This window comes from Mastigoproctus giganteus, chromosome 12 (genome assembly GCF_048544385.1).
Source record: "Mastigoproctus giganteus isolate SK-2022 chromosome 12, ASM4854438v1, whole genome shotgun sequence".
NCBI classification, from domain to species: Eukaryota; Metazoa; Arthropoda; class Arachnida; order Uropygi; family Thelyphonidae; genus Mastigoproctus; species Mastigoproctus giganteus.
Genome location: NC_143586.1, coordinates 78,021,765 through 78,265,557, shown reverse-complemented (window position 1 = coordinate 78,265,557; position 243,793 = coordinate 78,021,765). Strand labels below are relative to the sequence as shown.

The window sequence follows — 243,793 nt, the reverse complement described above, 5'->3', positions numbered from 1 at the left end:
AAATCGGATTGCACTAGTTCGTTTTAATCAAAGCCCTGTTATACAATTCACATTTTATTTCAATATAAAGTAAAATTAATTGAAAATTCCGTGCGAAAAAAAAAAAAAAAATCGGAAAGAGATAGAATTGTCAGTCAGGTTATAGCAAAATATGAATTTTGTTTATTATTTCTTAAAGGAGATTATTCTTAAAATACAATTTCCCACTTCTCCCACCAACGCAAACCAAAGCAAATTAAATATTTCATTCAAATGGGCGTCTAATTGTAATTTCTCGGGAGGCGGATATTAGTGGTGTGCCTTTGACGTCCTATAGCTCTTGTGAGAGTGGCATTACCTAGTCACCAAAAAAAAAAAAAAAAAAATCAATAGCATTACGCGTCGGTTACTGAGATAGCTTTCTCTTGACACCGGACTCTCACACTTTTATTGTACTCCAAATTTACGTCACCGACATCACTACCACCGTCACTACCCCATGGGAAAATGGACCGTGTCCGTTGCCTTAGAGCCTACGGTCTGCGCTGCTGTGGCGGCCCAGTCCTAACAGAAGGTGGCAGTGAAGCGTTTGGGTCGTTCGTGCAGTCGAACAAGCGACGGATGGAGTGGCAGGTTGTCAACGTGCCGTATGTCTGTATCTAAGGACGCAGTGGGGGCATTTGGAATGAAGAAGAGGAGGCCGAGAGACAGGTACATAGAGGTAAGAAAGGGTTTCTATATAACAACTAGGTTTTGTCAACTTCGTGGTACTTTGACTGGTTCTTAAGCGTTTGGGTCACTATCCACTACTTGCTACGCATCAATGACCACTGGTATATTGTATTACTTCGAGTTTGAATAGAATTTGGTTTGGTGCGTGTGCACAGTTTGTGACTTAATTCGCAGTTTGCTTGGTAACTGTTAGGTAAATACAGATGCCAAGATTTCAGACAGGTTTCAAAACAAACAGCTTTGATAGTTAACTATCTAAGCTGTTTGTTAATCTCATATATTTCTTTGTGATTAATCACAATGGTTTTAAATGGTAGTTACATTTTTGTGTAATATTAGAGCGTATTTAAAAGCAAAGTTTTCTCCCATGTTATATGATGTTTTGGAATGTATGCTCTAAATTTCGTTTGGAAGAATTAATTACTACAAAAACACCAATATTATCTAACAGTGTCATATTTCGAGTGGTATCCACTTATCGGTTTCTGCAGAGAAACTTCTGTCACGTTGTCAGCTGTTTTCTGCTTTCCAGAAGAGAATCATTGCATCTTTAGTTGGCAACAGATTGACGCTCTTTTAGGATATTATTTCACTTGATATTCCATATCAAATGACGGATTATCTTTTATGGATAAATTACTATTACAAATTTTTGCTGTTTTTAATATTTTAAGACTGAACTTTAAAAAAAGTTTAATTTTGTAGTTTAAAAAAAGTTTGGAAATACAAGCAGGCACGGTAATAAGTAATAGCAGTTTATTATACATTAAAAATGGTTGTGAGGTGTTGCCATTAGTTGAGTATTTTTTGCATATTTTGTGGCTTAAGTCAATCGTCTTTTTTCTTCTTCTATTTAATGATAAAATAGATGTTAAGTCACCTTTGAATTTCAAAATTTAATAATTTCTTTACTTCTTTTTTAACATCTTGGCTTTTTTTTCAGTTTTTTTCTACATACTCATAAAAAAACATTAAACTATCGGTGACTTTTCTACAGGCTAGTAATTAATATGCTTCGCTTAGCTTCCTTGCATCAGTTTGCCTTTATTTATATTAACGCTGAATTCCATAGCTAAAAATTTTCAAATTAGTGAAAATCATAGGCAGGAACTATATTATGATATTAATGGCAGTTTAGAATCTATTCCGTGTGATTTTTGCCATCGCAGCCTAGTCCTTTTCCCATACGGTGTGCAAAAGGACAGGATTTGGTACGAGGAATGTTTAATTTTTTATCTCAGAAATTCTCATTTTTTATATATCAAACTGAAAATAGACCAGGTAAAATAAATAAATATTACTTTATTGTCATATTTGTGGGACCACTGCCCCACCCTCAACACGGATTGGAAATGACCTGAGTTCGAATTCCTTCAATGACGCAAGTAATTTTTATGGGTGTTTTTCGCAATGTGTCTGAGTTAGTTGGTCTTAGGCGAGGGTTGCACGTTGTTTCCCTCCCGGAAACTCGGGTTGTTCGTCTAGCAAACAAGCAGACACAAAATACTGACGCCTCATAGTCTTAGTTTCTTTATTATTTAACGTACGCCCCACACGCACACACCCCTATTTATCTAAAAACATACATACACATACAAAGTTAAGTGGAAATTGGTTCCAAAATTACTCTTTGCTGAAAGAAATATTTGTTATATGTGTGAAGTCCTTTAATTTAAATATTTTCGGTCAATCCTAGATGCGTGTCTACATATATATAAGATTTGTATCCGTCCAGAAGTAGTTGTGATAGAAGGTTTAAACAAACATCATGCATTACACTTCTGCAGGTCAGTTTTGTAGAAGTTCTCCGACTGTCCTTCAAACTACGACTCTCCAACAGAAATCATCTCATCATCAGCAGCAAAGTGTTTTGCACTAAGAAAGGACTTCAGGGCAGGAAAGAGGAAGAAATCCGAGGATGCAAGGTCGGGGGAATAAGCAAGACGGGGAAATATTTCAAACCCACACCCCATTCGTGGGCACACCTCACTGCAACATGCGAGGAATGCGCAGGGGAATTATCGCAGGGCAGGCGCACACCTTTTGACAGCTTTCCCCGTCTTTTTTCTTTTATAGCAGCATGCAGCTTTATGAGGAGATTGAAACAATACTTCGCTGTCAGAGTACATTCCTTTTGAAGGTAATCTATTAGCATTACACCATGCTTATCCCAAAATACTGACAGCATCACCTTACCAGAACTTGGTTGCACATTTGTCTTTTAGGGGGATGGCGATTCTGCATGCTTTCATTGTTTGACATTAGTTTAGTTTCGGGATCATAGTGTTGGATCAAAGTTTCATCCATGGTGACTATCTGTGAAAACACTCTTGCTTTTTCTTTTTTATATGGGAACCCATCTAGCAGACACTTTACTCATATTCAACTGCTGATGGATGACGTTGTCCACAGACCCCACACTAATTTGAAGCTTTGCGCCTAGTTCTTTGATACGGCGATCTTCCAGGGTTAGTGCCTTTTGCAATTCTCTTTTCTGTAACAGCAGTTGCTGAGTTTCCTAGGATTTCTTCTTCATGCGCTGAGGTTCTTCGACGTTTGTGCAACAACACTGTAACCCGGGCAGCTTCTCATAAACAGCCACCATTTCTTCGTGGATCGTTTTGGGCGTTTTCCCTTGCAGAAAGACCAACCGAATCGCTGATCTGTATTTCACTTTATCCATTATGACACTTCACTTCATTTAGTTCTGCAAAGAAAAAAATGAGGTCGAAACAAAAATTTCGTTTCGACCTGACAAACTTTAGTTTCGATCTAAAGAAAAAATAAATAAATTGTCATTTAGGACCACCGAGAACTTACTCATCTGCCTAAGTGTATCATGTCTATAAATTACACGTGTTCCCTTGTCAATATTTCTGTTTTGCTGGATGAAAAACCCGAATATCTAATTTCTGTTCGAGACCGATTGAAGTTTATAAAGGTGGAGAGTACAAGAACATTGCCATATTTTGTAGTATCACATGGACGGGGATTCTAAGAGGGGCCTTTTCCACCCTGTGTACTACCGCGCGAATTTATTCTGATTATTTTAAATACTGTATAGAAAAAAAAAAAAAAAAGAGAGAGAAAGAAAAAATGTAAAGAAAAAGAAAGATAAGCAGTGCTTTGTATGGCTAGATACAACAAAAATAAAGATTATAATCTTCATGATTATATCCTTTCGATTTCGTGATTGACTCAAGAATTCAAGTGGCAGGCCATTAAATCTTATCATTAGGAGATCATCTAAACTTTTAATAAGTCTCATCTTAAAGGATCTTCTTTCAGATAATGGTTTGAACTTGGAAAAATTGTAATGATAGACTTTCTCTTTTAGATCCAAATAAACATTTTCTAATTACACTCCAAGAATGATTGCAGTTCACAAAGACAAAGAGTATAAGAACGTCACCATGTTTTGTAGTATCACATGAAATCGACCACGCTGTGTGTTTGTTGTTGTTGTTTGTTATTTGGTTTTTAGGAGCATTAGCAACTAAGGCCATATTGCTCCGGGATATGCGGTGGTCATTCCCTGACCTTTCCGCATCCTCCGTATTTGGTGGTGACGGGCTCGAACCCCGGTCTAATCAAGAAGCGTGTGCTATGCACTGCTGCTCCTTCCCACCTGGCTACGGAGGCGCCTACGCTGTGTGAGTAACTCCACACTTTTACTTGACCGCTCGGCTAAGGTCATGGCAACTTAAATTTCTAGCATATTACTTTGACCTCAGAATTAAGAATACAGCATTTTCACAAACTTTCTCAAATGAAAATGATGTATTCTTAATTCTCTCATATCAAAAAGTTCTCAAATGAACTTTTTGATATGAGATGACAAAAAGGGAGAGGCAAAAGCACCTTGTACATTACTGTCACTTAACAGTTCAATACAGAAAAAGGCAGTAGTTATATTTCAATTGATACTGCGATATATCTCTCATTAATATCATAATTACCTTAGAGATGTAGAACTGAAATTTCCTCATGACATGCATTGTAAACAACTAACCCGTCTGTGTTAGTCTTTCTACCCACCTTGCAATGCACACATTACATGAAGGCTGGTTCGAAATCAAAGAGAATTCTAGAACTTGCGACATGGATATAATGAGAATTTTAATGAAAAGTAATATTGACTGTGTATATTTAAATATGTACTGTATATACAAAATACTGTTATGCATAGTATATTTTCATTGTGTTGCTTGTTTGTGTCATTTGCCAACGTTAAAGGATTGCCGAAATGCAGTAACCGCTCTTTTAAGGGACAGTGCGCGTATAAAAGAATATGTTAAAGGATCAACGCGTTTAAGATGAATAGTGATCACAAAATAGCGTTTAAGTGCTATATCGAAGACGGAAAAGCTATTAATAATATGGATGAAAAATCATATTCGGAAGCTAGTACCCCTGAGTCCAATGGCCATTCAAGCAAAAGCAAGACGTATTTATGAGGATATTAAGGATAAGTATGGCGAACCCCAAGCCAAGTTCGTGGCAAGCAACGGGTGGTTTAATAGGTTCAAGCATCGCACTGGTTCCCAAAACATTAAAGTATGCGGTGAAGTCGCCAGTGCTGATTCTGCAGCTTCAGAGAAATTTTGTGATGTGTTGGAAAAAACCCCTTCTAAATCTCCATAGCCCTCAACTTCCGCAGCGGCGTGCTTATCCGCTGGAGAGTTAATTCTGGCAGCGATGCTCGAAAGGTAAAACTTGCTGACGTTATGCCTGTGTCCTCTACCTTTTTGTAATTTTATAATTTTGAAATTATATAATAATATAATTTTTATAATATTGTAATTTTGTACACTTTTGTAATTTTTCCTGCGCATGAGAAAAAAAAATTGAATAAATAATTCTATTTACATATTCGTCGAACATTTATTTTTTGCTTCGATCAAATTCAGCGCGCATAGTTGCGAGTGCTGGAAGAGCATTTAGGGAAATTCCGACTTGCGTAGAGTTTAGCTTAATGCAATCCTTACGTAAGTCGGGGAGTGACTGTACCTTGTAACCTATAAGTTTTTTAAGGTCTTGGTTTAAGATTGTGGCTTTATCTTCCTTAGCCCGCCCATACAAAAAAAAAAAAAAAAAATTACAAGGTGTCAGATCCGGAGCTGCGGTCACGCCATTCATGTATACCATGCCTCTCAATCCATCCCCTAGGAAATAATTTTGCAGCCATTCATGGACATCATTTGCTACGGAGTACTCCATCGACCTTGAGCTACCTGCGTTCAAGACCGTGACTTCTAAATACGGTGTTCTTTCTTGTATTCTTTCTATCTTGTGAACTCTTCTGACCGTGTGGTCATCCCGGAGTATACACAGAAAATTTAGATTTATTTATATTTATCTTTTGGCATTCATTGCGTCTCTCAGATGAAAGGTCCAACGATTTTTTTGATGTGATTCCACGTCAGACAGTTCCCTTTGGATTACTTTGAGCCTTTTCAACACTTATCGGATTTCTACTGCCTAATAGTGGCCCAGCTGTTTCATAACAACGTTATCAAACAGCTCTGACTACTCCGTTCCAGCCCTACGTAATTTCAGAAAATTCCATCCTTCTGCTGCGATCATCAGGAAACAATTGCTGAACGTAACGTTGCTTCCATGGTTTGAAAGACAGTTCTTTCCTGAGGACGTTAGCAACTACATAAAGGGAGAGTCCACTTTCACGAACTTGTTCATGCATTGATTTCTGTGGGTTCCTTGAGAACATCTCAGAGTCACTATCGCATTGTTGTCTGGAGTCCGCAAGATTGATGGCTTTCCAGTTCTTCCTATCGGTGACACAGCCTATTGTCATTAACTTCTGATGGCAATTTTTATTGTTTTTGCGTCGAATGTTGTATGGATTCCACCTTCAGTCCTCCACCTTTTGAACTTTTATAACGGATACCCAAACGGCGTAGCAGGCTGCGATTTTGGCTCTCTTTCACATTCAAAACTGGAGGCATGATTCACCTGTAAAAGAAATTAACATTAACTTTGTAAAGCCCAAGGAACAATAAATCATTTAACTTTATATTTATCGAAATTGGTTAAAAATAAGGAAGCTACAATAATTTAAAAATATTGAGTCACTTATCCAGACAACCTATGGTACTCACCTACAAATTTGTTTATATCTGTTTCTTTGTAAAATTTCGAGTCGCGACCGTTTAGGATTCTTGTTGGTTGTTATATGCTGTTAATTGTGATTCATGTAATGATTGTTTTTTTTGGTGTCTCATTATTTCTTGTGCCGAACAACTTTTTTTTTTACGATAAGTATATCTCTGCAATTAACCTGTTTCTTTCTTAAAAGTTTTAAAGCTGAATTGATAATTGTGAACAATTAACACTCCAATTAGAAGACAAAATAAATAGGTACAAGTATAAAACTCGCTTATCGTAGTGTGCATAACTGAGTAACAATTGCTTTCTTGTATAATTTGTTCTTTTGTGCTTTCATTCTCTTTCTTATTACATATTTAAGATACCCCAGTTTATTTCGAGTGTCCTAAAAGCTAAGCATCTTTGAAGGAAACCCAGTTATGTGTCTGTATATGTATATACTTCTGAATGTCAGTAGATACTCATGGCATCCCCTTATGTGCGCAAGACCAGTGCAAACTATAAATTTAAACAACAGATTTTTAAAGCATAAAGCAAAATCTAATCGTTTTCATATTATGTATACAAATGTGTATTAATATAGAGATAGATAGGAAGATCAGGTGAAATTTTTTCTTCGTAACAGGGCCGTGCATTTTATGTTCGAAGCCAGAAAACGTAGTTGCTAATGCTCCTAAAAACCAAATAACAACAACAACATAAAACTTAAAATTTAATTCCTTATTCTTTTATTACGAGCGTGGGGCTAGTAGAAATTGTGGCAACCGTCGCATTGGCTTAGACCTGGTCCTGTACATGTCATTATGGAACCCAGTGTTTTAAATGTAACAGGCCTACACTTATCATTATTTTATCCTTTAGGATAAAATAATAAATTATTGGTGTGGTAATGTGGCCTTCGTGGGTATCACAGTTTGTATAATCACTGTCCTCCCCACACTGGGCGGAAAAGACTTAAGTTCGAATCCCGCGAAAAACTGCTATGGTTAAGTTAGTCGATCTCAGGAGAGGGCAGCATGGTTTACCCTCCAGCAAACGGCAAATCGAGTAAAGAACACACGCAATTTACAAACATATTATATACAGCGCAGCATGGCCTGAGTTGCTGATTTGCCTAAAATCCTACAACAACCAACCGTGTGGTATGTAGCAATAACTTAGAAATGACTAGTATTAGTATTAGTATTAGTAACAGCCGCATGGTGCAAGAAAGCCTATGGCTTATGCTGCACCAGCCAAAAAAAAAAAAAAAAAAAAAAAATCCGAACAAAACAATGATAAAAACAAAAAAAAATAAATAAATAAAATAAATAACTAAATAATAATAATTAATAAATAAAAAAAATAAATAAAATATAAATAAAAAGGAAATTAAACCTATCATCCTATGCGCTTCCCTTACCCGAAAGTACTATCTAGATGACCTTTGAATTTCCCCAAACTATCAGCCTCCGCTACCCATGAAGGCAACTTATTCCAGTAATTTATAACTCGCTGGCTAAAATAAAACTTCCTGCAGTCCAATCTAAACATTTCCCCCCGTAACTTGAATTTATGTCCCCTAGTAGTTCTAGCATCATTTATAATCTTGAAAATTTTGTCCTCATTCATTTTACTGATGCCTCTCACAGCCTTAAACACCTCAATCAAATCTCCTCTAAGGTGTCTAGTTTCCAAACTCTGCAACCCACATATTCGAAGTCTTTCTTCATAAGGACGCCCTTTTGCCGATCTCACCAGGCGAGTTACCCTTCTTTGCACCCTTTCAAGAAGCTCGATGTCTTTCTTTAGGTGCGGTCTCCATACTTGAACACAGTATTCCAAGTGTGGTCTAACATAAGCCTTATATAATGGGATTATCACGTCCCTATCTCTACTTGCAAAAGTTCGATAGATCATCGATAGAACACCATGGGCCTTCCTTGCAACCTGTTTACAATGCTCAGAGAATTTCATGTCTGACCGTATCGTAACACCCAAGTCCCTTTCCTCCAGTACTGGGTTTAGTTGAACTCCACCAAGTGAATAAGTTTTTTTGGGATTACTGTTTCCCAGGTGTAATACCTTACACTTTGTTGGATTAAAGCACAGCTGTCATTTTTCTGACCATTCTTGAAGTCTATCTAGGTCTCTCTGAAGTAGTATTATAAATGAAGTATTATAAACTTCATTCATAAATGAAGTAGTCATTCTAAGTTATTACAGAGATGAAACATCTACATAGTATGCATAGATGTTGCATATTAAATTCTTGATATATGATATACTTAGACTTCCTGCAGATCGAAGTATCTGGAACAGTAACTCCTCCCCAAAAAAGCAATTTCTTGTTGATTGACTAAAAAATCTGTAGTAATTTGAGAACTTTTATTGTGTTTATGACATTTGATTGAGTTTATGATATATGATTGAGTTACCAAAACAGAATTACTTGACTGCGTTTATGATAATAACCAGAATTAAATAGACATTCTGTATTTTTTGGCCTTTTTAGGCCTCTGACTACAGGAATTTACTCAAGGTTTCATTGCAAACTTCGTTTGCTTTCTTCATGAGTTTACTGCTTATTTAAATGATGCCTTTAGTTTTGAACAATACCCAATACGTACCACAGTTAAATAGATTAATTTTTAATTACGAACTTGCGCAAATTGAATAATCGCTTTTGTCACCAACTTGTGCAATTCAGCCACTCACTGTTCTAGCGTGGTAGTTGACTCAATGAAGAACATCACAAGCAATTTAGAGTCGTAATGTAGAATGTCAGTTACGTGAGTTTCGTGCGTGTAGTTGTCGTTTGTTATGCGTGGTCAAATCCAATTGTAAATAGGTATTACTCTTACTAACTTTTGATTCTTTTGAAAAAAAAAAGAAGAAAGTGAATGAGGAGGCTTGGAATAGAGAGTGAATGTTAAAACGTCTCCTTTATTTTTGTTATAACAAGCAACAAAAATTAGATCAAAAGTATGTAAATATTTTAGATATGTTTATGTTTGCCATATTGCTTGTTGGCTAATAACCGACCTCCCTGGCAGAGTGCCCGGAATTCTGTGACCTGCTTTGTGGTCCTAAGTATCAGAAAAAAACGATAATCACAGAACGCAGAGTAGCTCCGGGGTTAGGTATAATCACTGCTTTCAGTTCATTGAAAGAATACTAACTCTTAATATTTATCAACAACCATTCTAAACAGTCCAATTTTCGAAAATATTTCATTACCAAATTAGAAATATGAGTAATTATTATCGATCAATAAAAAATTGAATAAAAATTGACAAAAAATATATTTTTTATTTTAATAACAATATTTTATTATTGATTCAACTTGAAATCAAAAATTTACAAAAGCAAGAATTTAGCTAAATTAAAACGAATTCAACAAATCTAAAATTTCAATCCATACAGGAAAGGAGATGGAAGTAAATTCGTTGAGGGACAATTTACAGATTATGTATCTCAAAGGGGGAATCTGTTAATAATGGAGGAGTTAGGCAATTACGGAAGGGAGGCTAGTTTTCAAAATTTTAAAAATAGCATTACGTAATTTGTAAACATTTCCTTATATAATAATCCATATTATACAGTTTGATAAGCCACATGGAAAATTCCAGTTCTGTATGCTTTTTAAGAACATGTTCACAGTTTATACCAGTTTTGTCCAAATATGAAATAAAAAAAGTATTCAAAGGGAACAATGCTATGAGCTTCTTTGCTGATCATTTTAGAACGCAGTATTACCATAAATTCCTTTGCCTCTCATCGTGCGGATGATAACATGGTCAACGAATTTTCAATATTATTTTGTTTCATTGAGAAAAGTATTTTTTTTTTCTTTTGCATGTGCGGAGTTTAGAAGTGAGCATTAAAATATTATATTTCACAAGTTTTGAAAATACATATTGTCTTTTATATTCTATAGAATACGCTACGTAGGTCTAAAACGGGATAAATAAAGAACATCTACCGTACTGCTGTAATATATCTGGTACTGAAAAACATGTTATATTATAAAAACTTTATGAAGCAGTTTAAAATAATAAGAATTGATACATTTTTAGTTATTAAAAAAAATATCAAATCACATGGATCAGCAAAATACATAAAATCACATGATTCACATTTACGTTTCTTCTTCGCGTGTGGTTTGTACCTTTTATCTGGGGCATCTCTTGTCACAGTCTAGCAATAATCAACTAGTATTGTAAAATTCCATTTTCCTTTGTTTCCTTCTCCATTGCCGAGATGTCGTGATGGAATCTCTTACTATGCTCATCACTTAATGCGCTACAGTTTTTCGGGAAAAAATCCAAATGGGAGTGAAGGAAGTGTATTTTTAATGATATGTTGCAGCCTAATTTAGGGTATGATGACAGAGGGTTTCTCACAAGCTGTTTATAGTTATCTGCCTTGTTGTTTCCCAGATAGTTTTTAGTATAAGTTTGAAAGCATCCCAGTCCGCGTTCTCATCACCATGAACGATCTGGTCTAAGTGTTCGTCCTTGAGACGGTCCCATATCTGTGGGCCAATGAACACGCCTTCCTTTATTTTTACCTCACTAAGTCTTGGAATTTTTTCTTGGGGTATTTGAAAACTGGTCCATCTTGATCCATGGCCTTAACAAATTGTTTCATAAGTCCCAATTTTATGTGCAGGGGAGGCTCAACTAGTGGACTGTAATGGATATTTTTTATCCCTGGATCGAGTGCCTTGAAGGCCAGTCTTTTCTTGTGTAATAAGAAGACTGTGCTCTACTGTTTCATTTTCAAAGAAAACAACAAAATTTTATATTTCCTGGCTGCATTCTTAACAAGATGGCAATAACTTTTAAGTCACCTCAAATCTGCTATTTGTACTCCTTGAAGTTGATGGATTCAATAAGAAGCTTCTTGTTATCGTATGATTCTTTCATATTTAGTGCAATAAGAGCTTTATATGCTCAATATTTCCTATATTTTGTAACATTTAATAAATAATACAAGGATTTACCTTGATCTCTTTCTATAGGAATACTTCTTATCCAACTCTCCTAGTCCATCACGTAAAACAATTAAAATACAATGATAAAATTTATAAACTATTCGTTTTTAAACTATTTTTTTTTTTGACAAAATGTTTTTCCATACTGATAGTAACGTTGCGGTTAATAATTTTGAAGTTGGGTTGGGGCCTCAACGGTGATTCCAGGCTATTAAATCGCTATCGTGCTGTCATTGTGAAACACATTAAAATGTAGTATATATATTTTATCATTGTATTTTAATTGTTTTACGTGATGGACTAGGAGAGTTGGATAAGAAGCCTTCCTATAAAGAGGTCAAGGTCCCTGTATTATTTATTAAAGATTCTTTCATATGAACTGCATGACCTATTGGAATTGATGGTAGTGCGTTGCCATTAAGTACCACCCGTAGCACTGCTTTTAAATTTAATTTAGAAGAATCTATGAAGAGTCTCCAGTCTTGAGGGTTGTGGTAAATATTAAGTGAGTCCATGAAACCATTGATGTCAGTGTAAGCAAGAAGATTATTTTCTATTTTAAAAAAAAACTGGGTTAAATTCTTTTGGTGGAGAAACTCCTTTTCTCGAAGGAGATTCCACTGTTGTAGTCCTGAGCCTGGAAGTGCTGCTTTATTTTTTGGCATTAAATTCATTTTGCGTAATTTTGTGTGGCTCTGCAGAGAGGAAATTGGAAATAAAATCATGATCTGTTGATGTGGGGGATTATGATTTATTTTAGCCATCACCTGACTCTTCATTAGATTCTGAAACATATTTAGTTGGTGACGCACGAACAGGAAATCCTTCTCCGTGGGGTACCGGTCGAATAGCAGATGGTATAGCTTAAGGTGCACTTTTTCTTCTTGGAAATCCTCTGCTGCAAAGGTAGTACCATACAAAAATAATAGTCCGTTATATGATTTGAAGGCTCTCTCCATATCATAGGCACTGCGAAAGGCATTGAGCGTTCTTTATGATTTATCCAGCTTCATTTTCTGTTACTCCGGCACAATAATATACAGTCAGAGGAGTTTGCAAGGTAGTGAATTCAGTAACATCACCGTATTTTAGCACTCGACTATGGCGCTAATCCGTACGGAGAATTACCAACACTTAGGCCTTTTACGCTCATTGTTAACTCCCAAAGTGTATTTGTTTGTGCGACTTGTGTATTCTGTGGTTGAATTGCCTATTACTGGAAAAAAAAAAAAAAAAAAACAGGATGGGGCGATACGAAATACCTTGTCCAAGAATTTTCACTGGCAATGGATTGAAAACAGCTCGTAAATTTTTTACCCCCCCAAATTCGACGGTAAGCTCCCTCAACTTCGGTACCTGCAAAGTCCATCTGTCACTTACAATGACAGTTACCAACCGAATCACAGGGTTAGTGATTTGATAGAGTTAGAATTTATCTACCCAAACCAGTGTTTCGTGACCTTCTTTGTTTCATTTTCTTGAGTAATTTCAAGAAAGGGTATGAGGATTTTGATCGATGATAACACATTTTGCATAATTTTGCGTAATTTTGTAGTAACTATGTAGACTTAAACCTTCCTCAAAGAAATCGATACACAAAATAATGTCTACCAAGAAGCTTAAAGTTTTACAACATAAGGCATTCTAGCGAAAGATTTTGCCAATAATCTAATTAAAATAAAATCAAGTGCTATCCAAAAATGTGTGGTGTTATAATTATGAGGTGCGTTTGAAAAGTTTGTGGCCTGAGTATGAAGTGTTTGAGGAGTCTAATACCATGTTACTTTTCAATACAGTCCCCTTTGGAGTCAATATACTTTTGCCATCGATGCTGCAATGCGTTGATTCCAGCTGCGAAGAAAGTTTTCTGTTGGATCTCTAGGAATGCATCCACTGCAGCAATGACGTCCCTGTCGTTGGGAAAGTGGATGCCAGCCAGGTATTGTTTTCAAATTAGGAAACAGGTGAAAGTCCAATGGTGCTAGATCTGCTGAATATGGAGGGCTGGTCCAAGATTTCAAAGTCATACTCTTGCAGTGCAGTCATGGCAACGACAGACTTGTGAACACGTGCGTTGTTCAAAACTCCTTTGCTTATTTTTCTTCGGCGTTTGTTTGCCGTTGTTATGCAAACGCCTCACAGGGTATGTGTAATATGTCCTTGTGACTGTCTGGCCTTTCTGATGGTAATCAGGTAGCAACACTCCATTTCGTGAGCGTTTTTGATCTGCTCTCAACAACTTTGGGACCGATCGTGCTGACACCTTTTTCGCAGCGAGAACCTCTGCTATTATAAGGTACACGAGTTCAGATGAAATGCCCAAGACACTGGCAATGCACTGAGTTGTCACTCGTTGATAACTCATCACCAGATTATGTACATTGTGAACAACTTCTGGAGTGAGGGACATTTCAGGTTTTCCACAGCGTAGATCACCTTCCAGGCTCTCCCTCCCTCGTTTAAATTCCGTTGCCAACTTCTTAACCATGGAATAAAAAGGAGGATCCTCCCCAATGTTGTAACCATATCCTTATGAATTGCCTTTGGTGTTAGTTCCTTTTTCCCCAAATATTGGATGAGCGCATGGTTACTGATTTTGTTCATCTTTCTTCATTCACACAACTTCTTGACTTCAGGACTTGTACATGTAATTAAAAAAAAAAAAAAGCGTAATTGAAACTGCATGAAACTTGGTGGGTTACTATTTGAAGTGTTACACATTAAACACAGACGTTTTCAACGCTGCAAAACCACCGCTTCACCTCAGGCCAAGAACTTTCCAAATCCCCTCCGCTCCGTATTTTTAGTTAACTGTCTGCTCTCTTTTTATTGATCAGCAATAATTTTATCTTAATTTTATAATAAAATATTTTTGAAAATTCGCCTGCATTCCAAAATATTTTCGGATGTGGGGTTGGTAAATGTTAAGAATTAGTTATTAAATTATTTAGATATTAATATTTAATTAATTCTATTTATTTAATTATTAAATTATTCAGAAATTCAAAAGACATTAAAAATTAATGCATTTTGAAGAATAATTAGTTCTTCAAAAGACTTGAATTATAAGTTGTAATGTCTTTTGAATAACATATGAGCAAGTCAGTCGTTTTATTTAGTGGCATGCCATGTTCTGTAATCAAATGTTCTTATATAATATCAGAAAGCATATTTCATGTTCATTCAACATCAGAGGTCGCCATTACATCAGAAGTCTATTTGAAATTAAAATGATAATGATATATTCTTAAAGTAAAAAGGTAATCTGCATGATTTCTAATTAGAACAGCGCAAAAGACTATGTATTCTTTGATCAAAGACCGGTAAAACGAGTCCAGGTACGTTCCAGCTGTGGCAGAACGTGATTGTAAAGGCTCTTTCCTTCTTCTTCTTTCGAACAAACTCGGCTGATCGCCACTCATGTTAGCTGTAGGTCAAAGCTCAAAAGACCTGGTGTCACCCACCGTACACTGACCTTTTGTGGAAAAGGAGATACGCCTTTGGATGCATCCCAATTGTGTATCTTATTAAATTTTCAAAATATACAAGAGTTATTGATGCAATGCGCTTATCTGATACGAGATTTCTCTTTCTAGAAAACTATCGTCATATCTGTGCATCGAATATTTGTGTATCTCCTACGAATGCAGATTTTACAGGCCGCTCCTTTTCTCTCTCCCTCACGTTCTTTAATACCACGTGATTAGTAGTATAAATGTATACACTAGAGAGGACTGAGCGTTTAACGCCTTAAAATGCAAAGAGTTCGAGGCAGCCTCAAGAAGAAAACGTAAGACACTAGAATGGGTGGTGGGTGGCAGAAAGCTAGTTTGCTGTTTTCTTTTTCTCGCAATTACAGAGTTTTGGGTTATTCTAAAACGGATAAAAATGAAGAAATTGGGGACACAACGAATACAGGAATGAAAAAGGGGGCGTGACCTAAAATCTTATGCACCACTGTTCTAACGAACACAATTAGCTTTTTGTTTAAAGAGAATTGCTTTTTGTAAGAAAAAGGATGAAATTATCAGAATAATTAAAATTAGTTATTTAAATCAAATTCATTATCAGAGTTGTTATAAGAATTTTTTAAAATCGTTCTGAATTCGTTTGGTCCTTGAAAATGGCATAAAAGTATGTTGTAAATTAATACAGGTATACGTTGAAAGTTGTCCCTTTGCGTTCAATTTTCCTAGATTTTGTTTTATTTATTTTTAATGGTGTCTCGTCGTATGGATTCAGGAAATAAAGTTCAAAAATAATGGAAGTCAGATGAAATTCGTGAACCGAGGTTCTCTTCCTACTATTACTGCACCAACTTATACAATATTCTTAGCAGCCGACAGAGTCATCCGGAACTATGGGCAAAAGATATTCAGCTGTTCTTTTTGATTATTTCAAGCGGTCATGCGGTCGAAATAATCAAATTCCAACGGTACTTATCGTCTGCTATCTCCGCTGCCGCTCACTTTATATAATGCTGTGCAAACCTATAAACAGTAACACAGCGAAGCGGAAAATCTGAGTTTGTCTTGACTTCAAATCCTAATGAGGGGAGATTAGATTAATACAAAAACATGAGTCCCTTACCGCAGTGGTCCGATAGTTGTCTTGGCAGTCGAAACGGTCTGTGTAATGGCGTAAAGAAGATAAACTTGTGCCATTGTGTTATTTCGAGGCTGAAGAGGAAGAACCACTAATGAACGTGGACTCTGCAGGACTCACTACATCAAACAGGTAGTCTGATGGATCACGGTTTCAAACAAAATAGAATTGCATGTTATTAATAGGTAAATATAAGTGTAATTGCCAAAAGATTAGGAAAAACTCCATTTTGTTCAGCTTTTGGTTTCAACTTCGATCTAGTAGATCCTTGGCTGAAACCAGAATTTCATATAGTGTTGAGACAAGTGTATAAGAGTTTATGTTAATTATGTTGAAACATAAATGCTGCGTTCAGAGCAGAATCGTTTCCTGCTTGCTTACTTTTTTCCTCCCTAATTTTGCGATTTACTGAATGACTCTCCATCGTGAATTGCCTTTGAATATTGCCACTAAAACTTTCTTCATTCCAAGTACTGTACTGTACTACACATGGCTGTTTTTATTACTGTTTATTTATAGTCACACTTAAGTATTACATAACTTTCTTTAATTTAATTAAAATTTTGAATAAACAGTGTTCATACCTGACAACCATATAAATGAATTGCTGTAATCCGGTCAGTTATTAAATTTATTGATAGACAACGCGATTAATTACTGACACTTGTTGCGGATACAAACTAGCAGAGAAAGTTGCAACCTTGCTTTATTTAATTACTAATCTAAGGCACCTACTTCATTAAACCTGTCAAAGAGAAATGCCGCCTCACTTCCCAACATTAGAAGCAAAATAAATCAGTGGGCGTTTATCTCAAAGGAAAGTATGTTAAGGCATTGTCATTTCGGAAATTCATTTTTCAAGCCATTATAAATTTAATTAAAAAATTGGATAAATAGAAACCCAAAAATTTTTTTATACATATCTTGCATTATATTTTCATTAATTTTCAAAACCATTGAAAATAATTAAGTAGAAATGCAGCAATTACAAAAATTATTAATTTTAGAACTATTGCCACAATTCAACATAATGCTTTATACCAATCTTTTTATTCTCCAAAATAGCGTTGTTTATAACTTTAGTAATAAAACTTGTTCTTGTCATTCCCTTTTTTTTTTTTTTTTTTTATATTGCGTACTTAGGCCATAGTACACCATTTAAATTTGGAGAAAAGAAGGGTTGATTCCCATCAACGAGTGGAAGAGTTTCTAAAGTTCTCTTCACTAGAGGCTACAGTTGTTGTAATAGGGTTTTAGGAGCGTCAGAAATTAAGGCCATATTGTTCCGTGTATATTGTCTGTAAATTGAGCGTGTTTCGTGGTCGATTTTCTGTTTGCTGGATGAAAAACCCGAGTTTGCGTGAGGAAAAACCATCATACCCTCGCCTGAGACCGATTAACTCAGCCAGTTGTGAAAAAGACCCATAAAAATTCCTGATGTCATCGACAGGACTCGAACTGAGGTCTTTTACATCCGGTATGGGGAAGACTGTGATTCTACGAACTCTGCTACCCACGAGGGCAGAGGCTGTTAGATGAAGCTTCAGTGCCGTTAAAAGTAAATTTACTGCTTTGCATATGCATATGCATTGGAATACCTGGAGCTACCTGGATTGCATCGGGCTCCGTATTAATGCACAGAAGTCTGCCCAAATGACCATAACTTACAAGCAGAATAAAAATGACATCTCGATCTCTGTGAACGGGACTAGTGTGGAAAAAGTGCACTCTCACCTGGACCTGGGTCTTAAGTGGGATGACAGACTCACCTTTGCTCAACACTTCGCCCATATGAAGACAAAAATATTCGCCGCTTTATGGGCTACTAGACAGGAACTGGTAGGAATTAGGGATCCTCAACTAGCGACCAAGTACATTTTAATGTGTGTCCTGCCAATTGCAATGTATGCCTCGCAAATCTGGTCTTCAGCTCCAGATTCACATTATAAGTCCGTCCTTGGGATCGAGTACTGGTTCTTGCGATGGCTTAACAGAGTTGCTGGCCACCCTTTTACTATCTCAAGGGCCATTCTCTACTCAAACCTTAACATCACACCCTGGATGCAGCGGACAATTAACAGGAACATACACACTCTCGCACAAATGCTCACAGGCAGAGTAGATGCTCCAGTCCTGGATAATATTCTAGTTAAACCGCGTGCCACTGCTAGACGTTGCGGAGAACTAAATAATCCACTGCGTTCAGTCCTGAACAATCTTAGTAACCTACAAAGATTCTTCCCATCAAATGCAGCGAAAATATTTAACTCTCTGCACATAGATGCCGAAAAACTGTGTGAGGATGCAACATACCGGAAAGAGATCTTCCAGGATTCGTACAGACTTACCGAAATATGAATCGGCTGCAAAGTACCAAAGAATTGTGAAGAAAAGTGAAGCCTTCTGCTTTAGGAACAATAATAATTTGTTGACTGGAAAAATATACCTTCTGTAACAGTTATGTAAATATGTAAGTTATAGATGGAATTATTAGTGAATTGTAAAAATATGAGTTGTATAATGTATGTACAGAATCATTAATGTGTAAATACCGTATATATTAAACATAGAATGTGTATATAATATTTCGGGACGAGACTACGTGTTCAGTATATGTAACCCACTGCACGTAGTATCTCGTACCCTGATATGTACTTGCACCCTCCTGGCACTTTGCCGTCCCGGGGTGGTTTCCTTATGGAAATAAACGGATAATAATAATAATAATAATACTAAACTTAATATTATAGTACTAACTTTTAAAATTTACTAGCGCATATACTAAAATATCTTTGAACAGAGCTGACTCATCAAAAAGTATTTTATTACCAAATCAGAGATACGATTGATTATTATTAACTAATAAAATAAAAATAATGAATAGCAAATTGGAAAATATTTTATATTGTTTTCAACTTGAAATCCGGGTTCTGGATTTTAGAAATTGCAGGATTTGAGAGAGGGATATATACCTAGTAGGTACTTTTAGAGGAACACGTTTCGGTGAAAATGAGCACAAACAACTGAACTTATTTACCCTTGTAAACATTTATAATGATTAAGGCAGTAATTATCCTTCCTTGTCCTTTCGTCTATTTTTACTTGAGGGGAGAATAAGATTTAACTGCCTGGATAATGCGATGGTCTTTAAGCAGAACAAACTTGCCTTTGTAACGGACTGCCCTGGTGTTGCACTGCTTTCAACAGATAGTTTTAGCGACAGGTAATGGACAAAAAAAAAAAAAAAATGGAAATATGAAGGTTTGCAGAAAGCGTTAAGTTTATGCTAAACAGCGGTGTTCATGTGACACTGACGAAAGCATGAAACATACAAATGACATACCAGCATGCTTAGCGCCATGTCTATAAAAGAAAACCCGGCATAACTGCATGTAATTATTGCTACTATGTCGTCAAGATAAGACTTAGTGATTCGGCAAGGGGGCATGATTTGTGGAGCCGTTTGGCAGGAGCTTCGGTTACTGAGACAGTTGAACTCTCTAATGTTTCACTAGGAACAGTTTCTAAGGTTGTGTGCGAGGCAACAGTGAGCGAAACTGCACCCTCCAGTATCGGGACGTTTGTGCAATAGTGCGAAATCGGCAAGGAACAGCTGATCAGTTAGTTGTGCACGGATTTCAACGCCAGTTTCGTTAACAACATTGCGTCGAGGACTCCACACCGCTGGATATTACGGCTGAGTTTCACTTCAAAAGCCACTCATCGTGCTAATAACGCACGTCGTCGTGTCCAGTGGTGCAAAGAGCACAAGCAGTGGACTCTTGAGCAGTGGAGGAATATGATATGGTCCGACGAATACTCCTACGCTTTGTTTGCGGCAAGTGGACGGTGCACGTGTGTCGCCAACCGAAGGAAGCTTGCAATTCTGATTGCTTGTTTTCTACTGTTAAGGTTTTTGGCGGTTCTGTAATGGCGTGGAGTGCTTTCTCGTGGCATGGCCAATCGCTATTTAAACAGTCTTGAGTGATCGTCTTCATGCAATGCTCAAGCATTTATTTCATGAAGATAGAACTGTCTTTCAAAGTGAACTCTCCAATCCGCAGGTAGTCACCCAGTGGTTTGAGGATCGTGAGACTGAACTCTTCAAACATCGCAGTCACCAGATCTAAATCCGATATAAAATCTAAACTTCTGGAACAACGTCCCAGGCAGCGTTTTCTAGCTCCATCGAATAAGCAGTAATTGATTACGTTGTCTTGTGGACGAATGGTGTCGTATCCCTCCTGCTTATTTCAGATACTGGTAGACTCTATGCCACTACTTACACAGGTTGCACTGGACTCACGTGGTGGCCAACACCGTATTAGTAATTTTGGGTTTATGTTTCCATTTTTTTGTCCATTTTTTGTCCATTGTTACAACTACGAAACTGATTTTCGTACACCGCATGGTAGTCAGCGTGCTGTCACTAGATGCCACCTGCGATCTAGTGGAGACCACTCAGGCTTGAAAGAGGCTGTCATAGCGATCATTCCCTTTTGAAGAAGTGGGCAGTTAATCTCTTGGAGAGGTCATCTGTTTGAAAGTAGTGCGACACCAGGGCATCTCGTTGAAAGGTAAGTTTGTTTTTTGCTGTGAGTTATACGATCCATTGCACTATCTAAAACGGTTTAAATCCTGCTGGCTACAAAGAGATCCTTTAAGCATCTTATAAAGAGGGAAATGTAACCCCTCTTTTCCTTTGATACGAGTGTCATTTGGCTTCTTAATATTTTAGGTTTTTTTTTTTTTTAAATCGGGCACATTTAAAAAAAAAAATGAGGATTGTAAGGTGGCTAATTGTACTTTTTTTTTGTTTTTTTATATACAAAAACACGAATTTAACTAAATTACGTGAATACTGCAGCGGAAGATGGGACTGGAAGCGTGTAGAAAAGCGGATTTATTAAAGTCGTTATTACAATTTGGCAAGTCACGTAGAATGGAGCCTTAGATGACGAAGGTTAGAACAAAGTAGTAAAATGGACGATCCCTATCTCTTTTGTTGATTTTGAAAGCAAAGTGTGTTATGCGGTTAGTCCATCCAAGTCGTCCTACTCACATACACACTGATGTAGCGATAGTAGTGATAAGGGAATGTCATCGTTGGCCATTTTGAGAGAGCTCGTTAAGTAATGTGCAGAACGTTGACCTGGAAAAGTTCTCAAATACGTGAGGATTGGTAATTCTTGTGAGCCAACTTTCCAGGGACATCTCTGAAAAGAGGGATACTGCGCGGACAAATGATTTCCGACAGGTAATCAATTCCGAAGACTGTTCCCAGAAGCCTGGGGTTGATGATCCTAGCCTAGATGAATTTGCAAAAGTTTATCTTTGCTAGAATTATCTTCCACGTAGTAATAATTAGCAACACTTGAGTATAATGTAAATGGTTTAATTTTAGTTTCGATTTGGTTATTACCAACACTAGACTGCATTAGATGAATAATTCTACATGGGTAGAATTTCCTAAAGGCCACAATTACGTTCATTGTGAATTGTGGGGGGTGGAATAACGGATGATGAAGATTTATATATTTCCTTTTTATTTATTTTTATTTCGTTTTGTTCCCTTTTAATGTTTATCCACTTTATTCTTAATTCCCCCACTTACGCATCTGACTTTTACTTCCTAGGAGAATTCCAAATTCGAGGGAACTTCTCGATTAATTATAATTCCCTTCGGAAAAGCTGGGTGTTCCAGGATGACAAACTACACACACAAATATATAATATAACAGTTTATTTACATATATATACAACATAAAAAAAAAATGAACAAACTGAGGCATGTACTATTAATATTCAACTTTGTCTACTTAGTATTAGTTATATATATACAATTACGTACATTGGTTATACTCTATTAATGTTATCTTTTCCTTTACAACACAAACTATATTAGTACAGCAAACTGTTATAGTTTCTTCCTTGCACTTGATCCATAAATTTCCTTACATGCTCCATAATTCTTACCGTATACACTGGTTTAGGACTTTACCCTCCCCTTCCAAAATGCTAGTCATACCTACATTTTCCAGGAAATAACTTATGACAAATATTCCCTTTATCTCCTTTGCTTATAACATAACATATGTTTTATTATTAATCAAAGCCACTACTATCATTAACACCCTTTTCTTCTTCTTTAGCTCCTTTCACTAATTACAAAGTTATACTTGTCAAATTTCTATTATTATCTAATTTATCTCTCTCTACATTACGTATATATTTTTATACATGTATATATCTCTTAGTATCTTAAATATCCACTAATCTGTTATTAGGGTCCTAAAGTCCTTTAAGGTAACGAGAATACTATGTTAGTCACTTACTTTTCCTCTTAGTCGGGCTTCGCTGTTTTGGATCCTCCCACTCTTAGTTGGAAATGTCATCATCGTATATCAGGGCATTCATTCTAGAACTCCTAGCGAATTTTCTAGTGAGGATCACAATTCTGGTATTCTGATGGACTCACTGTACACCTGAACTGGGCTGGCACGTTGCACACTATCATACTCCGTCGATATGGGGACTGCTATCTCCATCCTGAGGCCTTTTCTCACCTTATACGGCTATCTTGTCCACAAGAGAGAGCTGACAGGGGCTACCCTCGCTCCACCTAATAATAAAAAAACACTTTCAAGAAGAAGACTTCACAGGGCACTACCCTTCTTTACTCCTCCTTTCACAAACTTCTTATTAAAATAAGAATTATTGGACAGTGCTCGTTAGCATACGGCCACTATCCATGACCGATTGACTCGCAAAAACGGCCACTGCTCTTGCCTTCCAATAACGGGACCGGCTTAATCTTCTTACTCTTCCTAACACCCCAAAAACTCAACTGCTGCTAACACATAATTTCTACAACGACGAAACCCTCAACTATTAACTGTTACTAACTTACTTTTCCTTACACTGACGAAACTCTTAACTGCTTTGTCCGCTGACTATGTAAACTTCCTTAAAACCACCACCAAACTCAACTCAGTGTGCTGTGTCCAAACTATCTCACCCAACTATCAAACACGACAGAAAACTCAACTTAGTATAACATTAACCCATTTCCAAAAATACCCACATCACTCCATTCTGCTTCTAACTCCCATTTCTACCAACCACTCCAAGAAGGCTCTCTTTCCACATAGCTCAACTCAGGTATCTCCTTCCTACTCACATTTTATAACACGACAAAAAACTCAACTCTCAGTCTTAACTCAATTTCCCAAACGCCGACAAGAATCTAAACTTTGTCTCCCCCTAACTCATTTCCACACACCCCCACATACTCAACTCGGGGTTCTCTTGTCTAACTCATTTCCATAACCACCCACATAAAGCTCAACTGAGGGATCTGTGTCTGTTTCCCCCTGCTCTCTCACTTTTTGTTACTCTGAATTCAGCAACACCCCTCATAATTCCGGGTCGCCTTTTTTCTGAGTTTACCCAATCTTCTCATTTTATCAACTTTCATCATTTCCTATTCGTCCTTTAAAATTTCTCAAGCTGTATATTCAGAGCTCATTTTAATCTTTCTCACGGTGTCTATTTAGTGCCCTATCCAACTTCTTATTTTAATAAATTATAATTTTCCCAGATTGTCTGTTCCTTTGAAGCGCGCCGCTACTTTGTTTGTGCTTTTAACGAATTTGTTTTACACTATCTTCTAAACTTGCGATCGCCGACAGTCGGACGCCAATTTTAAAATCTCACTTGAGCATTTGACCCCTATTTACCACCTGGCTGGTCTCTGGGGGTCTCCGATCAAAAGGAATGTCCGACCGATTGTGTCCTTCACGTATTGTTCTGTCCTAGCCTAAATTGTTCGCACCTCCTCGCCAGTAGCCATAGCCACTTTCGGCCCGTAGTCTCCCACGCTACCTTTACTTGTTACCTTGTCTACATTTAATCCCCTTGCCTGTGACCCATTATCTAATTAGTATTTGTGACCAGTACTGTTCCGCTGCCCAATATTGCCATTTCCTAATCTTTATTTTACATTAATCTCACTTTTTTCTAAAATATTAAACATGTAAGATTTTACATCTTACAGAATACCTGGAAGTTTTAAAATTCTGTTTTCATTCTATGAATGAGCGGCTTCCCTGTTTTTGAACGACACACACACACGAATACAAAATTCAGGGGAGGGGAGGTTCACATTTGATGTAGGAGAGCCGCCACACTATTTACATTCACTGTGCTGTCCACAAGGGCGCCATGTTCGCTTGTCATTTGTAATGACAATTAGTAAATCACAGGATTGCTGATTCAAGAACTTTGTAAATATCTGCCGAACTCAACGTTTTCTCGTGGGCAAGTTCACATTGCATTTTTTTAGAGCAACTTCGAGAGATGGTGTCGAAGTTGTTGAGGATAACACGCGACAAAGTAGACTCAGACCTCAGCTAAAAAAGCCAACACTGAAAAATACCCATCAAGAATTTTTATAAAGCAATGCATTCAAGTGAGATATTGCTAATAGTAAAATTAAAATAAAATTCAATCATATTTTAATGATTAATATTTAAAATTAACTGTTCATTTTATATTTTTTAGTCTCATCATCATCAGCCATTTTCAATCCACTGCAGGATGAAGGCCTCTCCAGCAACTTTCCAGTTCCTTCTGTTTTGAGCACTGGCCATCCATTTACTACTCAAAAACTCATGAATTTCATCTATCCATCTCCGCCTTTGTCTTCCAGGTTTTCTTCTTGCTCCTCTTGGGTACCATTCTGTTATTTTCTTAGCCCATCTGTCATCATGTCTTCTAGCTATGTGTCCTGCCCAAGACCATTTTAGTTCTTTAGTTTTGATAAGAATGTCCTTTACTTGAGTTTGCTGCCTAATCCATGTGTTTCTCTTCTTATCTAACAGTCTGATTCCCAATATAATTCGTTCCATTCTTCGCTGTGTAGTTCTTAGCTTCTCTTCCATTCTTTTGGTGAGTGCCCAAGTTTCACTTCCATAAGTCATGGTGGGGAGTATACATTGATTCATTATTTTACGTTTCAGACAAACTGGGATATTGCTCTTCAGTATGTGACTGAATGCTATCCATCCAAAATTTATTCTTCTCTTGACTTCCAGCCATTTATCATTATTACAGCTAATAACTTGTCCCAGATAAGTATATGACTCCACCTTTTCAATTACTGCTCCTTCAATCATTATTTCCCTTTCCGTGGCATACGTGTTCATCATTACTTTTGTTTTAGCCATATTCATCTTTAGTCCAAAATCCTTACTAACTGTGCATAACTGATTAAGATTTTCCTCTAATTCTTTGGGATCGTGGCTTATGACCACAATGTCATCTGCAAATCGTAAATGGTTTAGGTACTCTCCGTTCACATTGACTCCTTTCTGCGACCAGTCTAATCTTCTGAAAGCTTCCTCAAGGGCAGCAGTAAACAGCTTCGGAGATATTGTCTCCTTGTCGAACTCCTTTCTCGATTTTAAATTTGCTACTGTCTTTGTCTAGTCTAATAAAGGATGTAGCACTCTCATATATTTTCAAAATCATAATATATGGAGTATCTATGCCTTGTCTTTCCAGTGCCCGAAACATTGCCTTATGCTGTATGGAGTCAAATGCCTTTTCATAATCCACAAATGCCAGGCATAATGGTGTTTTATATTCATTTGCTTTCTCCATTAGCTGTGATATTACGTGAAGGTGATCCATAGTTGAGAATCCTGTCCTAAAGCCAGCTTGCTCTTTCGGTTGATTCTCATCAAGTATTCTTTCTAATCTGTTAGTAATGACCCTTGTGAACAACTTGTAGATATGGGATAACAAGCTAATTGGTCTATAATTTCCAATTTCTGATTTATCTCCTTTCTTATGCAGCAAAACTATGATTGCATTATTCCACTGCTTAGGCATCACACCTTTTCTAATGCACTTTGTGAAGAGCCTTGCCAGTTTTTGTGTTATGTCTCTTCCTCCCAATTTTAACAACTCTACAGTAACTTCATCTTCCCCCGGGGCTTTCCGATTCTTCATTTTCTTGAATGCATGTTCTACCTCATCAGGAAGAATATCGGGTATGTCGTATGTGTTGCTACTTTGCAATCCATCTTCCCCACTGCTGGTATCATTCCCTCGCTCCTTGTATAATTCTCTATAGTAGTCTTCTGCTATTTGAATTATGCCTTCTCTGCTGTTTATAAGTACACCATCGCTATTCTTCAGTTTCAGTATCATTTGTCTTTCTGTATTACTGTTCATGGCTGCTGATTTAAATCCTTTGTTTTCCCTTAATGCTTGTTCTACTTTTCTTGTGTTAAATCTTATGTCCTCTCTGAGTCTTTCTAATGGCTTTGCATAACTCAGTATACTCAATTTTCTCCCTGTCAGTGTTTTTCTTGCTCTTCATTTGTCGTCTTTGGTTCATCATGACAAGTGTTTTTTGACTAATTTTTTCTTCTTTGGATTTCTGTTTCCCTATAGGTTTCTTGGGCTTTATCACTTTCAGAAAGTTGTAATATTCCTCGTCGATATCTTGGTCCTGAGCAGTCTGCAGAAGCTCAAACTTGTTCGTCAGTTCCAGTACATACTGCTTTTTCTCCTCCTCTGTTATTTCAAAGACCTTTGTATTATTTACTCGAGTCAGTTTTTTCCTTTCCTTTCCTACATCTATATCAAGTGTACATCTTACCATTCTGTGATCACTTCCAACGTTTACCTTATTCAGGACGGTAACATCATTCACAATATATCTTCTGTTAGTGAGGATGAAGTCAATTTCATTAGTTGTTAATCCATTTGGACTCTTCCATGTCCACTTTCTGTTCACCCTTTTCTTGAAAAAAGTGTTCATTACTGACATTCCTTGAGATTCTGCAAATTCCACAAGTCTTTCACCTCTTTTATTTCTTTCACCAATTCCAAAATTTCCTATAGTTCCTCTTTCTGCGCTGTGTTTTGCCTTTTTCCAACCTTAGCATTGAAGTCGCCCATAATAATAGTGTAGTGGGTTTTCTGCTCATCTAGAAGACTCAATTTCAGTGTACATTTCTTCAACCTCTTCATCATGGCTCGATGTTGGTGCATAAATCATTATAATCTTTAGCTTGTACCTCTTAGAAATCTTGAGTATTAGTCTTGACACCCTTGGTGATGTACTTTTGAATTCCAAAATGTTGTTTTTAAAATCTTTATGGACCAGAAACCCAACTCCACCTTCACTCCTTTCACTGTTTCCATTGGTGTACAGCAGATTTCCACTTGATAAACTTATAAGTGATTCATTTCTTCTTCTTTTTTCAGCCAAACCAATGATATTCCAATTCACATTTTCTAATTCCTTTTCCAGCTCTAATATCCTGTCTTCACCGATGAGTGATCGTACGTTATAACAGGCCAAGTTCAATTTCCGTGCATGGCAGCCTGGTCGTACCCAGAGATTTTTAGCACCCTCTGCTTCCACTCTGATCCTCTCGCTGCCGTAAGAGGGAGAGTGAAAGCTGCTGGGGACTGAGGGCCATTTGTATTGTTGTGTTCTCATTACTGGAGGGTTTGTCTTTTCCTCTTCACGCTGACCAGGCGTCTTGAAGAGAACCACTCTACACGTTCGTTGCCACCTAAGTGACGTAACAGGGCTTACCATCGAGAAGGTGTGCATGAGTGGATTTTAGGGAGGCAGGCCAACCGGACTTCTCCTAAATCTTCTGTAATAGAGAGATATTGGATCCATCAGTGTTTTAGGCTGAGTGTCTGATAACACACAGGATACCTGTTCCCCCTCTAAGCCCCCTATTTTTTAGTCTACTATATTCAAAGACAAATTAGAATATGCATTGATAAATGTTGAGGGTTATTAATATGATCTGTAGTTTTATTTTACTACAATATATTTACAACGAACTAATTATTGTTTAACGGCGATTTACCAGGTTCTGTGAGCAATTTCCTTTAACAATTTTTTTCCTAAAAATTCAGTATGAGTTAAGTCATTTGGAATGTTTGTCCATCGCAGGTATATTTTAATTTCTCGATAGGAAGACATTCGCCACTTGTTTTGGCATCGGTAAAGTAACATGCAGATTAATTTGTGTGATGGTAATAGGTGTAATGTTTTTCTTTCTCGCTCCTTCAGACTCTTCACCATTTTTGAATTTGCCCATGGCATGACCAACCATTTTAAAACCGCTCTACGTGTATATAATTCACAATCTTGTGTTAATAATTCTTTACGTGATATTAAAACGAAGTGATAAAACTAGTTTTATACTTTGAAATTGATAAAAGAAAATAAACGTTACCATATTTTGAGGTACATAGAAAGAATCCAATTCGACTAGCATAGGGACTATGCTTGTTTGAACAATTGGAGTTGGGCTTCAAGAATTCCGTTCTGCATCGAATTCTCTGATCTCAGACGCATGAAGCTTGACAGATTGGCATTTAGTGTCAGAAGCATTTTTGCTTCGCCAAATGCTCAGTCAAAATATGTTACAACTCAATACCTCTTGATTTAATGTCTTTGTGAAGGTGACCGAGGAAGCAGACCATAGATAGTTAGGCACATGGATGCCATTCTGCTGACTACCTTCTAAGTTACACGTAAACGGCTATTAACAACACCCGTTGTTTAACCATACTTAGCGAGAGATAAGGTTGTTTAGATAGAGTAGTGGTTCGTAACTATGGATAACTTGCTATTTTTGAAGGGTGCGAAAAAAAATCGTGCCCACTAGTAGATTTGTATATAAACTGTGCGAAAGGGAACAATTATGGAGTTTTTTGGAAAGTTGAACCGTGTTCTAGGTTCTGTGTGATTATACCTTTTTTACAATTAAGCTTTGGTGCAGGTTTCCTAACTCTCCCTCAACTCTTCTCAATATAAGAGAGAAATTGCTACCGGAAGAAGTTTAAAAAGGTTGGTCTCAAAGTGACTATTACTTTCTGAAACCAATACTTCGATAGTTTTTATTTTCTTTCTTTTTTTTTTTTCAAAATCTACAAAGATTTGAGGAATTTTCCATAAATATATTTATGAATTGAGACAGAAAAATGACCTGCAACAACCTTGTGTGACGATTACTACTGGATAAGAGGCCAGAATGAAACTGAGGTTAGTAATATCTGAAGGATAAATCTTTATCCAAAACGATATTTTAAGTTGCAAACAAGTAGCTATATTTAATGAACTTCCTGATACAAGAGGCTATTTTTGCAAATTGCAAAAAAATAAGTTTTTCTTATTTTTGTACTAGAGTATACCACCTGGTGGCAAATGGAGTTTGCAACTTCATTAGAACTATTTTTATGAGTAACCATGTTTTTTTTTTTTTTTTTTTGATTTGGTAGTTGTTGGCGCATCGGCTTCTGTGGCCATATTGCACCTCCCAAGGTTTTTGCAGTACTTTGATCCAAGCCCGAGGCGGGAATCGAACCCGCGACCTTTGGGTTGCCGGGCAGGTACTTTACCCACTCGGCTAGCCCGGTCGGCAGTAACCATGTACGATAACACAGGGCCACAGTCAGATTGTTTCTGCTTTTTTGGCTTACTGGATCTTTCCATTTGTTGCTGATGCAGTAAATATGACAATGAAATGTGTTAAAACCTTTCGATTTAATGTCTAACTGAAACGATTTTGTTAGATAAAGAAATTGTTTTAAGAAGCTGTATTAAGTTTTGGATCGCGTTGTGATTAAGTATATCATAGTTTCCCACTTACCATCCACTCTCTGGTTTGTATTTTTTATGCGAAATTACTTTATAAAAGACAGATAATCTAATAACTGGTAAATATGGTGGCCAGTGTGGGAGAGAAGTATTTCCATTGTTCTCTCCTAGACATGTCGTCATGATATACCAGATAATGCAGTCTCTTGTGACCATCGAAATAGCCTGGCAATAATTCTGGCTCCACTGTGTCCCGTTATAGGGGAGGGTATGCTATATTTATGTAATATGGGAGGCAGAGAAAAAAGACTGGCGGGAAACAAGTGCCGTCAGCTGTTCATTTCCCGCTGCCCGAAAGCACAGGAAGAAACTTCTAACCTTCATATAGGAAAGAACACAATATAACTATAACAGCTGTTATGAATGGGAGTCGTTCCAGTTATGGTTTTTAATCAGAATCGGGCATTGCTCTTAGAGTCATGCTAGCATATGAATAACAAATCATTTCAGAAATACTAAGTTTTGAGGATATCATATATTAATAATAATATACTCTGTAAAACAAGCATAATTAAAGAAATTGTCGTTCAATTAAACACCAAATTTAGCTACATTCAGAATTAGGTTAATTGGTGTTACTTCGTCCGTAACTGTCGACGACCCTCTGACCCTATTATCTGTGCCCTTTAGTTACACTAGCTATTACGGAGACAACCAGTTTAATCATTTTTTAAATTTATCGGAGGAAGGATAACACTTTTGTATCGGTTCTTCAGAAATGTTTCGCTCTGCGATAGTGAAAATGTCACGCCCTTTGTAAGTGATTGCTTCAATGCATTTTTCATGAGTTAATTTTTAGCGTTGAACTCATTATTATATGCATTCCTTAAATTACATTCTAATTTAAAATATTTCGTTAATTTTTGTACCCTTAAAGGAATGGATAACTAGATAGTGAGACCAGCCATGAAATTTTATAAGATATTTCAAAGTTCCGTATATTGTTCTTTGGGGTAATTACGCCATAGATATTCTATCCTCACTTTCAATTGGCGGGCGCGTTATAAGAGTAACAAGTTAATTTCCAATATTAACAGCTTTTTCTTTCCATAAAGAAACTGTCAACTGAATACAGTAATGAATTAATATCTCCATTTAGCGTTTGGATATAAACGATGGCTGGTGGAACCGTAAGCCATTTTGTAATCGATGAATAATGATTTCTTACGAAAATTCTTTAACGTTGTTTTATAGGACGAAATGTCCTTCAGGGAATTTAAGAGCGCAAATAACTATCCTTTGGTGCTTGATAAGTACTGGAACTGGCGATTAGTTCTTTTGAGTTTTCTTTTCTCCCCTTAAGTTAAAGAATGTATGTCACGTTATTACTGAGAAATTTTGCTTACCTTGTCCAGACTGATTGCCATCGATTGCGAAATTAGTATCAAATGAGAGCAAGGTAAGTAAATAATATTCTTAAATTAAGGTCGTTTTTGAAATGGTTCCCTTTCGAAAGTTTTTAAACGTACGGTTAACGATTTGAATTTTTTTTTTTTTCTGGAATTGTTTAGAAATTATTAGAATCTTAATTAAAGAAATTCTTAATTATTTGGGTTTGGAATTATTAAAACCCTTATCCTTCGATTAATCCTTCTTCGACCACAGCATTGAAACTGGACGTGCGTTAAGGTCGCCACCTCATTAATTAATCGGGGTAGGTTCTTGTTTCAAGATTAAAAGGAAAAGGAAGTTCCCGTTATGGATGTTCACTGTGGCAGAGTTAGCCTCCAACGAGAGTTTTATATAATCCCACAAACTCTGGTTTTTCATCCCACAAAGCAAGCAGATTGAAAATACTGCTTGTCCTACAATGCCAAGAACACTTCGTATTATTAATCGGATTTAACTGCATTTTGTGCTGACCTGCCCCTAATAGTGGAATCTGAAACGACATTCACAGATAAATCTATTTAGATGACTGCGTATAAGTTGAGTTATATGTTGATTGCAGATGCTGTCGTAAACCATAGTAGATTTTTCAGTGGACTAGTGAATCGGTGAGATATTTCAGTCCTCAGCTGTTCCTGGAAATGATTGTTCAGGCGTTGATTACATGCTTGCACTAGGTATGTAAATGAATTGAAAAATTGTTGCCCGCACTAGAAGAATCTCTGCTTCTTCATCTCCTGGCAGTTGTCACGATGACTCAATGTTAGAGATGTAATTATAATGTTGGGCACACTTTGGCACGCTTTTATCTTTTAAGGAATGTTAATTTCATGGCCGTAATTAAAATCGCAAGCTGATTAATGCTTCGATTAAATCGTAACGGGTTTGAAATAGTCGCTTTAGATGTAAAACATCTTGGTCTCGCTTTGAGGAAAGTAATAAAACAGTTAACTGCTGTGTCCCCTGTTTATTGGCAAACCGGTGATGAGCTAAGATATTCAGATTAGTTCATGCATAAATCCAGTTATGCGCGCAAGAGGAAAGCCATCAAGATGTAATGAGGTTTTCCTGAGTTTATGCTGTAAACAGGCTTACAACGGATTTATTCAGGATTTTAAAGATAGCAGTGGTTGTCAACATGGGTTACGCGTACTCCAAAGCTCACTTCGAAAGGCTGTAAGGCAGGGGTGTTAAGCTCAAAAGGTTTCACGGGCTGCATAATTGGCTTCCGAGGGCTCATTGACCGTACTAACAGTTCTCAGGGAAAGCGTAGAGTGCACATAGCGCGCAGCCGTGTGGTTTTACTGAAAGAAATATTTAATATTTTAGCATATTGACCTTGCAAAAAATATAAAATAAAGTCATTTTCCGGAAATACATAACAAGGAAGACTCTCCCAAAGAACAGATAAGAGTTAAAAAACGAACAACATTTAACTAGTTGAGTTTGGACTTTAACTCTGAATTGAATGCCATAGCCTGAATTTCAGTGGCATGGTTTACGTGACTGGGCTACGAAAGAAAGATTCACTCACTGATTCTTCTTTAAAAGAAGGGTTCCACAGTAATATCTGTAGAAGAGGCATGTAGCAGAAACTGAACGTGTGTGAGAGAGAGAGGTCACTCAACTTTGTTTGTTTTTATTTATTCGGATTTGGTTATTGCATTCTTTATATTATAATATGTAGTTCAGTTTGATTATTTATATTAAGTCTTAAGCACGCAAACAGAAGTGTTCTAGCCATTACTGTAAGTGTAACTATACTGTAAGTGTTACTATTTTTGCACGTTCATTTATTGAAGTGTTTAATATCAGTCGTGTGTAATAAATGACTTTGTATCCTATTATAATCTTATGCTAAACTGAATGGATACACCTGTGAAAAATGGCCAATAATATGGAGTCTTAGTATTTAATTTTCTGTAGGAAAATTATTTTCGAGTAAGTTCTCCTTGCTCGATGATTTATGGGAATGCGTTAGTCACGATACCTGTAAAGAGGTACAAGACTTAGCTGCAGTGGGGGTGGTGTGTTTAATTTTTTTAGAGCTAATATTATAGCTGCCAGCGGAGTACATGTATACTCTTATTCTTCGTTCACATTTGGCAATAATTTCTCTTATTAGCGCTATCACTCGTAATTATTATATAATTTAAATTTGACCTAGATGTGTACCATGTCACTTTAGCTCAGAAAAATCTTCTGTCACTGTGTAACATCGATCAAATAAAACAAAACACTACATCCTTTTTAGAAGATAATGCAAAATTAGGGCAGGCAATTATGTCATATTTGCATTGAGCATTCAGGTAACCTTTGGAATGATGGATGAGAAGTTCAGCCTGTCCGAAACTCGTTTTTTTTATGTACAATGAACAGGGAGTGGTGAAATGAAATGGTCTTTAAATTTCTAATGTTCTGTCTGCGTTATTAGAAGCGAGGCGCAGTGCCATATGGGGAAAGGGGGAAAAAATTAAGACAAACGTGTCTTAATTTTTTTCGTGTTACGCGTTTCCAGTATCACAATGTAGCACAAGAATATCATTTTCCAGTACCACTCTGGTACTGGAAATAGAAAATGATATTCTTGTGCTATTTACAAAACTCATTATTTATTAGTGGGAATTTTCCTCTAAAGTTACTGTACATCGAATGGACAACTTATTAGAAATACCTTGCGTAGGACATCCACCTTTTTAAATCTCTTCGACGGCGTGAATTGAAATATCTGACAGTCACGTGACTCCTGAATATTTGTTTGTGGGGACTGAATAGTGGATAGAAGCAGTTCATACACCCGATTAACTCATCCCGCAAATGCTCTATTAGAGATCTGGAAGAGGGAAACGTTACTGTCATGCCCCTGGAATCATTCTCGTATGACACGGCCAAAGAAGGGGGAGTGGAAAGTCAACGAGATAAGACATAGTTGGTGACGGTTTAAGCAGCACCACTGCTGACGTTCAAGAGCCTTGTGGAATGCTTATTTTGAAGAAGCCATCACCCTTTGTAACTGTTTAAACCATTGAACAAAGGTCTCGAGGCTTCCATTTTATGCCAGGGCTCTGATTTATATCCATTTCATCCTACTTCACCCTTTTGCGTCCCTGTGTTTTAAGTAGCTTTTACCATCCAGTGTCTTTGAATAACATTCCCTAGTCCCTACACAAGTGATTCCCAACTGTCCGTGCCACTCAGATTTCAGTGTCATTACGTTCACTTTCTCTATTTTGGAAGTGATGATGAAGTTGGAATCTATAAAAAAATAAATGGAACTTCCCATCTTGTACTGAAACAAAAAAATATATTCACAGTTCAGAACTTATGTGGACTTAAATAGTAATACCAACTAATTCAAATAATACTACCGCAGCTTAATTTAATTAAAAATTTTCACTTAGTGTTTTTATTAAAACGTCATTGTATTAAGGGTGAGATTATTCGTTATGGTTATTTTTCTGATTTTAAGGCAGAAGGAATTAGACCTCGCTTGGATTTTTGCTTTTATCACGCTACGTGATAATCATCATTCTGTTTTTTTACCGTAAAGGTGGAGAAACCTAGTTTGCATATTGTGAATTGCTTTAATTGAAAGATCTTGATAATTAAAGCATGGTTAATGTTTCAACATTTTTCTCTTAATAGATTTTCCTTTAAAAGTATCGATTATTAGCTGAGAATAATATCAAGTCGCCTCTAGAATTTAATTGTTCTCAAGTTGTTGGGATGCGTAGACTTGAAGACAGTGTGGTAAGAATCGCCATATTAATCATTCAGTGACAGTGTCTGATTGGGGCTCCATCATGAAAGATTTTATTTGGCCGCCAGATAACTTCCATGTCACCCCTGTGCATTCTCCATATCTTAAACCTCTGCTCTTGTTCAACTGAAATTGGGACTCTTTTCAATCCTCCTTTGTCCACTTCTGATGATTCTTAAACAACTGCGTGCATTGTTTTCTGTTATGTGCAGACAGTAGTAAAGTTAAATATGCAATGCATCGTGTGTTAAGAGGGCCCGAGTGGGGAAACTCATCTTGGGAAAAATGTCAGCAAGCAGAATTTCTCCTACCTAAATTGACGGGAAGACTCGTTGGGACTTGAGGCCTAATCCCAACGAGGATTAGGCCCCGCCGGAATTTCACCCGATAAGGACCGGCCATAGATGTAATTTTTGTTCCATCTGTGTTCCCATGCAATCATACCAGCCCCTGGCCACTCGTTTATATCTGCTGATCATTTTTCTGCTTTGACATTGTCCTCTGTAGGGGTTCTCCTTTCAATATTATATATATAATTAGTTAAGTTATATCTATTCGTTTTCACCTACTTCATTAAGGTAACCTTTTTGTTACCCTTGGGCCACTGACTGCTCACAGTGATCAGGTACTTAGATTTTAACCGGAATATGATACAATATATTCAATAATGAAATATACAACAGACAATAGGTATACAGGCACTTACGTTCAACTTCCCTTATTATGTTACCATAAACAATTCAGCACACAGCTCTGTCACTTCCACATTACTAGTCAATTGTTATTACATTAATTTTTATTCTCAGTACATCTTACATAACGATTGGTATGGTGTCTTTCTGCTGTAAAGTGAACATTATTTTCAGCTGACATATCTTTTAGGTATCCTAGTCTATAAGAACACAGAATGCCCTTTTTTTTTTGTCGCGTTGCGTTTCTAAAGTTAATAGTTAATCTTGCTCCCCTGGGCCAAAAATTTTTTGGGATATTAAACTCAACAATATCGTACTTAGAGGTTTTCACCAGGTCGGGCCAACATATTCAGTAAGGATGGGCCCTCCATTGCTTGACTTATACTCGTGGTCTTTTCGTTTTCAGCTTCCTCTGCTTTCCTTATAGCTCCAACGTTTCTGTTCAGTACATTCCTATCCCTTGCTAATTGTAACTGAACCCTATCTGAACATTTCTCGTCCGGCCTATGTACACGACGCTACTACCTTACCTCCACGCATCAAAGCCTTATCCGAAAGAACTAAAAGGACATCCTTTTCCGCCTCTCAATTCCTTATGTACCAAATTTGGTTCTCATTTTCCCCACTCCTATTTTCACTAATCCCATCCTTGACCCTCTAAAACCCTTTCTGTTCGTTTCGCTGAAAATTCCGGGTTGGACCATTTCCAGAAAAAACGGTCTTAACCTACTGTGGGTCAAAATTTTTCTGCAAATTTCTCCTCGCCCTTTCGCACCTTCTTAAACGATTAATTACCCGTTTCTATTTTGTTCAAATTGTTGGCGTATTTAATTAAAAGATTGCTGAATATAGCTAAACTATATTCAGGAATAATATCCAATATTTTATAAGATAAGTATAATCAGAATTCTTCCCCCCTTCCTCTTTTTTTTCATTACTGGTAAGCCAGAGCTTACACCTCAGGCCTTGAAACTACTGTGCATGAGCACGTTACTATGCTTATTGTTACGCTGATAGCTGCACCACTTCCCATCTTTAATTCCTTAAAATATTTCATATTTTAAGGAATTAGAGATGGGAGGTGGTGTGATTTTGTGAAATTTTACCCTAAAAAATGTATTTTTTTTTATACAAGTTTCTGCTTTCTTTGAGGTAAAAGCATAAACCTTATATACATATATACGACATAACTCTAGCACATGCTAGATAATCCATCAGCTGTATAATAGCTTAAGTCATACACTGATGAACTCTCCAGCAGCTCCGGGTTCCCTGCAGTGCCCTCAACGATATTATCTTTAAATCTGAATAGGTTAAGCCAGTTTTCAAAAGCGAGTCTGCAGATTCTTTGTACCATACACCTTTGTATGATAGTTATGGATCTAACTTATGGGGAATTGCCAACCTTGTCTATTTACTGTTTAAAATCATAATATCTAGTTATTTTATGTACCTTATTCCATTCCTGTTCCTACAATTTTCGCATCTAGAAAGTAGATGGAGGGGGCTTTCGCACATAGGTCAGGCTTTCACACACCGAGATTCTTTCTGAACCTCCCACACCTTTTGTGGCAACCTATTTGCCGCAAGGTTTACCACAGCATCGTGCCTTTTTTAATGCGCACCCCGTGAGTACGCTGACGTCTTTTTGCTATATGGGCGAGCGACTCGCCGATTCGAACTACGTCCTCGAGAGGGTCAGAAGGGCATTGATTCTGGTACGAACCAGATCAATAAATGCGTGACCAGATAGCAATTTGGTTCTGTCGCCCACCCATCGATGCTGTGATTTCACCTGTGCTGAGTTTTTGAAGCAGTTGCCATCAAAAGAGAAGTGTAAGAGCCCTCTCCATCGCCTGCTGATAGCCTTCTTACTATCCATCCTTTCAACTCCATCTCTTAATTTATCTGCTCCAATCATTTCCTTTATAATTCTCTGGTATTTTATTGTTTTAACCACTTCCAAGGAGACTTACGCAGTCTCAAGGCGATTCCTCTTCAACAGCGGAATGGTCCAGTGAAAGGATAGGATTCGGAGTTCCCCCATCTCTGATCTCCGCATGGAAGTAAGAAACAACTGTCCTTTGGTAACTTCAACCAAGATCTAACTGCTGTTCTTACTTGTATATCAATCCTGTTTAACCTAGCTGCTGTTATCTTACCAAATGTAAAAGCATGGTCGGATCTAGGCAGGAGATTTATTCTGAGGATAAACAACCGCTGCTGCGGTTTTAAAGGAGCTGTCTTGAATCGCCCCAATAAATCCTCTAAATTTAGATCTGGGAGGACTTGACCCGTGGCACCAAATTTTATTCCTAAATACTTCCAACTCTGCTTCAGATCATCCGCTGGTAAAGCCACATTTGCCTATCATGAAACTACGTCTCAACTTTCGTTTTCTTTTCCTTGCCTGATGGTATCCATGATAATGTCCAGCTCTTATTAATATTTATAATCAGTTCTCTCCATTTAAAGAAAGTTATCAAGAAGGCACTGCAGTCCCGACTGTGATGCTGCTAAAGAGGTCATCAGCAAATGCAATCACATTAACTTTAAACCCTCGCATATCAAAACCGATATAGGGAGGTAATTTTTAAAATAGCATATCTAAAACCAAGTTAAAAAGGAGACAGAGGGTCTCCTTGTCGAACCCCATTCTTTGGCATTATACACTTGGTATCGCCGTGAAACCTCAACACACAAACAGCTGCTGTAGCTTAAACACAGTAAATGTTATCGGGACATGTTTCCTTCTTAGAGCTTCGAGAATTGCATTGTAATTAACACTATCAAAAGCTTTCTGGAGCATCTATAGATGCTAGGTATTAAATGTCTTAAGTTATTTATAGCCGAACTAATCATAGATTGTAGGAGCGTTACATTCTCAGCTACCCCATCTGCAGGAATAAAGGCTCTTTGACGTGAATCTAATTCTATTTTCTTCGTCAAACTGGCTAAGATTTTATGAAACGTACTCACAATTACCGAAGACGCTGTTATTGGCCGAAAGTCCCCAGGATCCTTGGACTCTGATTTCTTTGGCAGAAATATAGTATATGCCTTATATAGACTTTCTGGTAGGGAATCTGTCCAATGAAGAATGTTAAATAGATCTACCAGCATCGTCGTGGAAATTTTCCTAGATTGGCGCACGGTTACATGACCAGGACTAGTAGCTAAATCTGGATAAGCTTTATGTACCTTATCACCTGTAACAAGACTATAATATTGAGCTTGGTTTCATATCCTCTTCATACCCATCTGGAATGTATAGCTCATGATCATCATTTCCTTTGCATAATAGCAGTTCCTGGGGATTCACTACATCAGCAGCTACCCTCATTGGATATAATATCATATGAGCATATATTTTCCTATTCTTATAGTATAGGCTCTGAATCTTTGCGTAATCTTTTTCTGTCTCCTCTTGCTCAATGTTTTCTCCTTATCTTTCGGTTCTGGCACCACCTTCCCTGCTTTCCTGATAGCAGTTGGGGCTTCATTTCTATGATGCTAATGTAAATGTACTTATTCAATTCCTCCAGATACAATCTGTTATTCAGAGCATCGGCTAAAAACAGTTTCACTCTTTGATGATCGTATGTAAGCTCTGGTATCTCTTCCATGGATTTAATCATTGCATCGTGGGATTGGTTCTTTCTTAATGCTCATTGGGATACTCTCCAAAATAAGACACTTCTTTAAGCAATTGTCTCTTCCATGGATTTAATCATTGCATCGTGGGATTGGTTCTTTCTTAATGCTCATTGGGATACTCTCCAAAATAAGACACTTCTTTAAGCAATTGTCTCAGACATCTTTCATGCGTACATGACGCTGGCAAGCAGCGGTGGACTCTTTCATTGCTGGGAAGAAGCTCCTAGTAACTTGTCCATTGCATGCTATAATAACAACCGAGAGAAAATTTTAAATTAAATTTTATATGTACTTCGATGGCAGGCACACTTTCTCTGAAAGAATTGCTATTTATGGTTTAAAACATTGCGTTTTAGGATAATGTACCAATAATGTGGCTCAAAAGAGATCCCATCCATTTCATATTTATTTAGGGGTTATGTTTCTCGATTCATATTGAGATTGACGCACTTCATTTGCAGTACTTATTATATACGTTGAGAGTAAAATAGGGTAGGGAAAGTAACGCAAGGCATTTTTCACACGCATTATTTTGTTTCTCTCCTCTTCATCTGCGATTAAAGTTTTGATACTAGCGGATGATAGTCACGCAAATATATTCAAAGCATGCGCTTAGTTCTGAATATGATTCAACTTGTATGGTGTTATGAGTTTCCATGCACATGTGAAACAGTATATTACACGCTTCCTACACGCTCACGATCTCTTGGGTGGTACGTCCATTACAAGCATGAGCAGTGACCAACATGCGTGAATAAGCGAGACGGCTGTCATTGTGTCAAGCCGCCTTCATTTATTATTTTATCCCCTCCTCCATATATATCCTTTGTGAGGCAGAAGATTTTGTAAAGTCGGTTCAGGTGGAGCGAATATTCCGTACCATACCAGTGGTTGCCCTGCTTTCAGTCTGAACACGCGCCATGAAAGAAAACAAAGACCCATAGACCTATATTTTCTTGACAAGATACTCCATGAAAAACTTATTCTCCTCCTTTCTTGGCATAATAAGCATTAATCTTCCCCACCGCCTCTGTAATCATCCATTGCAATCTTCCTCCCCCACGGTTAGCAACAATAACAGGCCGTTTATCACCAATCAATAGATTGTTGTGGGAGGATAACCTTGCGATGCTGGATTTCCTTGAAGGATCCTCGTGGGAGATGTCTTTCAAAAATTTATTCTGACGTTAACTTTAACCATGGTTCTCATATAGCTTACGCATAACTTCAAGCCGCTTTACATGATATATAGTATAACTATTACAGACAACCTAAAATGTTTCTCAGAGCCGAGACGGTATTTCTAAAATGTGCAGTTGTACCATACAGTTTGTTTCAGCCTCTGAATGTTTCTCAGAGCCGAGACGACATTTCTCCGCACAAGGTGCACCCCATTTCTCTCCCCCAACCTAACCGTATCATAAGATCTTGAACCATTTAAATTTCCTAACCCATGAGCCCCTTCCAACTTTCCCCCTGAAGTTCCAAAGGGCATGCGAATAACTATTCAGTGGTTGGTTTGCCAGTTTAGCGAGATAAAAACCGTCAGAGGACAACTAACGTCATATTTTCCATTAGGACAGTGACTATAACTAACCACTGCTAGTTGAGGAAAAATCATCCAGTATTGATCGCTTCAAAAAGTCCAGTTACATTGGTGAAACTATCATACCACCAAAACTGCGATCGCGGTATTGTATAGCCGTTAAAAAGCACGAAGGCCATTTTGAAAATCTCGCGGGAGGGCTCAGAATTTGTAGCTAATCGTCTGCCAATTTAACCATGACTCGTTGACAAGGGAATATAAAATAAATACCACTCAAAATATAAACTGTAGGATTATAAAATGGTTATACATTTTCGCATTCGTATTAACTGTGCATTACTATTTTCTCTTCACTGCTGCGCTTCAAATGCTCTGCCATTTTTAATTTCTTCTAATGCAAAATAACGCAGAATCAAGACAACTTAAAGTGGAACATAAAATGCAGAACAGAATGAACTAATACGGTAAAGGGTGCAGCTAAGCTTCTTATGCAAAGAACTAGCCAAGAGATCAAACACTAGCTCAAGTGGCGCCTCCGTAGCCAGGTGGGAAGGAGCAGCAGTGCGTAGCACACGCTTCTTGATTAGACCGGGGTTCGAGCCCGTCACCACCAAATACGGAGAATGCGGAAAGGTCAGCGAATGACCACCGCATATTCCCGGAGCAATATGGCCTTAGTTGCTAATGCTCCTAAAAACCAAATAACAAACAAACAAACTAGCTCAAGCCCACATGGCCGCTAAATATGGTGCTGTTCTTGTATTCATTATTTTGTGCACTCTTACCTATATATGGTTATTCAAGAATATAAGCAACTTTGTTTATCCTGTAAATGCTCGGAGGCTCTAAAGCAGCGCTTCCCCACCTAAGCGAAAGTTTCCATGCATGCACGCATCAAACTGTATCGGCTGAACAAGGAGGTAATTGTGGGTTCTGGCTTTACGCTTGTAGTAGCTTTGCTGAATGCATTTTGTTCCCGATCTCAAATTCACGCCTTTCTGTGGTTATACGAATATATCTGGAGTTGGGTTTGTATAACCGGATTTATCGATGGCTCTTAATTCTAAAACATAAGTTCCTTATCACTTTATTAACTTAAGCGTCATAAGTCCCTCAGACAATATAAAACCGAATAGTACAAGAATTTACACTTTAAAAAGGAAACAACTTAATCACCAAATTAAGGAATTTTGTCATCTTAAAATCAATTTACAACCTAGGAAACTGAATAGGTTAATACCTCGTAAAATTTGCAATGATGCAGCTGCTTGGTATAACGGAAACAAAGTGCGTGCAGCGTGTCTACCAGTTAGGCTGTCTTGAATAGCATGTGTTCCCCAGGTCATGAAACGTGACTTGAGAAATCATTCACTTCACAAGTCACTTATGAGAGGTTCATGAGGCTTTCAAAGGTGATAAGCTGCAGCCAGTACCTGAACAAGGAAAAGATCAAGTGTGTAGGAGGTAATCGCATTCGCTAGGCGTCAACTGCTAAGAAAGCGACATTCGTTAGATAACTAACTTCAGTTTCTTCCTCCTAATTGATTGCCAGTGTTTAGAAAATAATTTCTTTAAGAGGATGACATGGCTGGTGTCAATCAGTGCTCACAACAGACGGGGACAACTTCTAAAGTACAAACTTACGTAACTGCGCCGGTTCCATAATCTTCAAGGATTTATTGCGCAGCAGATCGTACTCATTGTTACCTCTGCCCGCGCAAGAAGTGCCCAAACTTCGAATACTTGGCAAAGCCTCGACAACTGACCTAACCTACAACTACAAATCAAGCTAGCAACTATATAAATTATCAATAAGATAGGGAGGAAACATAATAGTCACTAATGCGCTTTCAGGTCACCGTATGTTACATGCGACCTCCATTTGTATTCTAGGCAGCCCATATGTTTCGGTGGTATTCAGATGTTGCGTATTGAAGAGTTGTTGGCCAGTGCATACTGTTGAATCAAGTCTGCTAGTCAAACTCTGGCTGCTATGTATGCGGTCACAATGAATAGGTAGATTTTTGTGGTCTAGGCGGTCTGGAGAATAAATTCTTTTCTCCAACGAAGGAGAAAACTGGTGAATTAATTGGAGAAAAGAATTCACTGGTGAACACGCATAACTGCACGTCATCCAAGTATTCTCTGGATTCTTTCAAGTCCTTGGCCCTCAAACTGGACAGCCTAGCTGTAAATAATCCAGTAACCATTGTCTAAGCGCGTTGTCCCGAAAGAAACCAGATTACATCCTTCATCTGTGTTGTTAAATATTTACCTCATGTTAGTGGGCTATGCCACATTCTGGCATATTTTTCTTCTGTCTGAACCTGTTGTCTTGCATTCTTTGTCCGACTGTACCCAATTTATTTGTATTCATCCTCAAATATTTGGTACCTACATCTTTTTTTTCCGTTTGGCAAAGACATCTTTCAATATTTGAAAAGATCATTTAATCTGTAAGAATGCATCTGCAGATTATTTACATATGGATCAAATGCTCAACCTCTTGTCTCAATATCCACAGCCAGTGTGCATGATTGTTCGTGAGGCTCTTGTGTGAAGAGGAACCAAATTAAGTACATACTTAGTGGATAAGATTTCAAGGTGGTGCCGTTGGAGGATAATTGTTTCGTAAGTATCTTACCGAGGTTGACCTTTTAGCATGCGCGACCTCGTTTAATTAACAACCGTACGTTAGTGGTGACAGATGAGCCTCTGAGTTGTGTTGTCAGTTAAGATTGATCGTTAATGTTGTCTACATAGACAAGTTTCATAATTCAATACGCCAGAAATAAGCAAGTGGTCAGGGACAACGTCTCCCCTGACAGAAGCTGAATTTTAAATAAGAAAAAAGGGTGGAGTAATGATTTAGATGCTGATAAAGGATCATTAAGAGACCACCTAATCGTTATGATGGCTTCCGTTATTTCAGTTCCTGTTTTATGGGCGAAACATCCAATTCTGCTAATAAAAATCCACAACTGGGAGATGCTGGTAAAGTTTGTTTTTGTTGTGCATTCAGAACTTGTATCTGGGTTATCTGCATATCATTAATGTTTCAGGTGCCTTAAAGGTAACTTCACTGTTTTTGTTTTCCCTTCCTGCTGTGAAGTATTTTACCAGTTTATTTACTCTAATATTAGTATTAGTAACGGCCGCATGGTGCAAGAAAGCCTATGGCTTATGCTGCACCAGCCAAAAAAAATAAAAAATAAAATAATCCGAACAAAACAATGATTAAAATAAATAATAATAAATAAAAAAATTTATAAATAAAATAAAATATAAATAAAAAGGAAATTAAACCTATCATCCTATGCGCTTCCCTTACCCGAAGGTACTATCCAGATGACCTTTGAATTTCCCCAAACTGTCGGCCAATATGCTAGCCAAAGCACTCCATTTTTTAAATTCTTTCCATTCCCCGCTTTCTCTTATTGTTTTTAAAATACACGGGAAATTAATTGCCATTATCGAAAACAGTACTGGGTTATAGACTATTGCAGTACTTTTAACAGTGGGAGGTACCAGTGGTTAAATTCTGATGGACTTAGACCTATTCTAGAAGTACTTTCCTGTTTATATCCTTTAAATTCTTATACATCAAAGGTCGGACTGCAGCAGTAGATTACTTCCTAATTTTCAAGTGTACTTTTCTTGATAATTATATTTTAAAATTAGAAAGGTATTCTGGTTAAGTTCTTATTTCTGGTTTGGGTTTTCTTTTTTTTTTTGGGATTTATTTTTTGTTTTTCATGAATCACTGATACGATTAAAATTTAAACATTCCGATATTAAATTGTCATCTCTTGGTGGTTTTAGTTCGTCTGTATTCTGTTCAGATCAATTATCTGCTCTTTCTGTGATTGGTTGCTAATATATGGTTTCTAAACCATATGATGAAAGAGTTCAACTGAAGGTGTATGAAAAATCTTACTTCCGAATACAGCTCCAACTAATAAGCGGTTCATCTACATGACGTCCCATGTTTGTGGATCCGTAGAGACCAGGTCAGACGAAGAGTATATCAATATACATACTAAAAACTTGATGTGACATAAACCTTAAGTAGATGGTTGTAAAGGTTTTTATTTTTTATAAAAATAAATTGATAATAACAATGTATTCAACAATATACAAGCTTACTGGTTTAATCAAATCTATAGGCCTATACCGGAAGTAACTAAATTCCTCCTCTCCCTCCCGTGATATTTCTGAATTCCTTTTTGCTCTTTAAGAATACCAAATTATACCGTCGCTCCTTCCTTCCCCTAGACTCCTCGCCGCTCAATGCGATGGTGGACCTGGCAGCATAATGCCTGGCCTACACAAATACTAAAATGCTCCTAGTAGCTTTCAATAGCAGGCACCGATTCACCAGGGTGAGGGAATAGGGTGTTACTCCACATCAAATCTGCCCCTTGTGTTCTCCTCCCTGTGCTCCCCTTAAGTTTCATCAATGATAAAAAAAATACTATCTGTATTTTCTAAGTACTGTAATCTTTTTCTTCTCCACCCTCCGATAGGTTGTCGATGTCCTGTAAACTATAAATCTTGACACTGATATGCTCAGTGGTTCACTCGTCCATCTCTGTTCATTCTTGATTATTAGTCTCTTATTTTTTTTTTCTAGTTCCGGTAAAACTAAGTTCTATAATGTGATACATTTCCTTGAAATACAGTTCGAAATTTGGAAACTAGACACCTTAGAGGAGATTTGATTGAGGTGTTTAAGGCTCTAAGAGGCATCAATAAAATGAATGAGGACGAAATTTTCAGGATTATAAATGATGCTAGAACTAGGGGACGTAAATTCAAGTTACGTGGGGGGAAATGTTTAGATTGGACTGCAGGAAGTTTTATTTTAGCCAGCGAGTTATAAATTACTGGAATAAGTTGCCTACATGGGTGGTAGAGGCTGACAGTTTGGGGAAATTCAGAGGTCATTTGGATAGTACCTTCGGGTGAGGGAAGCGCATAGGATAGGTTTAATTTCCTTTTCTTTTATTAATTACTATTTATTTTTTATCATTGTTTTATTCGGTTTTTTTTTGGCTGGTGCAGCACAAGCTTTCTTGCACCATGCGGCCATTACTAATACTAAATCTTCGAATCCTGTTTAAGTGAAATCCGGTTAAACACCTATTTTGCTACGCGACAATGTTTTCATCGAATCAGACTCTTTTGTGTTCTTTAACTTGGCTCTACATTATGTTAATCTCTGAGTTTTACGTAGTGCATCTATTGCTGTACTTTCCTCTTTTTGACGCCGACATCTGTGCATGCGAAAAATAATACGATGTCTCTTCAGAATTTTGTAATTACTCTACATCTCCACCCTTTGTTCCTTTTCTTTTAAGTCTACGGCAAATGCAACTGTAAGCAGCTTCCTTCATTTGGTGCCTAAGACATGTAGACAAGAGGAAAGATATATATATATATATATATATATATAGCAGAACAAGCTCTGAGGAGATCTGAAACTGACTGCTTTCAGAGAGAAAGAACGTGTCCAGAGCTCACCCACCCCGAGTATGAAGCACATGAAGCAAAAATATCGTATATTTAATGTAATGCTCAATATTTGTATCTTAATCAATCACACATCAATATATGCAGAATTAGAATCGCTTTGTCCGTTCATCGTATGTCTGTACGCTATAATAGCGTATTTCTCACCAAAGGACTTCCGAACTGTAGTACAACTTAAATGATTTAAGTTTTGTTTTCGAAAATTTATAAGAAACCTTGGGCATTATTCGTAGACTTCCTGGTATACTTGTGCGCATCCCCAAGGTCAGTAACATTTCTGTCAATCAAATTTTAGCCTTCATTTGGATAAACCCAACACTTTCTTTTGGGTGCATATTTGTCTAAATACAAGCATTGATTTGTAAAATGACATATCTCCAGTTGTGTACGCTTGCAGATAACTAGTATAGAATAGGGTACGTAATATTCATTATGGTATCTATGCTGCATATTTTAGACTTTAAATTTGTATAATAATTGCGATCCGCTACTGTTTATGAAGTATTGTTTATTTTATTAACTTTTTCAGTTATCAGTGAAATAAGGATGACTAAAAATCGCACAGATTTTTGTAGTTCGTTGAATGGCTGGGGATACTGCTGGAATAAATCTTTCATAGATTATCATGTAGTTAGCAGCTCTGCTGTAAAAGCGCCCACCAGACACAGGCTTCCATCTACACCTCGGGCCATTGATAAGGTTCCAGCCGTGGGCAGCTACAAACTGCCATGGCAAGACAAGTTCGGCGCGTGGTTGTTAATTGCATTGCGTGACTCGTAGTGGTCAAAGGTCAAACAGTTTCCGAAGGCAAAGATGTTTTTAAACAGCCTTTTTTCTCCCCTTCCGCCCTAACTGCGGGCTACCTGTAAGCAAAGAAGTTAATTATGCATTCTCAATTTCTTGACCAGGTTAGTTTGAGAAGAACAGTGCGGTGAACCGTGGAGTCGGTTTTGCAGACAAGGTCACAAACCTCGCCTTGATCGACTGTGGAGATTTTCGGCGTGTAATTGATTTAGCTACTGTTGCTTCACAGGGAGCATCTTAAAGTGTATCGTGGTGAGGTCATGTCTAGCTCTATTTCGTTACTTGCATCTTAGGTGCAAACATTGGATGTTTGATCTCGAATGACAGAAGCGATCCCATTTTGAGATCCAAATTTGGCATTCGATTGCTTGTCTATCGAATAGTCACCTCCAGAATTGCCTGGGATAGATAACCTATAATCGGTATTTTTCTGTTAACAGTGAAACGTACTCAGTTGTACACGCCATGATTGTTTGAATTGGTGTTAGATGATTAGCATCACGTGAAAGGTCAACAATTAGCCACAATCCATCCATTAACAATTGCTTCCAATGATTACTTGAAGAAACTAATTTATTAAAAAATAAATTAGTCCGAGAAACTAATGTGCCTGTTTATCAGTATGTTTGAACAGAACTGAAATTAATTAAATTTCATTTAATAAATTTTTAAAGTGGGCACTTTAAAAACACTTAAATAATCCTATGTAGCCAATTGGGATCGTTGTTGGAGGCAATGACATCACTGTATAAACTGTTGCTGTTACCAATTGGTAAGGGATAGTTTTATAGTATCTACCTTTTTTAAAATTAACTTTCGATGTTAGTGAGTTTTGACAAAAATTCAACAGGTTACTTATCTCCAACTTTGACTTTATTTGCCGCACATCTAATCCTATCTTAACTCCCCTGACCTTATGTGGTCGACCCGGAGTATAAATTTTTTTTTTATCTGTGATCAAAAAACTGGTTTTGGGAGTGATAGGCAACCTCTGACCAGCGGACAGGGTTGCCCATCTTAACTTACGGACAATTAAAAAAAAGGAAAAAACTTAATTGGACGTGTCCGAAAGTTGTTTAAAATGTAGTACTAAGAAATTTGCAAGGGGTTTAAAGAGCAAACTTCATCTTAGGTAGGAGCATTCTAAATTTGACTCTGAATACGTAAAGCTCGGTTCGGAAGTCGTGAACTTATCCGCTTTAATGTTTTTATGCGGTTCTTGTAATCCGTGCTGATGCAGTGATAGCACATGCACTATCACTTGATCAGAGAATCAAAAACCTGCTGGCAGGTTCTTTTCTGGTCGTGGAACTCGTGAAATGGGTATCAAGCCTCTAATTTGGCCGGAGACTTTAAATGCGAATAATTAGAACCAGGGCTCAGCCTCATATTAATCAATAGCACCAATATGAAACAGTACCTCCTCCGGATATGCTTAAGCTCTTGCAATTCTCCCCCCTTTCCCTTCCACTTTTTTTTTCCCTTTAAAAGGACCCTCCTTGGCTTACTCGGTAACATGTGCTTGCCAAGTAGAAAGGTCGATGACTGCAAGAACTTTTTGCTGGGGTTTTTCAACCAGTAAGTCTATCAACTTAGTTTGTTTCAGATGGGGAATAGCGAGTGTTTATCTACTAGAAAAACTACTATTTGTTAACGTATGTTCTTCAGATAATTCTTAAGAATAAGACCCCTCGATTAGATTAATTATTTGCTTCATTCACTTAAATTTGCTCCTTGCCCAGATGGATACGAATTGCAAAAGCATTCTTCGTTTTTGTAACAGACTTAATATCTGTAGCATTCATCAGTAAGCAATACTAGTCATAGTGCATCCATTTTTATTGGCAAAACTACAGAAAGACCGATCTTGGATCAAATCATTCAGTATATAATCTAATATTCTTTTATCACTTTCAATGCGTACTAGCTTGGTCTTTTCTCTGCCTCGCGCTGTGTATCACATTTGCTGTCAATGAACCCTCCTTCCGGAGAAAGGGGCTGAAAGTCGTAGCGGCCGTCTACCTGATGCTACCGTAGTGACAGCTCGGTAACCAGCTGACAACAGCGTTCTGTACGAAATGCCGATGGGGCTGTGATACCGTACGTTTAGGCGTGACAGCACGGCTGCAGGGCACGAGCCTTGGTTATCCCAGCTAAACTCAAAGATTACGCACGACCTTCTACGACTGTCAGTAAGTACGTATAAGACAATTTACGTTTTTCCCCCCTTTCACCCCAATACCCTTGTTGCTGTGTTCTTATTACAGGTGGCTCACGTAGCCCTGTGTATTTTAAAAATGGTGGTGCAGAAATGCTCTTTTGGTGTGGGGGTAACTAAGTGGCATAAGTGAAATCAGCAAATTTGGTTCAATGTTATGCTGAACATGTTTAAGCCAGTTGGCTGAATTTTTTTGATCTCAGGCCCAAAAAAAACAAAAAAAAAACGAGGTAATAATATGAGCAACTTAGGGTTCGATAAGTATTAATTTGGATAAAATTACTGCGAATGTACACTAACTTCTCAGGGTATTCTTAATATCCCTGAATTCAGCCATTGACAATTAAAGGTGCATTTCATTAAAAAACTGGATTGTGAACTTTTCGTTTAGTTCTCTTATCTCTGATAAGAAAACTACACCAGATATATATTGTTGTAATCAAAGATAAGGAAAAGTTTTTAATGATGTCTGAAACCCTCATTTTCCATTGACTGACTTCAGTAGGTAAGACCATAAATTTCTATTTTGAGTATAAATATTTTGACGGTTTATCTGTGGTCAACTGGGATTATTGTTGAAGATGTATTATTCTAACTCTGTAATTACAGAAAATAACCTCGCTGTGTGTATGAACTGCTGCTGTAGTCAGTTAAGGTTTTAAAATTTACAATAATTACATTTTAAGAGTAGTTTTTAGTATTGCATGCTGAATTACTGTTTCGGGTGATCTAGATTTGTTCTATAGCCAAATAACAACCCAGTACAGCAGTTCTAACCAAAGAGGCATCTCAGTACGTATAACTCGCCATGTCTTGTCAATCATGGGGTATGGCAGTTGACGACTGAACCGGGTTCCACTCCTGTCGGCAAAAAAAACAAGGTGCGGATTCAGTATCATCAACCTCAGTGGGGTATTGGAATCTGATTTCCAAATCAGATACTTTTTCTGAACACAGAATTATCTTCCATGTTTTTTGCTGTTTAAAACTTCATAATTAATATGGAGAGGTTTTATGCATTAGGTTTTAAATTGCAACTAAATTATTTCCCGCTATCCTATATTGTTTGTGTTATTAAATTTTTCAATCTTAAACTAAATTTCTGTATAGAGGAGGAAAATTAATATATAATAATAAATTTGTCTTGCTGTATATGAAATGCTAAAATTTCAATTATTTTCGATGTAATCTCTAACTTTGGTACACTTATTCACGTTGATTTCAATGAAAGATAACTCAATTATCAAAATCCTTATTTACTGTTAGTCAGGCTTTTATTTTATTTCAAAAACGGTTTATAATAATATAAAAAAAAATAATTATTCTTTCGGACCTGCAAATAGAGGGAGAATATAGTGGATGATTCACTTTACGGCCCTGCTCCCAGAAGAGGCACACACTTGATGAATCACACCAATCAAAAAGGTGCGACTTGAAAATCGGCCCCACGATGTTCCTTCACGTGCACACCCCCAAAATAATGGTTCTCATAACATTAACAAGATAAAATTACATAAGAAAAATAAATTTGCTTTTTGTGGCAGTTTTTATTTTAGAAGCATTTTTAAAGCGAATGCTGCTAAGTTAATGTATAAACAAAAGCTTGAATATTAACATTTTCAGTTTTGTTTCAAAAGATCAAATTCAATAAAAACTATTTCCGTATTTTGTGGTATTGAGTGGATGAATGCTCTCCAGTAAAACTGGCAAACTTAGTTTTAATTACAATCCTTTAATTAATATCATCATTCATAATTAGCAGACATTAATTATTATTTATTAATAATTCCATAAAAGACAACTCAAAGGGATTATCCGGGAAAATCTGTTCCCTCTGTGAAAGTCTTCTCTTCCTATACTGTATTTTGCCCTCTGACTACAAAGCAGCCGATGTTTCATACCAACTCAATGAGTGTGAAAAGCATATCACAGATAATAGGGGCGCGCCTCAGTAGCCAGGTGGGAAGGAGCAGCAGTGCGTAGCACACGCTTCTTAATTAGACCGGGGTTCGAGCCCGTCACCACCAAATACGGAGGATGCGGAAAGGTCAGGGAATGACCACAACATATTCCCGAAGCAATATGGCCTTAGTTGCTAATGCTCCTAAAAACCAAATAACAAACTTATTTTAAAATAAGCGATGAAATAAAGCTCTTTTAAAAGTAAGAGCTGCTGCTATCTGTTTGATTTATTTGCGTTCAGGACTGCCTAACATATATCGCGGAGTGCGCATCAGTGTCCTATTTCTGTGAGGTTCTGACTTTGCAAAGACAATCTCCTCTTTCAACAATGTTTTGTTTGTCAACATTTCCTAAACAGTCTTCGTACACTCTAGGTGGTATTTTTATTTCAACAAGAAATTCGAATAAAAGTACAAAATTCATAAATATTTCATACATCCAATAAATTAAGAAATCCATAAGGTCATGGGCCATAACCTTGCCCATGCTTCGTAGAAACACTTTGCAATTAGTTTTGTTGGATGAATTTGAGCAATTTCTTTTGGTGCCACTCATTTGAGGAGATTTTAGCAATTTTTTTTGAAGAAATTAATTTATTGGATATTTGTCTGTTCATTTGATTTTCACCATTCTCAATGCCCACATTTCAAATGCTCCTGTTCTTTTTACTACATCTTTCTTGATAATCCATTCAACCATTAATTAAAATGGGCCATATTTAACAGTTTAAAACTTAGTCTTGTTTTAAGGCAGTTTTCTTTCAGTGTTCATTTTGTTGCCTTTGCTAGTCTCATCCTAATCGATTTCTTTGGTCTGATCATTGTCTGAGACGGTCTATTTCAAGATAGCAGTAGTTTACTTGCTCTAAGATGTTATTTTTATTTGGAATGTAGTTTCATCTTTAAATATGGTGGACTACCCAAAATACTAGTCTTCAACGTGCGTAACCTTTATTGGACATGCGCAGTGATTATTTTTATAACTGTAATTACATTTCGCAACCACAAAGAAACATTTAAAAAGGAACAATAGCGAGTTTTTGACATTCGTGCTTTTATTTTTAGTTTGATCATCAACGCCTGGAAATTCAAAATTAAACATTTCCTGCATTTTCCATTGTTTCCACGGAAGTAATGATAGTTGGCATGTCTGCTATGTAAATAAACAGAGGAAGGACCAATCTGAAGAATATGGAGTTATTCATGAGGTCATTCTTAGAATGCACGAAGAAGCGTGCTCGACTGGCTAATGTGTATCTTAATCGTGTGACTTCTTCGTACTTTTTAATAGGAAAGGAGCTTGTGAAGCTGGAAATATGCCAACCACCATGACTTTGGGAGGAGAGGGGCGGTACGGAAGAGAGTAGAAACAAAACCTACGAAACAACAAAAAACGCTCTCTTCTTAAAAGGAAGGCGTAATGGGGCATAACAATTCTGAGGAGTACTTTTGCATGTTCCAGTGTGAATGACATTACTGTTCCCAGTGCAGCGAAAGTGCACTGCGCACTGAGGTCAAAGGACTATAATCGGTGAGGTTGTACAATGTCAATATCTGTTCTTTGTAATGTCATAAAAACAGTCATTAATTGAGAAAAAGCCAAATAAGCAGGATGCAGGCATTGTTTAGAGATGAATATACTGCTCGAGAAGGCGTTGTAAGCTTAAGAGGCGGGGTCAAACCGTTTTCTTATGTCAGTTTAACATTGAAATACATGTCTAGCCTCTTATTTTCATTCCGGTGCGCAGTATTTTTTTTAATACAATCAGGTTTAATGTACTCTTAATTGTATCAGCCCGCCCAGAAATAGATGGGGTATGGCTTCAGGATAGAAACATGCTATCAAATCAACAAAATTCTATTTATTAAAAAATAGACTGGAAGCTCCTATCTAGACAGATCGGTGTAACAAAAGCAAATAAACTAAACTGAAATTCCATTTATCTTATTTATTTTTACTTAATTATTACTTTTCTTGTCTACTTTTTTACCTCCATGTAAATGTTGCACTTTATTTGAATTGACAAACTGACAGATCTCCTAGAATTTATTAGAATATACTCATGAGCTGAAATATTATGACCACACCGGTTTCCACGAGTGAACGTATCCCACGTCACCGATTGGCGAAGCATGTATAATGATGGCACGGTAGTGCTTGTTAGTTCGTCGAGGGCCGCCGTAGTGTGAAAGTGTGGCGAGTTTGTTCCTGAATAGGAACAAACAACCACAATGTGCCGGGATGGAGATCATCACTGGTTGAGTGACACGTCCCGTCCGGGAGAACAGACTGCTCAATCTCAATTAACGGTAGACTACAACCAGGGTGCATACAGAAGTTTCTGAGCACACGCCATCCAGTAGACGTTCTTGCGGATAGGTCCTGTGCAGTGGGCGACCTATTCATGTGGACATGATGACCGACATCTGTCTTCAGTGACGCGGGAGCACTTTTCCTGGACAACTGGAAAAGAGTTGCCTGGTCTAATGAATCAAGGTTCCAGCTCTATGCCCATGGATTGGTGCATATCGACAGTAAGCAGGTGAACAGCTGCAACCAGACTACACGGTTGGACGAAAATAGCCAGGCAGCGGTGGTATCATGGTCTGGGAGATGTTTTCATTGACATCACTGGGTCCCCTCGTCCCCATTGAACATGCTCTCGCCGACAGATCCTACTTGGGCATTGTTTCAGTCCAAGTTTTACCCTACGTGCTGACCGCGTATGCAGATGGCACCGGATTCTTTCAATAAGACATCGACCCTTGTCAAAGTCCGCACTGTACAGGAATGGTTAGAGGATCACGTCCAAGCATTTCGGGTGTTAGCCTGGCCCAAATTTCCCAGACATCATCCCATCGAACGCTTGTGGGATGTGGTGGAATGCAGCATTCGTCAGTGTCTCGCTCCGTTGCCAAACGTCCCGTCTAGTCGGTCCAGGATACCCGAGACACTTTTCGCGGTCTCGTGGAGTCGATACTACGCCAGGTGCAAGCGGTTATCACGATCATTATTCCGATCTCAAAACATACCTGATCTTATGCTTTCCGGACGAAAGCATAAAATTGGTTGTTTGATTTTATTACTATGACACTAACTTGGACAAAAGCTTTCAATGCAGGGTACTCTTATAATTAAAGCTCATTATGAAAAGAATGTTAAACAACGAAATTGTGTATCATAAGTTCGTTCTTTAAGAGATAAGGTTGTGCTTCCAAGGAAACATTTCTTCTCTCGAACCGGAAAATTATACCCTCCTTCGTTCCAAAGTTGGGTCTTGTTTGCATTGATATATTTTCATATGATTGTTTCCGAATGGACGATTAGTATTCCGCTATCATTTCTGTTTTTGATATCAATAATACATTTGGCTTACCCTGTCAGATTACTTGCCAACTGAGTAAATTGAGCGTTGAGGTTGTTTCTCTATCAGCGTTAGTTCTGTAAAAAAAATACTTTTCTGATCGCAGAAAATGCCTTTTGTTTTTTTTTTCTTACTTTAAAACACTTCTAATCACTTTTTAAATTTAAACGGACTAATTAATGTAAGCTGTCAGGAGTAAAAAAAAATATAGGCCGGCCAGCCGAGAGTCCTGTCCGTCATGGAGCGCTGCTATACAAATTAGAAGATTGAGTTACTGGTAAGATCTACGCTGGATCACAGGATCTCTAAAAGTTTGACAGATATTGGCATAAATGACGGTCTTCACGATGGACCGGTGTAAGTGGGGTCCCTCAGGGGTCGATGTTGAGGTCTCTCCTATTTCTAATTTTCCTAAATGGTTTTTATGAAAACTCCAAACAAGAGTACTATAAGAACCTATAGTTCTTATTACTGTGCTTGAGTTGAAGGTTGAGAAGATAAAAGAAAATACTTATTGATAATAAAGAAAGTTCTGTAATCTTCAGTAAATGCATGTGAGGCAAGGTTTTCCAGAAAACGGAAGTTGAATTAAAAAAAAAGAGGAAGAAGAAAAGTTAAAGTTGGTTCTGTGAGTTAAGTTCCACGGTGAAAAAACGTTGACCATTTGCGGCACGTGTTCTGACCACCTTGAAAGAGCGGGAATTACAAGCCAATTCAGAACATTACCCAGATAAACAACTTCTACGAGATCATCTGATAGGTGGGTCATTAATTAATCTAACTGCCCTCTTTGATGCATAACACAACAACATAACATGCATTAAACTACACGAACATTGCACTATATTACAGGCTGGCCTGTTTTGCTGAGTCTGTTCAACGTACAAAGAAACGAGGTGGATTTGAACGGACGTTCTAGGAGCCACCCTACCTATACACACACATGTCCACATGCCCTCTTTGATGAATGGAATCTATAAGGCTGAAAAGTTTTAGGAGCACTGCCCCAGATGTGGGAACAATATTCCATGGTAGGGCAGATTTGCGATTTGTACAGAGTGAACAGCTGTTTGGAAGAAAAGTAACGCCGAGAGGGAAATAAAACCTCAGATTTTGATGCAGAGGAAGCAATATTTGTAATGTATTTATGCTAAGAGATAGCCATCGAAGATAAGCATAGGAGCAAAAGAAATTTTTGCGAGATATGACAGAACTGAGTTTTAAAAGGATTGAAATCAACTCTGTTATCATTTCTCCACTGGAGAATTACCTGGAGATCAGTATTTAAGCAATTGCTAGTGGATATTCGACAAGTTCAACTGTTTGAGCAGGGCAAGGTTTCTCAAACTGGAAGATGGAATGCACTGTGCAATCATCAGCAAAACTATGGAAGAGATTTCGGGTCAATGGAAGGTCATTAATATACAAGAGGAAAACAGTGGCAGAAAGAACTGAACCTTGGTCTAACACCAGCATTAGTAGAGAAGTAAGAAGATACAGCCATCTTATCACCTGCAGTGAGTGGTCAGAGAAAACTGGATACCCAATTACAAGAAACAGAAAAACCATAAGATTAGAAAACATTTATGCCTAACAATCAAAATCCTTTGAAATGTGAAGAGCAACTGCTTGAAATTCAACCTCCTCGGTTGAATTTGTCCATAGATGTGTAACATAAGCTAGAATATCAAGTGCATTGACACAGACGGAATCCATACTGGCCATCATTGATAGATGGAAGGCTTATAGTTAGGTTAAGCGTTAGCGGTTAATAGATTTCTCCATTACTAGAAAGAGTTGAAGTATAATTGATGACAATTGTATTGGAGGGAGGGACTTGTCACTATTTTTAAGAACTTGTGGATATGAGCAAATCTTCAAGCAGAAGGGAAAACGCCTGTGGAATAAGAAAGTGAAAAAAGCGACAGAACAAGAGTGAACTCTGGAGCACGGGTTTCAGACCAAGTGGAGAAATGCCATCAGGACCTGGTGCTTTCTTGGCATCAAGATTTAAATTTGTCCTTTTGATGATAGGCCACAAGTCCATTGAATGGAATGTACTGGGAATGGTGTGAGATGGTTGACCAAGATCATCAATACACAACTTACAAGAAAAGTTGAGATGCTAGCAAGTCAGCTTTATCGTTGGGTGAAGGCAATAGAACCATCTTGTTTCGACAGAGGTAGGAGCAGAGATGGGCAAGAGTTATGGTCAATAAATTTGGCAAGAGACCAGAATGTTCGGCTACCTTTTGGACAAGAAGCAAGTTCTTTCTACTCTTAGCCTGTTCAAAATTTAGTTTGGAATGATTAATAATTGCTTTACAATTGTTGCAAGCTTTGGTGTAGGCAGAAAATGAAACTGATTTGGAAACAAGTCAATTACGATATGCAACATCCTCCTCTTGAACAATCTTAGCACTTTTATTGGAAAACCAAGGTTTGGATAAGACTGGATTTTAAGGTGGTGTGTGTGGAATAAGATTCTATCACTACAAGAATAACTTCACCCGATATGGGCAAACTTTGACATCAAGAGTTTTTTTTTTTTGAAACTGTAATTCTACCAAGGAAAAGAAAACTCTCAGATCATCCCATTTTGCATTCTTGTAATGCCAAACATCACTAGGTTGGGAATGGCCATGAGAGATGGGTTCTGTTGGAAAAGAGTACCTCAATCGTGTACTTAGAACGGTTTTGTGAGAAAAAGATCAAGCGTATTGGCTGTGTGGTTAGGATTTTCTGGTAAGTAAATGAACAATCTGTGCGAGGTCATTAGTAATTGCAAAAGCCTCAGCATCTCGACAGCTGGGTTTACGTGACTAGAAAACGGAAGCCAGCTGGATTTCTGAACGTTAAAATCACCAAGGAAAATTACTTCACTGTTAGGAAAGTTGGCCTGGAAAAAGTAAAGTTTCGAAGACAGGAGTAAGTCATAGTTCCAAGTGATTAATGGAGTTGGGAAAACGATAGAAGAGACAGAATATGGTAGATGCATTTTAAGCCAAAGAAGATCGAAAAGAGGAAATTCTCAGTTACTAAATCTGACAAGAAATATCAGAGCGGTCAAATGCCAAAATACCACCTACGAAGCGAAAGGAATCGTATAGCAAATATTTCGGACAACTGAGATGAGCAATGGTTTAATCAACTGATAACTGAGATTCCGTCAGAAAAAGTGGTGTTTGGCTGACCGTAATTGGATATGGACATAATTGAGATTAGAATTGAAACCACGTATATTTGCGAAATGAAGTTTTTGGAATGTTAAATCTTTTCGTATATAAGTTTGTTCTATTTTTGTTTGACAATCCGTGGTGTGTTCACTAGTAAGAAAAAGTGGTGGGGGAGAACATGCTGTATGAAGTAATAAATTTTGAATATTGCTTACACATAAACATACCCAGCTCCTAGACATAACGTGGCCTCGACAATGTCCCACATACACACTACTCGGACCCCCTCCAGTCACTATCTGGCAGGGCAGAGGCAGTGAGATTATACACTAGCTGATCCGGAAGCCTCCTAGAGTTACAAATAGGTTCGGTCCAGCGTACTAACTAGCGGCCAGCCTGCGAACACCATTTTATAGCTGTACCTTCGAAATGTAAGGAAGATTGAATCTCACCATGATTGAAAGGTGTTTCAAGCCCATCGCTTTATACGCGTCTGAGTTATGGTCCTCAGCCCCATCAGGTATTGTAAAAAAAATACCTGGCAATTGAATATTGGCTTCTGAGGTGGTTGAACAGGATCCATGGGAACCCACTCACCATCTTTAGGTCTGTTCTACATGAAACCATGGAAAATCAATTCTGGAAAAGAACCTCATCACTATTGCCAAACTATTAACTAATAGAATTGATTCTCCCAACGTGCAAGAAATAATCTTAGCCTCAAGGACCCATCCAAGAGAGCGACATAAACAACGGGGTAGGTCGACTCTCGCCAATCTTGTCCACCTTAGATGTTTCCAGCAAACATTATGGAACGTTTCAGCAATCTGCAAACTAATGGATGACAAGAATATCCTGGAAGACTTTCATCGAAGCACCGACCTCCAATGAATCTCGACAAACACGACCAAATCACTCCATCTACCAGTCCATCACATGCCATCGACAGACGCATGAAATTCTCTGAAGTTAAAGACTTTGGCTGTCTTTTAATCGACTGTAAACTGAATTTATATTGTAAACTTAATTCTCGGTATATATGTTCAAATCTAAGTTTTCTCCCTCTTGTAAATATGTATACATATGCTATTCCAACTTCAGGTTGTCAAACATTATCTACTGTCCTTTTAATGTACAGTATGTATGTCTTTTTCACTCATAATTGTATGTACACCCTTCTAGCCAACCAGTTATACAGACGGTGAAATAAGCTTAATAATAAACTGAATATTAATAATGTCCATCGTAACATCAAAAGACTTCCATCATATTGCATGAGGGAAGGATTACTGGAGCTTTGCTCTGGAGAGAACTTGGGTTCCATCACTTCAAGCCTTCAATAAGCAAAGTGGTGGTATAGCGCCGGTTGACTCGTCTACCACCTGGTGTTGCCTGTTAACAGAGGGGCGGCATTCCTCCGTGTGGTATGGGTGCCGCACCTCGACCCATGCTTACGTTGGTTCACACCTGGGTGATCACTCAGTGTTACTAGGTGCCTTATTTCTGGACTTGCACATGAGAGTTATATCCAGGGTTACTAACAGTCCCACCACTAATGAAGGTATTTAAGGTAAGCGGTCAAGTTCGCTCATGATTTGAAAGTTTGAAGAGTGGTTAATTCGAGCCAGGTCATGCTGCTTCGAAAAGACTTCGGTCTGTTGAATGTGGTCAGTAAAATGGCAACTGAAGTTTGTTTCGAAATGTAAGGGTACATTCGTAGAAGAGAAATTGCATAAGCTAGTGGGAGGAGGGAACTAAAATTGGTTCAAGGTTGGTTCTTAATTACTTAAGAAAGACTTGGGCGTTACGATGCAATCTGACAATCTTCCATACATTGTGACTAGGAAGGTACATGGTGTCCTCTCTAATTTATGGGACCTTTGCCAGTTGGCAGAAGCATCACTATCTTTACAAGGCGATGGTTAGACTGCATTTGTAATATTGAATTCGTCTGGAGGCTGCACCTAAAAATGGATGTCTGGAGAGGGTTCAAAGAAGGGTGATCAGATTAGTGATGAAACAAATTGATGCACACAATGGCTTACAAGGTGTAGGCTGCAAAGTTTGACAGCGAAACATCCAAGGGGAGATCTGATTGAGGTGCATAAGGCACAGGAGTGAGGAAGGTCGGTTCTCCCTCATAAATGAGACAAAAAACCAGGGGGTACAAGTAAAATCTCACGAAATAACAGAAAATTGTATATCTTATGCTGTTCACCTATGGGCACTAGGTTGTCAATCCAGAATAAATTGCCTCCAATGTTGAAGAGGCAGTCAGTCTGACTAATTTCAAAGCGGAATTTGATCGTTCTGAATATGTAAATAATGAATATTCTGTTTTATCTTTCTTTTCCTTTGTTTTTTTTATCCTCGTGGCAGGTACTGGTACCAGGGTATATGGGGTCGTTATTTCGCTGTTATTATGTACTGAGGAACCCGGACTATTATTATTCAACATCGATTCTTTGGGCAGAAATAGTACGCTTCCTTGCAATATTTGGCCTTACTAAGGCTATGTTGCAAAATCGAATCGTACATTCATCGTCTTAAACAATTTCGGTGAAAATCCGAACTCTTCTGACAAATTGGTAGTTGTATTGTGTATGAGAAAAACTTTGTTCGCAGCATCTTCCTCCCAGTGTCTTTGAGAATTTAAGCATTGACTATTTTTTCTATTGACTATTTAAAGATTTTTAGTTGATGAAATTACCATTTCCGTCGAAGAAAAAGAATACTGTCATCATAATTCCATCAAAAGTGGTCACTGAGACAGATGTTTGTTGGTGCAAGCAGGCATTTACTTTGCAGTCATTACAAGGGCGTCAGTCCAGTCCGATACAACTAAACAAATAAAATGCCTTTTCTAACATCGCTCCTCCGTCTGCGACTTCCAAATACGAGCGTATCGTTTTATCTGGCGCCATGCGACAATCTTACACCGCAAGGTCTTTTGTCCGTCTGTTTGGCATCGTCCTGACGCCAGGTGATGGCGGTGACAGGTCATATCCGCTGAGGGGTCATGTCTACTGCCTTTTGCTCCCATCCCTTTCTTGCAAGACCGCGTGCATTTTGCTTCCGTATACGAAAAGAATCTGGAGGGAGGGGACTTGAAAACAGGGAACCAAGTAAGGGCACTATTCAGAACTGTCGGAGTGAAACGTGGACCGGTCTCTTCTCTTTTCCTTACCTGGCATGAATGCACCTGGCTTGGGTGGACCAATCACCGAAAACCATTATAGATGATGGTTATATAGACAAAATTCATATAAAAGGTGCCTCCACCTATACCTTTTGCGTGATCTTTGTTCATACCTCTCCTTTACAGTATAATAGAGATAGTAGCCCCTTGTAGAATTGCTTTTCTTGGTCACCCGTAAATATATCCACAGATTAATGCATTGGTAGACGATGTATCATTGAACACGGACAATAAACGGGATCACTGACTAACATGCACACTAGACGACTGATTGAACAGCACAGAGTTACTCTGTTAATCGCAAAAAAGAATTTATATAAATTATTTTTATATCTTAGAAATAAGAATGCTGTTATTAAAAAGTAGTATTACTTAAACGTTTCATCTGCAGCATCTTCACAAATAATATAAAATAAACTGGAGAGAGAATTTCCATTTTTGAAGAACAATAAACTCTTCTGTGAAGCAGGTCTGAATTTAATGCTGGTTAGCAGCTGCTGTCTTTTTCTGTTTCGTTATGTTTCAGTGGGAGAGAAGTCGCACGAACAAGTGGACCACCTGTCACTCCTTAATCCAGGACTCCATATCCTGTACTTTGTATTGCATGGATTGGCTACGGTCGTTGGAAAAACCAATGGAGACTGTAATATTAGTAATTAACTTAATGTCCCTGATTTCATCCTGGGAAGAAAGATCTTTCCTGTCCGGAAGATGACTCGTATAATAAGTTGCCTGCTATTCTGAAGGTGGAATGTATTGGAAGAATACTACACTGATTTCTCTAGATTAATTTCGAGTTGAATGGAGATCCTGCATTATAATGTTAGGATTTTATTCCTGACAAACTGTATATAACAAGTAGTGTCTAACAAAAGAATAGTTTTATTTGGAAATAACTTACCAAATATACAGCAATTCGTCATCTACTATACTGAAACGAGAATTCTTAGAATAAAAGAAAAACGCTTTTCAATTAAGTATTTTTATTACAAAAATTTTTGTAAATTTAGTTTCATTTCTCCTTTCCCTCAATGAAAAATCATTAATAGATGGAGAGTTGAGAGAATCACTTGCGCTTCTAAGGAGACTCAGAATAGACTTATCAGCGTCTATTATTTCATTTTTTTCTGAATTTATAGAAGTTACTATAGAGTGAATATGCATTTCACCACATCTGTGTGGGTCTTCAACCTTTGTGGTATTCGTGCTAATCCTTTCAGCAAGAGCTATAATCAGAAAGAGACATTGATTTGTGATGTCTCCATGGATCATTACCCTTTCCGAAGTACTCCAGTCACGGCTGTAAACCTCACGAAAAATCTGCATTAACTACTCAAATTCAGACAGATTTAGGTTTTGAGTCCCGAGGAAAGGATAAAAAGGATGAGTTGGCAGAGGAATTCAAATAGTTAGTGTGTTTGAGAAATTTAATACCCGTACACGCGGTATTAAAAAAAATGTGTACTAATTTATTTCGGCCCTGTGTTCGTAGACCGCTCCAAAGTAAACAATCCTGGCACGAAGCAATTTGAATTGCTAACTCTACTACACCCTTCGATATATGTTCGGCAGATGGAATAGATCATCTTACGCTGTTGATAACTTTATGCTGTACAATCGCGTGAGTTTTTAAAATTAACGCTGCTGTGTTACTGTAATTCATCACCGAGTGCATCCAAGTTGAGAACATACCTTTTTGTAACAAGGTCGATTCAAAATAAAAATAAATTGAGCTCAGGAACGTGGTGTCAGTTTTCCATTTCTAGAGATCAAACTGCATCATGTGAACTTAAATTGGCATCGCTCTTTGTTTTGAGTTCAAATTTCTGTTCCCAACTCTGAGTACAACTGCGCAGGATTATGCTTATATTGTGTTACGTAGGTTTTGCAAAGGATTTTGTCAACAGATTTCTACACGTGTTATTAGTAACTTTTTTTTTTTTCCATAATTTCCAGATTAATATATGCATAATTTCATTGAGTAAAGGAGACTGGTTAATAGTTTGCGTACGCTAATATGTAATGGAAATTCACGAAGGAACATTTACAATGATCCTTTGACTGGAATAATTCATCGTGTGACATAGGATCACAGACTGTAGATTTATAAAATATTAATTAGTCTGTGTTGTTGGTTCAACTTTCATCTAAAAAGATTAGCCACTTTAGCGGAGGAAGAGTGGCCCGTTTCAGATTTCAAAATGTTTATGCCTTTTAGATGACACCACCACCACCAAGCAGTTTTTTTTTTTGTCGTGTTGAATGGGTTATATAGGTCATACAGCAAACCAAAAAAAACAAAAAGACATTACGTCTACTATGTGCGAAGAGAAGACAGTTAGCATTCCAGTTTAAAATAGGGCCTGTATTTCATCTACTGTTTGGATATCTGCTGACATTCTTCGCTAAATACAAGGCAATAGAAATTGTTACTTTATGATCGCCACAAGTGGGTCACGTCTTTGGCCAACCAACACAATCTGATGAAAACAAGTTATCCCACTAAACTCTGTGGTACTCGTGGTCACCATCAAACGTGGGTAATCAGTAGCCTACCTTTACAACCACACCCTTTACAAACAGGTTATCATACCAAGTACCAATTCCCAATGCTAGTGACATCTAAAAACCATTGCTACATTTGTCACGAGAACTTAAATGCTTTGGGGGAAAAAAAAAGTCCTTCATTCGTACAGAATTTCATTTGTTTCAGTCCATTTCGTATGTCTCTTGAATATCTAAGTACTGCATACTGTTTCTTCTGTCTGTGGACAGATGGTGCTTTTGTAACTACTTGTTTTCGTTAACTGGTATTCACTGCTTTAATAGTAGGCTTATAGCTCACTTTGTAGTAAGGCATTGGTGGACTGTAATGCTTCATGGTACACCAAATTGAATCTTAGTGCCATTAAGTAATGAAACTGAACACGTTTACCGTATTTTAAAGTACTTCCGTTAATAAAACTGACATATACAATAATGGTGGTACTTCAAAAAGAAGTTGGTAACTAGAATCGACTTTGGGTCCTCTTCCGTGGCGTACGACCCATATGAAAATGGGCTTGATAGATTTGTTTTGAATTAGCGCAATGTAATTTGCGATCAATATATCTTGTGTGCCTTAAGACTTGTCAGTTTGCAAGATAAAAAATCGGGGAATAATCCATCAGTGCCGAAACCCATCGATGGATTACTTTCATTTAAAACTAATCAATTCAATCCTACTTAAGTCCTGAGTAAATTCATTTACATATTCAACGGAACCCTTAATCCTTATCTTCCCAAAACGGTGACTGGAGGCCAGTATACTTCCAACCTATATAAATATTATATTTATATAGGTTGCTAACTATATTCGAAGATTACCAAGGTTTTTGTGCTTGGGTGTACATTTTTAGTGTATTCGTATATTTATTATCGTTTGAAGATGATAAATATGCAGTTCCTACAAGCTCCAAAGAGACACCTGGTTGTTAGATTTGCAAGCGTCACGCTCGCAATCTTTCTGGCTGCTGAATAGTGACTTTGCTGGCAATGCCATCATAATTTTAGAGTGGTTAAAGACTGGTTGTAAAAATTTGTTACTTTTTCCTTTTTTTGGATCAGATTCCATTAATACCCCAAGAGATCAAATTGCGTGTTTCGACGTGCTAATAACTACCTGCTTATTTTCGCGCAAGATGGTTTTGCAAAAGTCTGTAATTATCATGTCAAGTTTTGGAGCTTGGGGAGACCATGAAGTGGAAAATTTTGAAAATTTCCTCAATGTGGCCAATTAACTACCAGATTCCCAGCACCTATATTGATTTACAAAAAAAGTGGTAGGAGGCTAATGGACAATCACTGAAGGATATACATATTATTCTAACACAATTTCGCATAAATTTTAATCGGAATTATTTTTTTCTCGGTTATATAATGAAAAATACTCGGATTTATCATTTTAAATATAAAACCGATATACAATATATTCTACCTACAGTACTTATATTCAACATCTGTAGTGATCTGTTGATTCATTATTTCAAAATGACAATATTAGCTTTTTTTTTATTAAAAACAACAAATATTCAAAGTTCTTAATTTGAACTTTGTATTATATGCAGCGAAATTAGTACAATGGTGAAAATTGTGCATCGACATTGAGTCCTACGAGTTAAAATAATAAATGCTAAGAAAACACGCAAGTGACATCTGAATGTTATTTTATCCATTGAATTACGATTTATTCACAATCATGAAGATTCATCTTTGTAGTATGAAATCAGTTTTCCCTAAATGTAGTTTCGGTCTTTTTTTTTTTCAGTCATTCATACATATATTTGGGTGAAAGACTTCTGGTCTTCCTGTGGGTGTGGGGAAGGGAGGATGACCTCGACAGGAGTCGGCATTATGAATTTCGCCCGAAATAGTACTCTAACTGCCGCCACCACCACTCCAGAATTAGGTGGATCCCAGTTGGAACACTGTTGTCGCTTTTTCCGATCAGAATATTCGTATTAGCCGGTGGTTAAAGGTGTAGGCGAGCCAACGCACGTCGTGTCGGCTTGGGCGTGAGATGCACGTGCCACCAGCCAAGTGCTGCAGCCTTCAAAAGACACCGCGGCCAACGGCTTTATCGCTCGTTGCCAGATCCACAAGTCTCGCTGCTGACCCTGACCATACGACCGGTCGTTTTTCACGCAGCGAGAGTTGCTTTTGCTTCGACGGGAGGTGCACATGAGGTGTCCGGCGGCTCCAGTGTGGCGGCACGAGTAGGATGTAGTTAGGAGGATGTAAGAAAAGGCCTTTACTTGGTGACCAATACAGATCATTCTTAGCTGCATAGTGTAGCGATGCCATATCACTTCCTGCTTTTGCAGATCTTTAAAAGCACGTCGATATAATCTTTAACAGCATTGGGTTTACTCTACCAAAGCTGTTGAACACAACCCAGAAAAGATTCGATCAAGGTCTTTTTGATTCCATCATTGTTTAGTAAGCGATTGGATAAAGCACGATCCCATTATGATAATGATTAGTCCATACTGTACGCAATACTATAATTTGATAAATGGCCCACTTGCCGCTCATATTTGGTCCGTTTGGGAGTTCCCCTTATAGTGCGATGAGTCATCAACCTGTCTGAATGGCAGATTTAAAAAAAATAGCAAGGATAGGTTCGTCTAGCCACGTGTCTCGCCCAAAGGAAGAACAGAAAATAAAGTAGGGAACAATTATCCTTTAAATGTATCCCCAAGCTGACTATAAAAAAAAAAACAGCTGTTGCTAAAAATAAAACGTTAAGACAGTATATCGAATGCACGTAGTAGTATTTGATTTGTCTATGAAGACTCCGATAAAACAGGTCTATTCACAATTAATTTACACAAGTCATTTGTAAATAAATTTACATAAATCACCAATACTTGATTCGGGATATGTATGAATATTGAGAAGAATAATCGCAAAATTAATGCACTTTTTGATAATGAATGCCCTTGTTTAATAACATTTTTCATTAAGAGATGCACTGTGCTGCCACTTTATTAGGCACACCTACCTAGTAGCGTGTTGAGCCTCCTTTAGCTTTCAAAACAGCCTGAATTCGTCTAGGCATGGATTGAACAAGGTGCTAAAAACTTTGCGCAGGAATGGAGTACCATGCAGACATATAAGTGTTACGCAGTTCCTTGAGATTCGACGGAGATGTAGGCCTGCAGCAAACAACCCTTTCCAGCTCACATCAAAGATGTTCAATAGGATTGAATCCTGGGATTGAGCGGGCCACTGCAGCAAAGAAAAGTCAGTCATGTTCCTGGAACCATTCCATAGTGATTCGGGGTTTGTGCACCGGCGCATTATCCTGCTGGAAGCAACCATCTGACTGAGGATAAACTGTCAACATGAACGGATGCACTTGGTCAACAACGATGTGGCATCCAGTCGTGAATCTATGGGTATCAATGGACCCAACGTGTGCCAAGAAAACATTCCCCATACCATAACACTGCTCCCACCACCTTGCACAGTAGTCGTCAGACATGATGGGTCCATGATTCATGTTGTTTTCGCCAAATTCTGAACCTTCCATCAACATGATGCACCAGGAACTTCGACTCGTAAGACCAAGCAACTATTTTCCAATCCTCGATAGTCCAGTGCTGGTGTTGCTTTTTCCACAGGAGGCGTGCTCTCTTGTTCATTGATAACAAAGGTACACAATATATTGTAGCCCATTCGCGACAAAGTGCGATTAGTGGTCCGTTGCGATATATTGTTCTGCGCATCAGGGTTTTATTCTGACGTATTGTGCGACATTGTGGCCCGTCTGTTTGTTTGCACAATTCTAGCCATCCTCCTCTGACCTGTCATCAAGCGATTTTCTTCCACAGGAGTGCTGTTGAGAGGACGTTTTCTGTTCGTTGCACCATTCTCGATACACCCTTGGAACTGTGGTGCGTGAAAAGCTCAGGAGAAAACGGCATGTAGTGCAACGGCAACGTTGCACTACTTGCCACGTTCGAAGTCCGTTAGATCACTCCTTTTTCCCCATTCTTGCAACGGTTTGTACGCTTAACTGATACTAGAAAGGTTGTTCTGCTGCATTTATATCCACAACTGTGGTCATGTGATTGCAACATTATGGGACAAACCATTTGTGTGCACAGCAGGGTGTACCTAATAAAGTGGCAGCACAGTGTATGTTGGGTTTTAGGAGTATCAGCGACTAAGGCCATATTGCTCCGTGTATACTGTATGAATTGCGTGTGCTGTGGTAGATTTTGTTTACTGGGAGAAAAACCCTGCTACGTGTGAAGAAGCCCATAAATTCCTCCCGTCACCGACGGATTTCGAACTCTGGTCTTTTCCACCCTGTGATGGTGATTCTACCAACTGTTCATCCTAAGAGGGTAATGGATATAAGTTTTAAAGGAGTAATTTTGATAAGAAATAGTTTTCATGAGAAATGTCACTATATCAGATGACATTTAATCAAGTAAGTTCTTCCACAAGTACGTTAATGAATCAGCTTTTCTTTTTGTCAAAAAAGACTTAAATTAGGGCAGTATATGTTGCGATTTCTAGCATTAACTTGCATGCTTAAGTTTGGGTGATGTCTGTCTTTATATTATGGAAACGGTTGGAAATGTAACCCCGTTTCTCATACCTTTTTTTTTAATCATTCATAGCTCGAAAATGAAACCACTGGATACTTGTATGTATTCTCCAACTTATAATGGGACACTAAATACAAATAAATCTGAAAAAATTTAATTTTTAAAACTTCGCGCACTTGCTCCAGTTTGCTGAGTGACTACACGTAGTATATTTAAAGTTCAGTCTTGGATAAGAAACTTCTGCACCCAAAGAGGTATCACCTGTTTCAGATCTGATTCTGAAACAGCAGTCTTCTATGCGATCTGCCAAAGGCAGATGTAAGGTAATGTTTTGCATGGCTTCTGATATAATTGTTAGGTTGACAAAGGTGTATTCAAGAGTGGCAGATCCGTAGATTTTTGACTGCTCTATTCTCTGGGTCAATAGATTATCTATCTGTTAAATAATTCGAGAGTTGGTCCAGAGGGCTCATGCATCGCAGTTTGTATCTGATGGTACATTGGTATGGCTTCTGTTGAGTGGTTTGAAGACTGTTTTCCATATTTGAGTCTGTCGGTGGATATTAGCTGTATCAAGTTAAAGGTTTCTCGAGATTATACGATGACCCCATGGTAGCATACTTAAATTGGCAAGCATTACGGATTTTGAGATGATATTTGGAAGGTCAGCTATTTTAAGATCCAAATATTGATTGGCGTGTTGGGGGAAGGACCATGAGACCAAGGCATATAGGGGAACTGGGACGATGCAACAGAAATTGATTATGCGATCAAGGTTGTAGAAGTTGGTGACCTTCTGCTTGACTACCCATGTCTAGCTTTAAAGTTTAGTGACTTTCAAGCAAGGCAACAAAGTAGTCTGTTCCAGGTGACGCCAAATCATAATTTTAAGCCGCCAGCGCAGTGTGTATGCTAATAAAATAGAGAGAGAGAGAGAGAGAGAGAGAGAGAGAGAATGAATGAATTTGAACCAGAATCCTTAAAATCCTCGACTTATGGGAGCTTTTTATAGAAACCAAATAGGTTACCGATGATTCTGTAGGAGGAACAATCAGTAGGATTGGACAGATTGTTAAAGTCAATCTTTATCAATAAACGCAACGAAAAGTTGCTCTTTGTTACTTAGGACATCAGTCCAAAATCGTCAATGAAGTAGTTACAGTAGGTTGTGGTGGAAAAAAATTGAAGGTATGGCAGGCTGATCTAATCGGAGTAGGATTTTGGATTTAACTTTTTTTTGAAGCAAGGAGATATATTACGTGTTCTACATAGCCATCAGATATGATCACAGTTCGAGGGCATGGTTTTGAAGGCTTTCGGAAAGAATCAGCTATATACATACTGCGTTTAAAAAAAAACACGGTAACCCATCAACACCAGTAGTGAAATTATTGGGAAGACTGCTAATGATCTCATTAAGATGTTCCAAAACATTCTAGTTGTTGCTCTAAAACAACGGTTCCCAATCCTTCTGAGAAGTTGATCAATTTGAAAATTAAAGCTTTGCAATTCAGGTAAATCCAAAACTGGAGGTCCTTCGCTAGACTTTATTTTTATTTCAGTTGAACCAACTGAAGGATATTTCCATATTACACACAATTCATTTTTGGAAAGAACGTCCGTACATATGACGAACTACTACGTGCTTTCCACTCGTGATGTACAGGTTAGTGCATTTGCATCATTTCTGTACATAGCCAACTAAATAAGTAGTTATAAATTGGCATCATTAAGTATCTCATTGTGAATACCTTCACAATGAGATCCTGTGGGACTCCACTAATGTTATTAGTGGAGTCCCACAGGGTTCGGTGTTGGGTCCACTGTTGTTTTGTATATTTATCAATGATATTGATGAAGGTATATCAGGCTTAATGTCGAAGTTTGCAGATGATACAAAGGTTGGCAGGGTTGTTAATGGCAGTGTGCTACTGCAACATGATCTAGATAATTTGGGCAGATGGGCTAAGAAGTGGCAACTGAAGTTTAACCTTGACAAATGCGAAGTACTGCCTATGGGTAGAAGTAACCCCAGAGAAACGTACCAACTGTGTGGTACTACACTTAAGGTGGTAGAAAATGAAAAAGATCTGGGAGTAATTGTGCAGGCAGATATGAAGTTTTCTGAGCAATGCAGACAGGCTGCCAGGGCAGGTCATCGGGTTTTGTCAATGATATATAGGAATTTTGCTAGCAGGGAAAAGGAGGTGATTATCCCTCTGTATAAGGCAATGGTCAGGCCACGCCTTGAGTACTGCGTACAAGTCTTGGAGGCCTCATTTTAGGAAGGATGTAGATTTACTTGAGCGTGTACAGAGGGGGGGCAACACGATTGGTGAGGGGAATGAAGGGATCCTCTTACCAAGAGAGGCTTAAGGTCTGCAAATTGCAGTGGCTGGAGGCTAGGCACCTGCGCGGTGATCTGATTGAGGTATAATAAGGCCTTGAATGAGTTGAGCACGCTGAATTCTGATGGGATCCTTCCACTTGTTCAGATTACGAACCTAAGGGGGCATAAATTCAAACTAAGAAAAGACAGATGTAGAATAGATGTGCGGAAATTTGCCTTTACCAAGCGGGTGGTTAATTGCTGGAACAAACTTCCATCTGTCATTGTGGAAGTTGATAGGTTGAATAATAAGGGGGAACTGGACAGGCATTTGGAGGGAATGTTGTGTTTTTTTTTATTTGGCTGATGCTGCATAAGCTCATACACATGCTTTCTTGCATCACATGCCACTACTACAACGAATTGCCATGGTATTGCACTACCTCGAATAATTAAGTCTTCACCATAGGAGAAGACTATTGTTATTCTCAGTGGATACAATCGCCCATACTGCACCGTTTCGGAGCTTATTGGCTCCTCATCAGTGGGTGGGCAGGAACCTTGGTGTTGCAATGATGACAACCCAGTTGCGAAGTATAAATCCACGATGAGATGCCTGAAGGCCATCATTGCAACACCAGGGTACCTGCCCACCCACTGAGGAGCCAATAAGCTCCGAAACGGTGCTGTATGGGTAATGGTATCCGCTGAGAAGAAGTAACAAGTCTTCTATTATGGTGAAGCGTTACTTATTCGAGGTAACGCAATACCATGGCAACTCCTTGTGAAGTATTCACAATGAGATACTTAATGATGCCAATTTGACTACTTATGTAGCTGCTTATGTACTGAAATTATGCAATTGCACTAACTTGTACATTCGTTAAACTATTTACGTAACCTGAGGCTTTAGCCCTAAACTATACCGAGAAAAATCCGTAATTGACTATTTATCAGCTTACCGTGTTTTCGCCGGTTTTATTTCAAATAAAGGCAAAATAAATTTATAATATTGCTGCGCTAATAAAAAAATTCGTTTAAGTACTGTTAAAGTAAAAAACAGGTCGTTGCTAAAGCATAAGCTTTTTTACGTTGGACGTGGATTTCTGTAGATTTGTAATTTTCAGGAAGTACGTGTGAAGGAAGGTTTTACAGAAACCCAAAGTTGAAGGGATATATGAAGAGTTGGTTCTGCGAATTTGAGGTTAAACGGATGTTAATTAGTTGCGGCAAGTGTGTGTGTGAGAGAGAGAGATATCATTATTTAACCCAACTTTTGAATGTCGTTAAGAAGCCTGAGAGAGGCTATGGGGGCACTGCCCAAGATGTGAGTACAATACCCTGTGGTAGGGCAAATTTGAGATGTGTGGCTGTTCAAAAGAAAAGCAACTCCGAGAGCGAAAGAAGAGTTGTTTTTTAGATAGAGGAATATTCTCGTGTCAAGAGAGAATAAAGGCAGGGTAATCCCAATAGAGATGATCATGTCTCGAAATGGTTGTCATTGAATAAGCACAGGAGCAGAAGACTCCTTTTTGTGAGATATAAAACAGGACTGAGTTTTGGAAGGATTGAAAGTAATCAAGTTATCTTTGCCCCACTGGAAAATTACCCGGAGACCATTTACACAATTGGTAGTGGATATTCCAGAAATTGAAGCCGTTTGTGCAGAGCAAGACTTCAAACTGAAAGGTGGAATGCAATTTGCTATCATCAGCAAAACTATGGATAGGATTTCGATTCAAAAGAGGGTAATTAATTTACACCAGATAAAGAGGGGAGAAAGAACAGAACCTTGGAACACGAGCATTACTGAAGTTAGAAGACGGAGCCAACTACTCGCAGTGAGCAGTTAGAAAGAAAACTGGATAGCCAATTACAAAAAATAATTGGAAATCCATAAGGTACAAGCTTATTTAAAAGACCTTTAATGCCAAACACGTCTAAAAGCTTCTGAAATTTCAAGAGCAACTGCTTGAGTTTAACCAAACTCTTCCGTTGAAATTGTCCATAGATGAGTTAATAAGCCAGTATATCAACAGTGGATCGATGCTCACGGAATCAATACTAGCTATCGCTGATGAGTTGGAAGGTTTCTAGATAGTTTAGGAATTGGCGGTTAATTCATTTCTTTAGAAAGAGTAGTGTAGTGGGACGATAATTGGGTGGAAGGGATTTGTCCCTCTTTTTTGGAACTGGCTGGATATGAGCAAATTTCCAAGCAGAAGGAAAAACACCAGTGGAATAAAAGTATAAAAGGCGACACAGAACAAGACGAATCTCAGAAGCACAGGTTTTGAGAACAATTGGTGGAATACCATCAGAACCTGGAGCTTTCTTGGCATCAAGACTGTTAAATTCTTTTGCCTTCCTTTTGAGGGGAAGCACTGAATGGAGTATACTAGTAATGGTAGGAGATGATTTACCAAGATAATCAATACACGAGTTGGAAGAAAAATAGGATGCTAGCAGGTCGGCTTTGTCTTTAGCTGAGGTGGCATTAGTACCATCGGATTTTCGCAGAGGTGGGAATAGACGGGCAAAACTTTTGCGGCCAATAGCTGCGGCAAGAGACCAGAATGCCCGACTACCGTTTGGACAAGCAAGTTTTCTACTCTTATCCTGTTAAAAATCTAGTTTGAACTAGTTAATAACTAAGATTTTTGCGAGCTTTGGTGTAGGAAGAAAATCCTAGAGATTTGGATGCAAGCCAGTTGCGATTTCAACGTGTTCTTTATCTTGAACAGCCTTTAGCATATTAATTAAATTGAGGTTTACATAAAAAAAATATTTTAAGGCTGAATGTGGAATGAACTATTTCATCCATACAAGAATAATTTCACGAACACTATCTCAGCATACGTTGACATCAGAAGATTTAAAACAGTAATTGAACCAAAGAAAAGAATAAAAATCTTGCAGATAATCGCGTTTCACATTCTTGCAATGCCAATCAACACTGCTCTGAGAATGACCACGAGCGAAAGGCTCCATTGGAGAAGAGACCATTCCCAAGTTGTGATCTGTGGTTATTTGAAGACCCGTGACCGTGTACTTTCAAGGGTTTTTCTTGAGAAAAAGATAGGGGCTTGAGTTGACTGTGTGGTTAGGATTATCTGGTATTTTGGCAGGTAAATGAACAATCTGTGGGAGGTCATTAGTAACATTTCAGAAGTGTGTTCGTTTGGTTAAGATCGGAGCGTTAATTGGAATAGCAAGTTAACTACACTTATTTTCCTCTAACTACTGTTCTGCTGTCCATGCTGTGTGATAAAAGGGCATTATGATGATACCAATCCACTCGTGGTGGAAAACATCTAATATTGGGTTCTCCTTTTGAAGAATTCTTGAACTTCAAAAATTAAGTGTAGTCTTAATCTTTGCCTAATTCTGCGTTCCACTTCATCCAAAAGCCGTTCAGTTTGGTTGAGATCGAGGCTCAGTGTATGCCTGCAGCAGTCCAATTCTCTTCAAATCATTCCTTCACAATCTTCTTTGTGACATGGAGCGTTGTCGGCTGTTGGAAGGCGTAAGGGCTGTTTAGAATTGCCACATTGCAGGGCATGTAGAATAATCCAGAACATCAAATACGGGAAGCAGCGCTCGTGGTTCTATCCTCTGCAACCAGCGAACTTAAGTCCTTACCACGAGAAACACCAACTAGACAATGATTCCTCCCCAACTTCACAGCTGGGACAACACACCGATGGTAATCATTCTACAGGCATCATCCTTACCAAATCTCTTCCATCAAGTTGGAAGAGAGCGTACAAGTAGCTCGTCGGTCCAGAGGATCGGTTGGTTTCCACTGATTTACAGTTCTGTTCCAGTGTGCTTTTTACCATGCTGCTTGCAGCCGACATTCAGATTCTCGAGCATCTGATGGCGATACGAGGTAACTAGCCGTTTCAAGGCACGTCGGCCCCTATCAGTCAGTATTTTTACACCAACCTGGTCTTTTCTTGGGGTCACTCACCTCTGGACTTGTTTTAATAAGCGCCTGACAATTCAGTATTTGTGAATTTAATTTCTTTTAATTCTAACTATATACAGCCAAATTGAACAAAAATAAACCTAGACATGTGAATTAAAATGTCTCGTCATCCTAGTAAAAAGATTCTGAGCTGATTCAGTAATACGAAGATATTTTACAGGTAGTTAAAGTATTTTTAATATGTGATTTTCATTGAATATAGCTTATCCATACGACTGGATATTAAAATTCTTGTTGTTTATACTGCTTACAACGTAACTTTAATAAATAATCATAAAAGAGATCACATTGCAGCATTACGCATGCTTGAAATGTTTCTTGATATTTTTATTTCCAGTAACTGTATAATGGAAAAGCATTATACAGTATTTTACATGCATAATACTTTTCCATTATTCCCATCCGCGCCATAGAAGAGAAAGTGGGAAAGGCTGAGTGAAGCAGGTGGTTTGCAAACCCAGCACATGCGCATACATTCAGAACTAGAGGTACTGAAGAAGAGCCATGGGCGGGCTGAAGAAAGAAAAATTACCGTCATCTGTTGCCGTTGTGAGAAACTCGCTCTTGAGGGAAAAATATCTTTAAAGACACAGATGTGAAACTTTTGTTGAACGCAGTGTGAGTACCTAATCTACAGGTTTAACCTGTTTTTAAGCAGAAGAAACATTTCACTGATTCCTCAGCATTGTTGAAGACTTTAAAGCATTGAACAGATCGTTGCCACGGTGATAAGAACATCCCAAGGTAAAGCAAAGTATATTCAACGAGGAATTTCGATCTTGAAACAGGTAGGTGAGAGTAAAATGGATCATTTTATCCCCTCACCATCTCATCCAACTAAACTTGGACACTAATCATAGGCACCGACTTAGAAAAACCGATTTGTCTTTTGAAAGTTTAATGAAGCTGCCTTTATTGCTCTTGAAGTAGTTCAGTAAACGCATCTTATAACAGTTTATTTTAATTATAAACAAAGGGAATCGGTAATATTCCTGTTAACTGTCTATTTGACATCATTATGTATGGGAATGTTCTAAATTTTTTTTTTTAGAACTAAAGCAGACAGTTTTCTTCAACTGTTGTAATTCATTGAATATCGTAACAAATTTTATCTGAGTTTTCTTGATAAAATTCGATTTGTTTTGTGTCAATTTTTATAATTGTCAGCTTGGAATAAACATTAACAGCCATCAATTTGTGTAAATGTCTAATATTTACATATTGTCCGCAGATGCACGGGCATTGGAATAACAAAATTTCCCTTGAAATAAAACATCTGTTCAAGATGTATCAGAGTTAAGTGGATAATTGTGGAGAGTTTATTTATTAGCGTTCTTTTTTTTATGAGCTCAGATGTGGTTACCAGACAGGTGTAAAATAATGTAAAACGTCAACCTACTCCCTTATAAAGCTCGATTTATCTCTTATTTTATCTTCTGGCCATTGGCAGATGGGGAAATTGCCTGCACTGACCACATTTTGAAAGCGAGCTCGTGTACATTGCGTGAACTCGAGAAAAATCACCTGCCGCTACCATCCCCGTGTTTTGTAATATTTGCCCCAAACCGCATCCAGACAGATTATCAGCTGGCTACGCTACGTTTTTAAACGAAATTAATTCGCCCGAGGGGATCCCGTACTGCAGATTATTTTAAAGTTATCGGAAGATTTGTGACAGTCATTCTGTATTCTAATTCAATGGCTTCCCTATCAATTTTGCCTATATACACTTTATAAAAAGAGAATAAAATTGATCATTTTATTTTTTCCTGTATACACTTTAAAAAAACTATGGTTAACCAAAGGTTAAAAATGACCAATCTGTAAAGATTAATGTTTAATCACGAGATGGCGCTACGTGTAATGTTATATTTATTGAACTGTTAATTGACTTTTAACTGCCGCAGATTTAACTTATTCATTTCGAAATACGCAGTTTCTTAGTGTTTTCGCTAATTTTTGATGAATGAATTTGTGTATAAAAATTAAAAACAAGCATTCCAGCAGTAAGGTCTTCATGTGAGTGTATTGGAGATTGTTCAAGAAACGCCAGGAGAGTTAAAAATAGATTCACTCCCGATTCTATTCGTAGAAAAGGGAGATGTTAGAAATCTCCTTTCCTCTTTGTGACCAATAAAGTAGGGATGGGCATAATCGAATGATCCCATAATCGATATTACGAATACTAAAATAATTATGAAATAAAAAAATTAGTAAAAGGAATTACCGCATTAGCCACATTTTTCATTCAATTATGCCCATTTCTAGACAATCGATATATATTGCAAAATTAAATATACAGAAACAAAACTAATCTGCCAAAACTGGAAACAAAGATGTTGCCATTTTCCTCTGTTTGATTGTTGATTGATTGTTCTACTCGATCGATCTACCAGAACAACCAAGCGAGTTGTCAGTTCCACCACTGTGCTTCACTTAAGGTATGAAACTAAATCCATCAGTGCGGAATTCCTGTGTTCTGCTAGGTATGCGCAAAACAGGTAACACAACACAGCGACTAATTGAGTCTGGCTGTTCTTTTAAACAAACATTTATCAAAGGAACCCCATGATGAGATATTTGTGCAGTTTTTGTGACACTTATATTTTCCCCATTATTTTCTGGGTTTTTTCGGTACACTTGGGACATCGAAGCTGTTTCTAAACATAAGTGCTGTGAACTATTTATTTGGAGATTCTCCACGTGACTTTCGTAATTCCGTTCAAGTTATGCCACCTGGCGGATTGTAAACATTCTGAGCTACCAACCGCGTAAATTAGAGGTTGCGGAAGAGAAAAATATCCAGATTTAAAAATAGTAACGTAGAAGAGAGGCGAGGGATGCTTCGAGTAAAGCCTGAGGGATGCCGCTGAAGCAAATAACCTCATTTGAGCCGACAGATGTCTCTCTGCCAACAATTAACATGCCACCACCAAGTTGCTATCTGCACTTCCTCACCCAGATTACAAATTGGGTTAATATGAGATATTGGCATCGCCTACTTGAGAAAAATGATTCTCAGAATCATATTGTAGTCATCTTGTAACCGTCCAAGTAGTTCTCTCCAACTGGAAGAACTAAAGGATGAATTTCCTGTTGATTAATTCATTATTTTTTGTTTGTTTTAATTCTGAAACTCCAGTTGCGGTTTTTTTTACCAAGTGTTCTAGAAAATAGTAGGCCACAAGTTAATTTACAAGAAGAGTTAAATGACCTTTGTAGATAATCGAAATACGGAAGTATATAAGACTTAATTGAAGTTAATCGTGCGAAAAGAAGCAGAAATCCTCTTAATTTGCATTTAGCATACCCTACTTCAAAGTGATTTGGTGTATTAAGTTAATGATCTTTTAAAAAATATTTATCGATTTTATCGAATGCAGTATTCGATGTATGCTTACATTTGGGAGAAATCAGAGTTGATTTATGAAGGAGTCTACCTGACCTGAATACGAAGCAGTTACAAGTTAAATACGATAAAGTCAACAAGAGAATGACCTTTATTATATTCAAGGGCTAAAGGTATTTTTCATATTGCCTGTTCATGGATATCTGATGTCATGCACGTATTTGAAGGAATTTAATAAATCGAACTGTCGCTGGTCACGAAAGCAAAGAGACCATGACAGTTGGTTTAAGAGACTGTACTCGCTTTAAGGTGATTACACTTGTCACCTTTTTGTCTTCTGTGTGCGCACGTTCCAAAATAAACGAATATTTCTAACGAGACCAGAATAGAAATTATTAAAACTTAGAAAAGTTGTAGAACTGCTATCTTTTGTTGAAAACTAACATAATTTAAATCCAGCTCACGTTAGGAAGCATTATTTACGGTAGCATTGTATGCTACAAAGTTTTATACGCTTCACCTAAATTGAAAGACCACATTCTAAGTGTGTTTCAAAACACCTGAAAGTTGTTTACTGAAATGGTAAGTAACTCAATGTCATTCTTTTCTCTGGAATGTGTCTCCGTCAGCAGGGTTTTAAATTTTCTTCATGTGTGACTGATTCTCTGTTGGGGATCGGTGACTATAACAATCTTGGACAGACTGCACAATGGCTGGATGATCTGAGTCGGTGGTAATCTTTCCAGAAAGAGAATATAATTAACAATTTCGTGGAGGCATGAAATCTTTCTAACCCACTTAAAGCTGAAGGGTTGACTAACGGAAGAAATTCTAAACACTGTTTGTTTTCTTTAATTCTGTTACTTATCTTAAGGAGTTTATCTTTCTTTAGCATTGGAAGCGTACAAAGTCTTCTAGCCTTGAACTGTTGTTTGGTTGCTTCACAAACTTCCCTTTGAGGAAGTGTAGCTTATTAGCGCGTCTTGAAGAAATAAATGACTGACGTATAAAAGTTATGCTTCTAAGTCCTTTCTTTTGAAAACTTGTAATTACTAAAAGCACTTCTCTAGAGGGATGTAATTTTCTTTTTGCTTGAATATATAATAATGGGTAGGGTCAACGGTCTGCTAGAATGGTTTCTTATCTGCAGGAAAGGTTGGCTAATTAGACTTCGAAAAATATTTCAAACGAACTGTCTAGCATTTTAGCATAAATTGTTTACAGATTGTAACAACACACGCGTTTGAGTGGACCGTGGTTCAAGCAGTGATGACTGCTACGAGTAAATACAGTTGATGATACTTCTAAACTCCTGATCTATTGGTCATGCTGGAGTGTAAACGGATTTTCTTTTTAATTTATTTAATCCTCAGATTCTGCCAGTGACACTTTCTAACTTCGTATCCGAAATCCGTCCATATAATGTGGTCACTATATAAAGTGTCCACATTATCTATAGAAATAATTAGAATCTCGTCAATAACATGAACTTTTATGGTTTTTTTTCACGCTATACCTGAGTGAGTTGGTCTCGAGCGTGAACAGAAAGGTCCCTTCCCCGGTAACTTTTCTGGATGAAAAACCAAATCGCCAGAGAACACGCAATTTATAGACTTAATAAACATGGTCTTATAAGTTCTGTCTTGGGTGGCCCTAACATGATAGGTTTTTTTACCCTCCTTCAGATTCTTCATATCCCTCCTTCACAATCCTAGGGACCGTTCCTGCATTTCACTTCTGCTTCGTCCTTTTAATTTTAATCCAACAATTAAAATAAAAATCTAATGAAATTGTCAGCTTGGCTAATGATTGATTAGCCAAGCTGACAAAGTTAACAGCGTATAAACGTGCTGCCCCAGCCTCTTTATGTCCATTCAAGTCTCTGCCTATTCTGAGAAAGGTAACAACTTCAGAGATGGATTGTACAGAAGTGTTCAATTTCTTATTGAGAGTGGAAAGTAAGGCGCTTCCGTAGCCAGGTGGGCTGGAGCAGTAGTGCATAGCACACGCTTCTTGATTAGACTGGGGTTCGAGCCCGTACTCTCCAAATACGGAGGATGCGGCAGGTCACTGAATGACCACCGCATATTCCCAGCCCGGATAAAGGGTGAGGGTTGGCGTGAGGAAGGGCATCCGGCCGTAAAAATGCATGCCAAAACAATAAAAACGCTGACCCCATATAATAATGGGAAAAGGCGAGGATAAAAAAAATTGAGAGTGGAAAGTGTACAGCTTTTAGCGAGTCCATTTTAAAAGGCAGTATAGGCACGATTGAAGTTTGGGACAACTGACTCTCGCAACTATCAAGTACGGGTTGCTATGTGATAATTAAGGAGTGGGTGCGTTCCTCATATGAAGTTATTGCTATTTAGCAGGAAACAAAATTAAGCGTATCAATGGTATTATGCCACCTTCCAGAGACGTCTCAAGACTTCGATTTAACTTAGGGCTATTCGACCTCATCCCACATCTTTCATGGGATCCAAGAGAGGGAATTGGAGGAAGGTAATTTCTTCAGAATGTTTAGAGAACCATTACTGCATATGTCTGACTTGGTTACATGTGCATTACCTTTTTGGAAGACGTCATAACCATCAGGGTACCGCAGGAACATCGATGTGAGTAGGCGATCGTCAATGAGGATATTATTGGTCTTCGCCGTTAATCGTCCTTGCACACGTATCATAGAACCTAAGGCATCCCAACAAACATTCTCCAGACTGAAACATCAGCGCCACAGAAGTAATACTCTGTGCTCCCCACCATGCACATTGGGATCAACTGCTTGTTCTCGTTCCACACGCGTACCCTTCCGTTTGTGTGATACAAAAGGAAACGCAATTCGCCTGACCACTTTCCACTCATAAATAAATAAATAAATAAATTTTCTGTTTATACTCCGGCACGACAACCAAGTCAGTAAGTTTACAATAAATCGTCAATACAAATATTTATCGTATTTAGTAGTCACGGGCTTGAACCCCGGTCCACTCAAGGAACGCGTGCTATGCACTCTCGCTCCTGACCACTGGGCTACGTCAGGCCTAAAGTAAGAAATTTTACATCATCATCATGCGCTTTATCCACTACACCTGCTCTCCAGCCACGGTTTTCGTGGGTATCAGGTGAGACAGATGTCTGCGACGTACAGTCAGTGGGGATGTCGAGTCGACCATCTGCTTTGATGTCCCATCCGATGGAGAGCACGTCAAATTAATACTACTGCAAAGTGCTGTAGACTGTACAGCATTGTACCTTGCATTCAGTTAGCGACCATTGGTTTTTCGCAAGAGCTGCTAGTCTTCTCTAAATAGTTTTACCATTGATTTTGCATCACAGGTTTCTTTCTAACAAATTTTTCTGTTCATGCTCCAGCATGGCCACATGGATCAAATGTTTTTCATCTAATCATAAGAAGAAATGTTTCATTTTATAGCGGTTACGTGAGCTGGAACCAAGGTCAGCTCAAATGAGTGTACTACTATACTCGTGCCGACTACTCCAGTCGGTCGGGACCAGCCCAGTAGATGCAGTCTAGTGGAATGTTCCCGATCTACCCCCCTCGACGTGAGCACCTGTACGTGGTGAGGGGACCACCCAGTGATGCTGCTGGTGTTCCAGATTAGCATTACTGGGATCTAACGTCCACCTTGGTTCCAGAGGTTCCATTTCTGGAATCCAGCGTGTGCAGCCGTGCGCCGCGACCCGTGAAAATTCGGAAGGGGATCCTGGTGGCTGAGGGGCCCAGCCTTCAGGCCCCTGCTAAGACAAGACGGGAGATCCCGGACCGGCCCAACTGGGATCAATCGGCGGGGTGCTTCTTACTGCTAGGGTCAATAAGTCTCCCTCCCTTTGGTCCTGGGACGGGATCAAAGCTTATTGGAAATGTCGGTATGATGCTCCTGAGCGAAATTGGCGTCCCATTCGTGTACGCAGTTCCTGCTACTTCACGAGTGGGCGTCCCCTCGTAGGGCTCCGTGGTGAGTGAGGTACTTAGGGCATCTGAAATTTATTTTACTCCTATGAGTAACTTAAATCCTTTCTTCTGGGGCCCTAACAAGGCCCCTACCTAACCAAAATGATAGCACAGAAAACTCCTCCGTAAGAAGAGCCAGAACTGTGGACACACCATCAGTGACGCCACTCTTCCTCATTCTCCTTTCCACCGGAGAGCAGTCAATCGGAAAGATATCACCCTTCTTTATCCAGAAAGGATTAGAAGGGTTGGCAGGATCACCAAAATCCGAACGACTGCGTTCTGGCGACCTTTTGGTCGAAGCTTCCAGCGCAAAACAAGCGGCAAAAATCCTGAACTCTACATCCATAGGAGGAATACCTATCACCGTAACACCCCTACAAAACTTTGAATTCTTCACGTGGTGTTATATCAGAGTGGGACCTTCATGTCTCCGAAAAAGAGATCTACTCTGAATTGAAAGATCAAGGAGTGACAGCTGTCAAGAGAATATCGATACGGAAGAATGGGAATCTCGTCCCTATCAGAGTTCTTATCCTCACATTCAAGACCCCACTGCCTGCAAGTTCCATCAAGGCAGTCTATCTAAACTACGCAGTGAGGATTTACATTCAAAACCCACTGAGGTGTTTTAGATGCCAAAAATACGGCCATTCACAAACAGCTTGTCGTGGTAACCCTGCCTGTTCTCGATGTTGGTGCTAAAGACCACAAGAGCAAGGAATGTTCAGCCTCAAAACTGATGTGTCAATTGCCAAGGAGAACACCTCATCTACTCTAGACCAGGCCAGCGGTGGAAGGATGAAAAAGAAGTAGAAAAATTAAAAACAGCTGAATATTTCCTCACAGGCTATATTTCCTACCCACAGGCTAGAAAACGTATCCAACCAATAAATAGTGGGGAACCTTCGTATGCCCAAGCTTCATATGTACACAAACTGATATGATCGTACCACCTAGAGTCATTTACTTCGATTGCACGCTATTTATTGAGTTCAGAAAAGCCCACTCAAAAAAGTCGGCTGCCACTTCAATATCTTTACCTCCTAGTGCTCCACCAAAACCAAGCGGTAAAGGAAAGCAAAAAAAAGATCAGAAGACTCACCCATAATACCAGAAACAAGGGAGTTGAGGATAAGGAAGTACCGGACTAATCAGTCTTGGAACTCTGCGGAGGAAGAAATGGACACGGGACAGCGTCCACACTTCCTGAAAAAGATAAATCCAAGACTGACGAAATAAAGCCCTCAGCACCTCGGAAGCCGCCTGATGGACCCACCAAGCCAAAATAATGGCTAAATTCCTACAATGGAATTGTCGTGGATTCCGGCGAAATACTGATGACATCAAGGCCCTCCTGCAAAAGCATGAGCCAGTTTGATTTTGCTTGCAGCAGACTTATCTAAAGGCAAATGATGATCCCACCAGGCATAACATCACAATCTTTCGTAAGGATAGAATTGCAGATGGTCCTGATCATGTAGGAGTGGCTATCCTTGTGGGCAACCAGACCCCAGTTTAGCGCTTGCTAGTTAAAGCAGCATAGAGGTTGTTGCAATTCGCCTTACAATGGGATTTTTATTAACCTTCTGCTGTTTATTTGCCACCTGGGACTGACATCTCCCAGCAAGACCTTGATCTTGTAACGCAGTTGCCTTCCCCTTTCTTACTTGGGAATTTTAATGGACATACTACCCTCTGGGGTAGTGCTAGCATCAATAGAAGGGGACGATCATAGAGCGTATGCTAAATGACAATGACCTTTCCTTCCTAAATATTGGACCAAACACCCTCTTCCACATGCCTGCCTGTACGTTTTCTGCCATTGATATCGCTATTTGCTTCCCTTTACTCCTTTCACTCACTTGGGGAGTCTTGCTACACCATTTTATCATTAAAGCATATTTATTGCGTTAATTTTACTCATGTTCGCTGACATTTCTGGATCATATCCGTCGACTTTGCACAAGAGGCCTGAATATTCTGCGCTCTTTCCTCTACATCTTGGGATGCGGATCGATGCACGCTACTACGCATCTACCGTGCACTTGTACGATCCAGTCTAAATCACGGGTCCCTGGTATACAATTTGGACAGAGACGGTGTACTTCGATGGCTGGATCCCTTCATCATGCTCTCCGTATCGCTATTGGAGCATATCGCACATCTCCTGTCCAGAGCTTATACGTCAAAGCAAACGAACCACTGTTATCGCTTCGACGTAAGCAGTTGTCTCTAAAGTACACTTTAAAACGGACAAAATGCTATTCCAGTAGTGTCGGACAATCTTAGGACTCGTGTTTGATAAAGTTGACCTTTCTAGAATATTCATCAACTCCATACTAAGTGCACGAGAAGACTAAGTATTCTTCCCTCTTTATCCTGTACGCACTGGGGAGCAGACAGGTGTACCTTACTACATATTTTCCGTGCACTTGTACGATTCAAACTAGATTACGGGTCCCTGGTATTACTATTCAGCTAGAGACAGCGTCCTTCGATGGCTGGAATTTCTCCACCATCAGACTATCCGTATCGCTACTGGAGCATTTTGAATATCTCCTGTGCAGAGCTTATACGTCGAAGCAATCGAACCACCGTTATCGCTTCTACGTAAGCAGTTGTCTTTAAACTATGCTTTAAAACTAAATTCCCTGCCAGATCATCCTACATGGACATCCGTTTTTGATCCACGTTGGGAAAATTTTTACAATACCCGTCAGACTGCCAACCGGCCTTTTGGCATTCGTGTCCAAGAGCTACTCAGAGTTTAACATGGTAGACGAGGTTGCACAAACACCAAAGCAAACTTGGGGTTGTCACAGACATTCTCTCAGATATGCCAGACAAGCTGCACTTGCTACCAGAGTCTAAAACGCTGATGGAACTGATATTCGGGTGACACTCAAGTCAAGTGGACCCAATTTCGGCGAAGCCCGGACAATCTGACAGCCAAATCCTCTGCTTGCACCTTCACTATGGTAGGACTGTTAGTAATCCTGGGTATAACCTCCATGCACAAGTAGTGGGTGACTACCCAGGTGTGAACCAACGTAAGCAGGGGTCGAGGTGGGGCGCCCACACCACATGGAGGAATGCTGCCCCTCTGTTACCAGACAGTACTACGTGGTAGATAACTCATCAACCGGTGCAATACCACCACTTTGCTTATTGGAGGCTTGAAATGGTGGGACCCATGTTTAGTCTCTATATCGAAGTTCCGGTCAACCCTTCCCTATCTCTTCCATCATGCTGTATGATTGACTTTTGAGGTTATGATGAACATCGTCACGAGATCCAATATTCCTTGCATTTCCAGGATACAGCTCTAAAACGGTGTTTGCAGGCCGGCCGCTAGTTAGTACACCGGACCGAACCTATTGGTAACTCTCTAGGAGCCTTCTGGATCAGCTAGTGTATAATCTTGCTACCCCTCCTCTGCCAGATAGTGACTGGAGGGAGTCCGAGTAGTATGTATGTGGGGAGCATTGTCGAGGCCACGTTATGTCAAGGATCTGGCTATATTCTTTCCATGTTAGTAAATTAATAAGAGGAGTATACCTCAATATAGTACGTGGAACACTTCCGTATGATACCCTCCACGTACTATATTGAAGTGTTCCACGTACTATATTGAGGTATACTCCTCTTATTAATTTACTAATATTATTATCAACGTAGAACATATTGAGTATTACAGCTCTGATTCATACTATCTATTCTTTCCATGTGTACGCCATATCCAAAAATTTCACTACTTCATACAGCATGTCTCACCCACTTTTTCTTACTATTGAGCACACCATGAATTGTCAAACTAATAGTGTAAGCTTATCTGCAAAAAGATCTAAAGCACTTCCTAATTCATTTCACAAATATGCGTGGTCTCAATTCTAACCTTAACGATGTCCATTTCCACTTGCAGTCTGCAAAACCCCATGTACTTTTTCTGACAGAATCTCAGTTATCGGTTGATTCAACTACTGCTCATCTCAGATGCCTAAATTATTCGCTGTATGATTCTTTTCGCCTCAAAGGTGGTACTTGTGCAAATGTCCATTCTGATATTCCCTGTCAGAGACTTGGCAATTTGGAATCTACTCTCTTTGATCTTCTCTGGCTTAATATCTCTACCTCTGTGTAAAATTCATCTGTCTCTACCGTTCTCAATCACTTGGAGCTCTTTGACTTCCTCTCTTTGCAACTTGACTTTCTCCAGTCCAACTTTCCTACCAGTGAGGTAACTTTCCTTGGTGATTTTAATGTTCACAAGTCCAGCTGGCTTCCGTTTTCTAGTCACACCGACCCAGCTGGTCGAGATGCTGAGGCTTTTGCAATTACTAATGACCTTGCACAGATTGTTCATTTACCTACAAGAATACCGGACAATCCTAATCATACAGCCAACACCCTTGATCTTTTTCTCACAAACAACCCTTCTAAGTATACGGTCGAAGTGAGAGGTCCTTTTAGGCACTTCAGATCACAACTTGGTGATGGTCTCTTCCTCAATGGAGCCTTTATCACATGTCTATTCCCAGCCTCGTCTTGTTTGGCATTACAAGAATGCAAAATGGGATGGCCTGCGAGATTTCTTTTCTTTTCCTTTGTCAGATTACTGTTTGAAAACTTAAAACGATGTTACCAACAGTAAATTCTAAGTGGGAAGCATTCAAGGAATTAATCGTGGATGCTACTAAAAGTTTCATACCTATTAAAAAATATTGTTCAAGGTTTAGGCCTAAATGCTCATCTAATGAGACTCGTAACAGAAGAAAAATGCATGGGATGCATATAAATTATCAAGCGACTCAGAAGCCTATGGCAGATATAAGCTAGTCTGTAATCATATCACAAAGGAGGTAGTAGTGGCATGTGATGCAAGTGTATGAGCTCATGCAGCATAGGCAGGCAAAGGCAGATTACGAGAAATCTTTGGCAAAAGATGCTAAGAAAAACAGCAAGGATTTCTTTACTTTTATAAACTCTAAAAGGAAGGGGATGAATCTGATTGGTCCACTTGACATCGATGGTTCGGCTGTTGATGATCCTGCTCAGATAGCAAACAAACTGAATGAGTATTTTGCATCTACATTCACACATGAGGAATTATTAAGGTTTGAAAATGGCAGAAGGTTATTAAATTGTAGCAGGGTGCTTAATGATTTTGTAATAACTGAGAGCAAAGTGGAGGAGAAATTGCTGAAGTTAAACATAAAAGCACCTGGGGTGGATGGGATCTATCCAGTTATTAAAGGAGGCGGCGAAGCAACTAAGCAAACCCTTAGCCATAATTATGAGAGCATCCTTGGACTCAGGGGAGGTTTCCACTGACTGGAGATGTGCAAATGTATCCCCAATTCCAAAGGGGGATCGAAGGGTGACACGAGTAATTACAGACCAGTTTAACTTCTGTTCCGGGTAAAATAATGGAGTCGCTGGCTAAAGATGCATTGCAGGATCATCTAGACAAGACTGCAGCAATAATTCAGACACAGCATGGGTTTGTTAAGGGAAAGTCTTGTATGACTAATTTGATAGGATATTATGATGTGGTTACAAAGGAACTGGATGCAAAAATATTTTGATATCATATTTGGATTTCAGGAAAGTTTGACATTGTTCAGCATGGAAGACTATTGTACAAATTGGAGCAGAATGGTATTAAGGTTAAGTTGCTACAATGGATAAAAGGATGGTTAAGTGGGAGAAGGCAGAGGGTCGTAATCAATGGGTGCTGCTCTTCGTGGACTAATGTTATTAGTGGAGTCCTACAGGGTTCGGTGTTAGGTCCACTGTTTTGTATATTTATCAATGATATTGATGAAGGTATATCAGGCTTGATGTCGAAGTTTGCAGATGATACAAAGGTTGGCAGGGTTGTTAATAACAGTAATGGCAGTGTGCTACTGCAACAGGATCTAGATAATTTGGGCAGATGGGCTAAGAAGTGGCAACTGAAGTTTAACCTTGACAAATGCAAAGTACTGCATATGGGTAGAAGTAACCCCAGAGAAACGTACCAACTGTGTGGTACTACGCTTAAGATGGTAGAAAATAAAAAAGACCTGGGAGTAATTGTGCAGTCAGATATGAAGTTTTCTGAGCAATGCAGACAGGCTGCCAGGGCAGATCATGGGGGTTTTGTCAATGATATATATATATATATATATATATATATATAGGAATTTTGCTAGCAGGGAGAAGGTGATTGTCCCTCTGTATAAGGCAATGGTCAGGCCATGCCTTGAGTACTGCGTACAGGTCTGGAGGCCTCATTTTAGGAAGGATGTAGATTTACTTGAGCGTGTACAGAGAAGGGCAACAAGATTGAGGGGAATGAAGGGATCCTCTTACCAAGAGAGGCTTAAGTTCTGCAAATTGCAGTGGCTGGAGACTAGGCACCTGCGTGGTGATCTGATTGAGGTGTAGAAGGCCTTGAATGGGTTGAGCACGCTGAATTCTGATGCGATCCTTCCACTTGTTCAGATTACGAACCTAAGGGGGCATAAATTCAAATTAAGAAAAGACAGATGTAGAATAGATGTGCGGAAATTTGCCTTTAGTCAGCGGATGGTTAATTGCTGGAACAAACTTTCATCTGTCGTTGTGGAAGTTGATAGGTTGAATAAATTTAAGTAGGAACTGGACAGGCATTTCGAGGGAATGGTGATTTTTTTTTTTTTTGGCTGATGCTGCATAAGCTCATACACTTGCTTTCTTGCATCACATGCCACCACCACTAGTACTACTACTTCTGATGTCAACGTTTGCTCAGATCGTGTCAGTGAAATTATTCTTGCAGGAATGGAATCCTTTATCACACACTCCACATTAAAATTTCGTCCTTTACCTAAACCTTGGCTTTCCAATAAATGTGCTAAGGCTGTTCAAGAGAAGAATGTTGCATATCGTAATTGGCTTGTTTTGTAATTCTACAGTTTCATTTTCTGCCTACACCAAAGCTCGCAATAATTGTAAAGCAGTTATTAATCAGTCCAAACTAGAGTTTGAACAGGCTAAGAGTAGAACACTTATTTGTTGCCCTAATGGTAGCCGAGCAGTCTTGTCCATTGCCGAAGCTATTGGCCGCAACTTTTGCTCATCTCTTCTCCCACCTCTGTCCAAACCAGATGGTTCTGTTGTCACTTCAGCCAAGGATAAAGCTGATCTGCTAGTATCCCATTTTTCTTCCAACTCATATATTAATGATCTTGGTAAAACACCTCCCATTTCCAACACGCATTCATTCAATGCCTCCTGTTGTCTTCCGATCAAAAGGATGTCAGAAGGATTTTGATTAATCTTGATGCTAAGAAAGCTCCCGGTCCCGATGGTATTTCTCCACTTGTTCTCAAAACCTGTGCTCCTGAACTTACTCCTATTCCTTGCCGCCTTTTTTCACTTATTCCAAAGGTGTTTTTCCTTCTGCTTGGAAATTTGCTCATATCCAGCCAGTTCCTAAAAAGGGTGACAAATCCCTCCCATCCAATTATCGTCCCATTGCAATTACTTCTACTCTTTCCAAAGTAATGGAGAAATCAATTAACCACTAACTCAAACTACCTAGAAACCTTCTGTCTGAACAACGATCGCCAGTATGGATTCCGTCAGTGTCGATCCACTGGTGATGTTCTGGCTTATGTTACCCATTTATGGACTAACTGAATGGAAAGGTTCGGTGAAACACAAGTAGTTGCTTTTGACAACTCAAAGGCTTTCGACCGTGTTTGGCCTAAAGGTCTTCTATACAAGCTTCCATTTTATGGTTTGCCAACTGTTTTTAGTAATTGGTTATCCAGTTTTCTCACTGAGCGTGATGGTAGATGGCTCGGTCTTCTAATTTCTCCACTAATGCCGGTGTCCCCCAAGGTTCAGTTTTCCTCTTGTATATTAATGACCTTCCATTGACTGGAAATCCTATCCATAGTTTTGCCGATGACAGAACATTGCATTGCACTTCTCATTTTGAGAAACCTTGCCCTGTTCAATCAGCTTCAACTTCTCGAAAATCTGCTACCGATTCCTTAAATGCCTATCTTCAGGTAATTTTCCAGCGGAGCAAAGACAACTTAATTGATTTCAACCCTTCTAAAACTCAGTCTTGTCTTATATCTCGCAAAAAGGATTCTTCTGCTCCTATGTTTATCTTTAGTGACACTCCGATTTCTAGGCAAAATGATATCTCTTTTGGGGATTACCCTGACTTCTAATCTCTCTTGGCACAAGCACATTACAAATATTGCTTCCTCTCCATCTAAAAACTTGTTTTTCTGTTTCGCTCTCGGCGTTACTTTTCTTCCAAACAGCTGCTCACTCTGTATAAATCGCAAATCCGCCCTGCCATGGAATATTGTTCCCACATCTGGAGTGGCGCCCCCAAAACCTCTCTCAGGCTTGTTGATTCCATTCAGAAGAGGGCAGTTAGTTTAATGAATGATTCATCTCTAACAGTCTCTCCACTCGCTGTCTCATAGACGTACTGTTTCTGCTGCATGCCTCTTCTACAGATACTTCCATGGGCACTTCTTCTGAATTGGCTTCTATAATTCCTGCTCTTTCAAAACAGTCCGAACACGTGCCGCCACCAGCCAACATCCGTTTACTGTCTAACTTCAACCTCACAGAACCAACTTTTCAACTTCCTCGTTTATTCATTCAACTGCCGTTTTCTGGAACAACCTTCCTTCATACGTATTTCCTGAAAATTAGTCTACAGAAGTTAGTCCAATGTCAACAAATCTGTCTTCGTCTTCTAAACCTCCAACCCAAGCACGATACTAAGTACTATAGGTTCTAATACCTCGTGTTTGGGGTTTACATAAAAAAACTCTTTTACCCTGGCATGCTCGTACTCCCATCATGCGACATTTCCCTTAAGAAATGGGTTGAAGTCTGATACTCCATCTGTCTACTTGCATATCTATTCAGCACACCGAGCTGAACACGGACTTCCTGTCCGTTTACACAGACGGCTCGAAGTCTGAATCGTGCCTGGGATCTGCTGTTGTCTTTCCGGGCAATATATCTCAGCAGATTCTTCCCGAATCCAGCATATACACTGCAGAGCTGCATGGTATAGAGTTAGCCTTGGATCACATTCGAACTTGTGAATGCCAAAGGTCAATATATTGATTCTTTCAGTGTATTACAGGCTTTATTATCTTTGAGACTACTCTCATCCAGTCTGTTGGATTTAGCAGAAGATACATTCTCTTCATGAACACAAGTTTCATATCCACTTCTGTTGGATTCCTACCCCACATTGGGATAAGGGGAAATAATTTGGCTAACACTGCTGCCAAATCAGCAGCTCCCACTAATAATCTTTGACTGTCAGTCCCCTATACAGACCCCCTCAACGTGGGCACCTGTACGTGGTGAGGGGACCTCCCAGTGACGCTGCTGGGTTTCCAGATTAGCATCACTGGGATCTAACGCCCATACCTTGGTTTCAGGGTTACATCTTTGAAATCCGGCGTGTGCAGCCGTGCGCCGCGACCCGTGGAAGCGGAAAGGGGATCCTGGTGGTTGAGGGGCCCAGCTTCAATACACCACTTTGGCCCCTGCTTCGACGAGACGGGTGGTCCCGGACCGGCTCGACTGGGATCAATCGGCGGGTGGTTCTATACTGCTAGGGTCAACTGCGTTCCAATAAGTCTCCCTCCCTATGGTCCTGGGACGGGATAAAGACTTATTGGTAACGTGGGTATGGTGCTCTAAGCAAACTCGGCGTCCCATTCGTGTACGCAGTACCTGCTAGTTCACGAGTGGGCGTCCCCTCCTAGGGCTCCGTGGTGGGTGAGGTACTTAGGCATCAGACATTTTCTCTTTACTCATATGAGTAATTTAAATCTTTCTTCTGGGGCCCCAACAAGGCCCCTACCTAATCGAAATGATGACGCAGATAACACCTCTGCAAAAAGAGCCAGGACTGAGGATACACCATCATCAGTGACACCGCTTTTCCTCATTCTCCATTCCACCGGAGAGCAGTCCATTGGGAAGATGTCGCCCTTCTTTATCCAGAAAGGATTAGAAGGGTTGGCAGGTTCACCTAAAACTGTAAAAAGACTGCGTTCTGGCGACCTTTTGGTCGAAGCTTCTACCACCAAGCAAGCGGAAAAAATCATAAAGTCTACATCCATAGGGGGAATACCTATCATCGTAACCCCTCACAAAACACTAAATTCTTCACGTGGTGTCATATCAGAGTGGGACCTTCTTCATGTTTCTGAAGAAGAGATCTGCTCTGAATTAAAAGAACAAGGAGTGACAGCTGTCAAAAGAATATCAATGAGAAAGGATGGGAATCTCGTCCCTACCCGAGTTCTCATCCTAACGTTTAACACCCCACGGCCTCCAAGTTCCATCAAAGCAGGCTATCTAAACTGCCCAGTGAGGATTTATATCCCAAACCCACTGCGGTGTTTTAGATGCCAAAAATATGGCCACTCACAAACATCTTGTCGTGGTAACCCTGCCTGTGCTCGATGTGGTGTGAAAGACCACGAGAGCAAGGAATGTACAGCTCCAAAACCCACCTGTGTCAACTGCCAAGGTGAGCACCCCGCCTACTCAAGAGCATGCCAGCGGTGGAAGGACGAAAAAGAAATCCAAAAATTGAAAACAGAGCTTAATATTTCCTACCCAGAGGCCAGAAAACGTATCCAACCAGTAAATAGCGGGAAACCTTCATATGCCCAGAAGGTTTCTGCTAAGAGCACTATCGGGACACAAACTGAGATGACTATACCACCAAGAGAGTCATTCACCCCGATTGCACGCTATTTATTGAGTTCTCAAAAGCCCACCAAAAAAACACAGTCAGTTGCCACTCCTATATCCGTACCTCCTAGTGCTCCACCACTACCAAAACCAAGTGGTAAAGAGCCTCAAGTAACAACAGAAAGAATGGATGTAGAGAACAAGGAGGTACAGGATGAATCAGTCTTGGAACTCTTTGCGGAGGAGGAAATGGACACGGGACAGCGTCCATTCTTCCCCAAAAAAGACAAAGCCAAGACTGATAAAAGTAAGCCCTCAGCACCTCGGAAGCCGCCTGATGGACCCACCAAGCCAAAATAATGGCTAAATTCCTACAATGGAATTGTCGTGGATTCCGGCGAAATACAGATGACATCAAGGCCCTCCTGCAAAAGCACGAGCCAGTTTGCTTTTGCTTGCAGGAGACTTATCTAAAGGCAAATGATGATCCCACCATGCATAACATCACAATCTTTCGTAAGGATCGAATTGCGGATGGTCCTGCTCATGGAGGAGTGGCTATCCTTCTGAATAATCAGACCCCAGTTCAGCCCTTGCTAATTACAACCAGCATAGAGGCTGTTGCAATTCGCCTTACAGTGGGATTTCTATTAACGGTCTGCTCTATTTATTTGCCACCTGGGACTGACATCTCCCAGGAAGACCTTGATGATCTTGTAACGCAGTTGCCTCCCCCTTCCTTACTTCTTGGGGATTTTAATGGACATAATACCCTGTGGGGTAGTGCTAACATCACTGGAAGGGGACGGGTCATAGAGCACATGCTCAATGACAATGCCCTTTCCCTTCTAAATACTGGAACAAACACCTTCTTCCACATGCCTACCCGTACTTTTTCTGCCATTGATCTCTCTATCTGCTCCCCTTCTCTACTCCCTTCACTCACTTGGGAAGTGGAGGAGAATCCATACGGAAGTGATCACTTCCCTGTGAGGCGCCTCCGTAGCCAGGTGGGAAGGAGCAACACGTAGCACACGCTTCTTGATTAGACCGGGGTTCGAGCCCGTCACCACCAAATACGGAGGATGCGGAAAGATCAAGGGAATGACCACCGCATATTCCCGGAGCAATATGGTCTTAGTTGCTAATGCTCCTAAAAACTAAATAACTTCCCTGTGATAACCTTGTTACACAGTGGGAGACCATGTCTTCCTTTTAGGTTACCACGGTGGAAGTTTGATAAGGCTGACTGGAATGCCTTCCAACATCAGGCAAATTTTGACCTCAGTACAGTCAGTCAGGAGCCTATCAATGACGCAGTAACGTACATCACAGAAATAATTGTCCAAGCAGCTGCGAATGCTGTTCCAAAAACATCTGCCCGGTTTCCACCATTTCCCAAACCTTGGTGGAATTCACAATGCACAGCAGCAAAAAAGGCTCAAAACAAAGCGTGGGGGATATTCCGTCGATATCCTACCACTGTTAATCTAATAGCCTTCAAGCGTGCACGAGCCAAAGCACGCTACATTCGCCGTCAGAGTCAAAAGGAATCATGGATCCGTTTCACATCATCTATTAACCAGTCTACCAATTCTAAGGTAGTCTGGGATAAAATCCGGAAAATGAAGGGAAAATATACATCCCACCCTTCTTCAATCCTAGATTATAATGGATGCGCTATTGCAGATCCAACTGCAATAGCCAATGCTCTTGGGGAAACATTCTCTAACATCTCGGCAACATCTTCGTATTCCCCAGAGTTCCTGGTCCTGAAATATAAAATCAAAAAACAGGCACTTAGCTTTAAATCTAAGAGCATATACCTCTACAATGGGGATTTCACTATTCTGGAACTAAAAAGAGCCCTCACTCTTTCCAAAGCAAGTGCCGTTGGACCAGATGGCATCCATTATGAAATGATTAAACATCTCCCACCAAAATCTATGGATTGTCTGCTCCTTCTGTATAACAGAATTTTTATTGAAGGGCAGTTTCCGGACTCCTGGCGAAAGGCAATCGTTCTTGCCTTTCCTAAGCCAGGAAAGGATCCAAAAGTCACCACCAATTATCGTCCTATTGCTCTGACCAGCTGTCTGTGCAAAATTCTGGAGAGAATGGTTAATTCTCGTTTAATATGGTATCTCGAATCAAATGACCTTCTCTCCAACATCCAGTGCGGCTTCCGAAGGAACCGGTCCACTTTGGACCATCTTATTAGATTGGAAGCATCCATCCGGGATGCTTTCCTAAAACGCGAACACTTGGTGTCGGTGTTTTTTGACATGGAGAAAGCGTATGACACAACTTGGAGATTTGGCATCTTAAAAGATCTGCATAGCCTTGGCCTTAGGGGGCAACTCCCCATTTTTATTAAAAACTTTTTAGCCAATCGATCTTTCCAAGTTCGTGTGGGATCCTCACTCTCTCGTCCCTTCAGCCAAGAGGAGGGAGTACCACAAGGATCAGTATTAAGTGTCACGCTTTTTGCCATCAAAGTCAATTCCATCACAGAACAACTTCCTCCAACTGTAAACTGTGCCCTCTATGTTGATGACTTTAGCATATTTTGTCAGTCATGCAACATGAGGGTTATTGAAAGACAACTGCAGAAATCCATTGATCACCTTAATTCCTGGGCACTTGCTAATGGCTTCAGGTTCTCGCCGGAGAAGACCGTTTGCGTACACTTTTGTCGCAAGCGTAATCTTCATCCTGAACCTGAATTAATGCTCGGACAAAATGCTATTCCAGTAGCAGCGGACACAAAATTCTTGGGACTCGTATTTGATAAAAAGTTGACCTTTCTGCACCACATCCGTCAACTTCGCACAAAGTGCACACGCGGGCTTAATATTCTCCGCTCGCTCTCCTCTACATCTTGGGGAGCGGACCGATGCACGCTTCTTCGGCTTTACCGTGCACTTGTGCGATCCAAACTTGATTATGGGTCCCAGGTATATTCTTCAGCCAGAGTCAGTGCCCTTCGATGGCTGGATCCTGTCCATCACCAGGCTCTTCGTATCGCTACTGGAGCATATAGAACATCTCCTGTCCAGAGTTTATACGTCGAAGCAAACGAACCACCGTTATCGCTTCGACGTAAGCAGTTGTGTCTAAACTACGCTTTTAAACTGAAATCCCTGCCAGACCATCCTACGTGGCTATCCGTTTTTGAGCCACGATGGGAAAATTTGTACAATACCCGTAAGACTGCTAATCGTCCTTTTGGTATTCGTCTCCAAGAGCTACTCATAGAACTTGATATCAAGGTAGACAAGGTTGCCCAAACATCCAAGCAACCCTTTCCACCCTGGCATGCTAGTGTCCCGGCATGCGACTTGTCGCTTAGAAACTGGGGAAAGTCGGACACTCCATCATGCGTCTACCTGCAGCTTCATTCAGCACACCGAACTGAATATTCCGACTTCGCGCCAGTCTACACAGACGGCTCGAAGTCGGAATCATATGTGGGCTCTGCTGCTGTCTTTACAGACAGCACTATATCAGAGCAGATTCCCTCTGAATGCAGCATATTTACTGCAGAGCTGCACGCTGTAGAGTTAGCCTTGGATCATATTAGTAAATGCCAATACCAACGGTTCATTTTATATTCCGACTCTCTTAGCATGTTACAGGCTGTAATATCTGTGAGGTATAATCCCCATCCAGTTCTGTCTAGCATTCAGCAGAAGATTCACGTTCTCCATGATCGTGAATATGACATCCGCTTCTGCTGGATTCCGAGCCACATTGGGATTAGGGGAAATGATTTGGCTGACGTCGCAGCCAAATCAGCAATTCCCAATAATAACCGCTGCCTGTTAGTCCCCTATACAGACTACAGGCAAATAGTACATCAAAAGGTACATTCCCAATGGCAGGATTCGTGGAATAGACAGACTGCGAATAAATTATATCGTATAAAGCCTGTAATTGAACCGTGGCAGTCTAGTCTGCGCAGGATTCGTAAGGAGGAAGTTGTTCTAGCTCGTCTCCGCATAGGACACAGTCATCTTACACATTCCTTTCTGCTGAGGGCAGATGACTGTCCTATGTGCGAGAACTGTGGCACCATTTTATCTATTGATCACATTTTAACCGTGTGTCCACGTTTTAGACACGAACGTGATTTATATTTTACCGGTTTTAGTCATCTGGCTGAGCCTTATACACTCAGTCAGATTTTATCTGACAATGACCATGTATCTGCTGTTTTTAGCTTTTTAAAATCAATCAACATTTTTACTGGTATATAAAATTTTCATTTTATTGTGCTTTTAGATTGATTTATCTTTTATACATTTGTTGTTTTTTATTTTGACATGGTGACCTAACTAGTTAGGTCAATGAATGTTTTATTTTTTTTATATATGACATGGTCTTGGCGCATCATAGCCAAAGCTGCTAATGCGCCAATAAAATCTAAACCAAACCAAACCCTATACAGACTACAGGCAAATAATACGTAACAAGATATATTCCCAATGGCAAGAACTATGGCATAGAGAACAAATAAATTATACCAGGTATAGCCATGTAATAGAAACATGGCAGTCAAGTCTGTGCAGGAATCGTAGCGAGGGGGTTGTTCTTGCTCGACTCCGCATAGGACACAGTCATCTAACTCATTCGTTTCTGCTGAGGGCAGATGACCCTACTATGTGCGAATCTTTCAAAACCATTTTATCAATAACGCAGTATTTTAATATATTGCGTTAATTTTATTCATATTCGCAATATATATTTACCGCTTTTACTCGTGCAACTAGGCTTTATACACTCAGTCAGATTTTATCAGACAATGACCACGTGTCAGCAGTTAAATTTTTACAAGCTATTACTATATACACTCCCATCTAAATTGGATAATTTACTTTTAAACTTACTGATATATATATATATATATATATATATATATATATATATATATATCAGTTTGACGAGGTAACCTTTTTAAAGGTTACCAGAATTTACATTTGTTGATATTTTAATCTTTTCTTGGCGCAGTATAACAGTAGTCGCTTTTTGTGCCAATCAAATCAAACCCGATCTACCTTTTATGTGAAATAACCACACCTACTTTGCATCAACAATCATGTCTCGTAGAAAGTCCGTCATATCTCAGCCTTTTCTCATGTCATCCCATGTAACAGGGTGAAAGCTTATACACTTACTCGCACAGAGACTGTTGTCCGTTCACTTGGGTGAACTTTGCTTTTTGGAAGCAGACCACTTACTGTTAAGATGGGCTCATTTCAGTATCCTTACAGTGTATATAATTATTATTGTACCTGTACTTTATGTACATAATGAAGAATAACCTTCATTAAAATGTCCAGTTTATTTTGATATGATTCCGTTAGGCGAAAATTCGTTCACGATGTTTAAGTTGGCATAAGTCCTTCGTTGCATGTACCACTCCTTACCCTAATTCAGTACCGTGCCAGTAAAAGAATGGCTTCATGTGTCTGTCTGTTCAAGCTACTTCTCTCTTTTATCCTACACTTCGTCACTCTGGAATAACTTTCTTGAACCTGAATAACTTGGTCGGTTAAGGTTGAAACTAATTCTCAAGCCTCTTTAATCACCACCTAGGCGGTGAACTCTCTAGCTTATATATATTAAGAGACACCGTTTAAATCTCACTCACCTGGAGATTTAAATTCCTTTGATAAGACAAATAGGGATTTTGCAATTGTGCACGAACATAAACTGATTACTAATCTTCCAGGAAGAGTCAGCTGTGGAATGCAGCCTTTTATATATTAAAACAGAATAACAACGCTATCACTGGAGTTTTCCTTTAGTGAAATTTAGCAGAAAATGAAAAGTAGAATTTATCAACTGCAACGCTATTTCGGCGGTGGATTTGCCTTTTCTGAGGTCCTAACTAATAGCAACCTCAGTATTTGGGTCTTATAAAGTGAAGGTCTCAAAAATACCATTTTGTTTCAATAAATTAAAAAAAATTGTGTTAAATAATTTTATTGTTAGTTCGATGTTACATGCTTGTATATACTGAGCAGGAAAATGAACATTTTTAATTTATAGTTTGTGATTGCCACTTGAATGAGGGATTTTGTTGAGCATATGGTTCACCCAGTGATCAATCGGCCTCTGGCGCTAATAACAAAACTATTAGCACGTCTTCTGGTTAATTTTTTTAACGTTTTTGTGTTACTGATATTGTCCGATAGATGGCAGCACGACAAAGCAGCAAATTTCTTGTTACTGTTCCTGTAGAATTTATAAACATCGCTTAGTAGATTCCTATTTAAACAAATAGGACAAAGTTCTTTTTTTTGTTTAAATCTTATCACAATAATTGTACATTATAAAAAATATATGCTTCATTAAATTTTTTTTTCTCGTTTTGTATCGTTGGTAAGCAATATTGAATAAGTGTTCAGCATTAGCTTTAAAGCGGGAATGATTTTATCTGAATTTGCTGATCTCATCCAGGGGTGTACAGTATCTAGATTGTTTTTAGGGGGGCAGTGTAATGGTGATGACTTAGTAATTGGAAAATTAAGCTCAAATCTGGCTTGAATTTACGTAGTTTTTAAATGGCCTCTGTATAACGTACAACGAAACACTTTACCATTCTTGCTTGGCTTGGAACACGAATGATGCATTACACAATACAACACTTGAGTTAGGCTTTCAAACCGACGAAGACTGACAGTAAATAATTCCTGGAGTTGGACAAAAACGCTTCCGGTTCCACATTCGCGTGCTTGAGTAAACAGTTAATGGCACCCACCAACTGTATTCGTTTCTCTTATCTCCGAAAGCGATTTCCTCCTGTAAGTTAATGACGAGGTGTTCCATTGCAGTATTAACGAAGCTCTTTCCGTGTCTATAATCCTGACTCACGCTTTATTTAATGAAAACGAGGCAGTAGTAATGGGCACTGAGGCTGCAGTCAAGGACGTTATTTCATGCGATACATTCGAGGCTGGCAGTTACCCTTGCAGGTAATGCCTCACCTACGTTAATGGGCGTAATTGTGATTGTTCTTTCAACTCATCTGCTGTGTTGTTGTGTGTGGGGGGGGGGGGTCGTTTCTGGCGGGTCTGCACAGAGTATAATCTCTTAACGATTTTCGTACTGGGTCCGAAATAAAGTAGTTTCCCTTTCTGAAAAAAAGATTAATAGATTTATTGGTCTCTAATGGGCCCTTTGTAAAATAAGGACTTGATGTTTTAATTATAGTAGCGACATACAGAAGATCTAATAGATCTGATGTTTGTCTCTTAATGAATATGAGTATTCGCCATTGTGTTTTTTTTCTCCAAATGGATTCACTCCTATAGATTGCAGTTAGCTTGGAAATAACTTAAGAATACGCGTTGACATTTAGAGACGTGAGCATATACGTGCCTATTCGATTACGTACTGTTATCCATTTACAAGGTAAAACTAAAATAAGTTTCTGTCCATTATAGATCTGAAGTTCCGAACAGTCACGTTGACGTCTTTCCGCCAACGGTCGGAGATATACTTAAGCGGAAACTCAATGTCCGGATTTGAGAAAAATGAGCAAGTACAGTATATCAAAAAGGCAGCACGGATATAAGTAATGTTTGTAGATGGCTTGCACATTTCAAAGGAGACGTTGACATAATGAACCAGCCAAGGAATGGAAGACCAAAGTCTGCGCGCATTGAAAAAACCGCTAAGATTTTCTGTGAAATGATTTAAGAAGATTAGCACATCGGTAATGATGCTAGCGCTAGGAGAAATGTATTAACCAATGGTCCTTGATATTGTCACAGGCATGTCAAGCTGGCTTGCTATGCGCTGGTGGAACTGATATTCAGGTGACAGTCAAGTCGCCTGAATTTCGGCGAAGTCCGGTCGGTTTTGTGACAGTCAATTCCTCTCCTTGCGTCTTCACGATGTTTGAACCTTTAGTAACCCTGTATGCAAGTTCCCAGGTGCGAACCAACGTAAGTAGGGGTTGTGTGGAGTCCATACCACACGGAGGAGTGCTGCCCTTCTGTGTTATCAGGTAATACTAGGTGGTAGATGATTCTACCACCTCATCAACCGATGCAAAAATAACACCAATTTGCTTATTGGGAGGCTTGAAGTGTTGGAACCCATGTTTAGTCTCCAGAGCATATTTTCAAAAGACATCAATGCAATATGATTGTCTTTTGAGGTTATGATGGACATCATGGCGAGATCAAATCTTCCTTACATTTCGAGGGTACAGCTATAAAGCGGTATTTGCAGCTGGCCGCTTGAAAATCCAATGGGCCGAACTGATCGGCAACTCTCTAGGAGGCTTCAGGATAAGTTCGTGTGTAATCCCGCAGCCTCTTGCTCTGCCAGATAGTGACTGGAGGGAGTTCGAGTGGTGTATCAAGGTATATTCTTGCCGTGTGTATGACATATCCAAAAACTTCATACAGCATGTCCTCACTTTCCTTGCCACTGAATACATCGTGAGAGTCAAACGAATCTGTAATCGGATGAAGGAAATCTAAGACAAGCGTTATTCCTGAGCTTCGGGCTCTTTCAATTACTGCAGTTTGCTTCATTTTCGCGAGTTGCCTATAGTATTGCACTACTTTTAAAATAAAGACTTCAAAAGAGATTACTGTTTACTTTAAACATTTCTCAGAAGAAACTTTCTAAAGTCTGGTCGTTGTCCTGACAGCTATTTCAGTAATACAGATTTCTTTATTTTCCAAAAGAAGGAAATGGAAATACTTAACTTAGACTGTAGTTACTTAATTTATATAGAATTCCTGAAGCTATATATCGCTTAAAACATCCATGCAATTTCAATGACCCATTTATTTTGGTGCTATCTTTAGGATTACCCTGATCTAAAACTTAAACTAAATAATTCTATTAAGGGTATCGAATATCCTAAAGGTCATAGTTCTATAGAGTGATCAGAAAAGTTATTAAAATTTATTTTTTCTTATTTTACTCTTTTGGGGAAACACAGCGGTTACGATCGTTGCCATTACACACCGAATGGAAAGGCCTAGGCTCTAATCCCGTCAATGCTGGAGGAGTTATGGACCTTTTCAAACTGTGGCAGAGTTATCCAGTCTGGTCAAGGGTTGAATTGCTCCCGCACCGGAAATTCAGGCGTTTCATCCAGCAAGCAAACTGTCCATGGAAGCAATTTCCAAACAAGACACTAGTAAAAACAGAAAACACTTACGATAAAAATGTTTGATATTAAATATAGTAATTTGATTTAGACGCGATGGAATTCCTCCTTTGTCATTAAATTTGACAAACTGCTAGATTGAATACGGATTAATGTGATTGCTAGATGGGATAGAGATTTTGATATGGAAACCACTATAAAGAAATAACTGGCGAAAGTGGATTTTCGGTACGTGTTCTTTGTCAACGTAATGATTTCCACTGTACACCATATCTTCCGCATTCCAGGAAACCATACTTCTAAATTTGATTTATAGTAACAGTAATTCTTAGCCAACTGTTCAGTCCCTTGTAGGGGAGGGCTTCAAGATCTAGCCTAGAATAGTGATAGAGAAGGCTGCTTGAGGCACATCGGCTATTTTCATGTGGCCCTCAAAGTATTCAAAAGGCAGATATGTGACTACCAGAGGTACCTGGCATTTCGCCATTTACATAAAGATAAAATTTGTATATTACACCATTATTGTAACTACCACACTTATGAAAGCTAATCTGCATACATTAGAGTCTCTTAAAGTTTTTTCTTTTACGTGCTAAGGTACTCTACCTTTTTTTCTGTAATGATTCGACACGAATATACTGTATTTTAAAGTATCCGCTGTCCTATCGACCTTTACATAGCAGCTATCACTGTTTTCTTAGTGAATAAGTTATTGGAGGGTCGTGATGTGCCATAATAAATTAAAAGCAAATCGGTCTCAGAACGAGAAAAGTTCGCAACGAGGATCATGGAACAGAGCAGGACTTTTTTTTTCGCTTTAAAGGCGGGAACCATAAGTATAATGCTGAAAAATATTGACATTCTTTTCTTTCTTATATAAAAGAATATTACTATCTAATAGCGATAGCTGGAGATATATCGAAGAACTTTAAAGTCGAAGAGTAAAAACAAACATTGTCCTACATTTATGTGACTGGTCATGGTTTTTTGGTCATGATTAGTAAGGAACTGATACCATTAGCTGCGACAATTATATCCACTTTTTTCCATCTCCTGATGGTTTCTTCCCCCAGTTCTCGAAACACCTGCTTCAGAAGTTAATTTCTGTTGTTGCTACTCCGTTGCGCTCTGTCATTACATTGACGTTTTTACTGTTGTCCTTGATCCTCGCAGGAACTTTTAAACCCCACGCACAATAGCCCAGGCAACAGTAATTTCGCAAAAGAAAAAGTCAAATCAACCACAAAGCATGCAATTTACGAACGCCATATGCGGATGCCTGAAGATTCTTATTCTTGGCGCCTATTCTTAAACGTATCCAGTGCATAGGAGCTCTCGCTGCTGGCACAGTGGCGATTCTGACATTTTTCTGAAGACCCATAAAAGCTCCATTCTCATTTAGATAGGGAAACGTATTTCATTCCGTGGTAACTGAGCGAGGGACAGTCGCAATGTTTTTTTTTTTCGTATCGTGAAACAAGTGAGTCAACCATATTACACAGTAATCGCTGACAAAGCCTGGCCCCATTTCCACTAATGTAGCATACATGAAGTTCATGATACTGAGTTTATGTAACTGTTATGGGTAATCCAAAATTCCATTGTGTGAGAGCTTACCGGACGAATCGGTTTTGTAGTGTTCAAAAGGACAGCAGTGATCGGTGGAGGACTCAAATTGACTCATGAGGGTGTGCAGGAAGCGGTATAATGGATCTCAAATGCATTCTGCCCTTTGTAAAAAAAAGCTGGTAATGGTGTTCTCGTGTGGAAACTTTATTTTCGTCGTGCTGACAAGATCTTGGGATCTCTAAACATTCTTGCGACTGGGTTTATCTCATGTCAACCTGATATCTAGATGGCAGCTGTCTCTTTACAGACAATACCACAACCAAGACACGAATTGCGCGGGAATGCTAGCAGGGAATTGATGTGCGGATTTTCCATGGCTCTATATGAATCCCATTAAGAATCGCTGGGATCATTTGGAACCGCACATCTGGGATAGGCCGAGCAGCTGACGAATCTATAGGTCATTCTCGAAAACGAAATGGAGTACAACAGATCATTATTTATCATGAAGGGAGTCTGCATATTTTCATCCTATCCATGGCGCGTATGATTGTGCTGACAATGGCACCAAAAATAGACTTATGATCTCTAATATTCTGTGGAGATGTAATGCTCCAGTCATTCAGTTCGTTTGCAAATTAGTTTAAGTACTTTAACCTAGTTCTCACCTTATTACAAAGGTGACGTTTCAGGAACCTTGCCGGATCCCATCATAATTAATAAACATTTTGCGTTAGCCACGTTGTAAAAGTGATTATTTAAAAAAAATTATCTACAGATAAACACCACGCAGCGTTATTTCCAAATTGTGATGCTTTTATCATAAAGTAAAGATGTTTATAATCACATTTTATTATATAATAAACTTATGCAGCAAAGCAGTAATTCAATTAAATAATTGAACGAACGATAACATTTGTTCACACATCGATAAATTATATACTAATGTATACTGTACAATTTAAAAAAAATCACTGTACTAAATTTTAAGTTTAGCTACGTTGCATGATACCAATTCCATAAATCACTCGAAATACTCTAATAAAAATTTGACTTTCCTCCTTAAGACTCCACTCACCTGTGTGGATCCACAAGATAATTGAATGGGTCCTAAATAGTAGAAAACTGAGGAATTAATTGAAAATAGCTATTTTAAATTTTCTAATTAAAAGTTAAATTAATCTGATATGAAAATAAGAGTGAAGTTCAACAATTATATTAGACCTTTATCAGAATTTTAAACTCGTAAAATTATAGAACTGTAGTAGAATTCGGAAAAATTAATTTGGGAAATAAATTTTAGTGTTTATTTAATGTGAACTGACTTAGTAAGCTACCTATTTATTACATGCGTACGTGTCTATAATAGATAATTTGAACAAGACAAATGTCTCGTGTGGAAAACACCACTTATATGAAATTTTCCATATTCTTCGTGCCTCGTTTTCTGGCTGCATTAGTTCACGCATGCGTCGTGTTGTTATGCCCAGCTCTCTCCCATTAAAGTTTAATTGGGTTAGATAGCTAAATGATGCTGGTGGTAGCTAGGCTTGTGCTACCAAATTATTTCATCATTTCCCTACTTCTATTTGGCTTGCAAGGCCTTTAGAGTTCTCGGAAAGAAATCTTTTTTAGAAATCGAACGAATTCAGTCGAAGTAAATACGAATGACATTTAATTCGAAGTTAAACAATTATTTTAGGAAAGGTAAGTTTTTTGTTACTATTATTACTCTTATCGATCTATTTTTTCGCTAAGAGTCTGATATTTATAAATATTTTGATTAGAAGCTATTTACGTTATTAGCAGGCCTAAAGCCGTTCAGGTATGGAACTAATTTGTATTCTCTTGAATACAAACTTGAACAATTTATAAAATGAGTTGTTGGTACTAATTACCAAAGTTGTTGGTAATCAAACATTTTGAAATATGCTTGATTTTTGTTAATCGTAGCTCTCATTGTCAAAGTCGCAATTTAATTCAGACAAGCTTATAATACTGCACTTTGAAGTAATCGGCTATTCTTCATCGTATTCTGAATAAGTTTTTAACTTTGTATCTAAACATTTTGGCATGAAATTATCTTGCTATTTTATTTTTATTAGTCTGTGGTCATATCCAGTAGATAACCCTGGAAGTTTTTTCGGCTGAACCTACAGCCAAACTTTTTCCAGGACTAAGTGAAGGACGCAAAATTCTCAGTGAGTTAGGGTATGGGGAGTGGATTGAAAGTGTCAGAATATTTCTCATAAGGCTTTTTTGGAATTTTGTTATTACTTCCATAAAAAATGATATCTCCAAATTTGGAACTGTTTGACCGTTTTGGCCAGCATTTTTATTTGTGAGTATTACCACAAGCATTAAGGGGGAAAGGGGTCTAAGTACTGTAATGCTTACAAAATGTATATGAGAAACAAATTTGTAAAAGCAAATTTTTTCAATGCACTAATTATAATGGCAACATCATTTGACAAATAATACGTGGTGTAGTGTCTGTCAGCGGTGTCAGTAGTGTCATTTGCCCCTCCAAAAAACCGTTGACAAGTAATAAATTAAATATTATGTAATTGCCTTTCCAGTGTAGTGGAGGTGAAGGGCAACAAGATTGGTGAGGGTGACGAAAGGGTGGTCTTACGAAGAAAGGCTAAGTTCTGCAAATTGCAGCGTCTGGAGACAAGGCACCTGCTAGGTGATCTGATCCCGGTGTATAAGGCCTTGAATGGGTTGAGCACGCTAAATTCTGATGGGATTCTTGCTCAGATTACGAACCTGAGGGGGCATAAATCCAAATCGAGGAAAGACAGTTGTAAAATAGATGTGCGGAAATTGCCTTTAGCCAGCGAGTAGTTGATTGGTGAAACAAACTTTCACTGTCGTTGCAGAAGTTGATAGCTTAAATAAATTCAAGGAGGCACTGGACAAACGTTTCCAGGGAATGGATGTGTGAAATTTTTTTTTTGGGGCTGATGCTTGCATTACATGCCGCGATTATTACTACTATTTGTTACAATATCATGGAATGCAAACTAGGATCTTTAATTCACATTAAAACGTCATGTGATGTAGTAGTGGCATGTGATGCAAGAAAGGAAGTGTATGAGCTTATGCAGCATCAGCCAAAAAAAAAATTACAAAACAATCCCCTCTAAATGTTTGTCCAGTCCCTCCTTAAATTTATTTAACCTATCAACTTCCACAACGACAGTTGGAAGTTTGTTCCAGCAATTAACCACCCGCTGGGTAAAGGCAAATTTCTGCACATCTATTCTACATCTGTCCTTCAATTTATGCCCTTTAGGTTCGTAATCTGAACAAGTGGAAGAATCCCATCAGAATTCAGCGTGCTCAACCCATTCAAGGCCTTATACACCTCAATCAGACACTTCGGAAGTGCCTAGTCTCCAGCTGCTGCAATTTTCAGAACTTATGCCTCCTCTTGTAAGAGGATCCTTTCATTCCCCTCACCAATCTTGTTGCCCTTCTCTGTACACACTCAAGCAAATCTACATGCTTCCGAAAATGAGGCTTCCAGACCTGCACGTAGTACTCAAGGCGTGGCCTGACTATTGCCTTATACAGAAGGACAATCACCTCCTTTTCCCTGCTAGCAAAATTCCTGTATATCATTGACAAGACTCAATGACCTGCCCTGGCAGCCTGTCTGCATTGCTCAGAAAACTTCATATCTGACTGCACAATTACTCCCAGGTCTTTTTCATTTTCTACTACCTTAGGTGTAGTACCACACAGTTGGTACGTTTTTCTGGGGTTACTTCTACCCGTATGCAGTACTTTGCATTTTCCAATGTTAAACTTCAGTTTCCACTTCTCAGCCCATCTGCCCAAATTTTCTAGATCCTGTTGCAGTAACACACTGTCATTAACAACCCTACCAACCTTTGTATCATCTGCAAACGTCGATACTAAGCCTGATATACCTTTATCAATATCATTGATAAATATACAAAACAACAGTGGACCCAACACCGAAGCCTGTGGGACTCCACTAATAACATTAGTCCACGAAGAGCAGCACCCATTGATTACACCCTGTCTTCTCCCACTCAACCATCCTTTTATCCATTGTAGCAACTTACCCTTAATACCATTCTGCTCCAATTTGTACAGTAATCTTCCATGCGCAACGGTGTCAAAAGCTTTTCTGAAATCCAAGTATATGATATCAAAATTTATTTTGATATGTTATCTGATTCAGGTGTATTCATATTTGGCGGTGAACTATTTGATGTTCAGCTTATTGGAGGCTTGAAGTGGTGAAACCCATGTTTAGTCTCTGGAGCAAAGTGTCCAGCACCCCCCCCCTCCCCCCATACTTCTTCAACCCATGCACGGTACTAAGTACTATAGGTTTTGATACCTTTCGTGTTTGGGGTTTTCATAAAAAAAAAAGTAAATAGCAAATTGGTTTCTGCACCAATGCCATTTCATTAAATGGCAATTTATAATTTAAGATTTTAAAATAGAATGGAATTATTTGATTTTTTGTTACGCAGTAAAACATTTGTTGGGAAAGTCCCATTATTCCCTTTATAAAAATTGAGCATGCGAAGGTGTCACTTATCTGTTATAGTAATTTTGTTGCATTACAACTTCCTAGCGGCAGTTTCTGCTCGCACAACCTAGTTGTTGGGCCATTCCACTATCCGTAAACCCCCCAGCAGAACGACAGTGTCGTGATACTTGTACGTCAGGCGCTGGTCACTTAGGTGGTGTGGTTTGCCCATTCTTAGTGAAATTGAGAAGAGGTACCTAGGAAGATGCATCATTAACATGATGGCAGATTACTGACGGTGTTTTAAAAGGAAGATGGTTGGTTTAATGGGCAAGACTCCACTAACCAAGCTTTTTAAGCTACAGGAAAGTATTCCATCCCATGGAAAAGCACTGTACGAGGTTAGTCTATCTGTGGTTTTTCTGATCATAACGAACAGCTCGTGCCAAACAAATCAATTTCAGTCAGATTACTTGCACATCGTTACAATGTAAAGTGAAAATATCATACGAAAGTTACGATCTATTCAACACCTAAACTTATTAAGGCAATATACTTTATCTTATTAAATAAGATTAGGTTACCTAAAATGGTTAAAGAAAAGTTTTTTTTTTTTCTCGCTATGTTCTTATTTGTGGTAGACGTTAGTAATGGCAGTTTGAAAACTGTTTTCATCAGTAGAAACAAGTGAGAGGAGTCACTTTCTGTTATTTTCATATAGGTTTAATGCTAAAAAGTTTGACGATATTTGGGGCACACGATAAACGCTTTAGGGTTGTATGCAGCCCTGAGGTGGCGCCCGAAATTTCTTTCGAGGAGGCTCATACGTTCTACACTTATAATTTGTACAAGGCCAACACGTGGTAGTACAATAATATAAACGTTTCGGGACTCTTATCACCATTTATATAACATTTTATCCCAGCTCTTAGCATGTCACAGTTTGCTTTTTTGAAATCCGGAAAAGGTGTGTTGTTGTTTTGGTTTTTAGGAGCATTAGCAACTAAGGCCATATTGCTCCGTGGATATGCGGTGGTCATTCACTGACCTTTCCGCATCCTCCGTATTTGGTGGGCACGGGCTCGAACCCAGGTCTAATCAAGAAGCGTGTGCTACGCACTGCTGCTCCTGGCTACGGAGGCACCAAATTTCCACCCGGTAAAGTTCCTAACAGTTATAGACCTATTTCCCTATCCAGCTACCTCGGGTAAATTACTTAAAAATTATCCATATTCATCCTGTTTGGAATATCGAAACGCAAATGATTAGTAATAATCAGCATGGCTTTCGAAAGAACAGGTCCTCCTTTGATCTCATGATCAAAGCAGAGTCTGCAATTCGTAATGCCTTTTGTAAAAAAATTAACATCGTGTTATGGTTTCCATAGGCATAGAGAAGGCATTTGATACTACCTGGTGTCGTGGCATTCTCAGTGACCTCCATGCTCTAGGTCTACGAGGCAACCTTCCTATATTCATCAGGAACTTTCTCCAGATTCGCTCATTCCAAGTTCGATACCACAACTCGCTTTCTATGCACACTTTTACAGAAAGGAGTGCCACAAGGGTCTGTACTGAGTGCAACCCTTCTTGCCCTTGGAATCGATTCCATCACAAAAGAGCTTCCAAATACTATTCAGACCTACCTTTACGCCGATGATCTTTCTTGCCATTCTCAGAACATGAGATCCATTGAACGGCAACTGCAGATATCTTTGAATAAAGTCCAAAGGTGGGCAGAGTTAAATGGCTGTAGTCTATCACAGCAGAAAACTGTTGCAATCCACTTTGTGTAATCAACGGAAAATGCCTACAGATCCTGAACTTCAGATGTCAAACTTTACCATTCCAGCGACTAACATCATCAGATTCTTAGGATTAATCCTTGACAGAAAATTTAATTTCCTTCAGCACATTAAATCTATGCGTATATCCTGCCTCAAAAACCTGAACATACTAAGATTTATTTGCCTAGTCTTGGGGAGCAGACCGTATATCTTATATAGAGCATTGATAAGATCCCGTTTGTATTATGGTGCTCCACTCTGATTCTGCCCTTAAGACTACACTATATTGGCTGGATCCTATACAGCATAGTGCATTGCGGATTGCTCTTGGTGCTTTCAGGACATCTCCTACTCAGTTTGTACATTGAAACCAATGAGCCCCCCTCTTTACCTCAGCAGAAAAACCCCTAAGTATGCAGCCCGAATACAAAGTTGCTGGCAGCATCCTATTGAGCCATACCTCTTTAATCCATAACTACAAAACCCAGTAAAATAAGACCGGCAGGCTTACGCCTAATTGAATTAACACAGAATTGGAATGTTCCTAATATTAACAGGCTACAAGTAATAAAATGCTCTCATCCATCTTGGACACCTCCTCCTCAATTAACTGGCAACACTTATCTTCAAAAATGGGGAAAGAATCACCTACCGTCACTTTCATGAAACAACTCCATGAAAGCAATATTCAGAAATATGCTAATTTATTGCTAATATATATTCATGGCTCCAAATCACATTCAGCCCTTGGAGCAGCCGCAGTGTTTCCCACTAGAATCATTTCTGCTACCCTTCCACCTGAGTATAGTAGCTTCTCTGCAGAACTCCATGCAATACAATTAGCCTTAGAAAACCTGAATCTGTACCCTTCTTTAAAATACATAGTATACACGGACTCTGAGCTCAATTACAGCAATACAAAACTTTTCTAACGAGGTTCATCCTATGTTAAACCAAATCAGAAGCCTCTTATTAAAAATTGAGGAACGTCACCTTTTGATGGATCCCAGCCCATTCGGGGATAAAGGGGAATGAACTTGCTGACAAAACTGCAAAAAATCCGTTAACTTATGATTTAACCTTCGGTCCTATTCCAATCTCTGATTATAATCATATCATAGAAACATGTCTTGCACAGTGGAAAGAGCTATGGCACACCCAAACCAATAAGCTTTATCAGTTGAAACAGGATCCACAGCTTTGGTGCTCTAGCATCAAAACAGTACGAAGAGAAGTGTTTGCACGAGCACGGATAGGACATACATGACTCCATCTCCTTACAGGAGAGGAACCTCCTCAATGTCCACATTGTTCCTCACATTTAATAGTCAAACACATTCTCATTGACTGCCCTCACTATCATCAGGACAGAACACCTATCCTCCTTTCCCTAACAAACCTTCGAGAACCGATGGCATTAAAACATTGGTGACGATGCAAACATCAGTGAATTTTTTTTTAAAACAATTGGAGTCTCAGAAATTAATCTCTAATTAGATCTCTAAATTTCTATGAGTAGGCGCACTATAGCCTCGGCAGCTTGTGCGCCATTAAACCCCCATAACACACACCATTTATGATGGAATTGTTAGATGCTTCTTCCTCTAATTTACTGTTTTATATATAAATAAGATTATACTACGTTGTATTCGTAGAATTACATTAAATATTCAAGCTTGTTTTGGTTCTGTGATAGACTGCAATATTATTTCGTAATGTTTATGAATTGGTATTTTCAGTTTTAAGGATAAACTTACAACTTCGGTATAAAACGTCTATACACTAAGTGCACAGCACTTTCTTCTCTCCATTTAAGTTATTTTTTCGTTTGTAGGTTTTTATTTGTTCTTCGATGTTGTAATTCTGGAACTTTGCGTTCACATCGATATGTTAGTCTTGTGAATAATTTCTTCACAAACTGTCCATGTGGATTTGCATTGCAAGGATTACCTGTTGACGTAGTTATTCATGTAGTACTGTAAATCATCTCTTTATAATAACCATCGAAGAATAAATCACTTTTATGAAAGACCGAAACTGTATTTTATCTCCAAGATTACACTGGTTAAGGAGTTGCAATCACTTAATGTATTTTACCATATCTACATTACCTACCTTGAGTGTAGAGCGTGCCCATTGGCATCTACCTTCCATTACACATTTCCTTAAATTTATAGTTGACAAATAAAATTGCGCGGCTGTCATCCAAACTGCGAAACTTCAAAATTTATTGCTATGCACAATATATATATATATATATATATATATATATATATATATATATATATATATATATATATAGTGCCTTGAATATTCGTTTTTTTATCAGTAAATATACGCAGAATCTTCGAAATAAGCGGGAAAGTTTATTACTTGTAACATAAAAAAAAAGAAACCCAGACATTCTGCAGTGCCTTTTGTCTTAGAGAGAGAATAGAGGTTTAGTAGCAAGGCTAGCTGCACGGAACTGAGCAGATCGAAGGTTTTTTGAAGGACTGTATAGAATAACTGGCCAGTATTCTAAGAGGTATGTTTTTTCGACATGTCAGAACTCATTCAAAATCAAGGCCACTGCAGAAGTAGCCGAGGAATTTAATTGGGTTTAGTTTTCTAAAGGTGAAACTAATGTGGGTGGCTTCTTTTGTAGATTAGGACTCCTAATTCGATGACAGATATAATTGAGGTCATCGGGTTGTATATAAGTAAGGGATTAATTAATTTTTCCTGGATGTGGGCGATAAATTTATTACAATTAATATCCAGATGTCGTTTGGAAATAACGCATTGACACCACGATATCCAACTATATACACATGCTTTATTCTGTAAAGGCTATATATCATGACGTTTTTTTTATTCTTAATCAGCCAGACATAAACGAGAAAACTTGATCGATTGGATATTGAACTGGCTCACAAGAACTGTCTTCTTACAATGAATTGAAGAGTATATTCGTCGATCACGCAGGATTGTCATTCAGCGAATTGTGGGGGTGGGGGTTGTTATGATGAAACAATCTATCTCTATTTATCCCTGGCTGGGTCGCCAATTGTGGGGGTGGCGTTTTTATCTTATATGTATTTTTATATTACTTTTTATTTTGTTATTATTTGTTATTTATATTCCTAAAAATCCCCACTTTGCATCTGACTTGTTATCTCACAGAAGAATTCCGGTTCTGAGGGAATTTCTATATTAGAGCACTCCTCCTTTGGGCTTTGCTGTGTGTTCAGAAATGACCAAACATTATTTGCATTAAGTAAAATACAATCAGTTTATTATACATACTTACAAATAAAACATAAGACAAATCATTACACATTATTCACTTCATATATAGGTACAGGGCATGGATCTCGTTCCTGGTCATTAGGCTCTCCCATCCATCATCTTCTTCTTACTATAGGCCCACTAACATCTCGTACAATCAGTTTAATTTAACTCTTTCTTAATTACAATTGACATTTATTATTTATCTATTTATATCTTCCTTTTTCATACCTATTTAGCACAATCCTACATTCTTCTTCATGGTTGAAACAATTCTTCTTCTGGAATTATGTCCACTCTACAAACTATTCTATTCTCTCCCCAGCACTTTAAAGTTACATGTTAATGAAATATACATGGGATTATTTATTTCTTCATTCCCTCAGGTAAACTTCCGCATATAGCGACTAACTTCTCTACTTCAGTAACATTATATAAATAACATACAACTGTACCTGCTCTATAGGCTAACCCGTCCAAAATTATTACTTTTACTCCATTGATTAATCAGTAAATAAATCATAACTGTAAACCATCCTTCATTAACTATTTCTATGATATTTCCTTACTTATCTATACCTTAACTTAACTCTTTACTGTATGCTTCCCCAAATCTCACTTAATATTTATCTATCTTCCCTGCAGTCCTTTGCAATTACATAGAGATAAATTCGTTGTTTAACCACTTACTTCTGGGGATTTGGATCTTACCGCTAATACAACGTGTGGCCTGTGACATTCTGCTCTGCATCGGGTCCTCCATTGGTTTGGGAACGTTCATCTGGAATGCTAAACTTTGCCAGGGACACTTTTCGCTTTGCCGATCATCCTAGTCTCGTATCCTTCTTTGCTGTGCCGGATCATTCAGTAGGGTTCGCTTTCCATCACTCTATTTCCACAGGACGGTACAGTGTTCTTCTCGCTGTCCTCCTTTCAAATATCTCTCTCGGTGGACGCTTTCGGACTTCTATGTTTCATCTCGAGAAAGTTCCCCTTTCTGTAACTCATCTATACTTCATTAAAACTATCAGAATTTAGTGAACTCACCATAACTGGTTCTACTGGTGGATCGCTTCCGGGGACTGTTTCCTGGGCCTATCTTTCCAAAAAAATCACTCTCGAAGAAAACTTTATCATCTTCCGAAAAACTTTATCTCCAAAAAAACTTTATCACATCTCGAAAAATCATCTCCGAAAAACTTCATCACATATCTAAAACATCTTATCACATTTCCACTTTTTCCACACCTCTCGTTTGCGCGCGCTCTTCTCCTTTTATTTCCCAAAATTTAGTAACGCCCCTCCTTTCCTCAACCAATCACTTCTATCTGACCATCATCGTCCCCTTCCGGTGTAGAGAGAACTTCCGTTTCTATAGAATTCTCGAATATTCTGGAAAGGACCAGAATTTCGGAGCTCAGACTCCATCCGGAAAACACCTGCGTCCATTTTCTTGATTCGTCTCGCCTTATTATAAAATGACCACACCTGCTCTGTTTGCAGTAAACAAGAGCGCCCCCGCTGGTACCCCTATTGTCATCTCTGGACCAAACCGTCCCTTGCCATACTATCAGTTGACCCCCCACTGTTCCGTCTTGCTATTTTCGCTTGCTGTTTCCGGTGTGGGCACAGATCGTATATCTGTTTCTAATGTTTTTCTTCAAGGTATATTTGCTTGTACATTAAATTTAACCTTCTCTTAAATTAATTCCATTAGCGCGAGACCCATTATCTTAAACAATATTAGTGACTTTAAGTGTTTTCTTTTGTGGTTTACAATATCACTATCTAGCGTTCTTTCTTAAATCATATTTAAATTTAACTTGTAAGACTTTGTGTCTTACAGAATCATCTTTGAGGTCTCCATGCTGCCCGGACTGATTTGAACGGTGGATTGATATACCCCCTCCCCACCAGGTCTAAATCTACCAAATCTAAATTTACTTAACGTTATATATCGTTAATATTTTATATTTGGATCTTGACCAATTTCCTAAAGTTTGCCATTTCGAATTTTTCACTTCTCGTTAGACAGCGTTCCTGTTTTCTGTGGGTTAGAACTCTATTGGTAAAGCTATCTGAAATTTTTTTTTTTTCAGTGTGTGTTGCCCCAGAATGTCGACGAATCCACTTAATTCGTCGTAGGTAATGAGTACGTCAAGTGATCAGATGTGATATGCATATAATGAAAGTAAAGATCCAAAATACTTTGTTTTCTGTAAACCTGTACAGAATAATGTATTTGTGTACGTATCGTGGGATTTTATTTTTTGCTACTCTCAAACAGTGCGTACAAGATCCGAAGAGCAACGATCTTAAAAAATCGAGCCTTTTTGTGAATGCCATCTGTCAATATATCTGTCGTGAAGCGATGAGTGCAGATATTTTATTAGCCTTAAAGTCGTCTGTATAAAATGAAACAGTGGATTTAAGGTAGTATAGTTTGCAAATATTAGGAGGAATGGCCTTAGGAGTGTTGTGGGTTGCCACTGATTAGGCTACTTACCCGGTCAGTAACTTGACATTTTTCACATGGAGTGTTAATTTTGTGAAGCCATTTAACCACGAAAACGTTCAAGTCCTAAGCTGAAATATCGCCAAAATAATTTAACAAGTTCGTATTGAATCCAGAAAGCCCAGGCCCCGGGTGCCAAGCGTTATAGTGATCAAGCGAATTTCAGAGTGATTCATAAAGCGTTTACTCAGAGCCAAAGTTCTTATTTAGTTTAAAAAGTTTTTTACATTGTCTTTAATTAATAACTTAGTCTTACAAATTGTAAGCAAGTTTTAAGAAAGGAAATCCACCTTTCTTTTTTCTTTTTAAACTAACGTACTAACCCTTATACCGCTTGGTCACTCTAGCGGCACTGCTCCTGCCTCCCCGTGGCGGGGCCGGTAACCTGGGAGAAGAAATCCACTCTCCCAGGGCTGAAAGGAGCAAAGATGGAAAACAGTTCATTTCCACCTTTAGAGCCATCGAGCTCAAGACTAGCAAATAACAGTGACAATGAAAATGACTATTCTCAAGCAAAGAGGTTGAAAACAACACCTAAAGAGGAGATACCAGCCTTCCTCATCTTTCACTCTCTATCAGATCAGCCCCTGAGCAAATTATCACCTTTTCTAGTGCAGAAATGCATTGAGTCTGCTGCTGGTTCACCTAAATCAGTACGGCGACTTCAATCAGGTGATCTTCTAATAGAAACATCTCAACCTCAACATTCTGTAAAGCTATTAAAGCTCACAACTTTTGGAGGACACCAAATAAAAGTTACTCCCCATGCCACCTTAAACTCCTCAAAGGGAGTAGTAACAGAATGGGACTTATTACTTGTATCAGAGGAGGAAATTGTCCAAGAATTACACGATCAAAAAGTCATCCAAGCAAGGAGAATCATGACCCGAAAAGACGGTACACTCGTTCCAACAAGAAGCATAATTCTTACCTTTAGCACTCCTAACTTGCCAACATCTGTGAAAGCAGGCTACCTGCATTGCCGTGTCCGACCATACATTCCGAATCCCATCAGGTGCTACAAATGCCAAAAATATGGACACTCCCAGACTGCATGTCGAGGTGAGGCAGTATGTCCCATCTGCGGGTCAAAAGACCATAACCAATCTGATTGTGCCACTACCACTCCGCATTGTCCAAATTGTAAGGGTAACCACCCAGCTTTCTCAAAAACATGTGAATTATGGAAGCAAGGAAAAAAAATTCAAAAATATAAAGTAGAGAACAAAGTGACATACTCAGAGGCAAGAAGACAGATAATCAAAACAGAGACAAAGCAAACATATGCCGCAGCAACTCAATCTTCACAGTCTGTAGGGATCCAAACTGAAGTATCGATTCCTCCAAATATATCAATTGCGAACTGGGCACGTTCGTTGCTTTCTGTTTCAAAACAATGTCCTACACAAAAAACAAGTGAACAGTCCAATAATACCCCAATCACCATACCAACGGAGGCCTCCTCAACAATAAAACCAAAAGTAACAGAAACCAAAAAACCGCAAACATCCACCACCGGAATGGACATTGATGAACATAACGAAGCAGAAGATACAATTTTAGAACTACATGCAAGTGATGAGATGGATGTGATCCGACCCGTTTTTCCCAGGAAAGACAAAGCAAAAATTGATCGATACAAGCAAGCTGCAACTAAAAAACAGTCAGAATCGAAAACAACACAAAAAACCACATAATGGAAAAAATCCTTCAGTGGAATTGCAGAGGATTTCGAAATTCAAAAGATGATTTACAGGATCTAATCGATCGGTATGAACCAGCTGGCATAGCCTTACAGGAAACCCTTCTAAATTCACGAGTGTGCCCTTCCGTCAAAAATTATACCATTTTTAGACGAGATAGGAGCATTGACACGCCAGCTCATGGAGGGGTGGCTATCATTGTCAGAAATAACATTCCATCCAAGCATGTATCCCTCCAAACTACTTTTGAAGTAGTGGCAGTGCGCATTGAAATTGGTATCACCATTACAATAGCCTCTATATATCTCCCTCCTAATTTTGTTTTCTCCTCAGATGATTTAGAAAAGCTAGTAGATCAGCTGCCATCTCCTTTCTGCTTACTGGGTGACTTTAATGCTCATCATCCTCTATGGGGATCGCCAAAAATTGACAAAAGGGGTAAAATAATAGAATTGCTGCTTGATACTCATAACCTTACTCTGTTAAACACTGGTGAACCCACATATGTCCATTTTACTACAGGATCCATGACTGCAATAGACCTTTCAATCTGCTCTCCCTCCATTTATGCCAATATGGGGTGGTCAGTTCTTGATAACCCGCTAAACAGTGATCACTTACCGATTCTTTGCAGTATTCAAACACAAGTAAACTTATCTCCATTGCAGCGATCCACGTGGAAATTCTATAGGGCAAACTGGCATAAATTTTCCTCCCTAATCCAGTTTGATGATGAGATAATCCAGTCTCAGCCCATAGATAGTGTCAACGATCATATAACAAATCAAATATTACAAGCTGCGAATTCTGCAATACCAAAATCTTTACCTGGGAAACGCAGACAGAGACACTACTGGTGGAATCAGGAATGCACAAATGCTAAACAGACAAAAAATAGAGCTTGGAATCTCTTCAGAAAATTTCCTACAACTGCTAATTTTATTAACTTTAAAAAACTCAAGGCCAATTTCCGCCAAAAAAGAAGAAAAGCAAAGAAAGATGCCTGGATAGACTTTGCTTCCACCATAAACAAGGATACGGACAGCAGACTTGTCTGGAAGAAAATTCAAGCACTAAACGGTAAATTTGTGCAGTCTCCAGCCTCAATCCTGAACTGGAAAGGGCAAGAATTGTCTGATCCAAAAGAAATAGCAAACGCATTAGCTGAGTCTTTCGCCAGTATATCAGCAGTGTCCACATACAGTCAAACCTTCCAAAAAATTAAGGCATCTGCAGAACAACATAAAATAAATTTTTATACTAAGGCATCTCAGCCGTACAATCAGCCATTCACGTTAAAGGAACTTTTTGAGTCTCTAAACAAAACATCAAGTACTGCTGCCGGCCCGGACGGAGTATGCTATATAATGTTAAAAAAGTTAAATAATAAAGCAATAAGTTCCCTATTGAAATTCTACAATCGAATTTATTTAGAAAATACTTATCCACACTCATGGCGTCACTCAATTGTACTAGCCTTTCCTAAGCCAGGTAAGGATCATACCATACCGAATAATTACAGGCCGATATCGCTGACTAGCTGTTTAGGCAAAGTCTTAGAAAAAATGGTGCACAGGCGGTTAACGTGGCTTCTGGAAACAAACAATCTGCTAAACCGAAATCAGTATGGTTTTCGGAAAAACCACTCAACCTTAGATGTGATGATTAAAGCAGAAACAAATATCCGCAATGCTTTCATCAAGAGACAACATCTGGTTATGGTCAATCTCGATATTGAGAAAGCGTTTGATACCACTTGGCGATATGGTATCCTTCAGGATCTTCGATCATTCGGTCTGAGGGGGCAGTTACCACAATTTATACAAAATTTCCTACACTACAGATCTTTTCAGGTCAGATATAGGAACGCTATATCCAAATCATTTGAACAAGAGGAGGGTGTACCGCAGGGTTCCATCTTGAGTGCAACACTATTCACAATAAGAATTACAAATATAACACAAGACATACCAAAAACAGTTGAATCATACATGTTTGCCGATGACCTGATTATCTCTTGCCAGTCACAAACCATGATTGCCATTGAAAGGCAACTTCAAATGTCCATAGCCAGAATAGAATTGTGGGCGCAACGAAATGGCTATTCATTAGCAGAAAATAAATCGACTGCAATTCATTTCTGTAAAATACGAAAATTACATCCAGATCCTGAAATATATTTAAAAAACAATCGGATTCCTCTTACCAACAATTTTCGTTTATTGGGTTTATATCTAGACAGTAAACTTAATTTTTCCAATCACGTAGCCTACCTTAGAACGGCCTGTCAAAAGAAATTAAACATCTTAAGAGCTGTGTCATCTAACTCCTGGGGTGCTGATAGACACTCCCTCACACATCTTTATAAAAGTTTTATCCGGTCCCGCTTAGATTACGGGTCACCTGTCTATGACTCTGCAAGAAACAATTCCTTGCTACGTCTAAATACTGTCCAACATAGTGCCCTAAGGATAGCCACAGGTGCCTTCAGGACATCTCCAGTCCATAGCCTGTATATTGACGCAAATGAACCGCCATTACACCTTAGACGAAAATCCTTACTATGTAGCTATGCTGCAAAAATAAAAAGTATTCCATCTCATCCTTGCTGGGAATACCTGTTTAACCCTCAGTATGAAATGCTATATCGTAATAAACCTAATGAAAACCGCCCTGCGGGTATTAGATTGCAAGAACTGATGCTCAGTTGGAATATTAACTTCCAGCATATCCTTGAAGACGTAGCTCCTCCTGAACAACCCTGGTCTCATTACTCACCGCTCTGTGATAATTACTTTCTGAGATGGAGAAAAGGCTCCTTGCCAAACAACAACTTCCAGCAGCTGCATAAAGCCCACGCCTTAGAAAACGCAGAGAAATTTCACATATATACAGATGGCTCCAAAACAGATGAAGCTGTAGGTGCTGCAGCAATCTCTTCTGCTTTTTCAATAGCTGTGTCTCTTCCTATAGAATGCAGTATCTATACCGCAGAACTGTATGCAATAAAACTAGCTCTAGATAATATAACCAAACAGCAAATCAGAAAAGCTCTTATATACACCGACTCCTTAAGTGTCGTCACTGCCATTCAATCTACTACTTCTTCCCAACATCCCATTCTGAAACAGATACGGTCTCAATTATACCAATATCAAACATCCAAACAGTTGGTTACCTTCTGCTGGATACCTGGGCATGTCGGCATCCCAGGTAATGAAAGTGCAGATCATGCTGCTAAACATCGTACAAATAGATCACTCTATCATCTGAAAGTCCCACACATTGATTATAAATCCACTATTAAAACAGCATGTAGGCTTCAATGGACTAATCTGTGGCAAACACAAGTAAATAATAAACTGTTTCAGATTAAAAAAGAACCTCAGTTGTGGACTTCTAGTTTCAGGAAAAGCAGACGTGAAGAAGTGATCTTGGCAAGACTCCGTATTGGACACTCATATACAACTCATTTGTTCTTGCTTATGGGAGAAAACCCACCTCAATGTTCATTCTGTCAGACTCAGCTAACAATCAAACATATTCTAATAGAATGCCCTAATTATTCAAGTAACCGGAAATCCACTTTTTATTCTGCATCCAATCTGTTGGAACCTTTAAATTTACAACACATACTGGGAAATAATGCAAATTTTGAAGCACTGTTTAGATACTTGAAGAGCATAAATGTATATAATGGCCTCTGACAACAATTATATTAATAACTCAGTCATAAGTTAATAAAGAAAAGGCACAATATGGCCCAGGAGGCCCTTGTGCCAAAAAACCAAAACAACAACAACAACAACCAGAAAGCCCATAACGTGCTATTTCCCAATTTCCATAAGACCCCGCTCTCAGATTAATTTTTCTTGTTGACAAACATCTCAAAATATATCCCAGGGGCTCTCACCTGGTGAGTATGGGCTTGCACACCCAGGGTCCTGAGCCGGATATCATCATTCTTCTCTTTCTTGGTGATTCCCTTCTACTTATCTCTCTCTTTCTCAGGGTGACTCGGAATTTTTTTTTTAGCTGGTGCAGCATAAGCCTCAGCCTTCCTTGCACTATATGGCTAGTAATAATAATAATATTCCTCTTAACTTTGAAATTTATTTGTTGCATATGCAACAGATTGCGAAGTTTGAGTATTCTATTAGACTTACTTCAAATGCTGTATTAGTGATAATTTGCCTCTACTTTACTACCAATTTTAAAAACACACCAACCGTTTATGGCTGATTGAATAATAAAATGATAAAAAAGACTGTAAAATAATATTTACAAAACTTAATTATTTACAAAAAACTGAAATATAACAAAAATAAAATAAGTAAATAAGTTAAAATACATTAAAATATAAAAGCGATAAAAAAGACGATAAAAACTATTAGAGCTTTCGGAGGTGTCTACCTCCTTCCTCAGTAATAGTGAGACTTAAGCGACACATCCTTAAGTACCAGGTTCACGGCACACCTGGATGACCAGGCGCATACTCAGCATTCCTTTCACTTGTACCAGAACCGGAAGTGGTCTGGAGACGTGGAAAATTAAAACGTTTATCTCTGGCCAAAACCACCGCCTCAAAAAGGGGGTGAAGCCTAACTCCCCTGTCTCTGTTCATGCTATTGTTACCAGAGGATCCAATCCACAGACTTTCCAGCCACTTGCGGTCCCAGAATCTATGCGCCCGGTCAATTGCCTCTACTTTGATTGCATTAATTTCCTCTTTTCGTATAACTGTTTCAATCTTAAGTAGGTCTATCAATTGAGTTTAACTGTATTTCCCTTTGATTATTATTATATGGTAAAAAATGCCTATTTTTAAAAATTAAGACTACGGTATGAATTTTAGTATTAATCATTTGGATCTGTTTTCTGTTATTTAAATTTGAGACTAGTTTTTGAGAAGGGTGTCAGTAATACTTTTCTTGGAAAAGTGGAAAGTTCATTTCCACTATGTTATTGTACTTCTCCGTATTTTGTGTCATATCAATACGTCATGCTATCTAGACATGGCATCAGATTCGATTACACTCCACATTTATCTGCTAAAGATAGCAAAATGATTTACTATTCACCATTTACTTCGTGTGCCCAGCTGTTCCTCTGACGTCGCTTAATGCAGCCATACTATCTATCGTTCGGCTTATGACGCATCTAAGACTAGCTGGGGGCACCTGCATGATCGAAAGCCACCTGACTTAGCCACCCCTACGTAGCAATTTAGTGCAAATTATTACTAATGACTGGTGCTCTCTTCCATTTGTCGGCTGAAGCGTAATAAATAATAAAACAGCCAAATTGTTGTTGGAAGTCATTTTTGTTACTCTTTGAAATATTGATACTTAGGGTATCAATATTTTAAATACTTCCCCTTTGTTTTTGACCACTATCTAAAATTTATTTTCTTTTCAGAGTTGAATCCAGTGGACCTGCTGCCATGAAACTGATCCACTGGGTGGAGGTTCACATCGCACGTTCCCGGCGTAAGACAAAGAAGGAACGTGGGAAGGATGACGACGTCAAAGATAACTTAGCAGAGGATGATCGCCCAGCTACGTTACCAAACACCACCCGGGAGTCGTCCCCGCCAGAAGTTACGCGCCCGCCCATATCGTCACTTCCGACTGTGGATGCCATTCCTCGAGAAAATATGACACGTCCGCTCTGGCCAATAGAGTACTCGGGCCAGGTAATGCGGAAGGCGCTTAATATTCGGACGAGTTTCCTGGATTCTACAGCAGTATCAGAGACGGTGTCACCTCGTCAGCGGAGCCGCATTCGTACCAATCCGTGGCTACCTTCTCCGCGAAGTCCTTGCAATGGCTCTGCGGATAGTGGATTGTCGGCAACTCCCCATTCTTCATCTTGCAGCTCTGAAGGTTCTAGCATCAACTTTTCCGGAACTGCTTTTCCTGGTAGTTACGAAAAAGGCGAACATTCCGAATGGTCCTCAGCAGCATCTTTGCAGAACTCGAACGATGGCAGTTTATATTTTCCGTACCAACATCTGTGTCCACGCACCATCAAGAGTTTGGAGCGCGTGGGGAATAAAAGTGATCCGAATCGCTTTTCATTTACTAGTGACACCCGAAGTTTGCCCCCCGAGAACTGGTTAGAGAGTGCCACCACCTGTCAGCCCGACTCTGATATTGACTCTGACGAAGCGTACTGCGAGGATTATCAGGAGCCTCACTCAAGTCCGTCCGTAAGTCGCCTGTGTGATGTGACTAACGCTCGACCCGGATCGGGACTTCCGCTTCGGGTACCGGATGTGGCTCACAACGATCCGGATTCTGCCTTTGTGACTGACACTAGCTGCACAACCACGCCTTCTTCGGAAACTGCGATTCCCCGAGAGTCTTTGGAAGATAAAGTGTCGAGACTACGATCGGAGCGTCTTGTTGTCGAACGGAAGATGCGGGAGGCACGCGAGGAGGATCGAGTGTGGCGAGAGGAGCGTGTTCGTCTGCAATCGGAACTGATGAAGTATCGGCGCGCGCTTCTGTTGCACACGCTTCACGATCTTAGGGAGCAGCTCGAAGAACAAGGAGACAGAGTGCAAAAGGCATTCAGCGGCACGTGGGAGCTACGTCAAGATTTGCGTGAAGGCGTTGCTAAAAGCGGGAAGAGGAATTGATATTTTGGGATTTTCGTAAGACAGTTTCTTTGCACGTTGAGTACTTATGGAAGTAAGTTTGAGGTGTAATGAATGTATTGCTCAATTGTATGGAAACTCTTTTTTATTCGTGTTTGTGTGGCATTAAAAATTTGGCCATCATTTCGGCTGATGAAATGATGGAATAGTCACCCTGTCTTGTATGTTTGTTTTTGTGTGTACTTGTGACGTGATTACGAGCGAACTGAATGCACTTTACCTGTATAGCTGAGTAGTATGGGGACAAGAATAAGGAAAGAGATTATAATAAACTTGTGCGAGAAAGACAATCAGGAAGTAAGGTTTGTTTATTAGTAGGAAATTAGGTTCGTTCTCTTCTAAATATTGCGGCAGTAAATTAAGATAAATTATGCTTGTCTTTAGTCAGAAAAGCAATAAGTACCGTTAAGCATCTTCAACGTAATAAAAAGCTTTTGACTGCATACTCCAAGTTATCTCCGTTGAGAATTTATACTTAGTCTTTTAAAGGAGACTGGGATGGGAAGAAGTCTTGGAGTTCAAAAGCAGTGTAACAAATTCCTTTACGTAAGGGTGGTTCAGTACGTATCGAATTGTTAATGCAAAGATTGACCACACTTTAAAATCTTACCTATTATGCGAATTGACAAGTTACCAGAGGCTGAAGAATAGTGTTTATTCATATTTGTAGCTTTTTTTTTTTTCATTAACAAAAAGCGTATTGAATTTCTTTTACCTGTGCTTCTGTTAGAGGTTCTCGGCCATAATCACTTTTAATTAAAATCCAAGGTTCAGTTTTCCCTTTGTGCATAAATTATGAGCCTCCTAAATTTATAAAATAGCTTCGTATAAAGTTGACAGAGTTGCATTATATTTTAGGTCTTCAAAAGAATTAAATTTCTAAAAACTTTATGCGTGAAAATTTTATTTTTTGTCAGTATTTAAATATAAAATGCACTTTTCTGCTATTAATGGTTTCTGTTGAATGAAAGGTCAATGACTTCCTGGTTGTGTATTGTATTGGCAAGTGTCAATCGTGGATGAGTGAATCTTGCCTCCCTCGGCATTTTATTTTTGTCGCTGCTATATGGCGTCTTGTGCATCTTTATGTAAAACTAGAACATTCCAACATCCTTGTTCGATAGTATGTGTTATATCACGTGTTTGTCATTTATTGACAATCCACAGTGATAAGGTAGAGTACAACGTACGGCAAATGTGTGATGTTTAAAGTGGAGCCTTCGCTGCTAGTTGCGGGAGGTGCGAGATGTAAGTTTTGTGAAATAAATGTTTACTATTTATATCAAATGTGTTGCTTTTAATCACTATTATTAAACATCAAGAACATGTTTTTTTTTAATTTTTTACACAATTATGATTTGATGGTGATGAGACCCTTAATCTATTCATGACAGTCGTGGAAGGCGCCCACCTCTGAACAGGTACTCCGCTGATGGATCTTCCAACAACCATGGGTCCCCTGAATCACCCTTACTGAGATTACTTTAATATCGGAACGCTCAATCCAATTCCTAATACTAATTTCGCAGATGTTTGCGACCATATTCCTCTATGCGATAAAATTATAATTGAAACAATCGGTCTATTGCCTTCACTTGCAAAAATCTACCTCTTTAGATCTGTGTTTAAGTCGTACTTGAATGCAATATTCCCCCTTCTGGCACAGTGCAGTTGCCGATGGCCGTGGCCAGCTTCTTGAGGACTTTGTCCTCAGCCAAAATCTTATTATCCATAACCAGCCTAGCCAGTTCACTACTTACTCTAGCACCACCGGTGAATCTAATATTGACTTAACCCTCTCTACAAAGGACCTACGTCAGTCTGTTAGTTGCTGGGAGGTAACTCCGGATCTGACTGTTAGCGACCATAGAGCCATACTGTTCCATCTTGACTTTGTTCCACCGAGAAACAACAACAGAGCAAGGCCAACTGACTTCATTAGATTCTCTTCGCGAAACGTCAATTGGGAAGCATATGACGGCTCCATAGAACTGGACTTTCCAGACCCATCACAGATGGACTCGCTAAATGCAGAGGATTTGACCACCTTTATCCAGCACTCCATACTCAGAGCCTCATACAGGTCCTCAAGGAAGGTGTTCCACCCAGAATCTGCCCATGGTGGACCCGGAACTTACCATCCTTCGTAAGTCAGTCCACTCTGCGCGCAGGAACTACCAGCGACACCGTGATTGGCCAGCTCCTGATGTCGAACGCCTTCATAAAGATTATATCGCCAAAAAGAATGAGTATACCAAGGCAATTGCAGCCAGAAAGAGAGACTTGGGCAAATTTCGTAAATGAAACCAACCGTACAAATCCATGGGGCCTGGCATATAAGATCTTGAGAGAGAAAACCTTCTCCCCAGAAATACAGCACTGTTTCAGTAGACGCTCAGGAAACTAAGTGTTGGCAGGATTCTGCCAACCTTATTCTAGACACTGTTTCCACCTGATGACATCTCTGAGGATCACCCAGAACATTCAGCAATTAGAGCTGCCAACAGTAATTATATGGGAAAAGAGCAAGCCGACCCATTCACACTAGAAGAACTGGGAGCAGTTCTTAAACATTAATGCCAAAAAGTGTCCAGGCCTTGACCTAATAGAATACATCATCCGCTTTCACACACTGCGGCCGCACCATCTACTCATTCTCTTCAATAAATGCTTGGAAGAAGGATGCTTTCCAAAAGAATGGAAGTTTTGCCCTCATTTGCCTCATCAAGAAACCTCACAAACCACCAACAGACCCCCGCAGCTTCCGGCCTATTGCCCTGCTGGCTAACCTTGGTAAGGTCCTTGAGCGACTCATGGTTTTCGGGGTTGTCTCCATGCTACAAATGCATGATTGGTCTCACCATGCCAGTATGGCTTCACCCGTGGAAGGTCGTGTGAAGAAGCTCTTCGATTTGGTTTTACATATTGAAAGTTCTGAAGAAAAATTCGAATTGGCCATCTTTATAGACTTCGAGGGAGCCTTCGACACCGTCTGGTGGGATAGTGCCTTGGCACACCTTCGAACTGCGGCCCCGGGTGCCAAGCGAATGTGATCGAGCGTTTTCTCTGTGCTTAAAAAGTGATTATATAAAAGCGATTTAAAGTTATATTAAGTTACTGCCCTTAAGAAATTTATTTTTTATATCAGCTACTGTCACAAAAAGTACTTGTACAGAGCAAGAAAGAAAAGCTACCTTTCTTTATTTTTCATACTTCTTTTACTAACACTTAATACTCTACGCTTGGTCACACCGGGCACTGCTCCTGCCTCCTCGTGGCGGGGCCGGAAGTCTTGGCAGAAAAGCTCATCTGCCAAGGACTAAAAGGAGCAAACATGGATCAACATGCCTTTCCGCCTCTCGAGCCGACAAGCTCTCGGCCAGAGTTAGACCCTGACCATAATACGTCGCAACCCAAGAGGTTGAAAACCACTTCCTCAGCGACAAATTGTCCTGCATTTCTTATAATGCACTCTCTTGCAGATCAGCCTCTCAGTAAGCTCTCTCCGTTCCTTATCCAGAAACAACTGGAAAGTTTGGCAGGATCTCCTAAGACAGTCAGGAGATTACAATCAGGCGACCTGCTATTGGAAACAGCGAACAGTAGACATTCAGAGAAACTGCTAAAACTTACAAGTTTTGCTGGAATTCCAGTAAAGGTTTCTCCCCATGCCACCCTAAATACATCTAAGGGTGTTATATCCAGCTGGGATCTATTGAATGTCACGGAGGAGGAGTTAACACAAGAGCTTCAAGATCAAAATGTCACTGCTGTGAAAAGAATTATGGTGAAAAGAGAAAATATACTCACACCTACAAGGAATATTATTCTAACTTTTAACACGCCAAATCTACCACCATCGATAAAAGCAGGCTACCTACTCTGCCGCATTAGACCATATATTCCTAACCCATTGAGATGTTTTAAGTGCCAGAAGTATGGCCACTCTCAAACGGCATGCAGAGGAAACCAGGTTTGTCCTAATTGTGGGTCCGCTGACCACACCCAAACTGACTGCTTGGCAAAAGAAATGACTTGTCCCAACTGTAAGGGAAACCATCCTGCCTACTCAAGGACGTGCGATAGATGGAAAACTGAAAAGCAAATCGTTAAATATAAGATTGAAAATAAAGTGAGCTTTCAGGAAGCACGGAAATTAATTGCTCCCAGTATGAATAAACGTACGTACGCCAATATTACGCAAAAATATCAATCAGTAGCCACTCAAACTGATGTTACAGTCCCTTCTACCACCTCAATCTCTGACTGGGCTCGGGCTGTTCTCTCTCAGCAACAGTCCAATGTCCCGAAACAGTTGAACCAGGCAAGTAATACTGCACTTACAGTACCAGCTACAACTTCTTCTCCTTCCCCAGTGATTTCTTCTATACCGAATAATCGCAACTCAAATTTAAAAAAGAATATCCAAGAAACGTCTATGGATACTATTGACTCATCCAGACAGGAAGAACCGATCTTAGAAATATATGCGGAAGAAGAAATGGACACCGGTCGACCATTATTCCCAAAAAAAGATAAACCAAGGCCTGAACGTCACAAGACAGTCACATTAAAAAAACAGTCAGAAGCAGCTTCTTCTACTAAACATCAGTAATGCCTTACATTCTCCAATGGAATTGTAGAGGATTTCGTAGCAACCTTAACGATATTCAAGTCTTAATTAACCGCTACTCTCCAGTTGGTTTCTGTCTACAGGAAACCTATCTAACTCCGCAAATTTCCACCAACATAAAGAACTATGTAATCTATCGGCACGATCGTAATAATTCAAATACTGCCCGTGGGGGTGTGGCCATCTTAGTCAGCTCAAATATCCCGACCAAGCAAATTTTTTTGCAAACTACAATTGAAGTTGTCGCCGTACGTTTGATAACCCAGATTGCTTTAACACTGGTATCAGTCTATCTCCCACCAAGTCATACCTTCTCTTACCAAGACCTTGAAAACCTGCTAATGCAACTAGAACCCCCTGTCTGTCTCTTGGGTGATTTCAATGGCCACAACCCCTTATGGGGATCGACAAAATTAGATATCCATGGCCGCTTAATTGAAACCTTTCTGGATAAGGAAAACCTTACTGTTCTTAATACTGGTGCACCTACTCACATACAACTACCAACTGGACAAACCTCTGCAATCGATCTATCAATATGTTCCCCGATTCTGTATCCAATTATAGAATGGTCTGTTATAGACGATCCCATGGGCAGCGACCATTTTCCGATTATTTGCGACCTGCTCACTGCACAACCACCATTAATCATACCCTGCAGGAAATGGAAGTTCTCTCAAGCCAACTGGGTCAAATTTCAATCAGTTGTCACCCTGGATGAACAATATATACAAACACAGTCGATAGATGAAGCCACAGAGTATATCACTTCACATATAATATCTGCAGCTAAATGTTCGATTCCATTGTCGAATCCCCAATCCCGACGGCACCTTAACTATTGGTGGAATCAAGAATGCACAATAGCTAAGAAGTTAAAAAATAAAGCGTGGAATTTATTTCGTAGATCCCCAACCACAGCTAATCTTATCAATTACAAGAAACTAAGAGCAAAAGCACGTCGCACTCAAAGAGAAGCAAAGAAAAATTCTTGGATTCGGTTTGCATCCACCATAAACAGAAACACTAACTCCAGGTTAATATGGAAGAAAATCAGGCAGATTTCTGGAAAATTTCCAACCACCCCTTCACCAATTCTTTCATGGAATGGGCAAGAACTATCTGCTCCTCAAGACATTGCAAATGCCTTGGCTAAAACTTTTGCCGAAGTTTCTGCGGCATCAAATTATTCTCCGGATTTCCAGAAAATAAAGACCCAGACTGAACAACGAGCCATCAACTTTCGAACTTCAGTTTTCTTTCCATATAATCAGCCTCTGCAATATCATGAACTTATACATGTCATTAAAACAACACGCAACAGTGCCGCTGGACCAGATGGAATCTCTTACATTATGTTACAACACCTTGGTGAGAGAAATTTACAAATACTGCTGGTCTATTATAACCGGATATTTATGGAAAACATTTATCCCAGCTCTTGGCATCATGCCACAGTTCTTGCCTTTTTGAAACCCGGTAAAGATCCTACCAGTCCTAACAGTTATAGACCTATTTCTCTATCCAGTTGCCTCGGTAAATTACTTGAAAAAATGATCCATAATCGCCTTGTTTGGATCATCGAAACGCAACAACTAATTAGCAATAATCAGCATGGCTTTCGAAAGAACAGGTCCTCCTTAGATCTCATGATCAAAGCTGAGTTTGCAATTCGTAATGCCTTTGTGAAAAATGAACATCTTGTTATGGTTTCCATAGACATAGAAAAGGCATTTGATACTACCTGGCGTCGTGGCATTCTCAGTGACCTCCATGCTCTAGGTCTACGAGGCAACCTTCCTATATTCATCAGGAACTTTCTCAGGACTCGTTCGTTCCAAGTTCAATACCGCAACTCGCTTTCTATGACATTTTTACAGGAAGAAGGAGTGCCACAAGGGTCCATACTTAGTGCAACCCTGTTTGCCCTAAGAATCGATTCCATCACAAAAGATCTTCCAAATACTGTTGAGACCTACCTTTATGCCGATGATCTCTCTATTTCTTGCCATTCTCTGAATATGAGATCCATTGAACGGCAGCTGCAGATATGTTTAAATAAAGTCCAAAGGTGGGCAGAGTTAAATGGCTATCATCTATCACAGCAGAAAACTGTTGCAATCCACTTTTGTAATCAACGGAAAATGCATACAGATCCCGAACTTCAGATGCAAAACTTTACTGTTCCAGTGACTAACAGCATCAAATTCTTGGGCTTAATCCTTGACAGGAAACTGAATTTCCTTGAGCACATTAAATCTGTGCGTATATCCTGCCTCAAAAAGCTGAACATACTAAGAGCTTTATCTGCCTTGTCTTGGGGAGCAGATCGTACATCTTTGTTGCTCTTATATAGAGCATTGATCAGATCCCGATTGGATTATGGTGCTCCTCTTTATGATTCCGCCCGTAAGAGTACATTGAAATGGCTGGATCCTATACAGCATAGCGCATTGCGGATTGCACTTGGTGCTTTCAGGACATCTCCTACTCATAGCTTGTACATTGAAGCTGATGAGCCCCCCCTTCACCTCCGCAGAAAAACGCTGCTTCTAAAGTATGCAGCCCGAATACAAAATTGTGGTCATCATCCTGTTCAGCCATACCTCTTTAATCCACCACTTCAAAACCTCTATAGAAATAAACCCAGTAAAATAAGACCAGCAGGCTTACGCCTCATTGAGTTAATGCAGAGTTGGAAAGTTCAGATTTTCAACAGGCAACATTTAATGAATTACTCCCAACCGCCATGGATTCCGCCTGCTCAGTTATATTTCGATACTTATCTTGACAAATGGGGAAAGAATCGTCTACCAACACTCAATATGAAGCAACTCCATGCAAGCCATATTCAGAAATACGTTGATTTTTTGCCCATATATACTGATGGCTCCAAATCACATTCAGCCGTTGGAGCAGCGGCAGTATTTCCCTCTACTATCATCTCAGCTGCCCTTCCACCTGAGTACAGCAGCTTCTCCGCAGAACTTCATGCAATAAAATTAGCTTTAGAAAACCTGAATCTCAACCCATCTGTAAAATATGTTGTATACACAGACTCTCTCAGCTCAATAACTGCAATGCAAAACTCCTCCTACAAGGCTCATCCTGTGTTAAATCAAATCGGAAGACTCCTATTACAAATTGAAGAACGTCATCAATCAGTGACCTTTTGCTGGATCCCAGCACATTCGGGGATAAAGGGTAACGAACTTGCTGATGAAAATGCTAAAAATCCGTCAACCTTTGATTTAACCTCCAGTCCGGTTCCAGCCTCTGACTACTGTCACATCATACGAACAGCAGGTTTCGCGAAGTGGAAAGAGCTATGGCACACACAAAAGAATAATAAACTCTATCAGTTGAAGCAGGATCCAAAGCATTGGCGCTCTAGCACCAAAACAGTGCGAAGAGAAGAAGTGGTTCTTGCACGGGCACGTATTGGACACACATATCTGACCCACCTCCATCTGCTCAGAGGCGAAGATCCTCCTCAATGTCCATACTGTTCAGAAAATTTAACAGTAAAACATATTCTGATAGACTGCCCTCAATATCAACAGGACAGAACATCCGTCCTCTGTTCCCTGAGAAATCTACGAGAACCAATGACATTGCAACATATTATTGGAGATGATGCAAACATCAACGAGTTTTTCTCTTATCTGAAAATAATTGGACTTTATGATAAATTCTAAAGTATCTCTGTAAACGCAACCAAGCTGTTATGCCTAAATTAGGTTTTTAGCTATGCTTAAATTTTGTGTTTAGCATTTTCATGTGAATAGGCGCATTATAGCCACAGCAGCTTATGCGCCATTAAACCCCCATAACACACACACACACACACCTTCGAACTGCCACTTGCCCCCGGCAATTATACAGCCTCTTCCAGAATTATTTTTCCGACCGAGCAGTTATTCTCATGTCAAAATTCCAGCAAGTCACCAGATCAGTAAATCGAGGTTGTCCCCAAGGGTCAGTCCTGGGACCCTCATTTGGAATATAGTCCTCCAAGACTGGCTCTCCCATACCTTCAGGAATGCAAAAATTGTTTCCTTTGCTGATGATCTCACAGTTGTGGTGTCAGGGCATTCACGGAAGGCCATTGAAGAAAATGCAAACCAGGTCCTCGAAGATCTCTCAACTTGGGCCGCACATATCAACCCAACGAAAACTAAAATGATGCTATTTAAGACTGGATCTCAGGCGCCCACCGCAGGTAAAGATATGTAACGTTCAACTGCCACTCGTCACCGAAACCAAGGTACTTGGAGTGATTATTGACCACAAACTCAGCTTTCTCCCACATCTTTTTAATCTAAGAAACAAAGTTAAGAGATTCTCAGGGACCATCATACGCATCTCTAAGAATGATTGGGGACTCTCCAAAAGGTCCCTACGGTTGTATTACAACGCAGTATTTATACAAATTTTGACCTATGCAGCCGGAGCCTGGTTCCATCGGGTAACTCTTGTAAAGATGCGAGACAAGCTTGGAACCATCCAGAGGTTAATGGCAATCTGCCGAGTGTGTAGAACGGTCTCCATTCAGGTCATTGTGGGAGCACTTCCGCTCGATCTACATGTCATCTTCCAAGGGTTGTGCTTCCGAATTACGAGAAATATCCCAACAAGGATCCTCGACATTGAGGTTAATCTGGATGTTGACCCCAAGGCTGAGATGACGCGTTGCTACAACGAGCTCTTCAACATTTGGCAAACTCGATGGCATAATTCAACACTGGGCATTGTCACAAAAAGATTCCTACACTACTACTAAATCTGTACAGTCTTGGTTCATCCCTTCACTAGAAACATCATACCTAATTACCGGACACGGATCCATGAATGAAAAATTACACCATCTGGGTCTCCACCCAACAGATCTCTGCCATTGTGGAGCCAAAGAACTGGTGGCATATACTGTTCGAGTGCATTACGTATGCTGATCTGAGACACAACCTTGTCAACTGTACACAGATCTCTGGCGAGCATCTAGAGCTCTTCCTACAGAACCCTAACAACCTCCTTGCACTGCAAACCTACTCAGCTGAAGTCTTTAAGCGCAAACGAAGGATTAACAGGCCCCCAGTGGCAAACATCGAGGACCCAGCAGTGAACTGAACCCAACCATGTATTTCCCCCCCCCCATCCTGCTACATGGGCTGTGGAGCTTGTTTCTGCAGCCTGTGTTCAGGAAGGAAAACACCATCTCTCTTCCCCCTTTTTTATTTATTTATTTATTTATTTTTTTAATTAATTTATTTATTTTATTTTTTTAAATTTTTTTATTTTTAAATTTTTATTTATTTTTTAATTTTTTTTTTGCTCTTCGCGTTCTACAATCAGTCACATGGTTTTTTTTTTGCGTTCTTCAGGGTTGCTGTCACTTTTGTTTCGCGTTTTACAGTGACATCTTTTTTTGTTTCTTTTGGACCACAGGGAAAAAAAAAAAAAAAATATATATATATATATATATATATATATTATCATTGAATTATTAAGTTAAATTATAATAAATAATTAAGCATTCATTAGAGGCAGCGACATGCAATTCCTCCATATGAAGCTGAAATACATCCAATATTTTAAATTAAATAAAACATAAGCCAGTAGTATGGCAAAAACTGTAGAGCGAAAGTTAACATAAAAATAACCCAAATAAACGAACGAAAAAAAAGAATAGATATAAATAGTAGCCCAGAAACCCTTGTATAATTTCGAAGTTTAAATCCAATTAACAAAAACTATACAAAATTTAGGATAATGCCAATTACATTAATTTAGCGGTACCCCCCGAGAGGTACCAGTTCCGAAAGATGTGAAATATTACCAAAAGAGGGTTAAAGGAACTACCAAACGATAACAAAATCAAAATAAATTTTCGCTCTACAGTTTTTGCCATACTACTGCCTTATGTTTTATTTTATTTAATTTAAAATATTGGATATTTTTTTTTTCTCTCTCCTCTGGAGTGGGCCCCTAGAGGAATCTGGCCCACCTTTTGGCAACATCAGGTGGATCAGAGTCTCATATTGAGACAGTACGTGTTTGGCTGAGACTGGCCCACCTTCCCGTGGTGTGGACGAGTACACAGAATCATCGGTCCAGGTGGCTGATGCTTCTGGGTAGCCAAGTGGCCAGAACAGAACAACAGAACACACACATATCTGGCCCATTTGTAGTGATACTGATCTTCACAGAGATACGAGGCGGAGTTGCACTAACGTTCTAGGAGCCGCCCCTTACAAAAACACATGTCCACATGTTTAAGTCGTACTTACTTGCTTTTAGACGATGGGATGCGTCCAGGCCGCCCCTCGACGTTGGCACCTGTACGTGGTGAGGGACCTCCCAGTGATACTGCTGATTAGCATCACTGGGATCTAACGCCCATACCTTGGTTCTAGGGTTACATAATTGGAATCTGGCGTGTGCAGCCGTGCGCCGCGACCTGTGGAATTCGCAAAGGGATACTGGTGATTGAGGGGCCCAGCCTTGATATACCACTGTGGTCCCCCTGCTTCGACAAGACGGGTGGTCCCGGACCGGCCCGACTGGGATCAATCGGCGGGTGGTTCTTACTGCTAGGGTCAACTGCGTTCCAATAAGTCTCCCTCCCTTTGGTCCTTGGACAGAATCGAGGCTTATTGGAAACGTGGGTATGGTGCTCCCAAGCGAACTTGGCGTCCCATTCGTGTACGCAGCACCTGCTAGTTCACGAGTGGGCGCCCCCTCGTACGCCTACCTGGTGCGTGAGGTACTTAGGGCATCTGAAATTTTTATCTTACTCATATGAGTAATTAAAATTCTATTTCTTTTGGAGCCCCAACAAGGCCCCTACCTAATCGAGATGAAAACACAAACGCCTCTGTAAAAAGAGCCGGAACTGAGGATACACCACCATCAGTGACCCCTCTCTTCATCATTCTCCATTCCACCGGAGAGCAGTCAATTGGGAAGGTGCCACCCTTAATCCAGAAAGGATTAAAGGGTTGGCAGGATCACCTAATTCTGAAAAACGACTGCGTTCTGGCGACCTTTTGGTCGAAGCCACAAATAAGAAACAGGCAGAAAAATCCTGAAAGCTACATCAATAGGGGGAATACCTATTAACGCAACCCCCCACAAAACTTTGAACTCTTCACGAGGTGTCATTTCAGAGTGAGACCATGTCTCTGAAGAAGTGATCTGCTCTAAATTGAAAGAACAAGGAGTTAGTTATTTGTTAGTTATTTGGTTTTTAGGAGCATTAGCAACTAAGGCCATATTGCTCCGGGATATGCGGTGGTCATTCCCTAACCTTTCCGCATCCTCCGTATTTGGTGGTGACGGGCTCGAACCCCGGTCTAATCAAGAAGCGTGTGCTGAAAGAACAAGGAGTGACGGCTGTCAAAAGAATATTAACGCGAAAGGATGTGAACTCGTCCCTACCCGAGTGCTAAGTGATATATATATATATATATATATATAGTGCTCTTTCTCAGTGATTTAGTTATATTTACTTTCTAGTGTGTGTGGTATGGTTGTTTATTGGCGCATTAGCTGCTATGGCTGTAGTGCGCCTATTCGTAGTTATATCAGAAAATAATTAAGAACGTAGGAATTCAAATTCATTCCAGTTCTGAAAGCTATTCATAAACGATTATACACTAATTTGTTTCAGAAAGCAAAAAAGTTCCTTAATATTTGTCTCCTCTCCTATGATATGATGTAGTGTCAATGGTTCTTGAAGATTAGCCAGATTTTGAAGTGTTGAAGTACGATGAGGTTGATAGTGTGGACAGTCAATCAAAATTTGTTTGACTGTTAGATGTTCAGAGCAGTGTGAACACTGAGGAGGATCATTGCCGGTAAGTAAATGGAGGTGAGTCAGATGGGTATGCCCTATTCTTATCCGTGCGAGTACCACTTCTTCTCGCCGAACTGGTTGAGTGCATGAGTGCCATAATTTTGGGTCCGGTTTCAATTGAAAAAGTTTATTTGTTTCTTTATGCCATAGCTCTGTCCACTGTGCATGGTAAGCTGTTTGAATTCTGATATGATAATCAGATACTGGAATGAAGACAGAGGTTAAGTCTAAGGTTGATGGATTTTTAGCAGATATATCAGCTAGTTCATTTCCTTTTATGCCGGAATCCAGCAAAACTTCACTAGTTGTTGACTGTGATCAATTTGCAATAGCAAACTCCTGATTTTCATTAAAATATGATTCTTTTGAGAGGGATTCTGCATTGCTCTAATTGAGGTGAGAGAGTCAGTGTAAACTACAAGTAAACTATACTTGATTTGCTTTCCTGCTCAGACTACGACTTCGTCATTGTGATTGAAACCTGGCTCAGAGATGAAATGGAAATTTCCGCCTTCACCTCAAATCTTGGCTATCACACGCTGGCTGCTAATATAATTGGGAGACGTGGTGGCGGTGTAGCAATCTGTCAAAGGAGTTCACTACCCCTGATTAAGGCATTCACTTATCCAGGAAGTGACATAGAAGCTGTTCTTGGAATCTACCGAATTGCTGGTTTGTCGATCTCTGTGTGTACCGTGTATTTTCCCCCACCAGTTTCTGAGGATTCTGTCCTTAATCTGACAGCATGGCTGTCATCCACAACCAATCATCGGCAAAAGCTCATCATCCTCGGAGACTTTAACCTTCCACTGCCAGCCACAAAGAAGCTCCTAGATACTGTCATCGAACATGTCGGATATGGGCATTGGTCTTTATTCATGTTCCTCCCTCACACGGCGATGCCACCCTGCAGCGCATCTTCTCAAACTGTTTAGTAAAGGAAACCCTGACCATAACTGAGAACTTCCTCCCGTCCGATCATGTTCCGATTGCTGCGATGATATCTATGCAGGCACCTAAGGATGAACGTAGAAAAGTACAAACTACAAACACTGTCAGGAGAATATACAATCCCAAATACATCAACATTGGAAAAGTTACTACCCTTTTCCAACTTTACCCATGGAACATACTGGCTGAGCTTAACATAAATGAGGCTGCCTACTGGCTTTCGAGATGGATGGAATTCATTACAAGGTCTGCAATGTCCAAAACTTGCATCCTAAGTCCTCACTTAAAGCCATGGTGGAATGACTTCCTGACCAAGGCCTTCAGGGAAAAACAGGCAGCCCATGCCTCTTACAAGAAGTCGCCTTCACAAGAGTCATACACCAAATTTTCCAAAGCAAGGATGGATTTCCAGAAGAGAAACAATTTTTCTATTGACAATTTCATGAATGGCCGGCTATTCAGGGGAAAACGTGTGTGGTCCACTAGTCATACTTGCACCCCTCTATCTTTTGATTTCCAGGAATGGTGTAAGCATGTGCTCCGTATTAAGCGAGATCACCGTGAGTCCGAAGCATATCCTTGGAACGAAGCGTTTAACATTTCTTCACCTACTAGTAATACAGAAATTTTTGAAGAACAGATAATAAAAATAAATTCTCTACCTGACAAATCCACCATAGGAATTGACGCAATACCTCTTTTTAGTCTAAAAATTGCTTCTTATTTCATCAGCAAAGAGCTCACTCAACTCTACAACAAAGTTCTCAAATTTGCACAGGTACCTTCAAGCTGGTTATCATACAGAGTCGTGGCAGTTCCGAAAAAGCCTCATGCGAAAAGACCGGCTGACTTCAGGCCAATATCAATTGCCTCTCCCTTCCTGAAATGCCTCGAGAAGTGCATCTATAATGATGTAGCACTCGCAATCTTTGCGCATAGGCCAGAACATACCCATTATGCCATGCCTAATAAATCTACCGTAACCTGCCTACAGTCATTATCACAGAAAATACTTCAGGCCTGGAATGACAACGAAGATCTTCACACCATTTTTCTGGACATAAAAGCTGCTTTCGACTCAGTCCAGATAACACCCCTTCCTGCCTTACTTGAAAGATTCTACGGGATATCCGGAAATATGCTCGAGATCCTTAATAATTTGCTATCTAGGAGAATGCTTCACTTCAAAGGTGATGACATTACAGTCACTAAAAGCGTCGAAGTCGGGATCCCACAAGGTGGTTGTCTCTCAGCCTTGTTATTTGCAGCAATATTCGTTCCACTAATGGATCAAATTCCAGCTTTCCTATCGTATGCTGATGATACCCCTCCCCCTCGACGTGGGCACCTGTACGTGGTGAGGGGACCTCCCAGTGACGCTGCTGGTTTTCCAGACTAGCATCACTGGGATCTAACGCCCATACCTTGGTTCCAGGGTTACATCGTTGGAATCCGGCGTGTGCAGCCGTGCGCCGCGACCCGTGGAAGCGGAAAGGGGGATCCTGGTGGTTGAGGGGCCCAGCTTCAATACACCACTTTGGCCCCTGCTTCGACGAGACGGGTGGTCCCGGACCGGCTCGACTGGGATCAATCGGCGGGTGGTTTTATACTGCTAGGGTCAACTGCGTTCCAATAAGTCTCCCTCCCTATGGTCCTGGGACGGATAAAGATTTATTGGTAACGTGGGTATGGTGTTCTAAGCGAACTCGGCGTCCCATTCGTGTACGCAGTACCTGCTAGTTCACGAGTGGGCGCCCCCTCGTAGGGCTCCGTGGTGGGTGAGGTACTTAGGCATCAGACATTTTTTCTTTACTCTCATGAGTAATTTAAATCCTTCTTCTGGGGCCCCAACAAGGCCCCTACCTAACCGATCAGATGAGAATGACACCAATTCTGCCAAAAGAGCCAGAACTGAGGATAAACGACCACCTATTACACTGCTTTTCCTCATACTCCATTCTACCGGAGAGCAGTCAATTGGGAAGATGTCACCCTTCTTTATCCAGAAAGGATTAGAAGGGCTGGCAGGATCACCAAAATCTGTAAAACGGCTGCGTTCTGGCGATCTTTTAATCGAAGCTTCCAGTGCAAAGCAAGCAGAAAGAATCCTGAATGCGACATCCATAGGGGGAATACCAATCAGTGTAACACCCCACAAAACTTTGAACTCTTCACGAGGAGTCATTTCAGAGTGGGATCTTCTTCATGTCTCTGAGGAAGAGATCTGCTCTGAACTAAAAGACCAAGGAGTGACGGCTGTCAAGAGAATATCAATGCGGAAGGATGGGAATCTCGTCCCTACCCGAGTTCTCATCATAACATTTAACACCCCACGGCCTCCAAGTTCCATCAAGGCAGGCTATTTAAACTGCCCAGTGCGGCTTTACATCCCAAACCCACTGAGGTGCTTTAAATGCCAAAAATACGGCCATTCACAAACGGCTTGTCGTGGTAACCCTGCCTGTGCTCGATGTGGTTCAAAAGATCACGAGAGCAAGGAATGTTCAGCTTCTAAACCGATCTGTATAAATTGCCAAGGAGAGCACCCTGCTTACTCCAGAGCATGCCAGCGGTGGAAGGATGAAAAAGAGATCCAAAAACTAAAAACAGAGCTGAATATCTCCTACCCAGAGGCCAGAAGACGCATGCAACCAATAAATAGCGGGAAACCTTCATATGCCCAGAAGGTTTCTGCGAAGTGCACTATCGGTACACAAACAGAGATGACTGTACCACCAAAAGAGTCATTCACTCCGATTGCACGCTATTTATTGAGTTCACAAAAGCCCACCAAAAAAACACAGTCAGCTGCCACTCCTATATCCGTACCTCCGAGTGCTCCACCACTACCAAAACCAAGTGGTAAAGAGCTAACAGATAAAACAGATAAAACAGAAACAATGGATGTCGAGCACAAGGAGGTACCGGATGAATCAGTCTTGGAACTCTTCGCGGAGGAAGAAATGGACACGGGACAGCGTCCATTCTTCCCCAAAAAAGATAAAGCCAAGACTGATAAAATTAAGCCCTCAGCAGTTCGGAAGCCGCCTGATGGACCCACCAAGCCAAAATAATGGCTAAATTCCTACAATGGAATTGTCGTGGATTCCGGCGAAATACTGATGACATCAAGGCCCTCCTGCAAAAGCATGAGCCAGTTTGCTTTTGCTTGCAGGAGACTTATCTAAAAGCAAACGATGATCCCACCATGCATAACATCACAATCTTTCGTAAGGATAGAATTGCGGATGGTCCTGCTCATGGAGGAGTGGCTATCCTTGTGAGTAATCAGACCCCAGTTCAGCCCTTGCTAATTACAACCAGCATAGAGGCTGTTGCAATTCGCCTTACAGTGGGTTTTCTATTAACGGTCTGCTCTATTTATTTGCCACCTGGGACTGACATCTCCCAGGAAGCCCTTGATGATCTTGTAACGCAGTTGCCGCCCCCTTTCTTATTTCTTGGGGATTTTAATGGACATAACACCCTGTGGGGTAGTGCTATCATCAATGGAAGGGGACGGGTCATAGAGCGTATGCTCAATGACAATGCCCTTTCCCTTGTAAATACTGGAACAAACACCTTCTTCCACATGCCTACCCGTACGTTTTCTGCCATTGATCTCTCTATCTGCTCCCCTTCTCTACTCCCTTCACTCACTTGGGAAGTGGAGGAGAATCTATACGGAAGTGATCACTTCCCTGTGATAACCTTGTTACACAGTGGGAGACCATGTCTTCCTTTTAGGTTACCACGGTGGAAGTTTGATCAGGCTGACTGGAATGCCTTCCAACATCAGGCAAATTTTGACCTCAGTACAGTCAGTCAGGAGCCTATCAATGATGCAGTTAAGTACATCACAGAAATTATTGTCCAAGCAGCTGCGAAAGCTGTTCCAAAAACATCTGACCGGTTTCCACCATTTCCCAAACCTTGGTGGAATTCACAATGCACAGCAGCAAAAAAGGCCCAAAACAAAGCGTGGGGGATATTCCGTCGATATCCTACCACTGCTAATCTAATAGCCTTCAAGCGCACACGAGCCAAAGCACGCTACATTCGCCGTCAGAGTCAAAAGGAATCATGGATCCGTTTTACGTCATCTATTAACCAGACTACCAATTCTAAGGTAGTCTGGGATAAAATCCGGAAAATGAAGGGAAAATATACATCCCACCCTTCTTCAATCCTAGATTATAATGGATGCGCTATTGCAGATCCAACTGCAATAGCCAATGCTCTTGGGGAAACATTCTCTAACATCTCTGCAACAGCTTCGTATTCCCCAGAGTTCCTGGTCCTGAAACATAAACTGGAAAGAGAAGCACTTAATTTTAAGTCCAAGGGCCTCTATCCCTACAACGGGGATTTTACTATTCAGGAACTTAAAAGAGCCCTCGCTCTTTCCAAAGCAAGTGCTGTTGGACCAGATGGCATCCATTATGACATGATTAAACATCTTTCACCAAAATCTATGGATTGTCTGCTCCTTCTGTATAACAGAATCTTTATCGAAGGGCAGTTTCCGGATTCCTGGCGCAAGGCAATCGTTCTTGCCTTTGCTAAGCCAGGAAAGGATCCAAAAGTCACTACCAATTATCGTCCTATTGCTCTGACTAGCTGTCTGTGCAAAATCCTGGAGAGAATGGTCAATTCTCGGTTAATTTGGTACTTAGAATCAAATGACCTTCTCTCCAATATCCAGTGCGGCTTCCGAAGGAACCGGTCCACTTTGGACCATCTTATTAGACTGGAAACATCCATCCGGGATGCTTTCCTAAAACGCGAACACTTGGTGTCGGTGTTCTTTGACATGGAGAAAGCGTATGACACAACTTGGAGATTTGGCATCTTAAAAGATCTGCATAGCCTTGGTCTTAGGGGACGACTCCCCATTTTTATTAAAAACTTTTTAGACAATCGATCTTTCCAAGTTCGTGTGGGATCCTCACTCTCTCGTTCCTTTAGCCAAGAGGAGGGAGTACCACAGGGATCAGTTTTAAGTGTCACGCTTTTCGCCATCAAAGTAAATTCCATCACAGAACAACTTCCTCCAACCGTAAACAGTGCCCTCTATGTTGATGACTTTAGCATTTTTTGTCAGTCATGCAACATGAGGGTTATTGAAAGACAACTGCAAAAAGCCATTGATCGCCTTAATTCCTGGGCACTTGCTAATGGCTTCAGGTTCTCGCCGGAGAAGACCGTTTGCGTGCACTTTTGTCGCAAGCGTAATCTTCATCCTGAACCTGAATTAATGCTCGGACATAATGCTATTCCAGTAGCGGCGGATACAAAAGTTTTGGGACTCGTATTTGATAAAAAGTTAACCTTTCTGGATCACATCCGTCAACTCCGCACAAGGTGCGCAAGAGGGCTGAATATTCTGCGCTCTCTTTCCTCTACATCTTGGGGTGCGGATCGATGCACCCTACTACGCATCTACCGTGCACTTGTACGATCCAGACTTGATTACGGGTCCCTGGTATACAATTCGGCCAGAGACAGTGTACTTCGTTGGCTGGACCCTGTCCATCATCAGGCCCTCCGTATAGCTACTGGAGCATTTCGAACATCTCCTGTCCAGAGCTTATACGTCGAAGCAAACGAACCGCCGTTATCGCTTCGACGTAAGCAATTGTCTCTAAACTACGCTCTAAAACTAAAATCCTTGCCAGACCATCCTACGTGGCTATCCGTTTTTGAGCCACGATGGGAAAATTTGTACAACACTCGAAAGACTGCCAATCGTCCTTTTGGTATTCGTCTCCAAGAGCTACTCAAAGAACTTAATATCAAGGTAGACAAAGTTGCTCAAACACCGAAGCAACCCCTTCCACCCTGGCATGCTCATGTTCCGGCATGTGACTTGTCCCTTAGAAATTGGGGAAAGTCGGACACTCCATCGTCTGTCTACCTGCAGCTTTATTCAGCACACCGAGCTGAATATTCTGACTTCGCGCCAGTTTACACAGACGGCTCGAAGTCGGAATCATATGTGGGATCTGCTGCTGTCTTTACAGACAGCACTACATCGGAGCAGATTCCCTCTGAATGCAGCATATTTACTGCAGAGCTGCACGCAATAGAGTTAGCCTTGGATCACATTAGTGAATGCCAACACCAACGGTTCATTTTATATTCTGACTCTCTCAGCGTGTTACAGGCTTTAATAACCGTGAAATATAATTCTCATCCAGTTCTGTCTAGCATTCAGCAGAAGATTCACTTCCTCCGTGAACGTGAATATGACATCCGCTTCTGCTGGATTCCTAGCCACATTGGGATTAAGGGAAATGATTTGGCTGACGCCGCAGCCAAATCAGCAATTCCAAATAATAACCGTTGCCTGTCAGTCCCCTATACAGACTACAGGCAAACAATACAGCAAAAGATACATTCCCAATGGCAGGATTTGTGGAATAGACAGACTGGGAATAAACTATATTGTATAAAGCCTGTAATTGAACCGTGGCAGTCTAGTCTGCGCAGGAATCGTAAGGAGGAAGTTGTTCTTGCCCGGACCCGCATCGGACATAGTCATTTGACTCATTCGTTTTTGCTGAGGGCTGATGACCCTCCTATGTGTGTGTCCTGTGGTACAACTGTAACTATCAGACACCTTTTAATTGACTGTCCAGATTTTAGCAATATCCGTTTTACCGCTTTTAACCATCTGACTGAGCCGTATACACTCAGTCAGATTTTATCTGACAATGACAATGTGTCTGCTGTTTTTAGCTATTTTAAATTAATAAAAGTTTTTAATTGTATTTAATTTATGCTTTTGTTACATTATTATATATTTCGACATGGTGGCCTTACTAATTAGGTCACCGAGAATTTAAACTTTTTAAATATTACCTAGTCTTGGCGCATTATGGCCACAGCTGCCAATGCGCCATAAAAAACCAAACCAATCAATCAATCAAGCTGATGATATTGTTTGCTAATTTCCATGCAAACGCCATGTTGGTGATTCACAAGAAAGACAAATCTCCTCTGAATCTGTAAACAGCTACCTAAATACATTCTGTAAGTATGCCAAATTTTTTGGCCTGTCAGTCAATCCAGAGAAGTCAAACTATCTCATCTTTACGCCAAGTCGAATGACTTCTACTGATACTGCATCTTCTCTACTTCCGGAATTGGCAGGAAAGGTCCTGACTCCCACAGACAGCGTCAAATTCCTAGGAGTAATCCTTGATGCCAACCTCACATATAAAAAACAAATCCAAGCACAGTATTCCAAAGCCCTAAGAGCGTTCTGGGGAATGAAAATTGATCTGTGCAAAACGCACAATAAGAAAATAATCAAGAAGTACCTTGCAACTTACTTCTGTAGTGTGCTCTCCTATGCCGTGGAGGTTTGGTCGGCGGCACCACCCATCAGCCTCAGGAAACTATGGGGCCTCGAATTCTGGGTGCTTAAGTGGGCCAACTCGTGGTCGCACCAGATCTACACAACATCTAAATCTACTCTCTGTTGCAACCTGCAATATACGCCCATAGTCCACAGAGCCCATGTGCTAAAAATAAAGTCATTCCTTCGTCTGTGCTCAGCTAAGCAGGATCACATCAACATCAGGAACACGGTTGGTTGGCGTTTGCCAGACAGACATCTCCGTAGTACCCCCTCCTTGTGCTCAAGGCTCCAGCGGTTACAGAATTTCAAGAGACACTTCCCAAATGTGACTCTGGACACTCAACTCGCTCAAGATCGACATCGACCTGTGGACTATAGACAAGGCATATCGCGATGGCATCTTGACCCATCTTGCTGTTTGTAAAGGACATTTGTGTAAGTGCCGATCTTAGCTAGCCGATGTCATTTCATGTTCTGCTCAACTTGTAGTCCGTTTTCGCTGTAATTACTACTTCATTCATTTTACATTCTGATTATCATCTTTGCTTTGATCTATTAATTACTATATAGTTATTATTATTATTATTATATATATATATATATATATATTTTTTTTTTATATAAAACAAAATCACTTGTATAAACAACAAATTGTAAGATTCCTCTGGATTTCTGTGTACGGAATCATTATTGTATAAAATTTATGTTAATAAAGAATCTTATTATTTTGCAGATGGGTGTAGAGTCAAATTTTCTAGAGCTAATTGTATTGCATACAGTTCTGCTGAAAAGTTGCTATACTCAGGTGGAAGAGAAGCTGATATGATAGCCGAGGGAAACACTGCTGCTGCTCCAACAGTTGAAAGAGATTTAGAACCATCCGTATATACCGGCAAGAAGTCAGCACAGCTTTGAAGATGGCTAGCATGGAGTTGTTGCACATTCAGTGTCGGTAGGCGATTCTTTCCCGATTGTAGAAAATAAGTATCACAGGTCAGTTGAGGAAAGGGGGTCCACGGTGGATGAGAGTAATTCTTTATCTGTTGCCTATTGTGGAGAGGAACATTCCAGTTCTGTGATATTTCAAGGAGCCCTAAGCCAGCTGGTCGGATTTTACTTGGTTTATTTCTATAGAGATTAACTAGTGGTTGATTAAAAAGGTATGGCTGAATAGGGTGCAAAGAACAAGTCTGTATTTTGGCTGCATATTTAAGTAACAGCATTTTTCTGCGGAGATGCAGAGGAGGCTCATGAGCTTCAATGTATAGACTATGAGTTGGAGAAGTCCTATACGCACCAATTGCAATCCGCAGTGCACTATGTTGAATGGGATCCAGCCAGCGTAGTACACTCCTTCGGGCAGAATCGTAAACTGGAGCACCATAATCTAAACGGGATCTGATCAATGCTCTGTATAAGAGCAGCAAAGTTGTACGGCCTGCTCCCCAAGAATGGGCAGATAAAGCTCTTAGCATGTTCATCTTTTTGAGACAGGTAGTACGTAATAATTTAACATGCTCAAAAAAAATTCAGCTTATTGTCCAGGATTAGTCCCAATAATCTGATATTGCTGGCAATCGGAATGGTGGTATTTGATATCCGAAGTTCAGGATCCGTATGCAGTTTGCGTTGATTGCAAAAGTGGATCGCAACTCTTTTCTGTTGGAAAAGACGATATCCATTGAGCTCAGCCCACTTTTGTACTTTATTGAGAGACATCTCCAATTGTCTTTCAATAGATCTCATATTCTGTGAATGGCAAGAAAGAGAGAGATCGTCAGCGTAAAGGTACGCATCTACAGTATTTGGGAGTTTTTTTGTGATAGAATCAATTCTGAGGGCAAACAGGGTTGCACTCAAAACTGACCCTTGTGGCACTCCTTGCAAGAATGTAGTAGAAAGGGAATTTTGATATCGCACCTGGAAAGATCTGCTCTTGAGGAAGTTCCTAATGAATATAGGCAGGTTGCCACGGAGCCCATGATTATGGAGGTCACGGAGAATTCCATAACGCCAGATAGTATCGAATGCCTTCTGTATATCTATGGAGACCATAACTAGGTGTTCGTTTTTAACAAAGGCATTGCGAATTTCGGATTCAGCCTTGATCATCAGATCAAAGGAGGACCTGTTTTGGCGGAAGCCATGCTGACTATTACTTAGATGTTCGCTTTCAATGATCCAAGTGAGTCGACTGTGGATCATTTTTTTCAAGAATTTTCCCTAGGCAACTAGACAGAGAAATTGGTCTGTATCTATTAGGATTGGTGGGGTCTTTTCCAGGTTTCAAAAAGGCCAGAACTGTAGCATGGTGCCAAGAATTGGGATAAACATTTCCCAGGAAGATTCGGTTAAAGAAGGCTAGCAGCATGTGTAAGTTTTTCTCATCAAGGTGCTGTAACATAACATAATATATCCCATCTGGCCCAGCGGCACTGTTGCGTGTTGTTTTTGATGGCTTGCATAAGTTCACAGTATTGGAGCGGTTGGTTATATGGAAGTAGCAGTGAAGTTCGAAAGTTGATGTGTCTCTGTTCTATGGTGGTCTTAGTTTTCTGAAATTCCGGAGTGTAGGTGGAAGCAGCTGAGACGTGAGCAAAAGTTTTGCCTAAGGCATTTGCTATATCCAGAGGAGCAAAGACGTCTAGACCATTGCAGGAGAGAATTAGGGAAGGAACAGTTGGAAACTTCCTGGAGAGCTGCCTAATTTTCTTCCATATTAATCGTGGGTTCGTGTTTCTATTGATAGTCGATGCAAACAGAGTCCAAGAATCTTTCTTGGCTTGTCTTTGAATGAGACGAGCTTTTGCCTTTAGTTTCTTGTATTTAATAAGATTAACTGTAGTTGGAGTTCGACGAAATAAATTCCACGCTTTATTTTGTTTTTCTTCGCTTTTGCGCATTCCTCATTCCACCAACAGTTGAAATGGCGTCGAGTCTTGGAACTTGATATTGGAATTGAGCTTCTAGCTGCAAATAAAAGGCAGGAAGTGATATAATCGGTAACTTCATCTATGGAATGTAGTTGTATAATTTTTTTGATGGCTTGATAACCAACCGCTCCAATACTGTGAACTTATGCAAGCCATCATTGACGACAGTGTGATTTCAGTCAGCAATCACACAAATCCAGTGTGATTGCTGACTGAAATTTGTCCCAATTAGCTTTAGAGAATTTCCATTTCCTGCAGGGTTCATCTAATGGTGGTTGTGTAGTCATCAGATTACAAACAATTGGAAAATGATCGCTGCCCATGGGATTATCCAGAGCGGACCATTGCATGACTGAAAACAGTATTGGGGAGCAAATCGATAGGTCAATGGCAGAAGTCTGTCCATTAAGTAACTGTATATGGGTGTGCGAACCACTGTTAAGAAGAGTGAGGTTTTCTTTATCCAGTAAAGTTTCGATCAGTCGGCCGCGTCTGTCTAATTTAGATTATCCCCATAAAGGGTGGTGGCCATTGAAATCCCATAGCAGGCAGATAGGGGAAGGTAGCTGTAATAAGTTCTTTAAGATCATTATAAGAGTAAGTATGATTTGGTGGGAGATAAACTGAGACTAGAGTTAAAGCAGTCTGAGTAATCAAACGCACAGCGACAACTTCGATTTGGGTTTGGAGAGTGATTTGCCTAGCTGGAATCCCTGTGTTAATTAAGATAGCTACACCACCGCGAGCAGAATTGGATGTATTCCGATCTAGTCGATAGACTGAGTAGTTTTTTATGGAAATGGAAATTTGAGGAGTTAACTAGGTTTCTTGCAGGCAGAAACCAACTGGAGAGTAGCGGTTAATTAAGTAATAAATGTCGTCAATGTTGCCACGAAAGCCTCTGCAATTCCATTGCAAGATGTTAGGCATTACTTGAATTTAGAAGAAGCTGTACCTGACATGGCTGTCTTATGGCGTTCTGGCTTTGGTTTGTCTCTTTTTGGAAATGTAGGGCGACCTGTGTCCATATCTTCTTCTACAAATATTTCCAGAACCGGATCTTCCTGTTTGGATGAATACTCTGAATGCATCGATGTGTCCTGAATAATCTTTTTTTGTAGATGAATTAGGATTATTTGAAGTAGTAGCAATCACTGGTGGAGGAGGAGATTTTGCTGGAATCTTAAGAGGCGTATTACTGGCTTGGTCTGAGTGCTTCAGGGTATTGGACTCTTGCTGAGAGAGGACAGCTCGAGCCCAGTCGGAGATTGATATGTTATGTGGAATGGTAACATCAGTTTGCGTGGCTATTGTCTGATATTTTTTTGCGATAATGGCATAGGTACGGTTATGTATACTGGGTGCAACTAATTTTCTTGCTTCCTGATAACTAACTTTATTTTCAACTTTATATTGCACAATTTTTTTTTCTCTGTTTTCCATCTCTCACATGTCTTAGAGTAGGCCGGATGGTTGCCTTTGCAGTTGGGACAGATCATTTCTTTCACTGAACGATCACTTTGAATGTGATCAGAGGATCCACAGTTGGGACAAACTGGATTGCTTCTGCATGTGGCCCCGGGTGCCAAGCGAATTCGAGGTCAAGCGTTCAAAGTGCGAATATATAGCGATCTTTCCCAGTGATAAAAATTCATTTTAAGTTATATCGTTCTTTACTGGAAGTTCATTTATAATTTAGTTCTATACTTGAAAAATCACAAGTAAGAACCAGGAAGGAAACTCACCTTTCTTTTTCAATAGATATATTTACTCTATTTTACTAACCAACTAACTTATCTAACCGCTTGGCCTCCTTGCGGCACTGCTCCTGCCTCCCCGTGGCGGGGCCGGAAACTTGGGAGGGAAAGTCAACCTCCCAGGGCAAAAAGGAGCCTAACATGGACTACGACAACTACCCAGAGCTTGAGCAGCCTAGGCGCTCATCCAGTACCATCAACAATGCTGATCATGAAATTTCTCACGATGTAACAAAGTCTAAACGACTGCGAACAGACACAGACCAACAGGAATGCCCATCATTCCTTATCTTACATAGTCTGTCGGACAAATCTATGAGCACTCTCTCACCATTTCTTATACAAAAATGTTTGGAAAATGTGGCGGGCTCTCCCAAAATGGTGAGAAGACTAAGATCTGGAGACCTCTTGGTAGAAACAGTGAGTCGCGCACATTCTGAGAGACTGTTGAAACTAACAGTATTTGGCGGACTACCCATTCAAGTTACCCCTCATGCAACACTAAATACTTCCAAGGGAGTAATTGCAGAGTGGGATCTGATAAATGTAACAGAAGATGAACTGGCCCAAGAACTCAAACATCAGAAAGTGATACAAGCCAAACGCATCATGATCAGGAAAGATGGAGAAATTGTTCCCACCCGCAACATCATCCTGACATTCGGAACACCTATCTTGCCATCCAGTGTCAAAGCCGGCTATCTCAACTGCCGAGTACGACCCTTTATCCCGAATCCTATAAGATGCTACAAGTGCCAAAAATTTGGTCACGCACAAATGGCTTGTCGAGGAGATCCAGTCTGCCCAAACTGTGGGTCGAAAGAACATTCGCAAGCAGACTGTGACGCCAAAACACCACACTGTCTGAATTGCAAAGGTGTGCATCCAGCCTACTCCAAGTCATGCGATCTATGGAAAACTGAAAAAAAAATCCAAAAGTACAGGGTAGAACGAAAAGTCACATACCAAGAGGCAAGAAAGCAAATTATGCTAAACACACCTAAGAACACATATGCAGCAGCAATGCAAAAATACCAAACAACAGCAACACAAACTGAAGTATCAGTTCCCCCAACCATGTCGATTGCAGATTGGGCCCGATCTATACTGTCACCAACAATGATGAGCAAAAAAGAGCAAAAGGTAGTAGACAGAGCCAACAACACCCCTGTCACAGTCCCACCAGCAACCCCACATAGACCATCAGATAATTCAAAGTCAAAAACCGACTCAGTCACAAATAGGAAGACAAACAATATTACTTCAGAAAATATGGACACTGATAACAATACTGACCCAAATGAACCTATCCTAGATCTTCATGCAGAAGATGTCTTGGATACCGGACGCCCAACCTTTCCAAGAAAAGAGAAAATGAAACTCGATCGCCACAAACAGCCTGGGAATAAAAAAGACTCAGAATCTACCTCAAGTAACAAAACCAAATAATGCACCAAATCATACAGTGGAACTGTAGAGGAATTCGCAGTAACATTGATGATATCCACGAGTTAATTGATCGTTACCATCCCGTAGGCATCTGCCTACAAGAGACAAATTTAACACGTCATGTATCACTCTCAGTTAAGAATTATGCACTCTTCAGAAAAGATAGAACTGCTACAAATAATGCTCACGGAGGGGTAGCCATACTCATAGACTCACGAGTACCTTGCAGATTAATTCCTTTACAAACCTCCATCGAAGCTGTTGCAACACGTATTGTGATTGGTATTACTTTGACAATTGTTTCCATCTACCTTTCGCCCAATCACTCCTATACCATCCATGAACTGGAAGATCTTATTCAGCAGTTGCCAACCCCTATCTGTTTATTGGGTGACTTCAATGGACACCATCCATTGTGGGGTTCTCCCAATGCAGATGGACGAGGACAACTTATCGAACAGCTTGCTGACAGACAAAATCTGACAATACTAAATACTGGCTTGCCAACTTACATCCATCTTTCTACCGGTAGAACTTCTGCAATAGACCTTTCCATATGCTCTCCGATCCTCTTCCCTAGTATTGAGTGGACAGCCCTCGACAACCCGCTAAATAGTGACCACTTTCCGCTAATATGTAAGATACAAACAGGACATTCCATAATTTCCCAAAACTACGTAAAATGGAAATTTCACAGAGCAGATTGGGCAAAATTCACTTCCCGAATGTCCTTTGATGAACATATCATCAAAACCTGTCCTATTGACACAGCTACTGATCACATCACGAGACAAATACTGGCTGCTGCATGCACTGCGATTCCACAATCACAGTCAACAACCCATAGAACCATAAACTATTGGTGGAATGAAGAGTGCAAAGGTGCAAAAAAAGAAAAAAACCGAGCATGGAATCTATTTCGAAAACGCCCCACCACTGCCAATCTTATAAACTACAAGAGACTCAGAGGCAAGGCCCGTTACATTACGAAGAAAGCTAAAAGAGAATCTTGGATTCGATTTGCGAACTCGATTAATAAAAATACCGATTCAAGAATAATATGGCGGAAAATAAAACAACTAAGTGGCAAAGTTCCCCTATTATCCTCCCCAATTCTCAACTGGAATGGGCAGGATCTTTCTTCTCCTATAGATATAGCGAATGCCCTAGGGACTGTTTTTTCACAGTTATCTGCCTCAACAGCATATGATCTAACATTCCAAAAGATCAAAGTATTAGCTGAAAAGTCCAAACTAAACTTCAGACCTACGAGTAAATGTGCTTCACCCTATAATCAACCGCTTACAATGCTCGAACTTCAAGAAGCCATATCTACCTCAAAACATAGTGCTGCAGGCCCCGACGGAATATACTACATTATGCTCCAACACTTAGATAAAGAATCGGTCTCTTCACTGCTCACGTTTTTCAATCGCATCTTACTTGAACATTGTTTCCCGAGTTCCTGGCATCACTCCTATATAATAGCAATTCCCAAACCAGGAAAAGATCATTCCATTCCTGAAAACTATAGACCTATTTCTCTCACCAGCTGCTTAAGTAAAACCCTGGAAAAAATAATTCACCGTCGACTCACCTGGTTTCTCGACTCTAAAAATCTAATTTCTGACAATCAATTTGGTTTCAGGAAAAATCGATCAACCCTTGATCTCATGGTCAAAGCGGAAACAAACATCAGGAATGCATTCATTCGAAATGAGCATCTCGTCATGGTATGCCTTGATGTAGAAAAAGCCTTTGACACCACATGGCGTTTTGGTATCCTGAGAGATCTGCATTCCCTTGACCTGAGAGGCCACTTACCGTACTTCATATTGAATTTCCTTCAGCACAGATCCTTTCAAGTTCGATACCGACAAGTACTCTCTCAAACATATATACAAGAAGAAGGGGTCCCACAAGGCTCTGTGCTCAGTGCCACCTTATTCGCAATAAGAATAAACCATATGACTAAATGTATGCCCAGCACTGTGAATTCATACCTCTATGCCGATGATCTCACTTTTTCTTGCAGTTCTCAAAACATGACCTTCATTGAGCGACAGCTCCAAATGTCAATTAATAATATTCAGTTATGGATGGCACAGAATGGGTATCGACTCTCTTGTTCAAAATCTAAAGTAGTTCACTTTTGTAACAAACGGAAGATGCATCCAGATCCAGAGGTACACTTAACAAATCAGCCTATCTCAGTTGTGAGCAGCATTCGTCTGCTCGGTCTGACTTTTGATAGTAAGTTGAACTTCATAGAGCACGTTAAACATCTAAAGACGTCTTGCCAGAAAAAAATGAACATACTGAGAGTCATTTCTTCTACATCATGGGGTGCAGATCGGTACACGTTACTTCATTTGTATAGAGCCCTAATCAGATCTCGCCTTGATTACGGTGCCCCGGTGTATGGTTCTGCTAGGGAGAGCGTGCTAGCGCGACTTGCACCAATTCAACACTCTGCCCTGAGGATTTCTATAGGCGCTTATAGAACTTCACCAGTTCAAAGTCTTTATATTGATGCTCATGAACTCCCTCTAAGCCTCAGGAGAAAGATGTTACTTCTTAACTATACAACTAAAATCCAAAGTCTACCTACCCATCCCATTAGGCCGATACTTAATGACCCACAGTTCACAACATTCTATAGAAATAAACCTAGAGCAATTCAGCCTTTTGCTCTCAGAGCTCAAGCATTATCGCAAACTTGGAATATATATCCTGATAAAGTTCTTCAAGATTTAAATAGTACGGATCCCCCATGGACGTCTATTAAACCACTCTGTGACAGTTATTTTCTAAACTGGGGAAAACACTCTCTTGCAAATGTTAATTTACAACAACTCCATATTGCCCACACACAACATTATCTGCATTTTTCAAAAATATATACTGACGGATCAAAATCTGAGAGTGGAGTGGGTGCATCAGCCGTTTTCCCTCATAAAACCTTCTCCGTATCACTTCCCAATGAATGCAGCAGTTATACAGCTGAATTATATGCCATCAAACTTGCAGTAGAAAATATCCTCCATCTGGCCATCCATAAAAGCATGATATATACGGACTCCCAGAGTGCGATTATAGCTTTACAGAACAATTCTTCTCAAACACATCCTATAATAAAGCTCATAAAATCCAAACTGATGCATCTTCAAGAACTCCAACGAGTGGCCATTTTCTGCTGGATCCCAGGCCATGCTGGGATACCAGGAAACGAATGTGCAGACTATGCCGCCAAACATCCATCCGACAGAGAATTATCACAGCATTACGTCCCATATCCTGACTACAAAAGTAATATTCGAAGAATGTGTAAAGAACAATGGAGAATTCAATGGCAAGCCCAAACGCACAATAAACTCCGCCAAATAAAACCTGAACCGCAACCGTGGACCTCCAGTTTCCGTATAAACAGGAGAGAGGAAGTAATCTTAACCAGAGCGCGAATTGGCCACAGTCATCTTACTCACCTTTATCTCCTCACAGGTAATGATCCTCCACAATGCACACAGTGCAACTGTCCACTCACAATGAAGCATATTCTTATTGAGTGTACTTTATACACCACTGCCCGCCAAGTCTCTTTTAGCTTTCTGCCAAACCTTAAAGAACCTTTGACACTCTGCCACATCATAGGTAACGACGCTAATCTGCTGGAGTTCTTTCACTTTATGAAAAAGATCAAATTATATGATCATTTTTGATTAATACCATCAAAATCACCATGCATATGTAACATTCATAACGGTGATAGGTGCAATATGGCCTAAGTAGCCCTTGCACCAAAAAACCACAACAACAACAACAGCTTCTGCATGTCGTTTGAGAGTGGCCATACTTTTGGCATTTATGACATCTCAACGGATTGGGTATGAAAGGACGAGTGCGGCAAAGAAGATATCCTGCTTTTACTAATGAGGGCAGATTTGGACTGTTAAAGGTGAGAATAATTTCTGGTAGGTATCAGTATATTGTCTCTTTTGACCATAATTCTTTTTACAGCGATTACATTTTGTTCCTTAAGCTCTTCTTTAATTTCTTCCTCCGTCACATTCATCAGGTCCCAACTGGATATTACACCTTTTGATGTATTTAGGGTTGCATGTGGGGTTACGTTAACTGGAATACCAGCAAAATTTGTCATTTTTAGTAGTTTTTCAGAATGCCTGTGGTTTAGAGTTTCAACAAGTAAGTCCCCTGATTGCAGTCTCTTAACCGTCTTGGGAGACCCTGCAATACTTTCCAGATGTTTTTGGATTAGAAAAGGGGGATAGATTACTGAGAGGCTGTTCTGATAGTGAGTGCATTATTAAAAATGCTGGTAAGTCTGTCACCGAGGGATTTGTTTTCAACCTCTTTGCTTGTGACGAATCATGTTTATGTTCGGTATCTGGCCGACAGCTTGTCGACTCTACAGTTGGAAACATTTTTTCCCCTGTTGGCTCCTCTTAGCCCCTGGCAGATAAACTTTTCTGCCAAGGTTACCGGCCCCGCCACGGGGAGGCAGGAGCAGTGCCTGGTGTGACCAAGCGAAGTTAGTAGTGATTAGTCTATTAAATATGAAAAAAGAAAGGTTACTTTCCTTTCTTAAGGAAAGCCACCTTTCTTCTTGTATATAAAACTAATCTACTAACGCACTAACACTAACAACCTTATCGCTTGGTCACTGGTGGCACCGCTCCTGCCTCCACGTGGCGGGGCTGGAAGCCTGGGAGGAGAAATCCACTCTCCCGGGACTAAAAGGAGCAACTATGGACCACACAAAAGTCCTACTATGGATCTCTTGATCCAGATTCAAGTAGACATGACGACCATGATAATTTGAATAAATCCCATGCCAAGAGACAAAAAAAAGAAGGGATAGATTTTTCTGCTCCTCTCTTCTTAATATTACATTCCTCCACAGACCAACCATTGAGTAAACTCTCCCCATTTTTGATTCAGAAATGTCTCGAAAATGTGGCTGGGCCTCCAAAAATGGTTCGGCGACTAAGCTCTGGAGACCTATTAGTGGAGATGAGTGAATAAAGACATGCTGAAAGACTCTTGAAAATATCTACCTTTGGTGGAATTCCCACAAAGGTTACCCCACATGCCACCTTGAACTCCTGTAAAGGGGTAATATCTGAATGGGATCTTCTAAATGTATCAGAGGATGAACTTGTCTCCGAATTAAGTAACCAAAATGTAGTCCAGGCAAAAAGAATTGTCATCAAAAAAGATGGAGAGCCTGTCCCTACACGAACAGTCATATTGACATTTAAGTCACCAAATCTCCCCGCAACTATAAAAGCTGGATATCTCAGATGCCATGTTCGACCGTACATTCCCAACCCAGTTCGGTGCTTTAAGTGCCAAAAATTCGGTCATTCGCAAACTGTGTGCAGAGGTATAGTCACTTGTGCTTCTTGTGGTTCAAAAGAACACACACATACGGACTGTAATAATGAAACCCAAAACTGTCCTAACTGCCAGGGAAATCATTCTGCCTTCTCTAAGGACTGTATTCAATGGAAAAGAGAGAAGAACATTCAGAGATATAAAATAGAGAACAAAGTGTCATATCAAGAGGCAAAGAAACACTTTGCAATCCCTACTAAATCATCTACATACGCCTCAGTTACTAAACAGCTATGCACAATATCAATTCAGACTGACTGCTCCGTCCCTCCAAATATCTCTATATCTGGTTGGGCGAAATCAATACTTACTTCATTAAAAGAACAATCTCCATCCAAATATGCAACCCAAGAAGTAAATACTCCGGTAACAATACCTCCAGATAAGAATCCTAATCAGCAACCGAAAGTACAAACTAAGAGCTCTGAAAGAACTGAAACGCACACATTCAGATCTGATACCATGGACACTGATGAAAAAGCGGATGAAGATGACACATTTCTTGAAATTCATCCAGAAGGTGACATTGACACAAGCAGACCAGTCTTCTCAAAGAAGGATAAAGGAAAAATTGACAGGCGTAAGCAAACTACCTCACGGAAGTTAGCAGACACTAGCTAAAACCAAACAATGGATACAATTATTCAATGGAATTGTCGGCCCCGGGTGCCAAGCGTATTTCGAGGCCAAGCGATATTTTTGCGATATATAGAGAGCTCTTGTAAAGTGATTGAAGTTATTTCCTTTTAAGTTCCTACATTTCTATCAACAGCTTTTCTTTAAAACTAGTTCTATACTTGAAAACCACTAGTTAGAACACAGAAAGGAAACACACCTTTCTTTTTCCTATATTTCTTGTTCTATTAATCAACTAACACTTCAACCGCTTGGCCTCCGAGCGGCACTGCTCCTGCCTCCCCGTGGCGGGGCCGGAAATCTGGGGGAAAAGTTCTCCCCCAGGGCTAAAAGGAGCAACGATGGATAAAAGTGACTATCCACCTCTAGAGCCTTCAAACTCAAGGCTACATAAACCAAACGATGAAGACCTGAATCAACCAAAAAGGCTCCGAAGGGAAGTGCAGTGCAATGAAATGCCAAACTTTCTGGTCATACACTCTCTCTCCAACCAACCAGTCGGAAAATTATCACCATTCGTCATCCAAAGATTTCTGGAATCGATTGCTGGAACACCAAAAATGGTTAAACGACTGCAATCCGGAGACCTATTAATTGAAACAGCCAACTCCAAACATTCCGAGTGGCTGCTCAAAACAACGACATTCGGTGGCCTGCCAGTATCCATTACTCCACACAACACCTTAAATTCCTCGAAAGGCGTTATAACTGAATGGGACCTACTTACAATATCAGAAGAGGAATTAGTTCAAGAACTGAGTAATCAAAAAGTAACCAACGCCAAACGCATAATGACTAAAAAAGATGGAAATCTCGTCCCAACTAGGACAATCATTTTAACCTTTAGTACCCCAGATTTGCCATCCTCAGTAAAAGCTGGCTATTTAAACTGCCGAATTCGGGCTTATATTCCTAATCCCATTCGTTGTTTTAAATGTCAAAAATATGGACATTCCCAACAAGCATGCAGAGGAGAAGCTATTTGTCCTATATGTGGTTCCAAGGAACATACACAAGCAGACTGTTCAGCATCAAGTCCCATTTGCCCCAACTGCAAAGAAAGTCACCCAGCATTTTCAAAATCCTGTGAAATGTGGAAAACAGGAAAAAAAATTCAAAAATATAAAATTGAACACAAAGTCACATACCCTGAGGCACGTAGACAGGTTATGTTGACCATGCCCAGTCGTTCTTATGCATCTCACACTCGAAGCGTTATTACAACAGCAGTACAAACAGATGTATCAATACCCCCCAGCACATCTATGGCTAATTGGGTTAAAAATACATTATCAAATTCAGGAAAAGACACACAAACTAAAACCAGTGAATCGACCAACACTCCAAACACCATCCCAACTGATACTCGGACACTCTCGCATGATAAAGAAAAATTAAAAACTACCAAAGAAAACAAGAAACCTGAATCATCCACCAATAGTATGGAAGTCGACGTACACTCAGATCTTGAAGAACCCATACTAGAACTCCATGCAAATGACACTATGGATACTGGGCGCCCCAGCTTCCCAAAAAAAGACCGGAAAAAGTGCTCAAACAAAAAACAGTCTGATGAATCATCCTCAACTAAACCTAAATGAACCACAGTATCTTACAATGGAATTGCAGAGGTTTTCGTCGCAACACTGACGATATTAAATACCTAATTAACCGATTTTCTCCAGCTGCCTTCTGTCTACAGGAAACTTACCTGACCTCACAAATTTCTCCTTCGATAAAGAACTATTGCCTTTATCGAAGAGATCGAAATACCGCTAATGCTGCCCATGGTGGTGTAGCAATCCTAGTAAACTCGAAGATCCCAACTAGGCATATCACACTCCAAACTGAAATTGAAGCTGTTGCTGTTCGCATAACTCTCCATAATGCAATAACACTTGTCTCAATCTACCTACCACCAAACCGTATTTACTCTTTAAAAGATCTTGAAGACCTCTTTATACAGATACCTCCACCTCTCTGTATATTAGGGGACTTTAACGGGCACCACCCATTATGGGGCTCTCCTAAATTGGATAGACGGGGCCGTTTAATTGAAAGCTTTTTAGAGGCACTAAATTTCAGTATACTCAATACTGGTGCACCGACACACGTACAGCTCCCAGCAGGACACACTTCAGCACTAGATCTCTCGATTTGTTCACCAGTACTAGTCCCAACCATAGAGTGGTATGTAATAAATGATCCCATGGGCAGTGACCACTTCCCAATAGTATGCAACTTTCTGAAAGCAAAGACTCCATCAATTCCGCCCTGCAGAAAGTGGAAATTTGTCCGAGCAGACTGGGCAAAATTTCAATCATCAATCGATCTTGATGAAGAAAAAATCCGCCTCCAACATATTGATGAAGTGACAGAATACATCACGTCGCATCTTCTAAATGTGGCTAAGAACACAATACCACTATCAAATCCTCCGGGCCGAAAGCATCATAATTACTGGTGGAATGACAAATGCACCACAGCAAAGAGAGAAAAAAATAAAGCCTGGAATTTGTTTCGGCAATGTCCGAGCACAGTGAATCTCATTAATTACAAGAAATTAAGGGCAAAAGCACGCTTCATACAAAAGCAAGCAAAGAAAGAATCCTGGATCCGTTTTGCCTCAAGTTTTCACAGAAATACTGATTCCAAAATAATATGGAAAAAAAATTAGACAGCTGTCTGGTAAGTTTCCTACCATACCTTCTCCAATTCTCTCTTGGAATGGGAAAGATCTCTCTAATCCAGTAGATATAGCTAATGCTTTGGGCAATACCTTTGCCAAAATCTCAGCAGCAACAGCCTATCCTACCTCATTCCAAAGAATTAAAAACACTGAAGAAAAACATGGTATTCACTTCAAAACTGCCCGTCTTCTCCCATATAACAAACCTCTGCAATATTCTGAACTTTTACATGTCATTAAAACCGCCCGAAATGGTGCTGCCGGGCCAGATGGGATTTATTATATCATGATACAACATCTTGATGACAAAGCTTTGCGCTGCCTCCTGGTCTTTTACAATCGCATTTTTTTAGAAAATGTTTTTCCAGCTACTTGGCATCACTCTACAGTTTTGGCTTTCCTGAAACCTGGAAAAGATCCATCCAACCCCAATAGCTATAGACCAATATCTCTCTCAAGCTGCCTCAGCAAAATTCTTGAGAAAATTATCCACAGAAGACTCGTCTGGATTATTGAGTCGGAACAGCTAATGAGCCATAACCAATATGGCTTCCGTCAAAACAGGTCATGCTTAGATCTTATGGTCAAGGCTGAATTTGCCATACGTAATGCTTTTGTCAAACGTGAACATCTAGTAATGGTTTCAATAGACATAGAGAAGGCTTTTGATACCACCTGGCGGTATGGTATACTTAGGGATCTTTACCTTCTCGGACTACGAGGCAACCTTCCTATATTTATTCAGAACTTCTTACATACTAGATCATTTCAAGTTCAATACCAACATGCCCTTTCCACAACTTTCATCCAGGAAGAAGGTGTTCCACAGGGATCAGTACTGAGTGCCACTCTTTTTGCTCTGAGAATAGATTCTATCACTAAGCAGCTTCCAAATACAGTTGAGACTTACCTTTATGCAGATGACCTTTCGATCTCCTGTCATTCTCAAAACATGAGGTCTATTGAAAGACAGCTTCAGATAGCACTTAATAAAATTCAACAATGGGCGAGCCTCAATGGTTATCGGCTCTCACAGCAGAAAACAGTTGCCATCCACTTCTGTAGACAACGCAAACTTCATCCAGATCCCGAACTTCAAATTTCTAACATCGTTGTCCCAGTCACCAGCAACATCAGATTTCTTGGATTAATCCTAGACAACAAGTTAAATTTCCTAGAACATATTAAAAATGTACGGACCTCATGTCTAAAGAAGTTAAACATACTCAGAGCTTTATCTGCCCAAACGTGGGGTGCAGATCGTACCTCGCTTCTTCGTTTATACAGGGCATTAATCAGATCCCGTCTCGATTATGGTGCTCCAATCTATGATTCTGCCAGAAAGAGCGCATTACGCTGGCTTGATCCAATTCAGCACAGTGCTTTGAGAATTGCAACTGGTGCATTCAGAACGTCGCCAGCACATAGTCTCTACATTGATGCTCACGAGTCCCCACTAACTTTACGCAGGAAATCACTGTTACTCAAATATGCTGTCAAGATACAAAGTTGTGCCTCTCATCCCGTTCAGTCATACCTTTTCAACCCACCATTAGAAATCCTATACAGAAACAAACCTAGTATAGTAAAGCCAGCTGGTCTTCGCCTTCTTGAATTGGTGCAAGTTTGGAATATTTCCATCCATTCCGTAAAGCAAGTGGCAACTTATACTCAGCCACCATGGGCTCCTCCTCCTCTTCCAACCTGTGACACTTACCTCTGTCAATGGAGAAAGAATACTTTGCAAGCATCAAATGTCAAACAAATTCATGCAGTTCACACACAAAGATATACTGACTTCTCCCCAATCTATACAGATGGCTCTAAATCTAATTCAAATGTTGGAGCAGCTGCAGTGTTTCCGAATACAACTGTATCAGTTTCCCTTCCATCAGAATTTAGTATATTTTCTGCTGAATTATATGCAATTAAACTAGCTTTAGAAAATCTCTATTCTGACAGTTCCTTAAAATCAGTTATTTACACTGATTCACTCAGCTCAATCATGTCATTATGTAATTCCTCAGATAAAGTTCACCCTGTTCTTGATGAAATCAGAAGCTTATTACTGCAAATTAAAGAACGCAACCAACTGGTCACTTTTTGCTGGATTCCAGCCCATTCCGGTATTTTAGGCAATGAACTGGCTGATAAAGCTGCAAAAAACCCAACTACATTTGATTTAACCAATATCCCTGTTCCAGCATCAGATTATGCACTAACCGTTCATGCTGCTTGCCTATCACAGTGGACAGCACTCTGGCACTCTCAGACTAATAATAAACTCTTTCAGTTTAAACATGATCCAAAAATTTGGCGCTCCAGTATCCGTACATCGAGACAAGAAGAAGTAGTCCTTTCAAGGGCAAGAATAGGACATACACATCTGACCCACCTTCATTTACTCACAGGAGATGACCCACCACAATGTACACATTGTTCTAATAATTTGACTGTAAAACATATTCTTATTGACTGCCCCTATTATAAACAAGCCAGAACTTCATCCTTGATATCATTGGTTAACCCTCATAAACCAGTAACTCTTGAAAATGTCATTGGTGATAAGGCAAATATTTCCGAATTTTTTGACTTTCTCCGGCAAACTGGGCTTTTCAATTATTTCTGATTTCAGATTTTCTTTTGATCTAGGGAAAACTTATGTTTTAATATAATAAGTGAATAGGCACATTATAGCCTTAGCAGCTTATGTGCCATTAAGCCTCCAGAACAACAACAAAAAAAAAAATGGAATTGTCGTGGGCTCCGTGCTAATTTTGACGATTTTTACGATCTCCTATCTGAATACAAGCCTGTTGCAGTATGCATTCAAGAAACAAATCTCACAAATGCAATATCTATGAAAATTAAGAATTACAATATGTATAGAAAAGATAGAAACTCATCTAATTTAGCTCATGGAGGAGTAGCACTCATAGTGAACTCTTCGGTGCCCTCTAGACCTATCCCCCTGCAAACATCTTTAGAGGCTATTGCTGTCCGTGTCACCTTCGGAATCACAATAACATTAGTTTCATTGTATCTATCACCAAATCATACATACACCTTTGCTGATTTAGATAATTTAGTAATGCAAATACCTGCCCCGTTTTGTATTATGGGTGACTGGAATGGCCATCACCCGCTATGGGGTTCTCAACATCTTGACTCCAGAGGACAGATAATTGAAAAAATTTTAGACAAACATAACCTGACAATTTTAAACACTGGTGCTCACACATATGTGCATTTACCATCTGGCTCAACCTCTGCTATTGATCTTTCTATATGCTCTCCAGTGATATTTCCTCTCATAGACTGGACCGTTACTAATAACCCTCGTGGTAGCGATCACTTTAATATCATCTGTACTTTCTGTATAAGTTCTACTCCTCAGAGTAACATTAGGACAACCTGGAAATTTGCTAAGGCGAACTGGATTAAATACCAAGAAATAGCTCATTTAGATGCTGTCTTCATAGCAACCCACACAATTGACTCTGCAGTAAGCTACATTACAGATACAATAATGAAAGCATCCGAGACTGCTATACCAAAATCATCATCCAAAATCCGGCTTCATCCAAAAATGTGGTGGAACGAAGCATGCAACAGTGCTAAAAAAGAAAGGAACAAATATTGGAATATTTTTCGAAAACAGCTAACCTCCTACAGTTTAAGAGAGTCAGAGCTAAAGCTCGTCATATAAGACGGGAGAGTAAAAAAGAAGCATGGGCGCATTATGCCTCCACCATAAACAGATCCACGGATACTTCTACAATATGGAAAAAAATCAAAAGAATTAATGGTAAATACTCACAGACAACTTCTCCTATTCTACTTGTAAAAGGGAAAGAAATCTCTGAACCTACAGAAATTGCCAATGCCTTAGGTACTACGTTTGAAACGCTTTCAGCTGTTGCCACATATGAACCTGCATTTCAATTGCTAAAATCCCAGACAGAAAAATACAAACTAAATTTTAATACTGCCATCCTTCATTCTTATAATCTGCCTCTGACCATGAATGAATTGCGTAATGCACTTGCAAGAGTGAAAAACAGTGCTCCAGGTCCCGACGGGATTTATTACACCATGATCTGTCATCTAAGTGAGGAATCATTAACTGTACTCTTACAACTGTATAACAGAATTTTCTTAGAGGAGTATTATCCTGCTAGCTGGTGCCATTCTTATGTGCTAGCTTTCCCGAAACCGGGAAAAGACCAGACAGATCCCAAAAATTACCGTCCTATTTCTCTAACCAGTTGTCTGGGAAAAACACTGGAAAAAATAATTAACGCCAGACTGACATGGTTATTAGAGACTCAAAACATTTTAAGCCCAAGTCAGTATGGTTTCCGGAGAAAAAGATGTACGCTCGATCTCATTATCAAGGCCGAAACAAATATCCGGAATGCGTTCTTGAGAAATGAACACCTAGTTATGGTATGTGTTGACATCGAAAAGGCCTTCGATACAACTTGGCGATATGGGATTCTTCAGGACTTGCATAAATTTGGACTTCGGGGTCATCTCCCAAAATTTATTAAGAACTTTCTAGGCAATAGATCCTTTCAAGTCCGTTTCCACTCTTCATTATATCGAGCATATGTACAAGAAGAGGGAGTTCCCCAAGGATCAGTGTTGAGCGCCACACTCTTTGCCATTAGGATTGATTCTATTACCAAGTGCATACCTAACACAGTTGACGCATACTTGTACGCTGACGATCTTGCCATGTCATGTCATTCTCAAAATATGAGACTTATTGAAAGACAACTACAAAGCACCATTAACAAAATAGTCTCTTGGGCCAAAAATAATGGATATCGGCTTTCTAAACCAAAAACGACTGCTGTACACTTCTGTCACAAACGTTCTTTACATCCGGATCCAGACCTTCAGTTGGATTCTCATTGTATTACTTTCCAACCTAGTATTAGATTTCTTGGTGTAATGTTTGATAAAAAATTAAACTTCCTGGAACATATAAAACATATTCGTACAAGTTGTCTTAGAAAACTAAATCTTCTCAGAGTAATTTCTTCTATGTCATGGGGTGCAGATCGTTACGTGCTGTTACATCTATACCGCTCACTAATCAGATCCCGGTTAGACTATGGGTCTCCTGCATATGACTCAGCCAGGCCAAGTGTATTGAAATGGCTTGACCCTGTACATCACAGTGCATTAAGAGTTGCACTGGGGGCTTTTCGCACATCACCAATCTTAAGCCTGTATACCGAAGCCTATGAACCACCGTTACACCTTAGGCGTGAAACTCTACTACTAAATTATGCAGCCAAAATCAGCAGTCTCCCACATCATCCCATGTGGCAATACCTCTTCACGCCAAAATGGAGAGAAATCTATCAAACTAAACGGCGTTACAACAAACCATCTGGCATTAGGCTTGAAGCTTTGATCACAAGCTGGGGCCTGAAGTTTTCTAACACCCTCCAGGATACTAGCATGGAAACGCAGCCATGGCTTTCCATGGCTCCAGTAAATATTGATAGACATTTTCAGCAATGGGGAAAGAATAGCTTCTCCGATATCAACATTAGACAAATACATATGGCTCACTCTACAGAGTTTAGCAGCTTCATTCAGCTATACACAGATGGATCCAAAACTAGTAATAAAGTTGGCACAGCTGTAGTACTACCAAATGCCACCATCTCCAGACAGCTCCCACCAGAATGCAGTAATTATACCTCAGAGTTATATGGTATTCTACTAGCCCTAGAGAATATAAACGAAGCCTCGTACGCTAAATCCATCATTTATACAGACTCGTTGAGTGCTGTTAATGCTCTACACTGTAAATCCTTCCCTAGTCATCCTCTGATACAGAAAATTTTAGCACAGTTATTAGCACTTCATGGATGGCCCCGGGTGCCAAGCGATTGTGACTAAGCGATTTCTCTGTGCTTTCACTGCGATTCTCAAAAGGTGAATTCTAGTTCTATTTTACGTTCTTCTCCTTAATAAATCCTTTTATTTAATAGCAGCTCTTTTTTCAAAAGTACTGATCGAGAGCAAGAAAGGAAAGTAACCTTTCTTTTTTCATATTAATAGACTAATCACTACTAACTTCGCTTGGTCACACCAGGCACTGCTCCTGCCTCCCCGTGGCGGGGCCGGTAACCTTGGCAGAAAAGCCCATCTGCCAGGGGCTAAGAGGAGCCAACATGGAAAAAAATATGTTTCCAACTATAGAGTCGACAAGCTGTCGACCAGATACCGAAAATAAACATGACTCGTCACAAGCAAAGAGGTTGAAAACAAATCCCTCGGTGACAGACTTACCAGCATTTTTAATAATGCACTCACTATCAGAACAGCCTCTCAGTAAGCTATCCCCTTTTCTAATCCAAAAACATCTGGAAAGTATTGCAGGGTCTCCCAAGACGGTTAAGAGACTGCAATCAGGGGACTTACTTGTTGAAACTCTAAACCACAGGCATTCTGAAAAACTACTAAAAATGACAACTTTTGCTGGTATTCCAGTTAACGTAACTCCACATGCAACCCTAAATACATCAAAGGGTGTAATATCTAGTTGGGACCTGATGAATGTGACGGAGGAAGAAATTAAAGAAGAACTTAAGGAACAAAATGTCATCGCTGTAAAGAGAATTATGGTCAAAAGAGACAATATACTGATACCTACCAGAAATATAATTCTCACCTTTAACAGTCCAAATCTGCCCTCATCAATAAAAGCAGGATATCTTCTTTGCCGCACTCGTCCTTTTATACCAAATCCGTTGAGATGTTATAAATGCCAAAAGTATGGCCACTCTCAAACGACATGCAGAAGCAACCCAGTTTGTCCCAACTGTGGATCCTCTGATCACATTCAAAGTGATTGTTCAGTGAAAGAAATGATCTGTCCCAACTGCAAAGGCAACCATCCGGCCTACTCTAAGACATGTGAGAGATGGAAAACAGAGAAAAAAATTATGCAATATAAAGTCGAAAATAAAGTTAGTTATCAGGAAGCAAGAAAATTAGTTGCACCCATTATACATAACCGTACCTATGCCAGTATCGCAAAAAAATATCAGACAATAGCCACGCAAACTGATGTTACCATTCCACATAACATATCAATCTCCGACTGGGCTCGAGCTGTCCTCTCTCAGCAAGAGTCCAATACCCTGAAGCACTCAGACCAAGCCAGTAATACGCCTCTTAAAATTCCAGCAAAATCTCCTCCTCCACCAGTGATTGCTACTACTTCAAATAATCTTAATTCATCTACAAAAAAGGTTATTCAGGACACATCGATGCATTCAGAGTATTCTCCCAAACAGGAAGATCCGGTTCTGGAAATATTTGCAGAAGAAGAAGATATGGACACAGGTCGCCCTACATTTCCAAAAAGAGACAAACCAAAGCCAGAACGCCATAAGACATCCACGTCAGGTACAGCTTCTTCTTCTAAATTCAAGTAATGCCTAACATCTTGCAATGGAATTGCAGAGGCTTTCGTGGCAACATTGACGACATTCATTACTTAATTAACCGCTACTCTCCAGTTGGTTTCTGCCTGCAAGAAACCTATTTAACTCCTCAAATTTCCATTTCCATAAAAAACTACTCAATCTATCGACTAGATCGGAATACATCCAATTCTGCTCGAGGTGGCGTAGCTATCTTAATTAACACAAGGATTCCAGCTAGGCAAATCACTCTCCAAACCCAAATCGAAGCTGTCGCTGTGCGTCTGATTAGTCAGACTGCTTTAACTCTAGTCTCAGTTTATCTCCCACCAAATCATACTTACTCTTATAATGATCTTAAAGAACTTTTATTACAGCTCCCCTCCCCTATCTGCCTGCTAGGGGATTTCAATGGCCACCACCCTTTATGGGGATCAACTAAATTAGACCGACGCGGCCGACTGATCGAAACTTTACTGGATAAAGAAAACCTCACTCTTCTTAACAGTGGTTCGCACACCCATATACAGTTACCTAATGGACAGACTTCTGCCATTGACCTATCGATTTGCTCCCCAATACTGTTTTCAGTCATGCAATGGTCCGCTCTGGATAATCCCATGGGCAGCGACCATTTTCCAATTGTTTGTAATCTGATGACTGCACAACCACCATTAGACGAACCCTGCAGGAAATGGAAATTTTCTAAAGCTAATTGGGACAAATTTCAATCAGCAATCACATTGGATAAAAAAATTATACAACTACATCCCATAGATGAAGTTACCGACTATATCACTTCCTGCCTTTTATTTGCAGCTAAAAGCTCAATTCCAATATCAAATTCAAAGACTCGACGCCATTTCAACTGTTGGTGGAATGAGGAATGCACAAAAGCGAAGAAAGAACAAAATAAAGCATGGAATTTATTTCGGCGAACTCCAACTACAGTTAATCTTATTCAATACAAGAAACTAAAGGCAAAAGCTCGTCTCATTCAAAGACAAGCCAAGAAAGATTCTTGGACTCGGTTTGCATCCACTATCAATAGAACCACGAACCCACGATTAATATGGAAGAAAATTAGGCAGCTTTCCGGGAAGTTTCCAACTGTACCTTCTCGAATTCTCTCCTGCAATGGTCTAAACGTTTCTGCTCCTCTGGATATAGCAAATGCCTTAGGCAAAACTTTTGCTGACGTCTCAGCTGCTTCCACCTACTCTCCGGAATTTCAGAAAACTAAGAACACCGCAGAACAGAGACACATCAACTTTCGAACTTCACTGCTACTTCCATATAACCAGCCACTCCAAAAATGTGAACTTATGCAAGCCATCAGAACAACGCGCAACAGTGCCGCTGGGCCAGATGGGATATATTATGTTATGTTACAGCACCTTGATGAGGAAAACTTACACATGCTGCTAGCCTTCTTTAACCGAATCTTCCTGGGAAATGTTTATCCCACTTCTTGGCACCATGCTACAGTTTTGGCCTTCTTGAAACCTGGAAAAGACCCCTCCAATCCTAATAGTTACAGACCAATATCTCTGTCCAGTTGCCTCGGTAAAATTCTTGAAAAAATGATCCACAGTCGACTCGCTTGGATCATTGAAAGCGAACATCTACTAAGTAATAGTCAGCATGGCTTTCGCCAAAACAGGTCCTCCTTTGATCTGATGATCAAGGCTGAATCCGAAATTCGCAATGCCTTTGTTAAAAACGAACACCTAGTTATGGTCTCCATAGATATAGAGAAGGCATTCGATACCACCTGGCGTTATGGAATTCTCCGTGACCTCCATAACCATGGTCTCCGTGGCAACCTGCCTATATTTATTAAGAACTTCCTCAAGAGCAGATCTTTCCAGGTGCGATATCAAAATTCCCTTTCTACTACATTCTTGCAAGAAGAAGGAGTACCACAAGGGTCAGTTTTAAGTGCGACCCTCTTTGCCCTCAGAATTGATTCTATCACAAAAGAACTTCCAAATACTGTAAAGGCGTACCTTTACGCTGACGATCTCTCTCTTTCTTGCCATTCACAGAATATGAGATCTATTGAAAGGCAATTGCAGATATCTCTCAATAAAGTACAAAAGTGGGCTGAGTGCAATGGATATCGTCTTTCCCAACAAAAAACAGTTGCGATCCACTTTTGCAATCAACGCAAACTGCATACGGATCCTGAACTTCGGATATCAAATACCACCATTCCGATTGCCAGCAATATCAGATTCTTGGGAGTAATCCTGGACAGTAAGCTGAATTTCTTTGAGCATGTTAAATTGTTACGTACTACCTGTCTCAAAAAGATCAACATGCTAAGAGCTTTATCTGCCCATTCTTGGGGAGCAGACCGTACAACTTTGCTGCTCTTATATAGAGCATTGATCAGATCCCGTTTAGATTATGGTGCTCCAGTTTATGATTCTGCCCGAAAGAGTGTACTACGCTGGCTAGATCCTATTCAACATAATGCACTGCGGATTGCAATTGGTGCATATAGGACATCTCCAACTCATAGTCTATACATTGAAGCTCATGAGCCCCCTCTGCATCTCCGCAGAAAAATGCTGTTACTTAAATATGCAGCCAAAATACAGACTTGCTCTTTGCATCCTATTCAGCCCTACCTTTTTAATCAACCACTAATTAATCTCTATAGAAATAAACCAGGTAAAATCCGACCAGCTGGCCTACGGCTTCTTGAAATATCACAGAACTGGAATGTTCCTCTCCACAATAGGCAACAGATAGAGAATTACTGTCATCCTCCGTGGACATCGTTTCCTCAACTAACTTGTGATACTTATTTTCTACAATGGGGAAAGAATCGCCTACCGACACTGAATGTGCAACAACTCCATGCTAGCCATCTTCGAAGCTGTGCTGACTTCTTGCCGGTATATACGGATGGTTCCAAATCTCTTTCAACTGTTGGCGCAGCAGCAGTGTTTCCCTCTGCTATCATATCAGCTTCTCTTCCACCTGAGTATACCAACTTTTCAGCAGAACTGTATGCAATACAATTAGCCCTAGAAAATTTGACTCTACATTCATCTGAAAAATATATAGTTTACACTGACTCTCTCAGCTCAATTAGAGCAATGCAGAATCCCTCTCAACAGAATCACCATATTTTAATTAAAATCAGGAGTTTACTATTGCAAATTGACAACCGTCAACAACTAGTGAAGTTTTGCTGGATTCCGGCACATTCAGGCATAAAAGGAAATGAACTAGCTGATATATCTGCTAAAAATCCATCAACCTTAGATGTAACCTCTGCCTTCATTCCAGCATCTGATTATAATATCATAATTCAAACAGCATACCATGCACAGTGGACAGCGCTATGGCATAAAGAAACAAATAACAAACTTTTTCAATTGAAACAGGACCCAAAATTATGGCACTCATGCACTCAGACAGTTCGGCGAGAAGAAGTGGTACTCGCACGGATAAGAATAGGGCATACCCATCTGACTCACCTCCATTTACTTACCGGCAATGATCCTCCACAGTGTTCACACTGCTCTGAACATCTAACAGTCAAACATATTTTGATTGACTGTCCACACTATCAACCACATCGTACTTCAACACTTCAAAATCTGGCTAATCTTCAAGAACCGGCCCCGGGTGCCAAGCGAATGTGATCGAGCGTTTTCTCTGTGCTTAAAAAGTGATTATATAAAAGCGATTTAAAGTTATATTAAGTTACTGCCCTTAAGAAATTTATTTTTTATATCAGCTACTGTCACAAAAAGTACTTGTACAGAGCAAGAAAGAAAAGCTACCTTTCTTTATTTTTCATACTTCTTTTACTAACACTTAATACTCTACGCTTGGTCACACCGGGCACTGCTCCTGCCTCCTCGTGGCGGGGCCGGAAGTCTTGGCAGAAAAGCTCATCTGCCAAGGACTAAAAGGAGCAAACATGGATCAACATGCCTTTCCGCCTCTCGAGCCGACAAGCTCTCGGCCAGAGTTAGACCCTGACCATAATACGTCGCAACCCAAGAGGTTGAAAACCACTTCCTCAGCGACAAATTGTCCTGCATTTCTTATAATGCACTCTCTTGCAGATCAGCCTCTCAGTAAGCTCTCTCCGTTCCTTATCCAGAAACAACTGGAAAGTTTGGCAGGATCTCCTAAGACAGTCAGGAGATTACAATCAGGCGACCTGCTATTGGAAACAGCGAACAGTAGACATTCAGAGAAACTGCTAAAACTTACAAGTTTTGCTGGAATTCCAGTAAAGGTTTCTCCCCATGCCACCCTAAATACATCTAAGGGTGTTATATCCAGCTGGGATCTATTGAATGTCACGGAGGAGGAGTTAACACAAGAGCTTCAAGATCAAAATGTCACTGCTGTGAAAAGAATTATGGTGAAAAGAGAAAATATACTCACACCTACAAGGAATATTATTCTAACTTTTAACACGCCAAATCTACCACCATCGATAAAAGCAGGCTACCTACTCTGCCGCATTAGACCATATATACCTAACCCATTGAGATGTTTTAAGTGCCAGAAGTATGGCCACTCTCAAACGGCATGCAGAGGAAACCAGGTTTGTCCTAATTGTGGGTCCGCTGACCACACCCAAACTGACTGCTTGGCAAAAGAAATGACTTGTCCCAACTGTAAGGGAAACCATCCTGCCTACTCAAGGACGTGCGATAGATGGAAAACTGAAAAGCAAATCGTTAAATATAAGATTGAAAATAAAGTGAGCTTTCAGGAAGCACGGAAATTAATTGCTCCCAGTATGAATAAACGTACGTACGCCAATATTACTCAAAAATATCAATCAGTAGCCACTCAAACTGATGTTACAGTCCCTTCTACCACCTCAATCTCTGACTGGGCTCGGACTGTTCTCTCTCAGCAACAGTCCAATGTCCCGAAACAGTTGAACCAGGCAAGTAATACTGCACTTACAGTACCAGCTACAACTTCTTCTCCTTCCCCAGTGATTTCTTCTATACCGAATAATCGCAACTCAAATTTAAAAAAGAATATCCAAGAAACGTCTATGGATACTATTGACTCATCCAGACAGGAAGAACCGATCTTAGAAATATATGCGGAAGAAGAAATGGACACCGGTCGACCATTATTCCCAAAAAAAGATAAACCAAGGCCTGAACGTCACAAGACAGTCACATTAAAAAAACAGTCAGAAGCAGCTTCTTCTACTAAACATCAGTAATGCCTTACATTCTACAATGGAATTGTAGAGGATTTCGTAGCAACCTTAACGATATTCAAGTCTTAATTAACCGCTACTCTCCAGTTGGTTTCTGCCTACAGGAAACCTATCTAACTCCGCAAATTTCCACCAACATAAAGAACTATGTAATCTATCGGCACGATCGTAATAATTCAAATACTGCCCGTGGGGGTGTGGCCATCTTAGTCAGCTCAAATATCCCGACCAAGCAAATTTTTTTGCAAACTACAATTGAAGTTGTCGCCGTACGTTTGATAACCCAGATTGCTTTAACACTGGTATCAGTCTATCTCCCACCAAGTCATACCTTCTCTTACCAAGACCTTGAAAACCTGCTAATGCAACTAGAACCCCCTGTCTGTCTCTTGGGTGATTTCAATGGCCACAATCCCTTATGGGGATCGACAAAATTAGATATCCATGGCCGCTTAATTGAAACCTTTCTGGATAAGGAAAACCTTACTGTTCTTAATACTGGTGCACCTACTCACATACAACTACCAACTGGACAAACCTCTGCAATCGATCTATCAATATGTTCCCCGATTCTGTATCCAATTATAGAATGGTCTGTTATAGACGATCCCATGGGCAGCGACCATTTTCCGATTATTTGCGACCTGCTCACTGCACAACCACCATTAATCATACCCTGCAGGAAATGGAAGTTCTCTCAAGCCAACTGGGTCAAATTTCAATCAGTTGTCACCCTGGATGAACAATATATACAAACACAGTCGATAGATGAAGCCACAGAGTATATCACTTCACATATAATATCTGCAGCTAAATGTTCGATTCCATTGTCGAATCCCCAGTCCCGACGGCACCTTAACTATTGGTGGAATCAAGAATGCACAATAGCTAAGAAGTTAAAAAATAAAGCGTGGAATTTATTTCGTAGATCCCCAACCACAGCTAATCTTATCAATTACAAGAAACTAAGAGCAAAAGCACGTCGCACTCAAAGAGAAGCAAAGAAGAATTCTTGGATTCGGTTTGCATCCACCATAAACAGAAACACTAACTCCAGGTTAATATGGAAGAAAATCAGGCAGATTTCTGGAAAATTTCCAACCACCCCTTCACCAATTCTTTCATGGAATGGGCAAGAACTATCTGCTCCTCAAGACATTGCAAATGCCTTGGCTAAAACTTTTGCCGAAGTTTCTGCGGCATCAAATTATTCTCCGGATTTCCAGAAAATAAAGACCCAGACTGAACAACGAGCCATCAACTTTCGAACTTCAGTTTTCTTTCCATATAATCAGCCTCTGCAATATCATGAACTTATACATGTCATTAAAACAACACGCAACAGTGCCGCTGGACCAGATGGAATCTCTTACATTATGTTACAACACCTTGGTGAGAGAAATTTACAAATACTGCTGGTCTATTATAACCGGATATTTATGGAAAACATTTATCCCAGCTCTTGGCATCATGCCACAGTTCTTGCCTTTTTGAAACCCGGTAAAGATCCTACCAGTCCTAACAGTTATAGACCTATTTCTCTATCCAGTTGCCTCGGTAAATTACTTGAAAAAATGATCCATAATCGCCTTGTTTGGATCATCGAAACGCAACAACTAATTAGCAATAATCAGCATGGCTTTCGAAAGAACAGGTCCTCCTTAGATCTCATGATCAAAGCTGAGTTTGCAATTCGTAATGCCTTTGTGAAAAACGAACATCTTGTTATGGTTTCCATAGACATAGAAAAGGCATTTGATACTACCTGGCGTCGTGGCATTCTCAGTGACCTCCATGCTCTAGGTCTACGAGGCAACCTTCCTATATTCATCAGGAACTTTCTCAGGACTCGTTCGTTCCAAGTTCAATACCGCAACTCGCTTTCTATGACATTTTTACAGGAAGAAGGAGTGCCACAAGGGTCCATACTTAGTGCAACCCTGTTTGCCCTAAGAATCGATTCCATCACAAAAGATCTTCCAAATACTGTCGAGACCTACCTTTATGCCGATGATCTCTCTATTTCTTGCCATTCTCTGAATATGAGATCCATTGAACGGCAGCTGCAGATATGTTTAAATAAAATCCAAAGGTGGGCAGAGTTAAATGGCTATCATCTATCACAGCAGAAAACTGTTGCAATCCACTTTTGTAATCAACGGAAAATGCATACAGATCCCGAACTTCAGATGCAAAACTTTACTGTTCCAGTGACTAACAGCATCAAATTCTTGGGCTTAATCCTTGACAGGAAACTGAATTTCCTTGAGCACATTAAATCTGTGCGTATATCCTGCCTCAAAAAGCTGAACATACTAAGAGCTTTATCTGCCTTGTCTTGGGGAGCAGATCGTACATCTTTGTTGCTCTTATATAGAGCATTGATCAGATCCCGATTGGATTATGGTGCTCCTCTTTATGATTCCGCCCGTAAGAGTACATTGAAATGGCTGGATCCTATACAGCATAGCGCATTGCGGATTGCACTTGGTGCTTTCAGGACATCTCCTACTCATAGCTTGTACATTGAAGCTGATGAGCCCCCCCTTCACCTCCGCAGAAAAACGCTGCTTCTAAAGTACGTAGCCCGAATACAAAATTGTGGTCATCATCCTGTTCAGCCATACCTCTTTAATCCACCACTTCAAAACCTCTATAGAAATAAACCCAGTAAAATAAGACCAGCAGGCTTACGCCTCATTGAGCCCCTCGACGTGGGCACCTGTACGTGGTGAGGGGACCTCCCAGTGATGCTGCTGGATTTCCAGATTAGCATCACTGGGATCTAACGCCCATACCTTGGTTCCAGGGTTACATCTTTGGAATCCGGCGTGTGCAGCCGTGCGCCGCGACCCGTGGAAGCGGAAAGGGGGATCCTGGTGGTTGAGGGGCCCAGCCTTAATACACCACTTTGGCCCCTGCTTCGACAAGACGGGCGGTCCCGGACCGGCTCGACTGGGATCAATCGGCGGGTGGTTCTATACTGCTAGGGTCAACTGCGTTCCAATAAGTCTCCCTCCCTTTGGTCCTGGGACGGGATAAAGACTTATTGGTAACGTGGGTATGGTGTTCTAAGCGAACTCGGCGTCCCATTCGTGTACGCAGTACCTGCTAGTTCACGAGTGGGCGCCCCCTCGTAGGGCTCCGTGGTGGGTGAGGTACTTAGGCATCAGACATTTTTTCTTTACTCCTATGAGTAATTTAAATTCTTCTTCTGGGGCCCCAACAAGGCCCCTACCTAATCGATCGTTAGATGAGAGCGAAAGTAATTCAGCTAAAAGAGCCAGAACTGAGGAGAAAACAACATCTGTGACACCTCTCTTCCTCATTCTCCATTCCACCGGAGAGCAGTCACTTGGGAAAATGTCACCCTTCTTCATCCAGAAAGGATTAGAAGGGATGGCAGGTTCACCCAAATCCGTAAAACGGCTGCGTTCTGGAGATATTCTAATAGAAGCATCAAATGTTAATCAAGCTGAAAAGTTTTTGAAAGCCACATCTATAGGGGGAATACCCATCATCACAACCCCTCACAAAACTTTGAACTCTTCAAGAGGTGTGATATCAGAGTGGGATCTTCTTCACGTTTCTGAAGAAGAGATCTGCTCTGAATTAAAAGAACAAGGAGTAACAGCTGTCAAGCGAATATCCATGCGTAAGGATGGGAATCTTGTCCCTACCCGAGTTCTCATCCTAACATTCAACATCCCAAGGCCTCCAAGTTCCATCAAGGCAGGGTACTTAAACTGCCCAGTGAGGATTTACGTTCCAAACCCACTGAGGTGTTTTAAATGTCAAAAGTACGGCCACTCACAAACAGCTTGTCGTGGTAACCCTGCCTGTGCTCGATGTGGTGCTAAAGATCACGAGAGCAAGGAATGTATAGCTCCTAAGCCTAACTGTATTAACTGCCAAGGAGAGCACCCTGCATACTCTCGAGCATGCCAGCGGTGGAAGGACGAAAAGGAAATACAAAAGTTAAAAACGGAGCTTAACATCTCCTACCCAGAGGCTAGAAAACGCATACAACCAATAAATAGCGGGAAGCCTTCATATGCTCAGAAGGTTTCTGCGAAGTGCACTATCGGTACACAAACAGATATGACTATACCACCAAGAGAGTCATTCACGCCGATTGCACGCTATTTATTGAGTTCACAAAAACCCACCACAAAAACACAATCAGCTGCTACTCCAATATCCGTACCTCCTAGTGCTCCACCACTAACAAAACCAAGTGGTAAAAAAGAGCAACCAAAATTAAGAGAATCAATGGATGTAGAGGAAAAGGAGGTACCGGATGATTCAGTCTTGCAACTCTTCGTGGAGGAAGAAATGGACACCGGACAGCGTCCATTCTTCCCCAAAAAAGATAAAGCCAAGACTGATAAAAGTAAGCCCTCAGCACCTCGGAAGCCGCCTGATGGACCCACCAAGCCAAAATAATGGCTAAATTCCTACAATGGAATTGTCGTGGATTCCGGCGAAATACAGATGACATCAAGGCCCTCCTGCAAAAGCACGAGCCAGTTTGCTTTTGCTTGCAGGAGACTTATCTAAAGGCAAATGATGATCCCACCATGCATAACATCACAATCTTTCGTAAGGATCGAATTGCGGATGGTCCTGCTCATGGAGGAGTGGCTATCCTTCTGAATAATCAGACCCCAGTTCAGCCCTTGCTAATTACAACCAGCATAGAGGCTGTTGCAATTCGCCTTACAGTGGGATTTCTATTAACGGTCTGCTCTATTTATTTGCCACCTGGGACTGACATCTCCCAGGAAGACCTTGATGATCTTGTAACGCAGTTGCCTCCCCCTTTCTTACTTCTTGGGGATTTTAATGGACATAATACCCTGTGGGGTAGTGCTAACATCACTGGAAGGGGACGGGTCATAGAGCACATGCTCAATGACAATGCCCTTTCCCTTCTAAATACTGGAACAAACACCTTCTTCCACATGCCTACCCGTACTTTTTCTGCCATTGATCTCTCTATCTGCTCCCCTTCTCTACTCCCTTCACTCACTTGGGAAGTGGAGGAGAATCCATACGGAAGTGATCACTTCCCTGTGATAACCTTGTTACACAGTGGGAGACCATGTCTTCCTTTTAGGTTACCACGGTGGAAGTTTGATAAGGCTGACTGGAATGCCTTCCAACATCAGGCAAATTTTGACCTCAGTACAGTCAGTCAGGAGCCTATCAATGACGCAGTAACGTACATCACAGAAATAATTGTCCAAGCAGCTGCGAATGCTGTTCCAAAAACATCTGCCCGGTTTCCACCATTTCCCAAACCTTGGTGGAATTCACAATGCACAGCAGCAAAAAAGGCTCAAAACAAAGCGTGGGGGATATTCCGTCGATATCCTACCACTGTTAATCTAATAGCCTTCAAGCGTGCACGAGCCAAAGCACGCTACATTCGCCGTCAGAGTCAAAAGGAATCATGGATCCGTTTCACATCATCTATTAACCAGTCTACCAATTCTAAGGTAGTCTGGGATAAAATCCGGAAAATGAAGGGAAAATATACATCCCACCCTTCTTCAATCCTAGATTATAATGGATGCGCTATTGCAGATCCAACTGCAATAGCCAATGCTCTTGGGGAAACATTCTCTAACATCTCGGCAACATCTTCGTATTCCCCAGAGTTCCTGGTCCTGAAATATAAAATCGAAAAACAGGCACTTAGCTTTAAATCTAAGAGCATATACCTCTACAATGGGGATTTCACTATTCTGGAACTAAAAAGAGCCCTCACTCTTTCCAAAGCAAGTGCCGTTGGACCAGATGGCATCCATTATGAAATGATTAAACATCTCCCACCAAAATCTATGGATTGTCTGCTCCTTCTGTATAACAGAATTTTTATTGAAGGCCAGTTTCCGGACTCCTGGCGAAAGGCAATCGTTCTTGCCTTTCCTAAGCCAGGAAAGGATCCAAAAGTCACCACCAATTATCGTCCTATTGCTCTGACCAGCTGTCTGTGCAAAATTCTGGAGAGAATGGTTAATTCTCGTTTAATATGGTATCTCGAATCAAATGACCTTCTCTCCAACATCCAGTGCGGCTTCCGAAGGAACCGGTCCACTTTGGACCATCTTATTAGATTGGAAGCATCCATCCGGGATGCTTTCCTAAAACGCGAACACTTGGTGTCGGTGTTTTTTGACATGGAGAAAGCGTATGACACAACTTGGAGATTTGGCATCTTAAAAGATCTGCATAGCCTTGGCCTTAGGGGGCAACTCCCCATTTTTATTAAAAACTTTTTAGCCAATCGATCTTTCCAAGTTCGTGTGGGATCCTCACTCTCTCGTCCCTTCAGCCAAGAGGAGGGAGTACCACAAGGATCAGTATTAAGTGTCACGCTTTTTGCCATCAAAGTCAATTCCATCACAGAACAACTTCCTCCAACTGTAAACTGTGCCCTCTATGTTGATGACTTTAGCATATTTTGTCAGTCATGCAACATGAGGGTTATTGAAAGACAACTGCAGAAATCCATTGATCACCTTAATTCCTGGGCACTTGCTAATGGCTTCAGGTTCTCGCCGGAGAAGACCGTTTGCGTACACTTTTGTCGCAAGCGTAATCTTCATCCTGAACCTGAATTAATGCTCGGACAAAATGCTATTCCAGTAGCAGCGGACACAAAATTCTTGGGACTCGTATTTGATAAAAAGTTGACCTTTCTGCACCACATCCGTCAACTTCGCACAAAGTGCACACGCGGGCTTAATATTCTCCGCTCGCTCTCCTCTACATCTTGGGGAGCGGACCGATGCACGCTTCTTCGGCTTTACCGTGCACTTGTGCGATCCAAACTTGATTATGGGTCCCAGGTATATTCTTCAGCCAGAGTCAGTGCCCTTCGATGGCTGGATCCTGTCCATCACCAGGCTCTTCGTATCGCTACTGGAGCATATAGAACATCTCCCGTCCAGAGTTTATACGTCGAAGCAAACGAACCACCGTTATCGCTTCGACGTAAGCAGTTGTGTCTAAACTACGCTTTTAAACTGAAATCCCTGCCAGACCATCCTACGTGGCTATCCGTTTTTGAGCCACGATGGGAAAATTTGTACAATACCCGTAAGACTGCTAATCGTCCTTTTGGTATTCGTCTCCAAGAGCTACTCATAGAACTTGATATCAAGGTAGACAAGGTTGCCCAAACATCCAAGCAACCCTTTCCACCCTGGCATGCTCGTGTCCCGGCATGCGACTTGTCGCTTAGAAACTGGGGAAAGTCGGACACTCCATCATGCGTCTACCTGCAGCTTCATTCAGCACACCGAACTGAATATTCCGACTTCGCGCCAGTCTACACAGACGGCTCGAAGTCGGAATCATATGTGGGCTCTGCTGCTGTCTTTACAGACAGCACTATATCAGAGCAGATTCCCTCTGAATGCAGCATATTTACTGCAGAGCTGCACGCTGTAGAGTTAGCCTTGGATCATATTAGTAAATGCCAATACCAACGGTTCATTTTATATTCCGACTCTCTTAGCATGTTACAGGCTGTAATATCTGTGAGGTATAATCCCCATCCAGTTCTGTCTAGCATTCAGCAGAAGATTCACGTTCTCCATGATCGTGAATATGACATCCGCTTCTGCTGGATTCCGAGCCACATTGGGATTAGGGGAAATGATTTGGCTGACGTCGCAGCCAAATCAGCAATTCCCAATAATAACCGCTGCCTGTTAGTCCCCTATACAGACTACAGGCAAATAGTACATCAAAAGGTACATTCCCAATGGCAGGATTCGTGGAATAGACAGACTGCGAATAAATTATATCGTATAAAGCCTGTAATTGAACCGTGGTAGTCTAGTCTGCGCAGGATTCGTAAGGAGGAAGTTGTTCTAGCTCGTCTCCGCATAGGACACAGTCATCTTACACATTCTTTTCTGCTGAGGGCAGATGACTGTCCTATGTGCGAGCAATGCGACACCATTTTATCTATTAATCACATTTTAACCGTATGTCCACGTTTTAGACATGAACGTGATTTATACTTTACCGTTTTTAGTCATCTGGCTGAGCCTTATACACTCAGTCAGATTTTATCTGACAATGACCATGTGTCTGCTGTTTTTAGCTTTTTAAAATCAATAAACATTTTTACTGCCATATAAAATTTACATTTTATTGTTCTTTTCCATTGATTTATCTTTTATACTTTTGTTATTATTTATTTTGACATGGTGACCTAACTAGTTAGGTCACTGAAAGTTTAAATTTTTATTAATGACATGGTCTTGGCGCATTATAGCCCTAGTAGCTAATGCGCCAATAAAACCAAAACCAAACCAAACCTCATTGAGTTAATGCAGAGTTGGAATGTTCAGATTTTCAACAGGCAACATTTAATGAATTACTCCCAACCGCCATGGATTCCGCCTCCTCAGTTATATTTCGATACTTATCTTGACAAATGGGGAAAGAATCGTCTACCAACACTCAATATGAAGCAACTCCATGCAAGCCATATTCAGAAATACGTTGATTTTTTGCCCATATATACTGATGGCTCCAAATCACATTCAGCCGTTGGAGCAGCGGCAGTATTTCCCTCTACTATCATCTCAGCTGCCCTTCCACCTGAGTACAGCAGCTTCTCCGCAGAACTTCATGCAATAAAATTAGCTTTAGAAAACCTGAATCTCAACCCATCTGTAAAATATGTTGTATACACAGACTCTCTCAGCTCAATAACTGCAATGCAAAACTCCTCCTACAAGGCTCATCCTGTGTTAAATCAAATCGGAAGACTCCTATTACAAATTGAAGAACGTCATCAATCAGTGACCTTTTGCTGGATCCCAGCACATTCGGGGATAAAGGGTAACGAACTTGCTGATGAAAATGCTAAAAATCCGTCAACCTTTGATTTAACCTCCAGTCCGGTTCCAGCCTCTGACTACTGTCACATCATACGAACAGCAGGTTTCGCGAAGTGGAAAGAGCTATGGCACACACAAAAGAATAATAAACTCTATCAGTTGAAACAGGATCCAAAGCATTGGCGCTCTAGCACCAAAACAGTGCGAAGAGAAGAAGTGGTTCTTGCACGGGCACGTATTGGACACACATATCTGACCCACCTCCATCTGCTCAGAGGCGAAGATCCTCCTCAATGTCCATACTGTTCAGAAAATTTAACAGTAAAACATATTCTGATAGACTGCCCTCAATATCAACAGGACAGAACATCCGTCCTCTGTTCCCTGAGAAATCTACGAGAACCAATGACATTGCAACATATTATTGGAGATGATGCAAACATCAACGAGTTTTTCTCTTATCTGAAAATAATTGGACTTTATGATAAATTCTAAAGTATCTCTGTAAACGCAACCAAGCTGTTATGCCTAAATTATGTTTTTAGCTATGCTTAAATTTTGTGTTTAGCATTTTCATGTGAATAGGCGCATTATAGCCACAGCAGCTTATGCGCCATTAAACCCCCATAACACACACACACACACACTCTTCAAGAACCGCTGACACTACATCATATCATAGGAGAGGAGGCAAATATTAAGGAACTTTTCTGCTTTCTGAAACAAATTAGAGTGTATAATCTTTTATGAATAGCTCTCAGAACTGAAATGAATTTGAATTGTTACGTTCTTTATTATTTTCTGATATAACTACGAATAGGCGCACTATAGCCATAGCAGCTAATGCGCCAATAAACAACCATACCACACACACACACTTCATGGACGTGGACAGCTCGTAATATTTTGCTGGATCCCTGGACACGTTGGAATCGTAGGAAACGAGCAGGCAGATTTAGCTGCTAAAATTGTCACAAATGAGATACCATCAAATTTCAGGACTCCATATATTGGTCAAAAGTCCTTTATCAAACAGACATATAAAGAAGTGTGGGCACGCTTGTGGAAAGATCAGAAAAATAATAAACTTTTTGAAATCAAGAGAGAACCTAAACAGTGGCAATCCAGCATGAGACGAAACAGAAAGGAAGAAACTATTTTAGCCAGATTACGCATTGGTCATACTTTCCTCACTCATAGCTATCTACTAACAAACAGTGACCCTCCACAATGCAGTAATTGTTTATGCCCACGAACAGTAAAACATATCATCATCGAATGCCCGCAATATCAAAAAGAACGGAAAACAGCTTTTTCCTCTAATTTTCATAATTACAATCATTTAACACTGCAGTATGTCCTAGGAGATCGAGAGAACATAGATGACATTTTTCTTTTTCTAAAATTTATTAATAAATATCACCTTATCTGAACTGCTATCTCCTGTAAGAAAAACGAAGGAAATATCAGACAGTAATTAGTGCATTATAGCCTAAGTTGCTGATGCACCAATAAATCTCCCCTCGACGTGGGCACCTGTACGTGGTGAGGGGACCTCCCAGTGACGCTGCTGGACTTCCAGACTAGCATCACTGGGATCTAACGCCCATACCTTGGTTCCAGGGTTACATCGTTGGAATCCGGCGTGTGCAGCCGTGCGCCGCGACCCGTGGAAGCGGAAAGGGGGATCCTGGTGGTTGAGGGGCCCAGCCTTAATACACCACTTTGGCCCCTGCTTCGACAAGACGGGCGGTCCCGGACCGGCTCGACTGGGATCAATCGGCGGGTGGTTTTATACTGCTAGGGTCAACTGCGTTCCAATAAGTCTCCCTCCCTTTGGTCCTGGGACGGGATAAAGACTTATTGGTAACGTGGGTATGGTGTTCTAAGCGAACTCGGCGTCCCATTCGTGTACGCAGTACCTGCTAGTTCACGAATGGGCGCCCCCTCGTAGGGCTCCGTGGTGGGTGAGGTACTTAGGCATCAGACATTTTTTCTTTACTCTCATGAGTAATTTAAATCTTTCTTCTGGGGCCCCAACAAGGCCCCTACCTAATCGATCAGATGAGAGCGAGAGCAATTCTGCAAAAAGAGCCAGAACTGAGGATAAAACACCATCTATAACACCGCTTTTCCTCATTCTCCATTCTACCGGAGAGCAGTCAATTGGGAAGATGTCACCCTTCTTTATCCAGAAAGGATTAGAAGGGCTGGCAGGATCACCAAAATCTGTAAAACGGCTGCGTTCTGGAGATCTCTTAATTGAAGCTTCAAGTACAAAGCAAGCAGAAAGAATCCTCAATGCGACATCCATAGGGGGAATACCGATCATTGTAACACCCCACAGAACTTTGAACTCTTCACGAGGAGTCATTTCAGAGTGGGATCTTCTTCATGTCTCTGAGGAAGAGATCTGCTCTGAACTAAAAGACCAAGGAGTGACGGCTGTCAAGAGAATATCAATGCGTAAGGATGGGAATCTCGTCCCTACCCGAGTTCTCATCATAACATTTAACACCCCACGGCCTCCAAGTTCCATCAAGGCAGGCTATTTAAACTGCCCAGTGAGGCTTTACATCCCAAACCCACTGAGGTGTTTTAAATGCCAAAAATACGGCCATTCACAAACGGCTTGTCGTGGTAACCCTGCCTGTGCTCGATGTGGTTCGAAAGATCACGAGAGCAAGGAATGTTCAGCTTCCAAACCGATCTGTATAAATTGCCAAGGAGAGCACCCTGCCTACTCCAGGGCATGCCAGCGGTGGAAGGATGAAAAAGAGATCCAAAAACTAAAAACAGAGCTGAATATCTCCTACCCAGAGGCCAGAAGACGCATGCAACCAATAAATAGCGGGAAACCTTCATATGCCCAGAAGGTTTCTGCGAAGTGCACTATCGGTACACAAACAGAGATGACTGTACCACCAAAAGAGTCATTCACTCCGATTGCACGCTATTTATTGAGTTCACAAAAGCCCACCAAAAAAACGCAATCAGCTGCCACTCCTATATCCGTACCTCCGAGTGCTCCACCACTACCAAAACCAAGTGGTAAAGAGCTAACAGATAAAACAGAAACAATGGATGTCGAGCGCAAGGAGGTACCGGATGAATCAGTCTTGGAACTCTTTGCGGAGGAAGAAATGGACACGGGACAGCGTCCTTTCTTCCCCAAAAAAGATAAAACCAAGACTGATAAAACTAAGCCCTCAGCACCTCGGAAGCCGCCTGATGGACCCACCAAGCCAAAATAATGGCTAAATTCCTGCAATGGAATTGTCGTGGATTCCGGCAAAATACTGACGACATCAAGGCCCTCCTGCAAAAGCACGAGCCAGTTTGCTTTTGCTTGCAGGAGACGTATCTAAAAGCAAATGATGATCCCACCATGTATAACATCACAATCTTTCGTAAGGATAGAATTGCGGATGGTCCTGCTCATGGAGGAGTGGCTATCCTTGTGAGTAATCAGACCCCAGTTCAGCCCTTGCTAATTACAACCAGCATAGAGGCTGTTGCAATTCGCCTTACAGTGGGATTTTTATTAACGGTCTGCTCTATTTATTTGCCACCTGGGACTGACATCTCCCAGGAAGACCTTGATGATCTTGTAACGCAGTTGCCTCCCCCTTTCTTACTTCTCGGGGATTTTAATGGACATAACACCCTGTGGGGTAGTGCTAACATCAATGGAAGGGGACGGGTCATAGAGCGTTTGCTCAATGACAATGACCTCTCCATTCTAAACACTGGAACAAACACCTTCTTCCACATGCCTACCCGTACCTTTTCTGCCATTGATCTCTCTATATGCTCCCCTTCTCTACTCCCTTCACTCACTTGGGAAGTGGAGGAGAATCCATACGGAAGTGATCACTTCCCTGTGATAACCTTGTTACACTGTGGAAGACCGTGTCTTCCTTTTAGGTTACCACGGTGGAAGTTTGATCAGGCTGACTGGAATGCCTTCCAACATCAGGCAAATTTTGACCTCAGTACAGTCAGTCAGGAGCCTATCAATGACGCAGTAACGTACATCACAGATATCACTGTCCAAGCAGCTGCGAATGCTGTCCCAAAAACATCTGCCCGGTTTCCACCATTTCCCAAACCTTGGTGGAATTCACAATGCACAGCAGCCAAAAAGGCTCAAAACAAAGCGTGGGGGATATTTCGCCGATATCCTACCACGAACAACCTTATAGCCTTCAAACGTGCACGAGCCAAAGCACGCTACATCCGTCGTCAGAGTCAAAAGGAATCGTGGATCCGTTTTACATCATCTATTAACCAGTCTACCAATTCTAAGGTAGTCTGGGATAAAATCCGGAAAATGAAGGGGAAATATACATCCCACCCTTCTTCAATCCTAGATTATAATGGATGCGCTATTGCAGATCCAACTGCAATAGCCAATGCTCTTGGGGAAACATTCTCTAACATCTCTGCAACATCCTCGTATTCCCCAGAGTTCCTGGTCCTTAAACATAAACTGGAAAAGCAAGCACTAAATTTTAAGACCAAGGGCCTCTATCCCTACAACGGGGCATTCACTATAGAGGAACTGAAAAGAGCCCTTGCTCTTTCCAAAGCAAGTGCTGTTGGGCCAGATGGCATCCATTATGAAATGATTAAACATCTTTCACCAAAATCTATGGATTGTCTGCTCCTTCTGTATAACAGAATCTTTACTGAGGGGCAGTTTCCGGATTCCTGGCGAAAGGCAATCGTTCTTGCTTTTCCTAAGCCAGGAAAGGATCCAAAAGTTACCACCAATTATCGTCCTATTGCTCTGACTAGCTGTCTGTGCAAAATCCTGGAGAGAATGGTCAATTCCCGTTTAATATGGTATTTAGAATCAAATGACCTTCTCTCCAGCATCCAGTGCGGCTTCCGAAGGAACCGGTCCACTTTGGACCATCTTATTAGATTGGAAGCATCCATCCGGGATGCTTTCCTAAAACGCGAACACTTGGTGTCGGTGTTCTTTGACATGGAGAAAGCGTATGACACAACTTGGAGATTTGGCATTTTAAAAGATCTGCATAGCCTTGGCCTTAGGGGGCATCTCCCCTTTTTTATTCAAAACTTTTTAGCCAATCGATCTTTCCAAGTTCGTGTGGGATCCTCACTCTCTCGTCCCTTCAGCCAAGAGGAGGGAGTACCACAAGGATCAGTATTAAGTGTCACGCTTTTTGCCATCAAAGTCAATTCCATCACAGAACAACTTCCTCCAACTGTAAACTGTGCCCTCTATGTTGATGACTTTAGCATATTTTGTCAGTCATGCAACATGAGGGTTATTGAAAGACAACTGCAGAAAGCCATTGATCGCCTTAATTCCTGGGCACTTGGTAATGGCTTCAGGTTCTCGCCGGAGAAGACCGTTTGCGTACACTTTTGTCGCAAGCGTAATCTTCATCCTGAACCTGAATTAAGGCTCGGACAAAATGTTATTCCAGTAGTGTCAGACACAAAATTCTTGGGACTTGTGTTTGATAAAAAGTTGACTTTTCTCAAACATATTCGTCAACTTCGTACAAAATGCACGAGGGGACTCAATATCCTCCGCTCTCTCTCCTCAACGCGTTGGGGAGCAGATCGATGCACCCTACTACGGCTTTACCGTGCACTTGTACGACCCAAATTAGACTACGGGTCCCAGGTATACTCTTCAGCTAGAGATAGTGTCCTCCGATGGCTAGACCCTGTCCACCATCAGGCTATCCGTATCGCTACTGGAGCTTTTCGAACATCTCCTGTCCAGAGCTTATACGTCGAAGCAAACGAACCATCGTTATCCCTTCGACGTAAGCAGTTGTCTTTAAACTATGCTTTAAAGTTGAAATCCCTGCCAGACCATCCTACGTGGACATCGGTTTTTGAGCCACGTTGGGAAAACTTGTACAATACCCGTCAGACTGCCAACCGACCTTTTGGTATTCGTGTCCAAGAGCTAATCAGAGAGTTTAACATCATGGTAGACAAGGTGGCACAAACACCAAAAGAACCTACTCCACCCTGGCATGCTCATCCCCCACCGTGCGACTTTTCCCTTAAGAAATGGGTAAAGTCTGAGACCTCATCATCTGTCTACCAGCAGCTCTACTCTGCACACCAAGCTGAGTACTCAGACTTCCTGCCCGTTTACACAGACGGCTCGAAGTCTGAATCATGCGTAGGATCTGCTGTTGTCTTTCCGGACACCATAATATCTCAGCAGATTCCTCCCGAATCCAGCATATACACTGCAGAGCTGTATGCAATAGAGCTAGCCTTGGATCACATTCGAACTTGTCAATTCCAAAGGTCAATAATATATTCCGATTCTTTGAGTGTATTACAGGCTTTATTATCTACGAGACATAATTCTCATCCAGTTCTTTGTCGGGTTCAGCAGAAGAGACATTCTCTTCATGAATGCAAGTTTGATATCCGCTTCTGCTGGATTCCTAGCCACATTGGGATAAAGGGAAATGATTTGGCTGACGCTGCAGCCAAATCAGCAACACCCACTCATAATCGTTGCCTGTCAGTCCCCTATACAGACTACAGGCAAATAATACGCAAAAAGATACATTCCCAATGGCAAGAACTGTGGCACAGACAGAGAACAAATAAATTATATCAAATAAAGCCTGTATTACAAACTTGGCAGTCTGGTCTGCGCAGGAATCGGAGTGAGGAAGTTGTTCTTGCTCGACTCCGCATAGGTCACAGTCATCTGACACATTCTTTTCTGCTGAGGGCGGATGACCCTCCTATGTGCGAGTCTTGCGACACCGTTTTAACTGTACAGCATATTTTAATAGATTGCGTCCTTTTTACCCATGTTCGCAATATACATTTTACCGCTTTTACTCATCCGACTGAGCCTTATACACTCAGTCGGATTTTATCAGACAACGACCACGTGTCGGCAGTTTTTAAATTTTTAAAAGCGATTAATATATACCCACATATATAAATAACAATTTGACGAGGTAACCTTTTTAAAGGTTACCAGAATTTAACTTTAATGTTATTTTAATCGTTTCTTGGCGCAGTATAACCTTAGTTGTTTTTGCGCCAATAAACCCAAAATCAAATCAAATCAAACCAATAAATCTAACAAACAACAACAACAACTTTCCTTTCTTGCTCTCGATCAGTACTTTTGAAAAAAGAGCTGCTATTAAATAAAAGGATTTATTAAGGAGAAGAACGTAGAAGAGAACTAGAATTCACCTGTTGAGAATCGCAGTGAAAGCACAGAGAAATCGCTCGGTCACAATCGTTTGGCACCCGGGGCTTTACTTTCTAGTGCTTTTCGCATCCTTATTTCTTTGTAAGTGGTTCTGTACATAACAGATCCTAAGTAAGAACCCAGAAAGGAAAATTACCTTTCTTTTCCTAGTATATTTATTAATTTTTGCACTAACAAACTAACCTCTCCAACCGCTTGGCCACTAGGTGGCACCGCTCCTGCCTCCACGTGGCGGGGCCGGAAATCTGGGAGGAAAAGTTCTCACTCCCAGGGCTAAAAGGAGCAACAATGGATTGTGATACATGTCCACCACTAGAGCCAACAGGCTCTCAACATACTGAGACCCGCAGAATGGAAGACGATCCCAATCTTCCAAAAAGAATGAAAAAGGATTGTAACAAATCAGAACCACCAGCTTTTCTGATCATACCTTCCTTATCGACTCAGCCGCTAAGAAGACTCTCCCTTTGTCATCCAGAGATGTCTGGAGAATGCAGCAGGGACATCGAAAATGGTGAAAAGGCTCCAATCAGGAGATCTTTTAATTGAGACCACTCAAGCAAGGCATTCAGAATTTTTACTAAAAATGTCATCTATAAGCGGAATACCAATCAGTCTCACCACATAACACCTTGAACTCCTCAAAAGGAGTAATAAGTGAGTGGGATTTGTTGAACGTAACCGAAGCGGAGATAGTCATGGAATTACTAGAACAGAAAGTAACTCAAGCAAGAAGAATTATGATCAAGAAGGATGACCAACTTGTTCCCACACGTAATATTATACTGACCTTTAGTACACCGAATTTGCCGACCTCAGTTAAAGCAGGCTACCTAAACTGCCGTATACGCCCATACATTCCAAACCCTTTAAGATGTTTCAAGTGCCAAAAGTTTGGTCACTCCCAGACAACATGCAGAGGCGAAACTACTTGTACTAACTACGGGTAAAAAAACCATTCACAAAGAGTGTACTGCAAAGGCTCCGGAATGTCCAAATTGCAAGAATGACCATCCAGCATACTCAAAATCATGCGAACTCTGAAAATTGAAAAAAGAATACAAAAGTACAAGATCGAGAATAAGGTCACATATCAAGAAGCAGGAAAGCAAATAAAGTCAACTATTGCAAAAACCACGTACGCTTCCGTTACACTAAAGTGCCAAGCTGTTTCAACCCAAACTGAGGGGCCCCGGGTGCCAAGCGATTGTGACTGAGCGATTTCTCTGTGCTATTACTGCGATTTCTCAAAAGTGATTTATAGTTATTTTGAGTTCTTCACGTTAATAAATCTATTCATTTAAAAACAGCTCTTGTAACAAAAACACTTGTACAGAGCAAGAAAGGAAAGGCACCTTTCTTTATTTCTTCTAGTTTACTACTAACCACTTACTACTTTTCGCTTGGTCACACCAGGCACTGCTCCTGCCTCCCCGTGGCGGGGCCGGTAACCTTGGCAGAAAAGTTCATCTGCCAGGGGCTAAGAGGAGCCAACATGGAACAAAATATGTTTCCAACTCTAGAGCCGTCGAGCTGTCGGCCAAACACTGAAAATGACCATGATTCGTCGCAAGCAAAGAGGTTGAAAACCAATCCCTCGGCGACAGACTTACCTGCATTTTTAATCATGCACTCGCTATCTGACCAGCCTCTCAGTAAACTATCCCCTTTTTTAATCCAAAAACACCTGGAAAGTATTGCAGGGTCTCCCAAGACGGTTAAGAGACTGCAATCAGGGGACTTACTTATTGAAACTATAAATGGCAAACACTCTGAAAAATTACTTAAAAAGACAACTTTCGCTGGTATTCCAGTGAAAGTAACTCCACATGCAACCCTAAATACATCAAAGGGTGTAATATCTAGTTGGGACCTGATGAATGTGACGGAGGAAGAAATTAAAGAAGAGCTTCAGGAGCAAAATGTAATAGCTGTAAAAAGAATTATGATAAAAAAAGACAATATTCTCACACCTACCAGAAATATCATTCTTACATTCAACAGTCCAAACCTACCCACATCAATAAAAGCTGGATATCTACTTTGCCGCACTCGTCCTTTCATACCCAATCCGTTGAGATGTTATAAATGCCAGAAGTATGGCCACTCTCAAACAACGTGCAGAAGCAACCCAGTTTGTCCCAACTGTGGATCCTCCGATCACATTCAAAGTGATTGTTCGGTGAAAGAAATGATCTGTCCCAACTGCAAAGGCAACCATCCGGCCTACTCTAAGACATGTGAGAGGTGGAAAACAGAGAAAAAAATTGTGAAATATAAAGTTGAAAACAGAGTTAGTTATCAGGAGGCTAGAAAATTAATTGCTCCGAGTATACCTAACCGTACCTATGCCAATATTACAAAAAAATATCAAACCATTGCCACACAAACCGATGTTACCGTACCTTCAAACACTTCCATCTCTGACTGGGCTCGGGCTGTTCTCTCTCAGCAACAGTCCAGTGCCGTTAAGCACTCAGACCAAGCAAATAATACGCCTCTCACAATACCAGCAAAATCTCAATCTCCGCCAGTGAATGCCACTGCAAATAATAATAGTTCGTCTTCGAAAAAGATTATCCAAGACAAATCGATGGAGGCAGAGTATCCATCCAAACAGGAAGATCCAATTCTGGAAATATTTGCTGAAGAAGAGATGGACACTGGTCGCCCTTCCTTTCCGAAAAGAGAAAAACCAAAGCCAGAACGCCATAAGACAGCCACGTCAGGTACAGCTTCTTCCTCTAAATTCAAATAATGTGTAATATCTTGCAATGGAATTGCAGAGGCTTTCGTGGAAACATTGATAACATCCGTTATTTAATTAATCGCTACTCTCCAGTTGGTTTCTGCCTGCAAGAAACCTATTTAACTCCTCAAATTTCCATTTCCATCAAAAACTACTCGATCTATAGACGCGATCGGAACACATCCGATTCTGCTAGAGGTGGTGTAGCAATTTTAATTAGTACAAGGATTCCAGCTAAGCAAATTACTCTTCAAACCCAAATCGAAGCTGTCGCTGTGCGTCTGATTACTCAAACTGCATTAACTCTAGTCTCACTTTATCTCCCACCAAACCATGCTTACTCTTATAATGATCTTAAAGAACTTTTATTACAGCTACCCTCCCCTATCTGCCTGCTAGGGGACTTCAACGGCCACCACCCTTTATGGGGTTCATCTAAATTAGACAGACGCGGCCGACTGATTGAAACTTTGCTGGAAAAAGAAAACCTCACTCTTCTTAACAGTGGCTCGCACACCCATATACAGTTACCCAATGGACAGACTTCTGCCATTGACCTATCGATTTGCTCCCCAATACTGTTTTCAGCTATGCAATGGTCCACCCTGGATGATCCCATGGGTAGTGATCACTTTCCAATTGTTTGTAATCTGTTGACTACCCAACCACAATTACAACATCCCTGCAGGAAATGGAAATTCTCTAAAGCCAATTGGGCGAAATTTCAATCAGCAATCACTCTTGACAAAAAAACTATTCAACTACAGCCCATTGATGAAGTTACTGATTATATTACATCCCGCCTTTTAGTTGCAACTAAGTACTCAACTCCGTTATCAAATCCCCCGTCCCGACGGCACTTCAACTACTGGTGGAACGAAGAGTGCACAAAAGCAAAGAAGGAAAAAAATAAAGCATTTAATTTATTCCGTCGATCTCCAACCACAGCTAATCTAATTAGCTACAAGAAACTAAGGGCAAAAGCGCGTTACATTCAAAAGCAGGCCAAGAAAGATTCTTGGACTAGGTTCGCATCAACTATCAATAGGAACACTGACTCCAGACTAATATGGAAAAAAATTAGGCAGCTTTCTGGGAAGTTTCCAACTGTTCCTTCCCCAATTCTCTCCTGCAATGGACAAGAACTCTCTGCTCCTATAGATATAGCCAATGCCTTGGGTAAAACTTTTGCTGAAATATCGGCTGGCCCCGAGTGCCAAGCGAGTGACTAAAGCGATTCTATAGTGATTTGAAAGCGATTTTCTTAAAAGAGCGATTGATTGTAGTTGAACGTTAGTTTCTAATTTCCAAAGTTATATAATTTTGCTCTTCTAAAGTAAAGAAGTCAGCTTACTCAACAGAAAGGAAAGCCACCTTTCTTCTTGTATATAAAACTAATCTATTAACGCACTAACACTAACAACCTTATCGCTTGGTCACTGGTGGCACCGCTCCTGCCTCCACGTGGCGGGGCTGGAAGCCTGGGAGGAGAAATCCACTCTCCCGGGACTAAAAGGAGCAACTATGGACAACACAAAACAGTCCTACTATGGATCTCTTGATCCAGATTCAAGTAGACATGACGACCATGATAATTTGAATAAATCCCATGCTAAGAGACAAAAAAAAGAAGGGACAGATTTTTCTGCTCCTCTCTTCTTAATATTACATTCCTCCACAGACCAACCATTGAGTAAACTCTCCCCATTTTTGATTCAGAAATGTCTCGAAAATGTGGCTGGGCCTCCAAAAATGGTTCGGCGACTAAGATCTGGAGACCTATTAGTGGAGATGAGTGAATACAGACATGCTGAAAGACTCTTGAAAATATCTACCTTTGGTGGAATTCCCACAAAGGTTACCCCACATGCCACCTTGAACTCCTCTAAAGGGGTAATATCTGAATGGGATCTTCTAAATGTATCAGAGGATGAACTTGTCTCCGAATTAAGTAACCAAAATGTAGTCCAGGCAAAAAGAATTGTCATCAAAAAAGATGGAGAGCCTGTCCCTACACGAACAGTCATATTGACATTTAAGTCACCAAATCTCCCCGCAACTATAAAAGCTGGATATCTCAGATGCCATGTTCGACCGTACATTCCCAACCCAGTTCGGTGCTTTAAGTGCCAAAAATTCGGTCATTCGCAAACTGTGTGCAGAGGTATAGTCACTTGTGCTTCTTGTGGTTCAAAAGAACACACACATACGGACTGTAATAATGAAACCCAAAACTGTCCTAACTGCCAGGGAAATCATTCTGCCTTCTCTAAGGATTGTATCCAATGGAAAAGAGAGAAGAACATTCAGAGATATAAAATAGAGAACAAAGTGTCATATCAAGAGGCAAAGAAACACTTTGCAATCCCTACTAAATCATCTACATACGCCTCAGTTACTCAACAGCTACGCACAATATCAACTCAGACTGACTGCTCCGTCCCTCCAAATATCTCTATATCTGGTTGGGCGAAATCAATACTTACTTCATTAAAAGAACAATCTCCATCCAAATATGCAACCCAAGAAGTAAATACTCCGGTAACAATACCTCCAGATAAGAATCCTAATCAGCAACCGAAAGTACAAACTAAGAGCTCTGAAAGAACTGAAACGCACACATTCAGATCTGATACCATGGACACTGATGAAAAAGCGGATGAAGATGACACATTTCTTGAAATTCATCCAGAAGGTGACATTGACACAAGCAGACCAGTCTTCTCAAAGAAGGATAAAGGAAAAATTGACAGGCGTAAGCAAACTACCTCACGGAAGTTAGCAGACACTAGCTAAAACCAAACAATGGATACAATTATTCAATGGAATTGTCGTGGGCTCCGTGCTAATTTTGATGATTTTTACGATCTCCTATCTGAATACAAGCCTGTTGCCGTATGCATTCAAGAAACAAATCTCACAAATGCAATATCTATGAAAATTAAGAATTACAATATGTATAGAAAAGATAGAAACTCATCTAATTTAGCTCATGGAGGAGTAGCACTCATAGTGAACTCTTCGGTGCCCTCTAGACCTATCCCCCTGCAAACATCTTTAGAGGCTATTGCTGTCCGTGTCACTTTCGGAATCACAATAACATTAGTTTCATTGTATCTATCACCAAATCATACATGCACCTTTGCTGATTTAGATAATTTAGTAATGCAAATACCTGCCCCCTGGCCCCGGGTGCCCCTCGACGTGGGCACCTGTACGTGGTGAGGGGACCTCCCAGTGACGCTGCTGGGCTTCCAGACTAGCATCACTGGGATCCAACGCCCACAGCCTAGGTTCCGGGCTTACATCAATGGAATCCGGCGTGTTTGCCGTGCGCTGCGACCCGTGGAAATTCGGAAAGGGGGATCCTGGTGGTTGAGGGGCCCAGCTCCAATACACCACTTTGGCCCCTGCTTCGACAAGACGGGTGGTCCTGGAAGGCCCGGCTAGGATCAATCGGCTAGTAGGTTCGCCTGCGAGGGTCAACCGTGTCAAAGCCATGCCCCTACCCTCATGGTCCGAGGGACAGGATTCAGGCTGGCGGCGGTGCGGGTATGGTGTCTGGGTAGCCCTGGCGTCCCACTCCCGAGCGCATTTATTGCATGCCGGGTAGTGGGCGTCCCTTTGGGCTCCGTGGTGGGTGGGGAGCCCGGGCACTGAACCACTTAAAAAAACTCATGAATCCTGATAAACTTACTTCTTCAGGGGCCCCAACCCGGTCCCTATCTGAAAACATAGACGGAGAGGCAGATAATACTATTGCAACAAAGAGACAGCGAACTGAAACACCATCGTCAGGGCCGGTCCCAAGATTTCTAATCATGCATTCCACCACTGAAAAACCGATTGGAAAAATGTCACCCTTCTTCATACAGAAAGGGTTAGATGGGTTAGCAGGTTCTCCCAAATCAGTTAAGAGGCTCCGTTCTGGAGACCTTTTAATTGAAACTAAAAATGACAGGCAATCTGAACATCTCCTCCGAACAACATCAATTGGAGGAATCCCTATAACAGTGACACCACACAGAACACTCAATTCATCGAGAGGTGTCATTTCGGAGTGGGACCTTCTCGACGTATACGAGGAGGAAATCTGCTCCGAATTAAAACCGCAGGGAGTCATTGCCGTCAAGAGAATCACTGCGCGAAGGGATGGAAAAATTGTTAAAACCAGGAGCGTTATCCTGACTTTTAACACTCCTAAACCTCCTGATGAGATTAAAGCTGGATACATCAACTGTTCAGTGCGTCCATACATTCCGAACCCTTTACGGTGTTTCAAATGCCAGAAGTATGGACATTCTCAAATGGCCTGCCGTGGAGTCCTTGCATGCGCTCGATGCGGTGCAAAGGACCACGAAACAACAGCATGTTCAGCCGCAAAACCCACCTGTATTAACTGTGAAGGCGAACACCCGGCCTATTCACGAGCATGCCAGAGGTGGAAAGAAGAGAAAGAAATTCAACGGCTGAAGGCAGAGCTAAATATATCATACCAGGAGGCAAGGAAATCGGTCAAACCCCTGAATACCAACAGACCTACCTACGCCCAGAAGGTAGCAGGGAGATGTTCCGTCGGAACTCAGACGGACATGACCATTCCTCCAAAGGAGTCTTTCACTCCCATCGCGCGGTATCTATTAAGTTCTCAAAAACCCGCACAAAAGGACCAATCAGCTGCCACTCCTATATCGGTACCTCCTAACGCTCCACAAGTTCCAAAGGTAACTATTAAAGAAAAGAACAAAAAAGGGGAAGTACCACCTAGTACCCAAGAAAGGATGGATGTTGAGCAGAAGGAGGTACCCGAAGAGTCAGTCTTGGAACTCTTTGCGGAGGAGGAAATGGACACGGGACAGCGTCCATTCTTCCCCAAAAAAGATAAATCCAAGACAGATAAAAGTAAGCCCTCAGCACCTCGGAAGCCGCCTGATGGACCCACCAAGCCAAAATAATGGCTAAATTCCTACAATGGAATTGTCGTGGATTCCGGCGAAATATAGATGACATCAAGGCCCTCCTGCAAAAGCACGAGCCAGTTTGCTTTTGCTTGCAGGAGACATATCTCAAGGCAAATGACGATCCCACCATGCACAACATCACAGTTTTCCGAAAGGATAGAATTGCGGACGGCTCTGTACATGGGGGAGTGGCTATCCTTGTGGGTAACCATACCCCAGTGCAGCCCTTGCTAATTACAACCAGCATAGAGGCTGTTGCAATTCGCCTTTCAGTGGGATTCTTATTAACTGTATGCTCTATATATTTGCCACCTGGGACTGACATCTCCCAGGCAGACCTTGATGATCTTCTAACGCAGCTGCCTCCCCCTTTCTTACTTCTTGGGGATTTTAATGGACATAACACCCTGTGGGGTAGTGCTAACATCAATCGAAGGGGACGAGTCATAGAGCACATGCTCAATGACAATGACCTTTCCCTTCTAAATACTGGAACAAACACCTTTTTCCACATGCCTACCCGTACTTTTTCTGCCATTGATCTCTCTATCTGCTCCCCTTCTCTACTCCCTTCACTCACCTGGGAAGTGGAGGAGAATCCATACGGTAGTGATCACTTCCCCGTGATAACCTTGCTACACAGTGGGAGACCATGTCTTCCCTTCAGGCTACCACGGTGGAAGATTGATCAGGCTGACTGGACTGCCTTCCAACACCAGGCAAATTTTGATCTTAGTACAGTCAGTCAAGAGCCTATCAATGATGCAGTTAAGTACATCACAGAAAATATTGTCCAAGCAGCTGCTAATGCTGTCCCAAAAACATCAGCCCGGTTTCCACCATTTCCTAAACCTTGGTGGAATTCACAATGCACAACAGCAAAAAAGGCTCAAAACAAAGCGTGGGGGATATTTCGCCGATATCCTACCACGAACAACCTTATAGCCTTCAAACGTGCACGAGCCAAAGCACGTAACATCCGTCGTCAGAGTCAAAAGGAATCGTGGATCCGTTTTACAACCTCTATTAACCAGTCTACCAACTCTAAGGTAGTCTGGGATAAAATCCGGAAAATGAAGGGAAAATATACATCCCACCCTTCTTCAATCCTAGATTATAATGGATGCGCTATTGCAGATCCAACTGCAATAGCTAATTCTCTTGGGGAAACATTCTCCAAGATCTCTGCAACATCTTCGTATTCCCCAGAGTTTCTGGTCCTGAAATATAAAATTGAAAAACAGGCACTTAGCTTTAAATATAAGAGTATTTATCCCTACAACGGGGATTTCACTATTTTGGAACTGAAAAGGGCCCTCGCTCTTTCCAAAGCAAGTGCCGTTGGACCAGATGGCATCCATTATGAAATGATTAAACATCTTTCATCAAAATCTATGGATTGTCTGCTCCTTCTGTATAACAGAATTTTTACTGAAGGGCAATTTCCGGACTCCTGGCGAAAGGCTATCGTTCTTGCCTTTCCTAAGCCAGGAAAGGATCCAAAAGTCACCACCAATTATCGTCCTATTGCTCTGACTAGCTGTCTGTGCAAAATCCTGGAGAGAATGGTTAATTCTCGTTTAATTTGGTATCTTGAATCAAACGACCTTCTCTCCAACATTCAGTGCGGCTTCCGAAGGAACCGGTCCACTTTGGACCATCTTATTAGAATGGAAGCATCCATTCGGGATGCTTTCCTAAAACGCGAACACTTGGTGTCGGTGTTCTTTGACTTGGAAAAAGCGTATGACACAACTTGGAGATTTGGCATTTTAAAAGATTTACATAATCTAGGCCTTAGAGGGCATCTCCCCTTTTTTATTCAAAACTTTCTCGCCAAACGATCGTTCCAAGTTCGGGTGGGATCCTCACTCTCTCGCTCCTTTAACCAAGAGGAGGGAGTACCACAAGGATCAGTATTAAGTGTCACGCTTTTTGCCATCAAAATAGGCCCCAGGTGCCAAGCGATTTTGTGATCAAGTGTCTTTGCCAGTGAATTTGCGCTCTCTTGAATAAATAAAATCGTCTTCTTTATTTACAGCGTTACACTAACAATCAATTAAATAAGCTTCAGTAAAGAAATCACTTTACTTGAACAGGAGGAAAAGTAACCTTCTTTCTTTTTTTTCTTCTATTTTTGCATTACTACTAACCCACTACCGCTTGGTCACAAAGGTGGCACTGCTCCTGCCTCCACGTGGCGGGGCCGGTAACCTGGAGGGGAAAAGGTCTCCCTTCCAGGGCGAAATGGAGCAAGAAGTCCGTAAAACCCAGAAAAACACTGGGTGCATAGAAGAAACCTTGACAAGGCAAGAACAAGAGGAGTCTGGTTCTGTCGCAGCAAAACGTCAAAAGACTGACGTAGGCAGAATCCGAACTCCAACATTCTTGATTATTCATTCAACTGAAGAACAACCAGTTGGAAAGCTCTCTCCATTTCTAGTGCAGAAATGCCTAGAAAGCACAATAGGAACTCCAAAGACAGTCCGTCGTCTAAGATCAGGTGACCTACTAGTTGAAGTTGCCACTGCTCGACAGGCTGAGCAACTACAAAAACTGAAAACTTTTGGTGGAACTTCTATCACCGTTTCACCCCACATTTCCCTGAACACGTCAAGAGGTGTCATCACCGAATGGGACCTCATGAACGTGTCAGACGAAGAACTAAAACAAGAATTACACGACCAAGGAATCATTAATGTCAGACGAATTATGACAAAGAAAGATGGCATACTAGTTCCTACACGGAACATAATACTTACTTTTGACAATCCCAAGCCACCAACAGTGATAAAAGCAGGCTACCTTAACTGCCGAGTTAAACCGTACATCCCGAACCCATTACGCTGCTATAAATGCCAGAAATTTGGGCACTCACAGACAGTCTGCAGAGGAGTAGCTGCCTGTGCCACGTGTGGATCCACTGAACACATTAGTACTGACTGCACAGCCACAAGACCAATCTGTCTGAACTGTAAAGAGGCACACCCAGCATATTCCAAAGAGTGTTCCCTTTGGCAGCGTGAAAAAAAGATACAGCGGTACAAAACCGAACATAACGTAACCTACCAAGAGGCCAAAAAATCCCTACCGGTTCCAAATACTAATAAGCCCACTTATGCACAAATAACCACAAAACACATATCAATTTCTACCCAAACGGAAGTATCTATACCACCAAGTAAATCACTAGCTGAATGGGCAAGGTCACTGTTGTCCCCAGTACCAACGCCCCAAACGAAAAACAAACAAAGCAAAGCCATAAATACACCAATCTCAGTACAACCTGATGCCATTCAACAGAATACCACAGTATCTTCTACTCCTGACTCAAACCAAACAGAACACATGGACTCAGAAGACAATTTAAATCACGACGAACAGGTTCTAGAACTGTTCTCCAATGAGGATATGGATACAGGGAAACCTTATTTCCCAAAGAAGGGAAAAGTTAAACTTGACCGAGGCAAATCTTCTGTCCCTCGAAAAGAAGTCGAGGGTTCCACTAAACCCAAATAATGCTTACTTTCTTACAGTGGAACTGCAGAGGCTATCGCAGTAACTTGTCCGACATCCAAGATCTTCTTTCACAATATGACCCTATTGCCTTTTGCTCACAGGAAACCAATCTGACACCAAATATAAATGTTTCCCTTCGGAAATACATAATACATCGTCAAGATCGTGTTGCACAAAATTCGAACAATCCTGCCCATGGAGGAGTAGCACTGATTATCAATGCCCAGATACCCTCAAAGCCACTCCCACTAAAAACAAACCTTGAGGCAGTTGCTGCACGAGTCCATATCAACTTTGATCTAACCATAGTCTCACTATACTTGCCACCTAACCAAAATATAAGCTATGCCGATTTAGAAGACTTAGTAATACAACTTCCCAAACCCTACTGTATCTTAGGAGACCTCAACAGTCACCATCCGCTGTGGGGAAACCACAATCTGGACAAGCGTGGACAAATCATTGAAAAATTACTCGATCAACAGAATCTGATAACTCTCAATAATGGGGCTCACACCTATACACATCTTCCGACAGGATCCACATCAGCTATTGATGTCTCTCTGTGCACAGCAACCATATATCCTCTATTTGGATGGACTATTCACAGCAATCCACTGGGCAGTGATCATTATCCTGTGATATGTCGCATTAACACAAGCATTCCCCACCTCTCTTATCGGATCCCCAAATGGAACTTCTCAAAAGCTGAATGGGATGTGTACAAGCAGCTAGCAATACTAGAAGAAAACCAGATTCAACAAAAATCCATAAACCTGGCAGTAGAATACATATCTAATCAAATACTGCAGGCAGCAGACAAAGCAATTCCAAAACAATCCACAAAAATATCGGCCAAATCAAAAGTGTGGTGGAATGATGAATGTAATGCAGCTAAAAAACAGAAGAACAAAGCATGGAACATCTTCAGGAAGTTCCCCACAACAGAAAACCTCATCCGCTTTAAACAGGCAAGAGCAAGGGCAAAACGAGTCAGGCAGACTAGTAGAAGGGAAGCATGGAGACGCTTCGCATCCACAATCACAAGCACGACAAAAACTCAAACAATATGGGCAAAAATACAGCGAATGTACACAAAATACCCACGTGTCAACTGTCCCATGCTCACTGTCAATGGCCACGATATCACAAAACCTGAGGATATCGCAAACACCCTGGGTAAAACTTTCATGAATATATCAGCCGCAACATCATACTCGCAATATTTTCAGGCACACAAAGCACAAGCTGAAAAAAAAACGTATCAATTTTGAATCAGCATCAATTTCTGCGTACAATCTCCCCTTCACAATGTCAGAGTTGCATCATGCTCTATCGTCTACTAAACTCAGTGCAGCAGGGCCAGATGGAATCCACTACATCATGATAGCAAAACTCAGCGAACCGGCTCTCAAGACTCTGTTACTCCTCTATAACAGAATATTCAAAGAAAACACGTTCCCCGACAAATGGCACCACGCGTACATTCTGGCTTTTCCAAAACCAGGCAAAGACCCTACAAATCCGCAAAATTATCGACCTATTGCACTCACTAGCTGTATGAGCAAGGTCATGGAAAAAATGGTTAACGCCCGCCTAACCTGGTTTCTAGCTGAAAATGATCTCCTAAATCCTGTGCAATGCGGTTTCCGGGAAGGCAGATCCACTCTTGACCTTTTGATCAAGACAGAAATAAACATCCGGGATGCCTTCGTCCGAAAAGAACATCTTGCAATGGTCTTCTTTGACATCGAAAAAGCATTTGACACTTCTTGGAGATATGGTATTATGCGAACCCTATACGATCTGGGATTTCGCGGACACCTACCACAGTTTATCAGAAACTTCCTGCATTGCCGCTCTTTTCAAGTTAGAGTTCACAACCAGTTATCTTCAAAATTCATCCAGGAAGAAGGAGTACCACAAGGGTCAGTGCTAAGTGCTACTCTCTTTAGTATAATAATGAATTCAATAACACACGACCTACCACAAACGATATCCACTACCCTGTACGCTGATGACTTCAGTATCGCCTGCCATTCGCCTAACATGCGAATGATAGAAAGGCAGTTGCAATGTGCTATCAATAAAATAGCCAAATGGTCCCAAAACAATGGTTTTCGTCTCTCACACCAAAAAACAGTTGGGATACATTTCTGTAGAAAGCGTAACCTACACCAACATCCGGAACTTAGACTAGAAAATCAGGTCATACCAGTGGTCCCTAGTGTTCGCTTTCTGGGTGTGATATTCGACCAAAAACTCACTTTCCTTGATCATATAAAAACGCTCCGGACTAACTGTCTTAAAAAGCTTAACATTCTAAGAGTTCTATCGGGCACAACGTGGGGAGCTGACCGTTACACGCTGCTAAATCTCTACCGTGCACTAATTCGGTCACGTCTGGATTATGGTTCTGTCGTATATAGCTCTGCTAGACCAAGCGCTTTACGTTGGCTTGATCCTGTACACCACAGCGCCCTTCGTCTTGCACTGGGGGCGTACCGTACATCACCGGTACAGAGCCTATATACCGAAGCGCATGAAACACCCTTACAGCTACGGAGACAAATGCTTTTATTAAATTATGCTGCAAAACTCAAAGGGCATCCAAACCACCCTACTTGGAATGGTGTTTTTTATCCTAAATGGGAAAACCTTTATAGAGCTTACCCATCAATAAACCCACCAACTGGGATACGTCTTCGCTCACTACAAGTTGACTGGCAAATTGACCTGAGTAAGATACAGCCTACTACCTCTCATGCAGTCCCACCATGGATGTATCATATACCGCCGTGTGACTTTTCATTCACAGCCTGGGGAAAACACACCATGTCCCAACAGAACGTGCTACAAATACATGCCGCACTGAGAACCCAGCACGGCCAGTACACACCGATCTACACAGATGGATCTAAAACTGAAAAGCATGTCGGTGCAGCAGCAGTATTTCCTAACATCACTTTGTCCAAAAAACTCCCCACCGAATGTAGCAGCTATACTGCAGAACTCTGTGCTATCCACATAGCCTTAAACTACATACTCTCAAGAACAAGACTCCACAGCGTTATTTATACCGACTCCATTAGTGCTATCCAAGCTATACAACACAATACAAAAAATGATAACCCCTTACTTAGACAGATCTGGAATACTCTGACCAAGTTAAACCAGAAGAAACAACAGGTTCTGTTATGTTGGATCCCTGGTCACGCTGGCATTTCCGGAAACGAACAGGCCGACCTAGCTGCCAAAACTGCTACCGATCCTATAGACCAATCCTTCACTACACCTATATCTGACTATAAATACATTATAAATAAGCGATGCCTTGAACTATGGCAACATATCTGGCAGAATCAAGCCAACAATAAGCTACTTGGCATAAAAAAATATCTAAAACCATGGAGATCTAGTATCCGTGAGAACCGACATGAAGAAGTCGTATTAGCCCGATTAAGGATAGGCCACACACACCTGACACATCTTTATTTGCTGGCAGCCACTGACCCACCACTGTGTACAAACTGCAACACTCAGCTCACTGTCCACCATCTACTTATTGATTGTCCCAAGTACAGTATTCAGCGACAGGCTCTGTTTATTTCATTTCCCACGACGAACACCTCTCTCAGCATTTCTGATCTACTAGGAGACACACCACAGGTGTCCAAAATTTTTGATTTCCTCAAACATATAAAACTATACAACACAATATAAATATAAATTTGAACAGCATCTATACGGACGCAATTCAAGATTTAACATCACCATAGTTAGGCGCATTATGGCCTTTGCTGTCCTTGCGCCGTAAAGCCCCCAAACAACAACAACAACAGCCATCAAAATAAATTCCATCACAGAACAACTTCCTCCAACTGTAAACAGTGCCCTCTATGTTGATGACTTTAGCATTTTTTGCCAGTCATGCAACATGAGGGTTATTGAAAGACAACTGCAGAAAGCCATCAATAGTCTGAATTCCTGGGCACTTGCTAATGGCTTCAGGTTCTCGCCGGAGAAGACCGTTTGCGTACACTTTTGTCGCAAGCGTAATCTTCATCCTGAACCTGAATTAAGGCTCGGACAAAATGCTATTCCAGTAGCAGCGAACACAAAATTCTTGGGACTCATATTCGATAAAAAATTGACCTTTTTGGATCACATTCGCCAACTTCGCACAAAGTGCACAAGAGCCCTTAATATGCTCCGCTCGCTGTCCTCCTTATCCTGGGGTGCAGACCGATGCACCCTTTTACGGCTTTACCGTGCACTTGTGCGATCCAAATTAGATTATGGGTCCCAAGTATATTCTTCAGCCAGAGACAGTGTACTTCGATGGCTGGATCCTGTCCATCATCAGGCTATACGTATTGCTACTGGAGCATTTCGAACATCTCCTGTCCAGAGTTTATACGTCGAAGCAAACGAACCACCGTTATCCTTTCGACGTAAGCAGTTGTCTTTAAAGTACGCTTTAAAACTGAAATCCCTGCCAGACCATCCCACGTGGCCCTTCGTTTTTGAGCCACGATGGGAAAACTTGTACAACACCCGTAAGACTGCCAATCGTCCTTTTGGTATTCGTGTCCAAGAGCTACTCAACGAACTCAATATCAAGGTAGACAAGGTTGCCCAAACATCCAAGCAACCCTTTCCACCCTGGCATGCTCGTGTCCCGGCATGCGACTTGTCGCTTAGAAACTGGAGAAAGTCGGACACTCCATCATGCGTCTACCTGCAGCTCCATTCAGCACACCGAACTGAATATTCCGACTTCGCGCCAGTCTACACAGACGGTTCGAAGTCAGAATCATATGTGGGATCTGCTGCTGTCTTCACAGACAGCACTATCTCAGAGCAGATTCCCTCTGAATGCAGCATATTTACTGCTGAGCTGCACGCTGTAGAGTTAGCCTTGGACCATATTAGTAAATGCCAATACCAACGGTTCATTTTATATTCCGACTCTCTTAGCATGTTACAGGCTGTAATATCTGTGAGGTATAATCCCCATCCAGTTCTGTCTAGCATTCAGCAGAAGATTCACGTTCTCCATGATCGTGAATATGACATCCGCTTCTGCTGGATTCCGAGCCACATTGGGATTAGGGGAAATGATTTGGCTGACGCCGCAGCCAAATCAGCAATTCCCAATAATAACCGTTGCCTGTTAGTCCCTTATACAGACTACAGGCAAATAATACATCAAAACATACATTCCCAATGGCAGGACTCGTGGAATAGACAGACTGCGAATAAATTATATTGTATAAAGCCTGTAATTGAACCGTGGCAGTCTTGTCTGCGCAGGAACCGTAAGGAGGAAGTTGTTCTAGCTCGTCTCCGCATCGGACACAGTCATCTTACACATTCTTTTCTGCTGAGGGCAGATGACTGTCCTATGTGCGAGCAATGCGACACCATTTTATCTATTAATCACATTTTAACCGTATGTCCACGTTTTAGACATGAACGTGATTTATACTTTACCGTTTTTAGTCATCTGGCTGAGCCTTATACACTCAGTCAGATTTTATCTGACAATGACCATGTGTCTGCTGTTTTTAGCTTTTTAAAATCAATAAACATTTTTACTGCCATATAAAATTTACATTTTATTGTGCTTTTCAATTGATTTATCTTTTATACTTTTGTTAATATTTATTTTGACATGGTGACCTAACTAGTTAGGTCACTGAAAGTTTCAATTTTTATTAATGACATGGTCTTGGCGCATTATAGCCCTAGTAGCTAATGCGCCAATAAAACCAAAACCAAACCAAACCAAACCAAGCCCCGGGTGCCAAGCGAATTCGAGGTCAAGCGTTCAAAGTGCGAATATACAGCGATCTTTCCCAGTGATAAAAATTCATTTTAAGTTATATCGTTCTTTACTGGAAGTTCATTTATAATTTAGTTCTATACTTGAAAAATCACAAGTAAGAACCAGGAAGGAAACTCACCTTTCTTTTTCAATACATATATTTACTCTATTTTACTAACCAACTAACTTATCTAACCGCTTGGCCTCCTTGCGGCACTGCTCCTGCCTCCCCGTGGCGGGGCCGGAAACTTGGGAGGGAAAGTCAACCTCCCAGGGCAAAAAGGAGCCTAACATGGACTACGACAACTACCCAGAGCTTGAGCAGCCTAGGCGCTCATCCAGTACCATCAACAATGCTGATCATGAAATTTCTCACGATGTAACAAAGTCTAAACGACTGCGTACAGACACAGACCAACAGGAATGCCCATCATTCCTTATCTTACATAGTCTGTCGGACAAATCTATGAGCACTCTCTCACCATTTCTTATTCAAAAATGTTTGGAAAATGTGGCGGGCTCTCCCAAAATGGTGAGAAGACTAAGATCTGGAGACCTCTTGGTAGAAACAGTGAGTCGCGCACATTCTGAGAGACTGTTGAAACTAACAGTATTTGGCGGACTACCCATTCAAGTTACCCCTCATGCAACACTAAATACTTCCAAGGGAGTAATTGCAGAGTGGGATCTGATAAATGTAACAGAAGATGAACTGGCCCAAGAACTCAAACATCAGAAAGTGATACAAGCCAAACGCATCATGATCAGGAAAGATGGAGAACTTGTTCCCACCCGCAACATCATCCTGACATTCGGAACACCTATCTTGCCATCCAGTGTCAAAGCCGGCTATCTCAACTGCCGAGTACGACCCTTTATCCCGAATCCTATAAGATGCTACAAGTGCCAAAAATTTGGTCACGCACAAATGGCTTGTCGAGGAGATCCAGTCTGCCCAAACTGTGGATCGAAAGAACATTCGCAAGCAGACTGTGACGCCAAAACACCACACTGTCTGAATTGCAAAGGCGTGCATCCAGCCTACTCCAAGTCATGCGATCTATGGAAAACTGAAAAAAAAAATCCAAAAGTACAGGGTAGAACGAAAAGTCACATACCAAGAGGCAAGAAAGCAAATTATGCTTAACGCACCTAAGAACACATATGCAGCAGCAATGCAAAAATACCAAACAACAGCAACACAAACTGAAGTATCAGTTCCCCCAACCATGTCGATTGCAGATTGGGCCCGATCTATACTGTCACCAACAATGAAACAGACTCCAAAAGAGCAAAAGGTAGTAGATAGAGCCAACAACACCCCTGTCACAGTCCCACCTGCAACCCCACATAGACCATCAGATAATTCAAAGTCAAAAACCGACTCAGTTACAAATAGGAAGACAAACAATATTACTTCAGAAAATATGGACACTGATAACAATACTGACCCAAATGAACCTATTCTAGATCTTCATGCAGAAGATGTCTTGGATACCGGACGCCCAACCTTTCCAAGAAAAGAGAAAATGAAACTCGATCGCCACAAACAGCCTGGGAATAAAAAAGACTCAGAATCCACCTCAAGTAACAAAACCAAATAATGCACCAAATCATACAGTGGAACTGTAGAGGAATTCGCAGTAACATTGATGATATCCACGAGTTAATTGATCGTTACCATCCCGTAGGCATCTGCCTACAAGAGACAAATTTAACACGACATGTATCACTCTCAGTTAAGAATTATGCACTCTTCAGAAAAGATAGAACTGCTACAAATAATGCTCACGGAGGGGTAGCCATACTCATAGACTCACGAGTACCTTGCAGATTAATTCCTTTACAAACCTCCATCGAAGCTGTTGCAACACGTATTGTGATTGGTATTACTTTGACAATTGTTTCCATCTACCTTTCGCCCAATCACTCCTATACTATCCATGAACTGGAAGATCTTATTCAGCAGTTGCCAACCCCTATCTGTTTATTGGGTGACTTCAATGGACACCATCCATTGTGGGGTTCTCCCAATGCAGATAGACGAGGACAACTTATCGAACAGTTTGCTGACAGACAAAATCTGATTATACTAAATACTGGCTTGCCAACTTACATCCATCTCTCTACGGGTACAACTTCTGCAATAGACCTTTCGATATGCTCTCCGATCCTCTTCCCTAGTATTGAGTGGACGGCCCTCGACAACCCGCTAAATAGTGATCACTTTCCGCTAATATGTAAAATTCAAACAGGACATTCCATAATTTCCCAAAACTATGTAAAATGGAAATTTCACAGAGCAGATTGGGCAAAATTCACTTCCCGAGTGTCCTTTGATGAACAGATCATCGAAAGCTGTCCTATTGACACAGCTACCGATCACATCACGAGACAAATACTGGCTGCTGCATGCACTGCGATTCCACAATCACAGTCAACAACCCATAGAACCATAAACTATTGGTGGAACGAAGAGTGCAAAGGTGCAAAAAAAGAAAAAAACCGAGCATGGAATCTGTTTCGAAAATATCCCACCACCGCCAATCTTATAAACTACAAGAGACTCAGAGCCAAGGCCCGTCACATTAGGAAGAAAGCTAAAAGAGAATCTTGGATTCGATTTGCGAGCTCGATTAATAAGAATACTGATTCAAGAATAATATGGCGGAAAATAAAACAACTAAGTGGCAAAGCTCCCCAATTATCCTCTCCAATTCTGAACTGGAATGGACAGGATCTTTCTTCTCCTGTAGATATAGCCAATGCCCTAGGGACTGTTTTTTCACAGCTATCTGCCTCAACAGCATATGATCTATCATTCCAGAAGATCAAAGCATTAGCTGAAAAGTCCAAACTGAACTTCAGATCTACGAGTAAATGTACTTTACCTTATAATCAGCCGCTTACAATGCTTGAACTTCAAGAAGCCATATCTAGCTCAAAACACAGTGCTGCAGGCCCCGACGGGATATACTACATTATGCTCCAACACTTAAATAAAGAATCGGTCTGTTCACTGCTCATTTTTTTCAATCGCATCTTTCTTGAACATTGTTTCCCCAGTTCCTGGCACCACTCCTATATAATAGCAATTCCGAAACCAGGAAAAGATCATTCCATTCCTGAAAACTATAGACCTATTTCTCTCACCAGCTGCTTAAGCAAAACCCTGGAAAAAATAATTCACCGTCGACTTACTTGGTTTCTCGACTCTAAAAATATAATTTCTGACAATCAATTTGGATTCAGGAAAAATCGATCAGCCCTGGATCTCATGGTCAAAGCGGAAACAAACATCAGGAATGCATTCATTCGAAATGAGCATCTCGTCATGGTATGCCTTGATGTAGAAAAAGCCTTCGACACCACATGGCGTTTTGGTATCCTAAGAGATCTGCATTCCCTTGACCTGAGAGGCCACTTACCGTACTTCATATTGAATTTCCTTCAGCACAGATCTTTTCAAGTCCGATACCGACAAGTTCTCTCTCAAACATATATACAAGAAGAAGGGGTCCCACAAGGCTCTGTGCTCAGCGCCACCTTATTCGCAATAAGAATAAACCATATGACTAAATATATGCCCAGCACTGTGAATTCATACCTCTATGCAGATGATCTCACTTTTTCTTGCAGTTCTCAAAACATGACTTTCATTGAGCGGCAGCTCCAAATTTCAATTAATAATATTCAGTTATGGATGGCACAGAATGGGTATAGACTCTCTTGTTCAAAATCGAAAGTAGTTCACTTTTGCAACAAAAGGAAGATGCATCCAGATCCAGAAGTACACTTAACAAATCAACCTATCTCAGTTGTGAGCAGCATTCGTCTGCTTGGTCTGACTTTTGATAGTAAGTTGAACTTCATAGAGCACGTTAAACATCTAAAGACGTCTTGCTTGAAAAAAATGAACGTACTTAGAGTCATTTCTTCTACATCATGGGGTGCAGATCGGTACACGTTACTGCATTTGTATAGAGCCCTAATCAGATCTCGCCTTGATTATGGTGCCCCGGTGTATGATTCTGCTAGAGGAAGCGTACTAGCGCGACTTGCACCAATTCAACACTCTGCCCTGAGGATTTCTACAGGCGCTTATAGAACTTCACCAGTCCAAAGTCTTTATATTGATGCTCATGAACTTCCTCTAACCCTCAGGAGAAAGATGTTAATTCTTAACTATACAACTAAAATCCAAAGTCTACCTACCCATCCCATTAGGCCGATACTTAACGACCCACAGTTCACAACATTCTATAGAAATAAACCAAGAGCAATTCAACCTTTTGCTCTCAGAGCTCAAGCACTATCAGAAACCTGGAATATAGATCCCGATAAAGTTCTACAAGATTTAAGCAGTACGGATCCCCCATGGAGGTGTATTATGCCACTCTGTGACAATTATTTTCTAAACTGGGGAAAACACTCTCTTGCAAATGTTAATATACAACAACTCCATATAGCCCATACACAAAATTATCTGCAATTTTCAAAAATATATACTGACGGATCAAAATCTGAGAGTGGAGTGGGTGCATCAGCCGTTTTCCCTCATAAAACCTTCTCTGTATCACTTCCCAATGAATGCAGCAGCTATACAGCTGAATTATACGCCATCAAAATTGCAGTGGAAAATATCCTCCATCTGACCATCCATAAAAGCATGATATATACAGACTCCCAAAGTGCGATTATAGCTTTACAGAACAATTCTCCTAAAACACATCCTTTAATAAAGCTCATAAAATCCAAACTGATGCATCTTCAAGAACTCCAACGAGTGGTCATTTTCTGTTGGATCCCAGGCCATGCTGGGATACTAGGAAACGAACGTGCAGACTATGCCGCTAAACATCCATCCGACAGTGAATTATCACAGCATTACGTCCCATATCTTGACTACAAAAGTAACATTCGAAGAATGTGTAAAGAACAATGGAGAATTCAATGGCAAGCCCAAACGCACAATAAACACCGCCAAATAAAACCTGAACCGCAATCGTGGACCTCCAGTTTCCGTATGAACAGGAGGGAGGAAGTAATTTTAACTAGAGCGCGAATTGGCCATAGTCACCTTACCCACCTTTATCTCCTCACAGGTAATGATCCTCCACAATGCACACAGTGCAACTGTCCACTCACAATAAAGCATATTCTTATTGAGTGTACTTTATACACCACTGCCCGCCAAGTCTCTTTTAGCTTTCTGCCAAACCTTAAAGAACCTTTGACACTTTGCCACATCATAGGTAACGACGCTAATCTACTGGAGTTCTTTCATTTCACAAAAAATATCGAATTATATGATCGTTTTTGAGTAATGCCATCACAATCACCATGCATATGTAACATTTATAACGGTGATAGGTGCAATATGGCCTAAGCAGCCCTTGCACCAAAAAAAAACAACAACAACAACAACAACCTGCCCCCTTTTGTATTATGGGTGACTGGAATGGCCATCACCCGCTATGGGGTTCTCAACATCTTGACTCCAGAGGACAGATAATTGAAAAAATTTTAGACAAACATAACCTGACAATTTTAAACACTGGTGCTCACACATATGTGCATTTACCATCTGGCTCAACCTCCGCTATTGATCTTTCTATATGCTCTCCAGTGATATTTCCTCTCATAGACTGGACCGTTACTAATAACCCTCGCGGTAGCGATCACTTTCCTATCATCTGTACTTTCTGTATAAGTTCTACTCCTCAGAGTAACATTAGGACAACCTGGAAATTTGCTAAGGCGAACTGGATTAAATACCAAGAAATAGCTCACTTAGATGCTATCTGCATAGCAACCCACACAATTGACTCTGCAGTAAGCTACATTACAGATACAATAATGAAAGCATCCGAGACTGCTATACCAAAATCATCATCCAAAATCCGGCTTCATCCAAAAATGTGGTGGAACGAAGCATGCAACAGCGCTAAAAAAGAAAGGAACAAATATTGGAATATTTTTCGAAAACATCCAACCACAGCTAACCTCCTACAGTTTAAGAGAGTCAGAGCTAAAGCTCGTCATATAGGCCCCGGGTGCCAAGCGTATTTCGAGGCCAAGCGATATTCTGGTGATATATAGAGCGCTCTTCTAAAGTGATTGAAGTTATTTCCTTTTAAGTTCCTACGTTTCTACCAAAAGCCTTTCTTTTATAACTAGTTCTATACTTGAAAACCACAAGTTAGAACACAGAAAGGAAACACACCTTTCTTTTTCCTATATTTCTTGTTCTATTAACCAACTAACACTTCAACCGCTTGGCCTCCGAGCGGCACTGCTCCTGCCTCCCCGTGGCGGGGCCGGTAATCTGGGGGAAAAGTTATCCCCCAGGGCTAAAAGGAGCAACGATGGATAAAAATGAATATCCACCTCTAGAGCCTTCGAACTCAAGGCTAGACAAACCTAATGATGAAGACGTGAACCAAGCAAAAAGGCTCCGAAGAGAAGTTCAGTGCAATGAAATGCCAAACTTTCTGGTCATACACTCTCTCTCCAACCAACCTGTAGGCAAATTATCACCATTCGTCATCCAAAGATTTCTGGAATCGATTGCTGGAACACCAAAAATGGTTAAACGACTGCAATCTGGAGACCTATTAATTGAAACAGCCAACTCCAAACATTCCGAGTGGCTGCTCAAAACAACTACATTCGGTGGCCTGCCAGTATCTATTACTCCACACAACACTTTAAATTCCTCGAAAGGCGTTATAACCGAATGGGACCTACTTACAATATCAGAAGAGGAATTAGTTAAAGAACTGAGTAATCAAAAAGTAACCAATGCCAAACGCATAATGACCAAAAAAGATGGAAATCTCGTCCCAACTAGGTCAATCATTTTAACCTTCAGTACCCCAGATTTGCCATCCTCAGTAAAAGCTGGCTATTTAAACTGCCGAATTCGGGCTTATATTCCTAACCCGATTCGTTGTTTTAAATGCCAAAAATATGGACATTCCCAACAAGCATGCAGAGGAGAAGCTATTTGTCCTATTTGTGGTTCCAAGGAACATACACAAGCAGACTGTTCAGCATCAAGTCCCATTTGCCCTAACTGCAAAGAAAGTCACCCAGCATTTTCAAAATCCTGTGAAATGTGGAAAACAGGGAAGAAAATTCAAAAGTATAAAATTGAACACAAAGTCACATACCCTGAGGCACGCAGACAGGTTATGTTGACCATGCCCAGTCGTTCATATGCGTCTCACACTCGAAGCTTTATTTCAACAGCAGTACAAACAGATGTATCAATACCCCCTAGCACATCTATGGCTAATTGGGTTAAAAATACACTATCTAATTCAGGAAAAGACACACATCAAACTAAAACCAGTGAATCGACCAACACTCCAATCAGCATCCCAACTGATACTCGGACAGTCTCGCATGATAAAGAAAAATTAAAAACTACCAAAGACAACAAGAAACCTGAATCATCCACCAATAGTATGGAAGTAGATGTACACTCAGATCTTGAGGAACCCATACTAGAATTTCATGCAAATGACACTATGGATACTGGGCGCCCCAGCTTCCCAAAAAAAGACCGGAAAAAGTGCTCAAACAAAAAACAGTCTGATGAATCATCCTCAACTAAACCTAAATGAACCACAGTATCTTACAATGGAATTGCAGAGGTTTTCGTTGCAACACCGACGATATTCAATACTTAATTAACCGATATTCTCCAGCTGCCTTCTGTCTACAGGAAACTTACCTGACCTCACAAATTTCTCCTTCGATAAAGAACTATTGCCTTTATCGAAGAGATCGAAATACCGCTAATGCTGCCCATGGTGGGGTAGCAATCCTAGTAAACTCGAAGATCCCAACTAGACATATCCCAATCCAAACTGAAATAGAAGCTGTTGCTGTTCGCATAACTCTCCATAGTGCAATAACACTTATCTCAATCTACCTACCACCAAACCGTTCTTACTCTTTAAGAGATCTTGAAGACCTGTTTATACAGATACCTCCACCTCTCTGTATATTAGGGGACTTTAACGGGCACCACCCATTATGGGGTTCTCCCAAATTGGATAGACGTGGCCGACTAATTGAAAGCTTTTTAGAGGCACTAAATTTCAGTATACTCAATACTGGTGCACCGACACACGTACAGCTCCCAGCAGGACACACATCAGCAATAGACCTCACAATTTGTTCACCAGTACTAGTCCCAACCATAGAGTGGAATGTAATAAATGATCCCATGGGCAGTGACCACTTTCCAATAGTATGCAACTTTCTGATAGCAAAGACTCCTTCAATTCAACCGTGCAGAAAGTGGAAATTTGTCCGAGCAGACTGGGCAAAATTTCAATCGTCAATTGACCTTGATGAGGAAAAAATCCGCCTCCAACATATTGATGATGCCACAGATTACATCACGTCGCATCTTCTAAATGTGGCTAAAAATACAATACCACTATCAAATCCCCCGGGCCGAAAGCATCATAATTACTGGTGGAATGACAAATGCACCACAGCAAAGAGAGCAAAAAATAAAGCTTGGAATTTGTTTCGGCAATGTCCGAGCACAGTCAATCTTATTAACTATAAGAAGTTAAGGGCAAAAGCACGCTTCATACAAAAGCAAGCAAAGAAAGAATCCTGGATCCGTTTTGCCTCTAGTTTTCACAGAAATACTGATTCCAAAATAATATGGAAAAAAATTAGACAGCTGTCTGGTAAGTTTCCTACCATACCTTCTCCAATCCTCTCTTGGAATGGGAAAGATCTCTCTAATCCAGTAGATATAGCTAATGCTTTGGGAAATACTTTTGCCGAAATTTCAGCAGCAACAGCCTATCCTACCTCATTCCAAAGAATTAAAAACACTGAAGAAAAGCATGCTATTCATTTTCAAACTGCCCGTCTTCTCCCATATAACAAACCTCTGCAATATTCTGAACTTTTACATGTCATTAAAACTGCCCGCAATGGTGCTGCCGGGCCAGATGGGATTTATTATGTCATGCTACAACATCTTGATGACAAAGCTTTGCGCTGCCTCCTGGTCCTTTACAATCGCATATTTTTAGAAAATGTTTTTCCAGCTTCTTGGCATCACTGTACAGTTTTGGCATTCCTGAAACCTGGAAAAGATCCATCCAACCCGAATAGCTATAGACCCATATCTCTCTCAAGCTGCCTCAGCAAAATTCTTGAGAAAATTATCCACAGAAGACTCGTCTGGATCATAGAGTCGGAACAGCTAATGAGCCATAGTCAATATGGCTTTCGTCAAAACAGGTCATGCCTAGACCTTATGGTCAAGGCTGAATTTGCCATCCGTAATGCTTTTGTCAAACATGAACATCTAGTAATGGTTTCAATAGACATAGAGAAGGCTTTTGATACCACTTGGCGGTATGGTATACTTAGTGATCTTTACCTTCTAGGACTACGAGGCAACCTTCCTATATTTATTGAGAACTTCTTACATACTAGATCATTTCAAGTTCGATACCAACATGCCCTTTCCACAACTTTCATCCAGAAGGAAGGTGTTCCACAGGGATCAGTACTGAGTGCCACTCTTTTTGCTCTGAGAATAGATTCTATCACTAAGCAGCTTCCAAATACAGTTGAGACTTACCTTTATGCAGATGACCTTTCCATCTCCTGTCATTCTCAAAATATGAGGTCTGTTGAAAGACAGCTTCAGATATCACTTAATAAAATTCAACAATGGGCAAGCCTCAACGGCTATCGGCTCTCGCAGCAAAAAACAGTTGCCATCCACTTCTGTAGACAACGCAAACTCCATCCAGATCCTGAACTTCAAATTTCTAACATCGTTGTCCCAGTCACCAGCAACATCAGGTTTCTTGGATTAATCCTTGACAACAAGTTAAATTTCCTAGACCATATTAAAAATGTACGGACGTCATGTCTAAAAAAGTTAAACATACTCAGAGCTTTATCTGCCCAAACATGGGGTGCAGATCGTACCTCGCTTCTTCGTTTATACAGGGCATTAATCAGATCCCGTCTCGATTATGGTGCTCCTGTCTATGATTCTGCCAGAAAGAGTGTATTACGCTGGCTTGATCCAATTCAGCACAGTGCTTTGAGAATTGCAATTGGTGCATTCAGAACGTCGCCAGCACATAGTCTCTACATTGATGCTCATGAGCCCCCACTAGCTTTACGCAGGAAAACACTGTTACTCAAATATGCTGTAAAGATACAAAGTTGTGCCTCTCATCCCGTTCAGTCATACCTTTTCAACCCACCATTTGAAATCTTATACAGAAACAAACCTAGCATAGTAAAGCCAGCTGGTCTTCGCCTTCTTGAATTGGAGCAAGTTTGGAATATTTCCGTCCATTCCGTACAACAAGTAGCCACATGTACTCAGCCACCATGGACTCCTCCTCCTCTTCCAACCTGTGACTCTTACCTCTGTCAATGGAGAAAGAATACTTTGCAAGCATCAAATGTCAAACAAATTCATGCAGTTCACACTCAAAGATATACTGACTTCTCCCCAATCTATACAGATGGCTCTAAATCTAATTCAAATGTTGGAGCAGCTGCAGTGTTTCCGAATACAACTGTATCAGTTTCCCTTCCATCAGAATTTAGTATATTTTCTGCTGAATTATATGCAATCAAATTAGCTTTAGAAAATCTCTGTTCAGACAGTTCCTTCAAATCAGTTATTTACACTGATTCCCTCAGCTCAATCATGTCGTTATGTAATTCCTCAGATGAAGTCCACCCTATTCTTAATGAAATCAGAAGCTTATTACTGCAAATTAAAGAACGCAACCAACTGGTCACTTTTTGCTGGATTCCATCCCATTCTGGTATTTTAGGCAATGAACTGGCCGATAAAGCTGCAAAAAATCCAACTACTTTTGATTTAACCAATATCCCTGTTCCAGCATCAGATTATGCACTAACTGTTCATGCTGCTTGCATATCACAATGGACAGCACTCTGGCACTCTCAGACTAATAATAAACTCTTTCAGTTTAAACATGATCCAAAAATCTGGCACTCCAGTATCCGTACATCGAGACAAGAAGAAGTAGTCCTTTCAAGGGCAAGAATAGGACATACCCATCTGACCCACCTTCATTTACTCACAGGAGATGATCCACCACAATGTACACATTGTTCTAATAATTTGACAGTAAAACATATTCTTATTGGCTGCCCCTATTATAAACAAGCCAGAACTTCATCCTTGATCTCACTGGTTAATCTCCATAAACCAATAACTCTTGAAAATCTCATTGGTGATAAGGCAAATATTTCTGAATTTTTTGACTTTCTCAGGCAAACTGGGCTTTTCAATTATTTCTGATTTCAGATTTTCTTTTGATTTAGGGAAAACTCATGTTTTAATATAATAAGTGAATAGGCACATTATAGCCTTAGCAGCTTATGTGCCATTAAGCCTCCAGAACAACAACAACAACAGCTCGTCATATAAGACGGGAGAGTAAAAAAGAAGCATGGGCGCATTATGCCTCCACCATAAACAGATCCACGGATACTTCCACAATATGGAAAAAAATCAAAAGAATTAATGGTAAATACTCGCAGACAACTTCTCCTATTCTACTTGTAAAAGGGAAAGAAATCTCTGAACCTACAGAAATTGCCAATGCCTTAGGTACTACGTTTGAAACGCTTTCAGCTGTTGCCACATATGAACCTGCATTTCAATTGCTAAAATCCCAGACAGAAAAATACAAACTAAATTTTAATACTGCCATCCTTCATTCTTATAATCTGCCTCTGACCATGAATGAATTGCGTAATGCACTTGCACGGGTGAAAAACAGTGCTCCAGGTCCCGACGGAATTTATTACACCATGATCTGTCATCTAAGTGAGGAATCATTAACTGTACTCTTACAACTGTATAACAGAATTTTCTTAGAGGAGTATTGTCCTGCTAGCTGGTGCCATTCTTATGTGCTAGCTTTCCCGAAACCGGGAAAAGACCACACAGATCCCAAAAATTACCGTCCTATCTCTCTAACCAGTTGTCTGGGAAAAACATTGGAAAAAATAATTAACGCCAGACTGACATGGTTATTAGAGACTCAAAACATTTTAAGCCCAAGTCAGTATGGTTTCCGGAGAAAAAGATGTACGCTTGATCTCATTATCAAGGCCGAAACAAATATCCGGAATGCGTTCTTGAGAAATGAACACCTAGTTATGGTATGTGTTGACATCGAAAAGGCCTTCGATACAACTTGGCGATATGGGATTCTTCAGGACTTGCATAAATTTGGACTTCGGGGTCATCTCCCAAAATTTATTAAGAACTTTCTAGGCAATAGATCCTTTCAAGTCCGTTTCCACTCTTCATTATCTCGAGCATATGTACAAGAAGAGGGAGTTCCCCAGGGATCAGTGTTGAGCACCACACTCTTTGCCATTAGGATTGATTCTATTACCAAGTGCATACCTAACACAGTTGACGCATACTTGTACGCTGACGATCTTGCCATGTCATGTCATTCTCAAAATATGAGACTTATTGAAAGACAACTACAAAGCACCATTAACAAAATAGTCTCTTGGGCCAAAAATAATGGATATCGGCTTTCTAAACCAAAAACGACTGCTGTACACTTCTGTCACAAACGTTCTTTACATCCGGATCCAGACCTTCATTTGGATTCTCATTGTATTACTTTCCAACCTAGTATTAGATTTCTTGGTGTAATATTTGATAAAAAATTAAACTTCCTGGAACATATAAAACATATTCGTACAAGTTGTCTTAGAAAACTAAATCTTCTCAGAGTAATTTCTTCTATGTCATGGGGTGCAGATCGGTACGTGCTGTTACATCTATACCGCTCACTAATCAGATCCCGGTTAGACTATGGGTCTCCTGCATATGACTCAGCCAGGCCAAGTGTATTGAAATGGCTTGACCCTGTACATCACAGTGCATTAAGAGTTGCACTGGGGGCTTTTCGCACATCACCAATCTTAAGCCTGTATACCGAAGCCTATAATATATATAGCAAAGTCTTGGTTCTGCCATAAACCACAAGTAAAGTGAAAAAATGCTGATATACAAAACTCTCCTACCTAGGCTAGGCGCATTATAGCCTAAGCTGCTCTTGCGCCAATAGCTTTCAAATAACAACAATAACAACAACCGAAGCCTATGGCCCCGGGTGCCAAGCGTTCCGTGGCCAAGCGATTCTAGTGCGTCTGTAAAAGCGTTTTTTCCTAAAGAGATTTTCAGCGAATAGATTCTATTTTTGTTTCAACAACCGTTTTTCTTGATTTCTCGATTAAAGTAGCTCTTTCGCACTACAAGAAGTAGGCAAAGGCCCAGGAAGGAAAACCACCTTTCTGTTTCTCTTTATATTAATACTAACTTCCTAACCCAGCCGCTTGGTCACCTTGTGGCACTGCTCCTGCCTCCCCGTGGCGGGGCCGGAAACCTGGGTGGTAAAGCAAACCCCCAGGGCCAAAAGGAGCAAAACATGGACTTTGAAAACTTTCCCCCGATTCAGACAGCAAATCCAAATTCAAAGGATTTGCACCAACCTAATGATGACAAAACCAACCGAAAGAGACTGAAGACGGATGATTCCCTAATAGAACATCCGAGTTTCCTGATCCTGCATTCCTTAGCGAACCAGGCCCTAGGCAATCTATCGCCATTCCTCATACAAAAGTGTCTGGAAAATGTAGCAGGTTCCCCCAAAATGGTGCGCCGTCTCAAATCTGGTGACCTGTTGGTTGAGACTACAAGCTCTAAACACTCAGAGTACCTTCTCAAGCTCACAACATTCAATGGAATCCCTGTTAAGGTGTCACCACACGCAACACTCAATACCTCCAAGGGTGTTATCTCAGAATGGGACCTAATGAATGTTTCAGAAGAGGAAATTGTCAACGAATTGCAGGATCAGAAGGTCATACAAGCGAAGAGAATCATGATTAAGAAAGATGGCGAACTTATTCCAACTCGCAGTATCATACTGACATTTAGCTCACCCAACCTACCATCATCAGTAAAAGCCGGGTATTTGAACTGCCGCATTCGCCCGTATATCCCAAACCCGCTAAGGTGTTATAAATGTCAAAAATTTGGACATTCCCAAACTGTCTGTAGAGGCGATGCCGTATGCCCTAACTGTGGATCGAAGGAACATGCCCAAGCTGATTGTAAATCGCAGTCCTCACTTTGCCCTAATTGTAAAGGCAATCACCCAGCTTTCTCAAAAACATGCGATCAGTGGAAATACGAGAAGAAAATTCAAAAATACAAGATAGAAAAGAAAGTCTCATTTTCCGAAGCCAGAAAACAATTACAGCAACTAATACCGATGCCAAAACGTACATATGCCGACGCTGCTCAAAAATTTCACTCAATATCAGTTCAAACAGATACATCAATCCCGCCAAGCATCTCTATTTCTGAATGGGCTCGAACTTTACTCTCTACTGTACCTCAGTCCTCAAAGCAACAGACTTCTAATAGATCTAATAACACACCAGTCACGATACCTCCTGTTACTCTTACAACTCCTGTAAGATCTAGTCAAACAGAAAACTCTGATCCCGGTAACAAGCAGCATGCTGAATCTTTCTTCATGGACACGAATGAGACTTGCTCTCATGAAGAAACGGAAACCATTCTGGAAATTCATCCAGAAGATGTAATAGACGCCAGACCAATATTTTCAAAGAGAGACAAAATAAAAATTGACCGACAGAAACAGACTTCCAAAAAGCAGACAGACACAGCTTCCTCATTTAAATCCAAACAATGAAAAACATCATCCAATGGAACTGTAGAGGCTTTCGCAGCAATATCGACGACATCCATGAGATAATTAAGCGTTATAAACCAATTGGAATCTGTTTACAAGAGACATATTTAACACCTCAGGTGTCTACTTCGATAAAAAATTACACTCTCTTTCGGCAAGACAGACCTGCTACTAATAATGCTCACGGAGGGGTAGCGATACTTATAGATGGAAGAGTACCCTGCAAACGCATTCAGTTACAAACCAATGTTGAAATTGTTGCCACACGAATAGCCATTGGCGTTACCCTAACACTTGCTTCAATCTACCTGCCACCCAGTCGCCCTTGTACCATACATGAACTTGAAGATCTCATTCAGCAGTTGCCAACCCCTTTCTGCTTATTGGGTGACTTCAATGGACACCATCCATTGTGGGGTTCTTCCAATACAGACGGACGGGGAAAAATCATCGAAATGCTTATTGAAAGACGGAATCTAACCATATTAAATACTGGTTCGCCAACTTACCTCCACCTCCCAACAGGAACAGTCTCTTCAATAGATCTCTCTATCTGCTCTCCAATCCTTTTCCCTAGTATCCAGTGGACAGCTCTGGATGATCCACTCAATAGTGACCACTACCCTATAATATGTAAAATTGAAACTTCACACTGCATACCTTCAGAAACCCCCTCAACGTGGGCACCTGTACGTGGTGAGGGGACCTCCCAGTGACGCTGCTGGGTTTCCAGATTAGCATCACTGGGATCTAACGCCCATACCTTGGTTTCAGGGTTACATCTTTGAAATCCGGCGTGTGCAGCCGTGCGCCGCGACCCGTGGAAGCGGAAAGGGGGATCCTGGTGGTTGAGGGGCCCAGCTTCAATACACCACTTTGGCCCCTGCTTCGACAAGACGGGTGGTCCCGGACCGGCCCGACTGGGATCAATCGGCGGGTGGTTTTATACTGCTAGGGTCAACTGCGTTCCAATAAGTCTCCCTCCCTATGGTCCTGGGACGGGATAAAGACTTATTGGTAACGTGGGTATGGTGTTCTAAGCGAACTCGGCGTCCCATTCGTGTACGCAGTACCTGCTAGTTCACGAGTGGGCGTCCCCTCGTAGGGCTCCGTGGTGGGTGAGGTACTTAGGCATCAGACATTTTCTCTTTACTCATATGAGTAATTTAAATCCCCTTTCTTCTGGGGCCCCAACAAGGCCCCTACCTAATCGAGAAGATGAAAAAGAAAACACCTCTGCAAAAAGAGCCAGAACTGAGGATACACCAACACCATCAGTGACACCGCTCTTCCTCATTCTCCATTCCATCGGAGAACAGTCAATTGGAAAGATGTCACCCTTCTTTATCCAGAAAGGATTAGAAGGGTTGGCAGGGTCACCAAAATCCGTTAAACGACTGCGTTCTGGCGATCTTTTAGTTGAAGCTTCCAGCACAAAACAAGCTGAAAAATTCTTAAACTCTACATCCATAGGGGGAATACCTATCACCGTAACCCCCCACAAAACTCTGAACTCTTCACGTGGTGTTATATCAGAGTGGGACCTTCTTCATGTTTCTGAAGAAGAGATCTGCTCTGAATTGAAAGACCAAGGAGTGACAGCTGTGAAAAGAATATCGATACGAAAGGATGGGAATCTCGTCCCTACCCGAGTTCTTATCCTCACGTTCAATACCCCAAGGCCTCCAAGTTCCATCAAGGCAGGCTATCTAAACTGCCCAGTGAGGATTTACATCCCAAACCCACTGAGGTGTTTTAGATGCCAAAAATACGGCCACTGACAAACATCTTGTCGTGGTAACCCTGCCTGTGCTCGATGTGGTGTTAAAGACCACGAGAGCAAGGAATGTTCAGCTTCAAAACCGATCTGTATTAATTGCCAAGGAGAGCACCCCGCCTATTCTCGAGCATGCCAGCGGTGGAAGGATGAAAAAGAAATCCAAAAACTGAAAACAGAGCTGAATATCTCCTACCCAGAGGCCAGAAAACGTATCGAACCAATAAATAGCGGGAAACCTTCCTATGCTCAGAAGGTTTCTGCCAAGTGCACTATCGGTACTCAAACTGAGATGACTATACCACCGAAAGAGTCATTCACTCCGATTGCACGCTATTTATTAAATTCACAAAAGCCCACCAAAAAAACACAATCAGTTGCCACTCCTATATCCGTACCTCCTAGTGCTCCACCACTACCAAAACCAAGTGGTAAAAAAGAGCAAAAACGTTCTGAAGAGTCACCCGTAATACCAGAAACAATGGATGTAGAGAACAAGGAGGTACAGGATGAATCAGTCTTGGAACTCTTTGCGGAGGAAGAAATGGACACGGGACATCGTCCATTCTTCCCCAAAAAAGACAAAGCCAAGACTGATAAAAGTAAGCCCTCAGCACCTCGGAAGCCGCCTGATGGACCCACCAAGCCAAAATAATGGCTAAATTCCTACAATGGAATTGTCGTGGATTCCGGCGAAATACTGATGACATCAAGGCCCTCCTGCAAAAGCACGAGCCAGTTTGCTTTTGCTTGCAGGAGACTTATCTAAAGGCAAATGATGATCCCACCCTGCATAACATCACAATCTTTCGTAAGGATAGAATTGCGGATGGTCCTGCTCATGGAGGAGTGGCTATCCTTGTGGGTAATCAGACCCCAGTTCAGCCCTTGCTAATTACAACCAGCATAGAGGCTGTTGCAATTCGCCTTACAGTGGGATTTTTAATAACGGTCTGCTCTATTTATTTGCCACCTGGGACTGACATCTCCCAGGCAGACCTTGATGATCTTCTAACGCAGCTGCCTCCCCCTTCCTTACTTCTCGGGGATTTTAACGGACATAACACCTTGTGGGGTAGTGCTAACATCAACGGAAGGGGACGAGTCATAGAGCGTATGCTCAATGACAATGACCTTTCCCTTCTAAATACTGGAACAAACACCTTCTTCCATATGCCTACCCGTACTTTTTCTGCCATTGATCTCTCTATCTGCTCCCCTTCTCTACTCCCTTCACTCACCTGGGAAGTGGAGGAGAATCCATACGGAAGTGATCACTTCCCTGTGATAACCTTGTTACACAGTGGGAGACCGTGTCTTCCTTTTAGGTTACCACGGTGGAAGTTTGATCAGGCTGACTGGACTGCCTTCCAACATCAGGCAAATTTTGAACTCAGTACAGTCAGTCAGGAGCCTATCAATGACGCAGTAACGTACATCACAGAAATCATTGTCCACGCAGCTGCTACTGCTGTCCCAAAAACATCAGCCCGGTTTCCACCATTTCCCAAACCTTGGTGGAATTCACAATGCACAGCAGCCAAAAAGGCTCAAAACAAAGCGTGGGGGATATTTCGCCGATATCCTACCACGAACAACCTTATAGCCTTCAAACGTGCACGAGCCAAAGCACGCTACATCCGTCGTCAGAGTCAAAAGGAATCGTGGATCCGTTTTACATCATCTATTAACCAGTCTACCAACTCTAAGGTAGTCTGGGATAAAATCCGGAAAATGAAGGGAAAATATACATCCCACCCTTCTTCAATCTTAGATTATAATGGATGCGCTATTGCAGATCCAACTGCAATAGCCAATGCTCTTGGGGAAACATTCTCCAACATCTCCGCAACATCCTCATACTCCCCAGAGTTCCTGGTCCTGAAACATAAACTGGAAAGAGAAGCACTTAATTTTAAGTCCAAGGGCCTCTATCCCTACAACGGGGATTTTACTATTCAGGAACTGAAAAGAGCCCTCGCTCTTTCCAAAGCAAGTGCTGCTGGACCAGATGGCATCCATTACGACATGATTAAACATCTTTCACCAAAATCTATGGATTGTCTGCTCTTTCTGTATAACAGAATCTTTACTGAAGGGCAGTTTCCGGATTCCTGGCGAAAGGCAATCGTTCTTGCCTTCCCTAAGCCAGGAAAGGATCCAAAAGTCACCACCAACTATCGTCCTATTGCTCTGACTAGCTGTCTGTGCAAAATCCTGGAGAGAATGGTTAATTCTCGTTTAATATGGTACTTAGAATCAAATGACCTTCTCTCCAACATACAGTGCGGCTTCCGAAGGAACCGGTCCACTCTGGACCATCTTATTAGATTGGAAGCATCCATCCGGGATGCTTTCCTAAAACGTGAACACTTGGTGTCGGTGTTCTTTGACATGGAGAAAGCGTATGACACAACTTGGAGATTTGGCATCTTGAAAGATCTGCATAGCCTTGGCCTTAGGGGGCAACTCCCCATTTTTATTAAAAACTTTTTAGCCAATCGATCCTTCCAAGTTCGTGTGGGATCCTCACTCTCTCGTTCCTTCAGCCAAGAGGAGGGAGTACCACAAGGATCAGTACTAAGTGTCACGCTTTTTGCCATCAAAGTGAATTCCATCACAGAACAACTTCCTCCAACTGTAAACTGTGCCCTCTATGTTGATGACTTTAGCATATTTTGTCAGTCATGCAACATGAGGGTTATTGAAAGACAACTGCAGAAAGCTATTGATCGCCTCAACTCCTGGGCTCTTGCTAATGGCTTCAGGTTCTCGCCGGAGAAGACCGTTTGCGTACACTTTTGTCGTAAGCGTAATCTTCATCCTGAACCTGAATTAAAGCTCGGACAAAATGTAATTCCAATAGCAGCGGACACAAAATTCTTGGGACTCGTATTCGATAAAAAGCTGACCTTTCTGGATCACATCCGTCAACTCCGCACAAAGTGCACAAGAGGGCTAAATATTCTGCGCTCTCTTTCCTCAACATCTTGGGGTGCGGATCGATGCACCCTACTACGCATCTATCGTGCACTTGTACGATCCAGACTGGATTACGGGTCCCTGGTATACAATTCGGCCAGAGACAGTGTACTTCGTTGGCTCGATCCTGTCCATCATCTGGCTCTCCGTACCGCTATTGGAGCATATCGCACATCTCCTGTCCAGAGCTTATACGTCGAAGCAAACGAACCGCCATTATTGCTTCGACGTAAGCAGTTGTCTCTAAACTACGCTCTAAAACTGAAATCCCTGCCAGACCACCCTACGTGGCTAACCGTTTTTGAGCCGCGATGGGAAAATTTGTACAACACCCGTAAGACTGCCAATCGTCCTTTTGGTATTCGTGTCCAAGAGCTACTCAAAGAACTTAATATAAAGGTAGACAGGGTTGCCCAAACACCAAAGCAACCCCTTCCACCCTGGCATGCTCATGTCCCGGCATGTGACTTGTCCCTTAGAAATTGGGGTAAGTCGGACACTCCATCGTCTGTCTACCTGCAGCTTTTTTCAGCACACCGAGCTGAACATTCTGACTTCGCGCCAGTCTACACAGACGGCTCGAAGGCGGAATCATATGTGGGATCTGCTGCTGTCTTTAGAGACAGCACTACTTCGGAGCAGATTCCTTCTGAATGCAGCATATTTACTGCAGAGCTGCACGCTATAAAGTTAGCCTTGGATCACATTAGTGAATGCCAATACCAACGGTTCATTTTATATTCTGACTCTCTCAGTGTGTTACAGGCTTTAATATCCGTGAGGTATAATCCTCACCCGGTTCTGTCTAGCATTCAGCAGAAGATTCACGTTCTCCATGATCGCGAATATGACATCCGCTTCTGCTGGATTCCCAGCCACATTGGGATTAGGGGAAATGATTTGGCTGACACCGCAGCCAAATCAGCAATCCCTAATAATAATCTCTGCCTGTCAGTCTCCTATACAGACTACAGGCAAATAATACACGAGAAGATACATTCCCAATGGCAGGAGTTGTGGAATGGACAGACTGGGAATAAACTATACCGTATAAAGCCTTTAATTGAACCGTGGCAGTCTAGTCTGCGCAGGAATCGTAAGGAGGAAGTTGTTCTTGCCCGGACCCGCATAGGACACAGTCATTTAACTCATTCATTTTTGCTGAGGGCTGATGACCCTCCTATGTGTGAGTCTTGTGGCACAGTTTTATCAATTAGACACATTTTAATCGAATGTCCAGTTTTTAGCAGTATCCGTCTTACCGCTTTTAATCATCTGACTGAGCCATATACACTCAGTCAGATTTTATCCGACAATGACAATGTGTCTGCTATTTTTAGATTTTTAAAGTCAATAAATATTTTTACTCGTTTATAAAATCTACATTTTTCTTATACTTCTTGACATAGTGACCTAACTAATTAGGTCACTGAAAGTTTAAATTATTTTATAAATGACATGGTCTTGGCGCATTATAGCCTTAGTAGCTAATGCGCCAATAAAACCAAAACCAAACCAAACCAAACCTTCAGAAACTCACACAAAATGGAAATTTTCCAAGGCAGACTGGGCAAAGTATACAACTAACGTATCCTTCGACAATCAGATCATCAAATCTCATCCGATTGACACAGTTGCCGACCATATTACAAAACAGATTCTAGCAGCTGCATCCACCGCCATTCCGCAATCAAAGTCAAGCATTCGTAGAAACAGAAATTATTGGTGGAACGAGGATTGTAAGAATATAAAAAAAGACAAAAACCGTGCATGGAATTTATTCCGCAAACATCCTACCACCACTAATCTTATAAATTACAAGAAAATTAGAGCTAAAGCCCGTCATATTAGAAAGAAAGCAAAAAGAGACTCTTGGGTTCAATTCGCAACTACAATTAATAAAAATACTGATGTAAGAATTATTTGGAGGAAAATAAGACAATTAAATGGTAAATTTCCCCCTTTGTCGTCCCCACTTTTCACCGTGAATGGACAGGAGCTATCCACTCCTGCAGAGATTGCAAATGCTCTAGGGACGGTATTTTCACAGTTGTCTGACTCTACGGCATATGATCCATCATTTCAAAAGATTAAAGCTGTAGCAGAAAAATCCCATCCGAATTTTAGAACTACATCCTCTTTCCAATACAATACACCACTTACTTTGGTAGAACTTCAAGAAGCTTTATCCACCGCTAAAAACAGTGCTGCTGGCCCGGATGGAATATACTACATAATGTTACAACATCTAGACAATAAATCATTATCTTCGCTACTGACCTTCTACAATCGCATATTTATGGAGCATTCCTTCCCCAGCCTCTGGCGTCATGCTTTTGTACTGGCGATACCCAAACCAGGGAAAGATCATTCTATTCCGAACAATTACAGACCCATTTCGCTCACAAGCTGCCTAAGTAAAACCATAGAAAAAATGATACACCGTCGACTAACGTGGTATCTTGATTCCCAAAATATTATCTCTGACAATCAATTTGGTTTCCGAAAACACCGATCATCTCTAGATCTCATGATCAAAGCGGAAACAGACATCAGGAATGCGTTTATCCAAAACAAACATCTAGTAATGGTATGTCTCGACATAGAGAAGGCTTTTGACACCACTTGGCGGTTTGGTATCCTGAAAGATCTTCATTCCCTGGACCTGAGAGGACTCTTACCGTACTTCATACAGAATTTCCTACAACACAGGACATTTCAAGTTCGCTATCGGCAAGTACTTTCGCAAACATTCATACAAGAAGAAGGAGTCCCGCAGGGCTCTGTACTCAGTGCAACCTTATTTGCAATTAGAATAAATCAGATGACAAAAAATATTCCAAAAGCTGTAAACTCTTACCTCTATGCTGATGATTTGACTGTGTCTTGCAGCTCGCAAAACATGAGCTTTATCGAAAGGCAGCTGCAAACATCTATAAATAACATTGAGTTATGGATGATACACAATGGTTACCGATTATCCTATCAGAAATCTAGAGTCATTCACTTTTGTAATAAACGAAAGATGCATCCAGATCCAGAGATACAACTAACAAATCATCCCATCACAGTGGTGAATAGCATTCGTCTCCTTGGTTTAATTTTTGATAATAAACTGAACTTCTTAGAATATATCACACATCTAAGGACTGCTTGCCAGAAAAAAATGAATTTATTAAGAATTATCTCTTCTACATCATGGGGTGCAGATCGGTACACCTTACTTCACTTGTACAGAGCCCTGATCAGATCTCGCCTTGATTATGGCGCCCCGGTGTATGATTCAGCTAGGGAAAGCGTGCTAGCACGTCTTGCCCCCATTCAACATTCTGCCCTCAGAATTGCTGTAGGCGCCTATAGAACATCGCCAGTGCAAAGTCTTTATGTCGAAGCCCATGAACCTCCGCTCAGCCTCAGGAGAAAGATGTTACTTTTGAACTATGCAGCCAAAATTCAAAGTCTGCCTTCTCACCCCAATTGGCCAATACTTAACAACCCACAGTTCTCAATGTACTACAGAAATAAACCTAGAGCAGTTCGACCTGCTGGCATCAGATTACAGGAACTATCACAAAATTGGAATATACATCTGGACAAAATCCTTCATGATCTGACCAGTTCAGATCCTCCATGGTCCTATATTAAAGCATCCTGTGACAGCTATTTCTTAAACTGGGGAAAACATTCGCTTGCAAATACCAATATACAGCAACTGCATGCCGCTCACACACAAAATTACCAAAATTTTACGCAAGTATACACTGATGGATCAAAGTCTGGTAGTAAAGTCGGTGCTGCAGCTGTCTTTCCCTTTAACACTATCTCTGTTTCACTTCCCATCGAATGCGGCAGTTATACAGCTGAATTATATGCTATCAAGCTTGCCTTAGAAAACATTCTCCACCTGTCCATCCAAAAAAGTGTAATATATAGTGACTCACAGAGTTCAATCTTGGCCTTGCAAAATTCCTCCTCAACAACACATCCCTTAATAAAATCTATAAAATCTCAACTAATGCATATCCATGATCACCAACAAGTTGTCATATTTTGCTGGATCCCAAGTCACACTGGGATATCAGGGAATGAAAAAGCAGACTATGCAGCCAAACATTCATCCAACATAGCATCACCAGGTTACTATGTCCCATATATGGACTACAGATCCCATATAAGAAATACATGCAAAGAACAATGGACTCTTCTATGGCAATCTCAACTGAATAACAAACTCCGTGAAATAAAACCTGAACCACAGTTATGGGTTTCCAGTTTTTCTGTAAACAGAAAAGAAGAAGTCATCCTGGCCAGAGCCCGGATCGGGCACAGTCAGCTCACCCATAGTTTTCTTCTTACAGGGAATGATCCTCCGCAGTGTATGCACTGCAACTCCGTTCTCACAATAAAGCACATACTCGTTGAATGTACCTTATACACTGATGCCCGAAAAGCTTCATACAGTAATCTCCAACAACCTTTGACACTCCAACAGTTCATAGGTAATGATGCAAATCTCCCGGAATTTTTCTGCTTCTTAAAACGCATAAATCTGTATAATTGTCTCTAACTGTTTTTTACAGACACCGTGAAATCCTCACCTCGTTTATAGGCGCAATATGGCCTAAGTAGCCCTTGCGCCAGAAATAACCATACCAATACCAATACCAATACCGAAGCCTATGAACCACCGTTACACCTTAGGCGTGAAACTCTACTACTAAATTATGCAGCCAAAATCAGCAGTCTCCCACATCATCCCATGTGGCAATACCTCTTCACGCCAAAATGGAGAGAAATCTATCAAACTAAACGGCGTTACAACAAACCATCTGGCATTAGGCTTGAAGCTTTGATCACAAGCTGGGGCCTGAAGTTTTCTAACACCCTCCAGGATACTAGCATGGAAACGCAGCCATGGCTTCCCATGGCTCCAGTAAATATTGATAGACATTTTCAGCAATGGGGAAAGAATAGCTTCTCCGAAATCAACATTAGACAAATACATATGGCTCACTCTACAGAGTTTAGCAGCTTCATTCAGCTATACACAGATGGATCCAAAACTGGTAATAAAGTTGGCACAGCTGTAGTACTACCAAATGCCACCATCTCCAGACAGCTCCCACCAGAATGCAGTAATTATACCTCAGAGTTATATGGTATTCTACTAGCCCTAGAGAATATAAACGAAGCCTCGTACGCTAAATCCATCATTTATACGGACTCGTTGAGTGCTGTTAATGCTCTACAGTGTAAATCCTTCCCTAGTCATCCTCTGATACAGAAAATTTTAGCACAGTTATTAGCACTTCATGGACGTGGACAGCTCGTAATATTTTGCTGGATCCCTGGACACGTTGGAATCGTAGGAAACGAGCAGGCAGATTTAGCCGCTAAAATTGTTACAAATGAGATACCATCAAATTTCAGGACTCCATATATTGATCAAAAGTCTTTTATCAAACAGACATATAAAGAAGTGTGGACACGCTTGTGGAAAGATCAGAAAAATAATAAACTTTTTGAAATCAAGAGAGAACCCAAGCAATGGCAATCCAGCATGAGAAGAAACAGAAAGGAAGAAACTATTTTAGCCAGATTACGCATTGGTCATACTTTCCTCACTCATAGCTATCTACTAACAAACAGTGACCCTCCACAATGCAGTAATTGTTTATGCCCACTAACAGTAAAGCATATCATCATCGAATGCCCGCAATATCAAAAAGAACGGAAAACAGCTTTTTCCTCTAATTTTCATAATTACAATCATTTAACACTGCAGTGTGTTCTAGGAGATCGAGAGAACATAGATGACATTTTTCTTCTTTTTCTAAAATTTATTAATAAATATCACCTTATCTGAACTGCTATCTCCTGTAAGAAAAACGAAGGAAATATCAGACAGTAATTAGTGCATTATAGCCTAAGTTGCTGATGCACCAATAAATCTAACAAACAACAACAACAACAAATATCGGCTGCATCAAACTACACTCCAAAATTCCAGAAAATTAAGACTACCAAAGAACAGAGACCTATCAACTTTCGAACCTCACTGTCACTTTCATATAATCAGCCTCTGCAATATTGTGAACTTTTACAGGCCATCAGAACAACGCGAAACAGTGCCTCTGGGCCAGATGGCATATATTATGTCATGCTGCAGCATCTCGATGAGAAAAACTTACAAATGATTCTAATCTTTTTTAACCGGATCTTCCTGGAAAATATTTATCCAACCTCTTGGCACCACGCTACAGTTTTGGCGTTTTTGAAACCTGGAAAAGATCCCGCCAGTTCTAATAGTTACAGACCAATATCTCTGTCAAGTTGCCTTGGTAAAATTCTTGAAAAAATGATCCATAGTCGACTCACTTGGATCATTGAAACTCAACATCTACTGAGTAATTGTCAACATGGCTTTCGAAAAAACAGGTCATCCCTAGATCTGATGATCAAGGCGGAATCTGAAATTCGCAATGCCTTTGTGAAAAACGAACACCTTGTCATGGTCTCCATTGATATAGAGAAGGCATTTGATACTACCTGGCGGTATGGCATTCTCAGTGACCTATATAATCTTGGTCTACGAGGCAACCTACCCATATTTATTAGGAACTTCCTCAAGAGCCGATCTTTCCAGGTGAGATATCAAAATTCCCTTTCTGCTACATTCTCGCAAGAAGAAGGAGTACCACAAGGATCAGTTTTGAGTGCAACCTTATTTGCCCTTAAAATTGATTCCATTACAAAAGTACTCCCAAATACTGTAGAGGCTTACCTTTACGCTGACGATCTCGCTATTTCTTGCCATTCTCAGAACATGAGATCTGTCGAAAGGCAATTGCAGATGTCCCTCAATAAAGTTCAAAAGTGGGCTGAGCTCAATGGATATCGTCTTTCCCCAGAGAAAACAGTTGCGATCCACTTTTGCTGTCAACGCAAATTGCATGCAGATCCTGAACTTCGGATTTCAAATTCCACCATTCCGATTGCCAGCAATATGAAATTCTTGGGACTAATCCTGGACAGTAAGCTCAACTTCTTAGATCATGTTAAATTAATACGTACTGCCTGTCTCAAAAAGATCAACATGCTAAGAGCTTTATCTGCCCTCTCTTGGGGAGCAGATCGTACAACATTGCTGCTCTTATATAGAGCACTGATTAGATCCCGTTTAGACTATGGTGCTCCAGTTTATGATTCTGCCCGAAGGAGTGTGCTACGCTGGCTGGATCCTATTCAACATAATGCATTGCGGATTGCAACTGGTGCATACAGGACATCTCCAACTCAGAGTCTATACATTGAAGCTAATGAGCCCCCTTTGCATCTTCGTAGAAAAATGTTACTACTTAAATATGCAGCCAAAATACAGACTTGCCCTTTGCATCCTATTCAGCCATACCTTTTTAATCAACCACTAGTTAATCTCTATAGAAATAAACCAAGTAAAATCCAACCGGCTGGCCTACGGCTCCTTGAAATATCGCAGAACTGGAATGTTCCTCTCCACAATATGCAACAGATAAAGAATTACTCTCATCCACCATGGACCACCTTTCCTCAACTGACCTCTGATACATATTTTCTTCAATGGGGAAAGAATTGCCTGCCGGCAGTGACTGTGCAACAACTCCATGCTAGCCATATTCAAACTTATGCCGACTTCTTACCGATATATACGGATGGTTCCAAATCTCTGTCAACTGTTGGAGCAGCAGCAGTGTTTCCCTCTGCTATCATATCAGCTTCTCTTCCACCTGAGTATAGCAACTTTTCAGCAGAACTGTATGCAATACAGTTAGCTCTAGAAAATTTGAATTTACATCCATCTGCAAAATATATAGTTTATACTGACTCTCTCAGCTCAATCAAAGCAATGCAGAATACATCTCAAAAGAATCACCATATTGTAATGAAAATCAGGAGTTTGTTACTGCAGATTTATGATCTTCAACAACTAGTGAAGTTTTGCTGGATTCCAGCACATTCAGGAATAAAAGGGAATGAAGTGGCTGATACATCCGCCAAAAGTCCAAGTTCAGACCTAACTTCTGTCCCTATTCCAGCGCCCGATTATAATATCTTAATTCAAGCAGCATGCCATGCACAGTGGACAGAATTATGGCATAACCAAACGAATAACAAGCTTTTCCAGCTGAAACAAAACCCAAAGTTTTGGCATTCCAGCAATCAGACAGTGCGGCGGGAAGAAGTGGTACTCACACGAATGAGAATAGGACACACCCATCTGACTCACCTCCATCTACTAATGGGCGATGATCCTCCTCAGTGTCCATACTGCTTAGAACATCTAACAGTCAAACACATTCTGATTGACTGTCCGCAGTATGAACAACATCGAGCTGCAATACTTCAAAATCTGGCTAATCGTTCAGAAAGATTGACATTACATCATATCATTGGAGAGGACGCAAATGTTAACAAACTTTTCTGCTTTTTAAAACAAATTGGAGTGTATCATCTTTTATAAATAGGCTACAAAACTGAAACTAATTTAAACTGGATTATTTTTTTTTTTAATATTCCTACGAATAGGCGCACTATAGCCATAGCAGCTAATGCGCCAATAAACACCCATACCACACACACACCAAACTGAGGTATCAATTCTGCCCAATACATCCATTGCAGAATGGGCACGATCTGTGCTATCAACATCTCAACCTACCAGCAAACCCGTTGTAGTTGATGAAATAAGCAATACCCCTGGCCCCGGGTGCCAAGCGATTGTGACTAAGCGATTTCTCTGTGCTTTCACTGCGATTCTCAAAAGGTGAATTCTAGTTCTCTTTTACGTTCTTCTCCTTAATAAATCCTTTTATTTAATAGCAGCTCTTTTTTCAAAAGTACTGATCGAGAGCAAGAAAGGAAAGTAACCTTTCTTTTTTCATATTTAATAGACTAATCACTACTAACTTCGCTTGGTCACACCAGGCACTGCTCCTGCCTCCCCGTGGCGGGGCCGGTAACCTTGGCAGAAAAGTCCATCTGCCAGGGGCTAAGAGGAGCCAACATGGAAAAAAATATGTTTCCAACTATAGAGTCGACAAGCTGTCGACCAGATACCGAAAATAAACATGACTCGTCACAAGCAAAGAGGTTGAAAACAAATCCCTCGGTGACAGACTTACCAGCATTTTTAATAATGCACTCACTATCAGAACAGCCTCTCAGTAAGCTATCCCCTTTTCTAATCCAAAAACATCTGGAAAGTATTGCAGGGTCTCCCAAGACGGTTAAGAGACTGCAATCAGGGGACTTACTTGTTGAAACTCAAAACCACAGGCATTCTGAAAAACTACTAAAAATGACAACATTTGCTGGTATTCCAGTTAACGTAACTCCACATGCAACCCTAAATACATCAAAGGGTGTAATATCTAGTTGGGACCTGATGAATGTGACGGAGGAAGAAATTAAAGAAGAACTTAAGGAACAAAATGTCATCGCTGTAAAAAGAATTATGGTCAAAAGAGACAATATACTGATACCTACCAGAAATATAATTCTCACCTTTAACAGCCCAAATCTGCCCTCATCAATAAAAGCAGGATATCTTCTTTGCCGCACTCGTCCTTTTATACCAAATCCGTTGAGATGTTATAAATGCCAAAAGTATGGCCACTCTCAAACGACATGCAGAAGCAACCCAGTTTGTCCCAACTGTGGATCCTCTGATCACATTCAAAGTGATTGTTCAGTGAAAGAAATGATCTGTCCCAACTGCAAAGGCAACCATCCGGCCTACTCTAAGACATGTGAGAGATGGAAAACAGAGAAAAAAATTATGCAATATAAAGTCGAAAATAAAGTTAGTTATCAGGAAGCAAGAAAATTAGTTGCACCCATTATACATAACCGTACCTATGCCAGTATCGCAAAAAAATATCAGACAATAGCCACGCAAACTGATGTTACCATTCCACATAACATATCAATCTCCGACTGGGCTCGAGCTGTCCTCTCTCAGCAAGAGTCCAATACCCTGAAGCACTCAGACCAAGCCAGTAATACGCCTCTTAAAATTCCAGCAAAATCTCCTCCTCCACCAGTGATTGCTACTACTTCAAATAATCTTAATTCATCCACAAAAAAGATTATTCAGGACACATCAATGCATTCAGAGTATTCACCCAAACAGGAAGATCCAGTTCTGGAAATATTTGTAGAAGAAGAAGATATGGACACAGGTCGCCCTACATTTCCAAAAAGAGACAAACCAAAGCCAGAACGCCATAAGACAGCCACGTCAGGTACAGCTTCTTCTTCTAAATTCAAGTAATGCCTAACATCTTACAATGGAATTGCAGAGGCTTTCGTGGCAACATTGACGACATTCATTACTTAATTAACCGCTACTCTCCAGTTGGTTTCTGCCTGCAAGAAACCTATTTAACTCCTCAAATTTCCATTTCTATAAAAAACTACTCAATCTATCGACTAGATCGAAACACATCCAATTCTGCTCGAGGTGGTGTAGCTATCTTAATTAACACAAGGATTCCAGCTAGGCAAATCACTCTCCAAACCCAAATCGAAGCTGTCGCTGTGCGTCTGATTAGTCAGACTGCTTTAACTCTAGTCTCAGTTTATCTCCCACCAAATCATACTTACTCTTATAATGATCTTAAAGAACTTTTATTACAGCTCCCCTCCCCTATCTGCCTGCTAGGGGATTTCAATGGCCACCACCCTTTATGGGGATCAACTAAATTAGACCCACGCGGCCGACTGATCGAAACTTTGCTGGATAAAGAAAACCTCACTCTTCTTAACAGTGGTTCGCACACCCATATACAGTTACCTAATGGACAGACTTCTGCCATTGACCTATCGATTTGCTCCCCAATACTGTTTTCAGTCATGCAATGGTCCGCTCTGGATAATCCCATGGGCAGCGACCATTTTCCAATTGTTTGTAATCTGATGACTACACAACCACCATTAGACGAACCCTGCAGGAAATGGAAATTTTCTAAAGCTAATTGGGACAAATTTCAGTCAGCAATCACATTGGACAAAAAAATTATACAACTACATCCCATAGATGAAGTTACCGACTATATCACTTCCTGCCTTTTATTTGCAGCTAAAAGCTCAATTCCAATATCAAACTCAAAGACTCGACGCCATTTCAACTGTTGGTGGAATGAGGAATGCACAAAAGCGAAGAAAGAACAAAATAAAGCATGGAATTTATTTCGGCGAACTCCAACTACAGTTAATCTTATTCAATACAAGAAACTAAAGGCAAAAGCTCGTCTCATTCAAAGACAAGCCAAGAAAGATTCTTGGACTCGGTTTGCATCCACTATCAATAGAACCACGAACCCACGATTAATATGGAAGAAAATAAGGCAGCTTTCCGGGAAGTTTCCAACTGTTCCTTCCCCAATTCTCTCCTGCAATGGTCTAAACGTTTCTGCTCCTCTGGATATAGCAAATGCCTTAGGCAAAACGTTTGCTGACGTCTCAGCTGCTTCCACCTACTCTCCGGAATTTCAGAAAACTAAGAGCACCGCAGAACAGAGACACATCAACTTTCGAACTTCACTGCTACTTCCATATAACCAGCCGCTCCAAAAATGTGAACTTATGCAAGCCATCAGAACAACACGCAACAGTGCCGCTGGGCCAGATGGGATATATTATGTTATGTTACAGCACCTTGATGAAGAAAACTTACAAATGCTGCTAGCCTTTTTTAACCGAATCTTCCTGGGAAATGTTTATCCCACTTCTTGGCACCATGCTACAGTTCTGGCCTTTTTGAAACCTGGAAAAGACCCCTCCAATCCTAATAGTTACAGACCAATATCTCTGTCCAGTTGCCTCGGTAAAATTCTTGAAAAAATGATCCACAGTCGACTCGCTTGGATCATTGAAAGCGAACATCTACTAAGTAATAGTCAGCATGGCTTTCGCCAAAACAGGTCCTCCTTTGATCTGATGATCAAGGCTGAATCCGAAATTCGCAATGCCTTTGTTAAAAACGAACACCTAGTTATGGTCTCCATAGATATAGAGAAGGCATTCGATACTACCTGGCGTTATGGAATTCTTCGTGACCTCCATAATCATGGTCTCCGTGGCAACCTGCCTATATTTATTAAGAACTTCCTCAAGAGCAGATCCTTCCAGGTGCGATATCAAAATTCCCTTTCTACTACATTCTTGCAAGAAGAAGGAGTTCCACAAGGGTCAGTTTTGAGTGCAACCCTGTTTGCCCTCAGAATTGATTCTATCACAAAAGAACTTCCAAATACTGTAGAGGCGTACCTTTACGCTGACGATCTCTCTCTTTCTTGCCATTCACAGAATATGAGATCTATTGAAAGGCAATTGCAGATATCTCTCAATAAAGTACAAAAGTGGGCTGAGCGCAATGGATATCGTCTTTCCCAACAAAAAACAGTTGCGATCCACTTTTGCAATCAACGCAAACTGCATACGGATCCTGAACTTCGGATATCAAATACCACCATTCCGATCGCCAGCAATATCAGATTCTTGGGACTAATCCTGGACAGTAAGCTGAATTTCTTTGAGCATGTTAAATTGTTACGTACTACCTGTCTCAAAAAGATCAACATGCTAAGAGCTTTATCTGCCCATTCTTGGGGAGCAGACCGTACAACTCTGCTGCTCTTATATAGATCATTGATCAGATCCCGTTTAGATTATGGTGCTCCAGTTTATGATTCTGCCCGAAAGAGTGTACTACGCTGGCTGGATCCTATTCAACATAATGCACTGCGGATTGCAATTGGTGCGTATAGGACATCTCCAACTCATAGTCTATACATTGAAGCTCATGAGCCCCCTCTGCATCTCCGCAGAAAAATGCTGTTACTTAAATATGCAGCCAAAATACAGACTTGCTCTTTGCATCCTACTCAGCCATACCTTTTTAATCAACCACTAATTAATCTCTATAGAAATAAACCAAGTAAAATCCGACCAGCTGGCCTACGGCTTCTTGAAATATCACAGAACTGGAATGTTCCTCTCCACAATAGGCAACAGATAGAGAATTACTCTCATCCTCCATGGACCTCGTTTCCTCAACTAACCTGTGATACTTATTTTCTAGAATGGGGAAAGAATCGCCTACCGACACTGAATGTGCAACAACTCCATGCTAGCCATCTTCAAAGCTGTGCTGACTTCTTGCCGGTATATACGGATGGTTCCAAATCTCTTTCAACTGTTGGAGCAGCAGCAGTGTTTCCCTCTGCTATCATATCAGCTTCTCTTCCACCTGAGTATACCAACTTTTCAGCAGAACTGTATGCAATACAATTAGCTCTAGAAAATTTGACTCTACACCCATCTGCAAAATATATAGTTTACACTGACTCTCTCAGCTCAATTAGAGCAATGCAGAATCCCTTTCAAAAGAATCACCATATTTTAGTTAAAATCAGGAGTTTGCTATCGCAAATTGACCACCGTCAACAACTAGTGAAGTTTTGCTGGATTCCGGCACATTCAGGCATAAAAGGAAATGAAATAGCTGATATATCTGCTAAAAATCCATCAACCTTAGACTTAACCTCTGCCTTCATTCCAGCATCGGATTATAATATCATAATTCAAACAGCATACCATGCACAGTGGACAGCGCTGTGGCATAAAGAAACAAATAACAAACTTTTTCAATTGAAACGGGACCCAAAATTATGGCACTCATGCACTCAGAAAGTTCGACGAGAAGAAGTGGTACTCACACGGATAAGAATAGGGCACACCCATCTGACTCACCTCCATTTACTCACCGGCAATGATCCTCCACAGTGTTCACACTGCTCTGAACATCTAACAGTCAAACATATTTTGATTGACTGTCCACACTATCAACCACATCGTACCTCAACACTTCAAAATCTGGCTAATCTTCATGAACCGCTGACACTACATCATATCATAGGAGAGGAGGCAAATATTAAGGAACTTTTCTGCTTTCTGAAACAAATTAGAGTATATAATCTTTTATGAATAGCGCTCAGTACTGAAATGAATTTGAATTGTTACGTTCTTTATTATTTTCTGATATAACTACGAATAGGCGCACTATAGCCATAGCAGCTGATGCGCCAAAAAACACCCATATCACACACACACACGCAATACCCCTATCACAGTTCCGCCTAAAATAAAATCATGTGATAAAATGTCTAAATCCCGAAGGCAACAAGCCACTGATTTACAAAATCCAAACTCAAATAGAATGGACTCTGAAAATATAGCTACGCATGATGAAACAGTTCTTGATCTTCATGCAGAAGATGATATGGAGACGGGATTTTCATCAGGTCAAACTGATGACATAGAAGAGAGTACCGATCCCGGACGTCCCAATTTTCCTGGAAAAGATAAAAATGAAATATGACCGTCAAAAGCAAACCACTCATAAGAAACACAGACTCGCCTTCCCTCCTCAAACCCCGATAATGCAGAACATTGTTCAATGGAATTGTAGAGGTTTACGCAGCAATACCGATGACATCTATGATTTAATCTCCCGATATGGTCCTATAGCCGTTTGTATACAAGAGACCAATCTAACTCAAAGTAACTCCATCAATCAGAAATTTTACATTTTACAGAAAAGATAGAAACGCCTCACTATCTGCACGTGGAGGCGTCGCTATTCTAGTTGACTGTAAAATACCTTCTAGAAACATTCCGCTTCAAACCCACTTAGAAGCTATTGCTGTACGTGTATCAGTTGGGCAAATTCTAACTCTAGTATCTCTGTACTTTCCACCTAACAAGATGTGCATGTTTAAAGAACTAGAGGCCCTTATAAGACAAATACTACCACATTTTTTTTATCCTTAGTGATTTCAATGCTCATCATACATTGTGGGGATCAGACCACATGGACAATAGAGGACACTTGATAGAGACTATACTAGACCAATTGAATCTAACATTACTGAACACTGAAAATACTTATAATCACCTTCCCTCTGGATCTATGTCAGCAATTGATTTAACTCTGTTCCCCCATATTATATCCCAGTATACAATAGACAGTATTAAACGACCCACACAATAGTGATCACTTTCCAATCATATGCAGAATCCAAATGCTTCAAACATCATACCCTGATAATCGCTCAAAATGGAAATTCTCCAGAGCAGATTGGGAAAAGTTTTCAAACCGTCTTTCTTTTGATAGCCAATTGATCAGACTACAACCCGTTGATGATATCAGAGCATATTACCAGGCGAATACTAACCATTGCTTCTGAAGCAATACCTCAAGCCTCCACATGTAAATACAAAAACCATAAACACTGGTGGAATGAAACTTGTACCAATGCCAAAAAGGAAAAAATAAAGCTTGGAACCACCTGTTCCGGAAGTTGCCAACAACCTAATTCAATATAAAAGGCTAAAGTCAAAAGCCAGACAAATTAGAAGAAGAGCCACAAAGGAATCATGGATACAGTTTGCCTCCACTATTACAAAGGACACTAGCAGTCGTCTCATCTGGAAAAAGATTCGGCAATTAAATGGGAAATATCCACCTCTTCCTTCTCCCATCTTAATCAAAAATGGACTGGAAATTTCTTCTGAAGAAGAAATAGCTAACGCCCTTGCAGAGAATTTCTACCAAACATCTACCACGTCAGCATATGGCAACTCATTTCTTAAAATCAAAGCTTCGGCTGAAAGGTACAAAATAAAATTCCATACTACCCAATATATTGCCTATAATCAACCGTTTAAACTATTTGAACTGCAAACAGCATTAAATAGATCACCCAACAGTGCAGCTGGACCTGGATACTACGTAATGCGGAAACATATAAACAGTACGGCATTGCATTTACTATTAACTTTCTATAATCGGATTTTTCTTGAAGGTACATATCCATCTTCCTGGCATCATTCCATCATTTTGGCCTTTCCTAAACCAGGAAAAGATCACACATTTCCAGAAAATTACCGACCTATTTCTCTAACCAGCTGCCTAAGTAAAATCCTAGAAAGAATGATACACAGACGGCTTACCTGGGCTCTTGAAACTAAAGAACTGATGAACAACAATCAGTTTGGTTTCCGACAAAACAGATCCACTTTAGATCTAATGGTGAAAGCCGAGACTAACATCCGTAATGCTCAGGCCAAATATGAACATCTTGTAATGGTAAGTCTCGATATAGAAAAGGCTTTCGATACTACCTGGAGATACGGCATATTGAGAGAGCTTCATTCCATAGGATTGCGAGGGCACTTATCAGAATTCATTAGAAATTTTCTTCAACACAGAACCTTTCAGGTCCGCTATCAATCTGTACTTTCTTGGTCCTACACTCAGAAGGAGGGTGTCCCGCAGGGATCAGTACTGAGCTCCACCCTTTTTTCACTTAGACTGAACACCATAACAGACAACATCCCAAATACTGTAGAACTATATATGAATGCTGATGATCTTACTATATCTTGCCGTTCACAAAATATTCATACCATTGAAAGACAGCTGCAACTCTCCATAAATAAGTTGGAGGCATGGACAATGCAGAATGGATATCGATTATCAGATCAAAAAATACTTGTCTGCTTATTCGGTGATTTCAACGGCCACCATCCATTGAGGGGATCTTCCACCATGGATAGGAGAGGCCAAATAATTAAAACATTCCTGGATAACCATAACCTAACTCTGCTGAATTCTGGCTCTCCAACTTATATACAACTACCTACAGGTACTACCTCAGCCATAGACTTATCCATCTGTTCAGCATCTCTTTTTGCAAGCATGGAATGGTTAGTGCTGGATGATCCATTCCATAATGACCATTTTCTTATTATCAGTTCAATTGAAATCCAGGTCGTACTTCTTGGAATTTTTATGAAGCAGACTGGGTGAACTACTCAATTTGTGGCCCCGGGTGCCAAGCGATTGTGACTGAGCGATTTATCTGTGCCTTATAGTGCGATTTCCAAAAAGTGATATATAGTTCTTTTGCGTTCCTCTCGTTAAGTAATCTATTTATTTTATAACTGCTCTTGCTACAAAAGTACCTGTACAGAGCAAGAAGGGCAAGCCACCTTTCTTTTTTCATATTCTTATTACTAACCCCCTACTACTTCTCGCTTGGTCACACCAGGCACTGCTCCTGCCTCCCCGTGGCGGGGCCGGAAACCTTGGCAGAAAAGCTCATCTGCCAAGGGCGAAAAGGAGCAAAGATGGAGCAAAATGATTATCCATCTTTAGAGCCGACAAGCTCTCGGCCACTTACTGAAATTGATCATGACATTTCACAACCCAAGAGGTTGAAAACAAATTCAACAACCAAAGAGTTTCCTTCCTTTTTAATTTTACATTCACTTTCAGAACAACCTCTCAGCAAATTATCTCCTTTCCTCATCCAGAAACACCTGGAGAGTATTGCAGGTTCTCCGAAGACTGTGAGAAGGCTGCAATCTGGAGACCTTCTTTTAGAAACAACAACAAGTAAACATTCAGAGAAACTCTTACAACTTTCAAATTTTGCTGGGATACCAATTAAAGTATCTCCCCATGCTACCTTAAATACATCCAAAGGTGTGATTTCTAGTTGGGATTTGTTGAACGTGACAGAGGATGAATTAACCCAAGAACTTCAGGATCAAAATGTTATTGCATCAAGAAGGATCATGACTAAAAAAGACAATAACCTTATGCCTACCAGGAATATCATTCTTACATTTAATTCCCCAAACCTACCATCAACAGTAAAAGCTGGCTATCTACTTTGTCGTGTTCGCCCGTATATACCCAATCCCTTGAGATGCTACAAGTGCCAAAAGTATGGTCACTCTCAGACAACATGTAGAGGAAACCCAGTTTGTCCAAACTGTGGATCTTCCGATCATACTCAGGCTGAATGTTTGGCGACAGAAAAGACATGTCCCAACTGTAATGGTAACCATCCTGCATATTCTAGAACTTGTGAGAGATGGAAAACTGAGAAACAAATTGTTAAATATAAGGTTGAGAACAAGGTAAGCTTTCAAGAAGCAAGGAAAATAATTGCTCCTACCATGCCCAAACGTACCTATGCAAATGTTGCACAAAAACAACAAACAGTATCCACCCAAACTGAAGTTACCGTCCCCTCAAACATATCAATCTCTGACTGGGCTCGAGCTGTCCTCTCTCAGCAACAGTCCAGTAACCCCAAGCATTCAGATCAGGCAAGTAACACTCCTCTTACAATACCAGCGACATCTCCTACTCTACCGGAAGATCCAATATTAGAAATTCATGCCGAAGAAGAAGAAATGGACACTGGTCGGCCAGTTTTCCTAAAAAAAGATAAGCAAAAATTGGAACGTCATAAACCAATCACCTTCAAAAAGCAGTCAGATACATCTCAAATAATTAAACACAAATAATGGCCATAATTGTACAATGGAACTGTAGAGGCTTTCGTTACAACACAGATGATATCCATAATCTAATTAACCAGTATTCTCCAGTTGCTCTCTGTCTCCAAGAAACTTACTTAACCTCGCAAATTTCTCCATCGATAAAGAACTACTGCCTTTATCGAAGAGATCGCAATACAGCAAATACTGCCCACGGTGGTGTAGCAATCCTGATAAATTCAAAGATCCCAAC

At 40.5% G+C, this 243,793-nt stretch overlaps 1 protein-coding gene across 3 annotated transcripts; it reads left to right on the top strand.

The window, feature by feature from the left end:
• Positions 1 to 554: 554 nt before the first annotated feature.
• LOC150077209 (uncharacterized) lies at positions 555 to 124,706 on the top strand. Of its 3 annotated transcripts, none has more exons than XM_090386922.1 (2): positions 555 to 700; positions 122,808 to 124,706. In XM_090386922.1, the coding sequence occupies exon 2, from the start codon at positions 122,833 to 122,835 to the stop codon at positions 124,030 to 124,032; it is 1,200 nt and encodes a 399-aa protein (XP_090243048.1). In that variant the 5' UTR covers positions 555 to 700; positions 122,808 to 122,832; the 3' UTR covers positions 124,033 to 124,706. The 3 variants fall into 3 exon arrangements, with proteins under 3 accessions (XP_090243048.1, XP_090243050.1, XP_090243049.1); XM_090386924.1 differs by lacking the exon at positions 555 to 700 and adding an exon at positions 20,884 to 20,997; XM_090386923.1 differs by lacking the exon at positions 555 to 700 and adding an exon at positions 105,208 to 105,309.
• The last annotated feature ends 119,087 nt before the right edge of the window (positions 124,707 to 243,793 follow it).

Excerpts from the sequence above, each read along its gene's own strand:
- LOC150077209 (XM_090386922.1), top strand. The coding sequence starts at position 122,833 with ATGAAACTGATCCACTGGGTGGAGGTTCACATCGCACGTTCCCGGCGT.